At 40.1% G+C, this 284863-nt stretch overlaps 4 protein-coding genes and 1 pseudogene across 10 annotated transcripts; 2 read left to right on the top strand and 3 right to left on the bottom strand.

The window, feature by feature from the left end:
- Positions 1-43340: 43340 nt before the first annotated feature.
- LOC136884452 (7-methylguanosine phosphate-specific 5'-nucleotidase) lies at positions 43341-115516 on the bottom strand. Of its 2 annotated transcripts, none has more exons than XM_067156632.2 (8): positions 115471-115516; positions 112476-112561; positions 108716-108814; positions 93550-93619; positions 80544-80766; positions 71588-71831; positions 54140-54256; positions 43341-50539 (listed from the first exon to the last, which is right to left on the bottom strand). In XM_067156632.2, the coding sequence occupies exons 2-8, from the start codon at positions 112515-112517 to the stop codon at positions 50438-50440; spliced, it is 897 nt and encodes a 298-aa protein (XP_067012733.1). In that variant the 5' UTR covers positions 112518-112561; positions 115471-115516; the 3' UTR covers positions 43341-50437. The 2 variants fall into 2 exon arrangements, with proteins under 2 accessions (XP_067012733.1, XP_067012732.1); XM_067156631.2 differs by having other exon boundaries at positions 115374-115511.
- On the top strand, positions 99445-100217 carry LOC137502833 (uncharacterized; annotated as a pseudogene).
- Positions 115517-160682: 45166 nt separating the features above from the next.
- LOC136884344 (protein artemis) lies at positions 160683-208111 on the bottom strand. 3 transcript variants are annotated; one of them, XM_067156455.2, is made up of 8 exons: positions 207457-208111; positions 194118-194370; positions 187811-188073; positions 186539-186702; positions 178186-178296; positions 173158-173301; positions 172476-172586; positions 160683-164005 (listed from the first exon to the last, which is right to left on the bottom strand). In XM_067156455.2, exons 1-8 carry the CDS (start codon positions 207563-207565, stop codon positions 163895-163897), a joined length of 1266 nt encoding a protein of 421 aa, XP_067012556.2. In that variant the 5' UTR covers positions 207566-208111; the 3' UTR covers positions 160683-163894. The 3 variants fall into 3 exon arrangements, with proteins under 3 accessions (XP_067012556.2, XP_067012558.1, XP_067012559.2); XM_067156457.2 differs by lacking the exon at positions 207457-208111 and adding an exon at positions 201072-201176; XM_067156458.2 differs by lacking the exon at positions 173158-173301.
- A 10200-nt stretch (positions 208112-218311) lies between these two features.
- On the bottom strand, positions 218312-259684 carry LOC136884183 (palmitoyltransferase ZDHHC3). Of its 4 annotated transcripts, XM_068229852.1 has the most exons (8): positions 259407-259481; positions 259191-259320; positions 252146-252331; positions 249309-249445; positions 247800-247884; positions 243012-243224; positions 237341-237517; positions 218312-218329 (listed from the first exon to the last, which is right to left on the bottom strand). In XM_068229852.1, coding segments are annotated over exons 1-7 (912 nt in total). In that variant the 5' UTR covers positions 259409-259481; the 3' UTR covers positions 218312-218329; positions 237341-237358. The 4 variants fall into 4 exon arrangements, with proteins under 4 accessions (XP_068085953.1, XP_067012319.1, XP_067012321.1 ...); XM_067156218.2 differs by lacking the exons at positions 218312-218329; positions 259407-259481 and adding an exon at positions 259548-259684 and having other exon boundaries at positions 232050-237517; XM_067156220.2 differs by lacking the exons at positions 218312-218329; positions 259407-259481 and adding an exon at positions 259597-259660 and having other exon boundaries at positions 232050-237517.
- Positions 259685-259755: 71 nt separating this feature from the next.
- On the top strand, positions 259756-281158 carry LOC136884184 (transmembrane protein 208). Its single transcript, XM_067156221.2, has 5 exons — positions 259756-259965; positions 260081-260236; positions 267655-267791; positions 273457-273541; positions 276748-281158. The coding sequence occupies exons 1-5, from the start codon at positions 259960-259962 to the stop codon at positions 276877-276879; spliced, it is 516 nt and encodes a 171-aa protein (XP_067012322.1). The 5' UTR covers positions 259756-259959; the 3' UTR covers positions 276880-281158.
- The last annotated feature ends 3705 nt before the right edge of the window (positions 281159-284863 follow it).

Raw genomic sequence — 284863 nt, 5'->3', positions numbered from 1 at the left:
TGGTCAGTTACACCCCATGGCTTTAGGACGGCGTTTCTATGAGAACGATTTAAATGTAAAATCCCTGCAACGCAAAGGGCGAAATCGCATTCAAGTGACCTTCCAAACGGCAGCACGGGCAAATGCCTTTCTACGAAATCCGATGCTTGAGACTCCTAAAACCTATATTTCCTCCTCTAACGTCCTACGAACAGGACTTATACGAGGCGTTGATAAGAACTTACCGGAGGACGAAATACTACACCAACTTGAATCATCATTGCCTATTAAAGCCATTCAACAACTAAATCGAAAAGTCGTTCAAAACGACAAAATCGAATATTTACTCACAGGATCCATTAAAGTCATTTTTCGAGCGCAGAATTTACCTCCACAAGTGTCGTTGTATAAAGTTTATTTAGATGTTGAGCCATTTATCTTTGCACCTATTAGGTGCCGAAAATGCCAGAGGTACGGACATACCGAAAAAAAACTCTAAAGCACAAGCTTATAGATGTGGCAACAGCACGCTACCAATCAATGCACTGAACATTTCACAAAGTGTGTTTATTGTAAACGGGAGCATTTGACGGGCTCTCCCGAATGTCTGGAGCACAAATACCAGTTACAACTGAAAAAATCATGAGCACTGAATATATCTCCTTTGAAGAAGCGAAATGCAAGCTAGCACTCCCGACATATTATCCGCAACAAAACCCTCAACATTATCCCAAGATCATACTCCTACTCCTCCTGAAAATCCCAGAAAAAGGAAATTTATTTACGCAAGTTATTATGAAATCTCCTCCTCCTCCTCCTCCTCCTCCCCCAGGATATGATAGAAGGGGGTATACGTCCATAATCCGCAATGAAAATATTCCTTTTGAACGACCCGCTTATCAACCAACTACGGCGTCAGATTGCTCAACAGTTCAACCTTCAGCATCTACCTCGCAAAATGTGTATAACAGAGATATGTCGGCCCCACAGGCCCACCCGAAACACAGTAAGAAGGAACACCTTCAAAAAGAAATTCAACAAATATTATTATTATTAATACACACACTGGGCAATGAGCCCCAACTTACTCAGGTCGTTTATAAATTACGAGACCACATAGCAAGCATTCTAGATGTGTATGTTAAACATCCTACAATAGAATGCTAGGAGTGTAATGTCAAAAAAACATGAACTACAATTACTTATTCATGAAACTCTGGCTCATATTCTTATGATTCAAGAAACATGGTTTACTCCACAATCCCACTTTCTTTCTCCCGGGATATAATATTGTACGACAAGATGGCCCCGTCCCTGCTGGCGTAGCGATATGTATACAAACCTCCTTTTCTTATTTGCCTTTTCCAATCCACAATCAGATCTCCCAAACTTATGTTGTTGGCATCGCACATAATGATGTACATTTAGTTAATATATACTGACCCCCTGATATTGATATCTCGACAACACAATGGTCCCATTTTTTTCGCAATTCGATTCTTTATCACATGCTTCGACTACTTCCACCTCAGGCACAACTTATACTCCTTAATTATTATAATGATATTTTACACACTGCGCGCACCCCCACTCAATGGAACGATTTTCATTTAAAACCCATACTGTAACCACATACACTTCCCGATACCCCCGAGAAATGCCGCGGAATAGTACTGAGTTCTGGCCACTGATCTCTATACATGGATCGCTGATGGCAGGTCTCCGCTGCAGGAGAAGTACGCCATGTTGGCGTACCCAACCTAGAGCTCTCCTTATGGGGAAGCAATGATAATATAGTCAATTTTAAGTCGCAATTAATGGCGCATTGGAATAATTAAAAATATAGAGACATGTTCACTCAAAGCATAAGGACATTGGGATCACTGACACGTCATTCCGAGGTCACTAAATCTCCGGGATAGCAATAAACATGAGTGTATAATAACGGCCGACAAATATTAACTTGGGTGCTGAAAACATGCAATTAGCGATCGGTAACACAATACGAGTGAAAACCAGTTTCTGGAAACATTGCTGTAAATTGATACATGTATGCCACGAAATTATGCATTTTAAAAATGATGTACCTATAAACGTAGCTCACTATACAGGCCGAGCTTCGACATATCGTAATCGGTGCTTGATAATAAATTTCTGTTTCCTGTTTCCATGAAATAACGCGAATATTATCAAATTAAAATATCATTGAAGCAAATGTACACATTTATAAAACCAGCAAATATTCAAAACTTGTCAATATATCACATTACCTGCAACTTAATTTACTATTACAGACCTCTTTAATTAAATTCAGCTAGCAAAGCGATATTGATAGTCATCATCAGAAATATGTAACACAAGTTAAAAGAGTCCCAAATACCACGAATAGTATAATGGGATAGCCCCAAACACCCATCACACTTTCCCTCCTCCCACCACTCCAGTGTCTGAAACCCATAATTATTACTGATGTAAATAAGGTATAGAATTCCTCCAGACTTCATTTTCTAAGATTGTTATAAGGTCACGTCAATTATTTCATCGAAACCGTCAGTTTAATTATGAGAAATAAAAAAAATATAAGTAAATCTTTACTTGCAGTTAATGTTCAGTAAAATTGAAAACAGTTGGCTGTACATTACTTCTAAGGTGTACAGTTTGTCCATTTCTATCAAAACAGTCTTCCTCTAGGTGATCCGAGTAGAGAACAGCTGTTTTAGAAGGCTCCCAATTCTCCCGCCTGATAATCCATGATCTTAGAAGTTCGGGTCTCGAGAAAGGAAACCTACAAAAATTAATTGCCATTTTGCTCCCGGAGTATGCGAAAAAAGATACAATAAACCTAAAACTCAAAACACTACCCTAGGAAGATTCTTATGTACAGTATAAAACTCCCCGATGAAATGATTTCTCCTTCTGCTGATCGGTTCTGTTTGTACATCCATAAGCTGAATACTGCGGTATGTTAATACCCCGTAGAATGTTTCTTCATTTATATTTCAGATAAACACATACATATTTAAATTGAATCTTGTAATCCACAAGTATACTACAAGGCAACGAACCTAAATTCGTAAAATACACTACTATTTACTTTGCAATAACACAGCACAGAACACTCGTGGAACTATAATCAGGAGGCCTGGCGACACTGAACTAAGCATAAACAAAGCAAGCGCGCTCCTCGTGGTCTATTGCACCATGCGCTTGCTGCCATCTTACTACGCCAGTCATCTTCTATTCGGCTTACTGCTACCCAAGCTACCAGCCATCCAGGTATAGAGATCAGTGGTTCTGGCATATACAAAACCTTTTGTAAAATCATACTACGGCGACTAATATGGTCGTTAGACTATTAGAATCTTTTTCCCAAATTTCAATATGCCTTCATAAAAGGTCGTAATACCCAAGATCCGATTAATATATTGCTTCTTGATATTCTGCTAGCCCGCTGGAGAAATCAGCACTATTGCTATATTCCAAGATATCAAAAGTGCCTGTGATTCGGCACCGTTACACCTTCTATGGGAAAAACTGGCTGCAAAGGGATTTCGTTTCAAATTTTTATTTATGATGCATCAATTATTTTTGTATCGCACATTAACGATTAAATCACTACACTACAATATCCCAAGTCGACAGACATCGCAATCAATGACTCAAGCCAATTATTTACAACTAAAGCGACATATTGCCAAAACCAAACTTATTTTCAGTACTAAAAAGCGAATTACCTGAAAAATATTTATATCAGCATTAATTTCTCATATCCCTGTAACCCATTTATGGAACGCTATACGAATGATCACAAGAAACTTTCAACAACAATCACGGTGTTCCTTTCCACGAGACATGCTCTATTCCCTTCTTAACTCGCTCACCCCTGATTATACGATACCTTAATTTATTTCACTAGCAAATACAACGCCTTCTTATTTCTCCACCTTAACACAATCAATAACATTCAATGAACTACAAGCTGTTATATCAACTGCAAATAGCTCATCCCCGGGCCTGGACTCAATAACGAACACGATGCTCAAATTCCTCCCTTCTCAGGCACAACTTCTTCTACTCAATTATTATAATGATATCTTACACACAGTGCATACCCCTACTCATTAGAACGATTTTTATTTAAAACCTATATTAAAACCGCATAAACTTCCCGATATTCCAGACCATTTTCGCGGAATAGTATTGAGCTTGTGCATACGCAAAACTTTCTGTAAAATTTTACTTCGGGGATTAATTTGGGTGCTAGATTACTATAACCTGTTTCCCAAGTACCAATTCGCCTTTATAAAAGGACGTAATACCCAGGATCCAATTAATATACTAATTCTTGATATTCTGTTAGCCCGGTGGAGAAAACAGAGTACCATAGCCATATTTTTAGACATAAAAGGTGCTTATGATTCCGTATTGTTACACCTATTATGGGAAAAATTATCCATGAAAGGTTTTCCTTTTAACTTTATTTCCATTCTATATCAATTATTCTCTAATCGCACATTAACAATTAAATCTGCCTACTACCACATTCCGAGTCGACAGACTTCTCATGACTTGCTTCAGGGAGCAATATTAAGTGACATATTATTCGCCTTATACATGAGTGATTTAGAAGAAATAATAACGCCATTTGCTAGAGTGTTAGCCTTCGCAGACGATTTTGTGATTTATGTCACCGACACAAACATTGAAGACTGCCGACAAACGATTTCCACTGTTATGAGAAAAGTATTACATTTGTTCAATAATCACGGCCAACAACTTTCTATTTCAAAGTGTGCAGCAATGATATTCACACATAAACGTGCATTTGACAATAGCCCCATTCGCTTTGACGAATTTAGCATTCCTTTTACTAACCAACATACATATTAAGGTATACGACTCGATCGCAATCTCACTTGGAAATTTCATATTCAGATCTTACGCAGAAAAGCCGATGGTTACCTCAACATTTTAAAAACAGTTATCAGGCGTAAATGGGGAGCAGAACCCTCGCACGCATTAATGCTCTATCGGGCTACTATACGCTCAATTATGGATTATAGTGCTCACATAATAGATACAGCGTCCGAAACTACGTTATCACAACTCAATATAATCAACATAAAGCATTAAGACTTTGTATTGGTGCTCTTAAAACTACCCCCACAAATGCACTTCTGGTTGAAACAAGTGAATGCCCTCTCTTCATTAGACGATTAATGCTTGCAAAAAATATATATATCCTGAAACAACTTACTCGATCGAGTTCCATTCTTATACCCAAACTACGACTTCTTTATGATTATTGTCACCAACGCCCTCCCCAAAACGGCAGATACCCTGCGTTATATCAGGCTTATTCCGAGATGCACGTTTTACGCCCCTCTTTATTACGAACATCTCAATAGGGAACATGCATAATTTTCAAAAATATATTTTTTGAAAAGTACACCAATGAAATAGTACGTAAACGTATTACAATGAGGTAAGTTGCCTTGTTTCCTACCATTAAAAAAATGTTCAAAAGTGCTTTTCCTCAAGGCGAGTGAAACGGCCTCTGACGTAAGCGGCGCGCTGTGACGTCACGATCCAGTACCGCAATCAGCTCTTCCAGCCATTGTGCATCAGCCGTTACTAAAAGCCGATTGTTTATTATTCGTCATCGCGAATACTTCAAAATGACAGAAGAAAGGTTCAAAACAGCACAGTCAGACAATCTATCATGTGTAGATGTCATCATTCTTGAAAAATAGTGACTTTTGTGGCCGCAGAAATTCGCGGATAAAAAGCAAGTTTGTAAGTGGCATTTTTTATATACGTGCAATAACATTACATTTTCGGGCTTTCAGCATTATTAAAGTAAGAAATCGGATTTCAGCACTAACATAAACATACAGGTAGCATTATAGTACTAGTTCACCTCTGTGGTGTAGTGGTTAATGTGATTAGCTGCCACCCCCGGAGGCCCGGTTTCGAATCCCGGCTCTGCCATGTAAGTTGAAAACAAATAGTACGAAGGCTGGATCGGTGTCTACTCAGCCTCGGGAGATCAACTGAGTAGAGGGGTTTCGAATCCTACCTCAGCCATCCTCGAAGTGGTTTCTCGTATTTTCCCACTTCTCCTCCAGGTACCTAAGGCCACGGCCGTTTCCTTCCCTCTTCCTTGTCTATCCCTTCCGATCTTCCCATCCTCCAACAAGGCCCCTGTTGAGCATAGGAGGTGAGGCCGCCTGGGCGAAGTAATGACCCTCCTTACCAGTTGTATCATCATACCCAAAGTCTCACGCTCCAGGACACCGCCCTTGAAGCGCTAGAGGAGAAATCCCTCGCTGAGTGCGAGAGAAAAGCCAAACCTGAAGGATAAACTGATTAAGAAAGAAAGAAAGATCATAGTACTATAGGTCTATAATCTATCATTCCCGAAAAAATATATATTTATGGTTGGGGCAACTGGCCTACCAACTTCCGGGCCCATGAAAGAGAAACATTAAATATCTTGTTGGAGAGAAAAAGTTAACATGATAAAGATACATGACTTCATCTAGTTTTCACAAGTCGGGCTGAGTGGTTCAGACGCTTGAGGTGCTAGCCTTCTGAACCCAACTTGGCAGGTTCGATCCAGGTTCAGTCCGGTGGTAGTTGAAGGTGCTCAAATACGTCAGCCTCGTGTCGGTAGATTTACTGGCACGTAAAAGAACTCCTGCAGGACTAAATTCCTGCACATCGGCGTCTCAGAAAATCGTAGAAGTAGTTAGCGGGGCGTGAAGCCAGTAACATTAATTACATTTGGCTTTTAACAAGCTGAGCATATCACGCAAGAAAAGTGTCTTGGTGACATTTTAGTTGTTCAATACAGGAATGTCTTTGGGTATCGGTACTGTGCCTTTTCCAATTTTTTTGCTATTTGCTTTACATCGCACAGTCGCAGATAGGTCTTATGGTGACGATGGGACAGGAAAGGCCTAGGAATGGGAAGGAAGCGGCCGTGGCCTTAATTAAGGTACAGCCCCAGCATTTTCCTGGTGTGAAAATGGGAAACTACGGAAAAGCATCTTCGGGGCTGCCGACAGTGGGGTTTGAACCCACTATCTCCCGGATGCGTGCTCACAGCTGCGTGCTCCTAACCGCACGGCCAACTCGCCCGGTATTTATATCCTTCGGTTTATTGACTTGGCTTGTATACCCTAAAACTTAGGCTAAGATGGATAATATTTTAAACACCAACATCACTATTTTCACCTGTGTGCAAGTTTGTTATTTATTTCACTAATATTATGATAATTATTATAACTGAGCAATGTTAACTTACAAGACCCCAACAGACAAGCATTGGTTTTGTGTAGAGATATATATTTGTTAAATTCACGTTGTTTTCTTTCATGACGTACACGCCTATTTTTTGTTATATTATAGAGTATTTAGCTATAGCCTAAATTTCTTTACAAATGTGAGCTCTTCAATAAAGACATAAATAACTGTCGCATGCCAAGATAAATTGGTATAATTAGAGCTGTCAATATGGTTCATAACCCCTTTGGTTTATTACCTAGACATGGATCACCCAAAACATAGGTTAGGTTTGGAGAATACTTTAATAATCAGCATTAATTAATGCACTGTTTATTATTTTCATATTCCAAGATGTAAATGAAGCATTTAACTAAAGCATCATACATTAAAATTCAAAGTGTTACCACTAGAACAGCTGATATGGAAAAGTGATTGAAAATTCAAACAAATTTAACTTACGTTAAAATGAATTTTTAAAAAATAAACTGTAGACTTTTCCGATATATCACCAGCATTTCTCCGGCTCGCCAAAATCCATTTCTCCCTAGTTTTAGTGTCTTTGGAACATTTATAAACAATTTGTTTGGGATGGTATGCGATGTGCTATTGCTCATCGGAACTATACAACATTTATAAGTTTTCTGCCTCACTGTCTGCGCAGGATTCATTTTAAGTATAAAATACACCACTCAGATTATTATCCAATGTATAGACTTCGAATTTAACCAAACCAGACACTAACATAAAGTAGAAATACGCTAAGTGTATCCTGCTTCTCACAGCACACTATGAGTTATTTCGTCTGCTAATTCAGTCAACCTGTACGATGATGTCAGACCAATGAGATCGCGTACTTGCGTGACGTGACATTTTCGTACTTTAATTTAGATTTTTATCATGTTTGGAGTTATTTGTACATTCTGATCACATTTTTGAATTCTGCGTGAAATTTTGAATCAGATTAGCATATTTTTAATTAAAACCCCGGATCATGCATGTTCCCTATTACTCATGCATTATTTTCCATACGAAATTCTCAACTTTATACCTCGTATTATTAATCAATCCTCTTCCATAACGCCTCAATCCTCACAACGCATCGCATTAATTACGCCAATAGCAAAGAAACTTCAAAATCTCATCAATCGAAAATGACGTAAATAAATATACAGATGGATCGAAGACTCAACACGACGTAGGAGCAGCCTTCTTGGATTCCAATACATTTACAAGCCTCCATTATCATTTACCAGTCATATAACTATCTTTACGGCTGAACTTTTTGCAATTAGACAAGCATTATTCTATGTTCATCAACATGCTTTCCCTAAGGTAAACAATTTTACGTATTCCCAAAGTGTTCTTCACGCTCTTAGTACCCGCACACAGTCCTATAATGGATATTTATATGAGGGTAAATACATACTATATCAACTCGAACATTCCGGAGTCTACATTAATTTAATATGGATAAATGGACATTCAGCACACCCAGGAAATGATCAAGCAGATCTCGCCGCGAAAGCAGCGAGTAATTCCTTATCTGATCCTCTTCAGATAAAAATACCCCTTACAGATTATTTTCCTATTATCAAACAAGATGCTCGGCAGTCTTGGCAGAATTTATGGCAACATACTGCAAGTACCAAAGGGAAATTCTATTATCAGTTGCAACCCTATATTCCAACGAAACCGTGGTATCTAAACGGCTCTTATACCCGATCACACCTCATTAACATTATACGATTGCGTTTTAACCACGCATTAACACCTGCATACAAATACCGATTTAACATTTCTAACCTCCCATACTGTATTTGTGGACACCCGAACGGCGATAGTAACCACCTGCTCTTTCAATGCCCTGAATATTCATCTTATCAACGTATTTTATGAAAGCAATTAATAAAATTGAGCATACCTTTACAAACAAGTGTTCATTGTTTATTATCATTATCAATCGCTACTGATCTGCATTTAGGGCAGTCGCCCAGGTCGCAGATTGCCTACTGTTGCTTTACTAGCCTTTTCTTGAATGAATGCAAAGAAATTGGAAATTTATTAAACATCACACTTGGTAAGTTATTCCAATCCCTAACTCCCCTTCCTATAAACGAATATTTGCCCCAATGTGTCCTCTTGAATTCCAACTTTATCTTCATATTGTGATCTTTCCTACTTTTAAAGATACCATCCAAATTTATTCGTCTACAGATGTCCTCCCACGCCATCTCTCCACTGTCAGCTCGGAAAATACCACTTAGTCAAGCAGCTAGTCTCCTTTCTCCCAAATCTTCCCAGCCCAAACTTTGCAACATTTTTGACACGCTCCTCTTTTGTCGGAAATCGCCCAGAACAAATCGAGCTGCTTTTCTTTGGATTTTTTCCAGTTCCTGAATCAAGTAATCCTGGTAAGGGTCCCATACAATGGAACCATACTCTAGTTGGGGTCTCACCAGAGACAAATATGCTCTCTCCTTTACATCGTTACTACAACCCCTAAATACTCTCATAACCATGTGCAGAGATTTGTACCCTTTATTTACAATCATATTTATGTGATTACCAACATTAATATCTTTCCTTATATTAATAACTAGGTATTTACAATGAGTCCCAAAGGGAACTTCCACCCCATCAACGCAGTAGTTAAAATTGAGAGGACTTTTCCTATTTGTGAAACTCACAACCATTGCCTACCGTCCATCTCACAACATTGTCGAGGTCATTTTGCAGTTGCTCACAATCTTGTAACTTATTTATTACTCTGTACAGAATAACATCATCTGCGAAAAGCCTTATCTCTGATTCCACTTCTTTACACATATCATTGATATATATAAGAAAGCATAAAGTTCCAATAATACTGCCTTGAGGAATTCCCCTCTTAATTTTTACAGGGACAGATAAAGCTTTACCTACTCTAATTCTCTGAGTTCTATTTTCTAGAAAAAGAGCCACCCATTCAGTCACTCTTTTGTCAAGTCAAAATTGCACTCATTTTTGCCAGCAGTCTCCCATGATCTACCCTATCAAATCACTTAGACAGGTCAATCGCTATACAATCCAATTGACCTCCTGAATTCAGGATATCTGCTATATCTTGCTGGAATCCTACAAGTTGGGCTTCTGTGGAATAAAATTTCCTAAACCCAAACTGCCTTCTATCAAACCAGTTATTAATTTTGCAAACAAGGCTTATATGATCAGAAAGAATGCTTTCCCAAAGCTTACATACAATGTATGTCAAACTAACTGGCCTGTATTTTTCAGCTTTATGTCTATCACCCTTTCCTTTATATACAGGGGCTACTATAGCAACTCTCCATTCATTTGGTAAAGTTCCTTCATGCAAACAATAATCATGTTCAGATATGGCGCTATATCCCAACCCATTTTCTTTAGTATATCCCCCGAAACTTTATCACTTCAAGCTGCTTTTCTAGTTTTCAACTTTTGTATCTTACTGTAAATGTCATTGCTGTCATAGGTAAATTTTAATACTTCTTTAGTATTAGTCGCCTCCACTATCTGGACATTATCCTTGTAACAAACAATATTTACATACTGCTGACTGATACTTCTGCCTTTTGAAGATCCTCGCATACACACTCCCCTCGTTAATGATTCCTTGGGTGTCCTTCTTTGAACCTGTTTCTGCCTTAAAGTACCTATACATACCCTTCCATTTTTCACTAAAATTTGTATGACCATCAATTATGCTTGCCATCATGTTATCCTCAGCTGACTTCTTCGCTAGGTTCAATTTCCTAGTAAGTTCCTTCAATTTCTCCTTACTTCCGTAACCATTTCTAACTCTATTTCGTTCCAACCTGCACCTCCTTCTTAGTATCTTTATTTCGCTGTTACAATATATTGGACCTTTACCATTTCTTACCACCTTTAAAGGTACAAACCTATTTTCACATTCCTCAACAATTTCTTTAAACCCATCCCAGAGTCTGTTTATATTCTTATTTACTATTTTCCACCGATCATAGTTACTTATTAAAAACGCCCTCATGTCTGTTTTTTTCGGCCATATGGTACTGTCTAACACTCCTAATTTTAATCTCTTCCTTTCTTTCACAGTTATTTTTAATTACCACAAAAACAGCTTTGTGATCACTAATACCATCCATTACTTCGGTTTCTCTATAGGGCTCATCGGGTTTTACCAGCACCACATCCAGAATATTCTTCTCTCTAGTTGGTTCCATCACTTTCTGAATCAGGTGCCTTTCCCATATTAACTCATTTGCCAATTGTTGGTCATGCTTCCTGTCGTTCGCATTACCTTCCCAATTGACATTAGGTAAATTGAGATCACCAGCTACGATCACGTTCCTTTCCTTATCGTTTCCCACATAGCTGATTATCTTATCAAATAATTCTGATTCAGCATCTGCGCTACCCTCTCCTGGTCTGTACACTACAAAGACATCAAGTTGCCTATTATCTTTAGAAATGAGCCTTACCTTTAGAATTTCGTGCTTGTCTACTTGAACTTTTTCGTAGCTTACAAATTCTTCTTTCACCAGAATGAATACTCCCCCTCCTACCATTCCTATCCTATATCTACGATACACCCTCCAGTTCCGTGAGAAAATTTCTGCATCCATTATATCATTTCTCAGCCATAATTCAACTCCTATTACAATAGCTGGTAAGTATATATCTATTAAATTACTTAATTCTATTCCTTTCTTTACAATACTTCTACAGTTGAGCACTAACTGTTTTATGTCATCCCTACTTGATTTACAGGTCCCTGTTCCTTTAACACCGCTCCCTAGGCCACCCTGCTTCCCTGAATGTACCTCCCTATATCCCTTCTAAGCAAATTTCCTAACTTGTATGTACCACTGCGGTTTAAGTGAATGCCATCTGAGCGTAGATCCCTATCTCCTACCCACTCGTTAGGATATGGAAATTTCACTCCAGTTTCCCACATATCCACTCCATGTCTCATTTAAATCCCCTATCACCTTCCAGTCAGTATCCCTCCTACACAGTATTCCACTGATAACAATCTCCGCTTCCTTAAACTGCACCCGTGCTGCATTTACCAGATCCCACACATCCCCAACTATGTGCTTATACCTGCTTCTCTTACGTTGTTAGTACCAACGCGAAACACTACCACCTTCTCCTTTCCCTCGTCCTTCCCTTCTACTTTCCTCAACATCTGCCTTAACCTAATTCCTGGATAACACTCTACCCTGGTACCCTTTCCTCCACACACCTTCCCGACATGTCTAGTGATAGAATCCCCCATGACCAAAGGCACAACTCTACCCACCTCATTTGATCCCCTCCCCTCCTGCTCAGTCCTATCTCTCCTGACAGCTCCAGAAGCTACTTCCTCCTCCCTTTTCTCCATCCCATGACCCTGTTCCACCTGTCTTTTCCTATCCACTACTCCACATTTCCCTTTCCTACCTCTTCCCTTTCTCCTACTTCCAAACTTCTCGGCAACAGTTCCCTGTCCCTCATCTTCCCTCGGTTGTTCTACCTGCAGTGACTCGTACCGACTTTACGTTGAAGGTTAGGTCAAATGTTCCACCTTTACAATACCAAGATTCTTTATTAACTAAATATTTACATGATTTTTAATTATATCGGGACATGTTTCGTCTACCTTGTAGACATCATCAGCCATAACAACTTTTGAAAAAAAGCTACAAGGACAAGGACAAAGTAACACATTAAAATAATTCGGATAACCGAATATATCATTTAAAATGGTGAAGAATTCAGAACTGTTTTGAGAACAGCACTTAAGAATACCGTTGACATTAAAATTAAAATTGTCCACATGGGATGATTCAGTAAAAACTTTGCGTTAAAATTCTTCCTTTTTGTGTGATGTGTTAATATATAATATTCTGTTAGGTCGTGAAGGCTTGATAATGAATTGCACAATGTTCATTCCAATAGGATAATAACGATGTATAAGAAATCCAGCGAGCAGATGTTAAAGCCGTCTTATTGGTGTAGTGTTGGCATTTCTTGTTGAGAAGTTAGGTGGAAAATTTGAACGTGATAACGTAATGTGGAATGTGCAGTAGAGGGCCCTAGAATAAGAAAGATAGCTGTTGTTAGTGTTAAAATAGGCAAGTTTTTGTGTCTTGAGATGTAAAGTAATGAAAAAATGAAAAATAAGAAGTGCGGCACATCTGATTACTTACGTTCTCGCCTGTCTGACAGCGACTAGTTCAGTGTGGAAGCCTGTGGTTGACTGAGAGCGAACTATGGAGGTCGTGTGTGTAGGGAGCCGCCATGAGGGGAAATTAGGGGAAGGTTAGGATCAGTAAGCGGGAAGCCGTCACATGGAAGCTTGTTAGTGGGTTTGTCAAAGTAACAACTATTGAGCAATGCCTCAAAAATTACGTTCGCAGTTTCGGAAATTTCATTCAAATTGTGAAAGGGATTGCATTTATGATCTATATTAATATAGATGTTTTCTAAAACATTGAGTAAAGTGCTTTTATTATGAAAATAAAGAATTTTTAAGTCCTGTTCTATGGAAGTGAAGGAATGATTGGACTCTGTCATGTGAGTACTCATGGCGGAGTACCTTCTATGTTTAGCGGCGTTGATATGTTCCTTATATCTAACTGAAAAGCCTCTTCCGGTTTGCCCAATGTAGCTCGCGGAACATTGGTTACACTATAACTTATAAACGCCTGACCTATTATATTTATTCAAAGTGTTGTTAATTTTATGTTGGTTGTAAAAAAGATTAGTATTATTGTTGACTGTTTTAAAAGCAATGTTGATCTTATGTTTCTTGAGGGTGTTGGTGATATCATAAATCTTACTATTTGTATAAGTGAAAGTGGCGTATTTGTCTGTTTTTCTTTTTGTTTCTCTAAGTAAAGTTGAACTGGATTTGTTAGTAACTTTATTGATTATCCTGTCAATGAAATGCCTACTAAAACCATTTTTACTCGCTATTAAGCGGATAAATTCAAGTTCTTTTTTACGATTAGCATTTGATAAAGGGACGTGAAAAGCTCTGTGGATTAAACTATAAAATGTTGCTCTTTTTTGAGATTCCGAATGCGTTGAGTCTTGTCGAATAGTATTAATAGTTTGGGTGGGCTTCCTAAATATGGTATAAGAGAATTTGTTGGAGCTATTGTTAATAGTGACACCTAAGAAGTTTAACGAATTATTGATTTCCGCTTCGGAAGTAAACTTGATCCATGGATCAACTGTTCAAGAACGATATCGCCGTTGGAGACGTTGTGATCTATTAAAGTAAATGTATCATCAACAAAGCGTGTCCAGAATACGATACCTTTAATTTTGTTAAGAATTTTGGAATTTTCCAAGTGGTCTAAATAAATTTCTGCCATTATTCCTGAAGCCGGGGAGCCCATAGGAAGACTATCCTGCTTATAAATTTTCCCATTAAAAGTGAAATAGTTGTTGGAAGTTACAAATTCTAAAATATTTAAAAATTCTTCTATTTCTTGTATGCTTAATTTTCTGTGTTTTAGAAAATTATCCTTGATGATCTTTAAAGTTTTCTTGACTGGTATATTGGAATACATGTTTTTAATGTCAAATGAGTACATTTTTTGTTGCGGCTGTAATTCTAGGTTTTTTGTCAAATTACAAAATTCTATAGAATTCTTGATGGAGTTGGGATTTTCAAATTTGTAGTATTTCTTCAAGAAGTTATGAATAAATTTGGAAGTTTTGTAAGTCGGGCTGTTCCTGTAGTTAACTATGGGTCTTATGGGAATATCTGTTTTGTGGACTTTAGGCAATGCTTTAGCTGTGGGGATACTGGGATTCATATTAATGAGTTGTAATGAGCGGGCGAGACAGAACAGTAAAGAGAACTCTAGCGGCACTCGCCGGAAGTATCTCGAGGACGAGTCTAGTGTACCGTATTTCCTCTTTGGGCAACGCGGACGTCTTACTTATTCTCTTTGCACTCGATGACGTAACGTAACGGCCAAACACACTTGCCGAAGCGACCTGTACCGGCCAATAACAGTCGTTACAAATATCTCTCTAACTATTCATTTTTTCCTCTATATAACACGAGTGTTTTCATCATACAATTGAAAATCTGCTTGCAAAAATGGTGTTCAGCCACTTCTCAAAATTAATAAGATATGACAAAATATGTTTTCTAGTCTCAGGTCAATTCCAGACTCCTACCACAGACTGATTCCTACATTCAGCTATCGTATTTACTCGAATCTAATGCGCACGCTTGATATACAAAATCTGCAAATTTCAATTTTCTAGGCCGAGTTTCATTTGCAGACTTCCCATTATTAAAATATAAGAACGTTAACGTTACGTGTTCTTTGTACGAATTTCAAAACCTGTTCGTCTACCTCAGGATGTTTTTCGCAAGCCGGTGAACTTCCTTCCCGTTGATTTACAAAAAAAAACCTAGCATTAGTGGTTTCGGTCCGTCTCTGTAGTTACTGTGATTAGTTTCAATCCTCGGACGCCCAGGTTCCATTCGGGGCTCTGCCACAAAATATGAAAAGTAGTACGAGGGGTGGAACGGGGTCCACTCAGCCACTGAGTAAAGGGTTCGATTCCTACCTCAGTAATCCTGGCAAGTGGTTTTCCGTGGTTTCCCACTTTTCCTCCAGGCAAATGCCGGGATGGTACCTAACTTACAGCCACGGCCGCTTCCTTCACAGTTGCTTATCTACCTCTTCTGATCTTCCCATCCGCTCACAAGACCCTGTTTAGCATAGCAGATTTACAGTAGGCGAAGCTTTATCTGCCCTCAAGACAGTATTATTGGACTTTTAAGAGTTCTGTCTGTACATTGCTCAGAATTTTAAAAAGCATGGTATTGCTGTATCAGTCTTGACCACAGTAACAAGGAAATGCACTTTATTTCTGTCTGTATGTATGTAGGTATACGCATCACGAGAAAACGGCTAAAGAGAATTTAATGTAAATCGGTATGCAAAGTCGGAGAATAAGTCGCTACAATCTGGGCTACAAATAATTTTAATCACGCTGAGTTCATATGGTAGTTTAGGAGAAGGCCTAACATTTCATTCTCAAATATTTATGTTCTTTACCTGTCGTATCTTAATGAAAATCGGTATGCAAAGTCAGTGAATAAGTCGCTATAATCCATGCTGTAAATAACTGTATTCACGCTGAGTGAAATGGTAGTTTAGGGGAAGGCCTAAAAAGTAATTCTCAAATATTCATGTTATTAGTGGACGTATATATGTAAAAACTATATAACTTCATGCATGCCTTATACATTGTTACCGTACTGACTATTATCACTGAGATATTCATGACTTTGGATTTTTCTTACCAAGTCCATATCAGTGCTGAGTCAAAAGATCTCAGGTAAACAGATTTTAATGAAAAAAGGTATGTAAAGTTGGAGAATAACAGTCTACGCCATAAATAATTTTATAAGACGCCCTAAAATTACAAAGTCGACAGAAAACTGCATGTGAAGGCCTACAATATAGCAAGTACAGTAGTTGAATATATAAAGCTCATCAAATTGATCAACAATAACATTACATTGACCATTCTTTGTTGTGATGTGCTTTATGTCTTCTGTCCCCACTCATCTCTGACAGATAGGATTACTGCTGCGTACTGAGTATTTTCTTTTTCATTGACCTTACGTGGCACCGACACAGATTGGTCTTATGGCGACAATGTGATAGGAAAGGGGCTAGCAGTGTGAAGGAAGCGGCCTTGGCCTTAAGCTACAGCCCCAGCATTTGACTGGTGTGAATATGGGAAACCACGGAATACCATCTTCAGGGCTACCAACAGTGGGGTTCGAATACACTATTTCCCAGATGTAAACTCTCAGCTGCGCGCCGCTAACCACACGGCTAACTCGCGCGGTCGTACCGAGTGTACAGCCAGCCTGAATATTGACGGGAACTAGCTGGGAGTTAGATAACTCTCTTCTTTAGCATGCCATTCCTCTGGTACATAAATTTTCTGACGCTACTGGTATCAGAAATAAATTCGGGCACAACTCACAATAATATAATTGATTAGAAAAAATTTATTAAAACATTCTGTCTCAACTCAACTCTACACTCAACAACACATCGCGCCATTACTCAGCACAAGCAAAAAACAAAAAAAAGCACAGTTTTAGTCACAGAGTAAATATAAATTTAGCACGGTTTCGATGTGAGAAGGTTGGCGACACAATCTCCGAATAAAACAATTGAATAATCAAAAACACTACCAGATATGAAAAATACTACACACACTACGAACTATTTTTCTCATCATGTCAAATTTTAAATGACACTCAATACAGAAGATAAAATTATTAATTCCAGTACCTCCCCTTGTCATAAAAATTTGACCACAAACACAAATAGGAAAAAATAAGCAACATACATAGATAAACATGTGGACACTAATCAACAAGTCCTAACAACTTCCTAAATTTAGAAGTTCCCTCCCCTGACAATGCCTTTGTAAAAATGTCTGCCACGTTTTCATCTGATGGTACATACACAAACTTAACCAATCCCTTGGCCACAATGTCCTTTACAAATAAATAGCGAACATCCATATGTTTAGTTTTTTCAGACACAACATGAGTTGAGCTCACATGTATAGCACCTTGATTATCACAAAGAATTAGAATTGGAACTTTAACGTAATTACAATCATCAAATTCATTGAAAAAATTATGCAACCACAACATTTCCTTTGTGCACATCACCATTGATACAAACTCAGCCTCCACAGTTGAAGTAGCAACAATCTGTTGTTTCTTACTAGACCATATAACTGGACAACCAGCAAATTTGCACACATATCCAGAAATAGATTTCCTGTCCTCAGAGTTAGCATAATCAGCATCACAATAAACACTCATTGAATCATCACTAGCTCTGTAGCATAATTTCACACCTCTTGTTTTCTTCAGATATCTAAACACCTTCTTTATTCTTTGCCAATCTTTTACGCTAGGGTTTTGAGAGTACTGGCTCAACTTGCAGACCGCAAACGATATGTCCGGTCTTGTATTGTTGGCTATATAAAGTAGATTGCCTACAGCCTTTTGATACAAAGTCTGATTACAACTATCAGCCTCCCCTGAAACCCTCTTGTCTCCTACATCCAACGGAGCAACACATCCTTTTGCATTTTCTAGGTTATACTCGTGTATCAGATTATCAATGTATTTGCACTGATCAACATAGACCGCATCTTTGGTTACAGTCATAGACATTGATAAAAAAACTCTTAATTTGCCCCAGATCCTTGAAGTCTAGATAGCGACACAACTCTGACTTAAACCACTCCAAAACTTCAACAATACCAATAGCTATCATATCATCAACATACACTCCAACTAGTATATTTTTACCGAAGTACACACATGGTTCACAAACAGATCTTTTAAGACCGACTGACTTCAAAACACCATCAAAACAAATGTTCCAGTCCTTTGAACTTTGGTGTAAACCATACATGCTCTTCTTTAACTTGTAGACACAGTTGGGTTTTCTTTCAAAAACACTTGGTTGCTCCATAAACACTTCCTCCTTAATGTTACTCTTTAGAAATGCCGCATCTACATCATAATGTTCAATATTCCAACTTTTGACAACCGCAAGAGCAATCAAGATTCTGACAGTCTGACCCCTCAAAACAGGACTGTAAGTATCGTTATAATCAACATCTTCTACCTGCTTATAACCTAAAGCTACAAGCCTAGCCCTGTAAATGTTCTCATTACAATCAAGTCCTTCTTTGATTCTGAACACCCATTTTGTCCCAATAATATTCTTTCCCTTTGGTCTCTCTACCAATTCCCAAAACATATTTTTCTCAAAATTACTTAGTTCCTTCTCCATTGCTGATTTCCATTTTTCACATTCAGGACCAGTCAAAGCTTCCTTGGCACTCTTTGGTAAACTGTCAGTTACAGCAGACACAACATGGAAATTACATCCCATGCAATCCACACACTCTTTTCTGTTTCTGATTCTCTGTGACCTACGTAGTTCAGGAATTATGGGTTCTCCCTGCACTTCAGTATTGATGTTATTCACACTGATTTCAGGACCTATCTCTGGCTCATCTATTACTTGCTCATCAGTTCTGCGCACCAAGTCAGATTCATTATCAGAGTCAAACAAAGTTAAATCTACAACCAATGGTTTCTCACATGACTTAACAGGTAACGCAATAGCAGGTCCTTCCTTAGTTTTCATGGGAAACACTATTTCCTCAAATACTACATTTCTGGACAAAACAACACACTTCTTCTCCAAGTCCCACAGCCTATAACCTCTTCTATTGTCAGGATAGCCCAAAAAGACACATTCCTTTGCTCTAGACTCTAATTTCTCAGCTTTGTTATGATCCTCATATGCCCAGGCACGACATACAAATACTCTCATTCTACAAATTTCCTCATCAGACAATTTTTTGTTAAACCACAACTCATAGGGCACACTGTTTTACACCTATTCTTAATGTAACAGGCAGTATATATCGCCTCACCCCAAAAATTCAAAGGCATGCCTGCATTTAATAACATGCACCGAACTAAAGTCAGAAGCTGTTGATTCAGCCTCTCTGCCACTCCCATTTGCTGGTGTTCGCCTGGTAAAGACAGCCTGTGAACAATACCATTGTCAACAAAGAACTGTTTCAAGTCATTATTACAATATTCTCCTCCCCCATCTGTTTGAACACTTTTCAGTTTTTTATCTTGAATATTCTCAGCTCTTTTCTTGAATGTAATTATTTTTTCAGAAGTCTCACTTTTGTGCTGTAACACACTCACTTCACTGTATCTGGAATAGTCATCTGTCAAGGTTAGGAAATATCCCCCCCCCCCAAGGTTTCAGGCTTTACATAACAAACATCAGAGTAAACAAGTTCTAAGGGAGCTGGTGATTTTTCTAGTCTATCTGGGAAAGAAGCCCTTTAAGCTTTGCCTTTCATGCACACTTCACACTTCTCACTAACTTTCTGTTTGCTAATCAAATCACTGTCAGGCAAATTTTCAGCATGCCCAAAACGGCCATGCCATATTTCTCTTGTTACCATCTTGCAAGCAACTGCACACACAGATTCCTGTTCACCATCACTATCTTGACAGTCAGATTTCTCTAGTTCATACCAATCACATTTGATGATATACATGTCATCTTCTTCTCTTGCATAGGCACTGAACAATTCTTCATCTCCATTCACTTTGACATAAGTAGTCAGCTTTCCATTGTCTATCTCAAAACGCACATTAGTTTCTTCAAGTTGCCTCACTGACAAAATATTATCAGATGCATCTGGAACCCACAGCACTTTGGTTAGTTTCAAAGTCCATCCACCACACTGATCACTTATTTTCAGTACTATGGACCCATTGCCTTTCACATCACATACGACACTTTTCTTTCCCACCTGCACTGAACCTGACACATTTCTTGTAAAGTTGTTCAACAACTCACGGTGAGGTGTAATGTGATGGTTGCAACCATTGTCCACAATCCAAGTGTTTGCATCACTTGACTTTTCGTCCTGTTTACATTCTTTGTCCTCAGGTCCTCTCATCAAATGCACAACATATTTCACTTTCACAGTGCTATTTCCAATCTTCTTTTCTTCTGTCTCTGGTTCTTTCTTCTCTTCATAAGTGGCAACTTTATTCTTGAATTCTCTCTGTGGCTTATTGTTGTCATGGGCATTCCCGTCTGAGCCCCTATTGTCACTTGTACTAGCTTCAGAGTTTCTACACTTAAACGAAGGATGTCCCTCCTTGCCGCAAGAGTAACAAATCACATTTCCTCTTGACTTGGCTTCTCTTACTTTTGGACACTCTCTTGCAAAATGCCCAAGTTGACCACAACAGTGACAGGATCTATCAAAAGAGCTGACTTTTTCACCAGAAAAATTGTGTTTCTTCTCAAAACCATGGAATTTTCCTTTGTTCTTCATAACATAGCTTCTCAATTCTTGATTTTTCTTCTCACGTTCATCCTTCTCTCTCTCTAGTCTATCTTCTTCCAGCAGCAATTTACTCTTCACATTTTCTGACGATAGTTTTTCTTCATTTAACTCCATCACATGGGCAATGCGTTTGTAATTTTCCTGCTTCAAACCTCTCAGCATGTAGGCCGCCAAGTCTTGATCATTGATGTTGGATCCATGATTTCTCAGTTTTCCACTAATTGCTCAACTCGATTCAGATATTCCAAAACAGGTTCATCATGTTTCTTGATGCAGCTTGCCAGTTCGTCCATGGTACTCACAAATTGAAAAGGAGAAATCTTGAAATGGATTGCTTTAAGTCTGTTCCAGGCATGCTTTGCTCGTTCATGTCTGGTTACATCATTCAAGTAACAGTCCTCTACTAACTCCGTCAAGTAACTAAGTGCAGTGGCATTTAGGTCCTCTTCGCCTGCAGTTAAATCTTCATCATCATCATAACCAGGATCGATGGCAGTCCAGCATTTCTTTCTTATTAGGAAAGCCTTCACTCGCTTGCACCACACCACATAGTTTTTCGGCCCAAGTCTCTCAATCTTCGGCTTATCCGCAACTGATGCCATTTTTACTCACGACTTACTGACGCACTGGGCCCATAACCTATCAGAAATAAATTCGGGCACAACTCACAATAATATAATTGATTAGAAAAAAATTTATTAAAACATTCTGTCTCAACTCAACTCTACACTCAACAACACATCGCGCCATTACTCAGCACAAGCAAAAAACAGAAAAAGCACAGTTTTAGTCACAGAGTAAATATAAATTTAGCACGGTTTCGATGTGAGAAGGTTGGCGACACAATCTCCGAATAAAACAACTGAATAATCAAAAACACTACCAGATATGAAAAATACAACACACACTACGAACTATTTTTCTCATCATGTCAAATTTTAAATGACACTCAATACAGAAGATAAAATTATTAATTCCAATAACTGGTACATAACACACTGGTTCACCAAAGCATTCAGGCTATTCAATCCCTACTCCGAGGCACTGATTGGAATGAGCAGACTCCATATTTAACGGAATCAAGGCAGAGGAGTGTTTACGACTGTCTGCGGCCTGGTCATTCCAGCTCTGGAACTTTGGACTGTTAGATCGGCACCGTGATACTGTTCGTTAAAAGTGAGAAAATGTGCGGTTTTTCCTTAGATCGAGTATTTTATATGATAACATTGCTTTTAATCGCTACTTTCCTACTGACGCATTTTTTTTATGACCAATGATGACTTCTGTTAGGAAAACCACAAAGTCAGTCTTCCTGGAAATCCCGTAGCGAAGCACGGGTACATCAGCTAGTCAATGATATGTAGAAAGAAGTGGAATCAGAGATAAGGCTTTTTGCAGATGATGTTATTCTGTAGACAGTAATGAATAAGTTACCGGTACAAGATTGTGAGCAACTGCAAAATGACCTCGATAATGTTGTGAGATGGACAGTAGGCAATGGTATGATAAAAAACGGGGTTAAAAGTCAAGTTGTCAGTTTCACAAACAGGAAAAGTCCTCTCAGTTTTAATTATTGCGTTGATGGGGTGAAAGTTCCTTTTGGGGACCATTGTAAGATCTTCCTTGGGGTACTCACATAAATATGATTGTAAGTAAAGGGTACAGATCTCTGGACATGGTTATGAGGGTATTTAAGGGTTGCAGTAAGGATGTAAAGGAGAGGGCATATAAGTCTGTGGTAAGACCCCGATTAAAGTGTGGGACCCTCACCAGGATTACTTGAAAAAATCGAAATAAAAGAAGCTCGATTTCTTAAGGGTGATTTCCGAGAAACGAGTAGCGTTACGAAAAGTTTGCAAAGTTTTTTGGGAGGAAGAAGACGAGCTGCTCGACTAAGTGGTATGTTCCGAGCTGTCAGTGGAAATGAAATGGCGTATGGCTTTCAATGCCGGGATTGTCCGAGGACATGTTCGGCTCGCTAGTTACAGGTCTTTTGATTTGACACCCGTAGGCGACCTGCGCGTTGTGATGAGGATGAAATGATGATGAAGACGACCGTGCCGGCGAAATTAATCAATGATAGTAAAAATTCCCGACCCTGCCGGGAATGGAACCCATGACCACTGTGACCACGCTAGTCATTTGGCCATGGAGTGTCAGTGGAGAGATGGCGCGGAATGACATCAGTAGACGAATAAGTTTGACTGCTGTCTTTAAAAGCAGGAAAGATCACAATATGAAGATGAAGTTGGAAGTGAAGAGGACAAATATTCCTTTATAGGAAGGGGACTTAGGGATTAGAATAACTTACCAAGGGAGATGTTCAATAAATAGCCACTGGGGCTTACTGGGAGTTAGAACCTCCTCCACCCACGCATTGTTTCTACAAAAGAAAATAAACAGAACCTGGCAATAAACATTCAGAGACATCATTGTAGAACCAACAGATCTGTTGAATCTATGATCTAAGAAGACTCGAAAGTTCGACTTAACTGAACATAGTATTCGCGCACATGCACCTGCATTGTGTTCTACAACCCTTCCCATCGCGCGATCTGGCTACGCTACGACAACCTCAAACGATATTTGATTTCTTATTCTTCGATACATTAACTTATGATTTCTGTAGTAATACTGCTGTAACCGAAATGCGAAATAACAACTCTGTCAGCATCATCAATTTCAAATTTAAAACGAAGGGAAAAGTTAAACCCTTCCTTATACAGTTTCATCATTTCGGGACAAAAGTTACAATCTGAGAATTGAATGGAACGGTACCATGGGCAGACTGAAGAACCAACAATATTACAGGCTACGGACAAAAACATTTCGACCATATGTAAATGAGATTAAAAACAAAAAAGAAAATTATGATCGTCCGCCTCTGTGGTGTACTGGTTAGTGTGATTAGCTGCCACTCCCGGAGGCCCCGTTTCTATTCCCGGCTCTAATATGTTCAACGTTGTTACCAGCTCCTTCTAATATTTCTGCCCGATGAAATTCGTTCCCCTTCTCGGATTATGTTTAATAATCCAAATTGCCACTTGTCTTTTCTTAGCTAATTCCCAGGTTTACAGTAATTGATAACAAATATATGGCAAGTTTTTATTTTTTTATAGAGGCATAAAACAGATGATTGTAAGGAACTAGGCAAAAATTAATGTTCGCCTGTTTATCACAATCAGTAAAACGTGTCCGACACCAATGACATTAAAGCTATGAATGTACAGATTTCACCACTCCTACATGCTCCCTTACAACGAAATACCCACTGACGGTTTGTTTTCTTTTTTAGATGTAGATAACCGAACTATCGTCCCTATTTGAAATTTGAAAAGTGGTACGAAGGCTGGAACTGGGTCCACTCAGTCTCGGGAGGTCAACTGAATAAATGTGAGTTCGATTCGCACCTCAGCCATCCTGGAAGTGGTTTTTTTGTGGTTTCCCACTTCTCCTCCAGGCAAATACCGGGTAGGTACCTAACTTAAGGCCACGGCCTCTTTCTTGTCTATCCCTTCCAATCTTCCCATCCCCACCGCAAAGCCCCTGTTCAACATAGCAGGTGAGGCCGCCTGGGCGAGGTACTGGTCATCCTCCCCAGTTTTATCCCCGACCCAGAGTGTATATAATCTCTCTGAAAAAAAAGTAAAATGGCGGTACGTGTAATAATTGTGTCTCATGTTAAGAAATCTGTAATTTAAGTGCAATAAACGTGTGCAGAATCATAGTTTAATATCAGTGCGTTCTTGTAATGTGTATTCAATTTTCCATACTGCAATAATTACTAACTCTCTTACATAATGGCGACCGTGACAGGACTGGTCTATCCCTCGACTTGAACTGATAGCGGCCCTTATTGCGTCGAGGTTGTGCCGTGAAGTGAAGAAGAGCTTAGGAATAGAAAGATGCAAGACATCTTGCTGGAGTGATTCGTCGGTCGTTCTTGCATGGATAAGGAGAGAAGATGATTGGAATGTTTTTGTCAGTAATAGATGCAGAGAGATCAGACAAAACACTTCTCCAGATGAATGGTACTACATTCCTGGTGCTCTCAATCCGGCCGACTTGCCTTCCAGAGGGTGCGATGCAAAGGTTTTGTTCTTCAACCGATGGTGGGAAGGTCCTGCATGGCTTCAGGAAGAGAAAGGACAGTGGCCACAATTAAAGAAACTTGCTCCAGAAAAAGATGTGAATAAAGAAAGAAAGAAGACGACTTTGTGCACTGTTTCCAGCGGCAACTCAAGATTCAGTGGTGATCTTAATTATTTTTCCAGGTATGTGAAGATTCTACGAATGATTGCTTGGATACTGAGATTTCGACATAATTGTGCCAGTTCGAGCAAGAGGACAGGAGAACTTCACTATGAAGAAGTAGAGAAAGCGGAAATAACGTTGTTACAATGCATCCAGTTAGAGCACTTCAGAAATGATGAATCCAAAATCCCGAAGGCACTCCAGACATTCAAAGACCAACATGGGCTGATTAGAGTCAGAACAAGGTTATTGCTTAGCGATGAACCAGAGGAATCCAAGCACCCAATACTTCTACCACAGGAAGACATCATAATCCATCGAATGGTATTTGAGAAACACTGTGAAATGCAGCATGCTGGATGCCAGATAATGATCGCCAACATCAGGGAAAGGTTCTGGATTATTGGCATCAAGAGATTAGTACGGAACATAGTGAGGAAATGTGTAATTTGTAGACGATATCAAAGCAAACCAGTGAAACCCCCTTCTGCACCATTACCGAAAGACCGCGTTAAATGTGCAGCGGCATTTGAAGTGACTGGCATTGATATGGCAGGTCCCTTATACCTGAGCTCGGGAGATAAGGTATTGATTGTACTATTCACGTGCGCTGTCTACCGAGCAGTGCACCTTGAGCTTGCCAGGTCCCTATCCACAGAATGCTTCATGATGGCCTTGAGAAGATTTATTGCCAGACGAGGAAGAGTACAGGTCATATGCACTGACAACGGCACCAACTTTGTAGGTGCAAGCAGCAGCCTGAAACAACTGAATTGGCAGTAAATAATTGCTATGTCCTGCATACAGAAAATCAAGTGGATTTTCAACCCTCCGGCCGCACCATGGTGGGGGGTATGGTGGGAGAGATTAATCCGCATGGTAAAAGAACTCCTGCGAAGAATCCTAGGCAGAAAGGTTGTAAGTTTTGAAGAGTTGGAAACCATACTGTGTGACTGTGAAGCCACATTAAACTCTAGACCATTGACCTTCATAGAAGACACGGCAGAGACGCTGAACCCATTGACATCAGCTATGTTTGTGCAAGGTCTACCAAGAAATGTTGTCGTAGACTTGGATGAAATGGATGCCCGCAGCCTGAACAGAAGGCTGAGATATCTTCAGAAGCTCCGAGATGACTTCCGTCAGCGTTTCCGCAATGAATATTTGGCCATGCTGGTCCTTCAGAGAGTGCAGAAGCCGGGAACTCTACAGGTGGGAGAGATTGTGCCGATCGAGTCAGATGGGGTGAAGAAATTCAACTGGCCCCTCGGTCTGGTGTTAGAAACTTACCCAGGAGCAGATGGCAACGTAAGAGTGGCGAGAGTAAGGACTGCTCATGGTGAAAGGATTAGGCCACTTCAGCGCCTTTATCCTTTGGAGGAGTGTGCAACAATGAAGCCACTGCTTGTGGAACCTGATTCCTCATTGAACGTCCGGCCAAAAGATTCCAAGGTGTCCGAGGTTGGAGGGAAGATACGTACAACTACAAGATCGGGGCGTTGTGTGAAAATACCTGACAGACTGAACTTGTGAGGAAACCGGAAAAGGTTGCAATTTTGTGTTACTTTTAAAACTGCAAGGTGGGAGAATGTATATAATCTCTGTGAAAAAAAGTAAAATGGCGGCACGTGTAATAATTGTGTCTCATGTTAAGAAATCTGTAATTTAAGTGCAATAAACGTGTGCAGAATCGTAGTTTAATATCAGTGCGTTCTTGTAATGTGTATTCAATTTTCCATACTGCAATAATTACTAACTCTCTTACACAGAGTGTGAAGCACCAGGACACTGCCCTTGAGGCGATGCAGGGGGGATCCCTCGCAGAGTCCGAGGGAAAAACCGACCCTGAAGGATAAACTGGATAAAGTGGAACTGGAACGACCTACACTAAGCACATCAGAAATAGAGCAGCTGCAGCCATAATGGCCATCAATGACATCCAACTCCTGCATAGACTCTCTGTACCCACTGCCATAAAAATCTTCAACACCAAGATAATGCCCGTAGTGACATATGGACACATCTCACCAAATCCAATCTCAAAGACATCGAGCAAATCAAAGCAACATATATTAGGAGGCTATTATGTGTATCGAAATTCACTCCCCCTCTACTAACACATGAGCTAGTCGGAGAACCTTTCTTCATAGAACAATTAAGACAGAAAATGCCCCTACCATCCACAAAGGCATATCAGGAACTCTTAGAAGAACTTCAGAACAAGAAAAAAGAGATATGGCTTGAATTCTACTCGACCAAAGCAATGACGTCTACAGACTTGAAGGTCCGGACTACGATGTGCACCACACGTTGACGCGATTCGCAGTGCACGAGTTCCACCATCGTGTATGCAAGAAAAAGGGTTTCCACACTCCGGACGAAGTATCGTGTGTATGTGAACAGTGTGATCGGTACCATGTGCTATGGTCTCACCAGAGACGTATACCCCTAACACAACTTTGTAGCGACTAAATTGCTATGCACGTTATTATTATTATTATTAAAACAGGTAAAGAAGAAGAAATTAAGATCATCCCATTTCGTAGTATTACGCACTCTTGAACTCATGATTGAACTCACCAACGTCGGCCCTCTTGCAGCACACTTGAGCACACTCTTGAACTCATTACATATAGAGTCACTGTAGAACTCACAAAGTTCGAGGGCCCTCTTGTAGCACCCTCTTCAACTAATTCAACTCACAACGGTTGGCCCTCTTGTGGCACACTGTTGAACTGATTGAACTCACAAAGGTCGGCCCTCTTGTAGCACCCTCTCCAACTAATTCAACTCACTCACTCCTCAACTGACTGAACTCACGAAGGTCGACACATCTCTTTTCTCCGCCTAGCCGCTTTGGCCGAGTGGTTTAGGTGCTGGTTAGATAGCTGGGAGGCGAGAACTTCTGAAGTTCGAATCTCCTAGATTTCCTTTATGGATATGCGGCCACCACTGATCTCTATACATGGATCGCTGATGGCAGGTCTCCGCTGCAGGAGAAAGTACGCCAAGTTGAACGCGCGGTTCGCCATGTTGGCGTACCCAACCTCGAGCTCTCCTTATGGGGAAGCAATGATAATATAGTCAATTTTAAGTCGCAATTAATGGCGCATTGGAATAATTAAAAATATAGAGATATGTTCACTCAAAGCATAAGGACATTGGGATCACTGACACGTCATTCCGAGGTCAGTAAATCTCCGGGATAGCAATAAACATGAGTGTATAATAACGGCCGGCAAATATTAACTTAGGTGCTGAATACATGCAATTAGCGATCGGTAACACAATACGAGTGAAAACCAGTTTCTGGAAACATTGCTGTAAATTGATACATGTATGCCACGAAATTATGCATTCTTAAAATGATGTACCTATAAACGTAGCTCAATATACAGGCCTAGATTCGACATATCGTAATCGGTGCTTGATAATGAATTTCTGTTTCCTGTTTCCAAGAAATAACGCGCATATTATCAAATTAAAATATCATTGAAGCAAATGTACACATTTATAAAACCAGGAAATATTCAAAACTAGTCAATATATCACATTACCTGCAGCTTAATGTACTATTACAGACCTCTTTAATTAAATTCAGCTCGCAAAGCGATATTGATAGTCATCATCTATATATATAAAATAAGAGTTTTGTCTGTACATTGCTCAGAATTTGGAAAGAATGGTATTTCTGTATCGGTCATGACCACAGTAACAAGAAAATGCATTTTTTACTTTTCCGTAATTTCTGTCTGTCTGTCTGTCTGTCTGTCTGTCTGTCTGTCTGTCTGTATGTATGTATGTACACGCATCACGAGAAAACGGCTGAAGAGAATTTAATGAAAATCGGTATGTAGAGTCGGGTGATGAACCGCTACAATCTAGGCTATAAAATATTTTAATCACGCTGAGTGAAATGGTAGTTTAGGGGAAGGCCTGAAATTTAATTCTAAAATATTTATGTTGTTTGTGGTCGTGTCTTAATGAAAATCGCTAGACAAAGATGGGAAATAAGTCGCTACAATATAGGCTATACACGCTGAGAAAAATGGTAGTTTAGGGGAAGGCCTAAAATTTAATTGTCAAATATTTATTTTATTAGTGGTCGTATCTTCACGAAAATTGGTATGCAAAGTCGGGGAATAGGTCGCTATAATCTAGACTATCAATAATGTTATTCGCACTGAGTGAAATGGTAGTTTAGGGGAAGGCGTGAAATGTAATCTATATATATAAAATAAGTGTTTTGCCTGTGCATTGCTCAGGATTTGAAATGAATGATATTTCTGTATCTGTCATGTCCAAAGTAACAAGGAAATGCCTGTATGTACTCGCATCAATAGAAAACGTCTGAAGAGAATTTAATGAAAATCGGTATGTGATGTCGGGTGATGAACCACTGTAATCTAGGCTACAAATCATTTTCTTCGCGTTGAGTGAAATGGTAATTTAGGGGAAGGCCTGAAATGTAATTCTCAAATAAGTTATTTATGTTATTAGTGGTCGTATCGATAAATACTACATAACTAACATAACTTTAGTTATGTCGTAAGTTAGTAGTAGTTATGTAAGAAGTTATTAAATTTCCGATCACTTATGTCTTATACATTGTTACCGTACCGCATATAATCAGAGATATTCATGAATTTGGATTTTTGTTACTAAGTCCATATCAGCGCCGAGTCACGAGAAAATGGGCAAACAGAATTTAGTGAAAATCGGTATGTAAAGTCTGAGAATAAGGAACTACTGTCTACGATATCAATAATTTTGAAAGACACCCTAATATCACAGAGTCGAAAGAAAACTTATGTGAAGGCCTGCAATTTAGAATGTTCATACACTGTATCAACAATAACATTACATTGACCATTGTTTGTTGTGATGTGCTTTTTGTCTTCTGTTTTCTCTCATCCCCGATAGATAGGATTACTGCAGCGTACCGAGGTTTTCTTAATTTGCTTGACGTCGCAACGACACAGGTAGGTCTTATGGCGACGATGGGATAGGAAATAAATAGTGGTGTGAAGGAAGCGGCCTTGGCTTTAAGGTACAGCCTGGTGTGACTGGTGTGAAAATGGGAAACCACGGAATACCATCCTCAGGGTTGCTGGCAGTTGGGTTCGAATCCACTATCTCCCGGATGCAAGATAGCTGCGCGCCGCTAACCACACGGTCAACTCGCCTGGTCGTACCGACTGTAACAGCCTGCCTGTATATTGGCGGGAAGTAGTAGGGGAGTAAGACAACTTTCTTCTTTAGCATGCCATTCCTCTGGTTCATACATTTTCTGATATATCTGGTACGTAACACACTGGTTCATCATAGTATTCGAGCTATTCAATCCCTACTCTGAGGCACCAATTGGAATGAGTAGTGTGCATATTGAACGGAATAATGACAGAGGAGTGTTCACGGCAGTCTGCGACCTGGTTATTCCAGCTCTGGAACTTTGGACTCTTAGATCGGCACCGTAGTACTGTTCGTTGAAAGTGAGGAAGTGTGCGGTTTTTCATTTGATCGAGTATTTTATATGATAACATTGCTTTCAATCGCTACATTCCTACTGACGTTTTTGTAATGACCTATGTTGAATTCAGTTAGGAAAACCACCAAGTCAGTCTTTCTGAGATTCCCGTAGCGAAGCACGGGTACATCAGCTAGTCAGAAATATGTAACACCAGTTAAAAGAGTCCCAAATACCACGAATAGTATAATGGAATAGCCCCAAACACCCACCACACTTTTCCTTCTCCCACCACTCCAGTGTCTGAAACCCATAATTATTACTGATGTAAATAAGGTCTAGAATTCCTCCAGACTTCATTTTCTAAGATTGTTATAAGGTCACGTCAATTATTTCATCGAAACCGTCAGTTTAATTATGAGAAATACACTGACTGACAGAGCAAATGCAACACCAAGAAGGAGTGGTCAGAACTTTATGCCAATTGCAGGGTAGACTGACGTCACTGAGGTATGCTCATGATGTGAAATGCGCCGCTGTGCTGCGCACGTAGCGAACGATAAATGGGACACGAGCGTTGGCGAATGGCCCACTTCGTACCGTGATTTCTCAGCCGACAGTCATTGTAGAACGTGTTGTCGTGTGCCACAGGACACGTGTATAGCTAAGAATGCCAGGCCGCCGTCAACGGAGGCATTTCCAGCAGACAGACGACTTTACGAGGGGTATGGTGATCGGGCTGAGAAGGGCAGGTTGGTCGCTTCGTCAAATCGCAGCCAATACCCATAGGGATGTGTCCACGGTGCAGCGCCTGTGGTGAAGATGGTTGGCGCAGGGACATGTGGCACGTGCGAGGGGTCCAAGCGCAGCCCGAGTGACGTCAGCACGCGAGGATCGGCGCATCCGCCGCCAAGCGGTGGCAGCCCCGCACGCCACGTCAACCGCCATTCTTGAGCATGTGCAAGACACCCTGGCTGTTCCAATATCGACCAGAACAATTTCCCGTCGATTGGTTGAAGGAGGCCTGCACTCCCGGCGCCCGCTCAGAAGACTACCATTGACTCCACAGCATAGACGTGCACGCCTGGCATGGTGCCGGGCTAGAGCGACTTGGATGAGGGAATGGCGGAACGTCGTGTTCTCCGATGAGTCACGCTTCTGTTCTGTCAGTGATAGTCACCGCAGACAAGTGTGGCGTCGGCGTGGAGAAAGGTCAAATCCGGCAGTAACTGTGGAGCGCCCTACCGCTAGACAACGCGGCATCATGGTTTGGGGCGCTATTGCGTATGATTCCACGTCACCTCTAGTGCGTATTCAAGGCACGTTAAATGCCCACCGCTACGTGCAGCATGTGCTGCGGCCGGTGGCACTCCCGTACCTTCAGGGGCTGCCCAATGCTCTGTTACAGCAGGATAATGCCCGCCCACACACTGCTCGCATCTCCCAACAGGCTCTACGAGGTGTACAGTTGCTTCCGTGGCCAGCGTACTCTCCGGATCTCTCACCAATCGAACACGTGTGGGATCTCATTGGACGCCGTTAGCAAACTCTGCCCCAGCCTCGTACGTACGACCAACTGTGGCAAATGGTTGACAGAGAATGGAGAACCATTCCTCAGGACACCATCCGCACTCTTATTGACTCTGTACCTCGACGTGTTTCTGCGTGCATCGCCGCTCGCGGTGGTCCTACATCCTACTGAGTCGATGCCGTGCGCATTGTGTAACCTGCATATCGGTTTGAAATAAACATCAATTATTCGTCCGTGCCGTCTCTATTTTTTCCCCAACTTTTATCCCTTTCGAACCACTCCTTCTTGGTGTTGCATTTGCTCTGTCAGTCAGTGTAAAAAAATATATAAGTAAATCTTTACTTGCAGTTAATGTTCAGTAAAATTGAAAACAGTTGGCTGTACATCACTTCTAAGGTGTACAGTTTGTCCATTTCTATCAAAACAGTCTTCCTCTAAGTGATCCGAGCAGAGAACAGCTGTTTTAGAAGGCTCCCAATTCTCCCGCCTGATACTCCTAATCGATGATCTTAGATGTTTGGGTCTCGAGAAAGGAAACATACAAAAATTAATTGCCATTTTGCTCCCGGAATATGCGAAATAAGATACAATAAACCTAAAACTCTAAACACTACCCTAGGAAGATTCTTATGTACAGTATAAAACTCCCCGAGCCGGGCTGAGTGGCTCAGACGGTTAAGGCGCTGGCCTTCTAACCCCAACTTGGCAGGTTGGATCCTGGCTCAGTCCGGTGGTATTTGAAGGTGCTCAAATACGATAGCCCCGTGTCGGTAGATTTACTGGCACGTAAAAGAACTCCTGCGGGACTAAATTCCGGCACCTCTGCGTCTCCGAAGACCTTAAAAAAGTAGTTAGTGGGACGTAAAGCAAATAACATTATTATTAAAACTCCTCGATGAAATGATTTCTCCTTCTGCTGATCGGTTCTGTTTGTACATCCATAAGCTGAATACTGCGGTATGTTAATACCCCGCAGAAAGTGTCTTCATTCATATTTCAGATAAATACATACATATTTAAATTTAATCTTGTAATTCACAAGCATACTACAAGGCAACGAACCTAAATTCGTAAAATACACTACTATTTACTTTGCAATAACACAGCACAGAACAATCGTGAAACTACAATCAAGAGGCCTGGCGTCACTGAACTAAGCATAAACAAAGCAAGCGCGCTCCTCGTGGTCTATTGCACCATGCGCTCTCTGCCATCTTACGACGCCAGTCATCTTCTATTCGGCTTACTGCTACCCAAGCTACCAGCCATCCAGGTATAGAGATCAGTGGCGGCCACATATCCTTCTTGGAAATCGCTGCTGCATAACCTTCTTCATCGGCCTGTGTGTATGATTCGTATGAATGGTAGAGTGAAAAAATATCTGGGCGGTGGGCTCGGGGGTTAGGTTCTCTTTCCCTAATACCTCGAGTTCACCCTCAGAGGTTTCTCAAATAATCTGAGAGTTTTGCAAAAAAATATTTACCTGAGAAGAAGTGGAACAAAATAATATATTAAAACTGATCAAAGGTAAGCTCTTTCCTGAGCTGTACTTATGATTTTGCCATTCTCTTTCACGACATGTCATGGTTCTAATCTGACTGAAAAACAATGTTAAGGGTACTTAAAGGCGTGAGATATTCAACCACTTTGAGAAGAGAGTGGGATCTTTTGGGGGGTGAAAATCAATGCCGGACTTACAACCCGGGACATAGCAAGTTGTACGCATATTCACAAACGGTAGTAAATCGAGGCATTTTGCACGAATAAAACTGGAGAATGTATAAAACTACCGAAAGAGACCGCAAACTGTTTGCACACTTCCACATTAAGCCGACAAAATGAGCGCGTACTTGGACTTTTTATCGACTCAGGTGGCGGAAAACATTTACACCGTGTCTGTTAACCACCGCCGTCTCGATCTTCCTATACTGCCTGCTCTACGAGAGGTTTTCCTGGACGAAGGCTTGGAGTGTTACTGTACTTTTTGTGCCAACGCAATATCAAATAATAGAGGTCTTACGAACAGGGTCGGTACATGCAGAGTGGGTTGTTGTCCCATATGCTCTGTACTCTGACCGGCCAACCGAGCAGAGGAGAGGTGGTCACGGCTCTACCGTGGCTCTACGCCTCTGCATTCGGGAGACGGGCCTGGGGCACAGTGCTGCATTTCTCGCCTGGCCTCGCCCATTCTCCTGCACTAAGGCGAATGCCGGGACAGTTCGTAGTATAGGCCACGACCGCCTACCCCCTCACATCTCCTTCACCGCAACAAATCTCCCGGCCTGAGAGACGGCGTTACCATCTAAGAGGCCCGCTCCTCCTTCAGGGGAGGAATGAAAACGTTTCGTAGTAGTAGTAGTAGTAGCAGTCTTACAAACTTGGTTACGATAATATCACTAACAGTTTGCTGATGTTCTTTGACCTCACGCTGTAACAAAACACATTCCAAAGGGTTTTTGTTTGTTTTACGTCGCACCGACGCAAATAGGTCTTATGGCGATGATAGAATAGGAAAAGGAAAGGCCTAGGAGTGCGAAGGAAGCGGCAGTGTCCTTAATTAAGGTACATCCCCAGAATTTGCCTGGTGTGAAAATGGGAAACCAAGGAAAACCATCTTCAGGGCTGCTGACAGTGGGGTTCGAACCCACTATCTCCCGGATGCAAGCTCATTGCTGCGCGCTCCTAACCGCACGGCCAACTCGCGCGGTATTCTGAAAGGGAAGACGTCGCAAGTCCTCGTATTACGGTCGTACGTTTGAAGGATTCGACAATAGGGCTCAGCAGCTTAAACGAATTCCTGAAGATGCTTTACCATAGCAACAAAACTACGTTTTGGGTATCGAACTCCTCCTCTGTCCTGATGCATAATCAGTTCCATTTAGCGGTGTTGCAGCTCTAGGCAGTGAGATGTTGCTGATGCAAATGTCACACTCCATCCTCTCCTCAAAAACACGAACCAAATACCGGTACTCGCAAATTACGATTTCATTTCCTGTTTCTAGTTTGATTGGGATATTATCGTCTGGATATTTGAGGTTGTCCAAAATGTCTAAACATGAAGACGTTTCTTTTGTGACTGTCCGTCACAATTCTTATCACAAGGAATCCACTATCCTCCACGACTTTAAACACCTTCTGAAAAAAAAAAAAAAAAAAACCCGCAGCCTGTTTCCAGTCATTCGACCGGGTCAGGAATGGAATGAATGAAGCCCCCATCTAGCGGCGAGGATAGGAATTGTGTCGGCTGCCGAAGCCTGTGGCAGTCCTTTGAGGCAATGATTAATGAATGACAGATGAAATGAAATTATATTCAAGAGTGTTGCTGGAATGAAATACGACAGGGAAAACTGGAGTACCCCAAAAAGAAAAACTGGTCCTGCCTCCACTTTGTCCAGCACAAATCACACATGGAGTGACCAGGATTTGAACCACGGAACCCAGCGGTGAGTGGCCGGCGTGCTGCCGCCTGAGCCACGGAGGTGTAAAGGCACAGATGTGAGAGTAATCTGAGGATATCCAATTACTTCCTTTATTAGGTCCTTGTCTAGATAAGGCCGACAGCCGCTTTTCTCTTCATTTCCTTCTAGACGGTATTTCATGGAGTCGTATCTTTTCTGACTGCGAACCATCTTGCTGAGATTAGCAAAATGGTACACAACAGTTGAATTTTTTGGGGAAAGAATCTGAAGTTCCAGTTCTACAGAAAAATATACCTTGCACAAATGAAAAGAGACAAGTACACCTTTAAATCACTTTTGAAATATCTATAAGCATAACATGATTAATTCACTTCACAGTTCTATATAAAATATCTCTTGTACGAACGGAAGCGACCAGACACGTTTACTCGTACGAAAAACACAGCTTTACACACACATTCATGCACCAATAACACAGTGGTGCACCACAATGACAGCAAAGAATGTGCATCTACTACTGTACTCTTCTGCGACTTGAAGAAATATTGGTAGTCGTGCCTTCCTGTGTTAAACTAGTGGCACAGAGCAGGCAGTATAAGAGGATCGAGACGGCAGTGCTGTTAACATTTGATTCAGAGAGAGACGGCACACTATTCATGGTAGTACAGTATCTAATAGTTCTCCTTCACGTTACTAGAGTGCACATGCATACTAAGTACCTAACTATCCCATGAACTTGCAGGCAAATTATTTATTGGGTAGGGCTTGTTCCCACAAGTGATTTTTTTTTTTTTTCCTAATAGTCACGTACGTTCTTGCGTGCCCTCCTTGAGAATAGCTAGATGTTCAATCTAATTTAAGAGGCAAACTATTTCCTCACGAACTCAATTCTGGTAGAAAGGAACCTTGTTTCCTCTTCTAAAATCTTATACATTGTATTACAGAGCGCATACTGTTCTAGGTGGTGACCTCAACAGCTCTAGGGTGGAGAATGAAAACATAGATACACAGTAAAGATAACAGACTTCCAAAAGACGAAATAAAGCAATTTAATAAATCATTAATTCAATACTTATCTGCATTTGCGACAGTCGCCCAGGAGGCAGAGTCCCTATCTGTTGTTTTCCTAGCCTTTTAAATGATTTCAAATAAACTGGATATTTATTGAACATCTCCCTTGGTTAGTTGTTCCAATACCTACGTCCCCTTCCTATAAATGATTATTTCCCCCAATTTATCCTCTTGAATTCCAACTTTATCTTCATACAAGCTGATGTACCCGTGCTTCGCTACGGGATTATCAGAAAGACTCTTTGTAGATTTCTAACTGAAGTCAACATAAGTCATTACAAAAACGTCAGTAGGAAAGTAGCGATTAAAAGCAATGTTGTCATATAAAATACTCAATCAAATGAAAACCCGCACATTTTCTCACTTTTAACGAACAGTACTACGGTGCCGATCTAACAGTCCAAGGTCCCAGTGCTGGAATAATCAGACCGCAGACAGCCGTGAACACTTCTCTGCTCATTCCAATCAGTGGCAAAAGCAGGGATAGAATAGCTCGAATGCTATGATGAATCGGTGTGTAACGTTCCATTAGTATCAGCAAATTTATGAGCCAGAGGAATGGCATGATAAAGAAGAAACTTATTTAACTCTCCCGCCACTTTCCGCGCGCAGGCAACGATGCGACCGGGCGAGTTGGCCGTGCGGTTAGGGGTGCGCAGATGTGAGCTTGTATCCGGGAGATAGTGGTTTCAAACCCCACTGTCGGTAGTCCTAAACGTGGATTTCCATGGTTTCCCATTTTCACACCAAGAAAATGCCGGGGTGTACCTTAATTAAGGCCACGAACGCTTCCTTCCCACTCCTAGCCTTTTCCTGTCCCATTGTCACCAAAAGATGTGCGATGTAAAACAAATTTTTAAAAAATACTCGGCACGCAACAGTAATCCCATCTATCGGAGATGACTGGCAACAGAAGACACAAATCATATTACAACAAACAATGGTCAATGTAATGTTATTGATCAATTTTATGAGTTTCCTGTACTGTGGGTCTCCACATTTAGTTTCCTTTCGACTCTGTGATATTACGACATCTTATAAAATTATTTATAGCGTAGAGTGTAGTTTCTTATTCCCAACTACGCATACTAATTTTCATTAAATTCTGTTCACCCATTTTCTCGTGACTTGGCGCTGATATGGACTTAAGCAACAAAAATCCAAATTCATGAATATCTCTTATCATAGCCGGTATGGTAAAAATGTATAAGACATAAATGATCTAAAATTTAATACTATATGACTTTAGTTATGTAGTATTTATTGACAGGATCACTAATACACAAAAATTTAATAATTACATTTTAGGCCTACCCCTAAACTACCATTTCACTCTGCGTGAATAAAATTATTTATAGTCTAGATTGTAGCGACTTATTCCCCAACTTTGCATACCAATTTTCATTAAATTCTCTTTAGCCGTTTTCTAGTGATGCGTGTAGACACAGAAATGACGAAAAATTTAAAAGTGCATTTCCTTGTTACTGTGGAGACAAGCGATACAGAAATACCATTACTTTTAAATTCTGAGTAATCTACAGACAAAACTCTTATTTTATATATATATATAGGTTGTGATCTTTCCTACCGTTAAAGACACCACCCAAAATTATTCGTCTACTAATGTTATTCCACGCCATATCTCCACTGACAGCCCGGAACATACCACTTAGACGAGCAGCTCTTCTTCTTTCTCTCAATTCTTCCCAGCCCAAACTTTGCAACATTTTTGTAATGCTACTTTTTTGTCGGAAATCACCCAGAACAAATCGAGCTGCTTTTCTTTGGATATTTCCTGTTCTTGAATCAAGTAATCCTGGTGAGGGTCCCATTCACTGCAACCATACTCTACCTGGGGTCTTACTAGAGACTGATATGCCCTCTCCTTTACATCTTTACTACAACCCCTACACACCCTCATAACCATGTGCAGAGATCTGTACCCTTTATTTACAGTCCCATTTATGTGATTACCCTAATGAAGATCTTTCCTTATATTAACACCTAGATACTTACAATGATCCCCAAATGAAACTTTCACTCCATCAATGCAGTAATTAAAACTGAGGGGACTTTTCCTATTTGTAAAACTTACAACCTGACTTTTAACCTCGTTTATCATCATACCATTGACTGCTGTCCATCTCACATTATCGAGGTCATGTTGCAGTTGCTCACAATCTCGTAACTTATTTATTACTCTATACAGAATAACATCATCTGCGAAAAGCCTTATCTTTGATTCCACTTCTTTACTCATATCATTTGATATATATAAGAAAACAAAGTTTCAATAATACTGCCTTAAGGAATTTCCCAATTAATGATTGCAGGGTCAGATAATCCTTCATCTACTCTAATACTCTGAAGACATGTTTTCCAGGAATATGACAACCCATTCGGACACTATTTTCAGTAGTCCAATTGCACTCATTTTTGCCAGTAATCTCACATGACCCACCCTATCAAATGCTTTATACAGGTCAATCACGATACAGTCCATTTGACCTCCTGATTCCACAATATCTGCTATTTCTTGCTGGAATCCTACAAGTTGAGCCTTGGTGGAATAACCTTTCCTAAACCCAAGCTGCCTTCTATCAAACCAGTTATTCATTTCACAAGCATGTTGAATATAATCAGAAAGAATGCTTTCTCAAAGCTTACATGCAATGCATTTCAAACTGACTGGCCTGTAAATTTGAGCTTTATGTCTATCACCCTTTCCTTCATACACAGGGGCTACTATAGCAACTCTCCATTCATTTGGTACAGTTCCTTTATGCAAACAATCAAATAAGTACTTCAGATATGGTACTATATCCCAACCCATTGTCTTTAGTATATCCCCAGAAATCTGATCAATTCCAGCTGCTTTTCTAGTTTTCAACTTTTGTATCTTACTGTAAATGTCATAACTGTCATAGGTAAATTTTAATACTTCTTTACCATTAGTCAATTCCTCTGTCTGGACATTATCCTTCTTACCAACAATCTTTATATACTGCTGACTGAATACTTCTGCCTTTTTAAGATCCTCACATACACACTCCCCTTGTTCATTAATGATTCCTGGAATGTCCTTGGAACTTGTTTCTGCCTTCAGGTACCTATACGTACCCCTTCCATTGTCCACTAAAATTTGGATGACTCAATTATGCTTGACATCACGTTATCCTTAGCTGCCTTCTTTGCTAGATTCAATTTCCTAGAAAGTTTCTTCAATTCCACCTTACTGCCACAGCCATTTCTAACTCTATTTCTTTCCAGGCTGCACCTCCTCCTCAATCTTTTTACTCCTCTGTTATAATATAGTGGATCTTTACCATTCCTTACCACCTTTAAAGGTATAAACCTGTTTTCACATTCTTCAACAATTGCATTAAACCCATCCCAGAGTCTGTTTACATTTCAATTACCGTTTTCCACCGATCACAGTTACTTTTTAAGAACTCCATCATGCGTGTTTTATCAGCAATATGGTATTGCCGAATAGTTCTACTTTAAGACCTTCCTCTTTAACACATTTCTTTTTAAGTACGACAAAAGCAGCTTCATGATTACTAATACCATCTATTACTTTGGTTTATCTGCAGTGGTGGTGATTATTGTTTTAAAAGGCAGTACAACTAGGCAAACGTCCTCTAGTAACACTAATCAGAGAGAAAAATGGAAGAGATCCGACACTTAGAAAAAAGAAGATATCGTCTAAAGAAAAACAAGGACCACAAAGGGCATGAAAATGAAACACCCTCTACGCTTCGCGTGCTCTAATACTGTCGGAGTCAGAAAAGAACAAGCGTTGACCAAGGGAAGTCGGATAGGATAGATGAAAGTGAGGAGCATGGTGCAAGTAAGTGCAAGCAATGTCTTACGACAGGCAGGGGATACCATGGATCTTATTCTGCGGCCCCCACCAACAGAGGGTCGGGTTCTCCGTAGAGCTCATCTGGTTTCACCAACACCACATCCAGAATATTCTTCCCTCTAGTTGGTTCCATCACTTTCTGAATCAGCTGCCCTTCCCATATTAGCTTACTTGCCATTTGTGGGTCAAGCTTCCTGTCGTTCGCATTACCTTCCCAATTGACAATTGGCAAATTGAGATCTCCCGCTACAATCACATTCCTTTCCGTATCGTTTCCCGCATAGCTGATTATCTTATCAAATAATTCTGTACCAGCGTCAGCGCTCCCCTTTCCTGGTCTGTACACTCCAAAAGACATCAGGTTGCCTATTATCTTTAGAAATGAGCCCAACACCTAGAATTTCATGTTTGTCATCTTTAACTTTTTCCCTAATTTGTGACCGGGTCGGTTTGTCTGTAGAGTCTCCGTAAAGGTCAATGGAGTGAAGTCTAGTATTTTTGTATCCCTGTGCAATTCCTGTGTTGTCTTTTAATAAACGTTTAAACCCAGTATAGTAGTCACAACGGTAAGAACTCACACCGATTCGTAACAGTCCTATAGAACCTAAATTAACGAAGAAAAACGACTGACTTCACAACGGTTCGAGAAGTTACTGTAAGGATCATGAAAAGTTAGTGTCAGAGCTATCAAAGATCTTAGTAACTGATCAGAAAGCTTCGGCTGAAACAGATCAAAAAAGAAGAAGAAGAAATGCTGAAATCTCCCTGCTGGTGGGGTCGTACATGGTAGAGTTAACAACCAAACTTATTTGGAGTGATATGTTCTCTATTCTGTGTGAAGCAAACACCCAGCCCCTGAGCCAGATGAACTGACCAGGCCTGGCCAGGGATTGAACCGAACACCATTACGCTGCGCATTCAGTCAAGGAGCCATCGCACTAACAAAACACATTCCCTCGTGGAAGATTCAGGCAGTGAGAAGGTGTGAACGTCCGTTATCTGTCTCTCTGTTCTGTTTGGTGGAGGTTCCCGAGACTTGCTTGTGTTTCCCATTTCCAGTGCCCACTGATATGTGTTACCACATTGCTGACACTTTGAGGACAAAGCATGAAAGGTGACAAAGTTGAAAGAAAAAGGAACCATAATTGACAAATAATATTTATTGCACAAGCATCAACATTTTTTTTTTCTTGTTTTCATTTTCTAGTTTTCACACAACACCAATTAACAATCACAGTTATGTAGAAGGTTAAGTAGCAACAGCAATTGACAAACTGCACACCACTGTAAAAATATCACATTCTCAATACTTTTGTCAGTAGGAACTCCACAAGTTGATGATTTTAGCAGAACTCGACTCTTTCAAAAACTAGGACCAGTACTTACAAGAGTCACATAAACAACTAAAATAATACACAATTGTACTTTACCGTAATATCATGAGCAAAAGTGGCAGCAGTGATCACGCTCCACTGAACTGCGGAGATTTCCATGTCATTTACAGCCTAAATTATGAGAGCAGTTTCCAGCAAGTAACTACTTACAAAGTGGTAGTTTGAGAAAGTGTAGAGTAGAACAGAGCATCAACGCTCACTGCTACTTCGATCTGAGCAAAAAACAGAGTGATGGGATTACATTCCCACAGCAGGTCCGTGGATCACGAAAGTGTTGCTGTGCACCACAAAATCCTAACGTTACCTCCAGTGTTTGAAAGAAAAAGACCTGAGTTGTGTAGCAACAAATACACCATGACACTGCATCGCTGTTTGCTCATACATTTGTGATAAACACGAAGAAACTATGCAAGACATTAAAAGTTAATTGAATGAAGCTGAAATCAGCACGCTGCCTCCTTCCTGATCTCCTTCTGATCTTTTTTGGTCGCTTATCGAGTCTTGTTTCCTCCCGCATAGGGTTAATAGTCATACATTTGAGCATTTTTGTAAAGTTTGCCTAAGTCAGTTAATTTTCAATCACAAAACATTGTACTTTTTAAATTTATGATCACATTTTAATTTCTCAGGTGTTTTCCGACGGATCTCGTCAAGACAAATCAAATTACACCTCAGTCCCCTCTAACTCCAAAAACATACCATAATTTCTCGCCCACCTTGTGATGTCCACTTAGCCTGGAACATTTTAAACCATTCCTGATTTTTAACACTTTTTGAGTTATAGTGTAATAACCTTTTGGGTCTAATGAAAACCTCCCTTTGAAAGATGCTTTACATTATAAAGGCAGATTGCACTACCAGTTCCATGGCTTGTACATTTAAAAAAAAAAAAAGTGAAAAAGCATCGAAAATATACTGTCAGCACCGTTAAAAAGATACATCTGTTAATATCCATGTGAACACTACAAAAAGTATAATAAAATTCTTCCGGGCTGTTATGCCGTGGTCCACTCCTCTCGCTTCTCCCAGACGTTTCGACTACTGCTGCGGTAGTCATCTTCTGTGGCGTCGTGTAGATACGCTCTCCTGGCGCAGTCGCCAGCGGGATACAGGAGAGCGTATCTACACGATGCCACAGAAGATGACTACCGCAGCAGTAGTCGAAACGTCTGGGAGAAGCGAGAGGAGTGGACCACGGCATAACAGCCCGGAAGAATTTTATTATATTGACACCGGCCGTGAAAGCCTTCATACTTTAATGACTACAAAAAGTGCAAAAATTCAACTTACTGCAACGAATGTGTTAATGTATGCTACGGATGTTTTGTGAAAACCAGCTTACCCTCACATTCCTGGCAGCGATTTCGCAGTATCAAAGATCAGAGTAATGTTTTATGCAATAAATTTGGTCACCATGAACCACAGGACCTACAGTTTTACACAGAAGCACCGCAAACAGGAGTGTCATCCCGATAAAACACAACAAGAGCAGGTGCGGAGACCTACACAACATCTGTTGCAACTACAATTACCGTATATACGCAAGTACTCTCAAGCATGGTCTTTTCAAAAGCTGGCGGCCAAGAAGAAAAATGCAGGCAGCCACCATTGTAATACCTGAAGCCTCTTATACCTCAGGGTTTTGCATGACCTCACTTACCTAGTAAGGAGATTATCTCGCGTCAAATGCAATAACTTCTTGTCATCGCTCATTCCCCGGCTAAAATTACCCTAACATATTAATTAAAACTTAGCAGAAAGCTGGTTCACTGTTGAGCTATCTCCTTGAGTAAATTGGAACATCAAAACTGACAAGCATGTAACCAAAATAGCTGTACATACTGTACTAGTTGAAGTGATATTACTATGATTGTTATTATTATGACCAATGAAAAGCCTTACGTTATTCAAAATGCAGAGAATACTGGTACTTGGCTTCAGGAGGAAAGTACAATATCACAGAAAGTTGTACTAAAAAAAAAAACTTCAACAAATAGTATTCGCTGGGCAATTCATGCCCAAGAAGCAAAGCGTCTACACGTTAAAAATAAACTATACAATTCTGTGAATGAATAGAGGTAATACGGATAGAACCTTTAGTTACAGCCAGGAAAACCAGGCATCATGGTTTTAATAATAACAATAATGTTATTTGCTTTACATCCCACTAACTACTTTTTAAGGTCTTTGGAGACGCCGCGGTGCCGGAATTTAGTCCTGCAGGAGTTCTTTTACGTGCCAGTAAATATACAGACACTGGGCTGTTGTATTTGAGCACCTTCAAATACCACTGGACTGAGCCAGGATCGAACCTGCCAAGATGGGGTTAGAAGGCCAGCGCTTTAACCATCTGAGCCACTCATGGTTTTCAAAGCCAGCCAGGCTGACTAACAAAACTAAACATTCCCGGTGATCACACAGAAAAAGTGATGAATTTTCATTATTACATAGATCACATGTCACTGTATTCTGAAATGCTGCTGGACAACACTGTAAACAGGAATGGGAAATCCAGCGTAATAATAAGAACAGGTGGCAGTGAAAAGCGAAGGCGTACGGTCATGTTCGCACACAGTCTATTGACATTACACCAGGTGTATGCATAAGTCTTTTCCAGTTTCACTAAGAGATGGCACCAGCGAACAGTACGCAGCATATGAATTTGACACGTACATCAGTTTATTCGTCTGACATTAACCTACCAACAAACACAACTTGAGTCCGCCAAACACTAGCATCTGTGTTGTATCGTTCAGTGATCATGTCGACATTTGGGTCTGAAAAAGAACATTTACAGCACCCATGGCTTTTTTTATTTAATCAAAAAAAAAAAAAAAATGCTGTGGAAAGTCAGCATTTGCTGGTAGAAGCATACGGTGAACGCGCTCCACCGATTAGAACATGTGAGACACACTGATTTCAATAAAGCTCTGGTAGACCACAAAAGCGGTATTGTGTGTTAAGAACTCTTGAAGCCCGGCGAAACCGTTAATGCAAAACGCTATCGCCAACAAATGATTAATTTAAATCACGCATTGATTTAAAGACGAGAGGAATGAGCCAGAAGACATGGCAGAGCGATTTTGTTACACGAAAATGCGCTGTCTCACACAGCAAAACCAGTGAAAGACACCTTGAAATCGCTTGGATGGGACATCCTTCCCTGACTTGGCGCCATCTGACTATCACCTCTTCGCATGCGCTTGCACAGCAACACTTCAGCAATTTCCAGGAAGTTGGAAAATGGCTCGGCGAATGGTTTGCCACAAAAGACAAGCAGTTTTTCTAGCACGGTATTCGTAACTTACCTGAAAGATGGCCGAAGAGTGTAGAAGCCGACGGCCAAATTTTAAATAAACAAAAAATTAATTTCCCTTCAAAATTACGTGTTTTCTTTAATACAAAAACCGGGAAAAACTTATGCTTGTTGCTTTACGTCGCACCATCTTATGGCGACGACGGGACAGGGAAGGGCTAGAAGTAGGAAGGAAGCGGCCGTGGCGTTAATTAAGGTACAGTCCCAGCATTTGCCTGGTGTGAAAATGGGAAACCACTGAAAACCTTTTTCTGGGCTGCCGACAGTGGGGTTCGAACCTACTATCTCCCGAATACTGGATACTGGCCGCACTTAAGCGACTGCAGCTATCGTAGGAAAAAAAAACAAAAAACTTATGCATAACCTGGTATATATAGGATTCATTTCTTGTAAATAATGCATAAATTAAAGCATTTTTTAAAAAGGCCCTCTTGAAATTAGTTACTGCGTATATACGGTAATGTTACTCCAACTACGTGCCTTCACCGTACAAGCTAGTGTGACAACTGCTGTCATCATAATTACATTGCACATAAAATCATAGGATGAAGATCTCCATTATCTGATTGTCAATACTGTCTTACAAAGGATCCATAGATCACAGTTAAGTTAGAAAGATTCTCTGGAAACTTGCCCCAAACAGCTGCTCCTGACACGCCACTGCCCGCCTCATAACAGCTCTTAGGAGGCGGGTGCCCTCTCAAGGGATCAGGTCTGGCCAAATGACAATAACCGGACACCCTCACAGGAGGTAATGCCTCCGAAACCCATTAGACAGCGTCTCTTCTCCAGGTTAGAAACAGTTTTGTGGATTCCACGGACGGCTAGAGTGTGCAAGACCATGCGGTTGTAAAACTTAGCCCTAGGATCAACAACAGACTCGGCCAACCACTGGAAACTGTTTTAAGAGCAGGAGACGACGACTTTAAGGAGAAAGTACACAACGTCTGAACTGCAATGGCGAGAGATCTCGTCAACCAGTACCCTAAACTGATACAGTGTGATCTAAAATTACAGTTGTTCAAAGAATTTAGTGCTTATTAATTCCCAGCAGCATCAGGGTCTCACAGTTTGTGTCTTGGGGGTTGTGGAAGGCAAGTGCCTAATTTTGTTGGCTGAATACTGAAAGCATACGGCATGGACTGCTCTACACTTGTTATCTCAGGATCACCAGCTGGAAACTCATAACGTCCTTCACTTTGATAAGGCTTGGTCTAGGCTTCCGGCGAAGTAACCCGAACGATAGAAATCAATCAGAGTGGAATAAAAAATTGAAATGATGGCCAAGAAACACTCAGCTGACATGTATAGACACAATTCCAAAATATCTGGTCCATTTTTGGAAATTATACATTTTTCAGCTACAGTAGAAGTCCGCTATAGCGAGTACGGTATATAACGAGAATCCCGTTATAACGACAAGTTTTGTCTATCCCTTCAAAAGTGCTATATTAAACTGTGTATTATCCTTCGGTTACAGCGAGAGCCCTATCACTGACGTATCCGTTATTACGAGCGATTAAGAACGCACAAATTTTTCCGTTACCGATATTTATGCACCCCAGCAATTATGTTGTGTACGATCGATCACCTTTGGCATCATTTTCTCGTTACGTCCACTGGCGAGCTCTCTCATCGACATTCGAAAGCGATGTCTGAGTTGATCAGCAATACCCGTCGACTGCTGTTCCGTAAAGAAAATTCGCAATGAAAGAGAACATATCTTCGTAAAAAAATGAGTCCGATAACAGTTGATAACTCGTTAAAAATAAAGGCTGAATAAACAACCTCTTAATTTTAATGCTAAATACTGCAATTAAGTAAGAATGGGTACACCTCAAGATATGGCAGAGTGCATCATTGATTTCAAAGGTTAGTTTATGTTTTCTTGCGTCTGGTTAAATTATGGAAAGGCAATTCCCATGTAATTTTTTAGCGAAGAGGTTATTATTTCTCTACATGCGTTTGAAATGTTTTTCATGATACATATACAGTTAGGTTGGGTGACACTGTTTAAAGAAGAAGAAAACTGAAATGTTGCCACAGAAGCCTCTGGAGTGATACAGTATTTCTCTGTATCCAAGATGATGTTTTTTTCTCAGAATCTCATGTGGAAAATCAAGGGTCATCTTGCATTGGTGGCCTAACAGTAATGAACACTCTGATCTCAGTTCAAAGAGTTGTTTTCTATTCAAGATACAAGAACAGCTGATAGTGAACATACTATTACCTGTGTTGTTACAATAAATCATAAGAAAATACACAATAGACTAAGCTAATACATTGTTAACTATAGTTGTCCGTATATAAGCTATATTACGCTTCGTATAACGCAGTGAATCATAATTCAACAACATAACCTCTATGAATTCCTTACCTTTGTGTTTTACAGATGTCTGATTACTGGGATATGGAGGGTTATTCAGCTAAGTTGTTAGTTGTCCATCTCAAATAACATTATGGAGCATTGAAGATAGAATGGCATCAATATTCTCTGAGATAATGCTATTAACTTTGTTTTTAAAATGGAACTACACTGTTTTCTACACCTAGTCTTAAATCTACAAACATTACAACTTCAGCACTGCGATTATTCCAAAAATCAATCCAAGTACTTCTCGAGAAAATGTAATGTATTCAAACGTGCTGGGGACTGCTCTGATCGATTCGCACTACGTATGAAACATGAGCTAGCTATTGATATGCAGAGTTGCTTCACCTTTCCCAGACAGCTACATATTTGCTCTGCTGTGCTCATAAAAGCACTATGGCCAAATGTAGGATTTAAAACCTCTTTAATATCGCTGTAGCTAACAGGACCATAAAGGAAAAACAGACATGCGACGGGTTCTATGTGACAACATTTTTATCCTGACATGATATTAAACCACACAAGACTGAACGAGCCATAGTGCAACTGGGCAATTACCCCTTCTTAACACTAATAGATTATTCAAAAAATGAATAAAAGAAAGAATGGCCGCGAAGGTCATGAAAATGAAAGACTCACTAGGCTTCGCAAACCCAATACCATGTTCGCAAACCTAATACCGTGGAGATCAGGGGGAAAAAAAACAAGGGTTGACTGAGGGAAGCCTGATATCCCTTTTTCATTCATCTGCGTTCGCTGCAAGAAAAGCATATTAAGAAATTCCAGTACATGCTGCAAATGACATGCATTTGTCAACAGTCTTTATAATTGAATGGGCATCAATTAAACGTGTATTATCCAAGGGGCAAAGCAATTTTGTATTTCATTTGTTGACAGTCACGGCCAGGTCAATCCCACCACTTAAGCATTATCCAACGGGCAACGCTATTTCGTATTTTATTTGATACGCTGTGTTGCAACGTCCACTTTTCTGAACTCCGATTACATTTGAACTACACATGTGTAAACAGAGTTCAGTTTTGTACAACGCGACAAAGTCGTAATCTCAGTTCATTTTCGGAACTAAGTTCTAAATTGATCTCCGGTCAGATGTCTTTATGCAACCGGCCCATAATGTGTCTACTGTAGACTACCTGATGCTTAGTAAAATTAAGTTTTATAGACAGCAGGGATATTGTTGTGATGGATCGTCATATTGTAAAATGTGGAACGGGTATTCCAGGCAAATTTTCAACGGGTTTTTGTCGATATGATGATGCCAATTTTCAGTTAATGTTTATTAAACACTCGGAAATGTAGAACAATTGTACAGCCGCAAGAAAATATGGCATAGGCCTAACTAAAGCCAATGTTCGGCGTTAGCATGAAGACAAAGATAGCTTAAAAATGCGTACTATACAAAAAATTCATTCAGTGGCCTGCAACAAGGATGCCTTAAAGAATTCGAAGATGAAATTGTGAGGTATGTGCTCGAAAAAACGCAAGGGCGGAATGACCACACCACGGCGCAGTAAACTCGTTCGTTGACCTTCAACGCCCGCGATTAGGCCTATACATCGCTAGCCGCCGAATTTGGCCGAACCCGGCAAGCGAGACGTGCATGTAACGGCCCGTTGTAGCTGACACTGAGTAAAAGTAACAGTTTTATAGACAGCAAGAATATTTTCCTGATGGATCGTCGTATTGTAGAGATGCGTGGCATAGATATTGCCGGCAAATTTTCAACGGGTTCTCTTCGATAATACGATGCCAGTTTTAAGTTAATGGTTATCAGACCCGCGGAAATAAAGAATAATTATGTAGCTACAAAAAAAATTACGGCATACCTATAGCCAGTGTTCGGCATTGGCGTGAAGACAAGGACAATCTATGCGTACTGTACGAGAAAGGCATTCATATGATTTTACAAAGCACTTTTTAAGCCTGATTTAAATTTTTTGAAGGGAAAAGTTGGGGTCGTATTGGATTCAGGGTCGTTTCGGACGAAATTAAATGTACACTTTCACATAGTATCGGATTTCGAAAAATAACAAACAAGTAAGCCGTAGTGTGGGTATCATCTGTGAAAACGCAAGTTTTGAACAAACCGATTGCCGTTTCATACCGATTTTAATGTGTATAGTGGTTTTCCTGACTTTTACAAAAAATCGGATATAACGACAGTCCGCTACAGCAGACTTCTACTGTAACTCATACCTGGTTGCCAGCGTTTCGCCTCAGTGTTATAAATTATAAAACTACTCATTCACAATGAATATTTCAAGTTCCCTTGGGGAGTCACATTCAGACAGCATTACAAGTAGCCCGACAGGCCGTGGATCTCGAGCCGCTGAAGAGCAAGTTTCACATCACTCCAGAAATCAAGTAAAAACAATGAGCCCGCCCTTTGCTGTATTAATGTAAGTAGTAAGCTCCTCAGTCTTGCAGGGTAATAAATTATTAGCGAGGAGACATTGCCAGCACGTTCCTCGCAGCTCACAGTGAAGACACCTCAGAGGATGAGAGAGAGCAGGCCGTTGGTAACGTCCATCGTCTGATCGTCCACCAGCACCACATCGAAATGGTCAAGGTACGAGTTGAGGCTCTCTTCCACCTGGAAATTAACAAGACAGGTATTGAACTATCTAGTCCAGCCATAACTACTGTTTCTTTTAATTTTCATAACTGTTGAGTTCTTCAGCTTGCCAAAACTATTTCTGAATACATAAATTATAAAATATCTGAAAAAGAAAACATTACATATTTATGGTAAAATGAAGTGAGTTGAAAATCAAAAAGAGATAGTGGTGTAGTATAGAAAACAATTGCTTATCAGTCACTCAGCTGTTAGTTTCTCAGTGTGTTGAGAAATATTACAAGCAGCGTATCAAACTAGGGAAGTATTTTCCAAGACCACAGTCATGTGAAATTTTTTTGTCAAGATTGAAGAAACCATGGCAGTTTGTTGACTGTCTCTTAATATCAATGGTGTTGTGCTCCGATGGTCAAACGGCGAAGTAACTGTGCTTCCTCAGCCAGTGAACTTTCTTCTGTTCCTCGAACTGAAAATCAGCCTAAAAGAAGTGAAATATAGACAGGGACGCAGAACTTCGTGGGATCCCCACAAACTGCCAGCCAGAAGTATGATGAGGTTTGTTGTTCTTGCAATTTTAGGAGCATTACTCTTAATGAAAGTTGGGAAGTAATTACAGTAAAACCTCGTTAATTCGAAGTCGCTGGGATGCAAAAATCGGATTTCAAATTAACCACAACACATAATTCAGAATTGCAAACTCTTGCTGCATCACAAAACATTCTAAGACCCGTTACTTCATGCAATTAACCTTGATTCACAGTTTAAAATGTTCAAATTCCAAGGGAAAAAGACATTTCCAAAGTGCATCCAACAAGGCACATTTAGAGTACTCAAATGATGCAGTTGGATAACTCATTGACAAACATAACCTCATTCAACGAAAGAAAAAGAAGCATGTTTCAAAGAACAGGAGAAATCTATGCCGGCTTCCCCGTGCAAGTGCTTTATTCATTGGATTAATGTTCTGTATGCATTTTAGCTGCGTGCTGTCATTTCTTGATGGATACAGTACTTTTGTATCCATCTCTTGGCACAGGCCAGAGCAAAGTGTAGCTTCCACTGAAGTCCCAGTCTCATCCATGGCTGTGACAATATGGAAGCTGCTGGGGTATGGGTGGTGCTGATTAACGACATTCAGAGCACAACCAGTGTGTCTGAGTGTCATGAAAGGTGTTGCTCATGGGGTTAGTTGTGCTACAATAGCACTGTCTGGCCCAGTGAGGAAAGCAATGGCAAACTACCTCACTCCCCATCTTGCCTAGTACGCCTCATTTTGGTACTGCCATTGGTTTTTGTGGTTTCCCTGTAACTGCATAGCCTTTGGTGATGCTATTTGAGGATCCAAACAGCCTCTGGGCTGATGACCAAACAGACACAGACATGCATTTTAGATGCCTTCTACTTGTACGGAAAGTATCCGATGCCCTTAAAACATCATGGCCTATCGAACTTTCCTATGACGAGGGGAGAAAGTAGCTTGTTTCCGTCTGCATTACAAGACTATTCTTGTAAGATTGCCTACCATGGCACTTCTCCCCTGCCGCATCACAAAGTATTCTAAGGCCCATTAATGCACGCAATCACTCTGATTCACAGTTTAAGCCTTTCAAATGCCATGGAAAAAAACTATTTCTGAAACGTATCCAACAAAGTGCATTTACATTATTCAAATAATCCACTTGAATAAATCACCAACAAACATAACCTTCACAAAGATAAAAAAATTGATTTACCTTTGTAAAGTGAAAACCGTCAATACGGAAGATTCGAATATCTTGTAAACGCAACGAAAGAAACAAAACACAAGATAAAACACGAGGACAAATCATGCTGGCTCCACTGTGCAAATGCTTTATATCTTGTATTACTGTACTGTTCACATTTGAAATCAAATCGTAATCGATCGAATGTGGCAACGTCGGAACCCCAGAACTTGTAAGCTGTCACAAACGGTGATGATGCGATACTGACCGTCAAGTCATGATTCTCTGATGTTCGATATCGCCAGTTTCAAATGTGGATATCAGGGTTCTGCCTTTCTTCCACACTCGGACAGGTTTCGGTAGTTTCTTGTTGATATTTTCAGGGTACTTACTTCATCATACCTGAAGAACCAACAACATTAGAAACCAAAATAAACAAATTCAGTGCTAACGTATTTCGACTGATGTTTGGGTGAACTGTCCGGAAAAGTGCCATATTTTGCATGAAATAAGAAAAGCAAGGAGCCTTATCTCTTCGTTCACAATAACCGAACACCTAAAACATCGAGTAGAACTGAACTAATTTTGAAAGAATTTAATTTCAAATTTTATACATACTTTTAATGCTAGAATTTGGGTACCTTTTTACCTGCCATTTTCAATATTTTACAGCCCAACAGCCAGTCTCTAGTTATTGTTCATTACCAAGTACTAATGAGTATTTCTGTTATAATTGTAAATGGTCAGGTAAGAAAGCTGTCGACAGCAGCGACTTGCCAGATGAGTACACATAAACAAAAACAACACTGTTCAAGAAGTTCGCTGGAGGGCTGAGTAAAATACTACCCGAGGTGCGAGGTTTAGTGCAGTACCCGAGGGCAAGACTGTGGGAAGAAGGAAAACGCTCATTGAGTGAACACTGAAGCAATGGCAAGTCTTGTGACAGAAAGGAAGAACGACACCTTTCTGCCTGTTCTTGTTTCACAATAGTTTCTGGAGGATTATGTCCCGGTATTGAGAAACTTTGAGCTTGCCTTCAATGACCCTTGAAATACCACTATACTATACTATACTATAAATTTACTGTATAATTACCAACCCTTGGCAGTAATTTCTGTTAAAAACATTGATGCTGAGCACTATACCCTTCCCCCCCCCCGACTGTTATACTGTAAATAATTTTATAAACTTTATAATTTCCTATGAGTGCATCAATTATTCTTCAGAGCACCACTGTTGAACTCCGCTATAATTACCCAGTAATTTTAAGCATTGGTGCCGACTTCTTATTCTTTAAACTTATATTGTTTAACCATCACCATTGTACAAGAGTTTCTCGTATTTAATTTTCCCATTGTAATGTGTATTAATTTGTGCATGTTAAATACTAATCAGGTACCTGATTTTTGCTTTGAGGAGGTAAGCTGACTGATGATGCCCTCAATGAAGGGCGAAACATGTCTCAAGCGGAATTAATAATAAATTCCTAAATGTAAAATTTATATGTATTGAATAGGTGACAAAATAAACCATTTAGCATCCTACATTCAGTATCTTCAATACGGACAACAATGATTTTTATCACTCTCTTAACACAACCTAACACAGCGTTCACCAGCGAAAAGTGCAGTTTATGGACAGATACTAGAGTCTTCAACCCCACTATCTGGTCTCCCAGTAAACAGATGACATGCTGGCTCCACAATTAGTGGCGCTGCAGAGTTCATGGGTATTTTCTTCAATGTTCGAGTGTCTCTGGCTTTGTTGTGGTTATGTCTTCCTGTTTCCCTTCACAACAACGACCCTGACAGTCGACTCACGCAAAATGGCCTTGGATTATTGCTTACTGATGAGGCAATATTCGAGCATCTTGTTTGTGTGTACAGAGGGGTTTCCTGAATTTACACCAACTTACCCGATCGTACAGAAATCCAATCTTGAGGACGGCCTTTGCATCCTTGACGCCTTCAGCCATGTCTGCATCGCCGATGACATCGCCCATTAGGATGACGTTGTTCCTTCCAGTGAGAAGCTGTTAACACGATGTGAATGCAACAGATTATCAGAGAGAGCGATTTACAGACCGCGCTAAAGAAACAGTTAAGCAATGGACAACTCATGCTGTATTTACTCACGTATATCTCATACTTCTTTTCTTGAAAATTTGAGCTCAAAAATCAAGTTGCAAGAGACGTTAGTAAATTGAACATGATGACAATTAAGATACTTTTAAAAGTAATAAAGTCTCATGATTTCACATATTCCATACCACACTATTTATTGGAATATTCTAGTTTGTAGAATTCTATTCATAGCTGAATACGCTCCTGTGTAGTTTCCACTTACATTTCACCGCGCAAAGAGAATAAAAATTAGGCCTATACCAACAGCACTCATCATGTAATACACATTAATATTTATGGGTATACATGAAACTGTTCATTGAACATTACTGTACTTGTATTAAACATTAAAATGTCAGTTCATGGTACTATTATCACGTTTTTGTGCAAAATGAATCCCTTGGACTTAAAACTTGCCGTAAAACTTTATTGCTTCTCCACGACACCTTAAAGCAAAGTCACGCTGGACTCGATCTTATACCTTATGTCTCGCGCATTACGGGATGCAGTTCGACCTTGAGCTGACAGCAGGCAGGGTGTACCTTGTCGTATTTATATGGACACACGAAGAAAAATGTACGCGAGATATAAGCGGGGAAGTATTTTTCTCCCTCAATTGCATATCAAAAACTAGGGCTTGTGACAGAGAAACATATCTCCACCAACATAATAAAGAAAGTTTCAGAGTTATTTGCACAGTGGCCTCATTTTACGGGGAAGCCTCGCATTATTCCGGTGCAGTGTGAGAAGCCAGCTGTACAAAACATTGCAACAGTCAGGAACAAGACTGTGACTGTCTACATTGATTCTGTGTTATGTAATTGATAGGAAAATGACGTAAATGTTGAACAGCAAATTTATTTGGTGGAACGTTACCTGAAAAGATGACTCATGGAAGATCAGGGGGATGATAAGAGACCTGGAATTTAAGAAGTGGTGCGATCTCCCTCACAAAGGTAAAGAAGAACATCCAACTTCCAATAAATGCCACCACGAAGGATTATCACACAGCGAATGGCCTCAAGATGAGGGGAATGTGGAACCACGGACAACAACCGTTTCAGGTGCTGCCTCAATGAGACAAACAGTTGCACACATCCTCGTTTCCTGCTAGTACAGCGAGACTGTACGCATCGCTAGACATCATCATCGCCCAGGCCCTCAGAAGAACCGGATTCATCGTCCATGAAGAGATCGATGGCTTGGCAGAGAATGGAAACACCCAAAGGATTGATGCGACTGCCTACAAAGACAAGAATGTAGGATATAAGTGATCCAACCGTCCAGTTCACGAGTCAGCCTGACTATGCTGATCGCGAGAAGAGCCGACAACCGCTTTCTATAAGGAAGCAATCAACCTACAAGATCAAAGTCATAGGCTTGCTGATCAGAGATATATTCCGCTTACTCTGCTGTATATCACAAACTGAACCTGCTGAATGCCACTTTTTAATCAACTTTGAAATGCAAGATCTTGTAGGAATTCTAGAGTTGGGATATTTACAACTAAATCTCTGAATGGATCTTCCATAGGTATCTTGCTTTGCATAACATTCCAACAAATAACTTTTGCTGTTCGACGTATCTTTCATTCTCCAATCGATTACTAGCAACAGTCGCACACACGTTCTGGTACGCACCCGTCTTCCGAGACTGCGGCACAGTGATCCGAGGTTTCCCCGTAAAACATGAGCGCTTTAAATGGACGGTAATCTCGAGAACCACTCAACATTACAGATTATTTTAGGCTATGGAGAGGAGCAGGTGGCCATGCGCAGGATTTAGAATTCGCACTGCGGGGCATCGCTTTCAGACTGAGCGGTGGGCGGGTGTTCCACATCACATCCTACATTAATTGCAAACTGGAGACCCCCAAGTTGAATACAGCACTCGGATACTACCAAGGGCAGTCCTATATTATCAGAGGACGATCTCAAACCCATCACCGTATTTGAAGTGTTGCCCCAGAGCAAACAAACGATGCATTTCTGGGCAAAAAAAATGACTCTCCCAAGCAACATGCTGAGACTTCATACAATAAACTCAGAAAGAAACGATCTGATCCCAATCTTGTTCAATAACAATCAGATCCTTAAAACCTTTAACTTATTATTAATATTTACAAAAAAAAAAAAAAAAAAGCTACACATTCCATCCTTGCTTATAAGACTTCTTCAGTCATTACTCATTACATTTGACAAAGTATATTAATAAAAGATTGATATTTTTTTAGACACTGGGCATTGCACATAAAAAAATTATTCATATTCTATATGTTCATTACACTAAGGCCCGATTGTATAAAGCAGTTGATTCTAGATCAAGGCGTAAAACTGATTCTAGATCACGTTGATCCTCAAATTTGTATGGAAAATTCTAAATTCCCATGGAGGGAATTAGATATTTTTCACCAGGGTCTGACACATCCCACTCTGACGAGTCTAGTGTCAGACCTAAGACGAAACGCTGGTTAATAGAGCAAACGCCTGAAAAGCCTTACATCTGATATACCTCAAATTTGTGTTGTATAAACGTTGATCCGAGATCATTTTTCCTTAATCATGAATCAAAATTGATCCAACAATTTCCTTGGATGAAGCTTTGTGATACAGATCAAGTAGTGTTCTTGTACCGGTATTGTAGGCCACATTTATCAACGTGAAAAGAAGAGGGCTTTTGTAGTGCAAAATAGTGCTGTAACAATAATCATGGTAAGAGAAAAAAAGATGTTCTGCATTATTGCCGGTATTTAATCTGATGAAGGGATTTTTATCGCGATTCTGTCTTCGAATTATACATATCTGACTTCTCTGATTTTTCTTCAGATGACGATAATGAAGAATTTCGGCGGTATCTGCGAGTATTCCAAGAAAGAGGAAACCCATTCTTAGAACTTAGCGACAAAGCTTTAAAAATGAGATTCCATCTAACCAAACACACTGCTGAGTTTATGGAAGGTAGACTTCGAGACACTCTAATGAGACGAACAAATAGAAACCAGCCACTTAATCCAATATTCCAGATTCTATTGACTCTGCAATTTTACGCAACAGGGAATTTTCAAATTGTAGTTAGTGATTTATTCAGAATTGATAAGGCTACGGTTTGCTGAGTCATCCATAAAGTAACGCGAGAAATTGTGCTGAGACCTCAATTTATCAATATGCCGACTGACCACAGAGAAGCAAGGAGAATCATGCGTCATTTCTATGACATAGCTCATTTTCCAGGAATTCTTGGTGCTATAGACTGTACACATGTGCCTATCATATCGCCAGGGGGTTATTATTTATTTAGCTTATGGCTAGTACATAACTCTACATACAAATATTCAAAAATATAACAAACAATATAACACCTTAAACAATCAACCAATCTCTAAAACAGTTCATAAACTTAAATCCAAGCTGTCCAACCATTGTACAACCCCGTCAGAAGCACACACAAACTCCTTTAGCTGACCGGAGTATGACCTCCTAGGACTTTGGTGACAATATGACGGATGGTCTGTTTCTTCTCACCGCAGTCGCACTCAGGGGAGGAGCGCAAACCCCACATATGCAACAACGACCCACATCGTCCATGATTGGTACGGACTCTGTTGAGAAGAACCCAAGTTCTTCTGGGAGATTAAAACCAGGTGGTGGGTGTTGGCGACTAAAGAGGGTCTGCCATTCATCTGGAGCTGAGTTGGTCCACTCCAATTCCCATTCATCAGAACCGTTAAAGTTCCTATTGATGAGTTCCCTTGCAGTCTGAATGGGCGGAGATCTTGACTTCAGACGTCCATACCTAACAACCATGTCTTCATGAATGGGAAGACTTGAGTTCATTGTTATCTTCCTGAACTCGCGAATTAGGTTGTTTTGTCTGCGAATCCTAGGAGGTGTTATGTGACTCAAGACTGGCAACCAGATAAGAGGAGTAGATCTGACTGCGCCGCTGACAATGCACATCGTCTGATTCAGAACATCATCAATATTCTTAACATAAGGACTATTCTGCCAAACAGAAGAACAATACTCGGCTGTAGAGTAAACCAGTCCCAGTGCTGACGACCTAAGAGTGGATGCTGATGCTCCCCATGTAGAACCTGCAAGTTTCTGAATGATATTGTTCCTGGTCTTCAGTTTAGCAGCAGTATTCATTAAATGTTTCCTGAAGGATAGTGTCCGATCAAGAGTTACTCCAAGATATTTGGGGTTAGAATTGTGTGGTAGGGGAGAGTTGTCGAGGGAAACATTCAAAGTAATGTTTGCCTGCCTGTTATTAAGGTGAAAGAGACAGGTTTCCGTTTTGCTGGTGCTAGGTATCAAACACCACTTATCAAAGTACTCGCTCAAAATGACAAGGTCTCTGTTCAGAATTGCTTCTATCTCATTCACATTGGATAGCTGAGTAACTATTGCTAGGTCATCCGCGTAAGCGAATTAGCGTGATGTAGTACGGGGTATATAGGCAATGTACATATTAAACAGCAATGGAGAGAGCACAGATCCTTGGGGGAGACCATTGTTGAGCTTTTTAACTTTACTATGTTATCCATAACTACCTGGATCAATCTATCTGATAGCATGTTGTTTATGAGTTGTGACATTACTCTGCATCCAACAAGTTTAAAAAACTTATACACAACAACGCCGAAGTATTCAGGAACAGGCATCGATAGTTCTCCTTGAATGTACAGGTTATATGTGATGCTAATCTGCATTGTCTAGACATAGTAGCAAGGTGGCCTGGATCTGCACATGACAGTAATATATTCGATAACTCCAGAGTTCATGCTCGGTTTGAGGCGGAGGAAATGCCCAAAGGATTTCTTCTAGGAGACAGTGCCTACCGTTACTCCTCACTCCAGTATTACACGAAGCGACACCTGCAGAGATGGCATATAACAGAGCTCATAAGAGATCGCGATCCACAATTGAAAGAACTTTCGGGCTACTTAAAAAATTATTTCCCTGCTTGAAGATGGGTCTTCGAGTAAAATTGCTTCGGGTTCCTCCTATTATAGTGGCAATGTTTGTCCTATATAACATGGCCTTAGATTCCATGGATGGTGAACCTGAAGGAGATATTTTTCCAGGAAGAAGGGTTTTCGAGGAACTTCCAGTCTTTGAGGAAGCTGGGCTGAATGGAAGAAATAATGCTGTTAGGAATGAAATAATTAACATGTTCAAGTATGTTCTAAGTACTAACAACACTATACATTTGTATTAAAAAGAATGTTCATTTGCTCTCGCTTTAGCCGCCGCTAGCTCATAATTTTTAATTTCCTGGCTGTAGCCGTGTTGAAACACCGGTCCCGTGAGATCTCCAAAGTTAAGCAACATTGGGCGTGGTCAAGATTTGGATGGGTTGCCATGCGCTGTTGGTGGAGGGTAAGGGAATGGAGGAGCGGAAAGGAACTGGCCACCCTACCGCATGTAAACTCCGGCTCAGGCACACCTCTGCAGAGTTTCGGACCTCTCTCTCTCTCTCTCTCTCTCTCTCTCTCTCTCTCTCTCTCTCTCTCTCTCTCTCTCTCTGGTCTAGTTTGAGATTTTCCATTTTTATGGCATGTTCTGCCTCTAGACATTCCAATCTTCTCTTGTAAAAGTTGTCCCTTAAACTTCCCTCAGCTTCAGCTCTTCTCTTTTTAGGAGGTGAAGTTCGTCTGCTGGGGCCAGGACTGACATCTGTATCTGGTACTTGTTCCTAAAATCAGTCAGTCAGAATTGAAATACGAGAATGTGATGATAAAGAAGAAGAAGAGGAATAAGTATAATAATAATAATAAGAAGAAGAAGAACAAAAACAAGAACGGCCATGCTGTAAAAAGCTAGTCGAATAGTAATAAGGAACAGTTAAGCGTGTGAAATGTATATTTAATTTATGGCCGGTTTCTGGAATGACAGTAATCTGTAGATGAGTAGTTATCAGTGACCAAATATGGTGATACATTTAAAATGAGTTTCCGAAACAACAGTTATCGGCTTATTCACAGTTATCTGCGCAAAGACTGGTAACTGCAGCTAGTGCTGTAGGTACCTCTATGCTAGAACTGATTCCAGCAAATTAGTTTCGTAAACATTAGTAAGTGATAATGAACTGACTAAAATCAAATATCAAAATCTCTTTATTTGCAAATGAGGTGTCTACCTCGGTGGCAAATGGTACACTAAAATACATTATTGTCAAGCACTAAATATTAAATTAACAAGAGAAGAAAATTTTTCCTATAATACAATATTATACAATTTACGCTAACAATGTTTTCTATTAAACACACAGCTCATCCTTAATAAATTTATATTGTTTACAAAATTCTACTTATAATATCTCCTGTACTACTTACAAATATAGTCAACTGATATACAGTATGTGGAATTACTTCAAATGATACTATACAACTGGTATAACATTAATATTTACATTGCATTTATTTATTTACTTTTTTTTTTTTTTTTTTTTTTACCTGTTCTGGATCCTAAGTGGCATAACGACCTGCTGCGTCTTAACCAGAGCCCCTTTTGCCACCACTTTTCAGAGTTCCTGAAGGGCCTTCACAGCTACCGTAGCGGTCCCAGGGCCCTCGAAGTCCCCACTGTACTTCACCCCTACAGGCAGTCCCCTACTTTGGCTGTCCAAACTCCTTAGACCAGGGGATGGAATTAATTTATTCACACACATTTTTTTTATTTACAATAACCTGCACTGGTCGAATGCCCTCTAACACTTCATTTATTTTCTCTGTTGCTGTTTATTCTCTTCTTGAATATCTGTACAGATTTTGGAAAAAGATCAAACACTACCCCTGGTAAACTGTTCCACTCCTTCACACCCTTCCCAATGAATGAATATTTACCCCAATCGCTTCTGCTAAAATTCCTTCTAATTTTATATTTGTGGTCAGTCCTGCCGATATAATTATTTTCCAACTGAAGCCTCTCATGGATATCTCCCCATGCTTCTTCTCCTGTATAGGCTCTATATAATCCTATAAGTCTAGTTTTCTCCCTTCTCTTACTTAAAGTTTCCCACCCAAGTTCCTTTAACATTTCTGATACACTACTCTTTCTCCTGAAATCCCCTGTTACAAATCTTGCTGCTTTCCTCTGCACACTATCTATTTCTTTTATTAGGTATTCTTGGTGAGGATCCCAAACACTGTTTGCATATTCCAATAATGGACGAACCATACTCAAGTAACTTTTTTCTTTTAATTCTTTGTTGCATCCTTTAAGTAGCCTCATTATGAAATGTAACAATCTGTATGCTTTACCAACAATGTCATCAATATGACCCTTCCAGTGCAAATTACTTTCAAATCTCACACCTAAGTATTTGCACTTGCCATCTTTTGGGATATCTACCTCATCCAAAGTATATTCAAATTCAGTTTTAAAGCTCCTGTTTGTAAAAGTTGTAACAGTTGATTTGCCTCCATTAACCTTCATATTATTTTCTTCAACCCATTGTTGGATACTTTCAAGGTCCCTTTGTAATTCTGAACAATCCTCAATGTTGTTTATTTCCCTATAAACAATTATGTCATCTGCATACAATCTTATTTTTGATGTTATATTGTTCCCTAAATCATTTGCGTATATTAAGAAAAGTAACGGACCGATTATACTACCCTGTGCAATTCCCTTCCAAACTTTCTCTTCCTGAGATACATTATTTCCTACTTTGACTTTCTGAACCCTTGAATTTAGAAATGCTTTTATCCAACGTGTAACCCTTACGTCCAATCCTATTCCCTCCAATTTCTTTAATAATATTCCATGTTCCACTCTATCAAAGGCTTTGGAAAGATCTATGGCTATGCAATCTAACTGACCTCCTGAATCCAACTGATCTGATATGTCCTGCTGAAATCCCACCAGTTGTGCCTCACAAGAAAATTTCTTTCTAAATCCATACTGGCTCCTCATGAACCAATTTTTATCATCACAAATCCCTCTGATGTACTTCGATATTAAACTCTCCAGAATTTTACAAACTGTACTGGTCAGGCTGATTGGTCTGTAGTTCTCTGGTTTCCTTTTATCACCCTTTCCTTTATAAATTGGTATTATTATGGATTCCTTCCATTCCTTTGGTATTACACTATTATTTATGACATAGTCAATGAGAAATTTTAAATAAGGCACTATGTACCACCCCATTGTCTTTAATACCTCCCCAGTAATTTGATCACTTCCTGCTGCTTTTCCTTGCTGAAGCAGTTGGATTTCTCTGAAAATATCTTTGTTTGTGAATGAGAAGCTTCTTGTTTCCCTCTGTCCCTCTCCCTCTCTATCTTTTGTTTCGGTTTCCAACTCTTGACAATCATCTACTGAATCTCTAAATTCCCTACTAAATAGGTTTGCTTTCTCAGTATCTGTTAAATAGTGTTCACCCCCTTCTCCCACCATTGTAGGAATTTACATTCCTTTTCCTTTTTGATTCCTGATATATGAATACAGCTTTTTCCATTTCCCTTTGTGGTCATTACCTTCTTGAAGTATGCCATTCATATAATTCTCTTTTGCTTCCTTTTTCACTCTATTCAGTTCCCTCATTAGCTGTTTTCTAGTTTCTCTACTCTCCCTACCCTCTTTGATTTTCCTGTTTACTATTCTACATTTTCTTTTTAATTTTCTTATTTCCCTTGTATAATAAACAGGGTCTGAGGTCATTTTACCCTTCTTAACAGGTACAAATCTCTTCTCTCCTTCCCAAATAATTCCTTTAAATTTAGCCCAAAGTGTATCCACGTTACTCCCTTCACTTATCCAACAACTGAATTGTGATTTAAGGTAAGTCCCAAATTCATCAACTTTAGTTTTTCTGTACAATTTCTTGTCTTGTGTAACCCTCTTATCAAGCCTTTTTGGTACGAGTCCTACATCCATTATTACAGCCTTATTGTCTCTTATTCTTTCAATTACCTCAGTTTTATCAACAATTTCCCATGGTTTAACCAAGAATACATCTAGTAAGTTATTGAGACGAGTCGGTTCGTGTACTACTTGTGTAAATCCTCCCTCCCAAATTAACGTATTTGCCGGTTTCTGTTCATGGGCTTCACTTGCAGCTCCTTTCCATTCAACTTCAGGCAAATTTAGATCTCCCCCAATTATTACCATATCATTATTATTGTTTTTACGAGTATAATCTATTATTTTTTCAAAGATTTCCATGTCTCTTTCCTCTCTTCCAGGCCTGTATGTTCCTATAATTGCCACCTCCTTCATATTATCACAAACTAATTTTATCCCTAATATTTCATCCCTTTCATCGGTAAACCATTCATGTGAACAGTAAGTTTCCTTCACCAGAATAAACACCCCCCCCTCCCTTTTTATCTCCTCGGTCTCTACGATAGACTGTGTACCCTTCTGGAAATACTTCTCTATTACCCACCCCTTCTTTCAACCACGATTCCACTCCTATCACCACATCAGTCTCATAAGATTCCATCAATGTACCGAATTTTAATTGTTTATTTACATTTACTACACTTTGACAGTTTACCAAGAGCAATCTCAGACCCCCTTCCTCCCTACAACTTGACTGTTGCAATTGGGTAACTTGAAATTCCTTACTATCCTGAGTTTCTTTTTCTAGTTGACTGAGCCAGCTTGAAGTACAGCTGGCTCTTTCTACTAGTTTTCCTGGTCAGTATTATAAGGGAGTTGCCTGTTTTACAGTACATATCTTAAGATTAATAAAATCTAGAACAATATTTGCTATCTTTCGTTTACCTGAATTGTTTAGATGGAGGCCATGTTTTGTATAACAGTATCTCTCAAAACTGCTGCATTCAATAACCTGAGTATTCCGAAAATGTTTACAAATTTTAACAATATCTGTATTGACCTTGTCCACTTCAATGTTCACACACGAGTCTCTACTCAAATCATGCCTGTGGGGCACGTTCACTACAAAAACGTTGGTGTGGGTCAGCTTCCCTAGTGTATGTTTAAGTTGTGATCTTACATTCTTGGCGTCGTCGCGAGCTACGTCGTTCGTCCCACCGATGATAAGCACTGCATCGCCGCTCCCGAAGTTCCTAGTTGCTGCTTCTACGTTTTCCACAACACTATATTTACAGTCATTCATTATAGTTTTAATGTGCTTGGGTGTGCTAGAGTTTACAATATTTCGGTCAGTACGTTTACATCCACGTTATCACTGGCTTAGTCACTGATTATACCTGTATGGTGTCATCTGTCCCAGCTGTTTCGGTTACAATCACCTTGGAGCATATATCTTCCAACACGGGAAATGAATCGTCAAATAAAATGGAACTCGAATCAAACGGATTTTCACCAGGTTCAAATTGATCTTTCAGTGCAACTATAATGTTAAAGATTTCTTTCATCAGGCTTTGAATCATGAGTCTCACCAACAGTTAGTGAACACCCAATCTGAAATTATAGAGTATTTACCATTAGTATTTACATCTGTACTAAATAATCTCTTAGGTACCTGTATGTACTTAATATAAGCCTGCTGAATAATAAATAGTCTACCGATTTTTGTTGCTTTTTTAATGTTATTATATCTTTTAACCGGTGACGTGAGGTCCGATAGACTTCCAATAAACATAAAACATCTAGACTTCTTTAATTAAAAATCTCGCAGGGAGCTGTAGTTATGTTAGCTTCTTATCTGTGGACTTACCGCCAGCAGTTGCGAGAGTATTTTTGTCAATGTATGTTGCATGGTCAGTGTAAGTAAAACTTCTCAAGTGACTAGTCCGTTGCAGTTATAAGAAATACAAATCCTCAGTTCGAGGAGTACATTACGGAAATACTAATGAAAAATGTAGTGGTACCGGTATCTATTTTCTTTTGGCTATTGGAGATTGCAGTTTGTAACGCTTTCGTGTTGTTCAAGTTGTGCCATGAAAGCCCAGAAGAAATGGAATTCTTGAAGAGTTTGGCATCTGATCAGGTGAAATTACATGCACGTTTTTCATTTATATTATTATATTTACGCTTGTGTTCTGGATCAGTGAAAAGTGATCTGTTTGGTAATCGCGGTGTATTTGTATAATTTTACTGACGGCAACGGATCTAGGTAAAATGTAAGACTATATCTGCGTACTGTGAATAAGAAAGAAGGAGAAATATAACTAGTTTTTGCATTATTAGATCAGATATATTCATATTATCAGAGATTTTTACATGCTGAATCAGATTGATTGAAATGACTGTGTACATGTTTGCCAACCAGTTCTCATTATAGGAAACTTCTGCTAGTAAAAGTAACTAGATATTACCAAAGAAACCAAAAAAATATTTGCATAGATACATCTATTGGAAGAAGAGAGATACTAAACATGACGATATTTGTACTGATAAATATGGATTTAAGTTTCCAGAAACTCACTAAAGTTAACAGCGCAGTTAGTTACAAGCACATTTAGGTAACTCATAGGTAAATGTAGTGTACCAGAAACCGGCCATTATATGTAATATCTGTCTGGAATAACACCCTTCATTAAGTTTGTTGCAACATACAGTAGTCACGTAACTTGATACATTACCATGTTGTAAGAAACCCCACTGACAGCTATTTCCTTCACGAAAGCAACGGATTGCGATTGTGATTCGTTCACTGCAGTTTCCATTGTAAGTGCAGGATCCTCCACATCACATTCACGTACATCTAAATAATAAAACTAGACATTATGTACTTCCATAGTACATGTGCACTGTATTTAGTTAAACTGTCATTAATCACCAAGGGGCAGTTTGTAATTTTTATTGGAGTTACTGATGACCGATTAATTAAGAGAAAAGGCTTATCGCAATATTCACTACAATCAAAAACAAACTAACATCAGACATATTCCTGCATATAGGCAACCAATTTACAATGCCTTATGCTTGTGAAAAGTGTAGAATACAATCTTGGTCTACATTTCGAACACCCCGTATCCTAGTTATTCATATCAGGATTTCAAGGTTAACTTACCAAAAATAACTTCTTGGTGGAAGTTCACATCGCAATCGGACTCGCAGGCTAGTGGAAGGAATTGAGGTTTTAATGCTGCTACGAGTTTCCGTCCAGCTTCATCCTCCATAGGTTGTACGAAAGGACCTCCGGCTGTTTTATGAATGTTGACCTAGTAAGAATGTGCAGTTGGTTAAGTACGATACTCCGAAGACTCAACTAGTGATTAATACGCAAATATGTATTTCTTTACTTACTTTATCGTCTGCAGCCGACTTTTTCGTTCGTCGTTTTACATTCTTGTAACATAACTGCAAGGTTTTCCAATCCCGTCGCGCCACATTTGCATAGGAATTGAAGTCTGAAGCTAGTGCTTTCCTTCTCTTTCGTACTTACAGCATCAGTCTTTTTACTTTCAATTGTATTCTTATATTTCGTAACAACTAAATCAATTAACAACTTCTTTTCGTATGCTGTAAAATTCAGCGCTCGATTTCTTCGCTTATTGACATCCAAGTTCATGTCCATTTTTCAGTCGATGTGTTTGAGATCTGATTGACACAAAGATTGACACTACATCACAGAGATTAAAAACATGAAATAACGTGACTTTACTACCAACATACTCCTGATTAGTACGAATTTTTCACGCTGTTTACAACATTGCCAAGCAAAATTCTACGATGACGGATCAAAGTTGATCCGGATCATGAGATCCGTGATCAATGTTATACAACACAACGAGCAGCTTGGAAAGGCTCATTTTCTGATCTCGAATCAAAATTGATCTCAGATCAGCTATGTTTATACAACCAGCCCTAAAAAAACCAAATGTTGGCTTAGAAAAGTATTCACATAACCCTTGTCAAGCAAATATATTTTTCGTTGTGACCGTAACTAATTTTGGTGATTTTACTTTTAATGTTAATAAACACAAACACTCCAAAAATATAGCAGTTAAGCATGAAATAAGCCATTCATATCGGAACAGATTGCAGGTATCCATTTATTCTGGAAGAAATAAATACTCAACTGCTTGTATTCAAGAAAAAAGTGTGCAGTAGTTCTGACTAACATCACAAAACACTATATTTATCTTACATCCATGAAAGTTGCTTGTAATTCACTTTCTTGCTTACTTCATAATTCATTATCAAAAGCGAAGCAAATTGAAACTTTTTTATGTTGTAGAGTAGAATTACTTGGAGAAGTAATAACACATAACTTAAATGAAAAAATCTCAATCCAATTAAGAACAAATAGATTAGCTAAAGCACAAAAATTAACATGGGACATCTACAAAAAGAAATGTCTATCAATAAATACAAAAATAAAACACTACAACACAGTTATAAAACCGGAAGCTACATATGCAGCAGAAACACTCTTTTACCTGAATAAACAATCAAAGACTGACAGACTTCAGAAAATTGAAAGGTGGATTGGAAGAACCTGCATCAACAAAAAATACCAGAAAGATGGACAGTGGCGGTTAATACCTAACAAAGTCGTGTACAAAGAGCTAGAACCCATTACAGATACTATGCGTAAGAGGAGACTGGGATTCTTTGGACACATCATGAGGATGCAGGATTCGAGACTTCTGAAACAACTAGTACAACACAAACTCGTCTCAAAAATACCACAACAGGATGTAAATGGATCACAGAAGTAAGAGAGGATCTGAAGGAAATAGGCCTTACAACAGAAGACACCACAAATAAGATAAAATTGAATACAAAACTCAAGAATACAAACCTCCGCTTTACCCTTACACAAGACAAACCAACAACACGCACATTTTCAACTGAGGAAAGGGCACGAAGATCAGAGCATCTGAAGAAGTACTGGGAGGACCGCAAAGCCCGAACAATAACTTCAAAGAGACCTGAACGACGGACTGACTAAAGTGATACTATGTGGTCATAAAAGAAGAAGACGAAGAAGAAGAAGAAGAAGAACAAGAAGAGAACTGATGCTGATTTCTGATCTCATACAATTCTATGCTTTCCTCATCACTATTAATGAGTTTGTCAATCCCACACCTAGGTACTCATCGTCTGTCACACTCACTTGCATCAATTTCACTATTTTTCACCTATTATTGCTCATTTTTTTAGTTTTCATAAACACTATCTAGTAATTAGGTCAAGCAGCAGGAAAACCTTTCTGGACAGTAATAAATAATCTTAGGAAGGGAGCGATAAAGGAAATGAACAGTGTTTTGAATAATTCAGGTAAAATCATAATAGAGCCAAGGGAATCACTGGAGAGGTGGAGGGAATATTTTGAACATCTTCTCAATTTAAAAAGGAAATCATCCTGGTGGTGTTGTGAGCAGCCAAGCTCATGGGGAGGAGGAAAATTATGTTGGTGAAATTATGCTTGAGGAAGTGGAAAAGATGGTAAAAAAAAGCTCCATTGTCATAAAGCAACAGGAATAGATGAAATTAGACCTGAAATGGTGAAGTATAGTGGGAAGGCAGGGATGAAATGGCTTCATAGAGTAGTAAAATTAGCGTGGAGTGTTGGTAAGGTACCTTCAGATTGGGCAAAAGCAGTAATTGCACCTATCTACAAGCAAGGGAACAGGAAGGATTGCAACAACTATTGAGGTATCTCATTGATTAGTATACCAGGCAAAGTATTCACTGGCATCTTGGAAGGGAGGGTGCGATCAGTCGTTGAGAGGAAGTTGGATGAAAACCAGTGTGGTTTCAGACCACAGAGAGGCTGTCAGGATCAGATTTTCAGTATGTGCCAGGTAATTGAAAAATGGTACGAGGGGAATAGGCAGTTGTGTTTATGTTTCGTAGATCTAAATAATGCATATGACAGGGTACCGAGGGAAAAGATGTTCGCTATACTGGGGGACTATGGAATTAAAGGTATATTATTAAAATCAATCAAAGGCATTTATGTTGACAATTGGGCTTCAGTGAGAATTGATGGTAGAATGAGTTCTTGGTTCAGGGTACTTACAGGGGTTGGACAAGGCTGTAATCTTTCACCTCTGCTGTTTGTAGTTTACATGGATCATCTGCTGAAAGATATAAAATGGCAGGGAGGGATTCAGTTAGGTGCAAATGTAGTAAGCAGTCTGGCCTATGCTGACGACTTGGTCTTAATGGCAGATTGTGCCGAAAGCCTGCAGTCTAATATCTTGGAACTTGAAAAGAGGTGCAATGAGTATGGTATGAAAATTAACCTCTCGAAGACTAAATTGATGTCAGTAGGTAAGAAATTCAACAGAAGTGAATGTCAGATTGGCGATACAAAGCTAGAACAGGTCAATAATTTCAAGTATTTAGGTTGTGTGTTCTCCCAGGATGGTAATATAGTAAGTGAGATTGAATCAAGGTGTCGTAAAGTTAATGCAGTGAACTCGCAGTTGCGATCAACAGTATTCTGTAAGAAGGAAGTCAGTTCCCAGACAAAACTATCTTTACATCGGTCTGTTTTCAGACCAACTTTGCTTTACGGGAGCGAAAGCTGGATTGACTCAGGATATCTTATTCATAAGTTAGAAGTAACAGACATGAAAGTAGCAAGAATGATTGCTGGTACAAACAGGTAGGAACAATGGCAGAAGGGTACCCGGAATGAGGATATAAAGGCTAATTTAGGAATGAACTCAATGGATGAAGCTGTACGCATAAACCAGCTTCGGTGGTGGGGTCATGTGAGGCGAATGGAGGAGGATAGGTTACCTAGGAGAATAATGGACTCTGTTATGGAGGATAAGAGAAGTCGAGGTAGACCAAGTTGATGATGGTTAGACTCTGTTTCTAACGATTTAAAGATAAGAGGTATAGAACTAAATGAGGCCACAAAACTAGTTGCAAATCGAGGATTGTGGCGACGTTTAGTAAATTCACAGAGGCTTGCAGACTGAACGCTGAAAGGCATAACAGTCTATAATGATAATGTAAATGTATGTATCTAGTAATTACGCCTCTATTTCGGACTCAGTTTTGAATTCTCTTGTATGCAATAGCTAAAGCACAAACATTTGCAATGTCACCATGGAAATCGTGCTTAGCAGCAAAACCTTCGCTCTTTTTCATTCCAAATCCCTGTGTTAAACCTAACTACGGGCCCTATGTATTCGCTCCTGACATCTATGGGCTAATATGACACACACAATGTAAAACATACAAACGCACAAGTGCGTAATTTTCAATTCCGGATAAAGACATCATTAGCTCGTGTGGGAATAGATGAGTTCCAGATAAACACGTGTAGCACTTGGCTAAGGTTAAAATTGGCTTCTTAGACTAAACTCTCCCAAATAAAATAAATACTTATTTTTTAAAAAACCAACATAACGGTGTCCATTAAACTGTGTAACTCCTTGAAATAGATATAATGTTGCTGTGTTCAGCATATTTAGAAAAAATCTTTAATCCAGTGTTAAAATGTAGCAAAATATTACCAACTTGGAACAGGCTAAACATTAGGTGATTAAAATTTGTAGTGCTCATGAATGAAATTCCATGCCAGTCACGTTCGGTGTTCATGCAGAGCCGACAGCAGATAGCCGTAAGTTGCTCCTCGGTCGGTCAATACGTTATCAAGAGCTCAGCCTATATTGTGTCGCCTCTTTGGCTCATTAAGCAATATCATCTTATACGTGCAATTGTCAACAGCTCTCTGCATTAACCACTGCCACGCACTACGCACTGCAGGATTGTAGAGAAGGCACTGGAAGCGGGTCAGCGGTCCACTTATCGAGCAGGCAGTGTGATGATCATATTCATGATACCCATAGCATTGCCCCTTCAAGCTCTAGCTATGTAATACACCACAGTTTGTAGTTCAAAGCGGGGTTGCGATCGGCTAGCGTGGCGCATCATTAAAATGGAAACTAAAAGTGAATCGGCACTTATACTTCGTAAATACGTTCTCAATGTACAGAAATATTGTTCATCATACAATATTGTGTAAATGTCAAGACTTTTGGGATTACAAGGGTGTTCACATGCTCGTGTGATCCTTATGACAAGACTCCCCTGTTCCATGCAGATCTATTTGCAAATGATGATGATGATGATGATGATGATGATGATAATAATAATAATAATAATAATTTAAAGTTTTAAGAATCCAATTATTGGTATTGAACAAAGTGAGGTTATTGTATGATACCGGTGTCAATACAGAACAGTGAGTACAAGATTTATAAACACTAAGACTTGTTAGTATTATTTTCAATCGTGCTGTATGTGACCTGCAACAATGAAATGGATCAGGTACTCGCACATCATTGGCTGTTGCTCAGCCCATCAGAGTAGAGAGGTCCTTACCTTGAAGTACTCTGAATTTTCTATGGCGTGTTCGTTTTTGTTGAAGGCATGTATGTGCTGGCCCTTGAAGCCCTTCAGTATGCTGCCTTCGAAATCGAGGAAGTTGGAGATGATGTGCACGTTGGGATGCAACACCTTGTGGTGCCTGAGGATGGCTCTGACCATGTCTCCCAGTCCAGCTGAGAACACCAGCACGGGGACTTCAGCCTCCAAAAGTGACCTGAACATTTCCTCTGATCCTGTCCTGCAAGAGAACATGATTTAATTTTCTATATATTTGGTTTAAAGTTTTACATATTTTAAAGCAATTGTACATGAATATTTTCAGGTAATACTATTGTGATCAAAGCCTCTGTGGCTCAGGCGGTATCACACCGACCTCTCACCGCTGGATACCGTGGTTCAAATCCCAGTCACTCCATCTGAGATTTGTGCTGGACAAAGCGGAGGTGGGATAGGTTTTTCTCCGGGTACTCCGGTTTTCCCTGTCATCTTTCATTCTACCAACACACTCCACTATCATTTCATTTCATCTGTCAGTCATTAATCATTGCCCCATAGGAGTGCGACAGACTTCGGTAACCGCCACAATTCCTATCCTCGCCGCAAGTTGGGGGCTTCATTCATCCCATCCCTGACCTGATCATCGACTGGATAACAGGTTGTAGGTTTCCATTTCCACTACTGTGATAAGTTATTATTGCTATTGAGAGAGCGCACTCATGTTTGCTGACAAGTGTCGTGCAGACACAAGGTGCGCTATCAACATTATATATTTAAATACACAATTTCATTCTGCAATCCATCTGAAGTATAACACTCAGCCTGCCACATTGCCGAGTCTTGTCAAACTAATATCATTGTTACTTTGTAAATTAAAGCCCACGCTCCTTATTAATGTTCAAAATGTGTCTCTTTCCCATGAAATTGGTAATGTTTTTCTTTTAACAGCACTGAGGAATTTCCTTAAAGTACTTCTATCACAGGATTATCAAAACTGTCAGGATTTGACTTCTTAGCACGTGGTCAACATTTACCTGCTCCTATCCGCTTTTCCTCAGTGCCTCACATCCACTTAAAACATTAGCTTTCTGTAATGGAATGTTGAGACATCTGCTCATTTCTCCTTACATAATTTTGTACATTTTCCATAATTAATTTTACCGTTCGGCACACTTATAAGACTGACAGAATCATGAAGTCTGGTAGACTCATTGGTACGTCCATGGGTCATATGTCAGCCAAATTGCATGACTCTAGCTGCTGTGTATGTATGGAAAAACCAAAGGAATATCAGGAAACTGTACTAAAATTTCATCCTAATCCGAGTTTCTAAACCAATCTAAGGTGTACCCAATGCAGATACGACAAAACTGTCACCCCAAAACAGGCAACATTAATGAAAAGAACACACACAAATCAATCATAACATGGATAAAAGGAAATATACCAAATGAAGAGACAACAGGTTTTACCATCGTAAGTTTTGGAGACACATGTTGCAAGATCGTTTTTAAAAACAGGATTACCAACATGATAACTAGTGAAGGATGCGGGGAAAGCGGGCTGGGATCCCTAAGACAATGGAGTATTACTCGACATTGTAGGGAAAGAAATGTTAACGCAGTTACCCTTCAGTCCGCATTTACTGACAAGTTAAAAGAAGGCATAACATGAGAACAGAACAACAGAGAATTAAAACAAAGGTAACATTGGCAATAAAGGTGTAACAAAGAATAATGTAAATAAATCACGAGGTATCCATGACTTTCAGAATACACCATTTTAACATTACAGGAACCTGTGCTGCCGCACATCAATTACTAAAACATTTCGACCTTACTTTTCTGGGCATATTTAACCTGAAAACACAAAAGTCTTCACACAAATACCTGATGAAACGTAACCGGCAGCATCCTAATTACAGACGGTAATCCTTTAAGGTTTTGTACTGAAGAAAATGAAATGAACTTTAAAATTTTATTTACAAGGAAAATTAAAATAACCGAGAATATAAAACTTAATGCAGAGGCCTTTGGAGTTGCTGCCTTTCCTAAAGCACTTCAGTGAAAGACACATAGCTCCAACACGCGTGCACTGAATCGGAACAGAATTACAGGAGGTAATCCCGGAGGAAAATTTGTTTTACATGTAAACAACCAAGTAAGTTAATTAAAAGAAAAGGGGAATGACTCCAAAATCAAACGGATATGCCTAGCTGTCGAGCTAATACATTACAAGAAAGGTGGCTAAAGCCAAGGTATAAGGTAAACTCCAGATCTAAAAGTATTTTATATATTAAAGTCTGAGAGGAAAAAACAGGCTTACCCTGAGGTGGCTGGAGCCCGCTGACGGGACGACACCCGAAGTGCATCTGGCTGTTAAGCCGTTCAAAAACCAAAGATACAGACAAGAGCCCTGCTCCCACTTAGGAGCCAAAGGGCAGAAATTGAGAAACATGCAAAGAGCCAATCAGGGAAACTCGCTACAATTCAAACATAAATTTCACCAATAAGCGAGGTCATTATTCTGATCTATCACAAGACTGTTTGAGCAACATCCTTCTGAGAGCCAGCAAAAGACAGGAAACAACAAGAAAAATGTTCCTAGAAATGCCACGTGCCCGTACACCCCGTCACAAAAGTTAGGTACCGCACACGGTTTCGTCATGCAAAATACACAATTAGTTCAAACATCAAACAATATTTAAAAATATATATATTACAATAAATTTTGGAAAGAGTCAACGAATTCAATTATCTGCGATACAATTTATCTTACCAAGGGGAAATTGATATCTCTGCAAAAATAACCAAATTTACCAGAACAACAGGAATCATAAATCATATTATGAAGCCACCTCTTGTCCAAAAAAACACTCGCTTACGTCTTTATAACACTTTAGCCAGACCAACCCTTTGCTATGGCAGTGAGGCATGGACAATAAGAACTCAAGACATTTCCAGAATTACAGCACATGAAATGACGTTTGTGCGCAGAACAGCAGGCTATATGAAATGGGATCGTATAAGAAATGAAGATGTGCTTAAGGGACTGAATGCGAAACCAGTAATCAATTACGTCTATGATTACCAAGAAAACTGGAAACGTCACGTTCAGAGGAAGACTACCAAAGGAGATCTTACGGTATCAACCAAGAATGGAATCTGGAAGACTACCAAAGGAGATCTTACGGTATCAACCAAGAGGACAGAGATCTATAGGACGTCCAATGAAGCGATGGAAATAAAATGCAAGACTGTAACAGGCCACATGGCCTAATACTTGGAAGGATGATGATGATGATGATGATGATGATGATGACATAACCTCTCCTGCCCAAATGCCAACCTCACCTTCCCGGGATGAACAAACCTGTTCCCACAGACATGGGTGGCCCTGTCGACCGAGTCACAGCGGTATAACCGTTACATCAATTACGGAGGAAATGCTGTAATTTCAGCTAGTCCATTAGCTGAGAGGTGGCAGCCCCACCAATGGTCTTACTTCCTTCAGGCTAGCAACCCGTCGGAAGGACATTTGATTGCTTTCAAGTCTTGCAAAAAGAGAAGTGCAGGACCGTAACGGGACACATGGCCTAATACTTGGAAGGAAGATGATGATGATGACAATGCATTTTAGAACACAAATAAATTTCTCCGCCCTTCCTTGATGTTTCCGAACACAGGTCAAAAAAAGTCACAAAACCAAAATGCAGATCATTTCATGCACGATCCTCCCAGGTTTCAAAACTGTAGCTGTCCATTATGTGAGGAAAGTAATTTCTCATCTTGTGAAAAACGTACAAAATTTGCCCCATCTATGCTATAAATCATCAATATACGAGAAAATGTTATAGGACCAAACATGTGAGCCACTAAAAGAGCCGTCTAGTGGCGCAATCCGTTGCGTGGTACGACAATGTTTCACCACAATAATTTTCGAAATGACCACTTGTAATGAAAAGTAAAAGTGAGTCCAAACTATAAAGAGTTACAGTTCCATTATCCAACACAGTAATAAATAACAATATATTAAAAATGATGTCTGGCGCCGATACAGACAACAAAAACTACGCTACTGCTGGGAATGAACCACTCGCGCTGAGGTAACAGATTGCCCCAATCTGTTTACAGCTGCCAGCAGACGCCTTGTCCAATGAGACCGTAGTAGCAGATATGGCTTGTACAATGTCTTGAACTGCCTAGCTGTAGACAGATCCACACCAGCTGGTAGGAGGCATCATGCAGGATGTTCGTTTCTCTGGCATTCCCTTATTAGATCCAAGTCATGGGGATCTGTCTGCTGCTCCTTCCTCTCCTAGTCAGTCCCCAAGGTTGGGGGCACTATCCTCTCACTAAAGGGAGAACAAGGACTCTCTCAACTTGGGAGCGTATCACAGTTCCTATAGCTGAGTCCGGCATTGATTCCATTTACCTGTGCCAGGCTCCTCACATTCATTTGTCCTATCCGACCTCTTTTGGTAAACTCTTGTTCTTTATCAATCCGAAGGTATTAAGGCATTTGAGGCATAGGGAATCTCATTTTCATGCCCTTCCTTGCCCTTGTCTTTCTTCGACTGATACCTTCAATTTTGAAGTGTTAGGCCTCTTCCATTTTTCCCTCTGATTAGTGGGAATAGAGGAAGGTTGCCCAGTTCTGCTTCCTGTTAAAACAATAATCACCACCATCCTGATCAGCAGAAAATTCTCCCCACATTAGGACCAGGAGTTCGTGTTAGGCTTGGAGTTTCGATCGCAGAGGCACCCCATACTCTGCACCTCAGAGCTGGCACACCAGTTCCTGATGATATTTCTAGCAGCAACGTTCCTCCCCCTAGTATTAGCACAATACTCTACAGTCCAGGGTGATACTGGTGTTCAGTAGAGCTGGAGACAGCTGCCTCGCCACACGACTGCTAGTTCTCCCCTTGCTCGTCCACTCTGAGAGGTGTTTTAGTTGACTTTGGCCTATGATTGCTAGCAGAGGGACAGCTCCCATAGTTTTCCATTTGAGGTCGATTTTAGCTGTGAGTGACTAACAAACACTTCACTTCAATCACTCGTTTTCATTATCTCTGCGTGTATCAAGAGTAAACAAACACTGTCGAGAGCGGAGGTGTGAGCTGCTTTTGGTATCTCGAGGGATTCAGGGCAGCAAAATGTGTAAAAACTCCTGGCGTTGTGCACTTCCCAGATATCGCTTAACTCAAATACAGAGTTTTGAGAAGCTCTGTTAATCCCCTCAGCAGTGAGATAAAATCCTTCTCATCATTGTGATCATTTCCAGACCATCCTGTCATCTGCTGCGTCCTTCATTGAAACGTAATTCTGTATCTGAATGTGAATCAGTATTTGTTTTAAGGAAGGTATTTCTAGGTCTTCCTTGCAGATGTTTTCATTCGATAAAGCCTTCTGACACAGTTCACATTAAACTGGAATGGCGCATTGCGTGCACGACGACGGTTATGCACGGTGCAAAGGATTGACCTCCCCTGGTTCTCATCGCCTAGAAGTCTGCTATTTGACTCCGAGTCACATTTATACTCCCGGGCATGTAAGCGTATACACTAAGTGTACAACCTTACTTTATTTTTTTTGCTATTTTCTTTACGTCGCACCGACACAGATAGCTCTTATGGCGACGATGGGACAGGAAAGGCCTAGGAATGGGAAGGAAGTGGCCATGGTCTTAATTAAGATACAGCCCCAGCATTTGCCTGCTGTGAAAATGGGAAACCACCGAAAACCATCTTGAGGGGTGCCAATAGTGGGGTTCAAATCCACTATCTCCCGGACGCGAGCTCACAGCTGCACGCCCCTAACCAAACGGCCAACTTGCCTGGTACAACCTTACTCTTTCTCCACTGTTAACACTAAAGGCACTGATTGATATTTATTTTTGAACTGTTGGGTGCGATTCAGTGTCTCTAAATGTACACTTTACGGACCTACTTCCCGATATTACGTCTTACAGTTACTGTAAATTCTACACGATGCCACTATACAGTCACGGTGTTTCTTGTGAGATTATACGAATTGCCACTGCCATATTGTCAAAATCACTAGTGTTACATTTGCTGGTATAAGTAATGCTGTACGATTATAAATCTGTCAGGTAAGTATAATTGTGGCATTTTCGAATAATGCACTTAACAATATAACTGATCTCCCCAGAAATTTTCGTCAGCCGGGTGGCAGGAATGAGTAGCTGGGCGGGGAATACTATGTAAAAATTGAAACGAAAATAATTTCCTTTTATTCCCCTCACGGCATTGAGAATAATATGAGACAGGTAAACATTAATTGCAAAACTGAACTAATTTAGTGTTATTATCACGAAGAAGACAAACAGGTTATTTTAAACTTCTAGTGTTCTACTGCTCTTTCATAATCATGTAACACTGGGCTTAGGCCTGGAGTGCCATACGGGTTTGCGACGACACACGGAATAGAGTGCTCGGATGCGATTCCACACTAATCCAAACACGACACTAACATGATTTATCATTTCAATAAACAGTTTTACAGTAATTATGTTTTAATTTGCAGCACTCAATAACTCAAATATGTAACTAGCTCATATCTATGTTATGTTAGCCGGGCAGTCTGTAAAAATGGCAGAGCGGTCCATCCATTAAAAAGGTCCTGGGGAGAACACTGAACGTAGTTGGTGTGAATTGACTAATGAAGCATTTTTATAATATGGTCTTATTTAGTTGAATTCATATTTACAGAATGCAATTATCATGTATAAGAAGCAAGAAAAATTTTCAAGAACTCCTCCGAAAGGGAAAGCAACTTTACCTCCGCTATAAAGATCAGTTCAGTTGAAATGGAAGGAAATTTCATTATCACCCTAATATTGTCTTGTCATGACTTTTGTATGGTCTGCAGACTTAAGTTAGCCTTTTGTACGTACTGCATATGTACATGTAATATATTTCCTTTTGTGTATTATTAAAGCATGGTTTCACGTAAGCCCAACAATAGCAAATTTCAAGAAGGGAGCCGAATTATTTACAGCAGGAAACACCAAAGAATACAGTTCTATTCATGCGTGTACCAAATAGAGGCATTAAATTGAGTGAGGATGAGAGAGAGAGAGAGAGAGAGAGAGAGCATGTATTTCCTTAATTCCTCACTGATCTTGAAAACCGACCTAATTATGAATATCTTGGTTGATCAAAAATATGGCTTCCGATTGACATAGCTAAATAAAATTCAGGAAACTCAGTCGTCAAAAATGACCAGTGTTTTGCCCCAGTGCGGCATGGGCTCATCAGGTGCCAGAATTTTGTCCAGCAGGATTTGTTTTACATGCCGATAAAACTACTGATACAAGGCAATCAGATTCGGATCCAGTCTCTGAATATTCGAGAATTTTACCCTTAATCCTCCTTTTGCTCCATTAACTGCCTTCTTTCTCACGGGCTTGGTGCTACCGTGGAAACACTGCCCCAAATAAGCGTCAAAACCATCGCAACAAGATCACGGAGTTTACGAAATGAGGCACTGTTCTGTAGATTCAGCTATTGAAAATCCTAAAAACTACGAGAACAGGTATTTTCCGAGCATGGGTAAATACAAACGATAAAACGTTGCGGTAGTGTGCCGTGCATCGAAACTGTCTGGATGTACCAAGGTTAAGCTGATGAAATAATGAACAAAAAGTGACTTTTGTGCATCTCATTCAAGATAAAAAATAAAGAATACGCCAAAGCTTATAAACAAAATGATCGGCTCCTTGGCCAGGTATCCAGGTTCGATTCCCAGTCAGGTGCTTTCATTCTTCTCAAATCGATCAACCCCAAAAGTATTATGGGTTCACAAGTAGGATATGATTTACAATCTCCGCTCGCACCATTCAAGGGCTTGGTCATAGCTAAACGCTTGCGGTACTAAGTCGGCACATGGCACTTGACAGCACTTTCTGTTACATGATTCACGAATAAAACATGTGGCGCAGGGAAGCTAAAAAATATAAAGCATCATCTATGATTGTAGCCGCAGAAAATGCCAACAGAAAACAAAATATTTTCCTAATGCAGAACAGTATGTAAACATTATTTGCTGCATGGACACGTTCGGCTCACCTTGTGGAGGTCTATTAGATGGTCGTGTGCGTATGGGATGACGATCACGTAAGAAGAGGGTGAAACTCTGTGCTGGCATGTAGCCTACCCCTGTCGAATATCACCAAAGAGTCTGCTCAAAGTTTTGCGTCCCCATCCGACGGATGAATCATCATCGTCATATTCCCTCACTGCATATGAACACTGCCGAGAGGTTTGGAATTTAATCCAGGATTTTGGTACGCAATCTGGTTATTAGAAATTGTATACCACCACCTCTCCTACTGTTCTGATGGTGAACCAGGAGATACCGCTCATGCGTTTGAAGGCAAGACACATTGAGAGCACCTAAATCGTAGCCTTGGCTTCATAGTGAAAATGTCAGTAAGGGTTACAATTCACTACATCTCTCAGTTACCCTCTGTAAGTGGGGGTGATAGAATAACACACACGGTAACGATTAAAAGTGGCCCCAGTGGATTGTCGACCACAGGGCCCTTAGCAGAGTCCTGGTACTGCTTCCACTTACTTGTGCCAGGCTCCCCACTTTCATCTATCCTATCAGATGTCCCTCGGTCAATTACTGTTCTTTTCCGACCACGACGCTATCAGAGCATTCGAGGCCTAGGGAGTCTTTTATTGTCACGCCTTCATGTCCCTTGTCCTTCTTTCGCGATACCTTCATTTTTCAAAGTGCGCTTCCGTATTTATCTCTGATCAATGTTAATTGACGATGGTTGCCCAGTTCTACTGAGTGGGACTGAGTGTTGGTACACATTCAACACACCATAGTGAATACGTCCCTCCACACACGAAGGGCATCCAGAAGTGAGAATGATCTTGATCCATGTAATAATGCCGACCAAGGCCAGGGCTGCTCACCTGAGATCTGCACACACGTTCTGGAGGACCTGGTCCATCTCGTCGCAGCGGAACTCGAACCCGCTGAGCAACATCTGCGCCTTGTCGTACCACTCTATCATGTAGGGGATCTTCTGCTCCTTGCTCAGGGACGGATCGATCTCGACGGGCCTGTACTGGTTGAACAGAGCTTGCGACTTCTCCTTGTAGCTGGGCGGTAACTGCTTGCACTCCCCAAAGATACCTGCAGCATTGCAACCACAAGGACTCTATTCATCTCGACAGTGTAAACACTTACGTTCAATTCATGTTGTATGGAGCATCGCATTTAAATAGACCTCACATAGGAGTATGGGAATGGTCGCCGCCACTGGGATATTTCCCAACTGCAAGGTATTTGTTAATAATATAGTAATCACATTTATAGACTTAGAAAAGGCGGCAGCATCCCCAGAACAAAGTTCGGGAAAGCGTGACACGATGTTTACACGATGACAGTTGAGTGGCTTACTTCAGTCCAGTTGTCTAGGCAATTGCCCTCACAATTGACTGTCTCCAGGAGCAGACTGAGGACAACCAACTGGGCCCACCACCCGGAGCTCAGCACTGTCGGGACAATTGACAGGCCAGTAGCTGTATATTTACTTTGTGCCAGTTTGCTTGTGTCAACCGAGAGGTGCAGCCGCCTCCGTGGTCTTCATAACTTAAATACTTTAATTTTTAATTTATTTGTAGGCTGTTTGCATAAATATGGCTTCAAAGTGGGGTGACGATAAAATTCATTGAGCTGTATAGGAAACGACGATGTTTGTGGGACTAGCACGATGACCTGTACAAAGACAAAAAATGCCCATCAAATGGCACTTTCTGAGATTACCAATAAAATTAACATTCAATGATTCAGTGTGACTGAGGTCAAAACTTTGCACAACTCAGCAATGAATTACCAATAAGTATCATTGCAAAATAAATTTAATTCCTCACATGACACTACAGACGCTTCGTACTCAGCCACTCATTGTCTACAGCCATGGCAATAGCTTCTCTTTCAACTGGACCGGCCAGCGACTGTCGCCTAGCAACTGGCATCGTGTAAACTAGGCATTACAGCTGAGTGAAGGCAACAGTGGGCAGAACAGAATGGTTTTGAACTGACAATGAGAGTGTACTGTCACCTTCATTATTCATAATGGTGTTGGATGACATTGTAAAGACTATAGAGGGGAAAGAATGAATGTGATAATGTTCGTGGATTATGATGTGATATGGGAAGAAGACGGGGATTGAGCATCAACATGGAGAAGAGCAAGACAATGGTGATGAGCAGAGGAAGCATAGAAGGAAAAGGAGCTATCAAAACTGGAGACAACAGAACTGGAACACTTCAAATACTTGGCAAGTGAAGTGACAGAAAATGGAAATTAGTACGAGGATACACCACCAGGTACAGGGATTAATATGGAATAAAGATGTACCAATGTAGGCTAAAGAAGTACAATGTACGTAGGTAAATCAATACGTATCTGCAATTTTGCTCCAATTGTCTTTAGGTTGGCTGTATGGCGTTGTGCTCACCAGCCACTAGATGGCACCGTTGTACTGATCTGATAACACTAAAACCTACCACAGATGTAAAGTTGCGCTGTTGCGACATAAAGATGGCCGCGCCACTCTCTGTTTGCACCGAGGAAGAACGGCGTTCTGTAATACGTTTTTTGTGGTCTGAGGGTGTTCCAGGAGCGGAAATTCGTAGAAGACTTTCAGCGCAAGACAGGAACAATGTTTTGCCACAGCAAAGTGTTTACGAATGGATTGAACAGTTGGGTCGCACAAGCGTGAAGGATCAGGAAAGACCTGGCCGCAACTGATGCCAATTTTGAAGAAAATGCATGATATGATCCTGAATAACAGATGAGCGACTGTTCTATAAATTTCCACTCCTCGTACACCCTCAGACCACAAAAAACAGATTACAGAACGCTGTTCTTCCTCGGAGCAAACAGAGTGTGGCGCGGCCATCTTTACATCGCAACAGCACAAGCTGTACTGATCTGATAACGCTGAAACCTACCACAGATGTAGACAATGGTGCCATCTAACAGTTGGTGAGCACACAATGCCATAAAGCCTACCTAAAAACAAAATTGCAGATACTATTGACTTGCCCTTGTACAAGGGATATAATGACATACGCAGCAGAAACCTGGACAAGGACTCGGAGAGATGAGAGTAGAGTACAGATGACGACGAGGGATGGAGTGAGAAATGAAGACATACAAAAAGAGCTAAATGTGCAAAAACTAAATGACAAAGTGGAACAGATGTGAAACGGAGGAAAGAAGAAAGTCTGCCAAGCCAAGCACTGGAAAGACAGATGATAGGGAAAGGAGCATGAGGGAGACCTAGATTACGATGGATGGACTGTGAACAACAGCAAGGAACTTGGACTGGAACATGGTGTTGGATGAGGAATGTTGGAGACAGAGGTTGAATTGGAGAGGAAACACCCAGTGTCAGCTGGAAAAGGGGAAATGAAAATAATAATGGCATTATTGAGAAAATGTGACGATAATCATCCTTACTGAGGATGTCACAGAAAGGATGGCAGAGAGACCGAGTTGTGCACGACTCAAGTGCTTTGGACACACAAAGAGGATGAAGGAGAGCCTAACACCAAGACAACGACAATGTACAGGGGAAGAGACCAAATGGACAGCCAATTAAAGAAGAGCTGGAAACTAGAGGAGAAAATTGAGAAACTGTAGCAAGTTGCCTGAATTGTATGCAAACTGATTAAAGCTGATTGTTAAGAAACAGTGTCTGTTCTATTATCAATATTCAAATCATACACTGCAATGCACAGATTATTGCTAAGTCTGTGTCCCCAGGCTAACAATACAGCATTACAGGAATCTTCCACATAAATTTCTATCCCACCTCCTCTACTATAACACCAGGGCAATAATAGCAATCATAACCTGTTAAATTATAATCTTTTCCTTCATTCCGGAACAACCATGTTTCAACGAAAATGGTTACACCTGGATCCCGTAGTTCTGTAGTTTGTTACAGATGCTTTGTGCATTGGCATAACATATCCCCATGCTCTAAGTGAACTTCTGTACACCAAATGGAACACATGAAACTAGCAGTAAACTTACAAAGATATCCTCTTACAGACGTTGTCACTATTGGACCCTTCATCCTTACTATCGCTATTATCTATATGCAGAAGGTTGCAAATTCTGTCCGCAGTACATTAATAAGGATGTGCAAACAGAATTGTTATCATGAAACGTAGATGGACCTGATATACAATGTCTTCACCTTTTTTTTTTTCGGGATCACACGTAAATTGTCGCTCTTTCTCCGACATTTTGTCTTCACTGTTGCTACACCCCGAGAGCGATGGACAATCATCAGATGAATTCCATCCATCCAAAACCTTGCTTATTTCTTGCTCTTTTAGTTCCTTATGCATATTTATTGAGGATAAACCATAACTACAAGAATATATAATGTAAAACACTCAGTACACTTCCTCAGTAACACACGTTAGGAAAAACCATGGCGGTCAGCGCAAACTGAGAGTTCCAATGATGAAAAAACATTGCCATAGGGAGTAGAAACATGCAAGCAAGCATCCAACCACCATATTATTTATAAATAATCCAACAGATGGTAGAGAATGTCAGTACAACTACAATCCGTAATAATATAATTAATTGGACTGTTACTGGAATTACAACTGGAAATGACTCATTCAGGACAAATATTTCAAGTTCCCTATGGGAATTGGAATCTATATCATCTGATGACCTAGCAGGCAGACCAAGTCTCTCAGTGCACTGCCTGCAGATCAAGGCGCCTTCCACTGGTCCAAGGAGCACCGCAAACCAGCAGTGTAGTACCCTGAATGCTAGCCGCCACTGAGCCTACCAGCCAGCAGGTACAAACTCCCCGCACACTTGCGACTCATGCAAGCTCTACCGTTTGCCACCAGACAGCAGCACACCACCTCCAGGCAGAGAACCAACCAATCCTACGGCTGGACAGGACCCACAAAAAAGAAAGCAAATCGTCCAGCATTCAGTGCGGTCACTGGTTCGAGTCTTGCTACGCCGTGATCTGATCAAACTATACCCAACTTAACTGTATCCATGGAGTGCACCAAGTCTAAGCCAGTCCTCTACAGAGTTTGACCAACTTCCAGTACTTCAACGTTCCCCTCCCTTGCTCCCTACCCAAAAACAAACTACCTTACCATGTCAAGGAGACGGAACCACCCTGGTGGATTGAGTAGCTAGTAGGACCTGTCATACCAGACTATTCCTGCCTTCGAACTTCTTTAATAAACACCTAACGTAGCACGGTAATGAACCTCCCAGTTCTCACAAAGATTATCTCCTAATTCTTTTTTTTTTTGCTAGTTGCTTTACGTCGCACCGACACAGATAGGTCTTATGGCGACGAAGGGACAGGAAAGGGCTAGGAGTGGGAAGGAAGTGGCCGTGGCCTTCATTAAGGAAGAGTCCCAGCATTTGCCTGGTGTGAAAATGGGAAACCACGGAAAACCATCTTCAAGGCTGCCGACAGTGGGGTATCTCCTAATTTATGCTAGATCGATGCACAAAAAACAACCTGATAGTAACACCTGGTTCAAGAAAAGGGATACCCATAAAATCACAAAATATAGCTGGGATGATAAAATAGGTACAGTATAGATTATATTCTGATAGATTAAAATGTATGGAAAAATGTGAATGATGTCAAGGTCATTCCAAGTGAAGACCTTAGTGGAGATCATAGACTGTCGGTTGCAGTTATTGCAGAAAAAAGGCCTTCCAAAGTCTGTAACAAAAGAGTCCCAAAAATAAAAACTTGGCGACTAACCAAGCCAAGTGTAAAAGAAGAATTCAGGGAAGGTGTCCGCAGGTTGTTGCTGAGAGAAGAACTGAAATTGGTAGATGAAGAATGGGATACTCTAAAGAAGGTTGTGGTTGCTACAGCAGAAAAAGTATGTGGACGACAGAGTGAAATAAGAAAACCTAAAGAAACTGCCAGGTGGAATGATGATATTAAAATGGCTATCAATGACAGAAACCATGCAAGAAGACTCTTATATCAAGCAAGAACACAGGGAGATCAACATGAAATAGAGGAGAAGCTGTCACTTTACAGAAAGGAAAAATTACAGGTCAAGCAGTTGGTTGTAGCTGAAAAGCAGAAATGCAAGGAAGATCTGGCTACCAAAATAATGCAGGGTGGAAATAAAAAACTGCTATACAGTATTGTTAAGAATAGAAGAACTCAAAATGAATCAATCCAATCAATCAATCCAGTTAACTCAACATCTATATCATATGATGGCCAAGCAGGCATCAATTTTTGATAAGGAGACAAAGTCTCTCATAGTGCATTGGCACTGCCGGTGGCTACAATTAGCCTATGGAGTGGCCTCCACGGTATGCACTAGCCAGCATCTTGGTAGGTGTACTAGGTACCAAGTGATGAGCCCAGCCTAGCACACGGGGGCGAAACGCTGGCAAACAGGAATGAGTTAGCTGGAAAATTTATAATGTCCAATAACGGACCATTTATATTGGTATTATAAATTTACTCATTCAGAACAAATATTTCAGATTCCCTATGGGAATCAACATCTATATCATCTGATGGCCAAGCAGGCATCAATGTTTGATAAGGAGACAAAGTCTCTCATAGTGCATTGGCACTGCCGGTGGCTACAATGAGCCTACGCAGTGGCCTCCACAGTAGTGATGGGTCGAACTAGCTCTTTCAAGGGAGCTAGCTCATTCACTCCCGCTCCCAGCTGAGAGTCGTTCTCGACTCTTGGGAGCGGAAAGGCTGGAGCGAGCCGAGGAAATCGGCGCTCTGCACCTCCAGGTTCGTTCGTTCATTCGTTCTTCCGGTTTAGGGCAGACGGCTCTGTATGACTTCCGTTTGCTCTTCATGACTTCCGGCCTCTCTTTATGACTTCTGGGAACGACGAGATAGCGCAAATAGTTTACATTTCCCACAACAGATAGCAACACAATATCCAATTTGGCACACTCAAAACTAAATTATGCAGTGCTGGCAACATTGACAATTAATCCAATGATAAAGCTTTATATATATACTAACGAAGAAATATATCACAAGTATACAGTATTAATGGATGACATCCGTGTGTGATATCTAATATTACTTTGCCTAAGTTCCATTCTTCTTAAATAATATCTATCAAGGCTGAAAGCGCCGTGCGAGACGTATATTCGAGATATTGGCACTACTTACACGTTAATAAATTATTATTTAAATGTAATGCCATGTAAGTTACTGTGATAGATATTAAGGCATGAGTTATTTATTAATTAGAGCCCAAAATAGTGTAATTTTACATTTTATAGACTACACATGACTCCAGTTTTTATTTGAAGGAACGAAGTAGCGCGAGATAGTTCACGTTTCTCACAACAGATGGCAACACAATATCGAGTTTGGCACACTACTCTTGGAATAAAACAAATGAATAATTAATATAAACATTATTGGCAACATTGGCAAACAATCCAATGATAAAGCTTTATATACAATAATGAAGAAATGTACCACAAATATACAGTATTAATGGATGACATATAATATTACTTTACCTAAGTTCCATTCTTCTTAAAATGATGTCTTTCAAGATTACATGCACCGTACGAGACGTATGTTTGAGTAGTGGCACTATTGCCGTTCGGTCGTATTAATCTACTGGAATTTCCTGTTCACGTAGTTCACATTTCACTCAACAGATGTCATCAGAATATTCTTGGTTTCGACTGGTGATACAGAAAGTTTTTCGTTCCACTCTGCACGTTGGAACAACAGATTCTTTCATTCAATAGTGCAGTGTAGGAAACATACTGATTAAATGTGATCTTTAACGAAAATAATGGAAAATACTATCAGCACAAAAGTAGCCTACATATAACCACGTATAGCATCTATCACTACATTCTGTATTTTTTTTTTCCGCATACAGTATGTTACACAGCTAACGGCCGTAGCCATGTTGAAACACCGGATCCCGTGAGATCTCCGAAGTTAAGCAACATTGGGCGTGGTCAGGAGTTGGATGGGTTGCCACGCACTGTTGGTGGGGGGGTAAGGGAATGGAGGAGCGGAAAGGAACTTGCCACCCTACCGCACGTACACTCCGGCTCAGGAACACCTCTGCGGAGGTTCGGACCTGCCTTCGGGCAAAATAACCCTTACCTACCTATGTTACACACTCTTCCAATATTTTTTCAAGAACGAGTACACCGTAGGAGACGTATATGTTTGACATACATTATTGACACTCCTTACACGATTAAACTACTTCTTCTACCATTTTTCCCACACCTGTGGGGTCGTGGGTGTGAACTGCTTCGCACATGTGGAGTTGGCCCTATTTTACGGCCGGATGTCCTTCCTGACGCTAACCCTATGTGGAGGGATGTAATCACTATTGCGTGTTTCTGTGGTGATTGGCAGTGTGGTGTGTTGTCTGAATATGAAGAAGAGAGTGTTGGGAAAAAACAAAAACACCCAGTTCCTGAGCCAGAAGGATAATCAGAAGAGATTAAAATCTCAGACTTTGCCAGGAATCGAATCCGGGACCCTCTGCACTGAAGGCCTCAACGCTGACCATCCAGCTAAGGGGTCGGACTCTTTACAGGACTACACGTTAATAAATAATTAATTCAAAATATACTGCAGTATATACCGTACTTTGGTATGAGTTATTTAGCCTATATTTTAAAGTCAAAACTAGCGTTATTTTATATTTTCCTTAATTCAATTTAAAACTACGATATATCATTTTATCCACTGCACCATAAAACCAAATGATGTTGGCAATATGTTGATTCATAGCTATGACCGCATTTAAGAAATAAGTGAGGATTTGCCAGAGTATTTCTTAATTATTTAGACAGAATAAAACTACGCCCTTTCTACTTGCCAGATGGTATATTCAGTATTCTGGATAGTGACTGTTGTTCGTGCTTAGTTTAACTCGAACTTGGTGTCGTTAATTTGCTATTAACCTACTGGATCTACAGTACATCCTTCATAGATTATGAGTGATTGGTAAGTATTGCGCAATGACATGTTTACTTCATTTTCTTGTTTCGTTAGGTAGCAGGCTGCCAGAACTATGGCACAAATAACATACATGGCCGACAGACCACAACCACTGGCGCACTGAGTGCGGGAAGAGGCTAGTCTGGGTAGTCTATAAGAAAGAAAGCGGCATCTGTATGTCACGTGATTATCTGAAGCATGGTATTGGCTAGAAATGAACAAGAGTCGATGTGACGAGCTAGCTCTTTCGTGGAGTTGCAGTTGATAAAAGAGTCGGCTCGTACTAACTCTCAAGGAGCAAGGAGGGAGCTAGCTCATACAAGAATCGACTCGTAATTGAACGACTAGCTCTCAAGGAAGTAAGTATTAATAACCACCTAATCGATACTTTATTAATGCCTCAATTTTGCCTGAGGCATTAATAAAGTATCGATTAGGTGGTTATTAATACTTACTTCTTGATTAAACATCGATACGGTCATGAAATGGACAACTTGTAATAGCTCTCAAGGAGCGAGGAGGGAGCTAGCTCTTACAAGAGTCGACTCTCAATGAGAGAGCTAGCTCTCTCCAATGAGTCGTTCAAAAGAGTCAGTTCGTTCATGAACGACCCATCACTACTCCACGGTATGCACTAGCCAGCGTCTTGGTAGGCGTGCTAGGTACCAACTGATGAGCCCAGCCTAGCACACGGGGGCGAAACACTGGCAACCAGGAATGAGTTAGCTGGAAAATTTATAATGTCCAATAACGGACCATTTATATTGGTATTATAAATTTACTCATTCGGAACAAATGTTTCAGATTCCCTATGGGAATCAACATCTATATCATCTGATGGCCAAGCAGGCATCAATTTTTGATAAGGAGACAAAGTCTCTCATAGTGCATTGGCACTGCCGGTGGCTACAATTAGCCTACGCAGTGGCCTCCACGGTATGCACTAGCCAGCGTCTTGGTAGGTGTGCTAGGTACCAACTGATGTGCCCAGCCTAGCACACGGGGGCGAAACGCTGGCAAACAGGAAAAAGTTAGCTGAAAATTTTATAATGTCCAATAACGGACATTTATATTGGTATTATAAATTTACTCATTCGGAACAAATATTTCAGATTCCCTATGGGAATCAACATCTATATCAACAGAAAGAAATGTACCAACTACAAAGGTGTAACTCTACTGTCACATGGCCTCAAAATCTATGAATCCATCCTTGAGAGCAGGATTAGAAACTATGTTGAACCTATACTTGAAGAGAAACAACATAGATTTAGACCTCATAGATCAACTATAGATCTCATTTTTGCCATCAGAATGCTCTACGAGAAGTATTAGGAGAAAGGTAAAACACTTATAACTGTTTTTCTGGACATCAAGGAAGCATATGACCATGTACCACGCAGGCATATATGGGAATGTTTCAGACATAAGAAAGTGCCCGATGACATAATAGCACGAGTACAACGATTATATGATGAAACCAAGGGTTGTGTCCAGGTCCAGGATGGAAGGTCAGGTTGTTTTGTAACGAAGAGTGGAGTCCAGCAAGGAAGTTGTCTTTCACCACTTCTCTTCATAATCATAATAGATGAAGTTTTAAAAGCGGTTAAGAGAAAGGATCCAACAACTAATGCCCTTGTTTTTGCTGATGATGTGATGGTATGGGGTGAGACAGAAGCAGAAGTACAAACTAGACTAGAAGCTTTTACAACCTTAGGTCTCAAAATCAGCAAAATGAAGACAGTTGGCTTGGTGATGAGTAGAAACTCTCCAACTGTTCATCTAAGAATTGGAGATGAGGAGATGGATATTCTAGACAACTTTCAGTATTTAGGTAGTGTTCTGTCATCAGACAATACCATACATCAAGAGATTAGCAACAGAATACAGAAAGCTTCCAAATTCTATCACGCTGTTCGTCAAATACTTTGGGATGAAACATTTCCGTTAGTTTCCAAGATCAGCTTGTACAAAATATATCTAGTACCTTTACTGACGTATGGCCTGGAAGCAGCAACACTTACTGGACCAACAAAGAGTCGTCTTCAGGCAACAGAAATGAAGTTCCTCCGTTCTTGTCTACAAAAAACAAAAATGGATAAAATAAGGAATGTGGATGTCTGACAACAGCTGGGATTGGAAAGAAGCTTGCCGGAGACTCTAGAAGTGAAGAGAATAGAATGGTATGGTCACTTAAAAGAATGGACCCTCACAGGACTCCTCGAACATAATTTAACCACAATGTTCCTGGGAAGAGACTAAGAGGAAGACCTCGTGATGTTTGGGAAAAACAGGTATAGAAGGATCTTGAAATTAGAGATGTGAACTGGTGTTGCATATATGAGCAGCATCTGCGGCTGGATAGGACAAACTGGAGAAGGGTAGTATGCAACTGCACCCAGCTTGCTGGAGCGAAGAAATGATGATGATGATGATGATGATGATTATCCTCCCGTGAACCTATTTCAGGTACCAGAAACAGTAGTCGCAATAGAAGAACTCCACAACCAAAGGACACATCACTCTCTGAAGTTATGTACGAACTCCATGAGCAGATCACCAACACTGTTGCCCAGTTTCCCACAATCCCCCTCAAGGGATAAAAGAACATTACCCAGATAAACAACAACAAAAATCACACACACGCCGAGACCCAAACCAAGGATCCCCACTCACTCACAATAAATAGTCACACTTCAAAACCCACACAACCCAAGAAACAATCACAACACACCTAAACAACAACTTGGCCCAAGCCAAGACAGGATCGTAAGCAAACCTTGCCCCAGCACCACGGGCGACCACTTCACAAACTGAACCCAGGACCAGGACGGCACATGTAACGAACGTGGTTCTAGTTGTAGGCATCCAACCCACACTATCACAGGCTGAAGATAGATGCACAAACAGACTCAAGCAAAGGCAAAGCCTACAACCCAAGGCCAAAGGCACCTCATATTAACACTACACTTGTAAATCAGTGCTTTAATAGCCTGCAGGCCCTTCCTGTAACAGATCTTGAGGAGCTCACTTAGGACCAGGCGAAGTGCGCCAACTACCTAGGCTGCCATGCCTGTCCTTTCATTAAAGACTCAATTAAAACAAGAGTATGCAGCACCCACTCCTCCCATCAAACCTAAACAGTTCTCATCCCTGCGAGCAGCCTAATCCTACTATTCCTATTAGATCTCATGTTGAAGCACTGGAACTAAGGGAGTAAGGTGACGCGGTGCCTTCCAGAGATGTCGAAATCCAACGCTGCACTTTTCCAAATACTTAACGTCACTTCACAAATCCGGTAATCCAAAACACACTTCTCTTAATACTTTCAATAACTCAAACAAGCTTATCGAATCAATAAGCTTCCAACTAGATGGTGGTACAGTCCTATTGCTAGTTTCAGACCACTCAGAAATACCACATACCAGTGACTAACTCACGCTGTGTCATCACACATCACATTAAGCCGTGTATTGGATTCCATAACAAACTCTTAAATTAAAAACTACTAATTTAAAATATAAGTTCTCTCAAAATTACTAATTATTTTCTTACCTACGCTCAACCTCAAATATATACATAAATTAAACCTTTCTCATTTACATCAATCAAAAACAACTTATAAATAAAACCACCTTAAGAAATTTACAACTCAAATCAAACTCTGTTCTTAAAAGACAAAGGGCAAATTGTGCCAGTAAAGCGGGCATTAATTTACCAGGTGGATCCACTAGCAATGTGTGTCGGTAGGTGTGCTAGTTACCAACTTTTGAACCCAAATTGGCACATTCGAGCAAAATACTGGCAACCAAAATGAGTTAGCTGAGAAATGTATGATTTCCAATAACGAACCAACATTCGAATTATGAATGGATTCATTCAGGACAAATATATGTAAGTTCCGTATGAGAACCAAAATCTACATATCATAGAATCTGTAATATCGACACAGTAGTTTTAAAGGTTGATGATGTGATGAGCCATCACTCGCTGACGAGTATGATAAGTCTTCTTAAAAACTCTGTTTTTGAGGGTTCTTAGATGGCTAGAGAGGCCAATCTTGGAACCACAGATTGTTGACATGTATTTGGTTTAAATTCAACGAGTTTCAAGCATGCGGGGGTGGAGGGAAGCAGAGTGGTGATCATTACTGTTAGGTCGCGAATGCAAGATGACCCTTGCTTCATCTTCCACATGAAATTGTGAGTAAAAATCCTCGTTTTGGATTCAGAGAAATTCAGAGGATAAACACAAGATCACTATGGGAAGAGGAGAAACACAATGTTGGGAGGTAGAAACTAGCTCGTCAGAAGAACTGCAATTGATGAGGAGAGGAGAGGGACTCTAACTGCCATCGTAAGTAGTTGGAGGAACAACAGTAGTGTTACTGGCGTTACATCCTACGAACTACAGTTTTCTGGTTTTCAGAAATGCCAGGAATTTTGTCCTGCAGGAGTTCTTTTACGTGCCAGTAAATCTGCCCACACAAGGGTGACTTCAGCAGTACCACCTGAGCTAGGCAAAAGAGCAAACACGTGACAAATCAAGTTATATATCTTCATTTGAAACTTGACCTGTTGGCTTCCTCTGCATTTATCCTCTGTTCCTGATTGCATTCCTCTGTATCACTTCCTTTTTCCTGAGTTTATCCACACTTCCCATATGCACACTGAGCATCGAAGCCCTCCCTCCTGATGAACAAACTCATTGGGAGCTGAGAAGAACTGGGGTCGATGATGAGAGAACACATCTGTGCAGAGATCATCCTCGTATCCTCTTCCCTGGAGGTGTTCCTTTCCGTCATTTACTTCAAATGCCAAGACGGACACACAACAAGTGGAGAGAGATGTTACCTAATTCTACGACTGTTACTGGGGAAAGGGAAAGGAGTGTGACTAGTTCTACGTACCGAAACTGGACATCAAACGCTTCCCATTGCAGTGCTGCTTAGTTAGTGTTTGGTCAAAATCTGAGATAACCTGCAAGAGAAAGAAAACAATAATTAGAGCCTTGTTTACCCGTCAGCGTGGAGAACCAGCCAGTGATCCGACAAGCTCTGCACTGTGATCTAGCGGTTACCATCTCAGCTGTTTGAATTTAATTTACTTCTCCTTGGTTGAGCTTTGGAAATGTGCACCTTGATCCCTACTTTGATTGTGTTCTGTTAGCTGAAGTTCGAGTGGTATTCCAAGGAATGTTCAGCTTCACTACCAGATGCAGCACCGTGATCAAGTGGCTACTCCGCACACTCCCCCATCCTCTCTGGAGAAGAACCAGACTGTTAACCTCAGCATAAAATCTGTCTAGTAACGGCTCTTGAGGCAGATTTTTTCCCGCGATCTACTTCCTTGTCACCTAATGCCTTGCAATCGCTCAGTTGTGAATGCAGATGGCTTCCGCAAGCAAATATAGGTTATCAACAGGGGAAATAGAGGATTTATCAGGGAAACATTTCAGTGATTCTGATGAAAGTTTGACAGATTCAGGTGACAATTTCAGTAACGTGTATGATATTGCTGTAAGTGAAGTCCTTGGTTTTGAATCGGATATGTAACGTCTTCTCAATGTAAAAGGAAATCATCCTGGTGGTGTTGTGAGCAGCCAAGCTCATGGGGAGAAGGAAAATTATGTCGGTGAAATTATGCCTGAGGAAGTGGAAAAGATGGTAAAAAAAACTCCATTGTCATAAAGCAGCAGGAATAGATGAAATTAGACCTGAAATGGTGAAATATAGTGGGAAGGCAGGGATGAAATGGCTTCATAGAGTAGTAAAATTAGCGTGGAGTGTTGGTAAGGTACCTTCAGATTGGACAAAAGCAGTAATTGCACCTATCTGTAAGCAAGGGAACAGGAAGGATTGCAACAACTATTGAGGTATCTCATTGATTAGTGTACCAGGTAAAGTATTCACTGGCATCTTGGAAGGGAGGGTGCGATCAGTCGTTGAGAGGAAGTTGGATGAAAACCAGTGTGGTTTCAGACCACAGAGAGGCTGTCAGGATCAGATTTTCAGTATGCGCCAGGTAATTGAAAAAAGCTACGAGAGGAATAGGCAGTTGTGTTTATGTTTCGTAGATCTAGAGAAAGCATACGACAGGGTACCGAGGGAAAAGATGTTCGCTATACAGGGGAACTATGGAATTAAAGGCAGATTATTAAAAGCAATCAATGGCATTTATGTTGACAATTGGGCTTCAGTGACAACTTATGGTAGAATGAGTTCTTGGTTCAGGGTACTTACAGAGGCTGTAATCTTTCACCTTTGCTGTTCGTAGTTTACATAGATCATCTGCTGAAAGGTATAAAATGGCAGGGAGGGATTCAGTTAGGTGGAAATGTAGTAAGCAGTCTGGCCTATGCTGACGACTTGGTCTTAATGGCAGACTGTGCCGAAAGCTTGCAGTCTAATATCTTGGAACTTGAAAAGAGGTGCAATGAGTATGGTATGAAAATTAGCCTCTCGAAGACTAAATTGATGTCAGTAGGTAAGAAATTCAACAGAATTGAATGTCAGATTGGTGATATAAAGCTAGAACAGGTCGATAATTTCAAGTATTTAGGTTGTGTGTTCTTCCAGGATGGTAATACAGTAAGTGAGATTGAATCAAGGTGTAGTAAAGCTAATGCAGTGAGCTCGCAGTTGCGATCAGCAGTATTCTGTAAGAAGGAAGTCAGCTTCCAGACGAAACTATCTTTACATCGGTCTGTTTTCAGACCAACTGTGCTTTACGGGAGCGAAAGCTGGATGGACTCAGGATACTTTATTCATAAGTTAGAAGTAACAGACATGAAAGTAGTGATAATGATTGCTGGTACAAACAGGTGGGAACAATGGCAGGAGGGTACTCGGAATGAGGATATAAAGGCTAATTTAGGAATGAACTCTATGGATGAAGCTGTACGCATAAACCAGCTTCCGTGTTGGGGTCATGTGAGGCGAATGGAGGAGGATAGGTTACCTAGGAGAATAATGGACTCTGCTATGGAGGGTAAGAGAAGTAGAGGTAGACCAAGACGACGATGGTTAGACTCGGTTTCTAACGATTTAAAGATAAGAGGTATAGAACTAAATGAGGCCACAACACTAGTTGCAAATCGAGGATTGTGGCGACGTTTAGTAAATTGACAGAGGCTTGCAGACTGAACGCTGAAAGGCATAACAGTCTATAATGATAATGTATGTATGTATGTATGTAAGGAGCCTGCTAATGCTTTACAATGGGAAGACAGGTCGAATTACATGAATCAAGGAGAACTGTTTACTGGGAACACAGGAGCTCAGAACAAAGCGATAAAAGGTTTTTAGGTATTATTTATGGATCAGATTGTAAATGAGACATGTTCTACACAAAATTCAATTTTAAGGTAAGATAGCTATAAATTTTTCTAAAAGAGTGGAGGTTTCATGGAATGTATATGAAAAATTATTAAAATCTGCAAAACAGTACCGAAGTTGCCCTTCTTTAAACTAAGTCCTGCACGATTCTGACAAAAACCACTACCAAAATTAGAATCCCTGCATCCCAGGGACAACCAAGCTTTTGAATCCAGCTTGGTGAAGGGTTAAAGAGATCAGTCCTGTGACTCTGGCTTGTCTTAAGGGTTTCGCTATACCCTATCTCAAATTACCTGGGCGATAAGAATAACAAGTCTGGCCGCGTGCACGTTGCAGAACTAGTCGCACAAAAACATCAATCAAGAAACCGCAAGATCGATAACTAGTTCAAATAATCTGTAACCAACATGTTGTAAGTCCGCCACAGCCGGTCCCAAGTCCGGCTGAGAAAGGAGGAGGGACTCTGGTCACACCCTGTAGAGATCTAAATTGACAACAGTATGAGCAGGGAGTAGCGACAAACACTAAATCGTGAAGTAATCAGAGGGCGGGCCAAGGGGGCAGCCCCCCCACTGTGCTTTGGGGACTGTAGGCCAATAACCTGCATCTCCGAGAAAACATTATTACTGAAAATGCAATAAAGAGAAACCATACAGAAAAACAGATGATTTTTGGCATGAAACACATCACAAAAATTGGATGTAGGAATATACGAACACTGCGGCAAACAGGAAGATTAAAACAGGTCTGCACTGAGATGATGGAACTACCAACTTGCTATCTTGGGATTAAGTGAGGTCCGGAGGATGCCATCGAGAAAGAAGCACTTAGATGGAACCTGCAAGGAGCAAGAAAAAGAGGAAGACCAAGGATGGCCTGAAGGAGAAGTGTGGAAGAAGAGATGAGGGAGGACGCCAAATGCTGGGCAGAATTACAGCTGATTGCCAGAAGACGGAACTAATGGCGGACTTTTGTTGCAGCCCTTTGCTCCGAAAGAGGACACAGGATACAACATTTATACAATCACCAGAATTAATAAAGATGATATTCAGTACAATTCTGAAGGATGTCGCCTCCTGAAGAAAGATAGGTTACTTAATTCCCTCCATAATGTAAGAGAGGTAACATAAAGGGTCCACCTTTTCAATACAAATAAATGTTATAACAACATATTACTTGGAACTAGTTTCAACGCTATTTAGCGTCATCTTCAGCCAAAATGTGAGAAATAGGCATAGGTGAATACATGCAAACATATACACTACACAAAATGTTACAGCATTATGAATAAATAAGAGTAAAAAGAGACATAAAATAGCGAATTACAAGTTCGGAACTTGTCAGTCATCAAAACAGTCCATGAAGGGTGAATCAAAACTATTACTCACATTTTGGCAGAAGATGACGCTAAATAGCGTTGAAACTAGTTCCAAGTAAATATGTTGTTATAACATTTATTTGTATTGAAAAGGTGGACCCTTTATGTTACCTCTCTTACGTTCTCAGTTCAATACGGACAAAAGTCCCTCCATATCGTCGTCATCACTGTCGGAGCCATTCACATTTATCACTATCCGTTCAATGACATCGTCTACTAACTGGTCTGTTTCCCACATTTGTTTTTCTTCTTCTGACGTGTTTTACACACATTTCCCAACGCTGAGGGGTCGCTAGTTCAATCCAGATTTTTTACTTCCACAAGGGTGAAAGTTTTGTTGTTCCTAGCCACATGACTCTTAACTTGGCTCCACACACTTTCAATTGGATTTACAGAACAATGGTACGGAGGTAACCTTAAAGGTCGATTCACACATCTCCGGGACGTGACGGCGTTCTCCGTTTCCGTATCCGTCCTTTCCGACATTAATATTTCACGTCTGTTCTCACACTTCAGTTCCGTGCAGTTATAAGTCGGCAATCAAGTGTTCCATGATGAGTTTTCTTAGTGATGATGAATTGTTAATGATAGCTATAATCTTGGATGAAGAGGAGAAAGAGAGGAAGAAACAGTGGGTTCATCCTATATGGAAACGCAGGGATAAGGAAGGAGAGTTTTCTACTCTATATAAGTGCTTGAAGGACGACGAAGTAAAATTTCATGGATATTTCAGAATGAGCAGAAATACATTCAGTGAGCTGTTTAAGAAGGTAGAGCCTTTAATTACAAGAAAGGACACGTTTTGGAGACCTGGAATTACACCGATGGAAAGACTGGCTGTATGCCTGTGGTAAGTAGACTTAAGTAATATTAAAATAAAATGAAAATTAAGTAGGTACATTCGTGTTCATGACAACAGTTTTATAGTAGCATAAATGTACAAAAATACAATATTTTGTAAAACATCATACCGTGAACTTTACGAGAAAGAATTTAAGAAATATGTATTTAAAACAGCAGGAAAAAATAACTGAAATCATTAGTGTTTTTGGATGTTGAAATAACTGTCATGTTACTGAGTTGATTTTTCACCAAACTTCTGCCAATAAAGTTGTAGGTTATCTTCATTGTTGTTGATTGTTGAACACGATGAAGAACTGAGACGATCTGTAGTCCCATTTTCTGGTAGTGCCTCTAAGGGTTGAAATGCCCTCTCACCAGATGCTGTTGTCGAGCTGGTACTATGCTCTGTCAGCATCATCATTTCATATTTATGTGCGGTTGCAAAAATTTCTGATTTAGCTAAACTCAGATAGTATGGACAGTGACTTCAACATAGGCGAAATTCCAAATAAAAAGGCATCAACGGGGTGTTGTAGATGTTCATTGGCCCGGTTAGATATAGCTGAGCCCTGCGCAGAATTTTTTCGATGATGTATTTCATCAGTATCGACGATGCTGTTGGTTCATCCTGTAGCCTCCTTTTCTTACAATACCTTCGAGGGGTTGAAAACATCGAGGAGTCAGTTTTATCACTGATGTTTCCTTGTTGTTTACATCGTGATGTACAGGCTGCTGCTTGCATTGCGGTTGTTCTGCTGTATTTGAAGTATCATGTTCTTCCTCGTCTTCACTTTCAAAATCGTCATCTGCAGACAGATTGATGTTTCCCTTAGTTTCTCTTTCATTGAAGTATTTATCCAAGAAACTTAATTGATCCGCAATGCCTCCCCACTTTTAGTTCTCAGTTTTTTTCAGCCACTTCTTATAATTATCCCTTAGATTGTTCCACCTTGCTTTGCACCTTTCACCTGGAAACATAAATAAATTATTTAGGTCTTTACACTTTTGAAATTAGGTACGAATTTAATTAATAATTAAGTATTTAATCGTTGTAGCAGGGACGTGTTTGTGTTTACTCATGATAAATTTATGATGAATTCATAAAATTAGGTATTTTTGTATTTGTTGCAGATTCCTGGCAACCGGAGATTCATTTAAAACAATATCTTACAGCTATCGTCTTGGGCATTCCACTGTACACAAGATTGTGAAAGAAACTTGCGAAGCTATAATAAGAGCACTGATACATGAAGTATCATCCAACAGAAGAAATGTGGAAAGCCACAGTGAAAGACTTCCAAGAACACTGGAATTTTCCGAACTGTTTGGGATTAGTTGATGGTAAACACGTCGTCATTCAGGCTCCGCCGAACAGTGGCTCCCAGTATTTCAATTATAAGAAAACATTTTCAGTTGTTTTATTAGCACTTGTAGATGCCAACTATAACTTCATTGCTGTCGACATTGGATCGTACGGTAAGAACAGCGATGGAGGTGTGTGGGCTCATTCGAATATTGGGAAAGCTCTTGAACAAGGTGCCTTATCAGTTCCTGGATATACATAACTGCCAGGTTCGTCCGTTGAAATACCACATGTAATAGTGGGTGACGAGGCATTCCCTTTAAAGTCATAAATTATGAGACCGCATCCAGGCCAACAATTGGAATATTCAACTATCGACTCAGCCGTGCTCGGAGGGTAGTTGAAAACACTTTCGGTATTCTAACCCAGAAATTTCGAATTTACAACAGACGAATTCAATCAAAGCCGGAAAGCGTTGATAACATAATACTAGCGACTTGTGTGCTACACAATTTCATTAGAAAGTATGGCGACAGTGCTTTCACGCTTATAAATGAAACAAGTGATTCCACAAACCAAGAGTTTGTCAATCCACAGCTCCAAAACTTACCCCCTCGTGGTGGGAATTCGACCAAAGAGGCTTTCTGCATAAGGGATAAGTTAAAAGATTATTTCTGCTCAGAAGCTGGTTCAGTACCGTGGCAAGAACACATATGAAAGATGTCGATAACGTCACTTAGTGAGTGGCTGAAGACCACCCCGATATGCTAGTATATTAAGTTCTGAGAATGTCAATTTTTAGTAACATAATTAGTATATTATGATTAATATATTATTTTATATAGGCCTACTGTATATGATTATACTCGTATAACTGTTATAACAATTGTTTATAATGTTATGTTTATAACTATATTAAATTTGGATTGATATTTACATTGTCGCAGGTACATAAGCGTCAACTTGTTAAACATTTAGAAGGTTGGGGGGGGGGGGTCCTGCAATAAAGTGAGGTATTAGTAAATTATTTACTACAACTACTAGAGAAGAAGGTATTAATGATATTAGTACACTACATTTGCTTTTAATTACTTGAAAAATTAAATAAATGAAATTGTTGATTAATTTTTAATGCCCCTGACTTTGTAGGTTGGGGGCAGAAAGTACCTTGTCGCATTAAAGTCGGTGCCTATGTACAGACAGACTGATTTTCTTAATCTTAAAAGCAGAAAAAGTTGGTTACCTACCTCAAATACAGTAGAGATAATACGCGACACTGAGCGAGATATCGAGGGACAGCTACTGGAACTCACTCTAGCGGATAGACCTGAACAGTACTGTTTCTCTCATAAGAGCACGTGTATTTTTGTGTGAAGTTTTTGGTGTTATTTATGCGTTTTCAGTGAGTTGACATAAATAAATAGTAGTGTGTGTCATTCCTTGATATCTCCTCTCAACATGAGGGGAAAGGTATGTACTGTGTTTGGCTGCAGTAATTACGAAGTAGAGAAAAATGCGCGGTCGTTCTTCAGGTTCCCTCGTGACAAGAACATGTAAGTAATATTGTGTTTGCATATATATTCTTCCAGTGACAGAGATTTTTATAGTACTTCATAATCTTCTGACCCGCTCGACCCATATTTTAACTGGCATAAAATGTAATACGCATATTTTATTCTATAGTGCAGCAGTTAATCTTCAATACCGATGTGTTGTTGTAGGTGTGATCTGTGGGTTTTGAAATGTCACAGAAGCGATTTGGATAAGGTGTACAAGAAAGAAGGGACGTTACGCTTATATAAGAATTATAAGATCTGTTCAGAACATTTCCAAGCCAGCGACTTTCGAAATCCTCGACAATACAGCCAAGGGTATGTTACATTTTTGCTCTAATTGTACGTAAATATTCCTTAAAGGATCACTATCGACAACATTTTCATACGTTTCTTTCTTTATCCCTGTTCTCAGATTAAATCCGGGATTTTATAGATTATCTTTCTGTTAGTAGGCTTCATGTTAAGAGGAAAATTGTCCAGCTATTAAATGTTAATTCGCTGGGCTGAGTGGCTTAGACGGTTAAGGCGCTGGCCTTCTGACCCCAACTTGGCAGGTTCGATCCTGGCTCAGTTCGGTGGTATTTGAAGGTGCTCAAATACGTCAGCCTCGTGTCGGTAGATTTATTGGCACGTAAAAGAACTCCCACGGGACTAAATTCCGACACCTCGGCGTCTCCGAAAACCGTAAAAGAGTAGTTAGTGGGACGTAAAACAAAAAACATTATTATTATTATTATTATTATTATTATTATTATTATTATTATTATTATTAAATGTTAATTCATTGCATCATATGTGTAAGGAATATCTTTCTGCTAGTAGGCTTCATGTTAAGAGGAAAATTGTCCAGCTATTAAATGTTAATTCACTGAATATGTGTAAGGAATGTGCCGATATTTTTGTTGATAAGTGTCTTAATGTGATGATACAATGTTTTTAAATGAGAAAAAAGACAAATCCAACCGTAAGAGTTCAGGCAGGAATGCTAAAGCTAAAAAAGTAATGTATAAATGAAAGATCAAGCCATTTCACACCAGTCCATTTCACTTCTTGTTTATATGTCTAATTTCAGTCTTTGAATAATAACCTTTTAAATAATTCTTCATTCATTTATCCAGAATTGCTTTAGCAACTTCGAAGTTAATATCTCAATAGCACTTTCTTTCTAGACGTAATTTATTTATCCATTTCCGTATATACAATTCCATTGATATTTGAATTTAGCGCGATTTGTTCAGGTCAAGTCACTAGGAGCGCCACCGTCGAATTGTCTCCCATTTTAGCAAGGCGAAATCCGTAAGTGTCGCGTATTATCTCTACTTATTTGCCTACCTTCAGCTTCCATTTTCTCGCCAATTTCCTCCCATGCACGCTTCTTCAAACCACTATCCATATATTTCGAATCAGCTAAATTATATAGAAATGAGTGTGCCTTCACTAATTCAATCAGCAGTTCGTCCTTCATTTTGGGAGATAAAGTTCAAACGTACACAGATAACCTCAGTACTCTACGAAAGCAGAGAAGCAGGAAGGCGCGATGAGAGAAATCACGTCCGTGAAAACAAGAAAATATCGTTGGCGAGCGAATACGTATTGCCGGCACGGATCACGGAGAAGCACTGAAGGTCACGGCGAATGACGTCAACGGAAGTGTATGAACTCATCCCTTCGTTTACATGGCGACGATATTTTATTTTCACGGAAGATGCCGTCACGTCACGGAAAGCGCCGTCACGTCCCGGAGATGTGTGAATCGACCTTAAAACTTGCCTTCCTGATTGTAATGCGATATCATCTACTCGATACGCGCCACACAAGTCTAATATGCTGTGAGATGACATTAAGAAGTAGTGGCTACTAACCTCATCTCATTTTCAAGCGTCCTACCAGGATTTGCATCACTAAACTTCTTAAAAATGTTACGAACACACTGTTTTTTCTTCGCTTCTCAATGCTTTTCCCTTCTTATGCTTTATGTGACAAGGGCCAGCCGGGCTCACCCATCTTCACTCCACATGGAACTTTAACAAAGGTTATGTAAATATAAATTAAAACAACTAAATCCTAAACACTAAGATAAAGACTGACTACCAACTTAATTAATGATATATTACTAAATATTACCACGAAAGAAACTCGTATGCAAAGTCACTAGCTCGCCAATAACACAGCAGTAAACAGAAAGCGCATGGGTTGTATGCTAGCTAAATAAACCGCTAGTGAATACTGCTAGTGAATACTGCAATGATTGTTCTGCTGTTGACACATTGTCCCTCTCAAAAGGCACTTTAATGCATGAGTATCAATTGTAAATTGAAACTAAACATCTTTTTGAAAGTGAAAAGTGAAGATAAACAAATTTAGAAGTAGAAAGGTTAGTCGTTCAGATGTAACTGGAATACGTGAATCCAGCTAACATCCGACTGGATAAGTAAGTTCGTCCACAATTATGGGCTATTACACTTTTATCTTTATATTTAGTGGGCTCTACGTTCATCATGCTAAATACCTTTTCTCTTATTCAGTTACAGACAATACTCATAAATCATTCCAAGGGTAGAACAACGTACAAAGGGGAACATCAATCCGATAAGAATGGCACAAAAATTCCAAGAAACATTTTATCATATGAGCACCTAACTAATGAATGATTTGACAACATGTTCCAACACACACGCTTTTAACTTCTAAAATAGTACCATCCAACTACGCTTGTTCCTAATGGGATATTCAAGCTCAACAAGATCGACATTATACCACGGTTCCGGTTTTGTAGCTGCCTTACTTACGACACAGGTGATCATAAGCACCTATGGATGAACACATTTTTACAAACTATCAACCTAATGATTTGTCCAACAGTTGGTGAAGTTCCAATTTGCACTTTGGACAACTTTCAGTCAATGTATTATAGTTTTAATTGCTTCCTTGTCAAAAATTCTGGGTTTTAATTGATGAACACATTTTAAACCTATGTAAATATCATCTAAAGCACAATTTTTTGTATACATTTTTTTAAGTACAAGACCATTGTGTTTAGGTTGAAGTTCAAATGTTTCATTGGATTAAGAACTTGACCTTAAGATTATCATTAGGCTGAAGATGCCCAAAACAAGGGTGAAACATGTACCTAATTAGTAGATGTAAATCATGTAGGATATAATCACTACAGAATATAATTGTATTGAATAGGTGGACACAGTAAATTTTTTTCTTGAAACAAATTTACTTATTGTTATCTTCAATATGGAATAGATATGAGATTAGTTAGGCCTACTTGTAATTTAATACAGCTGTCGCTTCCATTATACATATTTTTCACCCTTGTCACTATCTGCTCATTAACTGCTTTCACTCTTACAGCTTCCCAGATCTTGTTTCTGCGGACACTGTCGTATGCCTTCTCTATGTCCATAAAGGCCATCACCAAATCTTCCCCAACTCGTAGCTGCCTCACTGTGAATATGAGGTCAACACTTGACCTTCCTTGTCTTGAATTCTTTTTCCACTGCCTTCCTTATTTGCTTCTCCAGCTATTCAATAGAAATTTGCTACCTCTACTACAGTGGTAACACCAAACAAGGCACAAACACAGTTAGAAGGGGAAGGTAAGAGTACAATACACAATATAAGAAAACACTACACACTCGGAAAAACAGTAGCTAGCATTATGCGGATCTCCAACAAAACAAGTACGTAACTATCAGTAGGGCCAACTAGTGAACGACAAAACGGGAAGATGGAAGGGCTGGGAACCTACCAAAGGCATGGACATGGCTTAGATAGCGGATTCCGAAATAAATCCCCGTGATCCTTAGATTTGAAAAATATTATTTACAAAATAATCTTACAAATACATTCGAAGTTACGAGCTGTAAGTTCAGTGGTATCCATAGCTTATTTCGTAGCAGGGTAAATTCAAATTTCAAAACAACTATACATCTAGTTACCAATGCAGTAGTACAATGCAATTTACAGGTTATCCAAAGTCTAGCGTCCCTCAAGTGATACAGAACTACCAGAGGCAAACCCCAAGGGAAATAATATTAAACTACAATATACATATTTTAGTGAAACAAGGAATGGGAATGCCTCAGAAACGAACAGGTAAGTCCAGCTGAAAAACTAAGGCGTCATAAGTAAGTAATTTGGTGAATCTAGGCGAGGTTAGGGCAGACTCCTGTACGAAAAGCAAATCGGAACATTACGGAAATTTTAGCAGGAACGGAATTCAAGAGTGCTTACCCGAGGAGAGTGCCATCCCGGAAGCTGGGGGACGTCAACCAGATAGGCTGCTCGCAGACAGATAAACCGAGACAGACAGAATTCAGGATACAGAATTAATTCGAACACTGCCTCGCTCACTATATATAGGAATTACTGGCCTTGGAGGCAGCCAATCAGCGTGCACGTGTTCCCTATCGCCACCTAGACTCACCAATCACAACCTTACTTTCGATCGCGAACTTTAATTAACATTCTAGAATACGCATGATCGCGAAAGTCGTATTTTTCCAGAATAGACAACACACTTTCTAGAACACATACCAACGAAGTAACACACCCTGTACAAAAGTTATGTAACTTTCTGGATCTTTCCAGGAACTATAGACAGAATTCTACTATTTACAAATGCCTATGTTACAACATTATACAGTACAGGTTAGGTCAATAAAAATAAAACATCATATATTTTACACACAAAGTCTTAAAAAAAAAAAAAAAAAAAAAAAATACATTCCACTCGCATTACATAGTTCACTTGTAACAAAATTAATTAGTCATCGTTTTGAGAAAAGTTTGACAACTGTTAGTCGCCTGTAATTGACCGCACTAGGTTACACTGCGCAGGTCCTGGAAACAACTATCTGTACTCAGCAGCCTTCAATCAATCTGATCTGCATTTAGCACTGTGACAGATACCCTCTAGTCTCTTTACCTAGTCTTTTCTTAAATTATATATTGCTAAGTGATTCCAATCCTCTTTGTATAAATTAGTATACTCATGTTCATAAAAAAAAATTTAAAAAAACACCTTAAAAGACTAGAGATAGCAAGTTCATATTCACAGGACATGTTCATTAGTACGTTCTGCAGAAACGATTAGCAGTTCAGTCACCTAGGTTCAGCACGTGTCCTGTTGCCTAGTAGGCACTGGTAACTTGTTCCGTGCATGATGGCATCGACGCGTATAAGACGCGAATGGCGTCCTGGGATATAACCAACCATGCTACATTCACCTGGTTCCGCAGTTCATCTTTGTGGTTGGCACTGGGTCACAGCGCCGCACCCGTCGTTTCACCACACCCCACACATTTTCAATTGGCGACAAGTCCGGTAATCGGGCAGGCCAGGGCAAAAGTCTGACATCCTGTGACAATGAGAAGGCACGTGTTCGTGCAGCAACATGTGATCGTGCATTCTCATGCTAAAATATGGCGTCGGGGTTGTCGTGCAGAAAGCGTATGGCTACGGGTCGCAGGACGCCTTTCACCTAGTCAAACTGGTCACAGTGCCCTGGACACGCACCAACTGTGATTTGCAGCTGTACTCAATACCACCCCACACCATAAGGCCTTGAGATGGTGCTTTATGCCTTTATGCCTCTCCCCCTGTCTGCCGAGAACGAAAATCCCGCCATCATTTTCAAACAAACAGAAGCTGGATTCATCCGAAAACATTATCTGCTGTAAAATATCCAGTAAATTAAGAAATAGTACAAAATATTTTACTTGCAGAGAATAATATGGATACATACTGTACTATCTTACAACTATTTTTTCTGCTACGTCTCAGCGCTTCCGTATGTGTTCTGTTTGTCTAACACTTTCGTGTGTGATGTCTTTGATCACTGAAGTTGTTTGAATTAATTAGGTGTCGTTTTCTTCATGTTGCTCATTCGTTTTGTGCCCTAACTCATTCGTTAAATTATACAGTATATTTATTGGTCCAGGGATCGTGCTATTTTGCTGTTTGAAATGCCCACGCTAGTCATATGGGCAAAGATAAGGATAATTCACAGACATAGCACTCCCATTCGTCGGTGCTAGCCCTGGACCTCAAGAAAGAAACAAATGACGGCACGAACAGCGGAATACAACATAAGGGAGTCCTGTCTACAACCCTAAGTACGTATACATATTTCTCTAGTAACAACATTATTTCTTAATTTACCGCAGATTTTTCACTTTATTCATGTAAAACCAATTATTATGTTTCATTTGGGACAAATATTACAGTGACATTTTGTAGATACCTTTGGTCTACATAACTGCTAATCGTATCTTCTGAACATACTAATGCACATGTCCTGTGAATATGTACTTCCTATCTCTAGTCTTTCAAGGTGTACTGGCTTTTATGAACATGAGTGTATTTGCCCCAACTGTCCTCTTTATTTTAAACATCTTCATATTATGATCTTCCCTACTTTTAAAAACTCCCCTTGTGCTTATTCATTTGCCACTGCAAGCTCAGCTGCTCATCTCCTTGCTCCCAGCCCAAAGTAAAACACTACTCGTTTTCAGAAACCACACTCTGGGTCTTTTCCGGTTCTCTTGGTGGGAACCATACCGTAAGTGGGTCTTATGGAAACTTATAGGCCCTCTCTTTTACATCCTTAATCATCATCATCATCATCATACGCAGTTTCCAGCAGATGGCCGGGTCTGCATGGAACATCAGCCTCTCCATCTCCTCTTGTCTTCCCACCACTTCTCCCTATTCACTCTTGCCCAGTCCTTTCCTGTCCTCTTCTCTTCTCTGTACACACTTTTCCACTTCTTTTATCCACCTGTCTCTTGGTCTTCGTCTCGGTAGTTTTCCCGTCATCTCCATTTCGTGCATCCTCCTGGGTATCCTTTCCTCTGTCATTTTCTACATCTGAGTCTACAAGCCTCTATCCTGTTCTGTAGTGGGTTTCTTTTGCTTCTCCATTCTTGTCACTCCCATCCTGCTTCCCAGAAATTTCATTGTCTGTATCCTAGCCGCGGCTCTCTGCCTCGTTACCCAAGTTTTTCTTTTGCTTCTCTGAGAGAAATCCTTGCTCCAAACCAGGCTTCTGACACTTTCCAGGAACGCTCCTACTTGTCTCCCACCCTCGATTATTTCCTTATAATTTCTTCCAGATTCTTCTGTGATACTTCCCAGGTACTTGAAACTCTCTGTCTTCCTAAGCTGTTCCCCTCTAAGCATTAGCCCTCTCGTAGGTCTCTCCTTCTTCCTAGTTGTGATCGCAACCCTTAAATACTGTCACAACCAAGCGCTAACAAAGGGTAGTTGACATATTTAATATCATGGAAACTGATATAGATTTGATTCCCATACGGAACATGAAATATTTGTCCCGAATGAGTAAATTTATAATACCAATATCGTTGGTCCGTTATTGGACATCATAGTTTTTCCAGGTAACTCATTGCTGGTTGCCAGCGTTTCGTCCCAGTGTGCTAAGTTCGGCTTGTCAGTTGGCATGCACTAGCCATGTGTCTTGGTAGGTGTGCTATTTATCAACTGATGAGCCTAACTTAGCACACTGGGGTGAAACACTGGCAACCATGGAAACTATCGAGGCTTGTCAAAAGAGGCTAGTTTATAAAGATGTTGACTTCTATGCAGCCTCATCAAGACTCAAGGAGGTAAGATGGCATGAGATGTTACCTGTAGTTTATCCTTTCCTCCTTCCACCAACAGGTTGATGATCCTCTCCACTCTGTCTCTGTCGCGTATCCTGACGCAGTCCCGCGTCAGCGCCTTCACCTTGGAACAGAAAACGCAACATAGCATAGTGACTGACAATCGAGGTAATTAGCACAATATACTTCATTAAAACAAAACTGCATTTAACTCTCTTGCACTCAGCCTAACTAGAGCCTGCTCAAAGTGCCTTGGACTGTTTCTTTGTGATTTTGCAACCAAAATATAAAACAATTCATCATGAATTCAAATGAAAAAAAAAATCACAAAAATATGAGCATTTCAGAAATAAATACATCTTAGATGTACAAGTAACATTAATACAAAGGTGGTTCAGAAAATAATGCAGCACAATTTTTTCTCAGCCCCCAACATTGGTACGAATGCAAAATTTTATATATGAAATCTTTGAAGTTTTCAGAGTGCTCGCACAACGTTTCAATTTCTTCTGACATATTGCAGCAATGGCTGAACATGGCGTCTGTAAGTGATGTACATTATGAGCAGTGTGTCGTCATTGAATTTCTCACTGCGCATCAAGAAACAGTTCAAAACACTCACAAACGTTTGTGTGCAGTTTATGGAGCAACAGCAGTCGACAGAAGTACGCTTAGTCGCTGGGCACAGAGAGCGAGGCCATCCGGAAACGGTTCAGTACAGCTCCATGATTTGGAGCCACCCACGGCTATCATACCTGACGTGCTCATTCGCAAAGACAGACTCAGAACGACTTGGCAGTTGGCGCAGGAGCTGTCAGTCAGTTAAGGAAGTGTAGGTGTAATCATCAGTGCTCTTGATTACACACAAAACAAAAAGTGTTCATGATGGGTTCTTATGGAGGAACACAAAATTCTCAGAAAAAAAAAATTTCTTCTGAGTTACTACAACATTCTGAAGTGCCTCTTGTTGTGTATTGTGACAGGTGATGAAACCTGGGTTTATCATTTTCAACCCGAAACAAAATACCAACCACATTCACTACATTCAGCCACGGGTGGAATGATCTGTTGTTTACTTCTCGTGAATATCCCGACTCTCTGCAGAAGAAAAAATTTGAAACAACTGTTTCCGCTGGTAAGGTCGTGATCACTGTGTTTTGGGACTGTGATGCCGAGAGGCACCACCATTAATTCTGAAGCGTACATGCCCACATTAACCAAACTCAAGAAGCCCCAACAACCCAGGTGATTGCTTGCTTCAACATAACCCACACCCTCAGACAAGTTTGAGGACGTCTGATCACATCACAAAACAGTGTTACACCATCCACCCTGTAGCTCTGACCTACCTCCCTCAGACTTTCACTTGTTTGGGCCATTGAAGAATGCAATTCGTGGGAGACATTCTGAGAATGACAAAGAGGTGATTCACACAGTGAAGAAATGGCTTTGTGAACAGAACAACAAGGAGTTTACTTCTTCGTGGAGGACGTGCTCTGGCTGTCAACAATGCTGCCAACCTGTTTACTTAAGATCTAAGATCATTCTGTAGCTGAATTAATTTATCATTCTGGTTAGTGACCAAGACCCCAGGTTAAGCTAAGAAACAGCTTTTAGGTCTCTAGCATTCTGTAGGGCGATAACAGCGCATTCTATTGGACAGTGGCAAAAGGCTGAATTAATTTATAATTCGGGTCAGTGACAAAGTGATTGGTCTGGTCTGGTTAGTGACAAAACCACTGAACTCTGACGAAGTAAAGAGGGATCTGGGGACATAAACTCCCAGGTTAGGGCTGCAACGTGGCGTTTAGATCTACCATTTTGTAGGACGATAGCAGCACATTCTATGTGGGCAAGTGCAGTGCACCCAATTTGACACGTTCCCATGAATATTTTCTGTTCTGTATTCCCATGGGTTTCCTTTAAATGTTCTATTTATTTGCAGTTTTATTCTGCCGGAGTTAGTAACGCAATCTAATTATCATCATTGATGGTAACGACATCACATGCCTTTTCATGCTGGCCAATAGGAATGCAAGTAGCTACTTCAGCAATGGACAATAGAGAGTGCTGCTCTTTATCTCTAATATAAATAAAATCGTAACGACCATGTGCCTGTACACAGACTATTTTAGTGAAATTTTTATTCACTTACCCATTTCAGGTGTAAGAATGACCATCTGCATGTTTTTTAGCTTTGGTGCCTGTCTGAGTTCTTATAACTTGAAAACTACTGGATATATTTCTACCAAACTTCATATTTAGAATCCACCTATCCTTGGGTAGGTTTTAGGGCCAATATTGTTTCTAAATCCCTGAAATGACTGGGGGTTTATAGAAAACCGAAACTGTTATTTTGCACTCCCACAAAATAGACACGACCAAACTTAAATGGAAATCTACCTGCCTTAATGGAAATCAATTTCTAAAACTTTTTTCTCGTGTGCACCATTTCGATACAAGGATTTATAAGGGAAATATCATAAATGGACTATTTTTCACTCCAAGTTCGGAGATTTTTTAAAAGCTTTTTTGTCGATTTGTCTGTTTGTCCGTTTGTTGAGTTCTTATAACTGGGGAAACTACGGTACTCTATACATTTCTACCAAACTTTATATCTGTCCTTGGGTAGGTATTAGGGTCAATATTATTTATAAATCCTAGATTGGTTTGGGGGTTTGTAGGAAGTCGAAACAGTAATTTTATCCTCCCACAAAATATATATGACCAGCCTTAATGGAAATCAATTTCTAAAAATGTTTTTCTCATGTGCACCTTTTCAAGGGAGTTATCATTAATGGACTGTTTTACAGGCTGTCATGTCATTTCAAGTTGGCTTAACTAAAGAGCCATTTACTCTTTTCGATTGAACAGATAATAAGAGTCAGCTACTCCCAGTTTCAGATGAACAACAATGCGGAACCGAGAAATAGGGAAAATTATGCACAACTTTGGACCGGGAACTCTACCGTTCAATAAAGCCTGTGATCTGCCCCATTCTGTCTCCATTTTGTTCAGCTTTGTCGTACTTCACGTTACTGCCACGTGTTTTCAATTTAACATGCCGTAATACAGGCACGTAAGTTTGCATAAATTGATGAAGGAATCGTGAAATCGATTACCAATTCCTGTGCGAAGAACGGTTACATATGCTAGTTAGGTTATAAAAGTAACTGTACTTCTGGGGGCAGATTGGTGTGTCGCTGAACATCGCATTGAACACATCTCTCTTCTGAAAGGAATTTGAGTAAGATTTGCATAATTTCTACTTCCTTATAATGTTACAAACCTTGGGTGGCATGGCGTCAACTTTTGTCAAAGTAACTTGCATTACATGTTCACAGCAGAAGCTAACTTACTGAAATCAATGGTGAAAAGACACACTGTCTATGATTAAGACACGACGTAATAGTTACAACCCTATTAAAGAATGGAAATTTGAAAGTGAATGAAAAGAAAACTAAGGTAATGATTATAAGGAAAAATATTAGAGAAATCAATATCTAGTCTTAGGAGACAGAGACTAGAAAGAGGAGACAAGGACTCTCAGTCCTCGACAAGCTCATTTCTGCTTCATCAGGGGGACTCACATCAAGTGACCATTTTGACAGATCTCCACTCTTGATGAGCAAAGTGTGGAATAAGAAGAAAGCTGGATAAAGAGAAGAAATGAGAAGAAAAAACGTTTACATCGATGAGAGGACCTAAAACCATCACAGCGAAGAGGGGCATGTTGGAATTTTGGGGAAAGGAATGTGTACAAACAGCAAAAGAGCTCCACTCACATTCTCAATCTTTATTTTCTCTCCTTCTCGGATTTCCTTCATGTTTTCTTCTTTAATCACAGGTAAATGTCAGCTCAACGTCTTGTCTGGAACAGAATAACAAAAACAATAATGTAAAATACTGTACTCCAAGTATTGAGGATGTGTATTCCCCAGGAAAAAATAATACAATAAAACATATTAAAAGTTAATGAATTCTCGAAATGTACTTGTGTAGGCAAGTCAATAAGTATCTGCAATTTTCCTCTGATTGTCTTTAGGTTGGCTGTATGGCACTGTGTGCTCACCAGTCGCTAGATGGCACCGTTGTCTACGTCTGTGGTAGGTTTCAGCGTTATCAGATCAGTACAGCTGCCCTGTTGCGACGTAAAGGTTGCCGTGCCACAAAACTGTTTGCACCAAGGAAGAACAGTGCTCCACAATTCCTTTTTTTTTTTTTTTTTTCCTGCCCCCGGTCTGAGGGTGTACCAGGAGCGGAAATTCATAGAAGACTTTCAGCACAATATGGGGACAATGTTTTGCCACAACGAAGTGTTTGCCAGTGGACTGAACAGTTCAAAAGGGGTCGCACAAGCGTGAAAGATGAGGAAAGATCCAGGCGTCCATCTGCAGCGGTAAATGACGCCAATATTGAATGCGTGATATGATCCTGAATAAGAGACGAGCGAATGTTGATGATGTGGTAAACCGTATGCACTTTAGCCATGGTTCTGCATATGAAATTCTGCTCCGTTCAACAGGTGAAGGAAGCGGGGCATACGTGGCTTGTTGCGCAACGAAAAACCGTTTCTGCAGAGGGTACCAGAAAGCTTGTGAAACGGTGGACCATGTGCATTAAAAAGCAGATACTTATTGACTTGCCCTCATATATATATTTATGTATTTGGTGTATTAGAAAATATACTAGAGTTTGAACTGTATTGACAAGGCGAACCTTTAAATAACTAATAACAGACGCGAAAGTAGCAAGAATGATGGCCGGTACAAACAGGAGGAAAGAAAGGCAGGAGCACAGCATACTTGGAATGAGGACATAAAGGCGAAGTTAAGACATGAAGCTGCTTTTTCTTGCATAACAGTACTGACTGAAACAAACTTTGTATGGATGCGTTGAAAACTCCGATGCCCAAGCTGATTCAAAGCTGCCAATCATCCAGCAATCACGTAATTCTCTCTCCCACTCCAACCAACCATGAAATTAAAGTTACAGAAATCCGTAACTTGAATTTTAAAGCTGAACTGATATTGAAGCTCAAGGTTTTCATATTCAGTGGTCACCGCACAATTTATATTTAGCCTATTTATTTCATGAAGCAAGATACTTAGAGGAACATTTTAAATTTTACTGACGTCCTAATATTATGGTCGATAGAATGAGAAATCTCCCACAAGTCATACAACGTACAGGGCATGATGCTACGATAGCAGATAAACGAGGTGAAAAGTCAAGTTCAGAGTTTAACCAAGAGTAAATCCTCTCGGTTTTAATTACTGTGATGATGGCGAACCTAGGAAGAGACATCCTCATTGGGGAAATCACACTAACAGCATTACAAATAAAGGTACAAATATTAGTTTAGAGGAAAAGGAATTATGGATTGGAATAATTCATAAAGGGAGATGTTCAATAAATTTCAGACTCCTTTCAAATCATCTAAGAAAATACTAGGTGAACAACTGGTATGGAATCTGCCACCTGGGCAACATGAGCGCTACGAAAAAAATATATAAAAATACACCATATAATCAGTGTATTTGGCTGTCTTGATAAATTCAGGGACAATTTAAGCAAAAGTATTCTGAGAGACTTAGAGAAAGTGAAAGCTATATTTTTAAAGAAACTGCTTTGCTTATCGAAATACACACCTTCGAGGTTGACATATGAACTAGCAGGAGAACCTTTCTTTATCGAAGAACTTCGACTGGATCACCAACTACCGTCCACAAGACAGTACAGTGAGGTACTACAAGAACTACTAGCAAAAAAAGAAGGAGATCCTAATTGATTTCTACTCCACAACGGCCATGACGTCAACAGAATGGAAGGGCACTGCCTATGAACTGAGACACACAGTGACCCGTTTCGCGGTGCACAGTTTTCACCATAGGATTTGTGAAACAGAGGTGTTCCATGTGCCCACACCACAGTGCATTTGTAAATTATGTAAAAAGACATGTGATAGATATCACGCTCTTGTCTCTTCTAAGAGGTTGTCGTCGATAACACAATTGTGTAAATAGTTTTATGTAATGCACATTGTGCGTACTTATTCCTTAATAATAATAATAAATAATTCAGGCGCTCAACAAATGCAACAAACAGGGTGAAGACATAATGCAAGTTACTACCTTTGAACCTAAGTAAGAGGAAAGGGATGAGCAGTAGGCAGTAGGCCTATGACTACGTGGTAAATCTTGGTATTTAGGAAAGAATCAAGTGAATTTATGCTTAAATATACTGGCTTCAGAATAGTTTCTCTTCTAAAATGCAAATAAATTACCCCAACCAAAAACTAAGAGAAATACATTCACTGGACTATAAAACTGCAGACTGACGGAGCATCTCTCTAAATGAGCACAACATAAAACACTTTTTAAAAATCTCTTCTTTTTTTGCAAGACAAAGCAAAATGACTCAACATTTGATCTTGACAATGTATACGGAAGTGTGGAGCAACGGAAAGATAAAGACGACGAATGTTCCATAACATTATTGACCACATACACTTATTAAAAATACAAACTGAGAGCAACGAGAAATTTACGCACAACGTCACACATAACCTAGAATACAATGACATTGCAAGGGCTGCTAAGACAGAAATTAATACAATACACTTCGAACTTTTTACTTCATAGACCAAATCCCATTCTACCATTTTTTTAAATCACACTGACCTGCAAAAATAGAAGAAAAGTTACCCAATCAGCATAATATGTTCATCTCTATAACGTCTGGCTCAAATATTTTTCCTCTACAACCCCTACGACCTACCTATATACAAACTTGCTTAAATTTCGCCGATTGGTACCGCCGGTAGATCGGAAGTACCCAGCAAAAATTAAAAAAATAAATAAATAACGCAGCAGTTATTTTCAAACCGTTCCGGACTTGGAAAAGTTCTTAAAAAGAACAGCACTTTGGAACGTTTGGAATACCCTGCTCCTCCTTGGTCCCAAATCACGTGCACGTGCTCTCCAACGGAATTGGTCTCGTGACATCCTGTTCACTGTTCCGAATTCGCATGCACTCCAGCAAGATTTGTGGGTTGACTGATTGTTCCAACTCCAGTAAAATGTGAGTTTCTCTACTGGTTTCGATGGTTTTTCCTTTTTTTAAAAAATTGCTTTACGTCGCACCATCACAGATAGGTCTTATGACCGGGCGAGTTGGCCTTACCACTAGGGGCGCGCGGCTGTTAGCTTGCATTCGGGAGATAGTGGGTTCGAATCCCGCTGTCGGCAGCCCTGAAGATGGTTTTCCATGGTTTCCCATGTTCACACCAGGCAAATGCTGGGGCTGTACCTTAACTAAGGCCACGACCGCTTCCTTCCAACTCCTAAGCCTTTCCTATCCCATCGTCGCCATAAGACCTACCTGTGTCGGTGTGACGTAAAGCCACTAGCAAAAAGAAAAGGCCTTTTGGCGACGATGGGACAGGAAAGGGCTAGGAGCGGGAAGGAATCGCTGTGCCCTTAATTAAGGTACCAGCCCCAGCATTTGCCTGGTGTGAAAATGGGAAACCACAGAAAACCATCTTCAGAACTGCGGACAGTGGGGTTCGAAACCACTATTTCGCGAGTACTGGTTACTGGCCACACTTATCGATATTCATTGAAACTACAGTAGTCGTGGACATTGAATTGCAGTGGACCCTAAGGGACCAGAGAAGGGAACCCTCAAAATATGAATATGTAAGAAGCGCGCGATCGACATTCTCACTGCGTTTATAACCACGTGCATCCTGAAACTCGCAATGAGGAAGCAATTTTGTAACTAGCATACACAAACACGAGGTTTGTTGATGTTTTCTATGTTTGTCCAAATCCTTGTGCCGTTTCCCTACGGGGTCGGGTATGAGGTGAGATGAATCTGTCGTGGGGGGGTTTTTATGACCGGATGCCCTTCTTGACGTCAACCTCTTCAGAGGAGTTAATGAGATGAAATGAATGACGTGAGAGGGTGAAGACCGGTGCCGGCACATAACCTACTTCTGTCACTCCATATGGGCACTGCGGGGAGGTTTGGAATTTAATCTAGGCTTTGGGCACGGAATCTAGTGATTATTGTATACCACCACCTCCCCTACCCTGCCGACCAACATTCTGATGGTGAAACTTTTTTCGACCAACGGGACTCGAACCGGTTAACCTCGGTGTCAGACCGTTTAGACTTTGGCGCCTTAACAATCATGGCCACGAGGCAGGCTTGTTAATGTTTTCTACACTGCCTGCTCGATCTGCATCCGATGGCTGCCATCGGATGCAGATCGAGCAGGCAGTGGTTTTCTAAAATTGTTATAATTCCCCCAGCTCCTAAACCCAGAACTGTTATTTGGAACGTAGTACTTTTATAGAACAGGAACAACCAGAACTGTTTCACAAAAAGGAACGACTTTTCCATCTCTAATCGGAAGTCAACTGTCACTCTTGTCACCTGTTTCTTGATTTGGAAGGTGGAGCAAATACAGTAGAGACAGCCTCTACTATATTTGGTGGGAGGCTCTATGCTCTAAGGTGGGAGGCATCGGGTGTGGCGTGGTACAAATACATATCTATAGGTATAAAAGACCAAAGACTTTCGTATTACTGTCATGTCACCAGCGTTGCCAATACATTGTTTTTCCCACTAGATCTAATCTTTTGGTCAGCGGGTAAATTTTAACACACGGTGGGCAGTGGGAAATCTAGGCTTTTTTTATGCTGAAGTGTGTGTATCTTGGTGTGTTTTCCAATTAAAGTTCTATGCAGTATGCTGTATGTAATAAAGTAATCGTTCAAAATCAAGTTCTTGACATTGACAGTCGTGTCATCAGCGAGACGGAAAAGTCCTGAACTGTTGGCGGAGCTGATATTGAGGGGATTTCCATGAAGATAAGGAAGAAGGATCACTTTAGTAATAGTAGTAATGTTGTGCCTCGGCATGCGGACTTACTAAGCCACACGGAGACAAAGGAACATAGGTTGCCAATGCAGTTGTAATCGGGCCTAAATGAGATGAATCTGAGTTTTTTAACCTTATTATTGTCCGCCTCTGTACTGCCAGAAATTTAAGAATGGCAGGAGGGCTGGTATGTGGTTGGAATGGTACCGTCAAACGGGGTAACTTCGGCCACTTTTTCGTATATTTTTTTAAATTAAAATGTGAAATATTTCCTCTAATTTTCTGAAAAATTTAATATAAGTTCTGCCATGTTTGTTCTTCATTTCTAAATATGAACATAATTATAATTGTTATTCAGTAATGAATTATGATTATCGAAAGAGTGGCCATAAAAATAACTCAGGAAACGACGTTTTCTTCGATATAGTGTTACGTCGGCCTCTGTGAATGTTTTTTAAAACCTGCAGAACGCCCAGTATGAACAACCACAAACAAATTAAAACGATTTGCAATGAAACAGAAGTATAGTGATCAAATTCCCATTTTTCACAAAGAATGGACTATTTTATTTAGCCTAAGCGTACAAGCATTTTATGATGTTACAAATTACGTGTTGCATTGCGTAGTTATGTGTAATGGTAAAAAAGATAATAAATAAAAAGTACGAAAATCATAAAGCCCAATAGTATGGAGAGAAAAGGAGATCGGAAAAGAAGCAATCTTGTAGACTGTTCTCATAATACACCGTCTTCTAAATTAGAAAATATCTGGGCCGTCAATCAAGTTCTTAATTGCGCATCGTCTGTGTCATCTGATATCCGTCTATTTATCATTGAAAATAGGAACAGTCTTTCCTCTCCCTGTCGGGATAAACTTCCCCGTTTATTGTTATTGTAGCTTTATGAATCTCTTCTAAAGCATTCTTGACGTAAACAGGATTGTAATTACAATACCCGCGGCCGCGTAATGTTTTCCCGTACGTTCTGGGCTTGGCCGAAGTTACCCCGGAAGAGGACAACTTTTATCACAAAACTATTTCCTGAAAAACCTATTTTAATAAAATGCATCAAATTAGGTTGATCAGTTACCAGACGTACGTACATTTTGACCCCATAAACCTTTGAAATGGAGAATAGAATGCTGGGGCTGGAGAACAGTTTGTTTTCTGCTGTTACCAAACAAGACAATAGTCGGGGCTGCGAAAAAAAATTGATTGACTCAAAAATGAGCCTGCCAATGTTCTTTGGACTACCGAGTGTTGATAGAGCATTCTATTGTACATGCATTTTAGTTGTTGCAAGTGGTTCATCTTTTTCCGTATAGGAGGCAGGAGAAAATAAGTGTTGCTATTCGTCAGTGGCCGAAGTTACCCTGTATGGCCGAAGTTACCCCGTTTTACGGTACATGCAGCTTACCTCCAGTGGGGGTGTGCCTGAAAAGAGCTGCTTCACCTCGGGATGAGGACACGAGTTTACTTTAACCTTATTATTAAGAAATGCACACAAGTTGTGTATATATGTTACAGTACATAAGTTGGAGATTGGATCGCGACACAACCGAAGAGGATATCAAAGAACATCTCTCCCAGAACGGAATAAACAAGATCCTCAGCTGTGAACAACTCCCCTCGCGCGGTACAAGCAAAACCTTCAAGATCGGTGTGCCCATAGGGGAAAGGGAGTCAGTCATGCAGGCGAATCTCTGGCCAGACAGGGTAATCTACCGAACTTTTCGATTTCGGAGGCAATAATTTCAAAGACGAACAATACGTATGCTGCACCAAGGAAAGTCTCGACAAAAGTGACGAGACCAAACTAACCATTCTACTGAGGAATGTAGAAGGACTGACAAACGTCACACGGCTTTCAACGCAACAAACAATGTTTAACGAAGACGCTACCGTATTTTTCGTTCCCAAGGAGCAGGAGCTAGACTCGCAGCTCAATCTGCTTCTGTGGAATGTAGAAGGACTGAAAAGCACTCTAGCGCTATCTAACAACGATCTTTTGCACACACAAGACATATTAGTCTTCGTAGAAACTCTAGCAACTAAAGCCTTGGAAATAAACGGATTCTACTCACAACATATACCAGCGACGCAAGGACCAAGAGGACGGCCAAAACAAGGAATCTCCTGCTTCTTCAAACCAAAAATGGGAAAAGGATCAAGACACACTTGTGATAAATTTCGAGAACCTTTCTATAATAGCCATATACCTTGAACCATTAATGCCAATAGAAGACATAATAACAACCATTATGATTGCCTTAAGAGAGGTGACACCGGGACAAAACATTATTATAGCTGGAGATCTGAACTGCAGATTAGACGTTCCAAATCACAGAACAAATGAACTGTTAGATATGATGATAGAGGAAGGATTCATCCTTGTCAACCAGGCGGATGAACGAACGTACTTCTCACACTCAGGATTTAGTACTATTGACTTGCAAAGATCAAAATGGAACAAAGTCTCACCGCAGAAAATGAACAGTTCATTCAAAGACGCTGTGCATGTTTTGTCGTTTCTTTGATCAAGGAACTTCAGGGCCTCCTGAAAATATGGAAACATAAAAAACTGTTGCTCGAATAAGTCCTGGCTCTGCTCTTCGACAAATTAAGAAATCTTTGATTCCATTAGTGAAGATGTTTAGCATTCCACCAGAAGTAAAGGGAAAAATAGAGGAACAGTGGGGTGCAGTAAACTTAATGAAGTTCTAGAAGGGAGTGTGAAGTCGTTAGATATAGAGATGCATCTAACATAAACCCATTTAAAGAACTAGTAATATCAATGCTATGTTTGCCGTGGTCAAACGCTTGTTCAGTCAAATGAATGTAGTAAAAACCAAAATTAGAAATAGGATGGGGACTGAGCTATTGCATTCATGTTGACGGAGCTCAACTAAGATGGCTTAGTATACGTTGCCATGAATTTGAACTGCCCCACAAGTGTTAAAACGGATTGGAACAGTACAAGCCTACAGAGCGACACCTGGAGCCACTTCGGAAAACTAAGATAGCGATGCAAAGCTATTAATTTTCTAGTTTTCGTGAGTTTTCAATGATGATTTATCTCTGTTGTAACAGCTCTGTGGGGCCTTACGCTACTTAATATAAGAGTACTAATGTTAATGATATTGAGGGGTATCATATAAATAGTGAGTAAGAAAAAATCAGTGCGTTTCATGTTAAATTTGGTGGGTTTTTTGTGTGCGTTTAGTGGCTTTATTCATGTTAGTGTTGGTGACACTGCATACCATAGTTACTCATTAATTACAAATACAATAGAGATGAGCTGCAGGGGATCTTTACATCCCTTGCCCGAATGTTCATTTGTCGCATTGGTGTCAATGTTGTGGTCCTAACATCATTTTTCTAGAATCACAATTAAGTATTTATTTATTTTCCACCTAGTCGATACAATGATTGCTTAAGGCAACTTTTAATGGTCAAAAGTGGTACATGTTTCGTATATTATCAACATCTTCAGCCACATAACACTGTTTAGATGAAAAATATATAAAATTGACAAAGTAATGCTTTAGATGAAGTGTCAATTTGTCAATTTTATATATTTTTCATCTAAACAGTGTTATGTGGCTGAAGATGTTGATAATATACGAAACATGTACCACTTTTGACCATTAAAAGTTGCCTTAAGCAATCATTGTATCGACTAGGTGGAAAATAAATAAATACTTAATTGTGATTCTATTGAAGTGCGATACGGACCATGAAGCTGATTTTATGTAATCATTTTTCTACTCGTATTCGTTGGTGCACAGCACAGAATTTCCTTCTTTCTTAATCTGCTTACACTCCAGGGTTGGTTTCCCCTCAGACACAGCGAGGGATCCCACCTCTACCGCCTCAAGTGCAGGTGTCCGGGAGCGAGACTTTGGGTCGGGGACAAAACTGTGGAGGAGGACCAGTACCTCACCCAGGCAGGCTCACCTGCTTTGGTGAACAGGGGCCTTTTGGGGGATGGGAAGATCGGAAGGGATAGACAGAGATGAGGGAAGGAAGCGGCCGTGGCCTTAAGTTATGTGCAAAGGCAGGTAAGAAGTGCGAAAGCACGGAAAACCATCCCGAAGATGGCTGAGGTGGGAATTGAACCCCCCCCCTCTACAAGTTAAAAATTTACAATTACCTTCAACCCTCCTCAATTCAGTTGATCTCCCGAGGCTGAGTGGACCCCGTTCCAGCCTTCGTACCACCTTTCAAATTTTGTGGCAGAGCCAAGAATCAAACCCGGGCCTCTGAGGGTGGCAGCTAACCACTGCACCACATTAGGGAATTTACTGCTAATTAATTCACACAGTTTGCTTATAGTATTAGGTACAGCACGCTTGACAAATCAACACTTCTGAGAAAATTAATACAAATTCACTATTTGGTTTAGCCATTCCTCCGATGATTCCCCTGTGGGTGGGGGCGATAGAAAAACACCCATGGCATCCCCTGCCTGTCGTAAGAGGCAACTAAAAGTGGCCCCAAGGGTTCTTAACTTTGGAGCGTGGGTTGCTGAGCACAGGGCCCTCAGCTGAGTCCTGACATTGCTTCCACTTGTGCCATGTTCCCCACTTTCATCTATCCTATCTGACCTCCCTTGGTCAACTTTTGTTCTTTTCCGACGCCAATGGTATTAGAGCATTCGTAGCCTAGGGAGTTCTTCATTTTCAAGCCCTTCGTGCATTTCGTCTTTCCTTGGCCCATACCTTCATTTTTCTCTCTGATTAGTGTTATATAGAGGATGGTTGTCTAGTTGTGCTTCCTCTCAAAACAATAATCATCACCAGCACCACTTCCTCTGATGAGAGGGGTAGACGCTCCAAATGGGCTGTGCTAGAAGAAAGAGAAAGCATTTCCCCTGTGGGATATCCTATTGATCTGTCATAATTCCTTCCTCGGTTGGAGATTTAATGATATCCCTCTGCTAAACAATGTTGTGTCGCTGCAGATTGTGGTGAATCATTAACTGCATATTGCAATATCCTGAATCATGCATTATGCTTCAGAAATATCTGGCAAGACATCAGTACCACATTATCATTGTACCGCAGCTTTGTTGAACAATCGTAACCTAAATTTCACCTTGGTTGGTAGCGGATGTGCGCAGAAAAATTCCGAGTCCTCATTTTTTAGAAAAATATTTTTTCTTGACAGTCTTGGTTTATATTACCGATATAAATGGTCCGTTATTGGACATTATAAATTTTCCAGCGAACTCATTCCTGGTTGCCAGTGGTCCACCCACGTGTGCTAGGCTGGGCTCATCAGTTGGTACCTAGCACACCTACCAAGACGCATGGCTAATACATATCGTGGAGGTGACTCTGTAGGCTAATTGTAGCCACCTGCAGTGCCAATGCACTATGAAAGACTTTGTTTCATTACCAAAAATTGATGCCTTGGTTCCCTGTGGGAATCAACATCTATATCAGTCTTGGTTTAATTGATGAGTATTTTTTCGTTGAGAGAATGGAGGTCACAAAGCGGCCAAATAATGAACAGATGATCGTCATAAAAACCTTTCTGAAATGGAGCAAATGCCTCATCCGTTCACAGCTTGTGTACAGCTTCTTGGACGTGATGATTCTTATCATGTCCACTTGCGAGACATCTGAAAAGAGTTGGAAAAAAATTATAATGAAAATAGTGTTCCAAGAAAACAGGGGTATCAAATTATGTGCATGATAAGTGAAATCTTGAAAGGAGAAAATTTTAATGTGTGTTTTTGAAGAGGAAGATCTCACTCGCTTTATGTATGAATCCTTAACGTGGGTTGATGTGGAAGTTTCACAGCGCCCTGTCTGAAAACTGATGATCATTTACACTTAAGAACCTGCAGGTGACTGCTGCAAAGCCAACTGAAATAAGTTTCCAAATTCCAATTTCTATAACCCTAGTGTGGTTAAACCAAATATCATTCTAGTTATTTCACTTTCTTTTGTCTAAGGTGTCCATAGCAAGTTCCCTGAACTCATTCTAGGTGGGGGGGGAATCTATTCTAAATTCTGCAAGTAGGCCTACATTTTTAACAAGTATGCAATTCCTTTTTTTTAAATCATGTTAAACTAAAATATATCTACTGTCTGAAAGAAAAGTATTTCACTCATATATTTTTCCACTGTACTTTGCATACCACCAGAATTCTGCATTTTTAAACATCATATTCCTTAATTAAATATGTAATTGAAACTGAAATTATAAATGAATTTGTATCGCATTTTTACCAGTTTTAAGTCCTTTTCTGATATTTTAGTGTCTTTTTAATGATCTTCAACTTCTGAGCCCTATTTATGATGAACATAAAGCCAGTTCGGTGGAACATCTTCCTTGGCGATATCAGCATTCTCAGAGACTGTCTGACCGAGGTAGTTCACCCGGAAGGACGTGGGTTCGAAAAATGAAGGTATCAGCCAAAGAAAGACGAGGGCCATGAAGGGCGTGAAAATGAAAAACTCGCTAGGCCTCAAGTGCCCTAATATTGCCTGGGTCAGAAAAGAACAAGAGTTGACCAAGCGAGGTCGGATAGGAGCCTGGCAAAAGTAAGTAGAAGTAATGCCAGGACTCAGCTAAGCACCCCCATGGTCGCCAACCAACACTCCCAAGTTCAGAGCCCTTGGGGCCCCTTTTAGTCGCCTCTTACTACAGGCAGGGGATACCGTGGGTGTTAATCTACCACCCCCACCCACAGGCGCAGCAACTATCACACCATAGGTCTTCAATAGCAAAAACCTAAGGATATCCTCCACTAACCCCACCTCAATAAGCGTTGCAGACCATATCCTGGTCAGCGTGATTTAAAATTTAAAGTTCCACAATCATACCAACAAAAATGCAGTTTTTAGATAGTAATCTATTGAGAAATAACACTCAAGACCCAAATTCGGTTGACTGGCTAAAATTACCCCGGTAACGATGAGAATTGTGGCTGCTTCTACAATAGTTAATTTTTTTTTAGAAGTTGTTTTACAAGTATTACAAGTAACAACTCTCATTATTGTTCCGTATTGAAGATGACGCTAGGCATAGAATCTCAAGGATAATTTAATAAAACCACCTATTCAGTACTTTCCACGTTTAATGTGGTTTGCTTTTTTTTTTTTTTCTTTACGTCGCACCGACACAGATATGTCTTATTGCGACGATGGGATCGGAAAGGCCTAGCAAAGGGAAGGAAGCAGCTGTGGCCTTAATTAAGGTACAGCCCCGGCATTTGGCTGGTGTGAAAATGGGAAACCATGGAAAACCATCTTCAAGGCTGCCGTCAGTGGGGTTCGAACCCACTATCTCCCGATGTGGATACTGGCCACACTTAAGCGACTGCAGCTATCGAGCTCGGTAATGTGGTTTGAATCTACATGAATTTATGTAGACTTATCAGGTCAGGTACATGTTTCACCCATTATTTGGACATCTTCAACTTGTAGACAACCTTTAGGTCAAGGTTTGGGACCTTTTAAACCATATATAGTATAATATACGAACGTTAATAATCTCTTAAGAGTAACAAATGTGAACAAAAGATAACTGCGGTTAACAAATTAATGGTGTTTTAACACAAGTAAAACTTGTCGGTCCTATTGTATCTAACTTAAAAATATGTCCAAAACTAAAATGGATCTTCTTCCTCTATCAGAAGTCTTGGGTAAAGAGGATATTACATACCACAGTTCATCTGACCCACCTATATCATTTCATGTTCTTGATGTACCGTAACTAATGTTGAAATGTGTTGTCAAACACTAGTGGAGATTTAAAAGCAAATGTTATATATAGACTGGTCAAGAACGTTGTTGTGAATAAAACTGTAAGCGTCTTGACTTTGAGTTTTATGTGTCGACAAGGAATTGTAAAGAGTACAATATTAGGCTGCTGCTTAATTGCGAAAGAACATCCTAGACACTTGATACAGTCTTGTATGAATATCATTCCCGTTAATGTGTTGCTTGATCTTTGGGAGGGATCTTAAGATTATTTGTTCAATTTGTACTAGGTCGACCTGTCTACTCCGGCAGCGCCTGTAGAAGTGTTAATAAGACGGGCGCTGCCAGAACAGACAGCAACAGGAATGATATTCATACAAGACTGTATCAAGTATCTAGGATGTTCCTTCTCAATTAAGCTGCAACCTAAAACTAAGAAACAGCCTAAGATTGTACTCTTTACAATTCCTTGTCGTTACATAAGACCCGAAGTCAAGACATTTACAGTTTCATTCAAAACAACGTTCTTGACTAGTCTATATATAACATTTGCTTTTAAATCTCCACTAGTGTTTGACAACACATTTCAATATTAGTTACGTCAAGAACATGAAAATAAAATATGTGGGTCAAATAAGCCCCAGAATCAATATTCTCTTTTCTCAAGAGAAGAAGATCCATTTTAGTTTTGAACATATTTTTAAGTTAATAGAACTGACAAGTTTTAACCGTGTAAAAAACACTGTTAATTTAAACTAGCAGTTCCCCGCTGGCTCCGCCTGCAATGTACAAAGTATGGTTTTGTTCGTTACTATCCTCACGGATGTATTTGCAAAGATTCGAGTTAATGAAATAAAGCACATGATCTGCTGTGGTAATAGAATGTGATATTATGTCAAAACACTTGAAAATACATCACACAAAGAAATTGAATTAAACGTTCCTTGGAACAACACTATGCGCCGAACTGTTAAAAAGTCCTTCAAAGATCTTCATCATGGAGACATAACTTTTCTCAGAATCCACCAATTTAAGTAGTTATTACCTCAAACGAAAGTGCTTGATCCGCTGAGTGTTCTTAGGCCAAAACGAACTCCGTACCTCAATTAGAACCAAAGATATGATTGCTTCAAAGAGACAAAAAATTCAAAAATCAAATAATTTGAGGAAAGCGGAAGTTAAGTGATTTATAGTACCTGATGACAAATCTGTGCATGAATACCTTTCAGTTAAAAAAAGAATAAAGAAAATCGACTGGATAGAATGGCCGGACTGACTGACTTCAGTTTTCATCAATATTTTTAATATATAGATTTATATTTTCATTCACATTCTTGACCAGCCTACAATTAACAATCAGTTCTAAATCTCCACTTGTGGTTGACAACACATTCTGACATTAGTTACGGTACATCAAGAACATGAAATGATATAGGTGGGTCAAATAAGCCCCAGTATCAATATCCTCTTTACCCAAGACTTCTGATAGAGGAAGAAGATCCATTTTAGTTTTGGACATATTTTTAAGTTAGATAGAATAGGACCGACAAGTTTTACTTGTGTTAAAACACCATTAATTTGTTACCCACAGTTATGTTTTATTCACATTTTAAAATTATTATCCTGGCGTGTTAGTCTTAAGAAAATATTAACGTCGTATATTATACTATTTATGGTTAAAAAGGTCCCAAACCTTGACCTAAAGGTTGTTTACAGGCTGAAGATGCCCAAATAATGGGTGAAACATGTACCTGACCTGATATGTCTACATAAATTCATGTAGATTCAAACCACATTAAACGTGGAAAGTATTGAATAGGTGGTTTTATTAAATTATCCTTGAGATGCTATGCCTAAGTTGTTTTACGTCGCACCGACACATATAGGTCTTATGGCGAAGATGGGACAGGAAAGGCCTAAGAGTGGGAAGGAAGCGGCCGTGGCCTTAATTAAGTTACAGCCCCAGCATTTGCCTGGTGTGAACATGGGAAACCACGGAAAACCATCATCAGGGCTGCCGACAGTGGGGTTCGAACCCATTATCTCCCGAATACTGGATACTGGCCGCACTTAAGCGACTGCAGCTATCGAGCTCACTAGTTAATATTTCGCGTCCATCAACAATCATTTGTTGTTTCTGGTATAATTGCTATATACTTGTACTTGTGGGGGTAAGAAGGTTGGTACGACAACCAAAAAGTTTGAATACCACTGGGCTGGAGCAATTTTGTTACTTTCATTCATCTGTCTCAGTCTTAACCTTGGCTTTGATAACATGAAAACTTGAGAGTGTGGGTTGGGAACCACGGGGCCCTCACCTGAGTCCTGGCATTACTTCCACTTAGCTATACCAGGCCCCTATTCAACCTCTCTTGGTCAACTCTTGTTCTTTTCTGACCCCAAGCACTCGAGGCCTAGGGAGTCTATGTTTTCACACCCTTCTTGGCCGATACTTTCATTTTTTGAAGTGTCGGATCCCTCTCTGATTAGTGTTATATAGAGGATGCTTGCCTAATTGTACTTCCTCTTAAAACAATAACCACCGGGCGAGTTGGCCGTGTGGTTAGAGTTGCGCAGCTCTGAGCTTGCATCTGGGAGAAAGTGGATTCGAATCCCACTGTCGGCAGCCCTGAAGATGGTTTTCCGTGGTTTCCTATTTTCACACCAGGCAAATGCTGGGGCTGTACCTTAATTAAGGCCACGGCCGCTTCCTTCCCACTCTTAGTCCCATCGTCACCACAAGACCTGTCTGTGTCGGTGCAACATAAAGTACGTGGCAAAAAAATTAACAATAACCACCACCATCACAACCCTTCTTACCTTCCTGTCTATTTCCTTTTTTGCAATGCCTTTGCTGACGAGACCCTGTGTGTACATTGCACTATGTCTTCTGCTACGGGCTAGAACAAATTTGTTTCTTTCATTGTCAGTCTCGTACTTGGCTTTGACAATATGAAAGTGACTGAGGTATGAGGGATACTGGTAATGCCATTCCTTATGTAGCTAGTCCGTGTTTTGAATGGTTGCTCATAGGGTCGGTTGGTGCATGCATTTCAGTGGCTAGGTTTGTGATTAATAGCGACAGTGTGTGAATCCGCATGGTTGTACAGTACCTGTGATTTGTATCCACTATGTGAGGATCATGACAGGTTTGCTTTGCCTGTAAATAGCGACACAATGTGCGAAACACTATAGGTCTCTGTCACATGTGCGCATTACATTACCTGTGAGTAGTACCATAATGTGTGGAATACCGCGAGTCTACGCTACTTCTGATTAGTACTGCAACATGACAAATACCATGGTTCTACTTTCCTAGCGATAAGTACCATTATGAGGGGCCGATGACCTGGATTTTGGACCCGTTTAGACTACAAGCATCATCGATTCAGCATTGTGCTTCAGAACGTTAGTTTCTGGAAATGTGAGGCATTGCGGGTCGGATCCACTGATTGTTTTAAATTCATATCCATCCATTCATTTTTTTGTCCTCACGTTTTGAATTCTGGTCAGTGGAGGATTATGGATTTTTAATTGTCCTTACATTTCATCTCATTTTGTGCCATTAGGGGCTGATGACCTAGATGTTAGGCCCCTTTAAACAACAAGCATCATCATCATCATTTTAGTGGCATTGGCAGACATATATGTAATAGCAACTTCTGGCTCAGTGAGGAAGCAATAGAAAAGTACCTTACTCCTCATTTCCCTGGTATGCCTCTTCAGAGAGGCCTAGGGTATCTATGACAGCTAATGGCGGAGCTGTTGAGGATCCAACCAGCCTTTGGGCTGAGGCATGAACATCCGTCCATCCTAGAGTTTCTAATACAATTTTCATGGGCCTTAACTTTCGTTCATTTCATTTCCTTCCTTTCTATACGTCGTTGAGTATTACTTTCCGGCTGCGGAATGAACTATAAATATATCGTTTTAGAGCAGATACTGCGAGTGAAAGGAATTCTTTATATGTAAATTAATGCACCCTTTACGAATGTCGCCAATGATCGTGACAGTCATTTCCCTAGTACTTGCAGCTGGGAGTTGACACAGAGGTCAGAGTCTATGTTTCCATTCCATACTATAAGATAGAGAACACTTAATAGTGCACAAGTTCGTTCCCCTTTTTGTCTTCCATTACGAGACTTTATTTCCTAAAAAGTATCCCATTATTATTATTATTATTATTATTATTATTATTATTATTATTATTATTATTATTATTATTATTAAGCTGGCACCCAGTAGAGAAGATTATCGATTCCATCCAGTAAAGAAGAATGACCTTTTATGGGCATGTGACACAAATGCACGAAACAAGACTGACCAACTGCATCATCACCTTCTTTCAGCATATTAAAACCAAAGGGGCTTGGTTCATTGAGGTGGACAGAGATCTTGAAGAAATGGGAATCACGCATAATGACATCCAGAAGCGTGTCCCACTTAAGAAGAAACTTCAAGTGTTCCAGGGTTTTCGAGACAAGCCAAAATCAGAAAGAGGAAAGGCACGGACACAGGAGAGGAATGGACACCGAGAACACATGCGCAAGTAATGGGCAGACATCAAAGTCAGAAGTTCCCAGTTGATACGACGTGGTCCAAAGTTGACCGATATGACATGAATGAATGAATTACAGTATTATTATTATTATTATTATTATTATTATTATTATTATTATTATTATTAGCTATATTACCCGGGCACTCTTTTTACTGTTAGGTATTTTATTACCTGTTAATTATGTTTGAAGCGAATTTTTGTAGATTTCGTTACCTTATTGATACTCATCCACTTTCCAGCCCACCCAGAGGGGTGCACACACATAAATCAAGAATCTGGGCCATTTTGGACTTTTTCTCCCCTCTTCATCCCCTTGCCAATGGGGCTGAACTTAGAATTCAGCGACATGCGGAGTATCATTGTTTATCTTAGCAATCCCGAAAACTATGGATTCAACGCTATTTTTTTATTATAACCCCCTCCCCACCTCCACACCTGGGGGTGGCTTCGCTCGTTGAGCAGAATTATGCCGAAGTCCTGTCTGTTTATTACATTTACACAAAAGATAGCAAAATATACGTATCGCTATTCTAAAGATATGTTGTTAGAAGACTCAATATGAACAGTAAATTGATTTTCTTTACTTAACTGAAATTGAACACTGTCCTCTCTTATCAAGCAGTTGTCTTGTATTTCTTCTTTTTTGGGATTTCTTTCTACTGGAGAGAAATGTCACAAGTATACTGTAGTCTCTGACAATGTTTACATGTAAGAATTTTAAACCATATCAATATAAACACAGTTTGAAAAGTCCCCTATTCACATTAATGAGCACAGCAGAGTGAGCTTTTTGCCAAACAGCTGAGATTTCAACATGCTCCTCTGGCTACAGTGATTCTATCGCAGATGGTGGTGCCGCTGCTACCTCTAGTGTATTATTTACTTACTCTATTTGGTCTGACCAATCCACGACGTGGAGGAGGCATTCAAATGCCAACCTTCATTCCATTGTGGAACCTGCTCAGCAATCAGTTCTCTTATCTGCATTTCACGATAACACGGAGCGCTCTTCTTCTCTCTGCATTAAGGTATCTGTATGTTTAAATTGACTTCTTTCGTGCAAGGACACCTAATTTTCTTGTAGTAAAGTGTCGTTAAAATTATTCCATATGCTTATCTCGTGAAGAATTTGCGTTGAACGGCAAATCACAACTGGTAAAATTAGATAAACCAATTTTACTCAAATTATTTCAGAACCAATTAATTTTTGAAATGCCAGTGTGGGGCATGTGATAACTGATAATGAATTTAAAAGTGCTCTGCTGAAGAAATTAATAAGAATAGGCCTGAGATTAATGAAAGTAAACTTTGGGTAGAACTTTCGCTCGCTCGATATATTCATGTCCTGTCTAGGGTTGGATACTTTAATCTTATATCATATGTATCATAAACTTTGTGAAAGGCAGAGTGACTTGAGAGTGTTGTCTGTAGTATAGAGAAACTTCCTGTATAACTGTAATTCAAATTGTCTGGGTCTGTTCTGTGTTTTATGTACGCACCTGCACAGATGCAGGTTAATCTGAGTTCTGTGATATTTGTCTTTATGTTGGAGACAAGTAGGCCTACCCTGTTTCAAAATGAACCTTATCAAAGCCTCTAGGCCACTGCGAAGGTGGGTGGGTGGGGGGGAGGAGGGTTGCACAGAGAGTAACTCAAAAGGCGCGGGTTATAATGTTGTTATAAACTTTATCTCTTTTGTAAACTGTTATTGCTATTCTTCACACTAGATTTTGCCACCACTGGGCCCTGTTTCATGAAACACCTTTCACTAATATTAATAATAAGAAACCAATAATATTAACTAATAATATTAGTATTATAATTCATTAGAGTTATTAGCTAATAATATTAGTAAAATAATAATCGTATGGCCTCAGCTACCGTTTGCAGACATTTCGATTTGACGCCATCTGGCTGTCTGCTCGTCAATTTCGACGTTCCGGTTTACTCTGTCTGCCATCTAGCGGACCTAGAGTAAACCGGATCTCTCTTGGGCGTCTATGGCTGAGATTTAATTAATTTTGTCGGGTAAATACCAAATGTTTCACCAGAGTTCTTTTACATGCCGACATCGTACGACATGGAGTGTCGAATGGACTTTTTTCCGCCCTTCAAAAATCCGACTACCTCTGCCGGGTTTGAACCCGCTATCTTGGGATCCGGAGGCCGACACTCTACCACGGATCCACAGAGGCAGCTATAATATTAGTAATTAGTTTATGAGTTAAATTATTAGTAGATATTCCTAATAATAATAGTAAATTGTTTCACAGACAACATGACTAATAAAAGTTACTCATATTATTATTGGGATTATTTCCATGAGTGTATTTTGACTCATAGTCCATATTATTAGTGAAACCAAACTGAGTGGTATTTTAATATTTTGCCATTAAATCGTGAAGATCAGTGAAACGGTCAACTCTGATTCAAAAAGTGATGAGGAATGAGTGCAGGTATTCACTATTCAATAAATATTAGGCCAAAACCAGCCTGTACTGGCATGTAACAAGCATATGAATTCAATGAGAGATTTAGGTTAGATTACAGAACTTTTGAATATTTGCTTGATAGGATGCCTTTGCTGGCGAGACCTAGTGTTTACAGTGCACTATGTCTTCTGGTACGGGCTAGAATAAATTTGTTACTTTCATTGACCTGTCTCAGTCTCATCCTTGGCTTTGACAATATGAAAGTGACTGAGGTATGAGCGATACTAGTAATGCCATTCCTTGTGCAGCCAGTTCCTGTTATGAATGCTGTGAAAATATCACTCATAGGGTTGGTTGGTGCGTGCATTTCAGCGGGCTTAGCAGACTGATATGTACTAGCAACTTCTGGCCTGGTGAGGAAAGCAATGGAAAACTACATCACTCCGTATTTGCCTAGTACGCCTCTTCCATGACACCTAGGCTATCCAAGACAGCTGTTGGTGGAGCTGTGTAGGATCAAATTAGCCTTCGGGCTGAATACCCAACACAGGATTGGTAATAGAATGTTCCACTGCAAAGAATGAAGCATGACCTCAAAACAGCAGCTTGATATTGCACTCTATGGCTTGGTAGTGATAAACACTATCACTGTGTTTCCCTAGTGCAGGTCTGCTAGGAAACTTCAGCTATCCTTTAAAATCTTGGCTTCTACCACCAGTAAACCAAGATGGTGGTGGTGATGATTATTGTTTTAAGATGAAGTAGAGCTCTATATAACACTAATCAGGCAGATACAAAAACGAGAAGGGATCCGACACTTCAAAAAATGAAGCTATCATTCAAAGAAAGACAAGGGCCATGAAAGGCATGAAAATGAAAGACTCTCTTGGCCTCGCAACCTAATAGCGCCAGGGTCAGAAAAGAACAAGAGTTGAACAAGGGAGGTTGAATATGATAGATGAAAGTGAGGAGGCTTGCACAAGTAAGTGGAAGCGATGCCAGACTCAGCTCAGGGCCCCGTGGTCGCCAACCCGCACTCCCAAATTGAGAGCCCCTGGGGTGTTTTTAGTTGCCTCTTACGATAGGCAGGGGATACCGTGGGTGTTATTCCACTGCCCCCTCCCACAGGGGGTAGTTAAACCAAGATTTTGCTAGTCCATCTCAATATAGATTTTTAAGAGCACATAAATTAAAAAAGTAAAAAGAACAGGTGTGCTTCAACTCAATCACTTTGCACAAAGAAACTTTCTTCTCTCACATTATTTTCACTTATCCATTCACTTATTATCAAAGTCACAACGACGAAAATATCAAGTGAGCCTATCAAACATATGGATTAATAGCCGGTTGTAGCCTACTGCTAGGAACAAACCTAAACCAAGAACATAAATGCAACAAACCGATTCTAATCTTTATTTGTATCAGCTGACTGATGAACTAATATTATGAGTGAAGATATTAGTTAGTCATGTGTAAATCTTTATGAAACAGTGTTTGGTTAACTAATAATTATTTTTAAGTTCTAATATTATTATTATTATTAATTTAAATATATATATATGTATTCATTTCCAGGATGGACGTGTTTGTTCAGCAGCAGAATGTTAAGATCCCTCCAAGTTTTTTCGCCTTGGTCTTGAAAGCCCTTCTGGTGATCGGTGGTGTGGAGTCAAATCCTGGAGCAGGTGATAAGGTACATACTTTCTCTTGCTAATTTGACGAGTAATATGCCACATAGAGGAATTTTACATTCATTGGTCTGTCTATCTTATCCTGGGCTTAGACAATATCAAAGTGACTAAGGTATGAGTGATGCTAGTAATGTCATTCATTATGTAGCCAGTTCCTGTTATGAATGGTGTGAAAATGTTGGTCATAGCGTCTGATGTTCCATTTATATCAGTTGACTTGGCAGACTGACATGTAAGAGTAACTTCTGGCTCAGAACAGGAAACTACCTCATTCCCTAGTATGGCTCTTCAGTGATACATAGGCCACAGTGACGTATGCTGGGATTAAGAATTGGGCTACCACTAGACTTGGGTACCCCTTTTTGATGGTTGGTTAAGTGAACGTCAAGCCTTAAGTGTTTTGAGCTGCAGCCAGTAGCCAACGGAGAAGCCTACTGGGTTGTCAAGCTGCTTCACAAGCTACTGCCCTGGCCTCTGCTATTGTTAATACTTAACAGCTGATCAATGGAAATGGTAGCCTAAGGTTTAGCAAATAAAAGTCCTTAGCAAATTTAAGTCTGGCTTTGTGGCTAAATGGACAGATTGCTTGCTTTTAGTCCGATGGGCCCAGTTCAATTCTCGGAATTAACCCCCTCATACTCTTAATTGCCCTGGCTTGGGGACTGGGTGTTTATGATATCTTCCCCATTCATTTTGTACTCATTAGCTCACAACCAAACCTTTCCAGACTCTATGAAGTTATGCTTATTACTAAATTACATTTTTTAATTTTACAGCGGTCGTACCTAACGTTGAGCTTCCTTGGGAGATCAGTGGTGGTGTCCGACCCGTGATCATGGGCTAGATTCTATCCAACGAAAGGTGATACTAAACCTTAACCCCTCAGCACTGACCTCTATACGTGGTATAGACCCATATATGGTTTCGCATTTACAGCTTTAGCGCGAAGAGTTTTCGAGTTATGGATATGCAAATTGTTTTGTCTCCAAGAAGACATTTTCGGGTTTATCAGTGTTGTAAATAAGAATTGAAAATCGTTAAAATGTAGTTGTTTTTGCAAGGATAAGTATTTGTCAAGTAAGTCTGAGCACTAAAGTCTGTTTGCTTCATTCTTTCCTACAGAATAAAATAAAGAAGTGATATTCTGAGAAGTTTGTCTTTTCGTGTGATGTTCTTTGCTCTAATTTTACATTAAGAGTGCGGTATATTTATTATATTTGTCTTTATTTCTCGGCTTGTAATATTTTCGTAACTCTCCACGAGTGCACTGTGTAGGCCTGAGTCATTGCTGCTTTCTGTCATACGATACGAGAACCAGTTGTTCATGGTAAATATCTTGTTTGAAAGACGATGTCTCCACCTTTTATCTGAAATATGTACCGAGTTGGTTTTTTCGTCATAAATGTTATTCCCCTCATACACTTTCATCCTGCTCCTTTCGGTCTCGCTGCAGCCTCATCAGTCCGTGTGACGCGCCGCGCTCAGTGGCTAGTTCCAGCCGTGCTTTGACAGACAGTAACTTGCTTGAAATATTGTATAATTCAGATGAATGTTTAGTCGGAAGTAGTAGTGACGGTATTACCAGCAGTGATAATGAAATAGATGATGTGGCTGTAACGGATGCAGTGGTAAATGATGAGAGGGAACCAGTACTTGGAAATTTCGTGTGGGAATTTATGGATAATTATACAGGTCAAAGAGAAGTTTTCAACAGTGAATTCTGATTCCTGAATTCTCTAATAATATTCAGACAAGTCACCGGGACAAACACTGAGCAGTTATCTTATCGGCTTCAGCTGATGGAAGGTTTGTTTACAAAATACGCTCGCTCGGGCAGGGAACGAAATATTCAAGGCCGGCGCGTATCAGATAATACAGTTCCAAGGATGCAGGAAAGACATTTTATTAGGAAATTAGCACCCAAGAGTGAGAAATCCAAACCTCAGAGACGTTGCATCGTATGTTCAAAGCATTACAAGATATTAGAATCATTCCGTATTGACGGTTTTCACTTCGAGTGCTTCGAACTCTATCACATGAAATTAAATTACTAAGGAAATGTGAAACAATTATGTAATTATCTGCATGTACATAGTTCTATCATACGGAATTCCAAATTTTGTGAACATCAGGCTACTCTTATACTTGTAGTAAGGCTTGAAGTGAATCAATGTATTTCAGTCGCGCGTAGTTGAAATCTCATCCGGCCGCGGGGTAGGAAGCTCTTTAAATGCCTACGACGCTGAGGGGTTAAAGATTGCATTTCATTTTAGCAAATCTACCAATAAAAAGAAAACTATACTACTCCTATAACAGCAGCCCTGCAGTGTCTTCCTACAAGGATGTAGAAGTAAACAGGAGTGAAATATCAGCACTCACTTTACAATGGCGAAAAATGAAAGTATCCTCCTATTCAATACATCATATCAGCACTCGGTTATCTAGGAGGATGAGGTGAGGAAGTATATACGATGAGGAACATAGAGTTGTTCGTTAGCAGTGGCGATCTGATGGAGTGTAGCCTAGCTCAGCTATCCTCCCCGGTCCCCCGCATCTATCGGACATTCAGTGGCAATTGAGGTGAGGCGAGGGAAGAGGGACGCAGTGCCTGGGCAAATACTTCAATACACCAATACAGAACAGCACTGAGTGGAGTGCGAACAGCGATGGTGGTGACATCTAGTGTGTTGGTGTGAACTGCATACTTGTCTATACTACAGTACAGTTGAGAGGAATGCACTACACTCATTGGAAATATTTTTGTTAAAGTAAATGAATAATCCTAATAATTAAGAATGAAATTTTAAAATATGAAATGCCTCCTTCATAAACGAGCATTACGTTAGCCGTGCCATGTGTTAAAAATTATAAAGCAGAATTTCTTTGAGGATCCACCCAGCCTCTGGGAGAAATATTTAACAACTACTCTAGCCTTTTCTCAATTACCTAGCGCAGGATTTTGTATGGACATAGCCGGATGCCTTTCATAACAGCAATCATATCGTCCCTGCTCTGGCAAACTAGCGAAACTGACAAACTAAGGAATCTGTAGTTCTGGTCTAGATTTTGTTATTTATATATTGTCTACCCTCTGACAAAGTCTCACATCTGCAGCTCATTCTGTATGCCTAACACATAAAACCAATAATTAAATATAAAAATTGATTTGACATGAGTAATCACAACTTCTTTCAGCTCTCCTAACCTTTTGATAATTTTCAGATTCGTTAGTTTGCCAGAGCAGCGACGATATGTGGAGGGATATATGCGAGCCCCGTGCCAGCGAAATTAACCAATTATGGTTAAAACTCCTGACCCTGCCGGGACCCCTGTGACCAAAGGCCAGCACTCTAACCATTTAGCCATGGAGCCGGACATTATTTTGTTAGTAATAGAAATATAAGGAACCTGCAGCAACACTGTTCTCACCTGAAGAACCTCATAATTAAAGAAAACACCAATAATGTCTTTAGTTACAGTACTACTACTTTGTTCTCAAGTTTTCTTAACCCTTGAGCACTGGCGTTCATTTTCATCACTCAAGCACTCGTGTGACCCAACGTATTTTAATGTCTGCTTCATTGTTAATTAAATTAAATGCCTAAATTCTATGTTATATCGTTGATCAATTAATTCTTGAAATATCTTACATAATATTTATTTTATTTTATCTTTCTATTTATTTACATAGTTTATGCCCACATTGAAGCACTTACATCAATCCATATACACTACAGTCTTCACAACATTAGTTGTAATGTTTTCTCAACTTTCTCTTCTCATCGCAGAACTTCTTCATTTTTTCTAACCTGGCCACCCTCTCTTCATCTGTAATGGGGTACTGTTTTCGTCTGACTGTTTTTAATTTTAGTCTTGTATCTCTACTTCTCAGAATCCTCTTCTCTCTGCAATTTGTTTCATTGTTATTGTTGTATACAAGGAATCGGTATACAGAAAACACAACATAAATTTATTGTTACATTAAGTTTTTACACAATATGTACATAAATGCAACTAAATTTTCTTGAAGCTGGATGCACTTGTAAGCAATTAATGATGGTATTACTGTAGACTGAGGGTCTGTGGAAATATACACTTTATATACATGACAGTCTACATACACATGAATCTATCTTGCGAAGATAGTCTGTCAAGTAAGAGAGTTCAGAATAGTCAAAAACTATCTGCCTTGAATAATTACAAGTGTAACTTGCAATGAAAGTTCGTACTAACAGAATGCTAGTAGTTGCCGTAGGCTTGTCAGGAGCTGACATAAATATTCACAATTAGTAGAATACTAATGTTAATGTTGGAGCCTAAGTGAGGACTGTGGGATGAGTAGAATACTGACATCGGGGCTCGATGTGGCTACAGGAAGCGGGAGGTGAGGCAGTGTCTAGAGGTGATACCTCACAACCAGAATTTCAGTCCACCTGTTCGATACACATGTTTAAGAGGGATAGCCTCCGTGTTCGACTTGCAGTGTAATCTGGCGTTAGACACTGAGGAGTCCTCGTAAGGAGCGGAATGGAGCTTCCTTTTATAGCGCTGGCTGACGTCACAAGCAAGCGCACTGCAGTACCTCGTAGAGTCTGGAAAGATCCGGGCTGCAGCATGTTGCAGAGCTATCAGGCGCAGAGCTGAGATTGCGACGGACACACAACAGTTATATTCAGCTCTTCTAAATCATTCTGGACCTCAATGAACCAGTTGTTCTTGGTTTTACTTTTCCAAAAGAAATTGAATAATTGTTTCAGTAGTCTGGTCTCTGGTAGTCCTACTAGGTGGCTGAAAAATGCTCCTTTTTCACATTGTATCCACAATTGGTTCATTTTTCCAATAGACTATTTCATTAGGCAGCAGTCTCCATTGTCCATTTACTTGATGTTTTTTTATTGATGATTGCCTTGATGATCCTTCTGTCTATTCTTTGGATTTTATCTGATTTTGCTTTGGTATTCAACTTAAACAGAGTTTCACTTGCATAAGTTGCTTCAGGTTTAACTACTGAACCATAATGTTTGAATTTGGCATTTATCGAAAGAGATTTCTTCTTATTTGTTGACCATGTGACTCGTTGTGCTTGCCTCAGTTTTGTTGTTCTGTATTCTATTGAGGCTTTCTCATTAAGGTTCCAAGTTATAATTTCTCCAAGATACTTCCAACTTTTTTACGACCTTAATATGTTTGTTATCATTTAGTTGAATGACAGGGGTGTCCACCTCAAAGGTTGGCATAATTTCTGTCTTTTCAAATGAAATTTGTAATCCCACTTTTGCTGCAATGTTTTCTAGTTGTTCAATTTGGACTTTAGCCTCTTCCACATTATTTGCCAGTAGTGCAAGATTGTCTGCAAATGCTAAGCAGTTTAGTTTTATATATCTACCAATCTTGATGTTTGGTCGGCATTTCTTTCTCCATTCTTGAATGACCTTCTCCAGTACACAATTAAACAAATTAGGTGAGAGACCACCTCCCTGCTGAAGTCCAGTTTTGATTGTAAATGGCTCTGACAATTCTCCTCTAAATTTAACTTTTGCTTTAGTATTCTTGAGAGTGATTCCAATAAGGTTGATCAGTTTTCTGTGAACACCAAATTCTTGAAGGGTATTCAGTAATGACTCCCGATGAATAGTCGTAAGCTTTTTTGAAGTCAACACAAGTGATGACTACGTTCTTACTTCTAACTCTTTGATGCTTCATAATCCACTTAAGACTGATGATTTGATCTGGACAACTTCTGCCTGGCCGAAATCCTCCTTGGTACTCTTGGTCCAGTTTTTTCTGAATTCTTGAGTGAATAATTTTAGAAAAGATCTTATATGTGACATCAACAAGGGATCCCTATATAATTATTGGAATCTGACCTATCACCTTTCTTGTGTAGGGGGTGGATTATTGCTGAGTTCCATTCCTCAGGCATTTTTTCGGAGTTCCATATGTCAATAATACGTTTATGCAAGTTTCGGACAGTTTGATCATTGGCATTCTTCCATAATTCTGCAACCAACTGATTTTCTCCTGCTGCTTTATAGTTCTTGAGCAAGTTAATGGCTTTTATCACTTCCTCATATGTTGGTGGTATAACCTTTTCTATTGGTGTTTTGTTTATTGGTTTGGAGTCAAACTCCAGATATTCTCTTGGGTCTTCGCAGTTGAGTAATTTTTTGAAGTAGACTGCCAAGATATTTGTATTATCTTGGTTGTTATGTGCCATTTTTCCATTTTCATTTCTCAGTATAAGTCTTGGTGGAGTATACTTAGACTGATACTGTTTAAACGTCTTGTAATAATCCCTTGTTTTATGTTGCTTGAATGATTCATCTATTGTTCTGAGCATTTCGTTCTGATGATTCCTTTTAATTCTTCGAATTTCTTTATCCCCATGTCTTCTAGCATTAGTTAGTTCTGCTCTGGATTCGTTAGTTTTCCTTTGTTGATCATTTAACCATGCTTTGTGCCTCATTTGAATTGCCTTATCACACACTCCTTGTTCCACCAGACATGTTTCTTCCTCCTTTTAATGGGAGCAAGTCCTTCAGTTACTGATTTCAATTTATTAATTATCACCTCTAATTCATCACTTAGTTGTATTTTAGATCTCTCCAAGTATACTTCGTTATTCATTAAATAAGTGGGGTCATAATTTCTCTTCCTATTGGATTGGGCAGGCTTACGTTTTCTCTTTGGTGTCAACTTGAATTTTATTTTGGATATGTAATGATCTGAATCAATGTCTATTTCATGGAAAACTCTGATATTATAAATTTCCTTGCGATAATTTTTATCCATTGCAACATGATCAATCTGGAATTCCCCCAATTTTATGTTAGGATATTTCCAGGTCATTAATTTGTGTGGTCATCTCTTAAATCTGGTAGTTTTCAAAATAAATCCAGGGTCTGTACAAAGTTCAATTAACCTTTGACCATTCCTGTTTGTTAATTTATGAGCTGGCCATTTTTCTACTACTGGGCGGTATCGCCCTACTCGTCCTATTTTTGCGTTAAAATCTCCCAGCAAGATTTTAACATGTGCATCAGGGATGTTTGATATCATATGGTCGAGTTCCTCCCAAAATGTGTTCACTTCTTCTCTATCCTCTCTATATTACACAAGAATATAATATTGTCATGGACATTCACCAACCTTCTATTTAGTTTGAAAGTTCTCCTGAACTAACATTAACAAATATATTTCTTAAGGCAATGAGTACATTCAAATCTAACTTCAGCGCAGTTCAGTTATCTTGTTTATTCTGCATCAATGGCAGCTGCATTATTTCTGAGTTATTTATTTATCTGCTCATTTCCAGTTTCAGAATTGTTATTTCTATTTTCACAGTCACTTGCTATGTCAAAATCTGGATCATAATTCTGTAACCAGCACAGCTGTGGACTTGACAGTTTTCTTCCAGCCGTAAATAAATGGAACGGTTATAGGAGACTTCCCATGGAAGGCAACAAACATTGCACAAAAGACTAATGGAAGAAAATTGTAATGAAAAATAAAATAATTTGTAAATAAAAAATATACTTACATGATGATTAAGGGCCTTATTTTTTGGTGAAATAAAACTGTTGATTTCGGTGTTAAAACAAACACTATTTCGGTAGGTATTTCGTGAAATAAATTGTCATACTGATCGATGTTTCTTGTGAAATATTCCTTATGGTATGGGGTAAATCTAACTAATTTTGTGATTAGGGGTTTTAAAGTGAACACTTGTAATATACTAAATTGTTATTAAACCTTAGAACAACCAAATATACAAAATGTTGTAGAAATAAATACCGGTAGGCCTATATAAATCACTGAAACCTCAAAATGAAGTTAGGCGGAAGTTAGGAATTTATACGTAGCCTACACGTTTTTGCCGGTCCTGTGGTGTATGGTTAGCGTGCCTGCCTCTCGCCAGGAGGCCCCAGGTTCGATTCCCGGCCAGGTCAGGGATTTTTTTCTTGACCTGAGGGCTGGTTCGAGGTCCACTCAGCCTACCTGATTAGAACTGAGGAGCTATTGACGGCGAGATATCGGCCCCAGTCTCGAAAGCCGAGAATAATGGCCGAGAGGATGCGTCGTGCTGACCACACGACCCCTCGTAATCTGCAGGCCTTCAGGCTGAGCAGCGGTCACAGAGGAGGCCAAGGCACTTTCAGGGTGTTAAGTGCCGTGGGGTTTGGTTTGGTTCTACATGTTTTAACATTTTGAATGACTTGTCTCCAAAGTAAAAAAACTACGCATGGTTTCAACATTATCAGGATTCAGAGTTGTGCGACAGTCAAAAAGTATGTTTTTTGTAAACAAAGCAGCCCCTTTCGCTGACCACATTAGACGTCGGAAACCATAATGCTTGCGAACACTTGGTGCAAATCCTCCTAAAACTTCACTAACAATGTCTTCTTTCTTCTCTTTTATCAGACGTGATTTCACTGCATTTTGCAAAGCCATATATCCCTGGAAGATATTCATGGATATGCTGGTGCTGCCCTGCCGGGGATGAGTAACTCAGACAGTTAAGGCGTTGGCTTTCTGAGCCCAAGTTGGTAGGTACAATCCTGGCTCAGTCTGGTACTTAAATACGTCAGCCCCGTGTTACTAGTTTTATTGGCGCGTAAAAACCTCCTGTGGGACGACATTCCGACATCTCGGCATCTCCGAAAACCGTAAAAGTAGTTAGTGGGACGTAAAAGCAATAACATTATTACAACTCAACCAGCCGATTTATTTTATTTATTTATTTATTTATTTACTCTTTGCTTTACGTCACACCGATACAAATAGGTCTTACGGCGACGATGGGATAGAAAAGGCCTAGGAATTGGAAGGAAGCGGCCGTGGCCTTAAAACCCCGGCATTTGCCTGGTGTGAAAATGGGAAACCACGGAAAACCATCTTCAGGGCTGCCGATAGTGGGGCTCGAACCCACTATCTCCCGATTACTGGATACTGCCTCCACTGAAGCGACTGCAGTTATCGAGCTCGGTGCAATTTATTTAGAATAGGCCTACTAATATCGTCATATTTTATAATAAAGTCGGTATTATTTATCTTCCCTTTTATATTCATCCATGTCCTCATGCCAGGATTATCCAATTTTTCTACAGAAATTGGATGAATTGCATGAATGCTTTTGTTGTGTCTATTACAAATTGCTCTCTAATCAGTGCCGGATTAAGGTGTTTGGGGGCCCTGGGCTATTTAAGAATGTGGGGCCCCTTCTTCATAACATCACGTAAGACTAGCATACTGAAGTCGTTATAGAACTACTTCCACTTAAATTGATGAATAGTGAAGTGTTGAAATAGACTACAATTTTTCTCTATTTTCATGTTAATATTTCATAATGTCAAAACATATTTTACATTTGTCTCATCATCACTATCAAATCGACATACAAAAGAGAACTTACGTTTTTTGCCACCACTAGAATATTTTCTATCCATTTTACAAGAACATTACAGTGGTAACTTACAAATGGTTCAAGAATCAGAGGTGAACTGGAAGTTCTGTTCCTGATGCAAAGATATACTAGTATAGCATGCGCATTCCACCGTGCTTCCCCTGTCCCCTCCCGTTCACTTCCTAGACCTCTTCCCCCTTCCCCCTCAGCTCGTACTCGCAAGCTGCCAGATTTAAATTTTCGTCAACAATAACCTTTACAATATTTACAGTGCGTAAGTAGCGAGGATTCATGTCTCCGGACGGCAATTGATTCCAACAGTTAAGTAATACTAACGCGGACAGCTGATAAGAAGGAAGGAAGGAAGGAAGGAAGAGTGCGTGTTCGATAATTTGCGAGTGTAAATATTCATATACATGCACGGAGTTGGAGCAGCAAGTCCTTTTATACAATTTTAGGTTCGGCCAAGGGCACGCGGGGCCCGGGGCTGCAGCCCCTTTAGCCCCCCCTTTAATCCGGCCCTGTTCTCTATCACTTTTCAACTCCTTTGCGATGTGTAAAGTATCGCCGATTGTTATTTGCCGCTTAAAATTATGTTCATTTGCTTCATTCTTCTTTTTGTGTGTTTCTGATTCTCTACAGTATTTATCGCACGCATCTGTTCGTTTTCACGTAATGCGAACATTACAGTACTTACACATTAGAATCTTTCTTGCAGCATCAAATACATAGAACGCCTCAGTTGTATTCCTCGGCCCTCGGAAAAGCTGTTGTGACTTTAGTTTTCAGCATTTTTGTACTTTAATGCTGGACATTTGCTGATAAAGGTTCATAAGTGGCGAACTTTCAATGCGAAAGAGTATAATGCGCACTGCTGTCTCTACAACTGATCTTGCTAGACCACAACGCCATTTGCTGTAATCGATAACAGATATCGATTTTAATGATTGCCTTAGAGATCGCGGAACTGAATACACATACTTCCGATACACAGGGCTCATCGCTTTGTGTGCTTTTGTGTAGAGAATATACAGCGCTATCAATCAACTGAGAAGGAAAGTACTACAGTCAAGTTCTCAAGAGCATTTAAAAGTTTATTGAAGATCTTTTCCGATACGATTTCGCATTTTTCTTACCAAATGGGGTATATTTCATGATTATTTGCGCGTTTCGCATATTAAACAGATTTCGTGATATTTCGCGAGTTCATTTCGCTAAAATACGGTACGGTACGGTACGGTACCTACAAGGTCATATAAAGGCTAGAAAGAAGATATGAGAAATTTCGTGCTTATCGCTGTTACCAAAAAATACGGCCCCTAATGATGATGCACTGACTGTGCCAGTTGTGACATGGAGGACTTAAAAACACTGCTTAATTTGCTCTTGTTGGAGAAATGTTTAATATACTTCTCTCACATAATTGTACTGAAGGGAGGAAAAACTAACAACGCAGATTGCTGGCACCACAATGTAAATCAGTTTTCTTTAAAGGTGGCCATCGCAAGAACTCGAGGGCTGAAAATCGTGGGGGTGGTGATTATTTTAAGAGGAAGTACAACTGGGCAGGGGCGTAGTCAACAGGGGGTTGCTGGGGATTAGATCTCACCCCCCCACATGGAATGTTTACAAAAGAAAATAAACAAACTAACAAAAAGAACTGAAAGTAGATTCAGTGGGTTCACCCTTTTGAATATTCAGAGACATAATAGCAAAACCAACAGATCTCTTGCGTCTATTTTCTAAGAAGCCTCGAAAGTTGGATTTTAGATTGTAATCTGTACCTGCCATTCGCTGTTCACCCTCATCACATTGTTCTTGTTCTGTATTTTAATGAAAGATTTATACTGGTACTGCAGTCTGAATAACAGTGTCCTCATGACTCTCATGGATGTTCATTACGTTCTATCATTTTGTAAATATCAGTCGATCGTTGCTATGTTTCATGTCTGTATTCCTTTGGTATATAGTTGTTGACATCAGTTAGGTCCGTCTTGTTCTCTGTACAAAGTTCCTCGTTGTGTAGATAACTTTGATTAAGCTTAGAGTTACCATACGTCCCAGTTTTTTATGGGAACTGCTGCTTGAAAATAATTCTGACTGTTTCATTCTTTTTAAGTGGTGTAGCCTTATTTTCATAACTCTTTCACCTTTAACATTGACTACCTATAGCTGGGCCCACGAGAGTTGGAGTCTGACATTTGAGCGGTGAAAGCAGTAACTATGAGGTACACTGTGTTGTCATAGTTACCTCAATCTGTGGCATACCATCCTTTCATACAGGCTGAATATTTAATCAACTATGTAGGCCTAATACAATTCTATAAACTTTGACCCATTCCTGAGCTTTTGCTAATAATTCCAGCATTGAAGACAGAACAAGTCATTGCCGATAAATTGCAGAGATTACAAAATCACTTAAGTGACAATATCCTCAACAAATGCACATGTTAAATAGAGAATAGAACTGTACAACTAGCCACTGATTAACTTACAAAAATGAACTAACAACCAAAATAATATTCAGGAAACAAACATGTAAATAATTCCATAAACCAGCAAGTAACACAGTACCACTCTGAATAATATCACAAAAGCGACAGAGCAAGCCAACCCATGTGGCAATAGCTTCCTTAAATGTGATCATTGCCTTAGCAACAGACCACTTTTGAGGAGCTTTAGTCAACTTTTTCTTGCCGGTGGCACTAAATGTCTGACTCGAACTCTTGTGGGCCCAACTATAAAATCTATAAGATAATTTATTGTTCCATGTGTACTACTAATGATCAAGAAGGCAGTGATTCCGTAAGCCATATAAGTAGTTTCAACTACAGGAAAACATACTCAAGGTAATGATGACTCGCTTATCCCACTGCTTTGTTCTACTTTCTTTCTAAAATGCTGAAACTGAGTTATAAGTTTACGGACGAGCTTCAGAAAGACTTGTCTGTTTTTGAAAAACAGCTGTATAATCAAGAAAGCAGAGTGACTGTAAGTGTCTACACTGTGGCATGTGGATATCGCACACCATGTCCGGAGTGTGAAGCAAAAATCTGCTGTATTGGAAGCATCTAGTTCGAATATCACCTTGTATTTAAAGAGCACAGTTCTCAGGACAAGGAACGTGTGATGGCTGCTAAAGAACCTGCACACAGCCTCTTGTGACTTCAGTTCCAAATCAGCTGACTGTTCGAAACTAATTTCACAACTGTTTGATGCAAAATTAAGTCTTGCACCTATGAAATGTTAAAAAGTGATATGCAAAGGTTTAGTTCCTTTACCAAGTGACAAAGTCAAGGAAGAAATAAAACAAGCTGCTTCTATAATGTGGGGGAGATAAAAATGTTAGCAAGGTATTTCTTACCTTCAGAAGGAGTGAAGGTAAAACTTTTAAGACATTTCATGAATTCCAAGGGAAAAGCCAGAGATATTAAGCAACTTGGTATCTGTCATCAAGAAGTATGAAATTCAGCAGAAACTTATAGGTTTATGAGCGGTTAACTAAAACAGAACTGGGGGAGGGCAAAGAAGAGGTGGAAAGAAAGGTGTACAGTCAGCTGAATAATGAATTTGACCCTAAGTTTTGGCTGCGCTGGACAATTATCTCCAAAGAGCAGTGGATTTCTTCCTATAGATGCCGAAGTTCTTACAGTGAATATAAGCTACTTGCACGTATCGACGATGCACGAGCAAGACCTCGTATCCCACACAAACATGGATGTGCCGTCCGTCAGAACAGTGTTCGCAGTGTTCATTTTCCTGTGCCAATGTGAAACAGTTAAAGAGTTTCTTGGTTATAATTAAGGCTGACAAGTTGAGGAAAAACCATTCTTTCCTCCAGTGTCCAAAGACGAGGCCCAACATAATATATGTTCATTTTGGGTCACTCTAAGCCAGAAAATGGTGGGGGGGTTGTCCTTTTTTAGGTCTTATGGCTTTGCCTTCTTGTGACTAAATTTTTACTATGCATTCTCAATTCAAATCATTATTAGTTCATCTATCACCTCTTAAATATCTTTTCTGTAATAAATACATATATTAGAACCATATGTGAAAAGAGAGGAAAGCAACAACTGCTTAAAAAAATGCAAGGGTATCAAAGCATGTGCAAGATATTTAAAGGAGAACATTTTGATGCGAGTGTTTTTGAAGAGGAAACATCTCTTGATGTGGAGAGTTCTTAATGTTTCGCAATGTACTGTCTGAAAGCTGAACACCTAAGAACCTGGAGGTGACTACTGCAAAGCCAACTGAGGTGGTTAAGCGAAATATGATTGAAGTTATTTCAATTTTCTCGAGGATGTCCATAGCGGGTTTTCTGAATTCATTCTAGGTGGAAAAATTATTTCATTTGAAATTCTGCAAATAGTTAAAACAAACACTGAATTCCTTTTTTAAATCATTAAATTAAAAATACATCCTGCCTGAAAGAAGTATTTCATTGCACTGCATGGGCTTTTTAAACATTATATTGCTTCATTAAAGCAAATTATGAATGAATTTTTACATCCTTTTCATCAGTTTCAGGTTCTTTTTTTTTTTTTCTTGGGATATTTTTAGGTTTTGAACTTCAGAGCCCTAATTATAATCAATTCGATAGAATATTTTGCAATATTTTATACTCCTTACTAGATTCCTGCTCTGATAGGGACAGTACGTGTAGCCATCTGAAATCAAAATGTAACAGGATTCAAAAACATAAATGAGATTTGTAACCTAAAAAATTCGTACAACCTTTATCCATCCACCTCTTTGCAAGGCATTTCCTCTGGTCCTGTATTCTTCCACACTTTTTTCTCTCTTGTGTTCTTTCGGTTTTTACCTCCCAAGTCACATTAATATTTCATTTTTACAAGCTTCTTGCTCACGGCCATCACTTTCCTGTTAAAACTAAGTTAGGTTTGCCAACATTAACCTGCCAAAAGAAATTCCCACCTAGATTACAATTTTTTTTTTGCATAGAAATATGCCTTTCAGTGTAAGTGTGGATTACAACCTCCCTGTTCAGAGATATTCAACTAACAGTTTACAAAAATATACTATTTTAGTTATTAAGTTTCTATTTCAAATTTTGTATAAATTTACTAGTGAATGTGTGGAAAATGTATTCTGAAAATGTTTCATTTCAGTGCCCATTAGATTCTGAAATAATAAAGTTTGTGATCATTGAAGAAATCGTGGTGATGATGATGATGCTAGTTGTTTAAAGGGGCCTAACATCGAAGGTCAATGGCCCAATGAAGAAATCTGTGTGATCTTCAAATTTCTCTGAAATGGTTATTTGCCCCCATCACCTTGCATTCGGGAGATAGTCGATTTGAATCCCACTGTGTACTATTGTTTGTCATTTTTACAAGAGGCAAATGCTGGGCCTATACCTTAGTCAAGGCCACGGCCACGGCCACTTCATTCCGACTCCTAGCCCTTTCTTCTCCCATGGTCACCATAAGACCTATCTTTCGTATGAAAAAGAAAAAAAAGGACTTTATTAAAATTCCCATCGAATTATAAGACATAAATTGTTAATCTACCTCAGTTGTTGTTGTTGTTTTCATCAATATCTGACCATCCTCAGCCACATATAAAGAAACTTATGAACAAAAAACACATCCCATATATATAGGGGCATGATTTTTTGCATTAATTTATGTTCAATTTCATGAAAAGGAAACTATTTTTTGTGTTATTTCACAAAATAGTGGTGACCTCATTGGTTTAAATTTGCATTGATGAGTTCCTAAAAATATTCACAAAATGCTGTGTTCATTTTCAGTTTGTTTTCTTTTGCTCACTTTGCCAATTGAGTAACTGCTTTTTGAAGTTGGTGTTTTGTGGATCTTAATTTAGTGTTTTTCATCACTTTCTAAATATCTTTAAATATTTATAGAAATCTTAGGAGAATTAGTAGTGTCTTGTTTTTCTTAACGCTGAGATGTAGTTATGGAAGTTAAATACAAAACACTGACCAAAACTAAAATTATTAATTTGTTAAGGTGGTAATCATCATTTTAGATTTTTTTTGTTTGTGGTGATAAAGTTGTGAGCAGTGACTGAAGTAACACAGCTTTAGAAGGTGACAGTTTTGACATCTGGGTAGTGTCTGGCTGTTAGCGCAACTTCTTTGGTTTGAAATACTTAGATTGACAGGTAAGCTTTTCTGGAACAATTAACCTATACAGCAGATAATTTTAAGTATCAACATAGAAACATAAGTGATAATATATCGCTGCTCGTCATCATTATCATCATTTCTTCGCTCCAGCAAGCCAGGTGCGGTTGTGTACAAGCCTCCTCCAGTTTGTTCTATCCATCCCCAGATGCTGCTCATATATGCAACGCTAGTTCACATCTCTAACTTCAAGGTCCTTCATTATCTGTTTTTCCCAAACATCACAAGGTCTTCCCCCTTGGTCTCTTCCCAGAAACATTGTGGTCAAAGTATGTTCGAGGAGTCCTGCGAGGGTCCATTCTTTTCATGTGACCATACCACTGCAATCTCTTCACTTCTAGAGTCTCCGGCAAGCTTCTTTCCAATCCAAGCTGTTGTCGGATATCCACATTCCTTATTTTATCCATTTTTGTTTTTTGTAGACAAGAACAGAGGAACTTCATTTCTGTTGCCTGAAGACGACTCTTTGTTTATCCAGTAAGTGTTACTGCTTCCAGGCCATACGTCAATATAGGTACTAGATATATTTTGTACAAGCTGATCTTGGAAACTAACGGACATGTTTCATCCCAAAGTATTTGACGTACAACGTGATAGAATTTGGAAGCTTTCTGTATTCTGTTGCTAATCTCTTGATGTATGGTATTGTCTGATGACAGAACACTACCTAAATACTGGAAATTGTCTACAATATCCATCTCCTCATCTCCAATTCTTAGATGAACAGTTGGAGAGTTTCTACTCATCACCAAGCCAACTGTCTTCATTTTGCTGATTTTGAGACCTAAGGTTGTAAAAGCTTCATGCCAGAGATCTAGTCTAGTTTGTACTTCTGCTTCTGTCTCACCCCATACCATCACATCATCAGCAAAAACAAGGGCATTAGTTGTTGGATACTTTCTCTTAACCGCTTTTAAAACTTCATCTATTATGATTATGAAGAGAAGTGGTGAAAGACAACTTCCTTGCTGGACTCCACTCTTCGTTTCGAACCAACCTGACCTTCCATCCTGGACCTGAACACAACACTTGGTTTCATCACATAAATGATGTACTCGTGCTATGATGTCATCGGGCACTTTCTTATGTCTCCAACATTCCCACATATGCCAGCGTGGTACATGGTCATATGCTTTCTCGATGTCCAGAAAAACAGTTATAAGTGTTTTACCTTTCTCCCAATACTTCTCGTAGAGCATTCTGATGGCAAAAATGAGGTCTATAGTTGATCTATGAGGTCTAAATCTATGTTGTTTCTCCTCAAGTGTAGGTTCAACATATTTTCTAATCCTGCTCTCAAGGATGAATTCATAGATTTTGAGGCCATGTGACAGCAGAGTTATACCTCTGTAGTCGGTACATTTATTTTTATCACCTTTTTTCAACAATGGGATGATGACTCCTTGCTTCTAGTCATTGGGTATTACATTCGCTTTCCAGATTCTATTTAGTACCCTGTACATCCGCTGTTGTCCAACCTCTCCTAGTGCTTTGATCATCTCAACACTTAATTCATCTGATCCAGTTGATGTGTTGTTTTTCAGCTTAGATATTGCTGTCTCTACTTCCAACCATGTCAGACTAGTGGTATTTGTGCTGGCAAAATCATAAGGTTTGTCGTCTAATGGAGTGATATTTTCATAACAGCTCAGCAAAGTTTCGAAGTGCCTTTGGAACTCCTGTAATATTTTGGTCTTATCCCTAGTCACCTCACCATTAAGAAGTTCTACAGATTGGATAGATCCATTTTGAGTTCTTCTATTCTTATTTTATTATTTTTTATTTCCATCCTGCATTATTTTGGTAGCCAGATCTTCCTTGCATTTCTGCTTTTCAGCTACAACCAACTGCTTGACCTGTAATTTTTTCTTTCTGTAAAGTGACGGCTTCTCCTCTGTTTCATGTTGATCTCCCTGTGTTCTTGCTTGATATAAGGATCTTCTTGCACGGTTTCTGTCGTTGATAGCCATTTTAATATCATCATTCCACCAGGCAGTTTCTTTAGGTTTTCTTATTTGACTCTGTCGTCCACATACGTTTTCTGCTGTACCAACCACAACCTTCTTTAGAGTATCCCATTCTTCATCTACCAATTTCAGTTCTTCTCTCGGCAACAACCTGCGGACACCTTCCCTGAATTCTTCTTTTACACTTGGCTCGGTTAGTCGCCAAGTTTTTATTTTTGGGACTCTTTTGTTACAGACTTTGGGAGGTCTTTCCTCTGCAATAACTGCAACCGACAGTCTATAGACTCCACCCAGGTCTTCACTTGGTATGACCTTGACATCATTCACATTTTTCCATACATTTTGATCTATCAGAATATAATCTATTACTGTACCTATTCTATCATCCCAGCTATATCTTGTGATTTTATGGGAGTCCCTTTTCTTGAACCAAGTGTTACTGACTATCAGGTTGTTTCTTATGCATAGATCTAGCATATATTCTCCCTCTTCATTCTGTTTCCCATTCCATGAGGGCCCAGTATGGATTCATATCCTGTTCGTTGTGAGCCAACTTGTGAATTAAAATCACCCATTACAATTAGACTGTCATACTCAGTGTGTTCTTCCAAGTTATTAAGGAAGTTGCGCCTTTTCCTCTTTTGAGCATCCTACCTGTGGAGCATAGACTTGGATCACATTGTACTTTTTCCCTCCTAAGTTTACAGATAATTTAATTATCCTTTCACTAACAAACTCAACTTCACTACCAGCATCTATGTCTTTATGTATTAATAATCCTACTCCATTCTTAGACTCTACTTCATTTCCAGACTCGTGGAGGCTATAGTCCAATCTGATATTAATTTTCCCACTTTTCTTCCACTTTGTTTCACTCAGGCCCATGATCAGCATTTTCCTCCTTTCCATGAGGTCGACCAACTCTTCAGTTTTGTTTGTCAATGTCAGGATCTGATACTTTGTCTTCATTTGGTTTGGGTAGCTGGTGTAACATCGAGCTGTAAACCGTCATTCCCACAAAACTGATGTCGTCGTCGTGAATTCCTACATCCGAGGCTTGTATTATTCTTGAAAGCAACTTCTTCAGTAATCCCTCTGTTGACCTGCTGAGCCTAACACAGACGTAGATTTTCTTTCAGGGTTTTCTCCCTTAGCCTTTGGTGTCCAGTCACCTCAACCTACAAGGCAGCAGGTTGTACTCATATTAATCCCTGAATACAGGGCTGCCTCTTCCGCCATCTCCACCATACCGAAGTCCACCTTCTCCGCTGTAGAAGTCGTTGAGGTCTTCACTCGTAACCCTGAGCTGGGACCCTTACCAGATGTTACACACCGGGTCAGTGTGCTCTGGAACTCACACAGGCAGGGGCGCCACTCCCTGGGTAGAACTGCCTCCGAAAAGGGTCCCTACCTGCTACCTTATCGTCTCTCCTATGCCGAAACCGTGAATGTGACAGTGTTCTTCCTCTCCATTATTTCCCTTAAGACTGGACAGTCAGAACAATTTTCATTGAGTTCACTTCCCTATGGGCGTGTGTAAAGGAAAATGAACATTAAATGCATCACACTCTAGGAGCGAGTACATATGTTCCTACTGTACGGTACAGTAATGTTCATTTCTCTTTACATATACGCATAGGAAAATGAACAACGAAAATTGTTCTGATTGACTGCATATCAATATTTGGCTAGCAGGCGTGACCAGTCTTAAAGGAAATAATGGATAAGAAGAGCATTGCACATTCGTGGTTTTGGCACAGGAGCGACGATATGCGATGAACCTTGACAATACCATGTGCATATTATTTTCTCTGAGCAATTGTAAGTTCTGTAACTCACCTCAATGTTCACATTTGCTTGTCCTGGTTCCTCTCTTCACAATCTGTTTACCTTGAACATGAATTATATTGAACTGATTGTAGTTTCTTACTCTAGAGAGAAGTCATTATTTTTAACAAGGTATAAAATTTTATTTCCATCTTTGGTAGGAATACAATGATACAGTCAAAACTCTTAAGCTGAATAAAGATTTGCTACTGAAGTCGTCGTACCAAATTTTAATCAGATCGGAGACTTATAGTTGGAAGGGTTTCCTTGTTAGACAATAAATCACTTCAAAAAGCCAAAATCTCCAATACTGAGTGTTGTGCAAAGAGTTATGTGCTGCTGGAACTCTAGCAGAGAGCGTACAATAACTCTTGACGATGTGTATATTTTGACAAGTATTTTACATTATAACTGACCCTGACACAGTTCTGTTCAATCACTTACCAGCTCAGCAAATACAAATGCCAGCTTAACATATTCAATACTTTTCAAGAAATGTTGTGAAAGGCCTAGTAATTAACATTTTCCAGCTAAGGAGTGTCTGCACTATAAATACATCAGTTCATTGAATATTTACATCTAGAGTATGGTATTGATATTCGAGGGCAATTCAGTAAGTATCTGCAATTTTGCTCTAATTGTCTTCAGGTTGGCTCTACGGCTTTGTGTCCTAGCCAGCTGCTAGATGACACCATTGTCTACATGTGTGGTAGGTTTCAGCGTTATCAGATCAGTACAGCTTGGGCTGTTGCCATGTAAAGATGGCCGTGCCACTATCTGTTTGCACCAAGAAAGAACGGCATTCTGTAATCGGTTTTTTGTGGCCTGAGGGTGTACGCAACGCCATAGAGGCAACCTAAAGACAATTAGAGCAAAATTGCAGACACTTATTGACTTGCCCTCAAATATCAATAACATACTCTTAGAAACTCAAAGACATTCCTTTAAGAAACATTTTTTCTTAAATTGAAATTCTTGCTTTCACAGCACATAATTATAGACGTGATAATATCACTTTTGCACTGTCATGAAAACAAGGGGAAATTCTTTAGTCTAGCAGAAAACTTTGCTTCAAGTCTTTAAAAGAAATCTAATCAGGTTTTTTTTACATGGCAAAAACTAATATTATCACATTTATTTCTTTCCTTAATCATTGCCTTTAATAAAATATTTTTTAATTTTAGCACTAGCAATCATTTTAAAAAGTCAATTACTTGTGCTAAAGAAAATGGCTTATATATAAAAATATACTACCATCAAACATTTCCTTCAGATATCAATTATGATGAAACCAGGTATAAAAGTAAAAATTAGAAAAAGAGCTACAAACATAACATTAGTGCCCAGATTTGTAAACAAAACACATCTTTCTTTTTAATATGCGCTGCTAAATAGAACATTTGGTCACATCTTTAAGATGTTCCTGACTACCGTACCTTATACGAATATGTAGTGGGATAGGGATTGGACTTCTTCCTTTGCCAGGACCAATCACCACCACCACCACCACCCTATGGGAATTGTACTATTACAGCAAAAACATAACAGAGGGCTCCACTGTCATCTGAAAGGTACAGCTGGCTCAATTCAAAGTGTGTGAACAAAGCTCTGAGGGGAGTGTACTGTCTAGAAGTTCTAGCTGGTCGTGCAGACCGAGGTAGGAAATGGGGGGAAACAAAGCCACTTGTGCACTAACACTGCTTCAAGAAGACTACTCACCAGAATGATATGGGCTGCTCAGATTATGATTTGGTATCTGTGGAGACGTTTGCAGGGCACATTCATATTGTTCATCTACAAGGTCTAGATAACTACCAAACTGCAGCACGAACACTACAGGTACCAGGTAATGACCAAATAATCAGAAACAGGATTCAAGAGACCAATTTAAGATCCCAACAAGCCACTCAAGTATCTGCCCTGGACAGACATCGTGGCAGGATTTATTTTATTTCTTGTATGGCTTTTAGAATGTTAGAACTTTAAATCGTTGTGGTTGGTTAGAGAATCTGAAAAGGGAAATGGACAGACTAAAGTTAGATGTAGTTGGTATAAGTAAAGTACGTTGGCAGGGAGAGCAGGATTTTTGGCCAGGCGACTAGAGAATTATCAACACAAAATCAAATGGGGGGGGGGGAATGCACGAGTTGGTTTAGTAACAAGAAAATAGGGCAGTGGGAAAGCTACTACGACCAGCATAACACTATTGTCTATCTTGACAACAATAATCCTTTCACTGTGCTGATCGTAGTAGGCCTACTAGTTCAGTTGATGATGAAGAAATCGAAAGAATATATGAACAGATATATTTAAACCTTTCCACTCGCTCCTCTTTGCTCGGGAAAATTGCTACATTTCCTTTACAAGGAAAGCAGTCGCGGTGAAGCAAAATGGCGGCGCACAGTCTGATCAATGCAGAGATTCTTGTGTCTATTTCGTCTGATTTAATTATAGTGACCATAAAAGTGATCAAAGTTTTGAATCTGACGATGAAAGTGATATATCCGTGAGTGATTCAAGTGACGATATTGTTATCAGCGTCGCAAGAAATCATGGAGGAGGAGATAATATTATGACTTGTCCCAGTCATATAGTGCTGACATCAAACATATCTTGGAGATCGTGGAGAATGGGTGATGCAGGATTGTCCAAATTTCCTTGCAGGTTAGTCAGTGGGTTCATAAGTTGTGGGAATAGACCTAAAATACAATTAGAGTACTGGCAGCTATTTTTTACCGATCAGTTGCTAACCTCTATTGTCCATGAGACAAAGAAATTTGCTGAAATGAAAATACAGCAAAATACTCCACTTCAGAAGAAATCAATCTTTTTTTCTTGGAGAGCTGTGACTTTAGAAGAGCTGAATGCATTTATTGGTGTAATTATCATCATGGGGATGTTGATGAAAGCACTGTAGGCTTCAAGGGTCGTGTCGTGTTCAAATGTTACAATAAGCAGAAACCAATAAAGTGGGGACTCCGTATTTATGTACTGTCAGATTCGAGTACTGGATACGTATGTGCAAATAACCACACAATCACTTGTTAGGCCCAATTTACCCTTCACTTGCAGGATAGTTATTTGTTTGGTTACAAAAGTTTTGCAAGCCACCAACGAAACTGGGTTTCACGTCTTTACGGACTCGTTCTGTACTAGTTATGACCTTGCATCTGAGCTAATGAAACTAAAAGGTCCATATTACAGGCACTGTAATTGTAAATAGGAGAGGTCTGCCGTTACAAGTGAGAAAAGCCACAACTAAGAGAATGAAACGTGACACTATTGCACTCCGAACAGATAACACTTCATGCTTGGTTTGGAACGACAAGTGGATTATTGCTATGCTGTCCACTTTCTATGACAATTCCATTCAGCCTGTGCAAAGAATAAGACGTCAAGGTGCCGAGGAAATTGTAGAGAAACCTACTGCCATATGTGCTTATAATCAATACATGGGGGGTGTTGATCTTTCTGAGCACTATGCTAACTCATACCCATTCACATGCAAGTCAGTGAAGTGGTGGAGAAAAATGTTCTTCTGGCTTCTGGAGATCACAATAGTGAATGCATTGCTACTCTTCAAAGAAGGTAACAATGGAATGACTCATCTGAAGTTCCGGACAAACATAGTAAGACAACTTGTTGGAAAAGTGCGGAATACACACAACAGGAAAAGGATGAAGAAGTGAGACTGAATGGCAAGCTGCACCTGTTGTATGAAGGAAAAACTTCCTTTAAGACTTTATTTCCCAATCTAATGTTTCCTGCATCACCTGCCTTCGTTCGACTGCACACCATTACTTTTGTTTTGGACTTGTACTCCCTACCCAAGACTCTGTCCATACCATTCAGCAATTTCTCCAGATCTCCTGCAATCTCAGATTTACCTAATTATTTCCACATTTCAGCAATAAAAGCTAGACCAAAATGCAGTTGACACCACATTTGCAGCAGGCTAAAACATGATATTTCATTTTTACATATGTACAAGGATCATGAGACTTATGCTTTTGAAGAAAACACATATTATGTGTACCAAAGCCTGGATCTTCGGGAGGAAAAAAAAAAAAAAATCCTGCCACTTTAACAAGTAGGGTCTAGCCTACCCACACATCAGTCTAAAAAAGACAGAGATAGCACGAATTCCATATTACTGGGAGTCAGAGCTGTTCTCATGTCAGATGAGAAAGCTAATGACCTCTGACTATCGACGTAACTGACTAGGATCCATAAAGCCTTCACTGCAATTTCTACAAAATGCTCATATTCTGACTTTCACGGAATGAAGAAAGGCAAATCACATCAATATCTTTACCTGTTCTACATGAACTCAATATCTTTACCTGTTCTACATGAACTACGAACTAGATCCCTAAACACTGTCTGTGGTTCATGATAGTGTGATTAGTGTCATGTTGAAAGTTCTCGTACGATGGGAATTTACTTTGTTGGACGAGAGACTTCATTAATCACCTATCACTATGCTTCCGAATTAAGTGGTGGCGGATGAATGCCCAACGAAACGAGTTGATGATAGCCTTGGCAAACTTCTCCGTGAAGTCCGATCAATCGGTTCAAGACATGTGGAAAGATGCTGTGGAACAAATACATCAGGCGGCGACAAAAACGTTGGGAAAAACCATACCCGGACGAAAATATATTGATAAACAAACCTGGTGGTGGACAGACGAAGTCAAGCAAGCAATCAAGGAGAAAAAGATAGCCTACAAGACTTGGTGGAACTCACGTCTTGATACTGATCTTCAGCAATATCGCGACCTGAAATCTGCAGCAAAAAGAGCTGTAGCTGCAGCAAAGGACCATTATTACCAGTCACTATACGACCAGCTTGACACACCATCAGGAGAAAACAATATATATCGTCTTGCTAAGTCCCGTCACCGTTCAACTCAGGACATTGGACACGTAATGCACATCAAGGGAGCCGACGCCAAACTGCTACGAGATCAACAATCCATTCTCCAGCGTTGGGCAGATTACTTTAATAACATCAGCAACAAAGAATTTACGCATCCACCAATTTCTAGTCCTGATCCTATCGTAGGCCCTGTTCCCTCAATTACATCCGAGGAAGTAATGCTTGCCATTGGCAAAATGAAAAATGGAAAAGCAACTGGTCCAGATGACTTACCAGCGGAAATCTGGAAAATGCTCGGAAAGCCTGCTTCAGAGTTCCTTGTCTCACTCTTCAACCAAATCATCGCCGAGAAACAGCTTCCACACACGTGGACAACTAGCACAACAGTTCCAATCTGGAAGGGAAAAGGAGATGTGAGTGATTGCTCGACCTATCGCCCTATACGACTCCTCTGTCATACTTTCAAGATCTTTGAACGTGTACTTGACAGCAGACTCAGATGTATTGTCTCTGTAACACCAAACCAGTGTGGATTTGTTAAGGGATGCAGTACCATCGATGCAATCCATGCCACACGCCTCTTGATGGAAAAGCACAGAGAGAGACAGAAGAGTGTACACATGGCATTTCTAGACCTAGAAAAGGCTTTTGACCTTATCCCACACGAACTTATTTGGCGAGCTCTTCGCTGTCATGGCGTCCCTGAAGAGTATGTAAGCTGGGTGCAACTTCTGTATCGCAATTCCACTAGTGTTGTCCGAAGTCCTGCTGGAATCTCTCCGCCTTTCGATATCACTGTGGGTGTTCATCAAGGTTCTGCCCTTTCACCATTGCTATTCATCCTCTGCATGGATACGGCAACAGCTGACATACAGACTTCACATCCCTGGACCCTTCTTTATGCCGATGATGTGGTACTTGCACAAGAAACCCGTCCTGAACTCCAGCATCAGGTTCAAACGTGGAAGGACAGACTGGCTGAAAATGGACTGCACCTCAAATATCCAGAAGACAGAATACCTGGAATGTGGCCCCCAAACCAGAGGTACCATAAGTATCAGTGAAGAAGACCTGCAGAAGACCATGCAATTTAAGTACTTAGGATCCGTCGTCACCTCAAACTGTGACACCACTCCTGATACTCGGATGAGGGTAAATGCAGCTTGGCTCAAGTGGAGACAGGTCACTGGAGTCCTCTGTGAAAAAAAGATGCCTCAATATCTAAAGGCAAAAGTTTATAAGAGTGTGGTACGGCCAGCAGCGATCTATGGGACTGAATGTCGCCCCATGACGAAACAACAGGAGCAAATGTTGACAACCATGGAGATGAAGATGCTTCGATGGTCCATGGGGCTGACCCGATGTGACCACATAAGGAACACGGACGTCCGGCAAAGGTTTGGTGTCGCGCCCATCATAGACAAAGTGAGGGAAGCCCGTCTCCGCTGGTACGGCCACGTCATGAGAAAACAGGACGACTCAGTTGCCAAAACAGCGCTCCACATCAACCCAGAGGGAACAAGACCACGAGGAAGACCGGCAAAGAGATGGACTGATAACATCAGGGCAGACATGCACAGTGTTGGCTTAACACCAGAAGATGTCAACGACAGACAGAAATGGAGGAGATGTAGCAAAGCAGCAGACCCTGCAAGTCGGGATTAATGCTAAGAAAGAGAGACTATGCTTCTTAGATAAAAAAGGTAATCCACATAATGTTGTCCATTATTTTGCGATTTTACTTACAAGTAAATAGTTTTGTGTTTCAAGCCAAATTCATAACCTTTAGTAATTCTGAGTTTTGCAAAAAAGTGCCTCTAACCATGGGTAAGAGCCGAAGGACTGAGTACATGGTTCTGAGAGTTAGGGTACGTTTATGCTGCAGCCTGACTGCTGGCACATCGCCAAGCCTCGCTGCTCGATGTTAGGCGATGATGAAACAAAGCAAAGTATCTCAATCAGTGCTTTTACTCTGGAGCCCGGCTCATAGCTGCGTTGCTGGCTGCTATCCTTGCCACATCTATGGTCTCAAACACGTTTGATTTTCGAGCCTGGCCCATCGCCGGCGATCCTGTAACTTGGACTGTGATTGGTTCTTTCAAGGTCACTAGCTCTCCCACTCTTCCTCTCTTCGCACTCTATACACACATTCAGTGATCACTTTGCTATCTGAACCTGTCTTCGAACGCAATGTGATTTGGAATAAGCGGCATGAGGATCATCACAAGAGTTTCATATGAGATAAAAGGAGTGACGAGATGACGAGCGGCCAGTAGACCTTTTCCTACGTTTTATGAGGGAGAGTGGCTTGTTTTATCGTGTTTAAAAGTAAAGTTTCAATTTGTGTTTTAATTGGTTTATTGTTAACTAGTATTTTACTCTACAGGGCGAGTTGGCCGTGCACCTGTGAGCGTGCATCCTGGAGACAGTGGGTTCGAACCACACTGTCGGCGGCCCTGAAGATGGTTTTCTGTGGTTTCCCATTTTCACACGAGGAAAATGCTGGGGCTGTACCTTAATTAAGACCATGGCCGCTTTCTTCCTATTCAGAGGCCTCTCCTATCCCATCGTCGCCATAAGACCTATCTGTGTCGGTGCGACATAAAACAAATAGCAAAAAACCTATATTTTCTATTGACTATGTGTTTATCTTTGTGTATTTTTAATTGGAATTAAATATATTATTTTACTTCTATGTCAGTGCCTTATTCAATTTTATTACGTTTTACTCTTTTTAACTTTAGAAGAAAATAAGGCATTGCGAATTAGATCCACTACTTATTTTAAATTCATAATAATTTTCCTCATCATTATCATTTTTTTAATCCACGTCAATGAGTTAATTATAACTTTTAATCCATTTAGTCTCATCTCGTACCATTAGGGGCCGATGAAGTGAAATGTCGTATGGCTTTTAGTGCCGGGATATCCCAGGACAGATTTGGCTCGCCAGATGCAGATCTTTCTATTTGACTCCCGTAGACGACCTGCGCGTCGTGATGAGGATGAAATGATGATGAAGACAACACATACATCCAGCCCCCGTGCCATTGGAATTAACCAATAAGGTTAAAATTCTAGACCCGGCCGAATCGAACCCGGGACCCTCTGAACCGAAGGCCAGTACGCTGACCGTTCAGCCGAGTCGGACTAGGGGCCGATGACCTACATGTTAGCCCACTTTAAACAACAAGCATCATCATCATCAAACTATGGAATGACGTGGCAAAATATGAGGAATGATTACGTCAACTTTGTTCTTTTATTCTTGCCATTTTTTACTTCCTCTTAAAACAATAATCACCACCACCACCATCTTGCCATTTTGGGGACCTCTATCATTACAAGGAGGGGATTTATATAAAGTACCTCGTTTTTCATGGAAACACATTTTGTTAAGGAGACCTAACTAAAGTCAAAATGAGATACTCCATAACCCCTTATTTTACGTTATTCAAAAGTACACTATTAAATTACGAAATGAAGCATTTGTAGCTTCATTCTTCAATCAACTCCCGCAGTAGAAATGCATTAAAAAAGCCAGACGAAGTATTTTACACTTTTTATTTCACATTCAGTACACCAAATTATTGTAAGATACACTCGCCAACAGAACTGCGACTCACTCTTTAAAAAAATATCTGAATTTATTCTGCACTTCAGAAGCTTCAGCTGGAGCTGTGTTGTTTCTCCTCGATGGGGTAGCTCTTGGAAGTACGTCTTCGTAGTCTAAGTGTTCATGCCCTCTATATCTATAATCAAATTATGCAAAATAGAAACCGCCTTAACTATCAGTTCCTCTGTTTTGAATTTTCGACTACAGCTGAGAGCTGCCAGCAGCGTGTGCGCGGGGCTGCTGCAGGGTAAAAGCTCCATGGCGAGCAGCCAGGCTATAGTCAGCAGCGGGGTGCTAGGGCGAGCATCCATGAGCCAGCAGCGAAGCTGCAGCATAAACGTACCCTTAGTTGGGGTGGCCTATGCTGATGATTGTGCTGAAAGCCTGCAGTCTAATATCTTGGAACTTCAAAATAGGTGCAATGAATATGATATAAAAATTAGCCTTTCCAAGACTAAAATTATGCCGGTAGACAGAGAACTGAATGTCAGGTACGGAATACAAACAGCTAGATAATTTCAAGTATTTAGGATGTGTGTTTTTTTTTTTTTTTTACTTCGCACCAATACAGATACGTCTTATGGCGGCGATGGGATAGAGCTTGGAGTAGGAAGGAAGCGACCATGGCCTTAATTAAAGTACAGTCCCAGCCAGCATTTGTATGGTATGAAAATGGAAAAGAGGAGAGCCAACAGATAGTTTTGTCCAGGAGCGAAAGCTGGGTGGACTCAGGATATCTTATTCGTAAGTTAGAAGTAACAGACATAAAAGTAACGAGAATGATTGCTGGTTCACAAACAGTGGGAACAATGGCAAGAGGGTATTCGTAATGAAAAGATAAAGGCTAAGTTAGGAATGAACTCAATTAATGAGGAGGATAGGTCACCTAGAAGAATAATGGTCTCTGTCGTGGAGGGTAAGAGAAGTAGAGGGAGACCAAGACGATGATGGCTACACTCAATTTCTAATCTATAAAACAAACAAGGCCACAGAGTTAGTTACAAACAGACGCTTGCAGACTGAATGCTGAAAGGCATAACAGTCTATAATGAAGATATGTATCTATTTTAAATTTACAATTATTTCCAAACCAAATACCAAGAGCCCAAAAGGCCTTGGCCTATCAAGCAACCGCTGCTCAGCATGACTAATCCTCTTGGCTTTCTAGAATAGGGCCGCCATCTCATCGTTGTATAGCGCCTCCTAGACTGAGTGAACCAGCTCTGACATTCAGGTAAAAATTCCAGACCTGGTTGAGAATCTAATCCAGGGCCTCCGGGTAAAAGGCAGGCACGCTAAACCCTACACGACGGAGTGGGCTTACAATTACTGCAGTTTGATATATTCTACACAAGTTTTTAAGACTCATGAATTTTCAGCAGAAATGATACATAGAAGGGCTACAGTGAATTAAGATGAACTGAGAAAATTACAATGGGAATGAATGAAATACTGTAGTACTGGGCAGATCGCAAGAACCAAACAGTACAACCATCAAAGACAGTGAACGGGGAACAATGTGGCCAACAAACAATAATAATCCTGTAATAATAATAATAATAATAATAATAATAATAATAATAATAGAAATTCATTTGGATTTATTTCTTTTGTTTTACTTTAAAAGTTGTTTTTATTTTTGTGTACAGAATCTAGTGTAATTTGGAACTGTGCTCTGTTGGAGACAATATATTTGCCACCAGATTCCACCAGATTCACAGAATCTTTGAAACTGTGCTCTAAAATAATAACAAAATATTTTTAATATTTATAGCAGAATTGAGACACTGACCAGCAGACAAACGACACTCAAATTCTCTTGAAATGTCTAATTTAACAACAAATATAACACTTGATTAGCCTCCATCAACAGCCATAGGTTTGACCCTGAGGCATTTGTTTGTGCAGTCAAGAGACTAAAAAATGCCTCTATTTGCTGTGGAATGGAGAAAGTTTCTATTTTGCTGTAAAATGCTTAAGGACTAAATATTTCATTATAAATAATTGATATGGCTCATAATATTATGTCAATGAGAAACTTGTCCGAGCTGGTGCTGTCAGTCTCCATACTCCACCTTCGGTCTGGGAGGCGACGGCAGGTCTTCATATGCCTTCTTTATGATGGCTGCCCTGGCATCGGCGTCCCTGCCCCACTCCCGGGACTTCCTCTGGAAAGACAGAAATTATAGGTTTTCACCTGTCAACTAAGGCGATGGTTCCGACAACACCTTGGTTAACGACTTTAACACTGAACATCCATCCCATTGAAGTAAAAACAAAGCAGTATTTGCCTTCAGTACGAGACAAGAGATGTTTTCACATATTGCAGGTCCTGTTTCGGTATCCTCCTTCTGTCCATTCTCCCAACATTCACTTCTTAAAGGCAAACTGTGGTTTAAATTTTCAGGTAAATTAATGTTTATTTCATTCATTCATTCATTCATTCATTTATTTATTTAGCTTCCATAGATTGTACAATTACATATTTTGAAATATGCCAACAGTATAGGAGTTGTCAAGTGATTTCCTAATACTAACAATAATATATGCACAACAATGAACATTTTGAAAAAGAAGAACAGAAACACCACATACCTCAATGTTAGGACAGCACATCTTAATTTTTTTTAATAATATTAATAACCAATATTTACAAGACAAAATAAAAATATATTGGTGTGGTGTTAATAATGTGAACACAATCAATGTGACTAACATATTTTTAAGGCTATATACTAGATTACAAGTTAATAAGTAGACTACTCTTCAGGCCATGTTGCCATATGTTGATCTGTTGTCAATAGTATAGATTCCCAGACATACAATCTGGCCAAATATCTTGGAGAACTTCTTAAGCCATATACAGGTAGAGGCATGTTTTTTTTGCATTAATTTACGTACGATTTCACAAAAGTTGAGGGCTAAATTCATAGACAGCACTTATACATAAGTGTCCCTCATACACAGACTTAAGTGACTTACATTGCAGCAAGATGGAGGATAATGATTTTGTTCAATATGTTGGATTTCATTCACAGAATGCTTTCCGTGCACACTGAAGAGGTGGAAAATCCTGTTGAAATGTATTGTGACCAACAATTTAAAGAAGGTTGCGTTTTAGTAAAGTGACAGTTATGAATATTCTTGTCCCTTTGGTTGGAGAGTGAACATAACCTCTAGAGGACTCACTGTCTCACCATTAATGAAGATATTGTTTTGAAAGTTCATGCCACCTGTTAATTTCAGGTTATTATTACCATTATTTTGCTTAATTAATTGGAAACGTGTTACAAGTTGGTAAATTATCAAGAGTATAGGCCAATCTAATAGTAAAGAACAATACTGACTTATCAGAAAAATGAACATGTTGCAATACCACCATTTATTTCAAGATTGGTTTGTGCTAATTATATCAGGTTAGTCAACCACTCGTTCGTCGGATTAAATCAGAAGTTTTTGAAATCATGGCATCACACATCAAAACATACTATTTACATTTTATAGGGGAAGTAATTAGGCCTACTACAACGTAAGGACTGTGGATATATTTCTCAATTCGTTCAAAGCGTTGTAAGGTTAGATATTTTACATTTGGAGGAATATATTTGTACAGGTTTGAGTACTTATAAAAATATTATATTAAGAACAAAATTAGACTCTGGGCATTTTTGTAGTTTGCATTCTCCACAACAAGTTTTTCCCAAGTCGTTCATATTCTGCTGAGAAACTGCGTCGGTCTGCTTGTTCTGTATTATGTGCACATACTTCGACACAAGTTCTTGCAGGTGCCGTCTCAGCTCGCTGTTTTGTTATCCATTCTGATAACCAAAAATAAAATATAGACGATCTTTTAACCTCAAAAGATGGCAACAAATGTCGCACGATGTCCTTCGATAAACAGAACACAATAGATCATCCCACTATTCAGTAGCCAGAACTATACGATCCAGGAAGCATGGGCATAATATACAGCACTGCCACATCTCCAGAAAACTTACTATAAGTGATACCTTATTAGTTAAGGGTTCCACTTATGTATAAGTGCTGGCTATGAATTCGGCCCTAAACAACTTCTCGTGTTATTTTGCAAAATAGAACTTGGCCTGTTGCTTGAATTTCACTTTAATATTTTCCTAATATTCATAAAAAGCTTCATTAGTGTGATTTGCAAATTATTTATGTCAGTCATTCTGCTCTTACATAAAATAAATTTCATTGTGCTAAGCCCGTATTGTTATAAGTATCACTTTAGTAATCCTAATCACGTATTCCACCATCACAAGACGAGTCTTTATAAATAGACTACATAAAAATTGATACATGTTTCATCCCTAGCGGGACATCGTCAGTCGAAACATGCATAACAAACCTTATAAAAATTGTCACATGGATATTGCTATATATACACAGAGAAAAATATGTTCACTTTATAGATAAAAACAATGTATGACGTCTTGTCCTTAAAAAATCAAATGTGAGTGCAATTTTGTGATAAAAATCTTGAGGAGTGTCATAACTAATTGTTGTATGTCCGGCGCTCCCTTTCTCGCTCCACCAGCCAGCTGCAAGCGCGCCTGTGTATCATTCTGCTAGCTTCGACGCGCAGCCCTCAGTGCGCGTGCCTGACCATCGAGTGTACTATAAATAGGAGCTCCCTGCCTGCTCACTCGCCCACTTGCCCGGTGTCCAGCTCCAGAATACACCCTACGTCGAGCACGGAGGCTACTCCTCTTGAAAATGTGCTTCGACCAGGTGGACTGAATTTCTGGCAGTACGAGGTCTCACCTCTGGTCACCGCTCCCTTACCTGTTTCCGCTGCCTATGTTCCGTAATTCTTTTACAAGCCATTTTCATTCCGTAATTTATGCAAGCTCCCTTAGTTTCGCTAGGTGGAATTTCTTCAATCAATTGAACTTGCTTTTTAGGAATTCAGGCACTTCAACAAACAAGGACTCTCAAAGACATTTATGTTAGTGTGCCAGATAGTTCTCGACTATCAACGTGTCAATTCACAAAGACTATCTTTTCAAGATAGAGGTGTATCTAAAGACTGTAAACCTGTACATATTGTATAAAGACAGACTTTTCTCAAGATTCAATATTCCTTTTTGCTTCAAAATAAATTTCAGTTATTTGTGTAAATATCATAAAGTGAAGCAAATAAAAGTTGTGTTTGTAAATTTCAACCTTGGTTACAACACAACTCTATGGCGACGAGGTAAAAACGCAGCAACCTACAATTCTTCGACCCCAGTTGCCAACTCTATGGCGACGAGGTAAAAACGCACCAACCTACAATTCTTCGACTCCAGTTGCCAACTCTATAGCGACGAGGTAAAAAAGCAGCAAACTACACGTCATCAGCCCCAATCGCCAACTCTATAGCGACGAGGTACACACGACACTACAATTCAACAGGCCCAGTTGTCAACTATACGGCGACGTGCTAAACAACCACGACACTCCAACCAGTTCTGACACACAGCTTACCTTACTCTTTCTTGCACGCATCTCGCAATGGCTACTGCGGAACAACTCGCTACGGTCTTCCAAGCCTTACAGCAGCAACAACAACAGTTTATGCAACAACAACAGGCAGCATTACTTCAGGCTATTCAAGCTCTTTCTGTCTCTACACAGCCATCAGCTATTCCTCCGTTCTCTGCTTTTGATCCGGCTAAGGAAGAATGGTCAGTTTATTTAGCCCGTTTACAACAGCATTTCATCTGCCATTCTGTCACAGATGATCAACGCCGCCGCGCACTATTTCTTAGTTCGGTTGGCAATGCTACGTGTGAATTACTACGTAAATTAAGTCCGGAAGAACACTTATCTGAGGTACCTTTCACGCAGCTCTTGGCCCGTCTCACGGAACACTATGCCAAAGCTCCTCACATAGTGGCTGCTCGCTATAAATTTTTTCAGAGCAGAAAGCAACCCCATCAGACACATACTGAATGGATAACTGAATTGCGTGGTCTAGCTAAACCCTGCCAGTTCATCTGCTCCAAGGACGGTTGTGGTTCATCCTACACTGATTCTCTCATTCGGGACATGATAATTTTACATACTCCTGAAGACAAAATACGTTTTGACGCTGTCAAGCAGAGTAACCCTTCTTTAGAAGACGTCCAACGTATTGCTACGGTTTATGAGCTTACTACCAAGACTGCCGCAGCCATAGCTTCTCCACACGAAGTTGCACAAGTCTCGCCTCAGGCCCGCAAGTCCTCTACTACAGTGCACCGTACGGATAAGGCGCTCTCCACCAAGCATTCTCGCCAGGTTCCCTCTCGTAATGCTACACGGAAGCCCAATTCTAAAAGCACCTCGAAACTCCTGCCTTCCTGCCGAGGTTGTTTCAAGCATCATGAACGTCGTGACTGTCGTTTTTTCAAAGCTACTTGTGAACGATGTAATAAACTTGGACACATTAAGACTGTCTGTCAAAGTTCGCTCCGCCCTGCTAAGACTACTGCAGCACGCCGGAAGCATATACAGCCCCGCCAAGACATGGAAGTTGATCAGATCAATCTTATTCTTCCCACAAAGGATTCTCACAAAATCATCATTCCTCTCTCATTCTCTGATCGATCTGTCGATTTTCAATTAGACACTGGATCACCTGTCTCTATTATTAACCTGACTACCTACCACGACTTAGGTTCACCTTCATGCTCTCCAGCTGACATCCAGCTCGTGACATTTAACAAGAAGAAAATTGACATCAAAGGTCAAATCAAGCTTCAGGCTAGTTATAAAGGAATTCAGAAGGCCATTCCTCTTCTCGTAGTTAACAACTACACTGCATCAAACATTATGGGCATGGATCTATTTAACTTATTTGGTTTCCAGATACATGACAACATTAACGTCGTATCTACATTGCATCCTACTTCTGACGTTACCGCTCTCCTAGCGCAGTTTCCTGAAGTCTTCGACTCTCAGCTCGGAACAGCAAAAGACTATACAGCTCACATACAGCTGAAATCCGGAGCTAAGCCTCGCTTCCTCAAAGCCCGTCCAGTACCCATAGCACTTCAAGACCAGGTCACGAAAGAATTAGAAAGATGGATACAAACTGGAATTGTTGTACCAGTTACTTCTAGTCAATGGGCTACTCCACTCGTGATAATCAAGAAACCTGATGGTAATGTTCGACTTTGTGGCGATTTTCGATCTACAGTCTACGCACAACTCGACACAGATATCTTTCCTATTCCACGTCCAGAAGACTTATTCCGTCGTCTCTCTGGTGGACAATTCTTCTCTCGAGTTGATCTTAAAGAAGCATATCTCCAGCTACTTTTAGACGAAGAATCTAAGAAATTTCTCACACTCAACACTCCTCTCGGACTGCTCCAGCTCCAGCGGCTCCCATTCGGTGTTTCATCCTCAGCGGCTATTTTTCAGCGCTATTTGGCTCAACTCACCGCCTCCATTCCCGGTTGTGCTAACTACCTGGATGATATTATTGTTACCGGAAAAGATCATCAGGAACATCTAACCAATCTCCGCCTTCTTCTCCAGAAATTGAAAGACAATGGACTACGAGCGAATCTCGCTAAATGTACCTTCTTTCAGCCTCAAGTTCACTACCTAGGACATATACTGATAAGAATGGAATTCGTCCTAGTACACAGAATGTCTCAGCGATAGTAAACATGCCAGCACCTCAGAACCTCAAGCAGCTTCAGTCCTTCATAGGCAAAGCGAACTATTATAATAAGTTCATTCCACGCTTCGCTACAGTGGCAGCTCCATTAAACGCTCTACGTAAAAAAGGTGTTAAGTTTCAGTGGACTCCGCAATGCCAACAGGCATGGAAAACAATCAACAACGCCTTAATTCAAGCTATACAACTCACTCATTTTCAGCCCGACAAGATCATCACGCTAGCTACTGACGCTTCAGACTATGGTGTCGGTGCCGTTCTCTCCCAGAAGGATCGTCATGGACAAGAACGCCCCATCGCCTTCGCTTCGAAAACACTTAATGACCATCAACGTCGATACTCACAGATAGAGAAAGAAGCTTTAGCCATCATCTTTGGTATTCGCCGTTTCAATGAATATCTCTATGGCAACCATTTCCTGATCATTACCGATCATAAGCCTCTCGTACACTTATTCCATCCTGGTAATAAGATCCCAGAGAATTCCCTCAGAAAGCTTCAAAGATGGTCCATGTTCCTTTCTGATTATTCCTATCAGATTGTATATCGAGCCACATCCCAGCATTGTAATGCTGATGCCCTCTCCCGCTTACCCGTTGGTCCTGATACTGCCTTTGATTCTCAAGAATCTGAATGTCTTCAGTTGGACATAGAACTTGAAGATACTGTATCCAGTTTTCCTATTGATGCTACCTGCATAGCTAAAGCTACGGATAAGGACAGTACACTTGCTACTGTACGTACTTACATCCGCAACGGTTGGCCTCTTCAGAGCACACTTCCTGCCCACCTGGCACCTTATCATCGTATGCAGCATCGTCTCACGACTCGTGCCGGAGTTGTATTACTAGAAGCAGGCACCATCTTCCGAGTGGTTATCCCACTTAGCCTACAGAAACAAGTTCTCGAATTATTACACCAAAGCCATTGGGGTATCTCCAGAACAAAGCAACTCGCCCGTCAACACTGCTACTGGCCCGGTATTGATGCCGCCATCGAAAAGCTAATACGTCATTGTGAGCAATGTCAAACGAATCAGAACGCCCCGTCTTCTGATCTTGCTTCATTGCCTCCTGCTACTACTCCATGGGAACGAGTTCACATCGATTTCGCAGGTCCTTTCCTCAATTCCATGTGGTTAATAGTCATTGATTCACTGTCAAACTTTCCATATGTCGTGGATATGCATTCGACTACTACCCCCGAAGCTACCATTCGTGCTCTCCAGAAAATCTTTACTACAGAAGGCTTACCACAAGTACTCATTTCGGACAACGGACCTCAATTTACAGCTACAGCTTTTCAGAACTTTTGTACACATAATGGCATTCGTCATATCCTAGCACCACCTTTTCACCCTCAATCTAATGGTGAAGCTGAACGCTTCGTACAAACATTTAAAAGAAGTATGAAGAAAGCTGTCTCTTCAGGCTTAACTAAAGACCAAGCCTTGCTCCAACTCTTAAACAACTACAGAACTCTACCCGGCGCTGATAATATCACTCCTGCACAGAAGCTCCATGGACGACCTCACAGAACTTTACTTTCTCTGTTACAGCCTCTTCCGGCCCAGCATAAGACCTCACCAACGAAGTTCTCCCTCAACGACAAGGTCTACACCAGGACATTCAAATCCAACCCACTTTGGATACCTGGAGTCATCTGCAGATCTTTGGGTCATCGTCTATACGAGATACAGACTACGGAGAAACGTATCTGCCGCCATCAAGATCAGATACGTCTGCGCTACCGCCCCTGTCCAGCTATTGATGCTATTGCTAAACCAGATAAATCTATTGCTGAACGCGCTTTAGATCATTTAATAACAATGGGTTCCTTTCAGGACGAGACAGCGCCACTCCGCCCAGTTCCAGCTCCGGACAATACAACCGAGACTTCAGCAGCTCCGCCCCAGCATCGCAGTCGCCGCCAGCGCCGCCGCCGTTTCACGCCGTACCGGCATATTTAGGAGGGGAGGGTGTTGTATGTCCGGCGCTCCCTTTCTCGCTCCACCAGCCAGCTGCAAGCGCGCCTGTGTATCATTCTGCTAGCTTCGACGCGCAGCCCTCAGTGCGCGTGCCTGACCATCGAGTGTACTATAAATAGGAGCTCCCTGCCTGCTCACTCGCCCACTTGCCCGATGTCCAGCTCCAGAATACACCCTACGTCGAGCACGGAGGCTACTCCTCTTGAAAATGTGCTTCGACCAGGTGGACTGAATTTCTGGCAGTACGAGGTCTCACCTCTGGTCACCGCTCCCTTACCTGTTTCCGCTGCCTATGTTCCGTAATTCTTTTACAAGCCATTTTCATTCCCTAATTTATGCAAGCTCCCTTAGTTTCGCTAGGTGGAATTTCTTCAATCAATTGAACTTGCTTTTTAGGAATTCAGGCACTTCAACAAACAAGGACTCTCAAAGACATTTATGTTAGTGTGCCAGATAGTTCTCGACTATCAACGTGTCAATTCACAAAGACTATCTTTTCAAGATAGAGGTGTATCTAAAGACTGTAAACCTGTACATATTGTATAAAGACAGACTTTTCTCAAGATTCAATATTCCTTTTTGCTTCAAAATAAATTTCAGTTATTTGTGTAAATATCATAAAGTGAAGCAAATAAAAGTTGTGTTTGTAAATTTCAACCTTGGTTACAACACTAATGTTGTTGAAAAACAGGGCCGTAACCTTGGAGGAACCAGGTTAATTCATACGGGACAGGACAGCAGGGGATTACTTACGCAGTATGCAGTCCTGGTCAAATGTTCCATCTATAAATTGAATGTTCCACATTTTTATAAAGTGTGTTATTCATGTCCCGCTAGGTAGTCTAGTCATTCTGGTTTTCGAGCCTTATTGTGGGATTACAGCTCGTCGAATCGACCCGGCCTCTTCGTGTCAACTACAACAACCATCAGTTAGAAGTAATGGTGTGAAAACCACCTTGATTGACAGTGAACCTACCTTCAGATACTTGAACTCCAGCACTCTACTGCTGCCTGCTTGATGGTCCAGGGGTTTCTTCTTGCACTTCGGTGACCGCTCTCCCAGAATTGTTTCCAGGATCCTCGAAACCTGCCACAGTAAGAAAGTAAACTGTCAATAAATATCGATATGAATAGGTCAGGCACAATGATAAGTCAGCGGGGGAGAGGAGACACCATCACCTTTTTTAAATTTTAATGCTTTTTTTTGGGGGCCCTACTTGCACCATTAGTTATGAACCTGCGTGTATTTGTAAACTGCGGAAGTGTAATGTGTTGAATGTGAGGGAAGGAACATTAAGGACGACACAAACGCCCAGTCCCCAGGCCAGGGATATTAATCATTTACAATTAAAAACCCCTGACCCAGCCGGGAATTGAACCCAGGGCCACCGGGTGACAGGCAGACGCATTGCCCCCTACAGCGTGGGGCCAAGGTGGATGAAAACTATGGTAACAGAAGAGACACACAAAAAGAAGAAAAAAAAATTGAGCAGTTGATTTTTTTAAATTTTTTTTTCCCTAGTTGCTATGATAATGTATGTATGCAATGTATGTGTGTATGTATGTATGTATGTTGCTAGTTGCTTTACGTCGCACCGACACAGATAAATCTTATGGCGACGAAACAGTTGATTGAAACTGAAACTAGGACACACTACCTTATATTCTGAAGACCGGTCTGGAACTACACAGGGAACAACCTTCTTGGGCTGCAGATACTTGACGATATCCACCAGCTCGCTGAACGACGAGTGGGACGAGTAAACTATCTGATGGAAGTGGTCTTTCGAGCGAGACAATTCCTACGGGAGAGAAAATATTCTTTGTGAAGACGGAAGTGTGGATAAAAGCAACACATCAGATACACAGATAGATTTTCAAATGTGCTGTTTTGGTCCTCAGTGTACACCCTCCAAACCACCCTATCATGTCTTAACCTCCCACATCATTGATTCAGTATCTGTTCATCTACCTTCTGTAACACCACATTTCATTCTACATTAGTTATTGTCCAGGTTTCACTTCCATACAAAGCCACGCTCCAAAAAGAAATCCACAATTGTAACCCTTCAAGCAAGCAACTCAAAGTTGAAAACAAGAGCTATAGGTAAATAAAATATAATAAAATATGAGAATATATTCTTTATTTATTCCTAAAAATTACAACCCTTTTCTTAATAATCGTTATCCAGTCGATTATATTAGCAGTTTGCCTTTTTCTACCACTACGAGCACTAAAGAGAGTCAATGCAGAGCTTCACTTAAGCCCTTATACGAGGGTTGGAACTTTAATAGTGGCAACTATTTAATTACAGCTGATACAAAAGAGATTCATGTTACCAAGTTTTACTGCCCTTCAGAGTAGTCACCAGCGATCTAGAAGTCTTAGAAAACATTTCGCAGTGCGTGTTGTATTGATATTTTGAATGGAGCGGTCTACTGCCTGACGAATCTCTGGAACACTTCTGAATCAAATGCAATTGAAAGTGCTAGAGGTCGTACAGCACAACAGTGTCATCAAGGTCTTCAAGAGCCTTGCTGGGAAAAAGCCTTCAACGACTTTCTTCATGCCCAGGCGTTCCTTCAGAATGTGAAGCACAGTCGCATGCGCTATTCCCGTGTTTCGGGCCAGCTCACGAATCATATGGCATCGATCAGTGCCCCGAAAAACGGCACGAGCATGCACTTCTTCTTCACTGACACTAAGATGTCCGGATGGACGCACGTCTGCAAAATTTTGGTGTCCCTTGAAGGCTCTTACCCACCGTGCCACTGTTTTGTAAAGCAATGCAGATTCCTCGCAAGCCTCTTGAAGACCTTGATGACACTGTCGTGCTGTATGACCTCTTTCACGTTCAACTGCAGTCACTTCAGAACTGTTCCAGAGATTAGTCATTCAAACTATCAACACAACAAGTTCAGCTAAAGGTATCGTACGACTTCCACATCCCTGGTAACGGGTTGTAAACAATGCTGGTGACTACTTTTGAAGGGCAGTAAAACTTGGTAACATGTATCTCTTTTGTATCAGTTGTTATTAAATAGTTGCCACTATATAAGTTCCAAGCCTCGTAACTACATTTGGTGTGGACATTTTTCAAAAATCAAAAAATGCCTGAGGGTATTGAACCAAGAACACATTACAGAAATAATTATGTAATTAAGTTGATTTGTCTAGGATTTGAATAAAACAGAAAACGAGTGATTTTACGCTGTTTTTCTAGAACCGCAGTTAGGCCGGAAATAATTTTTAACATTTGTTTTTTAGTTTGATAGATTCACAATTTGAAATCTTTCCAGGCCCTTCAACTTTCGGCACAATTGAGGAAATTGCTTAATTTTACGTTTCTTGTAGTGTGGAGACTCGTACTTCGTTCGCTAAGAAATGCCTTCAACATTAATAAAGTGTTTTATTGCACACACAAGGGCTACGACTGCAAAGGTAGTGGCAAAAACATCTAATACACAAACCTATGTTTCTTAAGACCTTCTTTGCTTGGTTGTGTTAGTGTACATTTTTATGTCCTCCTTACTTCTGGCACCGGGCGGTTGGGGGTGCGCAGCTATGAGCTCACATCCAGGAGATAGTGGGTTCGAATCCCGTCGGCAGCCCTGAAGATGGTTTTCCGTGCGTTAAATGCAGTCACGTGAACTATAATTACAATTACACATTTTACCAGTCAGTGGTGGTGCGCAAAGATATTTGCGATTACACGTGAACTACGGCGACGTTACTACCAAATACATCCAAACACCGCTGGACATCCATGGGAGAATGAAGACTGGGTATGGGGCAGCATGTCTGTCGAAAACCACCTTTGTGGAATGGTGCACCAAGTTCCGTGCGGGCCACGTTTTGACATAAGACGCCGGTCGCAAAGATCGCCAAGCAGAAGATACGCCAACTCAAGTGGGAGACCCTCGAGCACCTGCCCTCAAGTCCTGAACTCTCCCCATGCAATTATCATGCCTTCGGTCCCCTCAAAAAGACCTTGAAGGGTCGACGCATCCTGTCGGGCGAGGATGGGCAGCAGGCAGTTAGGACTTCTTCATGCAGCAAGAAGCGGTGTTTCACCACGTGGGGATCTTCAATCTGGTGCATCGGTGCGATACGTGCTTCAATGCTAACAGCGATTTTGCCTGATTCATATTTCGATTCAGGACTATAAGGCCATCGAACGGAAACTTACTTTTGAATTGCCCTTTATACATGGCCTCTTTCTCATTAATTATTAATTAATTAATTATTGTCCCATTAACCTGGCACCTGTGCTAAATGAATCTTTGAACAATCGTTTGCCACTTTTTTACAGAAAGTTTCCGAGGCAACAATAACACTAGTATTCACTGCATGCTGAAACAACATTAACAAGAACACCAGAATAATCTCTTCTCAAACATGACATACCAGTTTATAACAGTTTGAAGTTTGTGGGGGAGACTGTCCATTAGCATAAGAAAACAAGTGATACAAAATCAATGACTGTTAGCTACATTCTGCTCGGTCTCTGCCAGTAAACGTTTCAAAATAATCAGAGCAATACTGCAGTCGCACCTGAATCACATCCATCTGCCGCATAATGTGACACTTAACCCAAGCAGTACCAATTGGGGGGGGGGGGGGGTAATTTTATTTATTTATTGACGTTAGCAGTGGCGAATGCCCTGCATTTTGATTTTTTAAACTTTCATTGTAATGGGTAATTTTATTTATTTATTGACGTTAGCAGTGGCGAATGCCCTGCATTTTGATTTTTTAAACTTTCATTGTAATATATATTTCCTATGCATCCTGAAAGAGAAGTAATTGTCCATAATGAATTCTGTCATCATACCATTCAATTGGTTTTTCATTTTTTATCATTTGTAAAAGCTAGTACCATTCTTTTGTTGGTGGGCACAGAACAGCCACTCCCCCCGTCATTCAGAACACTAGCATACCTGCCAACTTCCCAACTTTCAAAAAGAGTTATCCGGAAGATCCTAAAGCGGAATTTTTTTTAACAACATGCGCATGCGTCGCAAAGTCTTGAGACATAATGAAAAAGGACGGCAAGAGGGGAGATTACAAACAATACTAATACAAGTCAAATAATGTTATGATCACCCCTGAAATTAAATACGTATACAAAGTTACATCTTGAAGAGTGTATCTGTTTCCACTTAACACTGGGAACACTTTCCATGATCGTATAAAACAAGGAAATTAAGCAAACATGCCTCCATAAAAGACTGCTAATATCATTGTCTTAGTCGATCTTATGACGAACACCACTAAAAATACTAAATCGATTACAAATTCGTCACACAATTCCACAAGTTTCAGAACTACCGCCAATGTTACACCCACACACAAACAAAGCCTTTCACAGCTGCTATGAAGCACGACACAGTTACTAAAGTTGTTATATCACAGAACACCAATATATGACTGCTATATATTAATTCACAGCCTGCTACTTTTCACAGATTTCCTTTCTTCAAAATCACAACTTGCTACTAGTTTGGGAACATCTCAGTGAATGAAGTAGCAGTTGAGGTCAAACAGGTGACAAAAGCTCGGTAATAATCAATGTGATTATCGATACATTTACCGGTTGAATTTCAAACACTGCATCTCGTATTACCAGCTACTATCGAAAGTCAAACAAATCCGACTTGACAGCAGGAAGCGAAACCAAGCGCGGATATTCAAAATCCGTACAATAACGTTGTTCATCCGTACAATCGTAAAACACACTCAAAATCTGCACATTTTACGGAAAAACCAGAATACTTAGCAGGTATGCGCTAGTCATTGTTTCCGGTTCTGTTCATAGACTGTGCTGCCTGTTGGTTACGTGAAGGTGTAGTCCAGTTCACCGAGTGCATTGTTGGTGTTGGTTACACGTGGTGATGTATATTAGTATGCCTCGACGTTGTCTGACTGATGACCAGATGGTACAGAAATATTCTACAAAAAGCGGATCTCGGAGATGGCCATGGTCTGTTTTTTTACACTCTTGTAGATACTGCTGCTTTGAATTTTCCAAACTGGAACCAGAAAAAATCGACAAGCGAAGGCTGTGCTTACAAGAACTGGCCATCCAACTAATAAGACCTTCTATTCAAGAACGTACTAAAAATACCATAGGGCTCCACAAGTCAACAGTTTTGGCCACAGAGGGAGTACTGATGTGTAAAACAGAACAGAAGGGGACAGCCAAGGAAGCTTGTGGTGGAAGAGGATTGCCTAGGCACCAAAGGACAGAAATACGACAAAGTGAACAAAACAACAATGATCTGTGCTTCTTGCAAGAGATGCACGAGTGGAAAGCATACCAACAAGACAATCGTTTGTGCAAAATGCAATTAAGATCCAGAAGGAAGTGATGTATGAAATCCATTACCTGCACATTTTCGTTTTATGCAATTTTTTTTCCATCTGTGTGTGAATATGATTTAATCTAGATTACCCTTGTTGTTGTTTGTGGTCCATATGATAACATTTCTCAAAATAAAAAGCTATGATGTTGAAGAGAACAAATTATTTTGGTGGTCACAAAATACCCCACAGTTGGTAGTTCGCATTTCGAAAAATGGCTTGGTACTGCTATGGTTAAATGATCCGTGTTCCTGAAGGGTTCAATGGAGAAGATTTTTCTAGCAGGATCAGGACTAGATGATGAGTATACAAACATTCGTACCTGCACAGCTTCCTTGTCACTCTTTTGGTACCACATTGCTGAACACTTAATGCACCGCAATTTGTGCTCCGTTCTCAAACACGACAAGTAGTCCCTGAAACCAAAGAAACCCTGAGAACAGAAAACAAAACAGTCATTTAATTTCAGCATCACATTATTATTTGCGTCATTCTAAAATACTAATATCTCATGAATTATCAGCATTTCTTTGAAGTGGATAATCAAGACAAAGTTGAGATTAATGTCAAGCAGCAACTTTGCCACTTCGTGAATACTACCTTAGCAAGTACCTTGTCATAAACACTATCTGATCGAAAGCATCCCAACAGCTACTCCAAACTGTCCTGGCTACTACTGAACACATTACTTCAAGACTACAAGTAGACCTTGTCAAACACTCTCCTTATATAAAAGAGATGTTCCGGCATTCAACACTTAATATAATGTGTAACATTTATACCTTTAATAAATGATGACTACATTTGATTCGCTTGGAATCATCGCAGAAATGTTTTATATATATCTTTGAATCAATGAGTTGATTTTAATCGCAATCTGAATCAAACTATAGAGAAAACAAAGATGCTTTATGAGGTTATGCGCCCCCTTATTCCCAAGACATACCGCGGGAGGAGAGCACATCAAGGGATCACCGCCCCCACTCGCTTGCACCCCCTCCACACCACAGCCAATCTAAAACAAGTCAGTAACAAGCTCCATGCAGACACGGGTGAGCAGTGAACCTCCAGCTTACCTAGCGGCAGGATTACGAGAGCGAGAAGTAAGGGAGTAAGTACTATCAAACCACTCTCCAATAATTAAAGACTGAACACAGACATTAGCTCTGACACCGTTTTCATCTTTTTCCACAGACATCCACCTTTTGCGACGACTACATTGTTCCATACAACCAAGGCCGTACCATCATATAACTTTTAACATCAACAGTGTCATTTTCAAATTACAGCAGCTATTACAAGCAACGAAGGATGTTCTCCCAACTCCTTGGCAAACTGTACATAATTCATAAATAAGCACATTCCAATTCTACAATCTCCAACTGCCTTAACATCGGCACTCTTATAAGATTCTCAATTTTGACACACTTTTAAAATTTTTATTCGACTATGAATACATGAACATTTTTAACATATGTCTTTATATCCATGATTACATCTAGAGAATCATAGGAAGTTTATAACATCCTCAACTTCAAGTTTTTACATAATACTTTAAAACTCTGCTCAATATTGTGCATACTTGCTCCAATTATTTGAGACTTAGATTCTAAGGAAGTCATTAAAAATTCAATGTGTTTTTATGACATACAGCTCATGTTAACCATTTTAAGTGTATTTTTAAGGCAAATTTGATGTAAAATGTGTGTTAATCTGGATACTTTACTGATTTATGTGTTAGTTTGACGGATGATGATTCGAAGAGAATAGAAAGTAGTCTTCATTTATTAAAAGTGCAAATGCTACACATTATATAAGGTGATGAATGCTGGAACATCCTGTTATATAAGTCAAACATCAACATGGAAATGAAAGTTGTAAGTTATGACAAACATAAAAACACAAAAGGACAATTTCCATATCTTCAAACACTGCCACCTGTTTCCCTTTTCCTGTACTCATCCAGCTTTCTTCTTGTCCTATACTCCCTGGCACGACCTTACTTTTTCTCTTAATACTCTAAAAACTGTTGGGTTTGGTTCAGTACCGCTACCCATACAGTTTACTTGCTGATATGACATCTTACAGCTACTGTTAATCTTGCAACCTGGCACTATATAGACATGGGTTTTTTTTTCACTATCAAAGGGTAGAGAAGGGTCCACCTATTCAATACCATTAGCTGTATAGTGTCTTATATAATTGGGACTAGTTTCGACCCCATATACAATGGGTCATCTTTAGCCACAATCCAATTGGAAAAACGTACGCTCACACATAATAAATTAAACAATCTGGCATGTTTCAATTTACAATCCAAATTTTAAAATATTGATGAAGTTCAAACAACATGACACTTCACTTCAAAACTGCTGCTGTTGGTGCTGAACTATGTTGTCGCTCCTACAGCAACCATCCGTTTCTGAGTTGACCTGGGAGTTTGCATTCCCCATCTGGATAGATGATCAGATCAACTCAGGAACGTAGCAGCATTTTTGAAGTGAAGTGTCATTTGATTTCAATTTTGGATGTGTTCTTTGGACTTCATCATTATTTTAAAATTTGGATTGTAAATTGAAACATGCCAGATTGTTTCATTTATTAGGTGTTGTACATAAGCGTATGTTTTTCCAATTGGACCGTGGCTGAGGATGACCCAGTGTATATGGGGTCGAAATTAGTCCCAATTATATAAGACACTATACTGCTAATGGTATTGAATAGGTGGACCATTCTCTACCCCTTGATAGTAATCAATTGTCAATATGGACCATAATAAAATTCATAACCTATGACCTGCGAGATTTACGTATTGCAACTGCCCTACTGTCAACATCACTACTGTTACATTTGCGGGTATAATTAAAGCATATTTTCTTTTTTCTGTGGGATTGTAAATCTGTTTGGTTAATACCAGGTAATTAGAATTGTAGCATGTTCGAATAATGAATTTAATAACGTAGTCAGTGTTAAGTCATGAACGCAGTATTTTAATAATACGGTCTTATTTCATTCAATTTGTGTGTACAGAATTTAATTAGGATGAATAAGAAGCAAGAAAAGCAACATCACCTCCTCTATAAAGATCAACTCAGTTGAAATGGAACCTTGTGTTGTCACGATTTTGGTACAGCTTGCAGACTCATTCTTATTGACTTATGGCTTAATCTGTATTAATACAGCAAGGTTTCATTTCAGTCCGACTAATAATAGCAAATTTCAAGAAGGGAGCCGAATCCAGGCAAAGAGTGAAGAATACGGTTATAGTAATGCTTATATCAAAATAAACACAGAAATATATAACACTGAATTGAGTGAGAAGATCATAGTCGTGCGCTTTCTAGTCTACAGATGTCATGATGACTTATGAAATTCATTATGGTCCATATTAATTGATCACTATCAAAGTGTAGAGAAGGATCCACCTATTATTCAATACTATAGGACACTATACAAGCTAATAGTACTGAATAGGTGGACCATTCTCTACACTTTGATAGTAGATGTCATGATACTCGACATTTTATAACTCTATTCTCAGTGCTTGGATTCCACTTTTGAGTGGGTAAAAGCAAAGCCTTCCATGAGCCAGCCTTAGAGTGCAACTATGTGGACAGAAATGTGAATGATATCACACTGAGTGGTGTAGTAGGAGACAGGAGTCCCTTACGGATTTACCTTATTTACTCGCGTATTAGACCCCTTTTCCCCCCACTTTTACAGCCAAAAATAGTAAAGGAGGGTCCAATATGCGACAACCTCAACATTTTGTGCAGCGAACACAGGACTTCTAGGCTATAAATTGTACGTGTAAACATTCTATACTATTATTTAACAAACTTAGAATGTATTGAAGTTATACTGGCTATTTTCGTCGGAAGGCAGTATTTCTAAATGTAAAAAGACAAAAAATGGTGAACACGACTTTTAGGCCTGCGGTACATATAAAAGCCCGTTTTAGTTATTTTAGTTACTCATATCACGTCATTCGTTACATCTCAATAATTCCTCTGGTGAGGTTGACGTCAGGAAGGGCATGCGGCCGTAAGAACTCTCTTCAAAGATTCGTCTCACTTCATACTCGACCCCGTAGAAAAAAGGGATTAGGGTATCGTGTTATCATATAATTAAATATTGATACAAAAGAACTTAATGCTTAATGGCCAGTCATTTGTCTCTGTCAGTTCAGCAGTAGGCCTACCACACAGTAAACCTGATCACTGCTTTCATTGGCATTATCGCTGTGCGCTGCCAACTTCCCTGCCCTGCTACCAGCGTGTCAGCAATTCAAGTGATGTCATCTTCAATGCCACCTCGACAGTTGCGTCGGCCATGCTTCATTCTCTTTGAGCCATGCACTGCAATCAAGAGCATACGAGGTCCCGTCTTTCTGAACCTTTTAAAATTAATTTCATTCCCGACTATAGAGTCTAAACAATGTGAATCTATTCCCAGACGGTCTCTGATATTCCCAGTTGGTGTATATGTAGCAGAAGCTACTCCTTCCGAATAAAGCCGTGGTGTAGAAGGCATACCAAACCATCAGCTGATAACTAGCATATGTTACAAGTTGTACTTCCGAATGTAATACATAGTAACTGGAAACATTCTTTTGATAACTGTGGCTGTTGAAACACAGACCCTACTTTTAAGTAAACTACATTTCATGCTTGTTCTCTACATTTGACACATCAGGATTTACGTAAACAGCTGTCCATGAGATAAGACAGACCACATTGTTTAGGTTAGGTATATTATCGCCCTGATAGTGCCAAAAGTTCCTCGACGGAAAGAATAAAAATAAATAACAGGAAAATATACCGCATTTATGAATATCTACAGATGTGGCAGTAATGCGTTTTATTATCATAATGTTTAATCCCGTACGTTCGTTCTTTCTTTTCTTATTAACGCTTACTCTAGTATGTTTTGTTTGGCGTCTCTGAAAATCGTTTAAAGTACATGGGGACATAAAATTATTATTATTATTCGTTAGGTACGTTGGTGAGTAAAACAATTGTTTTAATTGGATAGCTTTTATCACGTTTTAAACTTACTTATCTCCAAATATGTACTTATACTGGCCTGAGTTACGAGTTAAACGACCACTTTGTTAATGATCTTGCCTGCTGTATAAATAGCAACAACCGCGAATATTTCTCAACTAAAGTCAACTCGTTTCCTCATCCCGAGGTGGTACAGCTCTTTGTAGACACGCCGCCAGTGGAGGGGAGTTACATGTACCGCTTTTACCGCATATCAACCTTCCTGCCATTCGTAAATCTCTGGCAGTACGGTACCGGGAATCGAAGTCAGACTCCCAAGAACAGCAACTAATTGTGCTAACCATTACGCTGGTGGACATTAACTACAAAACGCAGACATATAGCATGACTGATGCAGGCTTGCAATAGGCAGGTCGGACACGAAGCGAGGCCTATTCACCTATTTGTGCGACGTTATCAGAGCTGCAGTAGACCTGCGATACGGATGCAAACATTTCTTGACTACGAAACACAGATGTACCGCATGGATTAGACGCGTTTTCATTGCATAGTCGTACAGACAAAACTATTCACAAATGATGTAGATGTTGATTCCCATAGCGAATCTAAAATATTTGTCCTGAATGAGTAAATTTATAATACCAATATAATGGTCCATTATTGGACATTATAAATTTTCCAGCTAACTCATTCTTGGTTGCCTGCGTTTTGCCCTCGTGTGCTAAGTTAGGCTCGTCAGTTGGGACTTAGCACACCACCCAAGACGCAAGGCTAGTGCATACCGTGGAGGCCACTGCATAGGCTATTTGAAGCCACCAGCAGTGCCAATGCACTGTGAGAGCTATGACTCATTTCCAAAAATAGATGCCTGCTTGGCCATCAAATGATGTAGATGTTGATTCCCATAGCGAACCTAAAATATTTGTCCTGAATGAGTAAATTTATAATACCAATATAATGGTCCGTTATTGGACATTATAAATTTTCCAGCTAACTCATTCTTGGTTGCCTGCGTTTCGCCAAGCAGGCATCTATTTTTGGAAATGAGTCATAGCTCTCACAGTGCATTGGCACTGCTGGTGGCTTCAAATAGCCTATGCAGTGGCCTCCACGGTATGCACTAGCCTTGCGTCTTGGGTGGTGTGCTAAGTCCCAACTGACGAGCCTAACTTACCACACGAGGGCGAAACGCAGGCAACCAAGAATGAGTTAGCTGGAAAATTTATAATGTCCAATAACGGACCATTATATTGGTATTATAAATTTACTCATTCAGGACAAATATTTTAGGTTCGCTATGGGAATCAACATCTACATCATTTGATGGCCAAGCAGGCATCTATTTTTGGAAATGAGTCATAGCTCTCACAGTGCATTGGCACTGCTGGTGGCTTCAAATAGCCTATGCAGAGGCCTCCACGGTATGCACTAGCCTTGCGTCTTGGGTGGTGTGCTAAGTCCCAACTGACGAGCCTAACTTAGCACACGAGGGCGAAACGCAGGCAACCAAGAATGAGTTAGCTGGAAAATTTATAATGTCCAATAACGGACCATTATATTGGTACTATTCACAAATCTGTGCGATGTGCGATTTTTTTTTCATTTTCTTCGTCTCGAAAAGCCAGGAGGGTCTAATACGCGAGGGGGTCTTATACACAAGTAAATACGGTATGTAGTGTATAACCTTTTCATTTTCACTACAACTGCTTTTTTTTTTTCTTAATGGCTATTTATTAGCTGCAATAAATCTATTACTAAATTACTTCAAAAGCTTTCTTCAAGATTAGTACCAGCAAGATAGTTGTAAGACTGCAACTTTATTACACCAGGGTTCGTATTTCTATTTTAATGTTCCGTATTTCCTTTTATTTTGTGCTCTTTTTCCTGATAATAAATAGCTATTAACTAAATTATTCTTTGGAAGTTTTGGCCACAAAAGTAATTAGATCCATAGCCTCGTAGGGTTCCTTCTGCTGTCCACAACCTTCCGTTAGATGCTGTGTATTTTCACCTTGTTTAGTTCAATGCTGCGATGTGTTTTTATTTTCATCTTTCAAATTTTCTTTCTTTTATAACCGTTATGTTAAGTGCTCAATCAACACTACTGCACACGAATGCTTTACTGTAGCTCTATACTGAGTGGTACTCTCATTCGTCACCAGATGGCTCACTGTTAGAATTGCAAGTGGGAGCTAGCAACACCATCTAAGCTCCAAACAAGATGTTTCTGTCACACCATACATCACCGCAAGGTCATCAGATGAATGTGGTTTAAAGAAATAAAATAAGTGAAACTGCAACAAAAGCCTCACACAATAGAAGAACAGATCTGAAGAATGGAAAGAAAGTGAGTAGAAAAAACAGATAGGGAGTGTGAGTCGATTTGGAGGGGGGGGGGAGCATAACTAGTGTAACTGGCGATGAGGAACAAATGAATGTGGAAAACACAGAAACGAAATAACAATAGTGAAAGGAACTACCTACATAAAATCCTTAATGGCTGTTAATCACGTATTACTTAATTGATAGCCAGTGTCCCTGTTGAAATTGTTAGGATTTGTACGTATTTCCACAGCTTGCCGTATAATCCTAGACCAGTAGTATTTAATGTGGGTAAGAGCTCGAACATCTTGGAACGCGACATCCTGGCCTGAGACGATAGGGCGTGCTCAGCTATTGTTGACTTGTCTGGCTGGTTCAGACGGGTATTTTGTTAGTTCTTCCTTGATACAAGTACCAATGGACCAGCATGTTTGGCCAATGTATACCTTGCTGCAAGTACAGGGAATTTTGTACAATACAGCGCATTGTAGTGGGAAAAATTTGTCCTCGCTTTTGCCTAAACTGTGCCGGCCCCGCGGTGTAGAGGTAGCGTGGCTCCCTGTTACACAGAGGCTCTGGGTTCGATTCCCAGCCAGGCCAGGGATTTTTACCTGGATCTGAGGGCTGGTTCGAGGTCCACTCAGCCTACGTGATTACAATTGAGGAGCTGTCTGACAGTGAGATGGCGGCCCCGGTCAAGAAAGCTAAGAATAACGGCCGAGAGGATCCGTCATGCCGACTACACGACACCTCGTAATCTGCAGGCCTTCCGACTGAGCAGCGGTCGCTTGGCAAGCCATGGCCCTTCAGCGCTGTTGCGGCATGGGATTTGATTTGGTCTGATTTTACCTAAACTGTGAGCAATTTGAGTGCCGGTGCCAAGCACAGTTCCCTAACTGCCGACCTGCCTTACCAAGCTCCTCCGCAAGCACAATATAAAAACCATATCTTGTACTGCCCTGTAAGAAATATTCAAGAGTTTCTCTCCTGTGTACCGCTCTTCGGAGCATCGGATATGACAATGCAGCTGCGAACCGAGTCGGGAAACCACTGCCGAAATAATCTTTTCACTGCGTCCATGTATGTGTCACCTTCTGACCAACATTGTTTGCTCCTCTGTGGTAAGCATCTTAAGTCTCACACATTACGGACCACTTCCTCGACCTTCACCTTAAAACAATGCATCATCCTTGGCATTACCAACGTACACTGGCCAAGGTCACTGCAGAGAATCATTTCCAACCCACAGTATAGAGATCTGTGATTCCAGTTTTTACACTTAAAAGGAGGCAACCCTATGAACAACAAAAGGTTGAGAATTAGTGCAACAAAACATCGCAGAGCTACCTTCTGCTGACAAGCATGGACCTTGGCCTTCTCAGGATTCGCAGTCAAGGAGCTCTCTACTTCAGCGACATTCTGGTACAGCTTGAAGATCTCGTCGGTGACATGAACCTTTATGCCCAGCTTCTTGAAGATCTCCACATACAGGAACTCGTAGCCGTATTTTGCTGAAACAGTTGCAAAATTACAAGAACATCAGTTCGTCCCAAGTACTTCTCCGTTTGCTAGCTGATTGCCCTTCCTATTGGAATCTCTGTGTAGCTACTGAGCTAATGCTACCTCAACTACAGCCTCTGAAAATCTGGCAAAGCTATGGACTCCCTCCCTATAGCACAACTTTCCAGGCAATGAAAAATGACTGCCTCATACAGTGTATGGCATTCACAAAGTAGTTCAGTCTTTAAATGGTGACTGAGATTACTGAAAATTTTTGAATGAAAATCAGCATGGAAAAGAGTAAGACAATGTTGCTGACTAGAGGAGAAACAGAAGGGAAAGGAATGATAAAAATAAATAGACAAAACCTAGAAATTGTGGCGAACTTCAAGTACTTAGGAAGAGAACTGATACAGGATCTACATCAAGAGCAAATTCTCTAAAAATAATGCCACAAGCAACTGTGCTGCTATCATTCAACTTGAGAATAATTCTGTAAGAGAAGAAGTGCTGATGGGGGTCGTCTTTACCACATCAGTTATCGGCTACTTATTCCAGGGCCATACAGATATGCCGGGATTTTCCACAACAGTAGGTCATTACTGGCAAGATGTGCTTCGAGTTGAACAAGAACACCCCATTTGCAACCTGCAAGATGTTTCAACACATTTCAACATTTAGAAGTACAAGAGACAGCCTTAACCACTTGCTTTTTCCAGGGACAGTACTGCGTCTCTGCACTTCAGTTTTGGCTGTATTGTTTGATGAGCCAGTGGGAAGGAGCGCAATGCGTGTTTGAGGTGGTTTGACATTGTAATAACAATCAATTCAAAATTGATCTTTGACAGGCAAGTTACTTATAACATGTGCATTTATATTTATATTTTCTGCTGTTTTTTTTCTTTCCTCTTCATTGGATTTGTCTGATTCTTTAGCACGAGATACTGAGCACTTTGCCACATCTTGAATTCAGTACTGAATACTGGAGTCAAAGGTCAACTCCATTTTGACGAGACAGCAATGTGTCACACCAGTACGATATTACAATGCGCTTGCATGGACATGGAACAATCTATTTGATGACATCTGTTCTACAGTTACATTTGAGGAGGAACGTACCTGGCATGACCAGCTGTACGTGGTGCCTATGACTCTGGTCCGTCCACTCCTGTATCAGGCGACAGAGCTCCATTCCGCTGTCCTTGCGCAGAGGGAAATGGTAGTACTTGGGGTCCAGAAATGTGGTGTCCAGGTAGAGGGCATCGATACGCTTTGCACAGCCATCAGCTCTCTGCAGTTGGGTGAACTTCTGAATGTCTCCTTTCGCTATCCTGATGTCCCCAGTGTACAGAACGGTGCTGGATGGAGACTCCAGAAGAAACCTAGAAAACATAACAGAGGACGAGTGAAATTATAAATTCATACAATCATAGGACTATTAAATTAAATAACTACTGCATATTGTTGCAACTTTATCACTTATTCAAACATTTGTCAGAGTGTGGGATAAGGAGAAGTCTGCTTCCTGCAAGGAAAACCATTTCCTCTTTGTTGTTGATGTGATAATACTCGCCGCAGAACAACTTGTTCAGATGCAGAAAGAGATGGTAGCCACTACGTGCAAGGTCGGGTCTCCCAGTCAAAGTACTGGATCAGTGCCTGCATTTGAAAAGCCCTCGTGACTACCACCTCTTTCTGCATCCAAAGAAGTTCCTCGGCAACAAGCATTTTCACACCAACAACGAAATGAAAACAATGTTTCAGAAATGATTTTTTTTCACAGGAAGCAGACTTATACAACGAGGGTCTACAAAAATTTATCCCATGCTACGATAAATGTTTGATAGGCAAGAATTTACATGGAAAAGTACGTAAAGGTGTGTAGAATGCCATAAAAAAGGAGTAAAGGACTAAAGACTGCGATAAGGCAGTCAACCAAAGAGCAATGGCTTTAAAATTTGGTACACAGACAAAACAGAAGATAAGCTCTCACATAAACTCTGAGAGTACAAAGAAGTGTGGAAGCAAACTGCAAAAATCTTCTGTAAAGCTAAAAGAGACAAAATCACAGAAGAAATCGAGAGCATTCAATCAGAATTCAAAAGAAACAGCAGAAATGTTTACAGGACCTTCAAGCAGCATGTAAATGCCTATCAACCACCAAGTTTGAACTTCAAGAGCGACAACAGGAAACTGGCAGTGAACAATAAAGTAAACTGTGAGATCCTAGCCAAGTACTTCAAGACACTACTTAACAGTGAAGAACCCAGAGAAAAATGGTCGACAATAATTCCAGAGCAAAGAAACAACAATTCAGCTTCTCCTACTCCTGATGAGCCGCGGAACCTGCCGGGGAGACTCAATCACAGCGCAAATGTTGAAAAGTGGATAAGAAATTAACCAAGAGATGGAAAAGATCTGGGAAACTGGAATAATACCTAGTGAATGGGAAACAGCACTGATACAACCTCTATACACAAAGGGTGATACACAATTATCAAGGCACTTCTATCATATCTGATACTTACAAAGTTTCTCTAGGCTAGACTAGTAAAGCAAGTAGGTCATCATCTTGGCGAACATCAACGTGGATTCAGGAAAGGGAGGTCTTGCGTTGAGCAGATTTAGTGCTTGAAAAGGGTACTGGAAAATTAAGTCTCTAAGGACCTGGTAGTATCTTCATTGACTTTAAGAAAGCCTATGACTCGGTCGACCGGGAAGTATTGTTTGACATCTTGATAGAATTTGGAGTGGACAGTAAAACAGTGGAAATTATCAAGCAAACTCTAACACAGACACATTCAACACTAAAATTCATGGGAGAACTATCCAAAGAGTTTTTAATTAAAACTGGCATCATACAAGGTGATGGACTGTCCCCAGTTATCTTCAATTATGTGTTAGAAAACGTCATCCAAGAATGGGAAAAGGAATTAGCCAGAAAAGGGTTACTGAACTAAGTTCACATTGGAGGCTCAAAAAATGGTGTGAGAGTGAACTGCCTTGCCTTTGCTGATGAGCTGGCAATCTTGTCAAGAAAGAGACAGCTGTGGAACAAAATAAAAATGCTGAACAAACAGGTAGATAAAGCCAGCCTCCAAAGTACATAACCAATATCCGAACAACACCTCAATGCCTCACAACACAGTACAATAATATAGAAAAAGTGGACAATTTCAGATAACTTGTTGAGACAGTGCAGAAAGAAGCTAACAACAGCAGGCGAGAGAAGATGACCGCAGCTTTTCCTTGTACTATACGAGAAAAAAGCAATCTCAAGAAAAGCTAAACTCAAGCACTATAACGCAGTGATCAAACCCAAGTGTCTGTACGCAACAGAAGAAACACTTGAATTAAGGACCCACAGCCCATTTTATTATCAACACATTTCATTTTGACTTCAAATCAAGAAATAACTCACCCTTTAAACTGATATTAAAATTCCTATGGAGTGTTTTCCCAACAATAATTTTAAGAAACTATTTCTATGGACATCAACAATATTGTTTTATCCTCACCACTAATGTAAACATGGCATCACACTTACTACCTCAACGTAATCAACCGACTTCAAGTCCCGATTTAAAGATAAAAATTTCATTGTTCCGCATTGAAAAGTATCACAGTTAAATTGAAATAATAAATATGGTAGTTCAACCTATTCAGTACAAGTAAATAAGAGATGTAGAGATTACATTCTTATTTAATTAAAAGTGGAAATGGTACCAGTTTCGACCCCAGTCTGGGTCATCATCAACCGATTATAACTCGAAAAACAATGCATAAGTAAGAAAGAAGTTAACGGTCAAGTCCACACAATATCAGTTGAAGAGGCGATATAAAAATGACGGGGGTAGGCACTGTAAAATTCAGACGAAGTGGAATGTAAGTCACTTAAAAGAAGTAATGCGTAATCTTCCGAGCATCAGCACGGCACACGCAATGTTTGGCACTGTCTCACAATGTTCACGACAAGTAGAGAACAGTTAAATGAGCCAGAATGCATACACCATCAGGCACAAAGTCACAACACAATCCAAATATGAAGATCTAAAGTCATGAAGAAGCCGAAGACGAGCAGCTCAACCGAAGTAACTTGCAAGCTCCAGAAGATCGGCGCAGTGTTTACAACGTCAAGTACTGTAATTTCATACGCTGACGGAGATGAAGGATAGATTAATGATTAAGTACTTGCTTAGTTCACGAAAATGTGCCTATATATATATATTGAATTGGAATTGCTCCTTTGTAACACAGCAAGATTTCAATTTACCACTAGATATGTCCAACAACTTTGTCAACATTTAACCTCTGCTGTGGATTTATTGGACAACAAATTCCCTCTGCTCCAATGTTGAATTCATATCCTCTAGAACTTAATAGAAACATTGGACTTTGTTTAAAATCAGACATAACCCAACTTTTAAAATGTGCAACCTTGGACTATTCGTCAACTAGAGCTTTTCTTATTCTATTTTGAGATTATTGTTGATTAATATTGTAATTTTACGAGACATATATCAAAAGATTTTATTTGTCACTGTTCAACATAACTTTGCTACATTTACAACACTTCATATATTACCATTTTATATGTATATCATTCCACCACATTCCCAGTCCATTCTTTCATCTTTCATCCCACCGCACAACTCTGTTTTAGGACTATGGTATATACTTTTGTATTTTGGCTAGGCTGATGATGGTCCTTATAGGACCGAAACTAGTACCTTGTAATAGCACATTGTGATGTTTTTGTAAACATCGCATGATTGTTAAGTATTGAGAGGGTGGATTAAAATTTGTATTTAATTTATGTGTAACGTAACATAGCTCAACTACAATAGGACTTAGAACTTTCTATTTTAACATTCACAATTTATCATCCAGTTTTAAATGTTATGTTTTTATCTCATGATTCTTAGCTTGTATCTCACCATGAATCTCATTATTTGTATCTGCTGTATATATGTATATTACTTACCTGATGATGTCCCCTAGGGGATGAAACATGTACTAGTTTAAGATAACAACATGCATTGTAAATAGAATATTTGAGTGTATTCTTAAATATTTTCAACTTCATTTCAAGTCAGTAGGGATGTCATAATGGAGCTGTTCGTTACTTGTAAGCGAGCACTTTCAAATACCATTGGATTGAGCCAGGATTGAACCAGCTAACTTGGATTCAGAAAGCCAGTGTTCTACCGCCTGAGCCATGCAGTCCAAAGCAAGAAGAGGAGATGACGACAATCTCTACATCTTCAAACACTGTGATCTTCAAATAGTTGAGTTTTCTCCTCAGCAATCTCAGTTTTTCTACATCCACTTCTTCTCATCCTCTCACTATTCATTTCTACTTCACAGCTTAAACACTTGTTGATGGGCCTTAAGTCTTGATGTAGGAAGTGAGATAAATGCAGCAGGCAAAGGGAGGAAAACAAAAAGATAAATACACTGGGATACTCTCCTCCTTGGGGGGGGGGGGGGGGGGGCGCAGAGGCAGAATACACTCACAGTATCCCCTGCCTGTCGTAAGAGGCAAGTACAAGGAGTGACCAAGGGATGGTAGACCATTATGTTAGGTACTGTAAAATGGGGTAACTTCGGTCACTTTTTCGTATATTTTTAAAATTAAAAATGGAATACTCCCTCTATTTTTCTGGAAAAAAATAATATAACTTCTGCCATGTTTGTTCTTCATTGTTATGTATGTACATAGCAGTAATTGTTATTCGGTAATGAATTATGATGATCGAAAAGGCGGCCGGAGTTACCCCATCTGTTGCGGTAACTTCGGCCACCATATATATAACTTGAGAAACAAAGTTTCCTCCGACTTAGTGTTACTTCGGCCCCTGTGAACATTTTTAAAAACTTGTAGAACGCCCAATGTCTATAATCAGCAAACAAATTAAAACGATTCGTGGTAAAACAGATGAAGAGTGATCAAATTTTGAAGATATTTGCAAACAGTTCACATTTTCCCCAAACATGAAACAGTTTTATTTAACTTAAGCTTAGAAGCATTGAGTGATAAAAAAGATATGTATTATGTTACATAAATATTTTTAATGGCATGAAAGATATTCAAGATAACAAAATCATATTCTCTTGAGTCCTATTTATGAAGAAAAACAAGTTGGAAAAAGAAAATAGTCTCTTAGATTGCCCGGCTTGTACATTAAATAATATCTGGGCTGTCAATTTGTATCGCCCACATCTGACGATATCACAGTCATGATCATTAGCGAGGAACACATCCCTTCCTCAAAAAGTGCTCTCCAGTCACTGCCACTGCTTTATTTCGAGCCCTCGTGTCATGTCCCTGGTCTGAATTTTATTCTCCTGTCAAGTGTCAAGGTCTTTGCAGCATATGTCACCTATCTACTTCCTTCCTCCACAGCGGTTTCTCACACTCTGGTAGAATCCTTTTACTGATCTCAGAGTCCAACCTTGCGTCCTGCATCAGTTCACTCCCCAAGTACTTGAAGCTCCCTGCAATTTGAAGGTTTTGTCTTCATAATCCCTTCCCTTCTAATGAACACTATTGTTTTACTCCTTTCCATACTAATTTTCATTCTATAATTTTCATAACCTCAATCAATATGTTGAATAACAGTGTTATTTGCTTTATGTCCCACTAATTACTTTTATGGTTTTCGGTGGCACTGAGGTGTCGGAATTTAGTCTCGCAGGAGTTCTTTTAAATCTAGCGACACGAGGCCGACGTATTTGAGCACCGGACTGAGCCAGGATGGGGTCAGAAGGCCCCAGCCTCTCAGCCTGGCTCAATACGTTGAGCTGCCCTTGTAATTCCTCTCTGTTTGCTACCCACACCACAATATCATCTGTAAAGAGCATTATCCCCATATTTTACATTTGTCCCCTTCACAATTTTGTCCCGGTGATTAATGCCATAAATAAATAACTGGAAGAAAATAATTCACCGTTGTCATTTTATCAGCTGCTGAAGTTAACCAATCAGATCGCTTCACAGGTAACTTCAAATGGGTTTTGCAAGCGGTCTTACTAAATCTGGACGTGGCTTATATCCGGCTTGAGAAGAAATACACTTCTCCAGGGAAGGGACTTGCAGATAGGCTCGCCCCAAAGCCACAGTGTGTTAGTGTTTGATGCTCTCAAGCTCGACCGAGCGGCGTGCAGATTTAGGAACATCGCCTCGTAAAGCCTATTTGAATTTGACCACAAAGCTATCTGATTGGTTAAGTTCAGCAGCTGGTAAAATGACAACGCCGCGAGATATCGACATAGCGTTTTCGAATTACATATGAGTATGACCAACGCTCTAACACCCACATACTCGGTTCACGTTGTTTCCGACGACCCTGCATAAGCTTACTCTATTCAAAGACGAGGAACAGCATAATGTGAACTTTTGATGAGTTGTCTTTAAGATACTCACATGACGGAACCAGGGCAGTGACCAGCTGGTATCGTGGACAGAGTAAGAGCCTGCGACTCCTGGAAGTGCAAACTTGCCGGAACGTGCACCATACAAGGTTCATGTACTGACAGTATTCTCAGATTTTCCTTCACATCCTTAAGAGCTGTATTCATCAGGATCTGGTATGAGATTTCAGAGCAATACAGGAAATAATCAGAATTTTTTGAGAGCAGATTAAGGAATTCAATTTCTCGAAGTCCAACCATGTGATCTGAAAAGAAAAAAACACACTCAATGGAATTTCTTTGCCATTTCAGCACATGTATAAACTTTTCACTTATCTGTCCTCTCTTTTATTTAGTAACACATATGCAGATATGAAGTCATGGTAAACTCCAGTTATCTTGTGGGTTATTTGTACAACGTAAAAATAATTAGTATTAGTATATTTATTTAGCACAATTCTGTATACAGAAATATGGAACGTCTAGAGAAAAAGGGTGAGCTCCCATGTACATATAAAATGTTCCCTACACCTATCTTAAGATATCATTCACAATATTTACAAAATACTTAAATAGTACTGTGCAAGATATATACTGCTCACATACTTCCTTTCACTCTACAAATCATTCACTCACACACCTGAGGCTGTTCCAGTGAGTTACATTTTTCTTTATATACACTTGAAATTTTGGAAGAGGCAACTTCTCAACATCCACTAACAGTGAGTTCCATAGCCCATAGAAACCCTTCTGAAAGGGAGAGGTACGGGTGAAAGGCGGACAAAGGGTAACACCACCGCCTCTCTGAGCTGAGGGATAACCAAGCTACAGGTGTTGGAAAGGATAAATTTCTATAGAGGTAGAGAGGGATTTCCGGAGAAAGATCAGGTCAGTTTGTTTGGCTATTGTTTCAATGGAAGGTGGGGGGGGAGTGACGGCGGTTAATTAGCCTTTCAGCGCGGCGTTGTACTCTCTACAGCTTACTAGTGTTCTCCGCTGTTGTAGGATGCCATACGTCAGTACGGGCGGAACCTTATTGCTCGTGCACTGAACCCTCTTAAATTCCCACTGTATATTCCACTTTAAATTGCCGCAGATAGTCATGCCAAGTAGTTTGAAAGTGGTGAACTGCGGAATGATATGTTTCCCTAGTTTATAACTATTTGTGACAGGATTTCTGGACCTACTCATTCTCATATATAAAATACACTTCAGACCATGATTCAAAATTTGGAAGGGTTTCGAGTCGAAAGAACTGCAAAGACGAGAAGAGCCTGGAAGGATGAACAGAAGAAACAGCATAGCGCCCATATGAAGGAGTTCTGGAGGAAGATCCTCAGTGGTCAATTAGCAAATAAAATATTTGCCATTCTTTTAGGGTCATGACGCACGAGTGTAATAGTAGTAGTAAGAGCAGTGTAAAAAATGACTGGAATGATTTTGTTACAGCAAAATACTGGCTACCCTTATTCAAATTCACTTAAAGACCTTCAAAGTACTCTCCCTCAGACACAATACTACCCTTATTCAAATTCACTTAAAGACCTTCAAAGTACTCTCCCTCAGACACAATACAAGTCCCCAAAACCCTTTCCTGATAGTATGTTGAGTATATTCAAAATTGCATTGTTTACTTCTTAATCAATTTGAAAATCATGACCCCGAAGTTCCTTTCTCACTGCAGGAAATAGCTAGAATTCGCACGGTGAATAAGGTGGATGTGTCCTGTTCGGTCTTGATTGCCTGATGCGCAGGTGCGCTGTCCTGCTACAGGATCCATCCCGTCTTCTTTTTTCTGCAATTTTTGTTTTCAGTGGCCCCTTTAACACTTCACAATAGTAATCAGCAGTAACATTACGTTACCTTTTCACTACACGATCGTACACAATATCTTGCTTATAAAAAAAAGACAAGATACATGACTTCCCCAGCACTCGCCTGAACTTTGGCTTTCTTGGATCGTGGGCTGGAAGGATGTTTCCACTGATAATAATCATTATCATAATATGAAAAGTTGAAATTTAAGAGGACAGACTGAGAGAAATATTCATTTAGAGGAAGAGGAGTTAGGGAATAGAATAATTTAACAAGGAAAATGTTCGATAAATTTCCAAGTTCTTTCAGAAAAGGTTCGGTAAACAATTTCTAGGGAATCAATCTGCCACCTGCGGACTGTCCTAAATGCTGATCATTGACCGACTGATATCTGTCACTAGAATACCACACAAAGTCCACATGATGTCAAAATGTACGACTCTATGCAGCACTGCAGTGATCAAGAGAGAAGGAGAACTGGCACAATGTGGACCGAAGGGCGAAGAACTGCATTCTCCACCAAGACGAAGGAGGACTAGCACTTGGATCAACATTATTCTGTTCAGACTTGTTTCAGCTGAACTGAAAACAGAAAGATTCTCCAAGTGTATTTTAAGTGTCTGACCCAATCTTTTGGGAGGTGCATTCTTCAAATTGGAAGAACACGTTGACAACTTACACTAGAACAAGTGCGAACGTGATCAGTGTTTATCACTCAACTTTTACTTGTCTTGCACGGCATGTCAACAACGCACTCTTTTTTCATAAATCTTATCTATTATAATTCATGTCTTGCCTCAACTTTATGACTTTGACAGGTGATGGTCTCTGGTAAGACCAAAACTAGTTTCAAATATATATAACACTTTTTAGGTTACAACAAATAAGCGGAAACCTTTTAGCTCTTATTTTACATTAGACTGCTCTTCAATACGGAATAATATGAAATGTATTATCTATGATTAAGTGCTACTAGATGTGTTGAATAAAATCCTGACCACTAAACTGCTATAAAGAAATCTAAAATTAAAATGCTACATAATCATATTCTCCTCATGTTGAGCTACGCTGCCAAAATATGAACTCTGAGTAAGAAAAGTGCAGCAAGGCAATATAACGTATACCTGTGGTAGCTTAGATACCCACCCTCCCTCCTCAGCGTAAATGAACTCGCCCTCTCACGACGTGCACGTGTGCAAAGACAACAACAAGAACACAGTTTTGAGCGCGCACTCGTGGAGTACAGCAAGATCAGAGGAGGTGGCTGAAAGTTGAAAGTGCTAGAGGTCACAATGCAAGGCAGTGTTATGAAGGATGGCAAGAGGCTTGCAGTGAAAGTGCATTACATCACCGTACTGTAGCACGGTGGGTCAATGCCATCAAAGACGCACGACAAAACGTGACAAACATGAAGCGACCTGGTCATCCTGCAATAAGTCATGACGATGAGCAGAATGTGAACGCATTAGTGCTGGCAGATCGGAACACCACAATTCCTGACTGTGCTGCAAATCCTGAGGAAGCGGCTGGGGATGTGGAAAATCGCCTTCAGAGGAGTTCCACGTGATTTGACCGAACAACAAAAATGGCCGCGATATGATGCAGCTCGTACGCACTTGGAGCACTATGAACGCGAAGGTGAGGCCTTCTAACGGCGAATAATCACTACTGACGAGACCTGGGCAAGAGTTTATGAACTGCAGCTGAAATGCCAATCAAACGAGTGACGTCATCACGGGTCACCGCGAAAAGTAACGGTTCGGCCGATCGGAACCAAAGTGAAGGCCATGCTAATTGTTGCCTAGAACTGGGATGGTGTTATCAAAAAGTATAGCATTCCCTGAGGACATGCCGTCAATGGAGAGTACTACTGTGCATTTTTGCAAACGAACCTGGTAGCAGCTCTAAGAAGGAAATGAATAACCCACCTATCATTCTGCATGCCAATGCAAGGCCACATGCAGCAGGAGCTGTGACTGAGTTGTTCAATCACTGGGGCTGGAAAGTGCTTTGCCACCCCCCTTATTCTTCAAATCTCAGCCACTGCGACTATGATCTCATCCCTAAAATTAAAGCACTCGACGGGTCCGCTTCTGCACAGTGGATAACATTCTACAGGCCACCAACTGTGCCGTCCGTGACCTCCAGAGATCAGGTACCCTCAACGGCATCCAACGGCTTCCACATCGTCGGGAGCAAGCTACACAACGGTGGTGGTTACTTCAAAAGCCTGTAAAATGGCTAACATTGTATGTATGCTATGTATCTAAATAAAAAATAGAGTAAAATAATATATTATTTTGGGTCCACCTTTTCAATAAAAAATGTAAATAGTTTAAATTACATAGGGACTAGTTTCGACCTAGTAATAGGTCATCATCAGCCTGAAGTAAATTAAAGCGTAAATATCGAAGAAAAAATAAACAATGTAAACACGAGTACAGTCTTCAAATTATACGTAATACATTGTTTAAGAAACTCGATATCCTTGCCTAATTTGGCGATTTTAACTTTTAAACCTAAGTATAAATAGTTGCACTATTAAAATATCAACCCATGTACGTACAACTGCACTTGGCCATGGGAGGAACTAGGGTAAGGTGGTACAATTTCGATCACTAAAGGGAAATTTCGCTGCCACGGAAAAAATACATAAGCTAGAGTGAATTTCAATAGTGTTACAAATATTCTGAAATGTAGTGAATGTATTCCTATATGTATTACTAGATTACAGTGGTTAGTTTAGATACAAGATTAAAAAACATAGTTTAATGTAATTGATCGAAAATGTACCTCGCCGGGTACAATTATGATCACCTACTGGTACAATTTCGATCACTGGCATCTTCCACATATGAAGTGTTTTTTTCCTATTGCACCAACACATATTTCATGATACCAAACATTACATTTCTGGCAACGAATCCAGTCACCTTTTTTCATTGATTGTACACTGTAATAGTTCATCAAACAAAATCCACACTCATCTTCGTTTGCTGGCAATCTTCTGCTTCGAATAATAGTTCCGTCTACACTGGCAGACCCGTGTTTACCCTTATCGTTACTTTTCTTCTGTGCCTGTTGAAAAAGACGTCTCTTGCTTCTGATTTTTTCCAGATTTTCGTCTGAAGTCAGTCGCACTGATGTCTGCGTTTTCCGTTTACGTAATGACACTTTCTTCTCTGGCGTTGGCAGAATTACTCTGACAGCATCTTGGGGTGAGTTCTTGTTTGATGGTGGCGTTATGGTGTCGATCTTGTCTTCATTTACTTTGTTTGAAGTTGTGATAAATCCCGTTTCCGAAGTGCTCATACTGCTGGCAGTAGTTGGAATGCTAGGGGATGAAGAAGCTGGAGTTTCAAATCAACTGCTCGCACTGCTGAAAGTAGCTGCAACAGATGAGGTAATAGGGGACTGAAATAACGCAGCAGGAGCAAACTTTTCTTCTGGAACAGTGTCCTTAGAAAATGGCATTATTCCTGTACACTGAAAACCTTTGATAGCAGATCCAGCTGACGCCAATTGATACCAGGCAGTAGAGAAAATAGGGCAGAATCTTGATTTTGTAAGATTGTCACTGGGGTTACGATGAATCCACTCGGTTAAATTTCTGTGGTAATGAGCCTTCAGGGACTTAAAGAATGTTCTGTCTAACGGCTGTAGAGCATGTGTACTGTGTGGGGGAAATCCCAAAAGTTCTATCTCATAAACGAATACATTCGGATGAGAATGTACAGAATACAGCACTGTCAATAAATTAACTTAATGCATAGGCTATTTTATTTTATTTTGTGAGTGAAAACGAATAAAATTCCAAACATCATTCGACCTATGAGTTCATAAAGGCAGTGTTTGCTTCTGAATACCATGAAATCATAAATGTGAATTTGAGTTAGGAACCATATTGTTTGTTTCTCAGAGAGTAGGGAATTAAAACATTCTTTTTTAAGTCAGGAGAAAATTAGATTCTGAAATCCTTAAATAACAACATCATCCTCTTTTGCTTCATAATAAGACATTCCTTTTTATCTGATTGTACCCTCGTTCCGAGGTGGTGCAGCTCTTTGCAGGCACACCCCCAATGGAGATGAGCTGCATGTACCATTTTAACCACATACCAGCTCTCCTGCCATTTATAAATCTCTGGCAGTACGGGGAATCGAACCTAGGCTCCCCGAGGAGGGCAGTTAATAGCGTTAACCGTTACGCTACAGAGGCGGACAAGACTTTTATTGTAACACAATATTGCTATTTAACTGCTTAAACCAATATATTTCCTCCGATCTAAATTGTACTAGTGTATCGAAATTGTACCTGTCTGCTGATCTAAAATGTACTGTTGGTATTACTGTATCTATCGTCACATACTATCCCTGCATGCCAACAGATGGCAGCACATGTCACAGAGGAGTTCTCTGTGGTAGTGCCAGCACACGCAGAAATAAACAGCATGGTTCTAACCTCACAATATCATTGTCTGCCAGCCTGTGAAAACTAGGCAGTTTTATAACAGTGCACAAAACTAAGCAAGTCAACTCACCTTGCTACAAGAAGAAATATGTAACTCTGAAGCACAAACTGCTGTATTCTTGACACAACCACTAGCAACACAGTACACCTTCCGCACTGTAACGCCACACTTAGGCAAGTACTACCAACACTCCGAAGTGGAAAATATATGCTAAACCTTAGTTTGATCGAAATTGTACCACCTTACCCTACTGCTTGCACATGTCCAGTGCTCTATCGCTAGGCAAAGCAGTCCTTGGTGATAAAGTTGTTACTCTTGCTCCAACGTTGTGCAGATTTCTTCATTTTAACATAGCCTACTTTTGTAGTTTGATTTTACATTTGTAGCAGTCACAAATTCTTCTCTAAAATTAATCTTGTGCTGTCAGTAATGCCGGTAAATCTTTACTAACTAGGTCGCAAGAAAGAGGTTAAGAATGCAACACGGCATGGTTCACACAAGGTCACAGTGCTCTACACACAGATGCCAACTTGTGAACTTAGGTCAGGCTAATGACAAGACCATTGGGCTGGGGGCAAGCAAAGGGGGTCTGGCAAGTGAAAATTAATTGAGCTCTGCTGACTTTCAGTTGCAAGTCTCTCGTACACAATCCATACTGACTTAATCGGTTTATTACCTTACCTCGTGTAAAAAGTAACTACAACCGTCACATGCCACGACACGCCACCTTCCAACTCCGCTGTTCCATTATTGTCACGGAATGTTGTAGCAGTGGGCGAGACATGACGCGAGCTCTATCGGAGGCAACAGGAACTGCCCTGCAGCCTGTAGCAACACAGAAATGTCAGCACACCATACAATGCTGTAGTGTCAGATTTCATTTTTCTATATGAGAAAGAAGGGTTTGTTGGTGGGTCCATGGCAAGGATCTCTCCTCTCATCTACTTTCCATATTGTTTTACATGATTTCCACCTTCCTGAACATGTGAACTAGGTAGGAAAAAGTGATCGTAATGTGAGACTCATACGATGACAGTACTCACACCACTGACGTGTCCGCTGTTCTTCACCAATTGTGATATACAAACACTAGCATCAGTTCGCCCAAGTAAGATCGAATTTTGAGTAGGCCTTAATAAAATCGATGAAATACACACAAGTTCATAAAAAACAGAACATCTTGGAAGACTAGAGATAGGAAGTTCATATTCGCAGGACATGTTCATTAGTACGTTCTGCATAAACGATTAGCATTTCAGTCAACTAGGTTCAGCATGTGTCCTGTTGCCTAGTAGGCACTAATAACTTGTTCCATGCGTGATGGAATTGATGCGCACAAGGCGCGAATGCGTCCTGGCGTATAGCCATCCATGCTGCAGTCACCTGGTTCCTCAGTTCATCTTTGGTGGTTAGCATTGGGTTACAGCACTGCACCCGTCGTTTCACCATATCCCACCACTACGGGTTGCAGGATGTCTTTCACGTAGGTCAAACTGGTCACAATACCCTGGACATGCACCAACTGTGATTTGTGCTTGTACCCAATAGCACCCCACACCATAAGGCCTTGAGTTGGCGCTGTATGTCTTGTGCGAATGCAGACAATGTGATGCCTCTCTCCCTGTCTGAGGCGAACCAAAATGCCGCCATCATTATCAAACAAACAAAACCTGGATCCATCCGAAAACACTATCTGCTGCCATTCCTGTCCCCAGTGATGTCGTACCATATACCATAGCAGTCTAGCATGTTTATGCACATTAGTCAAAGGTAGGCGGAGAAGTGGATAATGCGCCAGTAACCCAGACGGTAATAAACGGCGACAGAGTGACACTCCTGACAGTGTACGATGTGTTGCACAGTTCCACTGTTCCGCCAGAGCAGAGGAGGATGCAATGCCAGGGTGTCCACCAAATCCAGATTTTAAAATTCCCTGACATTTCCCTGTTTTCCAGACATTAAAACCAGTTTTTTCCCTGACACAAAATGACAAAAAACAAAATTATAAAGGAAGTATCAGTAATATTAAAATACATTTTAAAAAAGCAATTAATGTGCATATTAAATTTCAAAACTTGGAAGTTTAATTTAGTCTAATTAAATTAAGTTTGTTTTAATGTACTACCATTACTGCTTCAGCGAAGAAATTTCTTCATAGCCACCAATGACTGTCGAGCTTCTGCCATCACCCTCCGCTTCTTTTCTTCTAATTCTTTCAGCAACAAAGCGGCCTTTCTCTTATTATTATTATTATTATTTTTTTTTTTTTTTTGCAAAGAATCTTCTACTTCCAATGCTTCACATTTCTTCTTTGGATTTTGAACATACAAAGCATGAGCACTCCTGATCTTATTAATGGAGACATTTTCAATTCCACCACGGTTTGGGATAGCATCATATATTATTCTTTGTGCTACAAGGGATACTTGTAGCATGTTCTCGACTATAATTTCCTTATTAAAAGGAAAACCATGTTCAAGTGAAGCATTTCCATGAAACAATATTAGTATCATTTTGAGAAATGAAGCCCACTTTACTGTTTTCAAGTTTACTGTTGGAAAAACAGTGCGAAGCCAAAAATGATCTAACCTCTCGTCTTTAGAAGTCAAAGAATTCACTTCTTCATTCAAAGTATCATTCTCACAAACAGAAGTGAACCCCCTTTGTACATAATCGGCTTCATTATCCGAGATCCATTTGTTTTCAAAGGCATTTAAAGCTATCCTTAGCAGCCTGCTGCTTATAGGCTACTTGGCTACACTTAGATCGAAACAAGAAAATCATTTAGTCGGTTTATATGCCAGCGGTGAGCAGACCCAGCCAACAGCTGGAAACTGCAGATGATGATGACTATGATATGCCAGCGGTGACCTTTCCTGTAACTTCTGGCATAAAGCTACCATTCCTCTTAGACGATCTGTGCGAAACACTAACATATCATTTAATCCAGGAGTGCCATGAAGTGCTGGTTCAGCAGCAGAACCTATGTAAATTTTAGATGCAGGCAGAAGATTTTCTTTACTGTCTAAATTCGTTTTAGACATTGTCTGAAGACTGCAGCAACTCAGACTTAACAAACCTTGTCATGACATTTATCATCAATAAAAGATTCATAAAGGAGTGATGCAAATGGAAGATCTGTCCGATACTTTTAGGATTTCTTTTACTGCCATTTTATATGAATTGTGCACAGTATGGAAGCCACAAGATCCAATGTTCAACAAAATAGGAGCATCTAGATCATCATTTAATAAATTACCAAAATTCTGAAGGAACTTTTTATTAACATTTGGACCATCCATTGAAATTTGTAAGTTTTTTTTAGATAGAGTCCTTGCTGTGCTTACAAAAAAACCATTTAACAAATTTGAGGAGGTAGAGTGACCAAGAAGCATGGAATCAAGAAGTTCATACTTCATTAGTATCAGGATTGAAACTATGAACTACAAGATCCATTTGGTCCATCTGAGAAACTTTATTCAGTGACTCGTCAAACCCAATGGTGAAATGTATGCACTTACTCAAGAACTTGTTTATGGAAATAGAGAGCTAAACCATGAGTGATTCTATACGCAACTTTTGTTCTGTGCAGTTGAACTTTCGAAGTTGTTTCAGAGTCTGGAAACATTACTGGAAACAAACGTACACTAGCTTCACTGGCACGTAAAGCATGGTGTTGCAAGACAGTATGCATGCACCATATAATCTCAGCTTTGGTTACTTGCTCTCTTGAAAGATAATTCTGTAGACATCTCGTCTCTGGTGAACCTTCTTTAATGGAAGAAGAAGTGAAGTCATATGTGATAAAGTTCGTTGTGGCAGCTGTGGCAGGCAGAGGGCAACTTGTGCGTGGCCAGGTATTATCTACCGAGTTTAAGTTTCTTGTTACTTCACTATCCGAATGTTCCTTTTTAAAATAACTTGAAAGGGATGACGAGAACTGGCTGAACTTGACACTACTGGCATGATCTTTCCTCCCATGTGAGTTTTTAATGCCTGCTTCCCCATGTTGCTAACAGTAAATGATGTTTTTACATATTATGCAATATGCTGAAAATTTGTCTTGAGGCATGGATTTCAACCATGTTCTGAAAATACCATCAAGCAGCCACCTTTCATTAAACAAAGTTTTCCTTGGCTTTGATGAAGATATTGTTACCTGCAAAAAGAAGAAAGATCTTTTAAATAGTCCTAAATTCCGCACAGCTTTCTTCAAAACTGACAGTTCGTAAAACCTGTGAGCATTGCCTCATCTGTGCTGCCAGCACTCTACTGCTTCAATAACAGCTGATGCAATATAACTGCGGCACATAGCCCTCGTAAAATGTAATACCGTACTACAAAAATCACACGCGAATCACTAGTGAATACAAATTCGCAAATCCTGCTAAGATATTTCATGCACGTCCTAACAATATCCGATACAAACATTATTAATAAGAATAAAAGAAATAAATTATTCGCGACTAATGACTGGCATAGGAAGGATGTTATATGGCTGATCGAGACCACGGTGCCAATTTTTGCTGAGTCACATTCTTGCCACTTGTCATTCATGGACTCTACTGAGGTATGATAGACTAACTATATACTAACCAACACACAGATGTAAATACAATTCCATCTACACTGAACACTATTAAACCTATACCACACACACAGAGTGAGGTAGCTTAACCACATGATGATATAGACAATACAATTGTCAGCCAGGTTTCGAAATTGCACTCAACCGATATAAATCAATATGAATGGCAGCTTGGGATTGGCTGGATCAAGACCGAATACATCCAAACATACTTCACAAACTCAAAATCTCTTAACCAACAAACAACCTTCATCCTTTTTTTTTTACGTTGCACCGACACAGATAGGTCTTATGGCGACGATGGGACAGGAAATTCCTAGGAATGGGAAGGAAGCAGCTGTGGTCTTAATTAAGGTACAGCCCCAGCATTTGCCTGGAGTGAAAATGAGAAACCACGGAAAACCATCTTCAGGGCTGCCGACAGTGGGATTCGAACCCACTATCTCCCGAATGCGAGCTCACAGCTGCGCGCTCCTAACCGCACAGCCAACTCGCCCGGTAACCTTCATCTCACAATGTGATGTCACTATTTCAAATCTTGCTCTGTATTCACAAAATTTCACATGATATTACAAGCTACTAGTCGTGCTTCAAAACTTCCGAACCCCTCACACGAAAGACAGGTTGGAAACTCAACGTAGCGCAGCCCATATGGTGTTACGATGCACTACACATTTACATAAGGCTTACCTACGTCAGCGCATTTAATAATAATAATAATAATGATGATCATGAGCACTCGAATGAGTATTTAAGAGAATTTCACACTTTTCTGCATTCAGTCAGTGTTTTGTGTCTGTTTTTACATTTTACGAGGTAGTAACTATCGCACAAGTCATTACATAGTAAACAAACACAGTCATCCGTTGGGTTGTGGAATTTTGTCTATATGCATATATTGTTGTGGAAGCCATGCATTTAAGCGATTAGAAAAACTGAGAATGCAATACAGGCCAAATTCATCAAGCTCGCCATTCCTCAACAACACAGAATATTCAATAGTAAGCAGATCAAAACATTGAAAATTCGATCAATCTATCATATAGGCCTAGCTATTGATATTATTGCTTACTTCACATTCGAGATCACACTTTATTAACTTTTCATTACGATTTATTCCTGGCATAAAAGACATGCCCTAGAGTAATGTTATAAAAACTGAAAAATGTGTTTATATTACATGGATCTGGCAGAAGAATGAATTTCCAGAATTTTTCTTGAATTCCCTGACATTTCCAGGTTTTCCAGTTATTTATTGAATTTCCTGACATTTCCCTGTTTTCCAGGTTTTCCGTACGGGTGGACACCCTGAATGCCCTTCGGGTGAGGTGTCGATCTTCTCAGGAAGTGGTCTGGGTGGTGCGACCAGACCCATCTCGTGTTCTACAGCCTTCTGTGAACCATTCTGTACACACCTGTTGCACTACCAACACGCTTCATCCCAAACGAGCAGCAATTTCCCGGATGGATGCATCACATTCTCTCATGCCAATAATGTGCCCTCTTTCAAACTCATTCATCTGACGGTACGGTTCTCGCATATGTATGTGAGGCATCCTGCACTCTGCTCAAGTCACAGTGATCCATTACCTTCTGTTTATAGCGACAACGAGAGCCGCAGGCACAATTTACTAGTCGGTGGTGGTGCGCAGAGATATCGATATGGACCTTGAACCTGAGGGCTGACATGGTTCAAATGCTAATAATTTCTTCAGAACATATTAATGCACATGTCCTGTGAATAGGAACTTCCTATATCTAGTCTTCCAAGGTGTTCTGGTTTTCATGAACATTAGTGTAGCTGTACATGGAGAATAAGGAAGATTGCATAAAATGAATTTCATTATAAAGCCTGTATTGTCGTATGTATACTTAAAAGGTATGGCTGCCTATCTTGACCAGCAGTGATGTTTAAATTCATACATAAACCGAAAGGAAGGCAATCCCCTTAACTTATTCCTCATTTGGCATATCTAGTCAGAGGAGACAAATTATTCAACAATCCACAAGAATTTACTCACGAGATTGATGATTGTGTGGTCCAACATAAATCACAACATTGTATTGGCAACCACAGCTGTAAAGTTTTAGCCAAAAAATATGCATAATAACGAAACAAACTGTTGAGATGGGTAGATCATATAAAAAATGAAGAGATATTGGATCAAGATGGTAAGACAAGAACAATTTGGCAAAACTTGTCCAGAAGGGAAAGATTCAAATGATTCTTGAGGTGCAGAGCAATAGTTCAATTTGTTTTTGAGGGAAGTGTAAAAGTGGTACGAGGAGACCATAAATATGACAATCATATTAGAGTAAATCTAGGCTGTAACTGTAAAATAGAGAAGAAAAGGTTGACATGTAATAGGGTGACATGGAGGGGCTACATAACCCAAACAAGAACAGACACACCAGGAGCAAGTGATAATACCTAACATAACTATCAGGTAGAGTACAAAAATTAAATCAAATACGTACCAGTGTGGCAGTGGCTTAAGAAAAATGCTGTAGAGTGCAAGTTCTTTCCATCAAATCTGTCAATTGATACATTAGGGATTTCATCAACAATGCCACCAAAAGAGCTCATGGTAAAATGTACACTAATCTTCAAAGGGAATACGTTCGAAACGTTAAAAAGAACAAAATGTGAAGCTGGGTTGACGAAACACCAGATTCAAATCACATTTCATACGATAACCACAAAACCGAGAAATCCTCCCGATAACTAGGTTAGGAAATTACACCAATCACTCGTGACATTAGATATGTCATTTTCTATAACACATTTTAACACGATGACCTTCAATTTCGCAATTATTACTCTGATTATCACAACAACAAGATGCTAGCCTGTCAAAATTCAAGTTAGCGGGTTCGAGGTAAAGTGTTCAGTCTGACGCAAGACTTGACTAAAAGGAAACTTATCAAAGCCGTTGAATCGACTTACAGTATCACAACATACATCTATACACTAAACACAAATAATCTTGTATAACTGTTGTTCTACTTATATTTTTATTTATGTTGATAGATTGTATGTTGTGAATCTGAAATCTGTTCGTTAGTTGGCGTTGGCACCAAGTGTTAGCAGGAAGGCCAACTTGCTCGCTTTCCTGTACTTCAAATGTTTTTCTTGGTAAGGTATCTCGCATATTTGGATTTATTTCTTGTTTTATAATGTTTAAATTCCATTTAAACAATATTTTCGCATCAAAGATTAAGCTTATCTTTAGTGTGAAAATACTTTTAATAACCTTAATTTCCAGAACTGGGCCCAATATCTATCACCAAATTGTTGCCACAATCACACTACGGTTGGCTGTTCTTTTTTCTCGTACATTAACATTGGCTAAACTGTTTAGTATATACCACTTCAGGCTGCCGGACAAGTTTGAACTTGAGGATGGTGCTTGTTGTTTAGAGGGGACTAACATCTAGGTCATCGGCCCCTAATGGTACGAAATGCATTGACAATTTAAAGTACAAAATTCATCCACTGACCAGAATTCAAAATTTGATGATGAAGAATGAACATGAATTTAAAACAATCAGTGGATCCGACCCGCAATCCCTCACCTGACTAGAAACAATATTACGGACCAAGGGACTGTTTCCAAGGCACAATCCTGAATCGATGATGCTTGTTGTCTAAAGGAGTTCAATATCCATGTCAACGGTCCCTCATAATGGCACTTATCGCTAGTAAAGGAGAACCATGGTATTTCTCAGGTTGCGGTACTAATCAAAGGTAGCGTAAACTCACGGTGTTCTAAACATTATGGTACTACTCACAAGTATTGTACGTCGGACAGGTAACGCAGACCTCGGGTGTTGCTCACATAATGACGAACCGCATAGGCAACGCAAACCCATAGTGTCCCTCACCAAGGTGTACTAATCACGGGCGCCGGTATTCCCGTGGTGTTCGCCGCATGATGGTACTAATCACAGGCAACGAAAACTCACGGTGTCGCTCATATTGTGTTACTAACCGCAGGCAACGCCCAGACCCGTGGTGTTTCTCACTTAATGGTTCTAATCACGGGCAACGGAAGACGGTGGTGTTCCGCATTTAGTGGTACTAATCACAAGTAATTTCATGGATCTGATGCAATCATCTCTTGGTCGCCCCTTTTAGTCTCCTCTTACGACAGGCAGGGGATACTGTGGGTGTATTTTCGTCTACGTCCCCCACCCACAGGGGGGAGACAACGAGAAAAAAGAAGTAGGGATCCGTCACTTCGAAAAATGAAGTAATGGACAAAGAAAGGCAAGGGCTACAAAGGGTGTGAAAATCAAAGAATCCCTAGGCCTCGAATGCTCTAATACCATCGGGGTCGGAAAAGAACAAGAGTTGACCAAGGGAGGTCGGACAGGATAAATGAAGGAGAGGAGCCTGGCACAAGTAAGTGAAAGCAATGCCAGGACTGAGCTAAGGGCCCTGTGGTTGCCAACCCACATTCCCAAGTTGATTAGCCCCTTTCAGTTGCCTCTTACGACATGCAGGGGATACCATGGGTGTATTCTTCAACCGCGTCCTCCACCCACAGGGTGTAGTTTGAACTTGAACGATTATGCATCAACCTACAATACTTTATCATATTGTTGCCAAAAGTCAAAATACTTCAAGAACAGGTGTGTACGCGAGTTGCTGTTATATCCTGTCCCTTTTTTTTTTTTTTGCTCCACTCATTTGACACGGGTATTTTTAAGGTAATTACGTCAATCTATATACTTGTATAGCATATATATATAATAAGAGATTTGTCTGTACACTACTCAGGCTTTAAAAAGAATTTTTATTTTCAATCAGTCACTCAATCAATCAATACTGATTTGCATTTAGGGCAGTTGCCCAAGTGGCAGATTCCCTATCTGTTGTTTTCCTAGCCTTTTCCTAAATGATTTCAAAGAAATTGGAAATTTATTGAACATCTCCCTTGGTAAGTTATTCCAATCCCTAACTCCCCTTCCTATAAATGAATATTTGCCGCAGTTTGTCCTCTTGAATTCCAACTTTATCTTCATATTGTGATCTCTCCTACTTTTATAAACGCCACTCAAACTTATTCGTCTACTAATGTCATTCCACGCCATCTCCCCGCTGACAGCTCGGAACATACCACTTAATACCAATATAAATGGTCCGTTATTGGACATTATAAATTTTCCAGCTAACTCATTCCTATTTGCCAGTGTTTCGCCCCCGTGTGCTAGGCTGGGCTCATCAGTTGGTACCTAGCACACCTACCAAGATGCTGGCTAGTGCATACCGTGGAGGCCAATGCGTAGGTTAATTGCAGCCACCGGCAGTGCCAATGCACTATGAGAGACTTTGTCTCCTCATCAAAAACTGATGCCTGCCTGGCCATCAGATGGTATAGATGTTCATTCCCATAGGAAATCTGAAACATTTGTTCTGAATGAGTAAATTTATAATACCAATATAAATGGTCCGTTATTGGACATTATAAATTTTCCAGCTAACTCATTCCTGTTTGCCAGCGTTTTGCCCCCGTGTGCTAGGCTGGGCTCATCAGTTGGTACCTAGCACACCTACCAAGACGCTGGCTAGTGCATACCGTGGAGGCCACTGCGTAGGCTAATTGCAGCCACCGGCAGTGCCAATGCATTATGAGAGACTGTCTCCTTATCAAAAACTGATGCCTGCCTGGCCTTCAGATGGTATAGATGTTGATTCCCATAGGGAATCTGAAACATTTGTTCCGAATGAGTAAATTTATAATACCAATATAAATGGTCTGTTATTGGACATTATAAATTTTCCAGCTAACTCATTCCTGTTTGCCAGCGTTTCGCCCCCGTGTGCTAGGCTGGGCTCATCAGTTGGTACTTAGCACACCTACCAAGACGCTGGCTAGTGCATACCGTGGAGGCCACTGCGTAGGCTAATTGCAGCCACCGGCAGTGCCAATGCACTATGGGAGACTTTGTCTCCTTATCAAAAACTGATGCCTGCCTGGCCATCAGATGGTATAGATGTTGATTCCCATAGGGAATCTGAAACATTTGTTCCGAATGAGTAAATTTATAATACCAATATAAATGGTCCGTTATTGGACATTATAAATTTTCCAGCTAAATCATTCCTGTTTGCCAGCGTTTTGCCCCCGTGTGCTAGGCTGGGCTCATCAGTTGGTACCTAGCACACCTACCAAGACGCTGGCTAGTGCATACCGTGGAGGCCACTGCGTAGGCTAATTGCAGCCACCGGCAGTGCCAATGCACTATGAGAGACTTTGTCTCCTTATCAAAAACTGATGCCTGCCTGGCCATCAGATGGTATAGATGTTGATTCCCATAGGGAATCTGAAACATTTGTTCCAAATGAGTAAATTTATAACGCTGGCAAACAGGAATGAGTTAGCTGGAAAATTTATAATGTCCAATAACGGACCATTTATATTGGTATTATAAATTTACTCATTCGGAACAAATGTTTCAGATTCCCTATGGGAATCAACATCTATACCATCTGATGGCCAGGCAGGCATCAGTTTTTGATAAGGAGACAAAGTCTCTCATAGTGCATTGGCACTGCCGGTGGCTGCAATTAGCCTACGCAGTGGCCTCCACGGTATGCACTAGCCAGCATCTTGGTAGGTGTGCTAGGTACCAACTGATGAGCCCAGCCTAGCACACGGGGGCGAAACGCTGGCAAACAGGAATGAGTTAGCTGGAAAATTGATAATGTCCAATAACGGACCATTTATATTGGTATTATATATTTACTCATTGAAAGAAAGAAAGAAAGAAAGAAGGAGAGCTGCTCGACTAAGTGGTATGTATAGATGTTGATAGATAGGGAATTTGCCACCTGGGCGACTGCCCTAAATGCAGATCAGTATTGATTGATTGATTGATTGCTGCGGAATAGCAGAACGAAAGGGCAGATGTCCTCACTGTGTCTGGTTGTGCTCCCTAAGATGTTCCAGTTAGCTTCCGCAGAACATTGTTTCTAGCAGCGACTTTCTGCTTGATGCTCAAACAATGTTTTCTGTAGGTTAAGGCACGATCCAGAGTGACTCCGAGGTACTTCGGGGTAGGATTGTGTTGTAATGCTATACCTTGCCAAGTGACCTTCAGAGTTCAGGAAGCTTCTCTGTTATAATAATTTCGTGTGGCTATTTCTAGCCGAGCGCAGCCCTTGTAAGGCAGACCCTCCGATGAGGGTGGGCGGCATCTGCCATTTGTAGGTAACTGCGTGTTATTGTGGTGGAGGATAGTGTTATGTGTGGTGTGTGAGTTGCAGGGATGTTGGGGACAGCACAAACACCCAGCCCCCGGGCCATTAGAATTAACCAATTATGGTTAAAATCCCCGAACCGGCCGAGAATCGAACCCGGGACCTTCTGAACCGAAGGGCAGTACGCTGACCATTCAGCCAACGAGTCGGACAGCTTCTCTGTTGTTTAGATGGAAAACACAGGTTTGCGTCTTAGTTGGGTTTGGTGTTAGTTGATTCTTCTTGTAATAGCCAGCAAGAGTGTTTAGAGCTTTGGACAATGTTTGTTCAATCACCTCGAAGTTATCCCCCTGAGAAGTGATGACACAATCATCAGCATAGATGAAACTATTCGTCCCGGCAGGAAGAGGCTGATCATTTGTGTAAATATTGAAAAGCATTGGTGCCAACACGCTTCCCTGAGGTAGTTTGTTCTTCTGTATCCTCCACCTGCTTCTTTTTCCCTGGAACTCAACGAAAAAACTTCGATTTTGAAGTAGGTTTCTAATGGCACAAGTCAGATGGTAGTCCTTTGTCATGCTATATACCTTTCCTAGGAGAATTTGGTGATTAACAGTATCATATGCTGCCGAGAGATCTATAAATGCAGCTCCTGTGATTTTCCGGCTTTCAAAACCATCTTCTATGTGTTGACTTAATTACAACACCTGTGATGTGCAGCTTTTCCCTCTCCTGAAACCAGCTTGCTGTGGAATCAAGTGGCTCGATTTTATCAGTCAACCTATTGAGGATTAGTCTCTCCAGAATCTTAAAAAGATGGCATAATAAGGAGATTGGTCTGTAGCTCCTAGGGTCATTTTTATCTTTGCCTGGTTTTAGAATGGCTATGACCCTAGCCTTCCTCCATATTTTAGGTATCATGGAAGACTGAACGCAGTTATTCATGAGTTCTACCAACCAGCACTTCGCAGTAGGACCAAAGTTCTTAATTTGTTCCATTCGAAGGTCATCGAGTCCTGCTGACTTCCCAATCTTACACTTACTGAGAGCTAATTCCAGTTCAGTTAGTGTGAAATGCTTAGATAACTCATTGCTCTTGTCTGGTTGTCTGACTATAGGATTCTTCCCTACTTTCATGGAAAGTTTTGGTTTTCCATTAAGCAAAAGTTGGTGTGCTATTTGATCTGCACTCATATTGGCATGTGTGTTAGCTTGCGTAGGATCATTGCTCAAGCGTTTTAAAAGTCTCCAAGCTTCTTGACTGCTCCTACCCATATTGACTTCAGACATCAACTTCATCCATGTCTCCTTTTTTGCCTGGGAGATAGAGGAAAGAACACTTTGTGCTGCTTGAATCGTTTGCTCACTAAATGGGTCTTCTTCGTGAAGCCTGTAGTAATTGTGCAGCAGAGCAGTTGTTTCACGAGTTATACCTTGAAGGTAGCGTGTCCTGCAGCCTCTGGGAATTGATGCCAGTGAACAGAATTTCACGATATCAATGAATTTGTCATAATCTTGGGGTATAGAAGAGACAGTTTTTATCCTCTCATCCAACATACTGGAAAACCTTTTCCAGTCAGCCTTTCGAAAAGAACCAAACTTCGTGTGGTCTTATGGATGAAGAGAGGTGACATATTAGTGGCCAGTGTTGTGTTCTTGGGATTGGTGAACCCATTTCTTTAGAACATTGTTGCACAAAGCAGTTGTTCACAAAGAGAAGATCTGGGTTATACCCTCGATGCCATCTTCCACTGTTGAAGGAGGAGGGAAGCGTACTGTCGTGAATAAGGGAAAGCTCCTGAGTTTCAGCCCATGAAATGATGATCTCTCCATTCTCATCTTCTGGAGCATATCCCCAGATGTGACTACGGCTTTTAAAGTCACCGATTACTATTGACTTTGTTTGATTACCAAAATTTGCAGGTGGTGAGAAAGAGAACTTTTCATTTGGAGGCTTGTACACAGATGTAATGGTCATGTTGCTTAGCTCCATGGTGATTATTTCTATGTCGTTATCTTCAGTATGATGAGTACTGCTGATCTGGAGGTCTGGCTTTACAAATACAGCACTGCCATATTTCGCATGTGGCCTTTCTGCAACTAAAATCATTCCTGAAATCTTTGGACGTTTCTGATGTTGATCCCTATGCGTTAATACTATGATGAACCAGTGTGTTACCAGCAGTATCAGAAAATGTATGAATCAAAAGAATGGCATGCTAAAGAAGAAAGTTATCTAAATCCCCATTTCCCGCGCATATTCAGTCAGGTTCTTATACTCGGTACGCAGCAGTAATCCCATCTATGGGAGTTGAGTGTCAGCATAAGAGACAAAGAACATCACAACAATGGTCAATGTAATGTTATTGTTGATCAATGTTATGAGCTTTCGATATTGTAGGCCTTCACATTTAATTTTCTTCCGACTCTGAAATGCCACTCTTATCATAGTCGGTATGGTAAAACTGAATATAACATAAATGATCGGAAATTGTATTCTTTATAACTCTTGTTATTTAGCACTTTTCGATAGGACCAATAACATAGGCATTTAAAAATTAAATTTTAGGTGCCTTCCCCTAAACTACCATTTCATCCAAGGTGAATAAAATTGCTTATAGCTTAAACTGTAGTTTCTTATTCCCCGACTCTATATACTGATTTTCATTAAATTCTGTTTACTCATTTTCTCGTTGCTATGGACTTAGAAACAAAAATACAAATTCATGTACTGTATATCTGTGTTATCATGCCAGTATGGTAAAAATGTATAAGGCATACATATATATATCTATATATTGTCTGTACATTGCTCAGAATTTGAAAAGAATGGTATTTCTGAATCGATCATATTCACAGTAACAAGGAAATGCACTTTTTACTTTTTTGTAATTTCTGTCTGTCTGTCTGTATGTATGTACACCCATCACAAGAAAATGGCTGAAGATATTTTAATGAAAATCGATATGTGAAGTCGGGGGATGAGTCACCACAATCTAGGCTATAAATAATGTTATTCACGCTGAGAGAAATGGTAGTTTAGGGGAAGGACTAAAATTTAATTCTCAAATATTTATATTATTAGTGTTCATATCGATAAATACTACATAACCAAAGTTATATAGAATTAAATTTCCTATCATATATATAAATTAATTTTTTGCCCCCACCCCCCCACCCTACTTTTAATTTCCAATCGCCGCTACTGTCTACTATTGTATTTAATTTGATTATTATGAAGTTTCTACAAATTAGTCAAGAAACAACAAAATTTAGAGAAAAACTGAATAAATTAAAAACCTCCAAACTCGCAACAACAATTTCACATGTATTACAATTAAATAGAAGTACGGGATAAAGAGACTGCCAGACTGACGAACGTGCGTGGCAAGTGGGTGAATTGTACCCCAGTGTCCATCAACTTAGCAAAAAATAACCCATGCTTCCCTTCCTCACAGAAGATGTTGTCATATCCTACAAATGTGACAGGCCAGGGACTGGAAAGGGTTCTAAAATGCACTAGAGCTCTACAATGATAACACCAATTAAGGGTGGCTTGATGCCGAATCAAGTATGTTGAAATAGTATTGAATGCACTGTACATTAATTTACAAATATATACAATTTTATATAATTGGTAAGATGCGTCTTGCTTCTAGGGAACTTCCTAATCTATACTCATTAGAGCTACTTAAGGACTCTTTGGTTCCCTATCTGTACTTTGGATATTACTAGTTGATACTTATCTTCCTGGATGAAGCTGTTTTCCACGACGTCTTCTTTCTTCAAGTTAAGTAATCACTCTCTCACTCATACACTCACTAGCTTCACTTATTTCCTTTGCTGTTACCCAAGAGGATGCAGTTCTCTTACCTCTACTTGCTAATGTCTGTATGATTCCCTTGGTGTTGGACCTTCACTTGTCTTTAAAAGGAACAGCCAATGTCCTTTACAGTCACTTCCCTCAATTAATTGTCTTTATATTGCAATTAGAAGATTATGAGGATCGGGTCCTTGCCCAAATACTTGTACTGTTTCCTGGTCGCTACTTGAAAGGCTTCCCTTCCGTACTCGCGGCTTTAACTAGTCCGCTCAAGTGCAGATGATTTTCCGGCAAACTGCTTAAGAAAATTTGTTAACAGTGACTGGTAATTCTCACTTCGAGCTCTTACTTGAATACTGTCTCGCGACCTGACCGGCTTGCTATCCTACTGGACTTCCCTGCTCCTGACTTCTGTTCCCAACTCTGCTCACAACTTCCCAATTAACTAACTAATCTTTTTGGTTCCTCCTTAAGTCACCTTTGGTGTTCTCAAAACTACTGTGCCCTGTTAACTTCGTACTCCTTGTGATTCTGATTTGTCGTTCTCCTATTGGTCAGTAATATCCCTTCCTTGGTGAAGTTATAATCTCTTAATTGTTTCTAGAAGCCTGAGAAGCTGAAATTTTCCTTTCTATGTGCGTTTTCTAATCTTCGCTCCGTTGCCCTTTTGACTGTGTACACATCGTGATAAGGGAGTCACAAACATTCTGTGTATACTTAATTATTTCACCATGCCTGGTCAGTTTCGACTTTTCAGAACATTTCCAATATGTATCTTAAAATTATTTCCCTATATAATTATTTTACTCCAACACTTTTAATCCCTTGTCATATACTTAGATTGCATCTTCTTTTCTTGATTCTATGACATTTTACATTACTCTTTGTACTGGGAGGTCGCGGTTCGATTATAAATCGGACCGTCTGCTCCATCGTGTACAGACTGCGGGTGGCGCCATGTCAGTGACACAACAATGTAAAGTGTCCACTACTTGCTGTGGCGCTATACAAATAGGTTGACCACGACGGACGACACTTTTTTGCGTATTTCCGCTCATCATTTTAAAATAATTAGCTGATAAGACAGCAGGGCTTGTACAAATTGCTTGCTTTAAAAATTCCTATAATTCCTTGTTTTAGCCAGCTAAAATTGAATACAAATTGCTGCTACTGATAGTAGAGCTATAAACGATTGTAAGCAGTTCCATCTGCCCATCATAAACTTATCCAAGGCACCCTTAAGTAAAAAAGAACAATCAATCCTACCTAAAGGACCCAAGCAGAACTGGCCCAATTTGAATATACTCAATTTAGTCAAAGCTAGCCATCACAAAAATGCCATTAGATACCCAAGAGGAACTAAGATTTGATGTAAAAAGAAGCTGAATAAGATACTTTCTCGTAATAATTTACCCAACCCTTCCGATAACATCAAAAATAAGAAAATAATAGCTGAAAAAAAAAACGTGTACACGCCCTAAAAAAAGAAAATCAAAGATAACAATCTCATCGTGACCAAAGCCGACAAAGGCAATACAACAGTGATTATTGATAAAAATGAATATATTAGTAAAACAACCAACTTTTTTTACAGATAGCTCCTTTTCCGTAATCAAAAAAGATCCCACACAAAAAGTTCAAAGACTCCTTAAACAAACCTTGAAGAACACATCCTTTTCACTGACTGAACAAGAGAAAACTAAACTTATAAGTATGAACCCGGGTCTCCCTACTGCTAGAGCTCTCTCTATACATAAGGCCGGCGTTCCCATTCATCCATTCATTAATTATAGACCAAGTCCATTGTACAAAACCTCACTATTTATCCAAAGTTTTTTAAGGAATAATTATCAATTTTTATCTAAGAAGTCCATTAAAAATACATGCAAGCTAATAGATAAATTAAATAGGTTCAATATGCAACCCAATTTTTCTATTCATTCTTTTGATATCGTAAATATGTACCTCAGCATACAAGTATCAAAGCTAATTCTTGTAATTGTTTTTATTTAAATTACTTTCAGTCATTTAAGCAAATTAGAGATCTAAGATTTCATCACTTTACTAAAATTAGTCGTAAACAACAATTTTTTCATGTTCAGGGGTGTTATTACCATCGGGATGGTCTGGCAATGGGTTCGCCGGCCTCAGGTATTTTAGCAGAAATATACCTCGATTTTCTTGAACACAACAAATTTTACAACAGATTTGATAACATCCACTTCTGGACTAGGTATGTTGATGATGTCTTTGCAATCATAGATGAACAATCAACGGACGCTTCCACCATCCTTCTTGGGCTCAATAGTATCAATTCCCATCTGAAATTCACATTAGAATCAGAAATAGACCAAAAGATAAATTTCCTACATTTAACTATCACAAGACACTCAGATTCTTTAACTTATAAAGTATTTAGGAAACCCACTTAATCCTCCACTACTATTCGTCAAGACTCAACGCACCCCCAATCCTATAAAAGAGCGACATATAACAGCTTAGTTCATCGAGCGTTCAACATACCCATGACCAAGAAGGATCTATTCAATGAAGTGAACATAATCCGCAGTATAGCAAAATTCAACGGCATCGATAGCCATTTCATAGAAAGCATAATTGATAAACATAAATTTCGCTCTAAAACAACACTCAAGAAAGAAGTTCCTAAATATGAATCTTTCTCTACCTTCACTTTTAACAACGAATTTCACAAGATTACTAATATTTTTAAGACGAAAGACATTAAAATAGCCTTCAAAACCAATAATAACAGTATGCACATTTTACATAACACATCACATATCAACAAGGTCAGCAGTTTCTCAAAATTGGTTGTTTACAGGCTCAAATGTAATTCCTGCAATAATATTTCGTATGTAGGTCAGACCGGGAGAAATTTTAACATAAGGTACCATGAGCATATCAACGCAACCAAATATAATCAATTTTCAGCTATCGGCCAACACATGGTTGATTACAGTCATAATTTCACGAATATCAAACAGGACATGGGCATCCTGGAAATAGCAAACAAAGGTCCTTTACTCAACATAATGGAAAAATACTACATACACCTAGACCAGTATTTTAATGCCAATTACAACATCAACGAAATCATGAAAAATCCAATATTTTATTTGATTTATTTATTACTTTTCTCAGACAAAAATAATTTATCTGATCAAAAATCTGTTTTAATGTTAATTAAAAGTTTCTCGTCGAAACAATTACCATCAATCCCACATCCTTCGGTCCACCTTAAGTTACTCCCCTATCCCCCCTCCCTCTCTTCGCACCTTTACCCCACACTACCCGCTTTACCTGGTAGCTCCTCTCCTCCTACCTTCCTTGTCATTTCCAATACATCCTCATTCCAGTTGCACACTACCGCTCAAGCTGATCACATTACCGCGCAAGGCCTTTTTTCCTTCGTTTTCCTCCCTTTTCTTTTTCTTTCGAGAGCCTCACGTTAACTTTAATTCTCATCACCAAGTTCCATTTGATTCCATCTTGAACTGAGAATTCCACCTCTCACCATACGCAGAACTTGATATACTACAAGAAGCTACTTATATCCAGCCTGTATACATCTTTTTCTGCACCATTATAAACTACATTACATTTGGATTTCGAGCAAGCTATATATACCCTCTGCGCCAATGTTGTACGAAAGAAAGAATCAATCTCTTGACAGAAGGTGCAATTGAGCTACAGAATTCACTGGAAGCAATTCGGATATTGTACTCAGACTGCTATGAAAATTAAAACTCTTATTATTATGCAATATTTAATGTGACATCTTAAACACTATTGTAAAATCTATGTGATATATAATTTAACTTTATGTATAGCTCCACTGGCAACATATGTACACATTTGATCAGTACCACGACATTTTAACCTCATATTATAACATTTCAAGCATTTAACCATAATTTACAATGAATGTACATATAGTTCATTTTATCTTCACAAGAAGATATTGTTCCAGGACATTCGACATATAAGTGTACTTTATTTAGGCTGATGATGACCCAAATAGGGTCGAAACTAGTCCCTAGCAACGCATTATGATGTAAACATAGGCATTGCAATTAATGTATAGTATTGAATAGGTGGAATAAAAAAAATCTGTTTAACTAAATTATCTCAGTTCAATTCGGAACCAAAAATGAAATTTATAACCCTTGACATTCCTAATAATGTCATTGTAATGATTTATGTTGACTTAATTTGGGAAAACCACAAAGACAGCCTTTCTGAGAATTCCATAGTGAAGCACGGGTACATCAGCTAGCAGCAATATACATTACACATAAATGCTTTAATAAAAATACTTTAGTTAAAACTCCTGGGGTGTCTGGACTCCTTGGACACATCTCTCCCCAAAACCCCTCCCCCCCACCACCTCTGGATATGCCCTTGTCTTCATCTATTATTCCCTTCCCAAGTACTAGTTCTTAACAGACGCCAGAACATCAGAATTTTGTCCAGCACGAAAATTTTTGATGTGCCAGAAGCTAACAACACGGAGCTGTTGCCATTACAACACCCGTTTAAAGGGCCAACAAGCCAACCTGGGTTTTGAACCTCCGAACTCGGACTCAGAACGACAGCGACAAATTAAAAAAGATTCTACTTCCTCAAAAGAAGAATGATATTATTAATTTTACGATCAGTTTCAACTCAAAATACACCACCATAAATGATGCAGTTATGGTTCAAAAGTACTAAAGAAAATTAAGCAAGCTTTAGGTTCATGGGATTTTAAACCTTATAAGCATTAGCGATGGGTTCTGTAGTTTTGAGTAGAATCCAATTCAATATAACATGACTTCCCATTTCAAAATTATTGCATGCGTTGACTGCGATTCAAGGCTTGGCTGTCTTGATGAGAAGATAGAACCATTGAAACTGAGCTATCATGCCCACCAATTACAAAATAGTTACCCACACTTTTGATGGTGCTGTTTAAGGTTCCAATCAGTCCCCGGGCATTTGACAAACAGACAGGCCTACCTATAGAACTTATGCACGCATCCGCGATCATGTCTTCCTACTACATGCTAGTGTTGCTGTTAAAATAAAAGAACGTTTTCATAACTTACCGAAGATGTACACAGTATTGGCTTCTTTATGACAAAATGGTCCATCTTCAAAACAGTCACTAATATCACACAAAATGAAAAACTCAGAATCTTGTCACAGTCTTCCCAGCACTGCAACTTAATTACAGCACCTCTCTCAACCACAGTACAACCCGACAATCACGACCACGCTGTGCCAGGGTCCCTTGGAAATTGTCGTTTCCAGTAACCAAGGTACAACAGCTGACACGATGTTGTAAGCTTGCAACTGCTTCTTGCCGTAGGCCCCGTTATCTCGGTGGTCAGATTCCAGCCCCCTACAGAATAATCTCTTGCTAATTGCCCTTCTCCTCCGTGGTTATATTCCCAATACTGAGGCCTCTACAGAGGAATATCGCCATGCATTCCTTTCATTCAAGCTCCTTCAAGTAGTACAGACATGGCCAGCTGAGCCTTGCTAGTTTGTTGGGTCCACCTTGTTTATTTTATCATACACGCTTCAGGAGCAATATCCCTTCCCTTCATCGGTGATGTATAACACTATCTTTTGTTTTTCTTACAATTTAAAGAAGTATTGTATCCTAATTCACCATATCAATGAATAAACAAACTAGTGAAATATTATGGAAATAATCATTACATAAAATTTAATATTTTGATGAATTGAATGAGAATACCTAAATAAATTTAAGAGTTTTTCTTCCTTAGATGATCAAATGCTAGTTTATACAATTGGTTCTCTTCTGTACTTCTTTCATTAAACTTGATTCAAAGTCATTTTTTGAGCAAGATAAATTTCTAAACTTTCTAAAACATTCACGAATGTTTCCATTTTGGCCAAATGTATTAACTTCATGTCATTTGAAATGTCTGTAAATTTATGATTCTTTTCAACCATATGCTCTCCCATTGCCGAATATCTTTTATGTTTGACTGCATTAACATGTTCTTTTAAATGAAAGAAGTACAGAAGAGAACCCATTGTATGAACTAATGTTTGATCATTTAAGGAAGGAAAAAAAACCCATAACAATTGGTATGAGTATGAGACGCTAAACGAAAGTCTGTAATCACACACACGTCGAAGGCTTATTGTTAATTGCTTTGGCTTTTGTGGTCAAGGTCTGTCATTTCCATTTCACCACTACATCATTCAGTGTTCAATGTGGTATCTGAAGCCCCTTTCTCACTGCTGTACCGAGTAAACGCTTCTATCGAGCTTAACGTGCTTGAGTCGCATATAGCAGTGTTCTCCCTAGGACCTGCCCAGCCGTTTTTACAGACAGCCTATGCTAGTTACATGATATTAATACATATCTGAGACAATGGGTGCTCCAAATTAAAACAGATTATTTAAACAATAAGCCTTTGTTATTGTCAGCGTTATTGCATCAGTTACATTAGAGTTTAAACGTTTAGCCTGACTGTCATGTAGTGTCGTGTGTGAGCGGAATCTGGATTAGCGTGAACTTGCACGCAAGCACTCTGTTACGCGGGACGTCACAAACTCATTGACATTTCCCCCTGTGGGTAGGAGCGGTAGAATAACATCCACGGTATCCCCTGCCCGTTCGTAAGAGGTATCACAGATGTTTTCATGTATTTAAAAAAATTTATAACGAGAAACTTCTAATTACGCTCTCAGACTCAGAAGACTCTTACAGACACTTGAAGTGCGCCTGCGCTATGAGTTGAGTGTATTTTCTGTTTCTACATTGGTTGTTCCCCCTCCCGTCCCTTCCCCTTCCCTTCTCAAGCGTAGTCTTGGTGGCTGGTAGTATCCAGCGTTTGATCCTCATTATTTTTTGTCGCTCTCTAGAGCATCTACTTGTAGGTTCCTTTCGAACCCAAGGCTTCTGGGCTGCGAAGATCGGAGCGTAAGTCGTGAGTGCATGTTGCATGTGTATATTGAGTGAAAGGTTAATGCTTGTGGCCGCGAATGGGTGTGTAATTGGATTAGTGTTGTGCTGTGCTGTGTGGACGTGGCGGGTTCGTAGTCCAGGGGCCTTATAGTATGTATTTTTCAAATGTTATATTCTAGAACTACTCGTGTTTCTGTTATATTACCTGTGGGTAAAAGATATTATGTTCTCGGTTGTATATACGAGACCAATAGGAGTTTATTGGATTACTTTGAAAAGGTTCTTCAGTTATGGTACTGTAAATATGTTGTTACCGTTGAATAAAAGACGGATGAATTTACAGATGGAAAGCTCCCTAACCTCGGTCCACCTAGCTTCCTCTCTGGGCATGTTCCTGTTTCCCTAGGCTCTAATGCTAGCAACTACCCAGAGGTGACTGAAAGGGGGCACAGGGCTCTTGGGAGGGTGGGTTGGCAACAGCGGGGCCCTTAGCCAAGTTTTGGCATTGCTTCCACTTACTTGTGCCAGGCTCCTCACTTTCATCTATCCTATCCGACCTCCCTTGGTTAACTCTTGTTCTTTTCCAACCCTGACGGTATTAGAGTACTCGAGGCCTACGGAGACTTCCTGGCCCTTGTCTTTCTTTGGCAGATACCTTCATTTTTCAAAGTGTCAGACCCCTTCCATTTTTTCACTCTGATTAATGTTACCAGAGGATGGTTGCCCAGTTGTTCTTCCTTTTAAAACAATCATCACCACCACGACGCTCCACAGCAACCAAGTGGTAAGCCCTGGAGTTACATGATTTTTAACGATTAACAGAACACTAGAAGTTCAAAATACTCTGTTATGTCTCGTTTGTCATTATAGCACTAAAATAGTTCAGTTTTGCAGTTAATATTTACCTGTCCGATATTATTGTTAATGCCTTGAAGGGAAAACATTGAAATTTTATCTTATTAATTTTTTTACATAGTGTTCCCCACCCGGCTGCTCATTTGTGCCACCCAGCAGAGGAAAATTTCTGAGGAGAACACTGTATAGAATCGCTCTACTTTCCTTTCAGGAGGTACATTGTGTGTGCAGAGGTTTACAAAAGTTTTTTTTTTTCTAACCAATTCCTTTACGTCACATCGACACAGACAGGTCTTATGGCGACGATGGGAAAGGAAGGGGCTAGGAGTGGGAAGGAAGCAGCTGTGGCCTTAATTAAGGTACAGCCCCAGCATTTGCCTTGTGTGAAAATGGAAAACCACAGAAAACCACCTTCAGGGCTGCCGACAGTGGGGTTGAAACCTACTATCTGCCGAATACTGGGACTGGCTGCACTTGAGCAACTGCAGTTATCAAGCTCGGTGAAGTTTTGTCTGAGGAGTGTGTAAAGAATTTACAGGTAATAACTATTCTTGTAGATATTTATTTTGAGATGCATATAAAACCATCATAAGCTCCTCAACATCACATATAGCACAAAAAATAACCTACAATATATAAAATTCACAGGAAATATAACTTACATCTCTAAAGAGGGCAGATAATATTCATCTTGAAGTCCATCCAAGAAAACAGTAAAAATAGCAACACTATTTCTAAACGCTCACTTATCAGAATATTGCTAACTTTTCCACAGTTGGTGTTTGTAATTTAATTCAGGTTGAACAGATGTAACAACTGCAAATGATACTACCTCATTTGTCGATACCAAACATTGCATTCACTTTAACCCTCAAGTACTCGCAATGGCACACCGAGTGCATCACATTTAAAGAAAACTGATTCACATTGTGGTGCCAGCAATCTGCGTTGCTTAGCTTTTCCTCCCCTCAGTAGAGTTCTGTGTGAGAAGTATATTAAATATTTCTCCAACGGAAGCGAATTTAACAGTGTTTTTAAGTTCTCAGTGTCACAACTAGCACACTCAGTGCGTCAATCATGTAAGTATATTTTTATTTACAAATTATTTTATTTTTCATTAGAATTGCCTTCCTCTAGTCTTTTGTGCAATGTTTGTTGCCTTCTACGGGAAGTCTCCTATAACTGTCCAGTTTATTTAGGGCTGAAAGAACCCTGCTGTCGAGTCCACAGCTGTGCCGGTTACAGAATTATGATCCAGATTTCGACATAGCAGATGACGGAAAATAGAAATGACAATTCTGAAACTGAAAATGAGCAAATAAATAACTCAGAAAGAATGTAGCTGCCCATGATGTGGAGGAAAAAAAGGGACAAAACTGAACTGCGCTGAGCCATATTTAAATTTATGCACTTTAATATGACACAATAATTATACTTCTGATAGTTGATTCTTGAGAAAATCTGAGAGAGCAGAATGCGAGTCGTTTTAGAGCCGCAGTTTGGAGAGGAACAGTATGGCTTCAGGCCTAACAGGTCCACAACAGACCTAATCTTCAGTGTCTGTATGTTAATGGAAAAATATTGGGGAAAAGGCAAAGATCTGTTTATGGTTTTCCTTGACACTGAGAAGGTATATGACAGCATTGCAAGAGAGAAGATATGGGAATGCCTGAGAAAAGGAATGTGCTAGAGGGACTAGTGAGGAAAGTTCGGATGCTGTATGAGAACTGTACCAGCCGTGCGCGACTGGGTGATGGACATTCATCCTGGTTCAAGACCGAAAGTGGAGTCCAGCAAGGCAGTGCACTATCCCCATTACTGTTTATCACCATCATGGATGACATAATGAAGAACATCAAGAAAACCTCTGGTGAACTAAATGCAAGGATCTTCGCTGATGATGTTATGATCTGGGGAGAAACTGAGGAACAAGTACAGTCGAGACTCAGAGAATGGAAGGTTAAGTTCCAGGAGTACAATCTCAAGATAAGCAAACTCAAAACAGTAGTGATGGCAATAAACAGAGAGGGACGACCAGCGAAATCATGCTAGGAAACCATCCACTGGAAAGTGTGGGAAGCTTTACATACTACGGCAGTGTAATATCTCGAGATGCACTAGCCTCAAAGGAGGTGGCAAACACAGCTCTCACTTTCACCAGCAAGTACGAACACTCCTCTGGGATCCCAAAGTACCAATAAATTGAAGCTGGCGATGTTCAGTCAGTACTTCATACCAATCTTAACCTATGGTATTGAAACCTACACCCTCACTAAGAAAGACTCATCAAGGTTGCAGGCATCTGAGATGAAGTTCCTTAGGTCCACAATTCAAAAAACAAAACTGGACAAGTTAAGGAATGATGTGGTTAGGAAGGAAGCTGGGATTGTTACATCATTGTTAGATTGGGTCAGCATGTCAAGACTGAGGTGGTTTGGGCACGTAATGGACGGAGCCAACAAGGACAGCTTATGTTAACTTGGAGAGACATGTGGCAGGAAGACCAAGAACGCACTGGATGGACATCGTAAAGATGGACATTGCACATCGGGGAACAACACTGGAGGACATCATTAACAACAGAACGTATCTCAATAAGACAGAATGGAAGAGGCTCGCCAACAGTACCCGGGAAATTGCACTGATGTTAGATTTGAATGTACTCATTGCCTTAATAAATACACTTGTTAATGTTAGTTAGGAGGTAAACATAACGTTTATATAGAAGCTTACTGAATTTCCATAAGTTAAAGATTACATTATTATGTAATGTAGTGAGTTAATATTTGAAGAATGAAATAATCAACGATATAACATAGAATTTAGGCATCTAATTTAATTAACTTCGAAGGAGACATTAAAATACGTAATGGAGCATACGGTGTGCCATGCAAGTGCTCGATGATCATCTATATCAATTAAACACTTAACTCAAACTCAAGAAGTACAAGTATTTAGAGGTGCAGTTTGCACCAAAATCTAGAGGGGAAATCCTTAATTTCTTAAAAAAGTGAGTATAAATATTTTATTTCAATGAAAATGCACTCTGTGCACATACATAATGTTTGTTATTCAGATGTGACCACGACTGATAAGAATGCCATACAGCTTATTCAACTAATATGCATTTAACGTGAGAAGGAGAATTCTTACCAACTGTAATGTGAAGGTTCTCACCATCTTGCCTTCACAACCAAAGTTGTTCACAAAATGTACCACCAAGAATCAATGAACTTCTTAAGTTTTCTGGGTTAGATCTGAAGAAATGTATTTTACCAGATATAAAACTGCAGGTGCCCAATCTAGGAATGTTTCCCTTGAGTTTAGGGGCACCAGCCATAGATAGAAACTTAACGGAAGACAATAAATTACTGTCGATGCCGTTCATGAAAAACTATGCATGTACGTTAAAACAGCAGTGTTTCTTTACTCTACACTGCATCACATAATCAGAGGAAATGAGGTACCTGAGTAGTGTCTGCTACACTTTTACCTGGAGGATGAACAGCTCGTTCTGTTTTCAAAACACCACATCCTGAACCTGCAACTTAAAGCCAAAAGCCCCTCTGACATAAAAAATGAATAATATAATGCTCCCCTGACGCATGTGTATGCATATTTACTAGCAGACGGACAGCAAGGATGTCATTAAATGTGCTCAAACATTCGGTGGTAAAGTAATCCTGCAGTGTGAGTATTTCCATCAATTTTGGTTTGGAAGGCTGTATCAGCCACTTCGCCCAGCTCACATTCTATGACTGTTGCCAGCTGTCTCAAGTGGCATGAATTCCATTTACTGAAACTTACTCAGAACACACACATTCTGAATTCCAACATAAAATCTCCATCATGGCTTTTAGAAGCAGAAGGAAGCAAGACTGGAACAATGAATAAGAAATCCTAAAAAAATCTACCAGCAAATACAAGGTCCATTTGTGCATTTGTTGCTGCTCAGGAAGTTAAAGAATGAAGAATTCTTTGGAGTCAACTATCATCTCCTTCGGAGTGTTTACATGGGGATGGGGCAGTCTACGAAAGTGTGGATGGTATTTTGAGTGATCACAGAGGAGGTCAATTTGTGTTTAGTGAAACATTTCTCAAGAATCTAACACCAACTGGATGCCTCATCATGATTAAAGGTGCCACATTCCTGCCACTAGGAAGCTTATTATTCTCCAAATGTGGGACAAGACATATAGAATTAGAACATAGGCAACTGTTGTAGATTCTATTACTACAGAAACTTTCCTCAAAATACTACTACAGTACTGTGTGTGTCCAAACATGTCGTGTTTCTCTATGGGGTCAGGTATGACGGGAGCTGAATCTTTGTTGCAATCTGATAGTCTCGTGAATCTTCGTAGCAAGTACTTACAACCTCATGGACTTCCTGACGTCAACCTCATCAGAGGAGTTACTAGATGAAATGAATGATGTGATATTTGATTGTGGAAGAGAGGGGGTGAAATCCGGTGTCTATGCTTGTCGAATAGCATCAAGGGGTCCGCTTAAGGCTGACCGATGAACAGAATCGTATGCCCTCACTTCATATGAATACTGCTGAGAGCTGTGGCAAACCCATCAGGGTGGGTTTCAAATGTGCGAGTCACCCAGCCCGGTGTGGATGTTAACAAAGACAAGGTCCCATTTTTGATAGAATCTGTCTCTTCTGGGGTGGGGATGGTAGAATAACACCCACGGTATCCCGTACCTGTAGTAAGAGAGCCCCAGGGGCTCTTAACTTGGTAGCGTGGGTTGGCGACCACGGGGGCCCTTAGCCAAGTCCTGGCAATTTCTCCACTTACTTGTGCCAGGCTCTTATCCTACCTCCCTTGTTCAACTCTTGTTCTTTTACGACCCTGATGGTGTTAGAGCACTCAAGGCCTAGGGAGTTTTTCATTTTCATGTCGTTCGTGGTCCTTGTCTTTCTTTCATTTTTCAAAGCATCGGACCCCTTCATTTTTTTTCCTCTGATGAGAGCTGTTAGAGGAAGTTTGCCTGGTTGTACTTCCTCTTAAAACAACAATCACCACCACCACCTGCCCTTCCTGTGCCACCTACGGTGCTAGAACCGCAGTGAGTTTTTGCCTACTAAGCAACTGCTGTTCATGCATATTACGATGTGACACAGTCAGCGCAACAAATCCTCTCAGCAGACTGGCGCCACTAACTCACCATCAGATAGCTCCTCAACTGTACTTACATAGGCTGAGGCACCTCGAACCGGCCCTCAAATCCAGGTAAAAGAAAAACAACCTAAATTCAGTGGGAATCAAATCCACGTCCTCTGGGTGAGAGGCTGACTCACTACTCTAATACGCAAATTCGGTTAAAACTAGTTTTCAGCCATGGGTAAGGTTTTTCACTATATGTTGGATCTCAAATTCAGAAAATGATAAATCATGTATTCAGAGAAATTTTTGCTACAAAATAATTTATCAGAACATTCCTAGGATGGAATACGAAATTTCAAACGTGGTTTGCTTCTTCCAAGGAATAAGAAAGCACAAGTGTTAGGATGAGAATTTTCTAACTTCATAGGAAAAGTTTATGTGACGTACTTCTTTTACAAGTTAATTTTCTAACCGTACATCACCTTGTGCTAGTCTCTGTTAATGTGTTTGAGAAAGAAGACTCATGGCTTTTCTCTCCGGTGCAGCTCGATCTGACGGCAGACTACGTGGCACTCAGTCGCCACGCTCATGTCAAGTGCAGAGCTGTGGGTTTTGAGGGTTTTGTAGACTTACCACGATGTATTCACAACGCCAGCTAAACTGCAACTGAGCACAACACAGTGCCATCTTATAACAGAGGATCGTACGATATAAACTTCCTCATGATCCACATTGACAAACACTCATATTAATAAGAAATTAAAATGAAGGTCAATACCATTTAATACAATGTCAAGTCACTTATACAATGGGACCAGTTTCGACTCCATCATGGGTCACCTTCAGCCATTGACTAAAACTGACAATATATAGTGCAAATACAATCAAATTAACACTTCAAAAATAACATGTACTCGTATTTTTGAATCATTGGTTGGTCCAAATTAAAACTTAAATACTGTTTACTTCAATATTGCATGAATTACATTGAAGTTCAAATGTTTAGCTTGACTATCACGTAGTGCACAAGCGGTGTTGGAGTCAGGTCAGCCAGCGCCACAACAGCCTGAGCCACTTAGCCCAGCAATTATTATTAATCCCTGATGGGAAAAAATTGAAATTTTATCATATTCATTTTTTACATAGTATTCCTCGCTTGGCTCCTTTAACTACGACCCGGATGACAAACATTTCTTTGGAGAACACTGAAGAGCTTCCCCGATCTCCAACTTAGAGGCAAATATTTGAGGACTTTAACTGCAAAACAGTGATTAAATGTGGTTTGAATGGTGTCAGAAAAATCTACAGTGTGCAATGAAGCTGGAATATGATGTTGCGTGATAGTGCAAGTGCTGGGTCGTGTTTTTAATAATCTTAATGAGGTTTGGTTGCTGTTTGAATGTAACTGTGGGGCTTTTGAAGATCATGGGTGTGGGGCAATGATGACAGAAGAATGACTGCTTGTTTTAAAATGTGGTCTGAAGGGTCTGGTTGTAGGAGACATGGGCTGTCTGTTTCCCCCATACGGCAAGGAGTAAAATGTGGCAAAAAGCATGATTCACGAGCAAAGCATGGCGGTGTGTAAACATCTCGCATCCTATTTGTCTTTCCTGAGGTGAACAGTTGTTGCACGTGGCCAACCTGAATGTCCCATCACATGGAAGATGCGGTTTATCCACATCACAAGCCGATGAACGTGAAGCACAAACACACAAGTTACACATATGCACAGAGAGAATTAAAAAAAATATGTCAACATTTTTCTACATAAATTAACACAACACTGAGCATTCCCCTAGTCAGGGCAAGCAATGATAAGACAGAGGCTTTTCATCTCATCCACTTATACCTGAGATGACCTTCAAGATTACACTGCTGCTGTTGTGATTTTATCACGTTCATAGAGTTCAGTGCCAGAACAAGTTTCCTTCTGCCCACAAACCACCTCCTAACTTGAATCATCACCAATGCTGACTACTACAGATCCTGTGGCTGTCACCACAATATCAAGTCTGATCATCACCATCGGAGCCTGATTCAATGCCCTTTTGGAGCAAAGTGCTCTCCCATCTTGGGCTTCCTACATCTATCACTCTGCTACTGCCTTCATCTATTTCCGGGGATCAACCCAGCAATATTCTTTCCATCCTTTGCTGACAGACAAGAAGTTGGTTGACCGCATCCCACCAAGGGCAGAACACTTCTCTACTGATAATCATTCTTGAGAATGAAGCAAAGGCTGCTCTCAAAGAATGGAGAAACAATAAAATACATCTCAAATGCTGAAGTTTTCTGCCCATACTTCACTGAGGAGCTCTTATGCATTAGTAAACCTATCAACATAAAGCTACTGTTCAAATTCTACCAAACGGAGCTGAGCTCCACCGTTTGAGTTGCTCACGTAATCCTCTTCTTCAGCCCCACACTTCTAGAGAGCTATGTAAATTTCCTTAAATTGGTGATGAAAGTCTGGACAGTGGTCTAGCCACTTGACTAACAACAAGAAAGGCATCCAGTTGAGCAAAGGTTTGACTGCATTTAATATTTTCAATGAGTGTTTGTTGGTAATAATAAGGCACTCTACTAGTGAATGTCATAAAAAATACTCATGGATGAACTCTGTGTGCAAGGTGGTATTATAGTGTAAGCATTCCATTTTTGTTTCATATTACGTGAAGATCGACGGAAAACACGCAAAATAAAATTGTCCGTCACTGGGCATATCTTTTCTTAGAGTAAGATGAGAACCTCAGCTGCGTATTCAACACAGTAGATAGTTTGCCTTCTACCCCTGTAACTGCACCAGAAGAGGAATCTAAACTTGAACGCTTCTTCTCATTTTTATCAGGTATGTTGTTTACATATTCCCTCCTGTACATCTAGTTCCAGAATTTCATTTCAGTCAGTTGAAAGACTAATTACAACTTATAGCTGTAAAAAGACACAGTAATAAAGAAAGAACACCCTCCAATGTGTATGTATGTTGAGTAAACTTGTCAATGATTGAGAACTGATGAGTTATGAACATCGTCCACTGTAATCTTGGTAACTTTGAGAATGTTCAGTACTTGGCTTGGACTGAAGCCAGTTTGCTTGCTCCGATCGTAGTTTGCTATAGTGTAATAGAATGTAAATGCATGGAATGATTTTTGAGGAAATAAAAGTGCAAAAATGAATTAAAGAGAATCTTGTATGACATTATTTTTAGTGATAAATAATAACCTACTAAAACGTCTCAAGTGGCGAGTAAACTGCCTACATTGATAGAATTTAGTACAGATAAGATTTAGTACATTGCACAAGTAGAAATAGCAAGGATTTTTTCAAATGTGTGATTGTTGAGGTTCGTTTGGTTGCCTTTTTTGGTGATGTCAATTTCTATAGCTTCTTTAATGATTTTCTTTTATTTTAGATTTTAGATGTTAATGTCTGTGAAATGGTGTGAACTGTTGTTATACATGTTCTCTGAAGGCTGAGTGCCGTTTTCATCTCGCTGCATTTCTGTGTTCTTGGTATCTGTTTTGTTTTGATCTTTATATGTGGCATTGCAGTTCGGTTCTTGACATTTGAGTTCATAAACTCTTTTTTGTTTAGTTGCATTTGCTGATGTGTCACTGCAGAGTGTTGTTCATTGTGAAGGCCATTTTTTTTCTCATTTATTGAAAATATTAGCTATTTTGTACGTTATCTTGTACATCGAGTTGAAGACAATCAATGTGTGGTTTTTCTATATTTTTTAATAATCGATCCACTGTCAGGAAGGTGGTTGTTTTCTTTCGCAATTTGTTTTGTTGTTTGTATTTTGGTATTGGTGATTGTTTTTTTTTCATGACTGTTCTTTACACATTGTACACCGTACGAGCTGTGTCATTTATCGCCTGCACGGCACACGTTCTCTCGATTTTCATCGTTGATATATGAAACAAACGTACTTTGTGCCTTTATCGCACAGCATTATAAGATTTGGTTCATACAGTTCTCGATGGTAGCAAGCTACAGCTCTACAAAGTTGTGTCGACTGAACAGACTTAACAGATCCCGCATAATATTTATGTAGATGTATCTCTTGTGCAAACAATTCTGAACGGCCTAAAAACTAAATAAACTCAATATCAGCCACACTGTATTAGTTAAGGGTATACAGTATATTGAAGTTTTTAAATAAGAAAAACTTGCTAATTTCAATCCAGAATTTCCACAGTAAGGATCTAATTAATTGTAGTACAGTTTTTACAGATATGAAGTAGAAAGTATGGACACAAACATACAGAAATAAATAAATACTTAAGTTAAAAACCAGTATTTAATTTTAAAATCCAAATTTAGTGAAAAATGGCCAGCCAATGCATTAAAATGTATGAAAGTGAGTAAGACCTCAATGTGTTAAAGGAGCCTAACATCCAGGTCATCAATCCTTTTGGTATTGAAATCTGCTTTGCTCATTGGCATAGAAATTGCTCTGTGCTTCACTGCATTTTACAAAGTAACAAACACTCACAACTTTATGCAATGTAAACAAATTTGTAAGTACGTAGGCAAGTTAATAAGAATCTGCAATTTTGCACGAACTATCTTTAGGTTAGTTCTGTGGCGTTGTGTGCTCGCCAGCCGCTAGATGGCACCGTTGTCTATGTCTATGGCAGGTTTCGGCGTTATAAGAGCAGTACAGCTTGTGCTGTTGCGACGTAATATGGACGCACCACTCTCTGTTTGCACCAAGGAAGAACAGCATTCTGTAATCTGTTTCTTGTGGTCTGAGGGTGTACCAGGAGCGGAAATTCATAGAAGACTATCATCACAGTACAGGGACAATGTTTTGCCGCAGCAAAGTGTTTACCAGTGGATCGAACAGTTCAAAAGTGGTTGCATGAGCGTGAAGCATCAGGAAAGATCCGGGCGTCCATCTGCAGCCATAACTGATACCAATATTGAACAAGTGCGTGATATGATCCTGAATAACAGAGGAGTGAGTGTTGATGATGCGGCAAACCATATGCACATCAGCCATGGTTCTGCATATGAAATCATGCACAACAGGCTTAACTTTCACAAAGTCTGTTCGAGATGGGTCCCAAAACAACTCAATGAAGAACAGAAGCACAATCGTGTGAGATTCTGTCAGCACCTACTGGACCGTCATGCTAACGAAGGTGAAACGTTCCTGAAACGGATCATCACTGGAGATGAAACATGGGTTCACACTACGAACCACAGAGCAAAAGTCAGAGCATGGAATGGAAGCATCCCAGATCCCCAGTCGAAAAGAAATTCAAAAGTCAACCTTCTGCAGTAAAAGTGATGCTCATAGTGTTTTGGGACTCTCAAGGGCCAATCCTAGATTATTACCAGGAAAAGGGGGAAACAGTGAACAGTAAACATTACAGTGATATGCTGGTAAACAAGCCGAAACCTGCAATTTGCAACAAACGCAGAGGTCGATTGTCGGAAGGAGTTCTTTTGTTGCATGACAATGCGCGTCCACACACCGCCGTCCACACCGCTCAAACTCATCAGATGCTGCATTTCGAGGTGTTGGAGCATCCTGCATGCAGTCTCGATCTCACCCCGTTGGCTTACCATCCGTTTGGGCCACTTAAAAATGCTCTAAGAGGCCGTCGATTCAGCTCCGATCAACAGGTGAAAGAAGCGGTGCATACGTGGCTTGCTGCGCAACCAAAAAACCCTTTTTTACAGAGGATATCAGAAAGCTTGTGAAACGGTGGACCGTGTGCACTGAAAAGGAGGGTGACTGTTAAAAAAATGATACCAACAAAAAGTGTCTCCTCTCTTTGTAATAAATTACAAATATTGATTGCGGATAGGTATGTTGTAGTGTTGCAATTAGTGATTTGACAAAATGAAAAGCTTTTAAGTTGTAGTTACTGGGATGACACTGAAAAAAACCTACTGTTGGCAACACTGACACCAATAAGCAGCAGCAGCAGCAATGTAACCTTGAGGTCCGTTAGATCGTCACACAGCACAACCAATAATACTAAAGCAGAAACAACATTCGTTACTATCATAAACATTTCACCAACACATATATATTTTATTGCATGATAACATTCACCAGGATGATAATAATAATGTCTTACGAAGGCAGGGTCTACAGAGTGTTGTGCACATAGTCCAGGCAAGGACAAGGCTCCGTCAGGCTTCTCCAGTTGTTTAACACAAAGTTACCCATATAAACACAAAAATGAGAACACTTTGCTGATTTACGGTATCCATCGCCAGAAATTTAATGTCGTGATTAGATCCAGTAAATCATGCACGGGCCTGGTACACTCGTGAGACGGGCGAGGTGCTCAAGCTGTTGTTCACGTGCAGTCTCTTATTTCTCTCAACAGTTTGTACGTCCAAAACATTTTGATTTACGAACATACTTGAGGTGATCAGCGATAGCACTAGTTTCTCAAAACTGTCATCGATTAAAAGGGAAGTGCTCTTCCGTAGATGGTGTGGAGAAAATGACAATTATAAGGCTAATTCTAATCTTCAATTTGTTGATAGAGGAGGGATACTGCTGAAATGTGTTGATGAAAAGCGCAGTCTATCGTGTGGCTCTTGCCAGGTTTACCTGCATGGGTACACGATCAGTGCCTATTTAGAAATTCTCCGGGCTGGTTTTAACTGTGGGCATTTTAGTACTTCAACTTTCAAACATCAATTGTAAGCTGTCATACAAGCCCACCATTCAGAGCAGTGTTCTCGTAGCACAGTGGTCAAGGCGTTCACTCTGTAATCTGTGGGTTCGAGTTGCCATCAGATTATTTCTTTGTTTAATTTAATTTTAACGCAAAAACTGAAAATTTCCATTATGTGAACATCATCCCTTCAACTGTGACACACCAATTAACTAGAGTAACATTTAATGTAGTACTGATAACAAATTACGTTTTTTTTAAGAACTGCAAAAGAAGGAAATACAGAGAAGTAAAAGGAGAATACATGGAATGTTCTATGACTTCACAGAGCAACTGAACACTGTCTCATATGACAGCTTATTGCTGGTGTTTGAAAACTGAAACACTAAAATCTCAACAATCAAAGCCCGTTTGAGAGATTTTCTGATTAACACAACAAAATCAGTGCATGTCACAGTACAGACTCCCCTCATGAGGAAAGTAATGTAAATATATTATGAATGAATAATAAAGTTACTATTTGCAGTACAGAGTCCAACAAGAATCAGGGTCATGTTACTGCTTTTGAATGGCAATTCAACAAAAATCCTACTAAATTGTCCAAAATTATTTCAATTACGCAGTATACACAGTCCTGTTTAGTTTTTCACATTAACGTATGAATAAATCTTAACTTCTCGAAAAATTAATTACAGATTAAGGTGCAAGGCTTTGTCTGCCCTGTGTTACTCCATGGCATGAAGACCAAGAATAAAAGCTTCAATAATAAAAAAACAGAAGCCTTTGAGATGTCGTCTACTGCAAGTTCCCTGGACTGTTCGACTATGGAACAATGATGGCTTGAAATGAACGATCAAACAGAATTAATCCAGACTGGAGAAGAAAAAGAAGATTATGATATTTGATGTGATAAGTAACTCGTATTCCCCTATATTTTATTCCCTACTGTGAAACTCAAATGGGATGTTATGATAATTGCTCAAAATTGTATGTGGAGTAAATACGGTAATTGAACATGTCTTATGTTAACCCCTTCCCAGCGTCATCCAAGTTCGTGTGTTTATTACAGATTACGTCAACCGCTTATAAGCGTTGGAAGTTTATATATACTTCTGACATCTATTGCCTTTATTTTGCAACAAAGTACTACATTTTATTTCCATGGAATATCGTATTCCTTTTAGAATTCATGTTGCCGTGCACACATATTTTCCGTGTGGTCAGGAGTCGAAGCAATACGGCTTTCCGCGTTAAACCTGCGAGAGTAAACAAACAAGTAATTTAGCAAACAGTGATACTGAGCGAATGCTCTTGCTTTGCAATGAAAGTAAAGACAAAAGTGACAATTATTCTTCCAAATCGAGTGATAAATTCCACGATGACGGACATGATTGTGAAGAAATTGAAGACGTTCAGACTGACTGGGTTACGTTTGGAGGGCCATGCAACAGATTTGATTTTACTGGCAATTTCATGCTAATTTTGGGGATAATCCCGAACCATTGACAATATTTGAACATTTTCTTAGTGAAGAAAAATTATCTGGAGTAATTTTTTTTTAAATACACAATGCGTGGAAAATTAATGCTCGGGTAAGGGGTTAACAGTTTTTTAAATGTATATGCTTATTCCTAATAATGGAAGGAAAGAAGTCGCAAGTGACTGCACTGAAACAGGCCTAAGAATATGGAGACTGCACTATGTCACATCTCTCGCTCGACCTGGCTGGATCAGCCTGGGTAAGAAGCCCAGTCCTAAACACACCGTGGATCAGTCGCAGCGTCACACGGAGTACAGGTAGTTTTCCAGCTTGGTCTTGGAGGGCGGCCGCGTGAAAGGCGAGAACCAGGCCAGGGAGAAGCGCCCGAACACCGCCTGGATGCTCTTCCAGCGGGACTTCTTCACCCACCTCGCCTCCTCCTTCTTCAGTTGCTCGATGCCCTGGAAAACGTCATTACACATCTCATTACATTGAACTTCAACTTAAACGAAATCACAGATAAAACATTCTTTTCAACACAGCCATACCCATTCTAAAAGACACATATTTAAAAAGAATCAGCAAACACAAACCCACACACATCCCACTCCACACCACCCCTCCACAAGCTGCTTCCCCCTCCCCACCACCTCTCTTTCTTAATGATACGACAGCCACAAGACGTACATGCAACAACGTGCAACACGTTCCCAACTATGCTCGAGGACATATCCAGCTCACACGTAAGTAACAAACACACACACCATGTACACAACCTATTTAACAGGCACTCTCTATCAGTTACTGTAGTACCTACCTTCCTTTTCTTCTTTCTCAGATTTTTTAAATTTACCTGAGGGAAAGCAAGTATTAAAACGGGGAGCACGCACAACTTGCTTTCATTGATTTCAATATGTCGCACACAGCAACGTAAACCTCAACAAGGAAGTCTAATATAAACTAGCATGCTTTTCAGCATTGATATACGAGGACGGTTTGAAAAGTTCTCGGAATCACTGCTAGATGTCAGTGCTAGAGCAATGAGGTTCCCGTGCAATAATCACACATCCTTTGTGAGTGAACACGTGGTGCGTCAGTGCTCTAGCTGCAGGAGTGTGGTAGTGAAGACTCTTTGTTGTTGTTCCCGCGTAGTGATTTGTGACAATGGAAAAAACTGAGATTCGAGCAGTGATTAAATACTTTGTAAAGAAAGGTATGTAAGCAAAGGAAATTCATGCCGACTTTCAGAACACACTGGGGGACCCTGCTCCTTCATTTTCAACTGTTGCCAAGTGGACCAGGCGAGTTTAAATTTGGTTGGGAGAGCTTGGATGATGATCCGTGTAGTGGACGGCCAAAAAGTGTTACAACCCCAGAATTTATCGCAAAAATGCATAAAATGGTCATGGAGGATCGTCGACTGAAAGTGCAGGAGATTGCTGAAGCTGTAGGGATGTCTTCTGAACAGGTATATTATATTTTAACCGAAGAATTGGGTATGAAAAAATTACCCGCAAGATGGGTGCTGCGGCTCTTGACATTGGATAATAAACGCACCAGATTGGAAATGTCCGAACAAAATCTGGCCCGTTTTCAGTGCAACCAACAAGATTTCTTGCGCCGGTTTGTGACTACAGATGAAACTTGGGTCCACTACTATACCCCAGAGACAAAACAGCAGTCAAAGCAGTGGAAACATGCTGATTCACCACCACCCAAAGAAAGCAAAGGCAGTGCGTTCAGCCGGAAAGGTCATGGCCTGTTTTCTGGGATGCAAAAGGCATTCTGCTGATAGATTATCTTCCTACTGGCCAAACAATTACAGGGCAATACTATGCAAACCTCCTAGACCAACCACAGGAAAAGATACGCGAAACAAAGCCTGGTTTGGCAAGGAAAAAGGTCATCTTTCATCAGGACAACACTCCGCTGCATACAAGTGTTATTGCCATGGCAAAACTTCATGAACTGGGGTACGAATTGTTGCCACATCCACCTTATTCACCTGATTTGGCACCATCAGACTTTCATCTATTCCCCAAGTTGAAAATTTTCCTCGGTGGACGGAGATTTTCTACAAGGGAAAAACTGGCAGCCGAATTGGAGAGGTATTTTGCAGGTCTGGAGGAATCTCATTTTCGAGATGGGATCAAGGCATTGGAACATCGCTGGACCAAATGCATTAGTCTACAGGGAGACTATAAAAGCAGTTCCACTGAAGTAAGATACTTAATTCTAGTACATTCCGAGAACTTTTCAAACCACCTACGTAGACTAAGAATGAGCTACGTATCTGTAAACAGGTTATTAAACCTCTTATTCTAATGAATATGACGTCCCCGCATATTTGCTGCCCAACAACACACTTTGAATCATATCATAAAATCGTTGGACATAGTGTTGGCATTTAACATTAGATACCCGAGCCTGACACCAGAATGTCAGTGATTCTTCATAAACTCTAACAATTGTATCCAATTTCAACCTCAGCAAATATAATTTTTGAAATATGCAGAATTCAGGGGCCAGGGAAAAAGCCCTCTAACTCCCAAAACTGTACCATATGTATATATCTTAACCTTAAGTACTTTTAGAATAGTGGCATTCGTGTTTAATTTTAATAGTATTTATTCTGTACAGTTGCTATTACGCAGGTTCTTCAACAGCTGAAGATGACCTATTTACAGGTCGAAACCGGCACTGTCCTTTTATGTAAATAATATTGACACTATGTAAAACAAAGTATTGATAAGGTGGAGAACTCATCCTTCATACCTGTGTGCTTGAACTATCAATACGGACTATGAAGTATCCTTGACCCTTCGTACAATTCTCTTTCATAGTATAGCCTCCCCCAAACCATGCCTATCTCCCTATAATTACCCAATCCCAACCCTGACTCGTTGGCTGAATGGTCAGTGTGGTGGTCTTCGGTTCAGAGGGTCCCGGGTTCGATTCCCGGCCGGGTCAGGGATTTTTAACCTTCATTGGTTAATTCCAGTGGCTCGGGGGCTGGGTGTTTGCGCTGTCCCCAACATCTCTGCAACTCACACACCACACATAACACTATCCTCCACCACAATAACACGCAGTTACCTACACATGGTAGATGCCGCCCACCCTCATCTGGAGGGTCTGCCTTACAAGGGCTACACTAGGCTAGAAATAGCCACACGAAATTATTATTAACCTGTCTAAGATACTTTTAACCTTACCTAACCAATAATCTTCAAACATATTGTCCCTTTGGTGTTGGAATGCCCTCTGCAGGAGCAGAACACATAATTCTCTTCAAAATGTCCACTTGAATATTCTCATCACATATTGTGCACCACAATTTGGTGTACAGTCCGATTACAATTTTACTAAACTTACTATTTGGTTCAGCATTTCACTTGCCTCCTCTACTCCACATATAACATTCTGCTCTTTACTGCAGCTTGAAATACCAATTTTTGGATTTTATAGTCTATATTAGGGAACTTATTTTGTAAAATCTTCATTAATGAATGTGCTATCAGCCCTTTCCATTTGGCTTGTCTTATTTGGTGAGTCCGTTTCTCATTGCTACTTATACATATTCCTAAGTACTCTACTTTGTTAGTTATCTCCATTTTCTCTTCCTTTATCGTCCATTGCTCGTTTGCCACTCTTTTTACATATCAACATCTTTGTCTTACCAATGTTAATTTTCAATGTTGCTAGGGAAACGTGGACAGCAGATGAGTATAGTTCGTTTTGCAAAATACTGTATAAGTAGAGGTATTATTATTCACTTAAGCGTATCCACATGTAAAAAGAAGAAAAAAATCACTTCCTTCCCACTACGCTGTGTCTCAGTCTTGTGACTTTCTGCTGTCTTTATTAATTCCAAGACAGTGTAAAATAGGAATTCCTGGATTCTCTTTCCTTTCATTTGTAATTACATTGTTTGTTTCAGAATCCTCTCTTATTTGTCCATTTAAGACTCCTGTCTATTTTTATCACTCAATTTCTGCATTTTGAATTCTTTCTATACATCTTCTCACATGGCTGGATCAGGAGATTTTGGACGTATTGTTCCCAAGTTATTTATAATCCAACTCCACTTCCTTGCATAATTATGTTTCCCGGTATCAAAACTGGAGACAAGGAACTGGAAATAGTAGAACACTTGGAAAGTGAACGGACTGGATATGGAAATTAGTAGAAGGTTACAACTTTTACCACCAGGTATGGAGGTTAATATGGAATAAAGATGAACCAATGAAGGCTAAAGACATAATGTACAAGGGATATTATGCAGCAGAAACCTGGACAAGGACTTGGAGAGACGAGAGTAAGTACAGAAGACAAGGAGGGATGGAGTGAGAAATGAAGACATCCAAAAAGAGATAAATAACAAACTGGAACGGAACAGATTGAGGTCAAGCGGATGAAAGAAGAAAGACAGATGACAAGGAAGAGAGCACGAGGGATACCAAGATTACGACGGATGGACTTTGTGAAGAACAGCACAAGACAATGGAATCTGGACAGGAACACAGTGTTGCATGAGGAATGGTGAAGAGACAGGACGAAGTGGAGAGGAATCATATTTGCCTCCACCTGGTGTCAGCTGGAAAATGATCATGAATTATTTTTTCCAGGATATCATCTTTTCTAGTCATAATGCGACCACAGAATTGTAATATTTTGTTTCACATCATCATACACACTCTATTCCACTCTCACTTTCAGGATGACAGAAACATTTGTTCTTCTCGCCAAAACACTGCATCTCGAAGACAGTGAAGCAGTTTTTGTTTTTAGATTTCACTGTCCACTTTTCACAACCAGACAGAAAAGACAAGGGAATTGATTCCTTTCCTTATATTGACATTACTGGCCTGTTTTTCCCTGGCTGCACATCCCAGACGAATACATCTCCTGATTGCTTTCTCACAGTTACCGGAGTCATCTGCCACGGCCATACTCATTGGACTAAAGTAATTTACAGTCAAACCTCAATTTCTCGAACCTCTATTACTCCTCGAATTTCCAGTATCTCAAAGTAAATTAACTTTCCTGGCCATTTGTCCTATTCTTCACGTGTATTTATTTCTCTATTACTCAAAATTCTGTTACACAAATTTTTCAATTTCTCAAAGCAAACATTTCCTGCCTTGAAACAAAACATACTCTGTAACTCGAATTTTGTGCAACATTAACTGTGCAATATGGCATTTGTGGTTTGTGAGGAACAGTTAACAAGTAAAGAAAGGGTTACAATGGTGCTGGGAGCTAACATGACTGGAACCAAAAAACTAAACCTTCTAGTGATCGGAAAATCGACGAAGCCTTGCTGTTTCTCTGGTGTGCATTAATTAGCGGTCACGTATGAAAACAACCTCCAAAGTCGCGGATGACAAGCTCCATTTACGAATTTGGGCTGCGTGGTATTGACGAGAAGTTTCAACACGAAGGGAGGAAAGGTTAACAGTAACAAACAGAAGAGACTAAAGATTTTTTTTTCCAAAGGTGTAAACACAGGTATGTTTCTTGTTTCAATAGCTGTATCCTGTCTTCTAAAAAGTTACTATAATAAGTGTGATAATTAAAGTGATGCCATAAAATAGAGTTTGTTTGTATATTTTTAAATACTGTTGAAGAGAGTGTATTCAGTATAAGCCCTTAGATACATATGATTCTAATATGTGCTATACATGCTCAAAAATTGGTATTCTCTATTATCTCGACGTTTTGATAACTCGAAATAAAATTTAGCTCCTGAGGTGGTTCGAGATATCAAGGTTCCACTGTATATTCAAAATGCGGAGATTGGTCTTGTCTCTTCTTCCCACACTGACCTGTCATTATGTTTATCCTGTTCCTATCATCCTACACACTGCCCTGCTCCAATCCCTTTCCTTTACTATTAGAATACGCTGTGATAACTGCACACCTTTACAAACAGAACATGAATACAAAACGCACCGTCTCGTCATTCCATATGGCCTGGAGCTGCGTGAAGAGCATGACCGCAGTGAAGATGGCGAAGAGCAGCGCCTCGAACACCAGGAAAAGGAGGAGAACAACCGTAGCGGGCGGTGAGTACGCAGAGCACTCCTTCCACTCGTGGCGGACACACATCAAGAACTGGTTCACCGTCAGGAACAGTGAATGCACTGATATTACAGCAATATAAAACTAGAAACAAGAAACACAATAAAAGTCAAGTTACGTGTGTTGGCTTAAATAAGAAATTAGGTAAGGAACAAATTTTGAAAAAAAAAAAAGATCAGAAACCATCAAAACAGTATAAGCAAGAGAAATCATGTGCTGGAGTAATGCATCACTAATTTGAGCACTTTGGTCTATGGGGTCACGGAGAGTCGAAAGCGACTAAACGACTAACAACAACAACAACAACAACAAGTTGTTGACGATGAGCTTTCATTTTCGCAATGCGCTGTCTTTGAGTTGCAAGTTAAAGGGGAAATTTTTGCAGGTGGAATTCACCACAAACTTCACAGTGCATGTGGATAGGCGCAAGTAGCATTACGAGATGGGTGAAAAGTTTTGTAAGTTGGAAACACAAGAATTCAAAATCAGTCTGGCAGCAGCTAAAGCAAACTACCCCCTAGAGAATACAATATTATTAAAGCAGATAGCATTTTCACTGTGGAATTCCAGCAAAACTTACAGTTGGACAAAATGCAAGAGTACGACAGGAATGCAAGCGTACACTATCGAGAAGTCTGTTAGCACTGCTTCCAACATTATGGTCCAAAACCAAGTGACAAAGCTTGCAACGACACCATCAGCAATCACTGAAATAAAAAAGTAAACAGAGAGCAGTCTCCTAGTGGTACCACCTTACAAAATGCAGAGCAGTGCATTCTGGTTGAAATTCTTGTACTTGGAGAAACCATAAGTGTTTGCTGTTATGTTCAAACTATGTCATACAATACATAATAAATGCCCTGGAAAGTTCTGATCTGCATGCACCAAGGAGGAGCCACACCCTGCATGCAGCACAAAGGAAGTGATGTGAAGTCGAAATGGCAAAGGAAATAGAGAAAGTGTCCAGTGCCAGTCTTGTGTTGGTAGATTTACGGGCATGTAAAAAGAACTCCCGCGGGACAAAATTCTGGCACCCTGGCATTTCCAAAAACTGTACAAGTAGTTAGTGGGACGTAAAACCTATACCAATAATCAATTAACACAAAATAACATTTGTTATTTACTCACGTAGGGAACTTGAAATATTTGTCCTGAATGAGAAAATTCCTAACTCCAATTGGAGGTATAACACTTCACAACACACCTTACTTACTCTTTGATAATACAGACCCTGAACAATCTTCAATCACTCTTCTCTGCTGACTGCTTTGGTTCCCCATCCTCAAGTCCTCCGCCACGTCCAACACCTGATCCACGGTCTTCCCCTCTTACAGCGTCCTTCTGGTTCCCCATTGAAGACTTTCTTTACCGTATAGTTCTCTGTCTTTCTTTCTACATGTCCCAACCATCGCAGTCTACTACTATATCTGTTTTCTCCTTCTTGGTTCACACGGGCTTACTTCGGACCACGCTTGTTCAACCGTTGGTCTTTGCCCAGTATTGTCATATTTTCTGCTGGTGTAAACTCCTCTCTTTCATCTGTCCAGGAGCTACCTTTCTTCCAGGGTTTTTCCTGAAATCTGTGGACATCTTTCAGGGTATGTCGTACAGGCCGTCCATCTTGAAGATCTGATATTCCTAGTTTTTTCAATGTCCTCACTTTCTGTCAGCCAAATGGTACGAATCTTCTTGTTCTGCCACAAGATGAACAGGCAACTGGTCAGTCTTTTGGGAGGCAATCTTATTATATGGCCATAGAGAGCTCCTCTACTTTTCTCAGCACCATCAGAGAGCCTCTCTAATTGTGCTGCCTATGGAATTCTTCATCTTCCTGAGAATTCTCCTCTCTCTGACTTCCAGTTTCTCAATCAGACCTCTTGGGTTCAATAAAAGACACTTCAAGGTATACAGATGCGTAATGCTTCAGCAATCTGGTTTGTTATACAGCTCTCTGATTCGCCAGAGTGCACTTCACTGGTCCATACACCTTCCTAGGTATCTTCCTTTCCCATATAAAATTTCTTCATTCCTTCTTCAGATTCAGTAATCCTCCAGGATTACTCACTGTTCTTACATTCCATGTCGCAAAATACCAATTCATGTGCCGTTTCCGTTGCCAGGGTTGTTTCTCCATTACATCCGTTCGGTTTTGCCTGTCCTTTGGTTCCGCAACAAGTGCTTTTTTTTCTGGGGTAGAGTTGTTGACCCCATGCCCAACACCCAACCTGGAGGACCAGGGTACTGATCTTAGTCTGGCTCACTGCCTGTCCAGCTTGGGTGGCCCTACCAGGAGCCGTAGCTCTAAGGGTCATTTGAGCACGCAAGCCTCCAGAAACACCCAGTAATGCCGTACTGCCTGCGTGAAAGTGGCAGTACCTGCGAGAGATCACAACATGTCTGCTGTTGTTTGAGTCATTAGGCCATAGACTGGTTTGTTGCACCTCTCCACGCCACCCTATTCTGTGCTAACCTTTTCATTTCTACGTAACTGCTGCATCCTGTATCTGCTCTAACCTGCTTGTCATATTCGTACTTTGGTCTACCCCTACCGTTCTTACCGCCTAAATTTCCCTAAAACACCAACTGAACAAGTCCTAGGTGTTTTAACATGTGTCCTACTATTCCATCTCTTCTGGCCAAATTTAGTCAAATCAATTTCCTGTCACCAATTCGATTCAGTATCTCTTCATTCATGATTCGCTCCATCTATCTTACCTTCAGCATTCTTCTGTAACACCACATTTCAAAACCTTCTATTCTCTTTCTTTCTGAGCTAGTTATCATCGACGTTTCGCTTCTATACAATCCCATGCTCCAGATGAAAGTCTTCACAAACATCTTTCAAATTCCTGTATCAATGTTCGAAATGAGCAAATTTCTTTTCGCAAGAAAGGTCTTCTTTGCTTGTGCTAGTCTGCATTTTATGTCTTCCTTACTTCAATATTCTACTCTATTTAGTCTTCTGGCCAGCCCTTGTAATATTCATGTAGTCCTTTCTCGCTATCACAATGTTTACTCTAGGCAACAGGCAGTTTGTTAATGATCTCTGTAATAGAGCAACCAGCTCATGCATATTCAGGTAGCATTGTCATTCGAAAGCAGAGACAGCAAAAATAATTACTGTACATAGTGAAAAGCATTCACAATTAAACCATTTACTTTCTGTTGTGCATTTCATCTCTTATGTATACAACATTAGAACTTGTCATTCATCTGTTGCTAAGAGTGAAAAGACTTGGTGGAATTCATCATTCTCTAGTCAAGTGTCAGATATTCTCAGTCCACATCCAACAGATCTTTACACATATTGTAGGCTTTATCTCCCTGAGTGACTTCTTTGTTTGTCCAACCCTTGTCCCGTTTGTCTGCGGGGTCACGTACAAGGCGAGATGAATCTGACGTGGCGGGATTTTTATGACCGGATGCCCTTCCTGACGTCAACTTTATCAGAGGAGTTAATGAGATGAAATGAATGACTTCATATATCATAAAGGGAGATGGTGAAACCCGGTGCCGGCACGTAGCCTACTCCTGTCGAATAGCACCAAGGGGTCCGCTCAAGTCTTAACGTCTCCGTCCGACGGACGAATCACCATCGACAGCATCATATGCCCTCCCTCCATATGAGCAATGCAGAGAGCTTTGGAATTTAATCCAGGCTTTTGGCACGCAATCTAGTGATTAGAAATTGTATACCACCACCTCCCCTACCCTGCCGGCCAACATTCTGATGGGGAAATTCTTTTGACCAATGGGACTTGAACCAGCTAACCTAGGTGTCAGACCGTTTAGACTTCAACACTTTAACGATCATGGCCACCAGGTGGGCTATGTCCATGACTGACCACGAATGTTTAATTCTTAAAGAGAAATTGTTGTTTGAAATTTGAGGTTAATTAATGTGAGTGGCAAATGTTTATTTAAACTTTTCTTCAGGCCAACACAGCAGATCAATGTTGAACACAGACAAAATATTTCTAATAACAGTCTGGGAGAGGCATGCAATTTGTAAAGATTACAAACAAAAGTTTGGGAAGTGCTGGCTACCTCAGTGTGGCAGCCCTAAATGTCAAGGAACACTGCGTCTTCATTATGTTCATATAAGCTATGGAACCCAATGTAAAATTATTTTCTAAAATCTATAAACTAAAATAGGCTGCTCCTCAATTACAAATAGCTAAGATCACGTTTTAATGAATTTTTTTAATCAGAAATCACAGAGCATGTTGGTTTACTTTTTTTTTTTTTTTTTTTTTTTTTTTGCTAGGGGCTTTACGTCGCACCGACACAGATAGGTCTTATGGCGACGATGGGATAGGAAAGACCTAGGAGTTGGAAGGAAGCGGCCGTGGTCTTAATTAAGGTACAGCCCCAGCATTTGCCTGGTGTGAAAATGGGAAAACACGGAAAATGTTGGTTTACATCACAGATGAGCTCCCATTAGACATCTAGAAAAAAACTCCATTATTAACTCCCAGAACATGAAGGGAAAGCTCAAGTAGTACAATATAATTCCCAACAGATGGCAGAACATGCCAGAGACCGACCAGGTCCTCGAGAATGAACGCGAAAAATGAAAAAAATTTAGTTTTCGCACACCGCCTATAGACAGGCATAGCACTCAAGAGGTATGTATCAATTCCTCATACATCGACTCACCGTAAATAATACAAAATACTTCTGATTGTTCTCTCCAACACAGTTATTGACCCAGGGGCAGTGATGATCCATTTTTCTAATACATCTGCAAACAAGAAAAGACTGTCTAAGATGGAAGAAAGTTTACAACAAATGTTTTAAAGTGTAAAAAGCATCGGTTAGCCACCAAGACAACACCAAAAAACCCAGAAACTGAGGAATTCCAAAAGTTAATTTCTGTTTTTTAAATTAATCTGTAACTTGTTGTTTCAAAAAAAACTGAGACAATGCTATTATGCAAAAGGCAAAACATCACAAATCAGACCTCAAACCAATGAACACCGGTACAACAATAAATGTTGTCGGTATGAACAGATTAAGTACATGTTATTTTTCAGCAGAATGACAGTACAATTTCAAGAGGTGGAAGCAATGAGAGGAGGAGGAGACAAGCTCGATGAACGAAGCTGTAAACTAGTTCCAGCAGTGAAGACTGAGCACTGAAAGACATTCCAGTCTGCAATGAATAAGTATGCATATTGAGCACAAATTTCACTTTTCTTAATCTTAAAAATCCCAATAAAATTGACTTTGTTTTTGCAATGAAAATCCAGCTTTTATAACCCAGGAATCATCAATAAAAGTCTGGTGCTAAATTAATTTTTGAAAGCAGAAAGAAGACTGAAAAATGCAGATCATACAGAATTATGTCTGAGAGCAGACTTGTGCTCTAACAGAACGAAGAGCATCCAGACTCCTAAAACATGAGGATACCTGTTAGTCTTTTAACCCATTCACTGTTGCCCAATAGGCGAAGCAGTTTAATTGGAACTATATTTTGTATCTTGAGTCATTTTTATGAAACTAAAACTACGATTGTGAACCTTTTTCTACATACTTAGAAGGTTACATGCTATTCACGGGGTGATGATCTAAATGTTAAGCCCCTTTAATCATCAATATTACATCAATATTTGAGGTATTATAGTTTTACATTAGAAGTTTTTTTCTTGTTTTTTTTTTTTTTTTTTTTTTTAGGTTACATGCAAGAAAATGCAATTTTAGATAAAAATTTGTGTTCGGATCGTACAATCTACGCGGCCAGATATTTCCATTTTACTTACAAAAGAAACCTATATAGATTTTAATGTCAGCAATAGCATTTCCTCTTGCTGCAAGTTATGAGTCCAGGCAGATGCTTATCTTGTAATATAGCACATACTGTACACACCTATAAATAGCTCATGATATGCTGTGAATATACAGGTCAGATTGCTAACACTTCTTAAGTATGGCTTCAAAAAGTCAACGCGAGTCGAGTAGTTTGTGATGTTAGTGCTGTGGTGAAGAAGGTGTACAGCGACCCGGGAAGTAAATTGTTTGAGAACAGGAGTTGGATGGAATGGCGTGCTGTATGGTTGAGTGAGTGAAAACTGAACTGGAAAACTCAAACAAGAGTGTAGTAGTTTTAACGAGTCTGATAACAATATAGAGTAAGTACAAGCTCTCTTACATGACGATATGCATTACCTCTGACAAACAGAGCAATGGTGAGCACGTTCGGGCTTTATACTACAACATTTGGGGCACTTGAATATCACCTGCCCTTCACGGAACCCCATCTGCTGGATCATCTCCTTTGTCGCATTCCCTTTGGGTACGGCACCCTATAAAAGAAACAAACTATATATGACATTTTCTGATCCCTGGAATAGTCAACTCCACAAAATGAGGAGCAAGCATCAGTCACCTTCATCAATATAATAAAAAAGGTCACAGTCCGAATATAAGAAAAATATGGTAAGTGAAATAAAGTGTGAACCAAACATATACAGAAAAACACAGGATAAACACAATGGCAGGTCGTTGTGGAAAAGGATAGGGACAACCTACACATCTTCCATACATGTACTCTCTCATCATGAATCCCAGTTCTTGTGCATCCATTAATTCTCAGTCCCTCGCTTCATCAGCAGGGCAGATATCTATGCTCACCTTCAGTCTTCAAATGCAATGAGAAGAAGGCTTCCACCTAATCAATACTTATTATTAAATTAAAATCAGGACCGGTTTTGACCTTTCTAGGTCATTATCAGCTGGTGACACAATCACATATAATACATCATGCAATACAAACATTACCAAATCCAACAAGGAATGTCATATAACGACAAAATGTCAAATGGTTCATGAATGGGGACAATCATCGGATTAAAACTTAGTATATATTGTCTTAACATAAGTGACATACATAAAAACATATCTATAAAATTTAAATTGTTCACAGGCATAAGATATCAAGTTTGGTGCTAGTTTTTATAAAATATATATGATATCACAGAAGGCGTGTGTATTAATCACAATTTGTTGTCTTGTGGAATGTTGTGGGTTGCACTTCCTGCTCCATGTGCCTTATATACTGTAATTAAATCTTTTCCAATATTATCTTGTAATATGCATAAAACACGTTGTAAAAATACGTTCTAAGAATACAGATTGTTCATAAACGTGAGTTACTTGATTTTAGGTCCTATCTTTATAAGATAAGTAAAATAACCCAGGAAGAGCGCATGTGTTGGTCACAGTTTATTGGACTTATGGGTTGCTCTTCTTATGTCCTGGGTCTTCAGGTTTGATAGGATCTTGAGCCCGATATTAATGCCTTAACTTCTAACACTGAGTAGCTCTGTTCTTGGGGTCTTAATGAATAAGCATTTTTATGCACAATTGGAGTTGACTGTTGGAGTAAATTGTGTTAAAAGATCAATGACCTGCATTGAAGGTATGAGTTACACTTAAAACCAGGTTCTCAAGTGTGAGTCTTGGGTCACATATATATTGCATTGCATTTGTATACAATATCAATACGGAATAAACTTATAGATTAGGGATGTGGGAAGTGTGGGATGTAGGACAGTCAGCTGTTCTGAAACATTAGGAGCTTGAGGTGGAGTGCCGGCACACGACACACAGAACTATAACTGCGCGGAAGAGATAACCTCGTGAGGCAAGATGGCATGCACTGCATCAGTGGGAAAGTGCCAGTACCAGATGTGCTGTGTGTAGTTACGGTCAGCGTAAAGCCGAACAGAATGTGAAAGAACAGTCGGAACACAGAAATTCGTTTCCGATAATCACATTTAAAGGCTTCTTTTAAGTTAAGATATTGCAGTCAATATGAAATACTCATATCATAGTTACAGCGACAATACAAGTGTTTAAAAGTAACTATTCCAAGGATATTTTCACCAACTGAAATGCATCGGCCTGTATTGTGAACAATTAGGACCAGGATAAAGGTACACGACATGTGAAAAATCATTACATAAAATTAACTTCATGGTCCGCATTGCACTTTAACAGATTCACAAGTAGGCATTATTTTTTTTTTCCACCTTGTCGATACATTTGTTCCTTATGGCAACTTATTGGTTAAAAGTGGTACATATTTATACGAAACAACTCAGTGTTAAGAAGTTAAGGCATTAATATCGGGCACACGATCCTATCAAACCTGAAGATCCAGGAAATAAGAAGAGCAACCTATAAGTCCAATAAACTGTGACCAACACATGCGCTCTTCCTGGGTTATTTTACTTATCTTATAAAGTAACTCACGTTTATGAACAATCCGTATTCTTATACGAAACATGTACCACTTTTAACCAATAAGTTGCCATAAGCAACAAATGTATCGACAAGGTGGATAAAAAATGCTTAGTTGTGAATGTGAAAAATCAGTTGGAACTCTCAAATATGCACCCAAAAAGATCATGTTTAAATGCTGCTTTTAGGATAAGAACATTATCATTCATTTTGAAATACACCTGTCATAATTATACAAGATGTGTTCACAAATATCACAAACAAAACTCTGGTGCGACATTCTGCAAAGTTTACAGTATTTTGTACGGTATACAAAACGTTAATAGGCTTCAATGGAAACACTCTTACAGAACACATTAAATGTACTGCATTGAAGGCCAGTGGCTGGTGAAATGGGACTCACAGAACACTTCCAGTACGTAGAGGCCACAGTCAGCTAGTAGGCGAGTCACTGCCTCGGTCTTGCTTGAGAATGTTTCGAAACAACTGACACTCCGTGTTCCGGAACATAACAGTGTACCAAAACAGGGATACAGTGCCCAACCCTAGTGGGATGAGAAGACAGCTGGATAGCCGCAGGACAAGGAAAGAGGCAAAAGATAAAGATGAATAAACAAATAAAAATACACAAACTCAACTCTTTTCAACATTAGTCACCATATGAAGTATTAGCTGAGAGCACTTCACTGCAGCAGCTAAAGCTCGAACACCTTTGTGTCCCACTTAGTGATTTAATTCACTAAACCTGGTCATATACTTACTGGGTCTGTGAACATGGTCCTCAAGTGCGAGGCAAATGCAAGGAATGTACACGTCTGGAATATGAACATGTTGATGGTGCTGTAGACAGGGTATGGGCTGGGCAGCAACATCACGACCATCACCACAAACTCGGCGTACAGGATGAGGAGCCATGTCAGGATGGCACAGATGATGCCACAGATATCCTGAAAAACAAGTAACATTCTCAGATCTACCACAATAACATCTGCATCCAGTGTTTTGTAATCGTCGAATGATGCAAGTGTCAAAATCATATTGCAATGAAAAGCGTTGCTTTTTTGACAGCCTTCAAACATCTTTGATATCTTTAAGAAGCATAGCATCACGAGAATGTTCTTCTATTGAAGAATCAAATGCTTCGGTGAAACAAGGAGTATGTCTAAACGCCTTCATCCGCTAAGAACTCACCAAAATCACAAGCAAAAACAAAAGGGAAGAGGGATGAACATCCAAGGTCGTAAGTGGTCCGAGAGCACTTTGTCGCAGAACTGGGCACTTGCTAATTACACAATCAAAGGCCAGTCAGACACTCAGCCTTACTGAAGCGGAACTTGCAAACCGATCACTGGAACATTTTCCTTACCGATGAGAAAGTTTGCACAACTGAAGGACACTTTAGCTGTGAAAATTATCATGACTATGAACCAGATGAAGTCACAACTCTGGAAATCTAGAGAGCTCATCATCTGGCATCAGTGATAAGGAGTTTCTTATCATAGAGATTTGGACATTCATTTCTGTAAAAAGCAAACCCAGTGCGAGGTTCTATTGTTCACACAAGTCCAAGACAAAGTTCCGTTGATGATTGGCCGGGCTCAGTCGAGATGTCAACCCTTTGGATTACAAACTGTGGTCAGTCACTAAAAAGAGACAGCCTAGAAAGAACCTTGAAGTCTGCTGTACCTAATGTCCCACGAACACTGCACGGCCAGGATAATTAAAATCCTGTGTTCAAGAAAAAACGGTCGACGTTTTGGATAGTATACGTAAAATTATTTGAATAAATGCATGCTTTTTTCATACCTATAAATTGTACTGTATTTCTCTTTTCCAATCTGTTCTTCATGTACTGTTACTGTAAAAGTATTTATGGCCAAACTAGGTACAAAAGTGGTGACAGTAAAAAAGGCAGCAGGGATTACTTGATTTCTAAACTACAATACAGTGAGTTTCTATCATCGCCCAGCTTATCTGCCTCCTGCCGACTCATCACTTCCCGTTCCACAACGCAGCGACAGCACAGGAAAGCCCGCATTTCGCAGTTCAGGTCTGTTCTTAAAACATGTATTAACTTTTGATCTGTAACTCCAACCGTTCTCGAGTTGTGAAGTGTTACTTCGGGGTATAATTCTCACAATGCCTCCACATGTGTACACGGTAGAGGAAAGGGTATTTATGTACAATAACTATGTGAAAACAGTCTTGCAGGGAAGTCGTTAGGCGATTTGTAACGTAATTTCCAAGTGTACGCCCTTCACATAGAGAGACATAGAATGTATGCCGACTTGGACAAGAAGCTGGAGTTTCGAAAAGTTCAGCATGGTGGCTATGGAAATGTTAAAATTGAATCAATTACGGAAGGCGAATTTATGCGTGTAAATAGGAGTTTCCTAAGATGATGCCAAAAATGTGTGGATGCAGGAGAACATCTCCTGTCATAAGGCACGAGCACGGATAAAGTGGCAGAGATAAGTTTTAGTAAGGTTCAAACCTTTTCAATACAAATTACAAGTTGTATAAGATGTTATCTAGGTACAACATTTATTCAATAGTGGTACCAGTTTTGACATTTTCAAATGTCATCATCAGCCTAAATCACACAAATTGAGCAAATATGTATTAATTAAAATTGCCGTGGTGACCTATAGGGACATTAAACATCGTACACTATTTTTCACCAGATAAATACAATAATTAAAAGTTTGAACATGCTTTAGCTGTACCAACAACCTTTCTTGATCTATTATTTACACTCTGAACGTGCGAAAGTCTTCAGATTTAAATTTTACTGTGTGTTAGAATGAAAGTGATACACTCATAACAAATACATAATAATCTAATCTTGCTGATCTGTTTACATACAAATACCCAAATCATCCCGCGTCATTTTTACAGTTGCAATTAAAATCCTTTAGTGATTATCTGTCAATTCATTAAAACCACTTGTTATTCAAATGCCGTCCAAGTAAAAACAGAAATTTAATCGATAACACATTGCTCGTGTAATGGACCTTGTTGAAGTATACGTTTGTAATCTCATAAAACACGTTGTCTTTGAAAGGCTTGTTAAAATTTACACTGGGATGTATATAAAATTGTTTAGTATAAAACGGTACTGTTTGAATACGGTTGTTCGTCCTTCCCTTCTTTTCTTTGGGCGTAATACAGGTGACCTAAAATTTCTCGGTCCAATCAGGAAAATTTACTGAACCGTACTAAAACTTATCTCTGTGATCTTAGTTCAATACGAAAACACAATGAAGTTTATATCTATGAATAACGGATAAAGTGAGCAAAGTGCTATGGCGCGGAGGGGGGAGTGATGAGCCAACAGGAGGTAGATAAGTTGGGCGCGCCTGCCGACCAACCGATAAGGGAAACTCACTGTATAAATCAAAGAGAGGTGGCAGGCAACAAGGACCCACCACATTTCCATGCAATGAGCTCTCACCTCTCAACTTCATCAGGAAGGTGTTATGTTATTAGTGGTATTATGTTCCACTCAATACTTTCATGATTTTAAAGACGCTCAGGTGCCAGAAATTTGTCCAGTAGGAAGTATTCACTGCCGGCCCCATGGTGTAGAGGTAGCGTGCCTGCCTCTTACCCGGAGGCCCCGGGTTCGATTCCCGGCCAGGACAGGAATTTCTACCTGGATCTGAGGGCTGGTTCGAGGTCCACGCAGCCTACGCGATTAGAATTGAGGAGCTATTGGTGGTGGGATAGCGGCCCAGGTCTCTAAAGTCAAGAATAACGGCTGAGAGGATCCGTCGTGCTGACCACACGACACCTCGCAATCTGCAGGCCTTTGGGTTGAGCAGCGACCGCTTGGTAGGCCCAAGCCCTTCAAGGGTTATAGTGCCATGGGGTTTGGGACGGGGGAGGAGGTATTCACTCCCAGTGTATGTCTTTATCCAGCCTCCCCCTCATGCTTCACTTCCCACATCAAGACTGAAGACCTGTCAGAATGGCCGCTGAGTGGGTGTTGAACCCCGCCCTCCTGGGAGCGATGAGGAGAAAACCCCCGTCTTCCCACCTTAACCAGTCACAGTGTTCACTCTCTCTCTAGTGTTTGCTCTACGATCTGACAACGTGATTGGCCTGTTCGAGTTCTGTTGGTGGCAGAGGTGGCAGTATACAATTGTGTGCCAAGAGCCTGGGTTCAATTCCCAACCTCTCCGCAGTGTTGATATGGAGTGAGAGCATACGATTGAGCATGGTGATTGAGCAGATCTCTTGATGTTATTCGACAGGAGTAGGCTGTGTGCTCTCCCTTCCTTATCATCATCATCATACATCCTCCCTTTCCGCTACCGGCCCCACAGAGTAGGGTTAGCATTCCTGCCTCTTACTCCAAAGCCCAGGGTTCGATTCCCGGCCAGGCCAGGGATTTTTACCTGGATCTGAGGGCTGGTTCGAGGTCCACTGGGCCTACGTGATTACAATTGAGGACCCATCTGACAGTGAGATGGCAACCCCGGTCTAGAAAGCCAACAAAAACGGTCGAGAGGATTCGTCATGTTGACCACACGACACCTCCTAATCTGTAGGCCTTCGGGCTGAACAGTGGTCACTTGGTAGGCCATGGCCCTTCGCGGCTATTGCACCACTGGGGGTAGGTGTTCCTTTCCATTGCTTATATCAAACCTGTTGGGTTCCTTTTCGCCTTTCCTGTGTTCAAAGAAGGATGAACAGAAACTTAACATTGCTGAAATGAGGATGCTAAGAATGGCTCATGGAGTGACCAGACAGGACATTATCTGCCAATCTGAGAAATATTAAAACAAAGCTGACTTAGATGGTTTTGACGAAAGGAGCAGGTGTCTCACAGAGTTGAGAGGATGGCATAGGAGGGCGAACCAGAACTGGGATGGCCACAAGTACAACACAGATCTAGAAATGGGTCTTAAACTATACTGACCGAACTCGATAGCTGCAGTCGCTTAAGTGCGGCCAGTATCCAGTAATCGGGAGATAGTGGGTTCGAGCCCCACTGTCGGTAGCCCTGAATATGGTTTTCAGTGGTTTCCCACTTTCACACCAGGTAAATTAAGGCCATGGCCGCTTCCTTCCAATTCCTAGGCTTTTCCTATCCCATCGTCGCCATAAGACATATCTGTGTCGGGGCGACGTAAAGCAAAAAAAAAACTATACTGGAGGAGTGTGACCAGAAAAGCCAACCCTACTGGGGATGAGAAAGCCATGAAAGAAGATTATTATTATTATTATTATAATAATATTACTACTACAGTGCGAGCCTCAGTCAAGTTCCCGTTTATTCCCTGTACAATGTCCGGGCGATAGCCCGCCTGATGCATATAGCCCGCCCGGTGATGTAGTATTCTCAGATAGTCTGTGATAAGCTTCCATACACCAGTAATTCATGGGTTTAGTGCTTTCCATGGTTTCTGAATTAAGTGCTGAAGCGCATATTTTCAAGGGCTCTAGATTCTGAAATGTAATTCACAATGAAAATTTCTACATTCATGAGGCTCAATTGCAAAGAGCAAAGTGGAATATCATCAAACACTACGGCATTTATCTACAGGCCGAGGGATATGGGGCAAGTTTTATTGATTTTTGAAACCGATTATCCATTCTTCGAAGTTGATGGGTTTTCTACGGGCATACGGGAACAGTGCGTTGGTTTACTGACACACAGCATGCAAGGAGGACGATAAACCTTGCAGCACTCGCCCTTTACCAGCAGTATATGATGCCACCACAGTCTGTCACACCATGTTTGAGAGTCGGAGTATGCAAATCTGTGAGGTTTGGTTTTAATAACGCACTCCCTATATGGACATCTGCACAAAAATTAATGTTGCTCAACTTACATAGTTTGTAAGAAATGTAAGAAGCCTAACATATGATGAGTATTCCTTATTCTTTCCAAGTGTAAATACACAGGGAGGCAAGTCACTCGATGGAAGAGTTTGCGGGTAACATGTTCCTTGACCCCTGTAGATCCAAAGCACATGTCCAAGTTGCCTGTTTGCTTGTTCTAACCTTACTGTGAAAAAATTATACACAACATTTATCATTTCATCATCATCATCCTTGACCAACTCCAGTTGCCCGGGTGTGGTGTACGAGCCCCCTCCATCTTTGTCAGTCCATGAACCACTGTTCTCCCATAATCATCTCCCAATCTTGTCCTCTCTCCTCGAAATCTTTCTTCACCAGATCTGCCCACTGGTCTTTTTCCTTTTACTCCTCTTTCATATTCTCTTCGTGCAGTCCTGCTTACACTCATCCTTCTGACATGGCCAAACCACTTGCGTCTTGCTTTCTGAATGCTCTGTAGTAGGGAGTCTCCAATTCCCACCTCCTCTCAAACTTTTTCATTCCTCAACTTGTCCTTCCTGGTCTTCTGTATCGTGGTGCGTAGGAACTTCATTTCTGCAGCTTGGAGTTTTGAGTTGTCTTGTCTCGATAATGTGGTAGTTTCCAAGCTATACGTTAGGATGGACGTATAATATGAGTTATATGATGTCAACTTTGCTTTTAATGGCACTTGTTTATCCCACAGCAGTTGTCTTACTATTCTTAAATTAGTTGGAAGTGCAAACGTCCCATGCAGAGAGTGTGTGTGAGTGAGAGTGTGAGAAAGAGAAACTGCCATAATTAACACAAAAAATTCAGGACTTTTTTTAAGAAATGACATACCAACTCATAATAAAATATTACCTTCAGTTAATAGTGATGATACATTGCCTACATTTTGTCATGCAACTCTTCACAGACTTTTAAAAATTATGAACTTCACATGTGTGTTTCAAAATCGCCAGTGGGCGTTTGGTGAAAATAGTGGAATAGTGTTGTGGAAAAGAAAGTATTTACGTCAGATTAAGACATTACATGTTATAAATCTCATTGTTGGTCCGTATTGAAAATTTACAGTTCAACAACAATAAAGGTGTTTTAATTTAATCCACCTAAAAAAAAAGTATTGAATAGGTGGATTAAATTAAAACACCTTTATTGTTGTTGAAGATTAAGACATTTCGTGAAGACGGTAGAACTATTTCTTTCCTTGATGAAATGTGGGTAAATGCAGGGAAAGATGAAACTATAAAATCTAGTAAAGATGGATTTCTAAGGGGATTATCGAGTGGGTTGAAATCTCCCTCCACAACGGGTAAACGGCTTATTTTTTTCCATATAAAAAATGATTTGCTCAGGCGAAACAGTCTAATGAACGAAAGACAAATGTTTTGGAACAGGTAGTACTTCAGAATACACGTGCTTGAGATTGCTTTCTTCGACTCTCATACATGGTGAGTATGTGTACATCAAACATACCTAGTTCCTACACTGGTCCCTTGGTGCGTTGAATTGATAATATCAGTGTCCTGGATAATAAATTACACACTAAAAACAACTTAAAGGCAAGATGTTAGTTTAGCAGGAGGAACCCAAGGTCCTCTAAGCAATGGGCTACAGAACCACATACTTAGCCCATATCCTGTCAGGTTCAGTTTTAAAGGCTTGAAACATTATGAACAACGTCCTTCAGTACGTTACTTCTTCGACACTTGTGTGTTCTTAACTATTTGGATACAGGGTTCTGATTGGTCAAACAAAATGGTGCCATTCCAGAATTTGTTTACTGCTGAAATGAGTAACTATAGAAGATCCATTTATGGCAGGATGATGGAATTTTCACTTACTCTTCTGTCCCTCAAGTCAATGGGTAGAAACTCTATTATAATCAGCACTTGAAACATAGAACTAGTGCACAAAAAGGAACGGAAAATAAAATATTGCCTAGTGTGTGTGTGTGTGTTAAAATGAACGTACTTTAATACACCACATCCAGCCACCACAGCATCTGTTATGTACATCAACTTCTCTTCCAAATGATGTGTAATCATAGTCCATCCTCAGCACCTGGTAGAGGACATTTTTACCCCTATACCATCTCGAAGTCCTGAAACAAACCGATGCAAATTTATTTTCTTTACCAACAAACTTTTACATATATTTCAAGTGGTCCTCAAGTTTATCAGACATTACATAGTCTAAAGAATCAGTCATACTAAAGAGATATGAACCAAACGTCAGTTTATTAAAATGCATTGTTTGTTACCAATGAACACAACATAACCTAATTCAGAAACAACTGAAGACCAATACCGCGATTATTAAATAACTTACTATTATTATGCATTCTATAATCTACAGAGGTGAAAAATTTGATAATCACACAAATTTCGCCTAATTTCCTCGTAAATGTCACATCACACTATCGACCTCTTGATACAACTTCCACTAACGTAGCGCACACCGATTCTCATTTGTGAGAATCAGCTGTTCATATAATTTCAACTTTGATCACCAGATTCGCCAGAGTCATTGTGAGGGCAACGTGGAGTAACTGCGGCGGAACATCTGTCGTAACTAGTCTACATCAATAAAATCTGATATTCATCAGTGACTTGGAAGGGAAGGAGATGTTATCTACTTGAGATAATCTAAACACCGTGTTATCTACTTTAAGAAAATAACACTGTCAAGTTAAGTCATCGGTTGTGTTAAGTACCATAAAAAACGCTAGGAATCCCAAAAAATGGCAGTGAGTATTTTAAATCTCCCTTAAGGTTACCTTTCATGTCATAAGTAGGTTATCACTCCCAACGCAATACACGTGTTGTATCCTCACTTTTATTAATCTAGATTTTTTATTTCAGCCTCAAAAAGGGAAACAAGGAACGAAAGGGCAGAAGCAAATACTTGAAGAAAATCAAGCAACTTTAAATTTTTACAGAAATATGGTTTTCATTGCCAATGGAATTTACCTTACCGTAATGTGTATCATTGCCGACACATATGGTGTATCAACAATTGTAAGTTCTTTGTATTTCTTGTAGTGTTAAGGCATATTTATCTCCATAAAAATGTTTTTTGACCTTTCATTTGTACCCATGAAGTCTCTTTTTTTCATTTGCCTTCTTTTTGAATATGCTTACTATAATATCATGCTCTACTCTGCTGTTAACAATTATATTTGCTCACAGACCTCATTTATTTTTCTCCCATATGATTAACTTTACCATTAACCTGCATCATCTTGAAGGATTTATAGTAACTTTACCATTAACCTGCATCATCTTGAAGGATTTATAGGGCAGAGCTATTCCTCCTGTACTGCATGTGTCCATGGTAATGATTTTTGCCTCAGAAGTCAAGATTTTAGTGATTTTGAGGTCCTGGAATAATAAGACTTGTTCGAAAGTCGGTTTGAATTTTATTTATATACTTATTTATTCACAAGATTCTCTCAAGTACTGAGGCAGCCCTGATAGAGAATACTAAATAAAACGACTGGTACATAATTAAAATTAATTAAACCTAGAGTCTTATTACAAAAAATCATCTGTAGGCATATTAATATATATATATATATATATATATATATAAAATATTACATAACTGAATTATTCATGAGTACTGGTCCCAATCCATACAACTGATTCCTGGGAATGGTTATGGAACCCTGCAGGATGTTGCGGCGTTCTTTATTAGGCTCTTGTCTAGGCCAAATTTTCAGTGATGGTTCCTACCATGAGATTTCTGGTAGCTGGTACTTTTCGTTGTAGTAGAAAATTGTAGCATTCTATATGCTGTACTTATTGTTGTGAGCTTATGCCGGTTGTTCTGCGTGGCTCTCGATTCTTACTGTAGGGTCAATTATCCATCCTGTGCTGTCTTATGTATTCTCCTAGTGCTGCCATTTTTGGAAATACTGTGGACCTCTTCATACACAGAATACTTCTCTTCTGCATGGCTTTTGGAGTTGGCAATTGCACACAATAACGTCTGGCAGCATGAAGACATTTTTCTCTCCGAGACAGTGTCTGCAGTGGGTGTCATCTTGTGATCTGCCCAAAACGGCTCTCAAGGCGCTTACATTCCCTGTCATCTTGATTTCTTCTTTGTACATGCCGCTTATTAAGGCCTCAGGTTTATTTACCCACCAATTGGCTGCAGGACTTTCCTTGAATTGAACAACTCATTTGCCATTTTGAGGCAGTGAATGCCAGTTTTCAAACTCATGTTCATAGAGTTATTTCTTAAGTTTACAGACATTGATGTCAACATTTTCTTTGTCTATGTCCCTCTTCTTATGGATGTTGGGTGTCTGCAGACATTTTTGGATCTTGTGGTCATAATTCCTTGTATTGTTAACATCGTTTAGTTTCTGGCTTCCCATTTTGTTTTAAATAGTCCAAGAACTCTGTACCTTCTGGCTGCATATGTTGGAAAAGTAAAAGAAGATATTACGTTTTTGGTCAGGGTCAGATTGCAGGAGAGGAGAAGATGGAAGAATATTGTAGTTTTTGATCATTCGTAATTTACTTAGAATAAAAAACAGTTTTGTCGTAGAATATTATACTAAGGTAGTGAATTGTTTTGTTTGGTTCAATGCTCGGTATTTCTTCTTTGGTACTCAACTTCAGCAAGTTGTCTGTTTACAGTGATATGCACTTTGATTTGCCAAAGTTGATTTCCAGTCAGATTATGCAAAAGCTGTTAATCACTAACATGGTAAGTGCTACTGCTGATTGGTAGTCTTTTCTATTAACCCATTCACTCCCAGCTCCCTCCGCGGGTATTGGCCCAGTGAGTTTTAGATGCCACCCTGACTCACTAGGTAACATGTAACATACAACTTTAACTTAGTATCCCTCCTATACTATAAACCCTAAAAATTTGTACATACCTTCACAAGATGATCTACCAAGCTGGATAGCTGCAGGCACTTAAGTGCGGCCAGTCTCCAATATTCGGGAGATAGTCAGTTCGAACCCCACTGTCGGCAACCCTGAAGTTGGTTTTCCTTGGTTTCCCATTTTCACACCAGGCAAATGCTGGGGCTGTACCTTAATTAAGGCCACGGCCGCTTCCTTCCAACTCTTAGGCCTTTCGTATCCCATCGTCGCCATAAAACCTATCTGTGTCGGTGCGACGTAAGGCAACTTGTAGAAAACACCTGGGTGTGGGATTTGTAGGTCCTAATTCGTGGGAACCCGAGGGGCATTGGCATTGTTCAGTGCCAGCGTTCTCCTTCAGAGATTCAGAGAACAATGCAAAGATGTATGTGCATGTGTCATTGATTATGAGAAGGCATTCGACAGAGTCAAACATGAAAAAGTGATTGAGATTCTCCAACAGAAACTGTTAGACATGAAATATATCCACATCATACAAAATCTTTACTGGAACCAGCGAGCCACAGTCAAGATTGGACAAACAAGAACTTTAGATATAAGTATCAAAAGACAAGTAGGCCAAAGTTGCATACTTTCACTACTCCCAGTCAACCTCTTTGCCGATCACATCTTCAAGGAAGCCTTGCATGATACTGAGCGAGGCATCGTGATAAATAATATTAAATATGCAGATGACAGCGTAATTGTATGAAACACCAGTGAAGGTGTTCAAGGACTGCTCTGTAGAATTCATCTCAGTGGATTAAGATATGGTCTAAACAACACCAAGTTCATAGTGTTTAACAGTAGCAACCATGAAGGTGTCTCCATCAAAACATTGAACGAGTAAGACAGTTTACAAACCTTGTCAGCACCATAGCAAACAATCTGAACCCTGAAAAAGAGATTGGACGCTGTTTTGAGAGTTCCAGATCATGCTTTTGTGATGATAATCTAAACATCAAACTTACGTTGAGGAGAGGCCTGGACTGTCAAAGCTTCCTCCATGAAGAGATTGAAATGTGGTACACAGGAGAATGCTGGATGGATAATGAATAGAGCTGAGCTGGCAAACATCATCACAGCCAGGAAGAAAGTACAGGCTTCTTGTACAACGAAAGAGGAGCTTGTAGACCACCGATGTCATGGCTGGACTTATATCAACAGCACCGAACAAGTCTTCAAGTTGGCTAAAGAAAGGGCAGTCTTCTCCAAGGGGATCGGATATGAGTGGGTTGTAGGCCTCAGATGACCTTCACTTCAACGGCTATGGTACGTATCAGATACAGGGTTTGTTTATTAGAGGGAAACAGGATGGGCTAGAGAGTACAGGGAACTGAGAGTTGTTTTGTAAAGAAAGGAGTAGAATGTATGTACCACATACTGTAATATGAGTTGAATCATGACTGAGAAGTGATAGTATGGATGTGCAAATTTTCTCATGGAACATTGCAGAGACAGGATAGATTTGGTAGGTGGTGGTGGGGTTTTCATACTGCTAAATAAAGTATTTGTAAACTATGAAAAAGTTAAGGATGTGAAATGTGAAATTGTATACTACTCTAAAGATAATAGATAACTTGATGCAGACATAGAGGGCGACGCTGGGGAATGTGATTGTAGCGGGTGAATATTAACTGGGAAGGTGATACGAATGGCCAACAAATGGAAAAAAAGGTAATATGGGTAGGAACAGCTAAATCAGAAAGTGACAGAATCAAATAGAGCCAAAATACTCCAGACAGGGTCCCAATAAAACCAGATGAGCTCTTTAGAGAAACTGAAGTAATAGATGGTATAAGTGATCACAAAGCTATTTTTGTCATAGTTACAAATGAATGTTATTATGTCCGACTCATTGGCTGAATGGCCAGCATATTGGCCTTCGGATCGGAGGGTACCGGGTTCAATTTTAACCTTCATTGGTTAATTCTAATGGTCTGGGGACTGGGTGTTTGTGCTGTCCCCAACATCCCTGCAACTCACACACAACACTATCCTCCATCACAATAACACGCAGTTGCCTACACATCGCAGATGCCGCCCACCCTCATCGGAGGGTCTGCCTAACAAAGGCTGCACTTGGCTAGAAATACCACACACAATTATATTATAATAAAGAATCATGAGGTATAGGCTGAGTTAAGAATGAACTCGATGGGTGAAGCTGTATGCATAAACCGCCTTTGGTGGTGGGGTCATGTGAGGCCAATGGAGGAGGTTAGATTACCTAGGAGAATAATGGACTCTGTTATGGAGGGTAACAGAAGTAGAGGGGGGGGGGGCAAGACGACAGTGATTAGACTCAGTTTGCAATGATTTCAAGATAAGAGGTTTAGAACTAAATGAGGTCACAGCACTAGCTGCAAATAGAGGATTGTGGAGACATTTAATAAATTCACAGAGGCTTGCAGACTGAATGCTGAAAGGCATAACGGTCTATAATGATGTATGTATGTTACAAACAAATGTGATAGGAAGCAAAGGTTCTAAAAGAAGGACTATTAGGCAATACGATATGGCTAATAGGAGAGACATGGGAAAATAAAAACATAAACAGCCATGCAATGGTTTAAATCCAGTGTTGAGGTGTGTGAGAACAGGTGTGTACCATTAAAGATAAGGAATATAGAAGATCCGATATATTGTAACCGAGAAATAAAGAGATTAAGGAGGAGGTGTAGATTTAGGAATTGTTGTGGAAGTAAGGAGGGATTCCAGAAAATTAAATTTAGTGAAGAGGTCAGCTGAGGATAACAAGGCGGTAAACATAATTGGCAGTCATATGAATTTTATCAAAAAATGGAAGAGTATGTCAGTACTTCAAGGCAGAAAAACAGGTTCCAGGAATCATTATTGAACGAGGGGAAGAGAATATGTGAGCATTTAAAGAAAGCAGAGATATTTAGTCATCAGTATGTAAAGATAGTTTGGTATAACGGACATATACTATGGTATGTACACTGTCGTGATGTCGAGAGGGGGAAAGTGAAAATTGGAAGTCCCAGTCTGGAAATTGTGGACAGCTTTAAATACCTGGGAAGTGAATTAATGCAAAATGTTAGGGTACAGCAGAATAATGCATTCTACCAAAGTGTAAGAAAAGTTGTTTGGAGCAAAGAAGTACCAAGGTTAAGTAGAGAGATACTGCCTTATGCAGCTGAGACTAGCAGGCAGAGAGATGAAAGGAAAGACAGAGTGAGAAATGAAGATCTTAGGAATGAAGTTGGGGTAGGAAAGCTAAATGCGAGTATTGAAAAGAATAAACTAAGGTGGTTTGGACATGTAAAGAGGATGCAGGAGAATAGAATTCCAAGACAGATGCTGGAAGCAAAGTGCGAGAACAAAAGAGCAAGAGGAAGACCTAGAAGAAGGTGGATTGAATCAGTGAAGAGCGGCATAAGAAGACGAAATTTAGACTGGGACAAGATTGTGAAAGAGGAAGATGGAGAAGTGCCATAAATTCCCCTACCCGGCAGGAGCTGGATAAGAGGAAATGATGATGAGTTGGATATAACGATGACGTCCATGAAGATGAAGTGACTAATACTAGTAATACTAATACAGTAACAAAGATAGATACAAAAGTTGAAAACTACAAAAGCAACTGGAATTGATAAGATTTCTGGCAATGGGCAATAGGCTGGGATATAGTGTTGTATTTGCTGAACATAACACCAAGATTTTTAATAGTTTTGTCCAATGCATTTAATATTCCCATTTCTAACATGAGTTGAAGCCTTTTGCTGTCCTTGTGATCTGAGCTTTTCCGGGTTGATTTTGAGACCATTTTGTACAACCCAGTTACAGAGTGATGGTAGTTCTAGTGTAGTTTCCAAGATGTAACATGGGTTGGTAAACCTACAGATTATCAGCATAGAAATGGTAACTAGAGATTGTTTATGACTGAAAGATTGATAGAATAATGGTCCCACCAATAGAACCATGAGGAACTTCGCAACTCCAGGAAGATTCTCTGATACCAGTTTCAGAAGTGAAAGGCATGGCCACGTCTGTTAACGTACTAGGGCTAAGAAACCAGTCTCTGCATTCAAGAAAAGAGTGGGTTCGAACCCCACCGTTGGCTGCCTGAGAATTTTTTTTTTCTCTCTCTCTCTCTCTCTCTCTGTGGTTTACTTTTATGACTTCCAGGCAAATGCCAGTAGAGTTCCCATTCGTAGGGCACAGCCAATTCATTCAGCCATCTTCATCAGGTCCTTAACTGCGGTTGATGTTGGGAAGGGCGTAAAAACCTTGCCATACGAGGTGCATTCAAGTTATAACACCTCCCATTCTTTTCTCACTCACTAATCTCACGGAAAACTATGAAACTTGTGTCCGGCTCCATGGCTAAATGGTTAGCATGCTGGCCTTTGGTCACAGGTGTCCTGGGTTCGATTCCTGGCAGGGTCGGGAATTTTAACCATCATTGGTTAATTTCGCTGGCACGGGGTTTGGGTGTATGTGTCGTCTTCATCATCATTTCATCCTCATTATGACACGGAGGTCGCCTACGGCCGTCAAATCAAAAGACCTGCACCTGGCGAGCCGAACATGTCCTCGGACACTCCTGGCACTAAAATCCATACGCCATTTCATTTATGAAATTTGTTTCACTTCTCGATGTAATTTCCCTGCAGCCATATACTTTTTTCAGAACATCAACGTATTGATTACATGACCGCTGTGAATGCTTCTTTAGGGGTCTGTTTTGGGCGCTTAAAAATCGCTGATACAATAGCGGCACAGCCACGGAGAGGTCTTTCATCGTTGGAAACAGCCAAATGTCACTGGGAGCCAGGTCTGGTGAGTAGGGAGCATGAGAAATCACTTCGAAGTTGTTTTCACGAAGAAACTGCTACATCATGTTTGCACCCACCTGAAGGACACTTTTCGCATTGTCAGTTCGTCGTGCAGGACTCTATACGCTCATGCCACAGAAATGATGTGTTCCACACTGATTTGGCGATCCTCAGAAACAACTTTCTCCAGTCGCTCGATCATGTCATCAGACCTGCTGGTGCGAGGCCGAGATTGTCTCTGTTTCGTGCAAAGTTCTGCCTTCTTTGAACTACTGCACCCACGGATTCGCACTAGACGCATCCATAATACCATCACCACATTTCTCGCTCAGCTGGTGATGAATTTCAGTGTGTGTCGCACCACGCGAATCGAGAAAACAAGCGATTGCATGCTGATCTTGTAATGAAAACTTCACCGTTTTAAGTGTTAAAAACAGTCCTCACTCTCGCTGCTGCCACTAGGGTTCTTTATGCCGTGCTCTGCTGCCATCTCTGACACGCATTGACAAGGAATGCCTGCTTATTTTAAAGCAAACCATATATTTCTATCTGCTTCCAGTTCTGAGAAAAATCGGAAGTTTTATAATTTGAATGCACCTTGTATAACTTCACCTCAGCTCATCTCCGACCTCGTATCAGGGAACAGGACTAAGCACGTATAAGTTGCGAGGCCGAGTGGGAGATATTTCCTACTTGGTATTTAATCAATCCTGATATTTGTAATGTTCAATTGTTTTCTCTTCTTTTCAGCTGCTCTTCCTGTTCTCGGCGGCTGCCTACATCGGCAGCTATCAGTTCATGGCATACATGGCTCGTCCCAACTATTCAGACTCTGGTCAGTTGTTAGACACTGGAGTGGACCTCAACATGGAAGGAGGAATTGCCGAGTTAGTATGCCTTTCAGAACCCATTGGTTTTACACTGGATTTTTGTTTAAGAAAGTGGATTAATTTCTTCCTACTACCACTAGTAGTGCACTGTGTCTTCCTGTCTGACAATGTTAACAGTGTTGCTCGCATACTTTTGCCTTGACGAGGAAAGCAACAGGAAACTTCGTTAGTGCGTGGTTAGCTGACGGTCAGTCTATTGAGGCTGAGGACTGTACATCTCTTTCTGAAATCCCCCACTCTGTGGTAAAGAGTCAGCTGTAAACGATCTTTTGTGACACGCTTAATGCTATACATCGTCCAAGAGGGATCCCTTTTGCCTGCCATCGTGTAGAGCAGAGCTTTCCAGTTAGTAAGGCCTCGAGGGCCGCATTGTAAACCTTAGGCGTAATAATGGGCCAATTTTCATAAAATTCCGCAAATAGAACAGATGTACCAGTATAACATGAGTAGTTCAACTGAAATGAAGGTTTAATAATTTTAATTGCTTAAATTAAACATAAACACTATTATACCCAGCACAGCTGAATTTGAAAGAAGAGCGCCCAACAATGTCAGTTCATTTGAATTATTTGAAAAATGACAAAAAGTAAATAAATTTTAAAAAAATTACCTAAAGACAAACTGAAATTACTCTATTCCTTTCCAAGAATGTAGTCAAAACAAAAAGGAAGACAATTTAGTGGGCGTAGTGTGAAAGGGACAACGATATACAGTTGTAAGAGCCTAACATTCCAGCAGTGTACTGCCCTGAACATTTCTTAAGACGCGTATACACTTGAGCATTCGCCTCGAATGAGCATGCGTTGCAAGTGACTAATCTCATGTTTTAATCCGTATTGAAATCTGTTGATATACAATAATAAGGTTTTATTATGAATCCACCTGTTCAATACAATATAATGTTGTTACATTTAAAATAACTTCATTAGTTAAAAAGTTATATATGGGACATGTTTCGCTCCCTTATAGAGCATCATCAGCCAAATTTGAATCTCAAATAATTGTTATTTACGTAAATAAAGACTTAAGAACTATTAGAACATTTTTGACAAACTTAAAACTTATTCTATTAGAAAATCATAAAATATAAAATCTTTGTATACATGGCTTAATTACATGTGCTTAATAGGAAGATACATTAAAATTATGGAAGAGAGAGTACTAAAATATAAAATAAATAATATATATATCATGTCCAAAATCCTAGAAAGACGTGAAGATCAATCTTAGGAGCTAAAATTTGAGGATTTTCTTAGCAATGAGATCTGGTAAAAAATATATTTATCCCTTGTGGATAAGAGTCTATAAAGATTCAAATTTATCGTCAATTTGATGATTGAACTTATAACAGGATAAATGTTGGTCTTCAAGAAATTTAAATGCTTGTTGTCATGTGACCTCGGCGAATGCTGTTAAAAAGATATGTTCTTATAGATGTCAATGACCGTTCGTTGAACTAATGGATTTGATAAGGTGATTGAAAGGGACGTAAATCAACGTTATATTGAAAGCTGCTGCTTGGTTTATCTTGTTGAATGTCCCTCCAATTGCTGTTTGTCGGTTTGGTGTTGTCCGAGGTTATGTGGTACATTTCTTGAAGACCAACATTTATCCTGTTATAAGTTCAATCATCAAATTGACGATAAATTTGAATCTTTATAGACTCTTATCCACAAGGGATAAATATCTTTTTTACCAGATCTCATTGCTAAGAAAATCCTCAAATTTTAGCTCCCAAGATTGATCTTCACGTCTTTCTAGGATTTTGGACATGATATATATATTATTTATTTTATATTTTAGTACTCTCTCTTCCATAATTTTAATGTATCTTCCTATTAAGCACATGTAATTAAGCCATGTATACAAAGATTTTATATTTTATGATTTTCTAATAGAATAAGTTTTAAGTTTGTCAAAAATGTTCTAATAGTTCTTAAGTCTTTATTTACGTAAATAACAATTATTTGAGATTCAAATTTGGCTGATGATGCTCTATAAGGGAGCGAAACATGTCCCATATATAACTTTTTAACTAATGAAGTTATTTTAAATGTAACAACATTATATTGTATTGAACAGGTGGATTCATAATAAAACCTTATTATTGTATATGAGCATGCGTTGCCGATTTGTGAGCGCACGAGCACGACCCGCATGCCAATCTGTTGAGCAAGTTCCCACTATGTTCGGACCTCGTGCGGACCGAGAACACAGTCTGTGTTTAGGTGTAGTGTAGTGTTTTGCCTGACCTGAGGCTACAATGGTGAATCGAAAATTGATTGTCACCAGTTATTGTTATATGTATTTATTGCATTCCTTGAAAACAAAAAGGAGAAAGTGGTGGTGGCAAAGAAAACTGTATGAAGAGAGATGGAATGCTCAATTGTTAAAAACGATCGGGCATGAAACATATGACAATTTTAAAAATTTTACGAGAATATTGTCCGAGAATTTTGAATGGATATTGCATATTATCAGGGCTACGATTGAGAGAGAGGACACAACATTTAGGAAAGCCATATCTGCCGAGGAACACCTAGCTGTGACACTGCGATTTCTGGCTACAGGAGACTCTTACACGAGTTTGTAGTACCTCTTCAAAATTTCGAATGAAGCCATTGGCAGAATCGTACCTGAAGTGTGCCAAGCCATCACAGCTTGCTTAAAGGATTATGTGAAGGTATGAAATGGTGTATGGCTTTTAGTGCCGGGAGTGTCCGAGGACACGTTCGGCTCGCCAAGTGCAGGTCTTTTGATGAGACTCTCGCAGGCGACCTGAGCATCGTGATGAGGATGAAATGGTGATGAAGACGACACATACACCCAGCCCCCCCGTGCCAGCGAAATTAACCAATTATGGTTAAAATTCCCAACCCTGCCGGGAATCGAACCCAGGACCCGTGTGACCAAAGGCCAGCATGCTAACCATTTAGCCATGGAGCCGGACTATGTGAAGTTAATGTAATAGAACTCGTCCTTGGGGTTCCACAAAATGGGATACTTGTGGTAGTATCCCAGGAGGATAAGAGAATTATCGTGGGACAATTCCATTTCAACTTGAAATTATCTTTCACACTCTTCCTTCACTTCACTTGCACGAGCGAGATCGCATATGCATAGCGATAGCGGAAGCAGTCGGCTCATACTGTTCGGGCTACCCCACTCGTCATCAACCGTCCACACTGAGCACGAACAGAGCACGTGCTCACTTTGAGGTACCGACAACATTTGGATCGGGCTGAGGCATGCGGCTCCATTCGGTTCGCCCTGTACTCATCTGAGCAAAACTGGGCAAACGCATGTTCATTCGGGGCGAATGCTCAAGTGTATAAGCGGCTTAAGAGTGTGCATCACTGTGTATCAATGAGAGAAGAATGAAGAATTGAGACCGCTTGTTTCAGCAATGGCAGTTAAAGTATTTCTTGGTGTTCACTGCATGCTACATTATATAAAATATCTACAGTGAGGTTGGCATAGATCCCACAGCCATTTTTATAATGGTTAAGATCCAGCACTGGAATATGTGATGACTCGTTTTCTGCCGAAGTTTACATTTTAATTTTTTTAAATACAAAATAATCTACTCTGACCAGGTGAATACTTGAAATAAGAATGAATTAGTTCTGACTTGGCAAGATAAAGTTGCAATTCAAGAGGACAAATTGGGGCAAATATTTGTTTATAGGAAGGGTAGTTAGGGATTGGAATAACTTACCAAGGGAGATGTTCAATAAATTTCCAATTTCTTTGCAATCATTTAAGAAAAGGCTAGGAAAACAACAGACAGGGAACCTGCCACCTGGGCGACTGCCCTAAATGTAGATCAGTAGTGATTGATTGACTCTATAAAGTGTATACATTTTTGAACGAGCTATGTTTTTTTAATTAAAAAAAATTTTTTTTCTTCTTCACATTTATTTAAATTTCTTTTAAAAGGCCTTGCAGGCCAGCCACCATTTGGAAAGCCCTGATCTGCACAGGGTTGCTGAGACTACGTGGTTGTTATTATTATTATTAACGGCGAATTCTCCTAATATTGGAAGACTTGAAGCATATAATTCAGTTCTTCTTGCGGTTCCAATAGACTTTCATTCCTTCCGAGAAGGCTTGTTTACATTCTTCCGACCACTTTGGCCCATACCGTTTTTGTAATGTAGCTTCCCAATTGTTTACTTTGTAATTCCAACTCTGCCAGGTTGGAATGTTTATGGCACCTTTCCATCTTCCACCACTGTTCCTCCTTGGCTGTATTCCAATCCAGGTTTCTTCCTGATTGTTTTCAGCCACCTTAGTCTGAGTGTCCCTCCTTCTGTCTGGATCTCCATTATCCACTTTGGCGCCCTTCCCTCTTAACATGTCCACACCGTTTAAGTTTATCCCTCTGCATTCTGTCTTACAGCTTCTCTACTTCCATTTCCTTACTCATTTCTTACTCTGTCCTTTCTTGTCTTTCTTATCATACTTGTTAAACATTTCATTTACTGGCCTGAATTTTATTCCCCTATCGAACGGGCAGTTAGTGGCGTGCAGCTGTGAGCGTGCGTTTGGAAGATAGTGGCTTTGGATCCCACTGTCGACAGCCCTGAAAATTGTTTTCTGGGGTTTCCCATTTTCACACCAGGCAAATGCAGGGGCTGTACCTTAATTCAGGCCACGCTCGCTTCCTTCCCACTCCTGTCCCATCGTCGCCCTATCTGTGTTGGTGCAACGCAAAGCAACTGAGGAAAAACACCTTTATCGGTGCTTGCTTCCTCCACTTAGGTTTCTCACATTCTGTTACAACACCACATGCTGCTTCACATTCAGCCCTGCATGCTGTCTCAGTTCACTTCCCAACTACAAGTATTATTATTACATGCAGGGCTGAATGTGAAGCAGTATGTGGCGTTGTACCATTAATTTCTGCTTCACTTCTTCACACGAGTTCATATTTAAGTTCAAATGATTGTACGGTTCGTTTATGACGAAGAGACTTAATGCTCAAAGGCATTTTCTTAATTTGCATACGTGAACTTTAGCAACTTATCATATAAGGAGCCTATGTTCAAAGACTATTTTATGTTACTGACTGATGCGAGATGAAATACGTGCGCCGAACAACAGGCCGAACAAAGTTGGGCCTGAAAGAAACGAGGGCATGCTGCAAGAGTTGGAAGTCCTGCCAGTAATCAACTACATCTACCTGACAATGTCCAAAGAATGGAAGCTGATAGGGAGGAAAAGAAAGATCATAATGGACCACCAGGTCCGAATACATGATAGGAACATAAATCTCTTTTTTACACAGATTTTACATTAAACTTTAGTTTTTTCTTTCTTACTATACTGTTCTTGTCTGAAAATGAAAATGAGGTGTTGACATGGAGAAGGTAGTAAGTTCCAAAGATTCATTTTTTCATTAATAAGGTATTGGGAACCAACGCTAAAACCACAGAGGAAGTAGGTACTCCATAGGTAATTACCGTAGAATGCCTTGAAAATTTTCCCACTAGGTTGCTTTTTCTGTTAACTGCCAGGCTTTTGGAGCAGAGAACGTGGTGACTTCTTTTGGGACTTGCTACCTTTGTCATGTCAATGCCTCAATTGTTCCTCTGATGGTCCAAATGTGACAGGAAACTGTAAGTCTTGTGACTGATACTCCTGTCTATTTCTGTTGCAGGCACGTGAAGGACCTGATCATTTTGACGTCAGGCTGCCAGCTTCTGTCTCTGATATCCAACTACTTCTGGCTTCTATGGCTTTTGGTAAGATCAAAGGCTACTTCATAACTTGGTCATTGCTGGGAAGTACAGCCCTCTAAGTGCAGGTTGTTCACATTTACAGGCTATGTGAGGTTATAGAAAGAAAAGCCTACTCTGAAGATTTTAGATGTATCTAGCCGTAGTACTTGTCGTTGGCAGAACAATCATACAGCATGTGCAGAGTTATCTAAGTCCCCAGCCGCAATATTCAGGCAGGCTGTTTTACTCGGGACGTAGCAGCAACCCATCTATCGGATATGAGTAGCAGCAGAAGAGAGAAATCACATCAGAACAACGTTATTCTTTTTTATGAGCTTTCGATATTGTAGGCCTTAACATTTAGTTTTCTTCCAACTCTGATATATTAGGGCATTCCTTTACGATTTTTTCTCATTGTTTATAATGAACTTCACAATTTTGCTTATCGATGCAGACCGATAGCCACGCAGTTTTACACCTCAAGACAATCGCCAGTTAACACGAACAATATTTCAGTGCTCGGTGTTGATGTGGGCTAAGCAACAAAATTCTAAATTCATGAATTCTGTTATCATAGCCAATACTGTAAAACTGTAAGAAATAAATGATCGGAAATTGTATTCTCTGTAACTTTTGTTAGGTAGTACTTTTCGATAGGATCAGTAACATAGGTATTTAAAAATTAAATTTTAAATGCCTTCCCTGAAACTACCATTACATCCAGTGGCTTATTCCCTCACTTTACATACAGAGTTTCATTAAATTCTGTTCGGACATTTTTCTCGTGGTTTAGTGTTTATGTTCACTTAGCAGCAAAAAAACGAGATTCGCAAATATCTCTTATAATCATAGCCAGTACTTTATAAGACGTAAATCATTATAAATTTAATTCTATATTATTTTCTTTTTACTGTGGACATGACCGATACAGAAATACCATTCTTTTTTAATTCTGAAAAATGTACGGACAAAACTGTTATATGTACACGGTGGTCGTTACAGTGTTGGTCACACTGATAAATAGATATCTTCAGCTGCTGAAGTTAACCAATCAGATGATCTTTGCGAGTCGGTGTTGACTGCGCTGAACTTCTCCAGGACAGGGACCTCCCTGCAGATAGGCTCACCCCAAAGCTACGGTGCTCATTTCTCGGGACGGCTCTCAAGCCACATGCAGGTTTAACAACACCGCCTCATACGTCCCGTGGATCTGATTGGTTAACTTCAGCAGCTGACTAAATGACAACGGCGCGAGATATCGACATAATGTTTTCCAATTACCTATTGGTATGACCGACCTAGTTCACGTTGTTTCCAACCACCCTGTATAGATTGAAGACAAATTAATTGTTAGGAAAATTATGCTGTATGATGTCATATTGGATCCTACGTTCACAAACACGAACCAGCTTCACTCTGCTAGAAACATGTCGTTTGAACCTTTTGCTGAATATCTAAGATGTTTAAATTACTTCTATTAACCACTAAAGGAGTCCATACAATGCACCTGCGATTATGTAACTCAAGTTATTTTCAACAAACTACTGAAAACAAGCTGTTATCGCTGGTCTGGCAATCATATCAGAGTTCAGTTAACTTCACCAAATCCTACTGAGTGAGGGCTGTGGAGCCAATTGCCCGAGAAAACTTGCCGAATAGTAAATAGTTTGTCTTCTTTTAATATGATGTTTGTGGAGAGCAGAGTCGTCTCTCTGATACTGCTCAGTAACTCATATAACGTCGGGTGCTTTGCGCAGCGTCCAACGGAATATTGTTCACTTGTTTGGCTTTGCAGCACCGACACTGGTAAGGTTGATGTGTAATTAAATTCAGCCACAAGAATTGTCAGTGGCACATTAAGATCTGCTCCACTGAATTGGCTGCCAATCCTTCCAAATATATGTCCTCCCCACCTTTGCGGAAAAGCTGTACACGTGAAAGAATGGAGAAAAGTCCCTCCAGATAAGTCCATCCCTCTACGGTTCTTATCTGTTAAGTGGCTGAGGTACACAAGAACTGCAACTCGACTGCAGTACTTTAAAGCAGATTCGACCGGGAGGCAGAATGGAACAAGTTAGTGGTTGGAGGCCAGCCTAAGAAATCAAGAGTTAATCAGCAACCCTTATGCCAGAATGTCAAGACAAGTGTGGGTACAGCTGAACTATGTAAATACTATGGCCAGGCCAGTACTAAGGTTGGGAAAGAGGGGCTCCAACCAGTACACTACTAATCAGTACTAAAAACATCGATCCATTTACCTTCTACTGCAAATAAAAGTTTTGAGTTTTATCTTTTATCACCTGACGATCAAAGTCATTTATTTCTGCTTTCAAGGCCTCGGGTCATAGGTGTTTCTTGCCTGGCCTGGACAAGATACCGCCCTCATCACTATTACTAGTTTCATTTCTTATATGCCATATTGTTGGCTCTGAAACATTACAGTACTTCACAGCCCTAAGTGTAGGGTTAGTTATAGGCACAGAGACATTTATTCTGAACTTCATCATCACATAACTTTATAATCCTTTCATCGAGCAAATTGGCCATGCTGTTAGTGGCGCTCAATTGTCAGGTTGTATTCGGGAGACAGTAGGGTCGAAATGCATTTTTGGCAGCCCTGAAGATGGTTTTCTGGTGTTTCCCATTTTCTCGCCAGGCAAATGCTGGGGCTGTACCTTAATTAAGGCCATAGCTCCTTCCTTCCCACTCCTAGCCTTTTGCTGTTCTTTCATCGCCATAAGACCTATCTGTGATGGTGCGACTTAAAGCTAATTTAAAATATAATTCTTTCAATGAAGTTTCTCACCTCACTATGAATTCTTTTACCACTCGGTCTCTTATTACGGGTATGTTAGACCTAGTTCGCTATGGCCTATAATAAGAACTACTCCCTATAACGCACTGATCAATACCAAACTCCTGGGTCGATCGTTTGCTCGTTAGGAGCAGTGTTGGATGTTGTGCACATGCTGAACCCTGTTGCTCCTGCATGTCTTCGGACGCCCATAGTACCTAGAACACAAGTGGGGTTTTTGCAGGCACAGTGACTGTAGTGCAGTGCAATCATATCATCATCTTCTGCTCCCTTTGTAGAAGGCCTGCGATTTACAGTACATGTGTGATTTGGGACAATCTTTATTTGTAAATTTTGTATGTATCTACTTGTACATTAATGCATACATTGATAATACAGTAATAATCACCATAAAATTAACGTGTTTTCTTTTCAGGCTCCTTTCCGAGCATTCTGGCTGCTGTGGGCGAGTGTGCTTCAGCCATGGTTCTTCCAGCAGGCTCCTGCCACCCAGGAGATGGACGAGAAGAAGCAAAAGAAGATGGAGAGGAGAATGAAGAGGCACTGAATTCAACTGAAAACCCATAGAAAACCCACTTGTCTTAAACTTTATAAACAGTCAGCACACGCTTTACTGTCGGTTGTGGTATTACTTTAGCGGATCGTGTTCATATTAAAAATATGATGTCCAAGACAGGTCGTGGTCTATCGGTTACAACAGCCATTGACGCTTTTTTGCTTCCCGTCTTGAATGGCCACTTCCAGACTGTGTGTAAAGGTCGCAGTAGATCTGATTGTGATAAGCAGCTCCCTGTTTTCAACTCGGAGGTTAGGCCAGTCTCGTTTTGAATGTCTCTAAGAGAGCCATTTTTATACACTTGTGAGCGATTGAATTAGAGTAGAATGTAGCAGCCCCTCTTATGCTGATTGCAGTGACGTCCCATTTCTTCCAAAAGACTTGGGGAGCCATTTTGATCCAGTCTCCTACAATGATTGGAGATCTGTCAGAGCATGACCCTGGGAGCCCAGGCAAGGATCCTCATGTCTGTGGGCTGACTGCAGTGCAGGTCCTCTGGAGGGTGCTTGACGTGATCTGATAGCTGATGTATCAGGAGTCTCATTTCATCCCATGTGAACAGTCCTTGTACGAAGATACCACCACCAGTCTGAACTCTACCCTGCTTGCCAACTGGTAGCTTGAATCATCTGTCCAGGTGACCTGTTTCCGTGCTTTGAAAATCCAATGGCGATGTTCCTTGTGATGTGATAGGCCTCTGTACCTCGTTACAAGGAGATGATTGTGAATAATATGGCTGCTCGCACTTAATTGTTGTCCAGCATTGAATTTGCGAGGGATCTGCTGCAGGCCAGAGCCGTTCCTGATGGTGCTAGAATCCTATTTTGACGCAGTGACCTTTGGAAAGAGCTTTGGCCACGACCATAGGCACCATGTCATGTGTCATGCCATACTCCTGCATTTTGCCAACATGGCAGCTATCTCTTATTAAATTGCTCATCAGTGTATTAATTTAAGTTATGACCGAAATTATGCAGAAAATGTAATACCTAAGAGGTTATGTTTGTTGGAGGTGTTGTTGTTGTTTAATCATTGTATGTTAAATTGGGATAAAATATAGAGGAGGCATGGTGTTCTGATGGAAGAACATTTTACTTAGAAACATTGGAGTACCAGACTTTTTGTTTGTGAAGATGCACACAGTGTCACAAAAGGTTTCTGGTTGCTTTTACGAATACATTTTAAATTGCGCCACTTCCCTTTTTTTTAAATTATCCCGGAACATTAATGTGCTATGTGTGATAATTGCACCTTTAAAGTTTAGATGAGAAGGGAGTTAAAATACCGTATTGGCCCAGATATAAGATTGCTTTTCTTTATCATTAAAAGGTACTTATAAAAATCATAGTTTTCTCACAAGCAGCCTAAGATTTAAAGAGATGCATTTTTGTGAAGGTCTATTTGTATCATTCCCCAACCATAGTGACTCGTCGAGTGGGAGTTACCACACGCATGGCAACTGCAGTAACCTAACCCCAGCGCACTACAGCCCTGAAGGACCTTGGCCTACCAAGTGACCGCTGCTCAGTCGGATGGCCTGCAGATTACGGGGTGTCATGTGGTCAGCACGACTAACCCTCTCGGCCGTTCTTGGCTTTCTAGACCGGGGCCGCTATCTCACCGTCAAATAGCTCCTCAATTCTAATCACGTAGGCTGAGTGGACCTCGAATCATCCCTCAGATCCAGGTAAAATTCCCTGACCTGGCTGGGAATCAAACCTGGGGCCATTGCATCTGCACTGAAAGTCACAAATAAAGCAAATTTCTTCAAGTTTTGAGGATTTTTTCCAATTTGTGGCTTGTGATCTGCCAGCTTGGCATCATTCAGTCATCACCGATCCTGTGGAAAACTGAGCATCTTCATTGTTTTTACGTCCCTCTGACCACATTTTGGACGGTTTTCAGAGACGCCGAGGTCCCGGAATTTTGTCCTGCAAGAGTTCTTTTACACGCCAGTAAATGTACGGACAGGAGGCTGACGTATTTGAGCACCGGACTGAGCCAGTTGGGTCAGAAGGCCAGCGCCTCTCAGCCTGGCATCATTTATCTATATGTATATATTATTTATTTATTCCGACTCTCCCCAACTGAAGATTGCCTGTCAGGACAAGATGAATATTAAGTTAGCAGATTTCACATACTGTATGTTGTTGTTTGGGAGACACGGTTCTTCAGGATTTGGACAGAATTTTCAAGGCAGTCACTGCAGTTTCTTTAATTAATGCCTGATTGAGGTTAAACGATTTTCAGAAGTGGATGATAAAGAGAGGAATGGTTCCTCTAAAGCCAACCGTTAATCCCCTGTTTCTGTCTGTCTTTCACAGTGATATTGAGAAAACTACGAAGGTAATCCCAAAAATAAGGTCTCCTATTTTTTATAAATACATAGGCCTGTTTATTTCTACAATGGTTTACATCATTTTACAGCTTGAATATTCAGCTATTTTTCTACATAATCACCATTTTGGTCGATGCACTTTTGTAGACGCTGTGACAGTTTTTGTATGCCCATGTCATACCAGCTCCCGTCATGCTTTCACCTCGTTGTCGGTGCTGAATCGCTTCCCAGCCAAATGTTCTTTCAACTTAGGGAACAAGTGATAGTTACTGGGCGCCAAGTCGGGACTATATGGTGGGTGGGTGATGATGTTCCATTGAAACTGTTGCAGAAGAGCAATGGTTTGCCCGGCGATGTGCGGGCGAGCATTGTCATGGAGAATGTATATGCTTTTGCTCAACATTTCTCTTCTCCGGTTCTGAATTGCCCGTCTTGAGTTTTTTCAGGGTCTCACAGTACCTGTCGGCGTTAATTTTGGTCCCAGCGAGCATAAAGTCGACCAACAATACCCCTTTTCGATCCCATAACACAGTTGTCATTACTTTACCGGCAGACTGTGTTTACTGGAATTTCTGTGGCTTTGGCGTGATTGTTGCCTGATCTCAGGTGTAAAGTGGAACGCCCACGTTTTGTCAGCCGTGACAATCGAGTCCAAATGGTTGTCCTGTTCGGCTGCAAAGCGTTGAAGAAATGCGCGGAAAGAATCAACTCGTTGCCGCATGTGGTCTTCAGTCAGCATGGGTGGCACCCATCTTGCGCACACCTTCCGGTATTTCAACTTTTCCGTTAAAATTCTGTGAGCGGTGCTTCAGGAAACCTCAGGAACCAAAGTGCACAGATCATCCAGGGTGATCCGCCGATCTTCACGCATGATTTGCTCAACCTTCACGACTGTCTCGACGGAAATTGATGGTCTCCCGCTCCTTTTTTTCGTCATGAATTTCAGTCCGACCGGCTGCAAACTCTCTAGACCACTTACGAACATTTTTTACATCCATCCACAACTCGCCATACACTTCCGTCAATTGGCGATGGATTACAGTTGGTTCAGTACCATTTGCGTTCAAAAACCGAATAACTGCTCGCACTTCGTGGTAACATCCATTCTCAACGGCTGCCAAGCCAAGACTGAGTGCCTCAGTGCCATGAGCGCGAAAAACACTCCTCACAATATTGTGACCAACAGCCATACGAACAGAGTTCTGTATTTATAAAAAAAATAGGAGAACTTATTTCTGGGATTACCCTCGTATGTTTCAGCAGTTGAAATTAGCACTACATACTGTATTGTTTGTTATTTCGTCTTCTTCCAATCATGATTTTTGTATTCTTTAGCTGAAGTGAGAACCTTTGAAAGACTGAAATTGGCACGAGGTATAGGTTAGAAGATCAATGCAATGATGACCTATCAGTGAAGTGAACGAATACTCACCATTCTGGAATATACGACGGCATTACCTCCATCTGTATCCACAAGATTGAACTCTTGCTGCTAAGTTTGAGGAGGGGCACCTAACCAATTTGCATGTGGATGTGTCATTGTAGGGGCAGAAATATTCTTTGGGCACTGATCGATTTTGGTGCAAAGAGTGACATGACTGTCGACCTTATTCAAAACATACGGTACATTAAGATGTTCATTCCGAATTTTAATTACTTTTCACATTGTAAGTAATTTCAGCTGTTAGAGGCAGGCTTGCTTATTAGTTTCTTCTAAATGACGTCCACAAATTCAAGATCATCTTATATTTGGGCCAATCCCTGTTGTAGGCAGTTGAAGAGGTAGACGATTGTGCTCCTGAAACCACGTGTCGCTGGACCATTTACTTAGTACAGGGCTACATAACAATGTAACGAGAGAGTGGTTCATTAGTTATGAAATATAATATTTTTGTTTTCTATCCCTAAAAACTAGGGAGATAATACACCAAATGTAATTTGTTAACTAATGTGTTGTGGGAAAACCTTTCTCTTCATCTGACAGTATACAGATATGTTTGAAAGTTACAATTGAGGAGTTCTCTGCAACGAAACGTGAAATTGAGATATTGATGGTTCAAGATTTTAAATATAAATATTTTATAACAGCTCGTAAAAGTACGAGGGCTATTTTTTTTTCAAGGTCCGATTGGTCACGAAATGAAACAGCAGTACAAATTTGACACTTTTCTATTAGTAACACTTACTGATACATCACAGCTATTTTTCAACATAGTCGCCTCGCAGATTGAGACATTTGTCGTAGCGTGGTACCAACTTGTCAATGCCCTCTTGATAGAACGTCGCCGCCTCCGTCTGTAATATCTTTGCATGCCGGTCTGCAGCGCCTCGTCGGTGTCAAAACGTTGTCCTCCTAGCCAGCCTTTCATGTGAGCAAAAAGGTGAAAATCTGATGGAGCCAGGTCCGGACTGTATGCTGGGTGATCGAAAACGTCCCACTGGAAACGCTGCAGGAGGTCCGTGGTGGCAGCTGCAGTGTGCGGCCGAGCATTGTCATGGAGGAGGACAATGCCTGATGACAACATCCCTCTCCGCTTATTCTGAATTGCCCGTCGTAGACGTTGAATAGTCGCACAGTATGCGGCTGCAGTGATGGTGGAACCACGTTCCATGAATTCCACCAACAGAACTCCTTTCCGGTCCCAGAACACAGTAGCCATACACTTTCTGTTGGAGAATGTTCGCTTGAATTTTTTTGGCTTACTCGGGGAGTGCGAATGCATCCACTGTTTGGATTGCTCTTTTGTTTGTTCCGTTTCAAAATGAACCCATGTCTCGTCCCCTGTGACAATTTTGTTCAAAAAATCCGGTCCTTCATCATGGTAGCACTGGAGAAACGCTAAAGCGGCGCCCATTCGCTGTGTTTTGTGACGGTCAGACAGCATCTTCGGAACCCATCTCGCACAAAGTTTGCGGTACTGAAGTGTCTCACTAACAATTGTGTAGAGAGCTGACCTGGAAATTTCAGGAAACGAAGCACTCAACACAGAAATTGTGAACCGACGATTTTCTCGAATTGCCTGATCCACACGCTGAACAAGATCATTGGTTGACACACGCTTCCTTCCCTGGCTGCCTGCATCATGGACGTCTGTATGTCCTGCTGTAAAGTTCCTGCACCATTGTCGCACTTTGCTGTCGCTCATGCACGTTTCACCATACACACGACTTATTCGGCTCTGAATTTCGGCTGCATTGCACCCCTCAGCCTGAAGAAATCGAATTACACCGCGCACTTCACACTTGGCGGGCGAAGCGATCGTTGTAGCCATGTTTACGAGCGCGCTGCACGTTCACTACTGACGGGACTGAGATGAGGCGCATAACGGTCATTTCAGAGACGTTGCGCAACACATCTGCGCAGCGGTTCATCATATATTCGTGGGCGTTTGACTGTCGCGACCGATCGGACCTTGAAAAAAAAAAATAGCCCTCGTAATTACAGACGCGATGACACAAATTAACTGTTGTTTACTCTTTTCATTTGTAACAGAAAGGCCGGCACAGTTGAGGGGTTCTTTGCATGGACATCTAACAGGTCGGTGTCGGAAGGAGGAGAAATAGAAAGCACTAAAGGACAAGGACAGTATCAGTGGCGGTGAACACCTAACACATTCGTGGATAGTTCAAAAGGGTTTCCTTTGTTCGATCACATTCATTTGACTTGTATGGAAGCTCCATTACATTGACAGTTGTTCGTTTCGAGTGACAGTGCAGGAAGCACACGGAGGTTGTGCTACGAGCCTGAAGACTATATGCATGCGCATGCAAATGATGTAATTGTTTATGCACAGATAACCCCACTAATATGCCTTTTCGTGTAAGCCGCCCTAAAACCAGAGATAGTATTACAGTTGACCACAAGGGTCCGCCACCTCCCAGAAGTTACTATTGCATTACTGGAAGACTTCACCAGTAGCTAATTCTGAACAGGTGTTCGTAATCGTGGGAAGAAATTTGCTTTACATCATGCGTGGAGAATCGTTTCCAGTGAAATTAATTTAATTACCGATAAATGTGGTACCAATATGCATTATTTTTATGATTGTCATACCTAGGTGAACTTGGTGCTATGTAAAACCAAGAATAGTGTTCACATCTTTTAATATTCGCTACAATACAGTTACTGTGTATTTTACTTTATTTTACTTTTGAGTGGTCACGGCTTTACTCCGGCTTTTCAGATCTACATTGGGGAGGCGGTGGGGTTGGTCTCCTCCTCACTAAAGCGAATGTACATCAGCAGCTCCTTTTATACTCACCAGTTGCTCCCCTCTCATGTTCTTCAGACCACTACAGCACATCTCTTGGAGGCCCACCATCAGGGTATTATGGAATGAAAACATTTCAGTAGTAGTCGTAATTTTAATAATAATAATAATGTTGTTGTTTTTACGTCCCACTGCGGTTTTCCAAAGTTGTCGAGGTGTTGGGAATTTACTCCTGCAGGAGTTCTTTTACATGCCAGGCAATCCACCAAATGAGCCCGACTTATTTCAGCACCAGACTGAGCCAGTATCGGACCTGCCAGCTCTTAAGCCGTCTGAGCCACTCGGGCCGGCAGTCGTGATTTTAGTTTTCTTGTACTCTCACAGATTAGTCTGGGGAAAATGAATCCTCAGTTTTACGGGTTCTATCACATTGAAGTGGAGAAGGAACTTTTAGTGAAATGATTTTGTACTGATTTGCCTTCTACTTTGGTGCATTTGAGGCATGAACAAAAGCTGTGAATCCCCTGAAAATGTTGTCACGAGCTGCTACTGGACAGTATAGATGTGCTCTCTGCCTCGTCAGGAGGGCAGACATTGGGAAGTGTAGGACAGGAAGAAAGCTGCATGAAGACAGCAAGAGAATAGCAACACATGACAAAGAGGTCAATACAAGTAATTGAAAGGAACATAGAATAAAGTCATGTATATATAGAAGATATGGACATGAGTAGGAAAAATACAATTATTCCTTTGTTCTTTCCCGTTATCTATGGCACTCGCTAATTCCTAACAAATCTTCAGTTTTATTTTAAGGGTTGACGGGTGTGTCCGAGCTTGGCAAACTGATTCGTAAGAGCAAAATCTGTTAACTACGTCCCTTCTCTCATTTCTCTGGTATGTCTCTTTAGTGACGCCTATGTCAGCTGATGGCGGAGTAGCTATTGGCGAGTTGTCATGCGTAGGTTTCATTGGATGCAGAAATTTACTAAAACAGATTTAAATGTCATAGAAATACTTGATACATTTAACCCTTACCACTCGTCTGTTGGGAGAGGCCCGACATGACATTGTATCGCCTACCGCTCGTCTGCAGTCTCTGAGCCAACAAAATACACAATGCTCTACTGTACTGCCATCTTTTGGTTCAGCATGGAACTTTGTAAAATCCAAATACTATTTGACAGTCAGTCAAAAATCTACCAGTATTATTTACATGGCAGTATAGCCATGAGCTGTGTCAAGTCCTCTCAATGCACGCGAAGGCTCTAGTGATAGTAAACAAACATGGTCGCCATGTGCTGTCTTAGCCATATACAGTGGACTGTTCAATGTTGTATATGTCAGGTAATTTTACAAAACCCCAGTATGTTCGCACCTCTATTCCTTCCTTCTACACTAAAGAATATATCTAATAGCATTTGACGAT

Source organism: Anabrus simplex, chromosome 12, assembly GCF_040414725.1.
Source record: "Anabrus simplex isolate iqAnaSimp1 chromosome 12, ASM4041472v1, whole genome shotgun sequence".
Classification (NCBI taxonomy): Eukaryota; Metazoa; Arthropoda; class Insecta; order Orthoptera; family Tettigoniidae; genus Anabrus; species Anabrus simplex.
Note: the sequence above shows the minus strand (reverse complement) of the source record. Positions and strands in the feature narration are given on the sequence as shown.

What these genes read in the sequence shown, in the direction of transcription:
- LOC136884452 (XM_067156632.2), bottom strand. Translation starts at nt 112,517, where the DNA reads ATGAAGGAAATCCGAGAAGGAGAGAAAATAAAGATTGAGAAT. An exon ending in GCGTTTGATGTCCAGTTTCG is followed by an intron (nt 80,767 to 93,549) that starts GTACGTAGAACT and finishes GCAATGCTGCAG; the next exon opens with GTATCTTTGGGGAGTGCAAG. An exon ending in AACGTGTGTGCAGATCTCAG is followed by an intron (nt 71,832 to 80,543) that starts GTGAGCAGCCCT and finishes GTTCTCTTGCAG; the next exon opens with GACAGGATCAGAGGAAATGT.
- LOC136884344 (XM_067156455.2), bottom strand. Translation starts at nt 207,565, where the DNA reads ATGAGCTCTTTTGGTGGCATTGTTGATGAAATCCCTAATGTATCAATT. An exon ending in CACTGCCCTGGTTCCGTCAT is followed by an intron (nt 188,074 to 194,117) that starts GTGAGTATCTTA and finishes TATGTTTTCTAG; the next exon opens with GTTTCTTCTGGAGTCTCCAT. An exon ending in ACCGGTCTTCAGAATATAAG is followed by an intron (nt 172,587 to 173,157) that starts GTAGTGTGTCCT and finishes TTACTGTGGCAG; the next exon opens with GTTTCGAGGATCCTGGAAAC.
- LOC136884183 (XM_068229852.1), bottom strand. An exon ending in GCTGGATGTGGTGTATTAAA is followed by an intron (nt 252,332 to 259,190) that starts GTACGTTCATTT and finishes CTTGTTTTTCAG; the next exon opens with GATATCTGTGGCATCATCTG. An exon ending in CCATATGGAATGACGAGACG is followed by an intron (nt 237,518 to 243,011) that starts GTGCGTTTTGTA and finishes GACGTTTTCCAG; the next exon opens with GGCATCGAGCAACTGAAGAA.
- LOC136884184 (XM_067156221.2), top strand. An exon ending in ATGGAAGGAGGAATTGCCGA is followed by an intron (nt 267,792 to 273,456) that starts GTTAGTATGCCT and finishes TTTCTGTTGCAG; the next exon opens with GCACGTGAAGGACCTGATCA. An exon ending in TCTGGCTTCTATGGCTTTTG is followed by an intron (nt 273,542 to 276,747) that starts GTAAGATCAAAG and finishes TTTTCTTTTCAG; the next exon opens with GCTCCTTTCCGAGCATTCTG.